This window comes from Styela clava, chromosome 10 (genome assembly GCF_964204865.1).
Source record: "Styela clava chromosome 10, kaStyClav1.hap1.2, whole genome shotgun sequence".
Classification (NCBI taxonomy): domain Eukaryota; kingdom Metazoa; phylum Chordata; class Ascidiacea; order Stolidobranchia; family Styelidae; genus Styela; species Styela clava.
Window position 1 is genome coordinate 3699596 of NC_135259.1, and position 277093 is coordinate 3976688.

A 277093-nucleotide genomic window follows, 5' to 3' on the forward strand; every position below is an offset into this window, starting at 1 on the left:
TAATGCATGATTTTTAACAATTCTTCTTATCCATTTCTATAACGATGATAAACTTCCCACAAATCACCCTATTAACTTAGGACGGCTATAAAACTTCAGTCAGACAATTGCAAGTAAATTTGAAGGTCTGGATTCCCGCAGAATCGGTGTTTTACTCTTTAATTTTTACTCGCAAGCAAAATACATCAAGCTGCTTGAAACAGAAGCTTCTTAAGTTTAAGAAATCACACTCTTCACCAGAAGTGCATTTTTAAAGCACACTGAGTTGACGAGATCTACAGAACGCCGAAAATCTCTTATTACTATTAAACAAACATAATTTTTCATTCATCCTATGTTTTAGGAGCCACACTTTTTATTCATACTATGAAAACTGAATAATTTTCATTATCAAAACAAAAACGATATTTTGATATTATTTTATTTTTCATTAAAAAAAAACGAACAACAGCATCCATATAGCTGAAGTTATTTAATGATGTATTGCAGCATAATATATAATAAAAATAGAACATTCAATGTATGTTTTCCTTAGTGAGATTTTTGGGGACCTTTTTGCTTTACTAATCGCTCAAATGCATATCAAAATTTTGGTCTGTCAGTCTTGACCTGTGTGGAACAAGTTTGGTTTAGAGCAAAGTGACTATGAACATGTTCATGTGACTATAAACATGATGCCTTCATGAATGTCCCAAAGCGCTTACCACCACGATAATGCGATCATTTTGATCAAAATGCTTCTAATCAGATTTGTAATCACAGAAAACACTTCATTTTTTCATAAACATACTCTACAAATCCATCTCAACCACTTCCCCTAAAATCATGCCGGTACAGTGACCGGAAAACCGTTTATACTGCCTCTACTTCCACCTTGTCAGTGGGGCAATTACGATCAAAAACGTATATTTGCGATCATAAAAAATCTCACCAATCGGAGCGCCGACGTTCCTGTTTAGACCCTACATAGGTATAGAAAATGTTTGCAAAAGCAGCTTTTGGGTGTGCTGACGCGCCTACTGTCATCTGACAAGATTTTTACAAACGTTTTTTTTTCAACCTACTCTCACCAACCCTACCCGATTACTGTATTTGATTCTACACGGGACAAATAAAATTGAATAGCATAGCGACTCAACCTTGGTCCATTCGATAAACCGATGGTAATACCCTTACTTTTTCATTAGTGATTACAATAGGTACCTAGGACGCTGGTTTGTATTCAATCAACATCGTGTATACATTTGCAGTATGGCGAACAAATTCCCGTGGGTGACCAGAAATACGGCCTTGCCTTGTCATATGATTGATTACGCTCATCTCTTCACCCCATCACGGCGATGTGTACGAAAAACCTAATCTTTCGGTAGAAGGCCGGTATGTTTACATTGCAGAGAACAATATTATCAAATTTATTTGTGCGCTCAAAATTATCGCTTTACAAATGCCAAGAAGTAGTGTTTTTATACAATCAGTGTAATCAAAGCCACAAAGATATACACTTTTTGACTCCGCCGGAAACGCATTGCTGTTCAATATAATGAGGAGCAAAGCTATATTTTCGATGACTCCCAATGTGCTCTGCAAGTATGTCAACTCCTAAACTGATAAAGTTAAATAATTACAAATAGTGCTCGTGGAAAATTATTGTTAACAAAAATGAAATTTGCCATTGACACTGATACGTTAAGAATTATAACGTCATAACGTCATAAATGTTTTTACATTTAAATCAACAAGAAACATTCAGAGCAGACATGGTTGGTGTATCCTACGACAAATACAAGGCAGGTAAATATAATTTATTACGTTATTGACCACTCAGTGATTTTTCATAAATGGATTGTGGGGGAAAGATGTGATCAAATATCCAGTAATTTCGGAAATCTACATATCATGCATTATTTTTAAAACGAATAACGTGGGCAATAAGAGTAGCTTTATTATATTTTGGAGTTTTTTTGGTACGTTGTCTAGGCACATCATTTGAAATAAAGGGGCTTTCACTCGGGTCCTGATCATACATTTATACTTGATCGCGAATGTGACCAAAGTGGGAATCGCGAGAGTCCTTTTTCACACGTGGAATTAGCTGCGATGCAATGGGACAATGATGCAAAGATAAAGACTCATTACTTCGGCGACGAATGGGAGAGAATATAAGTTTTTCCCACTCCAATTTTCACGGCTCTATCTTTAATTTTCACCCGCATGTGCTTCCGTTCTTCCGGATATATAAAAAAAGGTTTCGTGCTCTAAATTGATCATTTTCGACCACTAGTGGCGTTTTGACCCAGAAAAATCTCATTTTTGGACCAAATTTGACGAGAAGCGAGCTGTGGGTAGGCGAGTAGGTATGGATCAAAGTGACTATGGTATGGATCACGTATATCGAGCGGGAATTTATCACTGTTTCTAGTTTGGCCAAAACAGGATGCTGAAAGGTAGTGATCGTAAATGTGACGTGAACGCATATCGGGGAGGGGACTCTAGGCTGCTCTAGGCTAGCCTATTTCTTTTAATTCAAATAACATCTTATTTTCTCAAATACGGCAGGGACAAGTAAAATATATAGGGTCTCATGTAGTTTCGTACCTAACATACTTATGGTGGGCGTAGAATAACAATGTTTGCATGTGTCATTCCTAACCCCCACCTGACTACGCCATCCAAATATTATGTTTCTACGACGTCACAGTGATGTAATAGAGCCCCTTAAACTATACGAACTGTCATCCGAGACGCGCTCGTCTGCGCACCCGAAATCGAACGACTATATCTCTCGTTTTTTCGTCGCGACGATCCAATATGAGAGAGATCGCTGACGTTAGTAAGTTCTTTATCGTCGGCGCCGATGCCACTTCGGGTGATCGGGTCGATCGTCAATTATAAAGAATAAAGACATGGCGAGTTAGCCCTCCCTCGAACTCGCGATGCCGATCACAATTATAAAGAATAAAGACATGGCGAGTTAGCCCTCTCTCTCGATCTCGCGATGTCGATGGTCAATTATATAGAATAAAGACATGGCGAGTTAGCCCTCTCTCTCTCTCTCGCGATGTCGATCGTCAATTATAAAGAACAAAGACATGGCGAGTTAGCCCTCTCTCTCTCTCGATCTCGCGATGTCGATGGTCAATTATAAAGAATAAAGACATGGCGAGTTAGCCCTCTCTCGGACTCGCGATGTCGATCGTCAATTATAAAGAATAAAGACATGGCGAGTTAGCCCTCTCTCTCTCTCGAACTCGCGATGTCGATGGTCAATTATAAAGAATAAAGACATGGCGAGTTAGCCCTCTCTCTCGAAGTGGCGATGTCGATCGTCAATTATAAAGAATAAAGACATGGCGAGTTAGCCCTCTCTCGAACTCGCGATGTCGATCGTCAATTATAAAGAATAAAGACATGGCGAGTTAGCCCTCTCTCTCTCTCGAACTCACGATGTCGATCGTCAATTATAAAGAAAATAGACATGGCGAGTTAGCTCTCTCTCTCCCTCTCTGCTCGCAATCAATGGCTGTTAGAATAAAATGAGACTGCCGGTAGCAAAATAGAACTTTTGATTTATTTTTGGCGTTGTTGTTGATTCAGTGCTCATACAATCAATTAATATGATGATATATTTAGCATGCTTGGATGAAAATGATAAGTTGAGACATCCTTTGCGCGTCGAGTACCGTACGGTACCGGTATGCCTTCCGACATATAAGCACGTTTTCTTGACACTTTGTTACCATTTGCACAGTAGGTATTGTAACCAAACACATTTAATATATTTATTCTTACTATTGAAGTTGTTAGTATAAACAGCCACCTTTCCATCTCCCATTACAAGAAGAGCCTCCACACAGTTGCAGGCTAACCCGTTAACCGCCGTCGCATGGCGAGTGGTCCATGGCGAGTTAGCCCTCATGGCGAGTTAGCCGTCAGCCATCGTACGTATATTTGGCAAGCTCTATGACGTGATTGTGATGTCGTAGTGACGTAATTTTTGGATGGCATAGTCAGGTGGGGGTTTGGATTGATATGTCGAAAAATTATGATGCTACGCCCACTAGAAGTATGTCAGGTACGAAACTACACGAGACCCCAAAATTTCTCACCATTATCATTATGCAGTTACTGAGTTGTGGCAGTATGGGTAGATTCTTTTGAAATGTACCGTAATACGGTACCGGTACCTCATTCCAGTATTTCTTTATTTAGATATCCCCTATTGTGAGCAGATAGGATTTACATAGTCATGACCATGAGATACCGTACATTCAGACATTACTGTATTACTATGTGTATTAGGACATACGCAAACTCTGACATTCCCATTTTGTTCCCTATTCCCTATTTTTTATAACCTTCTGAGATCATGAAATTATTTTAAAATCCTGATATTTACAGATTTATATAAGCTGGCAGATGCTGTTTAGCTATGAACCTTCAAAGTACCCGGAAAATAGAAAATGGATAATTTTGGTTCTGTTAATATAGCAATACACGCTTTCATATTGTGCTTTTTCATTTGTAATGGTAAAGCACAAAGGTTGTCCATAGCATACCATCCAACTAGTGGTGCCACATGGGATATATCTTTAACAGCTCAGAGAATGCGATGTGGCGTCAGAGGACCCAGGTCTACTGTAGTTGATTGGTACAAAGATGGCAAACGCATTACTGGAAATATGCGTGTATGGATAGCCAAACCTGATTATATTGATGGTGTTATCATAAGCTACATTATCTTCAAGACTTTATATAAATCCGACGAGGCAGTATACGCATGTAAAGCTCATAACAGTAGAGGTAATGCACAGTCAAGGCCAGCCACTTTGACAATTAGAGGTCCACCTGGCGTAAATATGCAATCTTCATCACCGGAAATTATAGCTGTAAGTTGGCATGAACAATTTTCGATACCCTGTGTTGGCAAAGGCCCACCAGATGTGGACAAAGTGGTTTGGAATTATAAAGGATTCAAAAGTTCTGCTGTTCATAAACCAGTAGAAATCTTGTATGGAACGCAGCATAAACCAGTGAGATTTCCTAGTTTGACTGCTCTTCCTAGGGAAGATGATGCTATGGCTAACAATATTTTGTTTTATGAAGTGTTTTGTGTGGTACATAACAGAAGAGGGAGTGCTAATTCAACAAAAACAAGAATTAACATAAAGCGTAAACCTGGAATCCCAACAGTGCATGAAATTGTTTCATCTTCTGGAGGAGCTAATGCATCAGTGTTTTGGAAAATATCGTCCAATGGTTTTGATAGAATTACATCTTGTTCATTACAACTGCATTCTAAACCAGATTTCATCAAATCTTTTTCACTACAAATATCTTCAAGATCAGGAATGAATGAAAAAGTTTTAACTGATTTAACACCAGTAACTGATTACACATTTATTGTGAAATGTTCTAATTCAATTGGTGCATCAGACTGGTCAAAAGAATATAGTTTCACCACTGCAGAAGGTTTTCCAGATCGTCCTCCAGGAGATGTCACTGTTACACCTGTTAGTGAAAGTCGCCTCGAAGTGTCATGGTTACCCGTTCCAGAGGTCCATGTCAATGGCATTCTTAGAGGATATAAAGTAAAATTGTTGCATGGCAATGGCGGCCACGAGGCAAGGAAATTGACTACTGTAGATCCTACTAAGACAACATTCAATTTTTATGATTTATCTCCTGGGAAGGCATTCTGTGCCAGAGTTTTGGCTTTCACCAATGTAGGAGATGGACCTTTGAGCACTTCTAGCTGTGCTGCAACCCTAAATCCAGCACCGCTTGATCCTCCTATCATTGAGAATGTCAAACCAGGAAGAGGACAAGTCACAGTAACATACAGAGATGGAAATAATCGACAAGGACAACTTCAAAATTGTACAATCATAATTCAAGATTCTGCCAAAATTAACCAGCAGCATCGTCTAGATGTACAACTACAAAATGGTCCTGTAGAAAATACTATACGATCACTTTTGCCGAATGCTGCATATAGCGTTACCATGAGATGCAATTCAGTAAATGAAGTTTCTGTTTTAAGTAATACAAAGTATTTCAGAACGCTAGAAGAAAAACCTAAATATGCTCCACGTAGCTTAACACTCTCTGAACACAATCATGCACTTGTAGCGTCATGGAGCTCTATAGATAACTCACGTCTGAATGGAAATTTTACAGGATACAACATATGTATTTCTTTCAAACTCGTGAAATGTTATGATTCTGTAAAGGCAACAAATTTTTCTTTTGCTAATGTTGAGGCTCAAGGTGTATATACTGTCGAAGTAGCAGCATGTACAAATGCAGGTTGTGGACCATTCCAATACAAAACTTTCATTATGTCTTCATGGACAACAATTACTCCAGTAACAGTAAATACAACCAATGTTGCTATGACACCTTCACCTAATAAAGATGAAAAAAGTGTTGTTGTGATTGTTTGCATCATCATTGGAATATTACTCATTTTATTTGGTGTTATTTTCATATCTCTACGAAAATTCAGAGCTAGAAAAGCTAGTAATACAAACAATAGTCCGACTGTGGTGTACACACCAGCGAATGGTCGAATGGCTGTTGGAGAGTATGATGAAGTTCCAAATTTGTCACGTAGTAACGCGAATACACTAAATCCTTATTCCACACCATTGCTTGCCGATTCCTCAATGCTTTCACCAGAAACAATGACAAAACTCGAGAAATTTAAATTTGGTCGAGAAAGATTGAGAATATTTAAAGTGCTGGGAGAGGGTGAATTTGGCTGCGTTTACAAAGGTAAATTTGAACCATTCGATACAGATGAACCCACTGGGTCCGATGGTACAATTGACGTTGCGGTGAAAACAATGAAAATGAATGAATTTGATGCAAGTGAACGAGAAGAATTTGTTAAAGAAGGATTGAGAATGAAAGATATGGATCACCCACATGTAATGAAATTAATTGGAATTTGCTTGCCCGAAGACGGTTCAAACACAAATGGTAATAACCAAATTCGACTCTCTGGGTTTGAAGCGGTGTCACCTCTAGTGGTTCTTCCTTTCATGATAAATGGTGATTTGCGGTCGTACTTGTATTTGGCTCGTAACACGAATGATGTTAAAGATTTAACCCTCAATAGATTACTTCATTTTATACATGACATTGCTAGTGGTATGGAGTATTTAACAATGAAAAACATTATTCACAGAGATTTAGCTTGTCGAAACTGTATGTTGGATGAAAAAATGCGAGTAGTCGTTTCTGACTTTGGACTTTCTCGCCAAATTTATTCAAGTAATTATTACAGACAGAGAAGAGTTGCAAAAATGCCAGTAAAGTGGATGGCATTGGAAAGTCTTGTTGACAGGATATACACAACCATGACAGATGTGTGGTCATTCGGCGTTACAGCGTGGGAAGTATTCACTTTTTGCCAAAATCCATATCCTGGAGTTGCCAATCATGAAATGCATGAGCTTTTAAAAGCTGGGACAAGGCTAAAACAGCCTAAAGGATGTCCAAATGATGTTTGGAATGATGCAATATTCCCATGTTGGGATCCAAGACCAGATGAACGACCCACGTTCATTGAACTTGTAGATATGTTAGCAGACTTTATAAAAGCTTATCCAGCTGACTATCAAGCATCAGAAGCAAGTGCAGCAAGTTATGTAAATGTTCTGCCTCCTGATCCTTATGAAAAATTATCATCACACACTGATCCATTACTAAATAAGGTACGTAGTAATACCGTATCAAGTTCTCACAATGAGGTACCAATGCCATATGAAACGGCGGTTGCATGTGGTACAACTAAAAACGGGAATTCACAAAGCCGAGATAGAAGTAGTAGCAAACGTCCTCTCCTCAGAATGCACGAAGATGACGATGAATTGCCTTCTGACAATCATTCTCCTAGAGTGAGCTATTTGTGATTACGGTACCTACATGAACCGAGGTTTTCAAATTCATGTTTATGTATAATCTATTTTTTATCGTTTGATTTGTTTTGTCTGAAGTAAGCCTACATCATGTTTGAAAGATTATCATATACAATATTTTAACCAAATTCCTGTTTCCTAGTTTATTCTTTATACATATTAATACCTCTTCATTATGACTGAAGACATGTCCATAATGTATTTTGCGAAAATTTAGTTCATAATTAATTTTAATTTTTCTTAGCAATAGCACCAAATTTTGGTATGTAAAAGTATTTGTTTCGAATGTTTTTTTTTTTGTAAACTGCTCTGATTGAAAAACATAACATTCTAAATTTATTCAAAACATTCATATTCTGTCCCCTTACACTAATTATTAAATATACTTATAAATGTACCAGAACATGAGGGATTTTTTACTATTTGCCACTACTAGAAGACTTTTCAAAACAAATTTTGAAATATATTATAAACCCATTCAAAAGGCTATACAGGGAGTCCTCGACTTGCGACGTTGTTTTGTTCTTGAGGAGCGGTGTAACCCGAATTTCAGTGTTAGTAGGAACATTATACTGTACAGTACATAAGTTACTCTATACATATCGTACTGTATCAGCTGCTTTACGCTTCGAGTCCATAACAAAGGGCAAAAAAAAATGATCAAACAAATTACGAAAAAAACGGCTTAAACAACCAAAATGGCGTGCAGTATCACTGAAACTGTGTATCATGTGACTGAAGCTTAGTGATTATTCGTTCATAATCGTAATAGTTCGCAATTGTCTACGTCATTCACAATGTAAATGACGAGAACCAATGAGCCCAAAGCACTGATTTTCTTGATCACAATGATCCAGTTTAAGGGCTCAGATATTACAGTACAGTATTATATTTTTATGGAGTGCGTTCGTAACCTCGAAACAGCGTTATGGAGTGCGCGTTCGTAACCTCGAAACAGCGTAGGTCGCGACCGTCGTAACCCGAGGACTCCCTGTATGGGTGAATGGTTAAAAATTGTATGAAATAATGGATAATGCTTTCTGCCTCACTCAACCTGGCGTTAGTAAGTTACTGTTTTTTTTCTTCTATTTTTGCTGAACAATCATTATTACCTTGACACTATATAATCTCTAATAAAAATAAACTATACAGTATTTGATGTTGATTATAATTTATTAATATGCTAATGTTGTGGAAAATTTAATATTGTGTATTTTTCTCTTTTATTTAATATTATCTGTCTTGCGTATTTTTTTAATTTATATATATTTTTTTTAATTGAAAGCACTCTACTAACAGAACCACGTTTTCACAACTTTTACCTTTTGTCCCCAATAATGTTATGGGATGAAATTGCATCTACCGCTCAATGATGATATGCTCTCATGGCTGTATTGATTACTTGACCATGAGCATTAGATATCAATTTCATCATTGACTCGCTTTTTCGAGTTGATGTTAATTTTTGCTTATGACTGCCCAAGGTGAATAATGGGATGTAAATATTAGGTATTTTATATTTGCTTGCCTTTTTTATGATTGAGTATTAAATAAAGCAAGTTTCGAATTTTTTTTTTTTTTTCAAACTAAATTTAAGCTCCCATTTGTTTTAACATTTTCCATTCCATTTTCCATTTCCATTTTGCATGATTTTTCTTTTTGGCTTCAAATAACTTTTTAGTAAAATTATTGCACTATAATTAAATGGTAATTTTAAAGTTTCCCAGCAATTTTATGAATTAATCATCAGCCGTGTCAAATCCACAAATGGTGGATGCTACATTTAATCTATAAGCTTTTCACTTTATTTAGTGCAGATTCCAACACCAAGTTCGTAACGAGTAAGAAACAAGTTTTGATTCTCTTTATATTATTCCCGTATTTGTAGCACAACAGATTCGCTGGTTTACAGTTTTTATATACCATTCCTGTTATTTTTTTCTAGTTAATAATTCCAATTTGTTGAAAAGCGCTGTTGCAAATCAATTCTTACATTTTCATTGATTGAATAACCAAAGTCAATTTCGAATTCATATCTGTTTTAAGCATATTTTGTTACTATATTGCATAACATTTTTATTGTTCATGGTGCTATTTTATTTTTGCTATTAGTTTGTAGACACTAACCATTGTGCTTCGAAATAAAAATGATTTTTTTAATTGCTACCTTCTATATTTCATTCGGATTGTTTATAAAATGGGGATTTTCTCCTAACATAAAAAAGGGGATTTTCCGGGTTTTGAGAAATGGAAGTCAAGACAGAAATTGAGACTTTTCTGCACCTGTTGCAAACAAATTTATGCTATACACTTACAAATAAAAAATAGTTGAATTTAAGAACATACAAGTCAATTAAGATGCACCTGTCTCAAATTCATCTCCAAGAAAGGATTGGAGATCGTGTAACGACTGAACCAATGCTGGTGATAAAACATCTGTAGGGTAAAGATTCTATTCTCCCAAATTTCAATTATATAATTTGTTGCCATGTTCGGTGATATGTCTTGAGTCGTAAATATTCGTCATGATTTCACTGCCAATTAGAATGTCGCCATTGACATGGATTAAATCGATAGCCCGAGGCGAATCACGCAAGGAAGCTATCGGAAACTAATGAGACTCGGTATAAGGAAATATAGCAATGAATTATTTCCGACTGTTAAGGTTTTAACAAGCCGAATGCAGTTAGGATCCCAACAGTAGTCTATATTTCTAATGTATTTTACGCATTTTTTTACATTGCAGAAATTGTTTATTGGACGAATTCAATGAAAAAACAATAAATCTTACTACTTTATGACTAGTATGAATATAGCCGGTTGCCCCATTTTTAGAAAGAAATTCCGAATTTATAGACAAATATTAAGTAAAGATGTTCAATACTTTGGCAATATTTACAGAGAATTTTTATCAATTTAGTAAATGTTTATTGTTTTGAATTTCTGTCAGATATTCTTAGTGACTCGGGATTTGCAACGTTAGGTTTTTGTATAATGATATTGTTCAATATCATAAAATTATTGCATTTATTAGAATCATTATAACACAAATGTAGACAGGCCTATTCTAACGACCAAAAAAATTTGATAGTATTTTTGAAATGTGGATTGAAATCAGTTTTCCAAGTATGCCTACACAATAACGAACGACGTTTTTCAGAATGCGAATTATGCGGAAATTCTACAAACGCACATAAAAAAATCTCGTGGAACAAAATCTGTAGCCTTTGTTAAAATATATTTCCTTATATACCAAATAAACAAAGTGTTTCATTTTACACAGTTATCAGAATGCAAAAAAAATCAACTAATACTGGATATAAAAAAAAACAAGGCAAACTTCACAAGGTCAAAACACTTTGTAGAATACGGTTAAAATTCGTTCATGAATGATATAAGCAAAATGAATTGAGGCGCATTGTAAGTACATACTGCCACTAAGCAAAACATTTCTCAAGAATTATTTCAAGCATCGAGCTCACGTAAGGTAAATTTAGTTTGGAATGGGAATCATAACTTGAATGGTTCGCTCGCTGCCATCTCCACAGCTTCGAGCCCAAATTCTTCTGCAGATTGATTCAATTCACGTCAACACCAAGTAACAAATTATGAGCGAGTTTGGCCAATTTTTCTGAATAATTCTCGAATTTCAGCATCCGCAGTTTCTTACAGCTATTTTAAATATGGCTAACGGTAAAAATCGACGCTCAGAACTAAAGCGTTATGTAGAATATTGCATTGGTTACTGTCACATGCAATAAAATACCATATAAAATAAGAATCCAATTTCTTATAAGGCTGTGGGGTGAATGGGAATGGTTGTTAATGTTAGATTGTGTTCTGGCTAAATAGCTATTACAATTTCTGATCATCATCTAGCGTAGTGGTGCATGTAGTAACTGAACCTTCTTCTCGAAGTGGTCTGTGAAGGCATATCTGATCTGAATTTCCATTGAGAAAGTTTCCTACCGCATTTCCATTTTCACTCGTAGGCATTCTAGGCCGTCGTCTGCGACTGAAAAAAGAATTGATTGTTATCGCAAGTTTACGGGCTGCATCTTAGACGTCCATTTTAGTATTGATAAAGCTTCCGTCCTACTATTCTAATGTTACATTGCATTAGTTTTACCTCTAAATTACTCTTGTTTATGGAACAGGATATGGCTTCTGTGATTATTGCAACACCTTTGTCACTGATTTTACAATTGAAAACAATTTCTTACTTGTAGCACATAGGACCAAATATGAGAACAAAACACAGAATCATTCCTCCGAATGTACCGAGTATTCCCGCGAGTATTTCATGTTGTGTTGTTGATGTTGCAGGCCGTGTAGCTTTCTCTATAAAATTAGAAAGATTGTAATTTTTATTGTGATATTGATTCTATGTTTTCGTTGCCCATTTGAAATAGTTTTTTTTTGTACAGGTGTCATTTTAGATTGTTCCATTTTACGTTCTGATACTACAATTTAAACAATTGAAAGAGCGACGAGTGTTATTCCCGAGCTCCGAACCCCATGGTAAATATGTCAAATATAAATTGCAAAATAAATGTTGTATTGCCAAATTTGCAGTAATAGTTTGACGAATAAACACATCCTACTTTGGATAAACAAACAGTAAGTAAGCAAGTCTAATAAAACTGTATTGAGTATAGTCATGAGCCGCCATCGCTCAAAGATCCGTCTTACATAATTTATATATACCTTCAGGATTCAGTATATATATATATATCATTATGGCGTACATTATAAAGAATTAGTAGATTACGAACTGTCGAAGCATATAATTGCATACCTCTTTCGGCTTCTGCTAATATGGCCTTGACATCTACTCCATTATTGTACTGGGAATAGTTCATGAAAGCTTTAAAGTATAACAATATTTATGAACAGTGAAAAGAATTGAAATAGTAATGAATCAATCAAAACAAAAAATTCTCTAGATACGGTTGTACTGCTACATAGTTCACAAAATGAGACTGTTCCCTTTCGCTGCACACGTAGCCTACGTCAATTGGTTTTGCATATGAAAGTTGTATAGAGTTAATGAAAAATATGTAATACCAACACACTCACCTTCATCTGTCAAGTCTAACTCTGGCATTCCGTGGTTATAAACTAAGACCCAGCTTCCAAGATAATCGTACACAGACTAGAAGAATAGAGTTCAGAAAAAATTATGCACTGAATGAGTGTCGATCGTTTAATGGGACGTTACTCTCTATTCAGACGAAAATTTTATTCTACTGAGAATTACGAAGCTACTGTTATTCTGTGCAATGTCACTTCAGTTAGACAAACTTGCTAACCATTAATTATGCTCATTTGGAATGTACAAATATATATATAGTGTTTTATATATCATATACGTATATGATAATATGCATCATTTATGCCATCGCTTGTATTCAAATCCATACTTACGGAAAAGGTCCCTAATTTGTAATCTTTCATAGCTAGTATGCTGTAATCCCCATGCCGATCTCCGTTTTCAGTCATCACGACAGGTCCAGCTATACCTGACAAAACAGATAGGCGTTAGATGAATGAGAAATTTATATCTATAGAGTATAGACAATCACTGATGTTGCAAAATTTTCACATACTAATATTATATTTTTGTATATATACCATGAATGGTGACATTTTTCATAAATCTCGATATCGCTCGCCCATCGCGAATGTTGATCCCGCGTTCATGACATTGTCGAACTGCATGGGCATATAGTAACACTGCGTCATGAAATCCTTCCACGAATTCGTTCACCTAAAATATTTATTTATAGAATAAATGTTGAAAGAAACAATAAAACAAAACTGGCATAAATTCATTTATTCCAAATAAAATTTACATCTCAAACTTTAATTTATATCAACCACAAACAAAAATTCTCAGGCCTCACCGTTCCGCTATGTTGAATGCCGCTCTTTTCGTACTCTTTGTTCATTTTTTTGACAAAATTTTTAAACCTTGGTGCATTGTTGGTATAAATTGTTATAACTTGTAAAGCTCTGTAAGCAAGTTTTGCAATCTCATCTTGGTCGTCTCCTAAAAAGGCAATATACACACTCATAAATAGAAATTTTTTTAAAGTGGCCCGGGAATGGTATTTCCTGACTCAGAGAAGAAAAGTAAATTTCAGCACGGGATTTATAGTAGCACAAATAGTTAATGTGGTGACTGTAACTGCACACCTATAACGTATAAAACTGAGCTTTCTTACCCCTTTTCCACGCCCCGTTGGCGTAATGCTCTGTATTCCGTAGATCGATGGTGTACCACATGTTACGTCTCGGATTTGCAAATCCGGTTTTGTACGCTCCAAGCATTACTCTGCGCACAACATCACTGGAAGCGCACATGAGCACAACTAAAATGAAAGTTCTAGTATATAACTATTTTATGGGAGCAATATGAACCTGCATGAAAAAAATCGCAACCAACAAGATAGCAAAAGTTATCGAAAGAATGTACCGTAGTAACTTTTAGTTTATCAATAAAGTCAAGAACGTTGTTAGTAAAACCTTCTTTCCCCCTAAATTACCTCTGGGGTCTCCCATGTCTGAAGCAATTCTTTCATCATCGAAGTCTCCGCTCGTAATATACGTAGGCCCATATAGCCTCATGTACGGATCACGATTGAGCACGTGATAAACAGCTTGCATGACGTAATGACATTCTCTAAATAAGGAAAAGATGTTCATTTGTGAAAGATGTAAATCGAAATTCTTGACTGAAATAAAGTGTAAGCGAACTTGAATTACACCGAATATGACTAGAATGAAGTAATATACAATCTCATAATCAATTATAAATGATGATTTGTGTTGCGATCTGCTTAGTATTTCTTACTGAATCTGGTATTATACTTCGATCGTTTGAGCGCGCCCTATACCAAGTAAGCGCTAATTTAAATTTGGTAAATAAAATTCAGTTTTTATTTAGTTGAATAAACTAACCTTTCTGCGGCAATTCCTTGAATGACATCTTCATACAACAAATGTATTGGTACTTTCGTTCCATAGCCAAGGTTATTGAATAAGATTGATATGAAGTAAGCTAAGTACAAGTAACTTGGAGACACCCTAATCAGAGTGGGGTAATCTGGGCCAGGCGTTATCCAAGCGGCTGGGGCACCACTCGTAATTAATGGGACGTTCCAGTTTTCTGCAAAAGCTGATACAATTGATGTTGCTTCGTTGCAAACAGGACCAAGAAACACTAATGGTGAATTACGGTCTCGACCTCTCATGTTACCTGGACTCCGCTTTCGTCTTTTAGCGTCCCTTTTGTACCCTTGTGTAGTGACAAATCCACCGACTCCAATATTTTTGCCATCAGGCATCGAGAGTGACCGATTATACATTGCATCATCATCGTAATATAAATCCACAACAGCAAGTGCCGCTCGTCTGCTACAAAATGAATCTCGATAGACGGGCTCTAATTTGTATCCTATTGCCGCCATGTCATTTTTGACTGAATTTACTGCATAATCAATCGCTGGCTGGACTAGTCCTTTTCGAAAAAGAAAAGGGTCTCGTGTGGGAAGAATCACTGCAAGTTTTATCGTCGTAAGTGAACCAAATGTGGGTTCTACCCCACGTTTAAATATTTTATGAAATCTATTCAACCTAGACTTAATTTGTCCTTGGATGACGACATTTCCATTATCGCTATGAACAGTTTTGTATATCAAGCATACAAATAGTGTCACAACTCTCCATAAGATGCGTATATTCATTTTCGGACTCGTATCTAAAATTTGAAAATGAAGTATTGCATATAATATCATATAGTTAAACACAGTCGTCATTACATCATTTGTAAACTAAATCGTTTCATTCCGCGGGTTTGTCGGCTATATTCGTATGGGATTAAACATTTTTGGAAGAGTGTCGCTCATGAGCTTTGATTTGCATGATATGAATGAAAAATAGGCAAAACAAGACCATTTGTCATTATATCCGAAGGTAACTAAGGTCTCAACGGGATAATATTGGATTGAATAATATATAGTTTTTATTATCCCAATTACCGGACAAGTTGAATAACAAGTGAACTATTGACTGGTTCTATCTATAAAGGTTAGGAAGCCAAGCGTGCGTGAGAATACTGCGAATGTTTCATTTGTCCGCGTGTTCATTACGATTTCCAAAACAGTTAAACGAGTTCTAAATATAAAGCAATTTTACATAGCCTTTTCACTACTTGACCTGAAAAATGTAACTTGGCCATAAACGGAGTTTTGTCATTTTGGAAAATGAAAAAAATTTTATTATGAGTATTTCCTCATACTCCATACATTGTTATGTTGAAATTTCATAAATTTTCTGAAACTTAATTTAAGCACCGTTCAAGATCATAACAATTTTCTACGCTAATGATACAAACTCTAACCTATGGGGTAATTCTACCAACTATATTCTATATATTCCAGTATGGCGCTACTGGTGTGACATTCTGAGATGACAAACTACGCTTTTACTAAATTTAGTCTTCGTAACTGACTTATGTCGAAGGAGAAATGACGACCTATCTTTACAGAAAACCTAATAAGACTTCCCCTTCAGTAATTAGCTTTACAGAAAGCAGGACACCCGCTGCTAAGTGATTTCGGTACAATAGAAATGAAGACTGATTTTGGTTTAACGACTGACGTCGGGATTGAGCGAGGTATTGTTCCTTATGACTAACAGAGACGCTTCGCCACCCCTTGGTGAAACTGGTCGTTCCTTGTCAAAAAATAATGGAGTTGAACTCTAATTATCAAGACCAAATAAACAACTATAATTAGAAAATATTAAATGTGATTGTTGCAATTAAATTTACGATGTTTGCTGTCCCAGTTTTGCTACTTTGGATTTGCGAGACGCTTAATAAATTGATTTTTAAATGAGCAAAATCTTTATATCATACATGACTGAGCCATGCGTCGATTGCTTGATTTATATTAGTAAACTGTCTGTTTTTTAACTTGTTGTTTATGTAAACTAAATAACTGCTAAACAATGCTTTACAAACAATTGAAATTGGATGCTTCACTAAATAAACGACACTGCGGCATAGTTTTGTAGCTAAATATAAACTGAGACCCGAACTGCACCAGGTTTGTCTTATTTTTACCCTGTATATATATATATATATATATGTAGGCCAGGGTGGTCCAAACCCAGGCCCAGGGGCCACATCTGGCCCGCTGCCCCATAATCTGTAGCCCGCGTCGCTTCTACGAGAGGGTAAACAAAAATCGCATTTGGTTTTGTTTCGTCATAAAAATCTTTTGACATATTGTTACATCACAAATGTCACTGAATTGACTATTGTTATGGCTAGCTAAGGCAATTAGCGAAGTTAAATAATGAGCTTGGCTAGTCTAAGTTGTTAACTGGCTCTCTATATTTTTGGTCGGGAATATATGCTAACAAAATAGGCACTTAAAATCGAATGAGGAATCCATAAGCCTATATATCTTGGCTATGCCCGGTAGCTCAATATTAATGTGATGGCCGAACAATATAAATCTTACCTGGTGTTTTATTTTGCAACCAGCCTACACAGTATTACAAAAAATGCTGCCTATATGTCAGGAAATTTAGTAATTATTCTCCTGCATCTCAAATTTGATAAAACTCGGTAATCAGTCAACCCGCAGTTATTTTGTAAACGTGAGTTTGAAAAGAAAGCTGACCAATTTGAACAGATTTTTGACTGTACATGGGAGGAAAAATACCACAATGCTTGCTTAATATATTTGCAAGTTGTTTTGGTGACAATCTAAAGCGGCAATTTCTCCTTATGGGACTTTCTCCGTTATGAAGAATTTGAAATCTGACACTACATTTAGATATAGTAAGATTTTTGCATGTTTTAGTGAGTTTTTTTGGTGTTTTTTTTATGTTTTAGCTTGATAAATGACAAATAATGATCAATGTGTTTGGACAATAAAAGTGTTTGCTGTGTACTGCACTGTTAATCTATTCTTGGCACTATTGTGGCCCGCGAACAATAAAAAAATATTAGTGTGGCCCGCGAGGCCGACAAGCTTGGACCACCACCCTGATATAGGCGATCATCAACATCTGCCATCTATACTCTATGTCTATAGTACGAAGTTACTGCTCGTGTCGAGGATTCGCATCTTGTACATTTACTGGAAACTAAGTTTCTCTTCTTAGGCTTGCTGTTATTGGACACGTCAGTGTACATAACGATCGTTTCAATAGTATGTTGTTGTTCTTGTTATTTTTCTCCTTCGTCATGATAAAATCGCTTTTCTCTTCGAAAACTGGACCAATTGCTTTGAAATTTTCAGTATTTAAAGATTGATTTTTTTTGTTGGAAGCTCATTACTTTTATTTAGTCCTAAATTTTCTATGAATCCTATGAGATCTGATATTTCATTCAAAATTTCGCGGTATCACTTTTTAATCGTGGGAACATGGATTTTAATCCGCCAAGCGTGACGACCGATTCCGAAAATTCTCGCTACTCAAAATTCGGAAGTTTTTTGAGGTTACCGGTACGGGCAATGCTAAAGGTAAGGTAAACTGCTGCAGTACTGCTTCGCTTGGTGTCAATATAGCTGTGAGCTGGGGTATGTGCCGTGACGTGTCAATATATTTGAGCATAGCTCTCTTGTTGTAAACATTGGATTGCCTTCGCACATAATAGACCAATTTTAATTAATTAAAAATTGAAGAAATGAGTCTCTAAGACTATTAAATTTACTTTTATTCATGTTGTTTCTGAGCCGAACGGGTGCCACATTTCTTCCCAATTTTGTTGTTTTTATATTTCGCGGGCATATTTTCCTGCGGCACTGTAGTGACAATATTGAGTATTTAACCTCCGATTCCCTATATTTGAGCATTGCTCTCTTGTGTGATTGATAAATTATTATATTCGGTCGCACGCGGTGCACTTTGCACACATTTTTTTGGGCGTCAGGGCATTGTACGTATACATCATGAGTTCTAAATTCAAATTTAATATTTACTGTATCTAATACCACTGTATCTATTACAATTTTCTGGATTTACAAATAGTCAGTCGGTTGTTCTATAAAACTTGTCGTCAGAACCAGCCTTATCAGAATTCTTCCACCGCATTGGACACGAAGTTGAAATATATTTTGCAAAAGTGTTGTTGTTGTTGTTGTTCCCATATAGGGTGCGGCACGTGATATCTCCGGATTCACCGAGGAGTCAATGCTGTTACGTTTGAGTTCATACACTCTCGCTCCAGGCAAAAAGTTATAGGCGAAAACCCATTCTTGGAATTGTCAAGTTTACTGTTTATCACACAAATAGAAGTACCTTAAATCGGAATTATAGTAACATATTTGAAACAAATATGATGGAAATTACTTAGAAACGAAAAGGTCCCTCATACAAAATCAAACAACAATTAAACGGTAAAAAGGACAGAAAGATTTAAAAGGCTATAGAAGTCAAATTAGTACTGCCCAACCAGTTTAACGCCAGACGATACTATGAATGAGAAAATGTAAATTCACCCTATAGTGAAATGCAGTTTTACTCCGTGATGCATTCATGAAACCTCGCCGATAGAAATGTCGAAAGTTTGCAACTGACGAGCAATAAATAGCGTAACTTGCAGCACAAAATTTAACGAATATTATATTCTATGCGATATACTTGAAATGCAATTGGGAGTATTGGGTGCTAGCAATATAAAATTACAAATTTCATCAAACGTCATATATTCTTTGTAGTGACAATCAATATCAAATCGGATTTTTCGAAATAGACACTTCTGAAATCGAATATAATCTTTTCTATATAGATTGATGAACAATTTTTGTGTCGACTAATGAGAAAAGAAAATTAAAGAATATTTTTTCATATTTTTATTTTGATAAACAGCGTGGACGTGATAAGATGGGAGTAATATTGGTGGTACGTTCCCAAGAGATTGACGCAATCAAAATGATATCGAACTAACTATATGTACATCTATACGGAGAGGGAAAAGTTTTAACACCGTAGAAATATGTGGCCAGCCCCCCAGAATTCTTATAGTTGTGATACACATTTTGGTGTGGTAAGTAACGGAACGTGAATCATCTAAAAAGGAACCGCAATGAGACGTGTTTGCATGAAATATTTGACCCTGAAGGCAGTTATTCATATTAAGCAAATAGTTAAATAAGATGCAATTTCTTTCCAAATCAATAATTGTTTTAGCTCTTTCTCAACGTCACAACAATTCGAAGTACTCTTTTCCTAATCATCGATCTTTTTAATGAAGATTTCGTTTCATATCGTCTCATTGAGGTAACTCCAGAGGTTATCGCAGAGAAGTAATACAACATCCCTATCTAGGTGAAAGAAAATTATCACAGTAACACATAACAAAATATTTGCAAATATGTTTTAGAAATGTGGCTTTATATTAATCATGATAGAAAAGAGAACATGTTTGTTAATTAATGAAGCAAGCATTCTACAAATTTCAAAACACGTAATCATGGAATAGCTGCATGTTTTGTGCGTGAACTTATAGGTTTCTTTGTTCATTCAAATTTATGAAGACTGATTAATCAGTATTGTTGTTCACAAAGTAAACTATTCATGCATCAAAATTTTAAAGTCGATGCATTTTCGATGAATACACCCGCCACCAACGCGATACATTTGAGACGAGGCCACGTTTTGTTTTCCTTTCACTCCATAAATATGAACATGGTCTAAGTACGATTCAAATATCACGAATAACAGCGATAGTATTGAATAAATATTTCTCCACACTGTACGCCTTGTTACAGTAGCTGTAAACAATGTCACACATTGGGCAAAGAGGGTGTCAACTGATCAGCTGCAGTAGTCATGTCTGAATTGGAACTTATTGTGTCGCATTAAAGGGAGAATCGCAGAGGCAAAGTACTGCAGCTGCGGGTGTTTCTAAAATGGATGTGACGTATTATTGAGTTACATTCTCATGGGAAAACAGAGCGAAGTGATGTGAAACGTAACATGATGACTTTTCATTAGTAATCATGCTGTCAGACTTGATGGGAAGACTGTCTAAAATGCGGGCTGGAATAAAAAAAAATATATAGAGATTCACTGTTTTGAGTTTATGGCACAGCCGGAAGTTACGTAACATTTGAAACTATTTATAAGGGTACACCAAAAAATAGTTGCTACAGAGTTCCAGGGGTAGCAGTATTCAGTATTTGAAAACGATAAGAATGATAAGAATATATATATAATATACCAAGAATAAATATATTTATAAAATTTGGGAATACGAGGTCTCAAAATTACAAATGGAAGTTTTTCTATGGTGCATTTCAGTTTAGTAAATATCTGTAGGGGGAATTGACAGATAATTTAGTGGTAACATACACTTTGTTTTCATTGTTAGCTCAACGATTTCAATATTTTATTGTTTGGTCAAATACCATATTAAAGAGATTACAAAGTTGTGCTATTGTCGTGTTATAGCATGGTCCTCCAGTAGAAAATTGGAATCATCGGCTATCGATATTTTTTTGGAACGTAAAATGTGAGTTTTGTCAGATTATACGAAATTCAGTAGGCGAGCCTGAGATGAATATTGAATATTTAAGTTTGAATACGGGGGAAAATGGGATGAAAAAATATCGAATTTTCAAACGGCATCGAAGATGCTCTGGAAACTGTCGACTCAGAATTCCGACTTTTTGGGAGGTTGAAATTGCGACAATAGACGAGTTCAACGCTCGAGGAGTCGTTTTCTCTCCATTACCGACTGAAATAAAACAAAGAACGTTAGGTGATTGGTTCTTTGAGTAAAAAAACATTCCTCGCTATTCACTAATTTTCCCGCGAATTCGCTTTTTGGTCCTAATCGATATAATTCAGATTAGTTGATCGCGTAATATAATTTTCCTACTAAAGCTCCCACCTATAATGTCCTACATTTCCATCATTCCGAATTAATTCAACAACTGAGTCAGATGATTTAGCGGAATTTGTATGGTGCATGGATAAAAACAATTAACTATATTGACTAGGTTGGAATAAAAATCGAATAACTGATTTTGTTTGTAACAAACCGCAAAAGTATTCCACGTACGAGATTAGAGGCTAAATCGATTTTAGAAATTGATTTGCGTCCTCATTCTTCTCATACCGCTTTCGTGCTAACGCAAATTTGTCCGGTGTGTAAATTCTGTATACAGTTAGTGCATAGATCGTAATGCGCAAATACGCAAGAATGGCAAATAAGATTTGATTAAAAGATGCCTTCTGCTTCATTCATCGCAGGGCCAAAAACTGGAAGCCAATACTAGTAGAAACTTGCAGGTTTTAGTTACATTGTTATGGTACGATTGCTCTGTCAAGAGAATACGCAGAACACCTTACATATTATCCCAATATTCTTTACTCTCTTTTTGAGTAATATCCTCACTATTCTACCAAGTTTTTATTTATTTTCATGAGGTGGGTGGTTTGTCAAAATACCGTCATGTATAGGTATGGTGGTATGTTCTCTTAAATATGCATGTATGTATATTTGTCTCAGAATGCAACGCCATGTGCATATTAAATAAACAGTGAAGCAGTCGAAACATACATGTTGTCGGTCTATAACACACATATTTATGTGGCATGTAATCCTCACTGGCAGATGGCAGCAATATACACGACTAAATCGCGATAGCACTCAAAGTATTTCACCAACCACATTCAAAATACCAATTGGATCCAATCAATAATGTGCGCATTTGGTGATAAGTTGCGTAACCTAATTGAAAATTCGTCAGCCAACCCATGCGCGTAAATAACCTGTCAATAAAATCTGGATTATTTGTTTTTTTGAGTAAGCCATTTAGATGAGCTGATCATCGTATTCTCTGTAACGCCGTAACAAAGTTTTACGGATTTTTCAATTTCTTTGCTTCTAAATTGCGTATCGATTCACATCAGCGATACTATAGGATTGAAAACAAAATTAAGTTTTGGTGAATTTACAAGAATCGTGAATAAACATATTTTGAACTGGAGTCTATTCAACTATATATAAATAAGAACCGAATAGTCATTGACATTACAACTTATTTCCAATTTCCATTTCTGTGCAGTTTATCTTAATTCTAGTATTACTTTTTAATACACACACATTTTTAAGTGTTCTACGGGATATCGTTTCTTGATTTGTTAAGCGAGTTTAAAATGGTCCAAACTATGGACACACAATTACTTCTTCCTGCTTCCTCGTGGGAAGATGACAATAGACATACCATGTTGTCACGATCACCAAGCAACAAACCTTCAATCGTCCTTGACGATGGAAAATGCGTGATGCAAGCCATGAATAACGCTGTTGCTTATCGAAAGGTATGTGGATAATACAAATCAATATTAGGCGAAAATGAGTGGAACTTTCGTCAGATAATTTAAACAATCTGACTTTTGTGATCAAATATAGGGTTCAGATCATATTAGGATGTTTTCACTCTGAAATACATGGCAGTAAATGATAGCTCACATAAAGGCTCTAAAAAAATTGTTTGATTATTCATCGGGTCGATGAGCTTAGACACTCTTGAGTAAAATTTCGTTGGCGATAAAGTACCGATGTGTGAGGTTATTTAGAATTATTTATCATCAAACTAAACTGATTACGGTGACACTCTCGAGATTTTACAGACATCTTCCATTTATTGTAATTGCCATGCTAAATTTAAACAAACGTTTCAGAAAAAGATAACATTTTCTGTATTTCTCGCATACATCAATTTAAATTCTATCAAATTTTTATTTGGTCCATATTGTCTGAAATAGTAGGCTACGTGTTTAGATCAACATATTTCCAAAGTAGCCAATACCAGATTAAGTGATATACTCTCGAGTGTAAGTAACTTTTTTGAATACGATACTTTTTAGCAGTATGACACTAAGTATGTTGGTGGTAAATTTTAAACAGTTTCCGTTGCCTGGATTTGGGAGAAACCCGTTTAAACCACGAACCTTCAGTGGCGTGTTATACTGTAACAGGGAAGGATAGACAGCGAACGCATTATATTTTTCAGATATGTGTTTTAATTTTTAATCTCTTTCATTTTACAGACTGATTGTGAATCGATTGATGAAATATTGAAATATTGCGGCAGTAACCCATCATCGCCTGTCGGTGTGTCAACACCTCGATTAGGAGTGCGAGCTTTGCAATTGGGAGGTGGACTGAACGTTCCTGGTGCTGCTGGAAATGTTCCTTATATGCCGCCTCTTAGATCACCAAGGTTGATATACAGCGAAAAATCTCCAGACAAGGAAGCTGAACAAAACCGATTCAAATTTCCCGCAAAAGCTGGTTCTGAAAAGCGACGCAGACCAAAGAGACGATCACAGCGAACGAATACAACACCCATTTTAGGAAGAGCTGCTAAAAATTGTTTTCTGTTGGGAGCTTTCAATAAAGATTACAGCGTTGAAAGCGTTTCTACTGCGCTTTTGCAAGACGATCAGGAAAGTAGTGAAATGTTCATGTCAACATACACAGTAGTGATCTTAGGAGAGTTGAGTGTAGGAAAGTCTGCATTGTGCAGAAAGTTTTTCCGCTCTGGCATAAAGGCAGACGCTGAAAACAATAAATCAAAGAGAAATGGCGGAACAGTGCCTCAGTACGACGAAGATGAAGATGACGATGAATTTATGGATTCATATATGGAAGAAACACAAGACGATGCAACACCACGATCTGATAGTCGTGAGTTTAAAAAAACATTCATATTTTCGACTAACTATTTTCCATGTTCTTATGCTCTCAGCCATATTACGCTAAAATATCCAGGCTAATTTAATATATATTTCGAACAGAAACCTCTGTATAATATATATTTGTCTGATACCCGATAAATAACAATATCATTGTAAATTTCGATTCTTAATGTAGTGGTTTCAATTGTCAAAAGAGACAATCGACGTGAAGTTAAAAAGATGAATCACATATTTACTTTCAACGGGTTCCTTTCTATATATATATCCATTCGTCATGTTATGATTAGGCACTTTGTATTTGTACATCTTTCGATACCTCTTTTAATTTTCGCATACTCCGATTGATACTGGATTTGTCGATTGATGGTAATGAGAACTAGTTACTAATGCGTTAGCTGGTGGTGTCTTTCAACTTCATTACTGCCAAGAACTGGTCGTGATATCAGTTTCAGAAAATTTATTTGTGGCATTGGTTACACAGATTAATATTATATGTCCTTGGATGTGATTTGACAAAAATAAAATAAAACAAATTGTGAAGTTCGAATAGTACCCGAATATACAGACTAGAAGCGTCTGTTAAAAGCTACATGCAGTATAATGAACTCTGTATGTCGACTAATCAAGTTTATCGTAATTACAAAGGAATATAGATGAACCTTGGCGTAAAACCCAACAGCTACCCTCTACGGAAAATGTCATACTGGTGGGACATTGGTAACTTTAATCCATCTTTATTTAGAACTGTAATCTATTCCAAGATGAAACCATTTACTACCATATATATTTTAATTTGAAAATATTGATATTTTAGATCATATATATGAAAGGCCTGTAACAGTCGATGGTCAGTGTACAAGGATACGGATTTTGGACATAAACGCCGAGGTAATAATCAATCAGAATTGATTAGATATATTAATCCATTCCATTGGTGGATAGGCAGTGATGGGTTACAATTTCGCTGATCAACAATTATCCTAAAACATGTAGCAAAATCCCGTACTTCACCACTCAAAATCCGACAAAACGCCAAATTATTCTTATGCCTTCCCACGACCAACTCTCCAGTTCAATTTTCACTTTCGCACCAAACCTTGTCTGGCCATGCATAATGCATAAGGTATTCATCGTTTTGTTCGTAATACATTGTAATTTTATTGAATAAGCCAGAAGAAATAATAAACAGAATTATGATCGAACGTTTCTATCTCATGGGAGTATTTAATTAAATATGTTTACGTGTGTACTGCTGCTAAAACTTCAGCAATATAAGCTGATATTTTCTTGCAATTGCATTGTTCTGGCAGACTACCCAATTTAAAATTTAAAATGTTCAATATCATTCTGCTTCATAACAAACAAATAGAATTGAAATAAATCTTTCGTTTGCTCAGCCGCCTATATTTAGTTGTTTTACATGTGAAGTACATGTATTGAAATGTTCATATATGGGTGCTCCCGTAGTATTCGTACCAAGATGGCGCACAACCTGAACACAGTATGTGTACCAGGTTAGGGTTAGCAGGTTGTGCGCCATCTTGGTACGAATACAACGGGAGCGCCTATATATGGTCACACATAAGCAAAAATTTGAACTACATTTCTTATTACTTTTACTCTACTCACTTGTCTTGAAATTCAATCATGTACTGCATGTAATTCCTTTGTGTATTCCCCTGTTGAAGACAGTAATCTGATAGACCAAGAGGCGATAACCGGATTAGGGGAAAAGGCAGCTGACCGACCGTGAAAACACCGGGTCAAATCATCCCACTCCTTCTATCTCGTAAGGTTTAGTTAATTAAAAGTCTATATATAGTGAAATGAATGTGAGCCAATTGTAATGTATACGATGGTACCAGAATGTCAAATTTTATACCAACTTAAAATAAATGTCTCAGAGAACCTAATTTACATACATCACTTACTTTTATGGATTTAGATTTGCAAAAAGTATTGTGTCGTTCTAACGACCAATAAAGCATTTGCTTGTCAATCTATAGAACTAATCTAGTGATCTATTTTACTATTTCTTATTTTGTTGTAATGAGCTCGAATTGTTTGGCTTTACAGAAACACAGAATGGAATGCGAAGATGTTGGAGATTTCGAACCTTATTTACACACTGGAGATGCCTACATTTTGGCGTACGCAGTAACAGGTAACATTTACAAGAAACTGATATTCGCACTTTTGTAAAAAAAATTACGGATATCGGTGAAAGGAAGGTATACTAAAACGCTTTTCTCTACAAAAGCGTTTTTTCTTGTATAGACCGCAAATAATTGGACGTGAAGTGTACATATCCATCGGTTCGTTTACTATGTTGTTGTTGTTTTTATTCTGGTGTGTTTTCTTCTTCTTATCGTTGTGAAAAAAAAATCGCTTTCCTGCTTAATTATCGGCTTTGAAATTTTATGGTTAAAAAACTATAGTGGATTAGTGGTTACAGATTGTAGTTTTTGCTAGAAGGCTATTACTTTTATTTATTCCAAAAATTTCTGTTGGCTCTATGGAATTCGTTTTTGTGTGCCACGACGTCATCAAATATTGCGCATTTCGTGGCGGTTCCGTGCTCGCGTAAACTTCTTTCTATGACCACCGCACGCACAGTAAATTATATGAAGTGCTGTATCTCCTCCAATTATTTTGATCGTTGTGGAGTAAGCACGTTTAATTTTCAGTTTATTTGACATTGTCATAATTTCTGAATTCTTATTTTTTAGATAAAGGGACATTTAAAACAGTTTCCCAAATCTTATCTCGCATGTCACAATTTCATGCTGAAAGAATGTCTTCTCTGCCAGTGATAATTGCCGGTAACAAATGTGATTTAGTGCGCAGAAGACAAGTCGCCACAACAGGTATGTTATATTGCTCTGATATTTAAATTCTACCAAAAACGCATTGACTGTAAAATAGTACACACAATAAACTAGTTTATTCAATGTCGTCGAGTGAGTGAATTGGCACGCGCGGGGTCAGAGGTCACAACACTATATGGTGATGATAAATATAAACATAATTCATTTATCTTGATATTGAGAGATGTTTTTCGTGCATATTTAATCCAAAAATATCACATAGAGATGATTTGTAAAAGCCACATCGTAAGCATACAGCAATACGCAAGCCGCAAACTTAGTATATATTGAATGATTGTAAACCAGCGAAATACCACATGAAACGATAGTGCTTTGCGGGTAACTATAGCAATACTTGTGATATCACCAGACGTCTTATATAGCTTACCCATTTTCTTGTAATCCTGCCATCATATTTGTTACAAGAATGTACAAGTTATCATTGATATTTTTAACAGATGGCGTAAGGCTTGCTGCAAGGCACGGAGCCAAGTTTATTGAAACGTCGGCATCACTGAATCAAAACGTTTCAAAGCTATTTGAAGGAGTTATTCAACAAATTCGTTTGCGTCAGTGTACTGGCGAAGACGGCGAAGAAGAAGTTCCATTGACAGACATGAGGTGAGCCAGCTAATATAATTACATCTTTGACGGTTCACACCTCTTATATATCAACATAATGAAGGATCTTCAGATACAAACCATGGCTGCGATACGTCTTGCTGATATTTTCTGGATAACACTAGATTAGGAATTTAAAATTCGTAGAAAGTTTACTTTGTAGTTGAGATATCTAAACCTGTGTTACACTACTTTTCCTGCAATCAATATAAAATAATCGCCAGATACCGTTCTTTTTCATTTCAGTGCAAAGAAACCACTATCCCACTCGCTGAGTGACGACAGCGAACGTCAGAGACGATGTACGCCACCAACAATGGCATCTCTCGGATTACCTGGTGGCGTCGCCAGTGGAACACAGACTCGCCGCAAATCTTTAGACGCACTGCGCAATAGTCGACTTGACTTTTCAGCGTCATCCGCTCAACCGGAAACCAGTGGTTTATCTACTGGAGCTTCGAACGAAACATCAGGTTATACGAAGCGACTAAGTCGATGCTTATCAAAAATCTTACATCGCAGAGATAAAGGCGAAAAAGCTCGTAAAAGCAAATCATGCCAGGACCTGTCAGTGCTATAAATTGTTTTACCAATTTATTAAATGTTGTTTCATTTTGATGATTTTTTATGAGATTCAACTACTACTTTTGTAGTTGGTCATGGAAGTTTCCCATAGCTAGCCGGGCATAGCTATATTGAGTGTCAAGTACCATTTCACGAACGAACTGGTTTTCCACCTACATCCTAACTTGTTCATATTATCTATTTTCTCGTTCTTGAATCAAATAGAAATTGATTTCAGTATATATTAGGTCCAATTAAATAATGTAGTTCTTTGTGATGCATTTCACACATTTTTCCCAACAATGCAGCAGTCGCTTGGATATAAGTTAAGTTGGAATGCTGCTGAATTTTGAGTATGACTACCTAATTTCGAATTACTCAGGAAAACGGTGTGGTAAAGGTTTGAATAACAAACTGAGTAACCCAGTGATAGATCTTTCGCTTAAGACTGCAACTGTGCCACCGCAACCTAATATGATTTTAGTTAGTTTTTATTTTGCATTCGTTGCCGAAAGATCACATATTCAAATATCTACCCTGATGATTCATGGTTAGTTTAATTGCGGGACAAAAATAAAACTCCATATAAAATGAAATGCATATTATAGGGACATTTGTATATATTATTACCGACACCTGTACATACTGGGATAACCAAATGTTTAATCTTAGCACATTTCTATTTGATAATTTTTTCTGTATATAAAATTGTCTACCAACGTACCATAAAACCAATAAAACTTGACCCGAATTGGTATGTGTTCTTTTTGCAATTCAACTACTTTCCGGGGCAGATATTATTAGTTTTCGCGAAACCCAATATTGAATATGTGGAAGTATCTATTGCTTACTACTCGAATATCTAAAAACTGTGGTCGTGCACCCTATTGTTAAGCTGGTTGCCTTACAAGAAAGCTATTGCCTCAAATGCTGTAGAAAGCACAAAATTGTTAAGTATATACTATTTTCTCACTGAGTAAATTTTACATCGCATGGACAATAACTGGTTTAGTTACGCTGAAAATAGGGTAATTTCATTCGAACGTAGGCTCTTTGGCAGTAGTCACAAGACATATGTGTCTATATATTTGGGCTCGATTCCCATTTCTGTGTTAGACCTGGTACTAGCTGAATAAAATAAACCATACATGAATACAATTAACCACTTTTAGTAACATGATTTGAATGGACGCAAAAAGTAAACAAACCGAATGTACAATCAAAGTATGTGATTCGTACGCTTAATTTAAAGATGCGTCGTAATTGATTTCTTTCGTTCTCGATTATTAATCCCATCACTCACTCCGCTAACGCTGACTGAGAAGATTATCTCACAACGCACCATACTAATCATAATCTAATATCTCACTAAGTATAATAACTTTGTTAAATTGACCCAGGTCGTATGTGACGCTAATTGATCTATTGTCGCTCACAATTAATTTATTCAAATAAATAATTTGTTTGTGCTAAACTGATACGGTGGTATCCTGTGGCTGTTCACCTTATTCGACAAATTGAGGAAAAGCAATATTGTTTATTTCACTGGTCTTAGAGATATATTTGTTATCATACCCGATTTTCGGGCATCGCTTGGTAATTTTTCGACTACCACATTAGGGACAAAATTTTCAGCAATGACAAATTTTCATTCTTCTTGCTCGTCGCAATGAACAGCCTTACAAAATTGCATCGCTCAAATTATAGTTCTTGGTGTTTAAGTTGATTTAAAACTGCACTCGATAATGAGCTCTTCTTTCAATTTAAAAAGAATATTGTGTAACAGCATTTTTACAGTTATTTTTGACATTCAAATTTACATCATTTAATTACTTCAACAGTGTTTGATATAAAGAAAGTGCACAAACGTGAACATTACAAAAGTTTTTATCATTTATATAAATATTCACTTATTGAAGATCGTCATGATAATGGAATGAAATAAAATCATCTATTTATACAAAGGCTTTTATTATAAAACAGCAAACAGCTATTGCTTTTTCCTCGTGGTGACAGTAGTGAGCCAGTTTCGTAGAGAAGTTTCACAGTATCAAGACCGCTGAAGCGACTTGACATCCTCTAACTCTCGGACTTCGACAAAAACGACAAACCTCTGAAGATTGAAAAATAACAAATTATTCCAGCATTTCGAAATTTTAATATCACTACTGAAATTCACTGGTTAAATTGAACAATATTTTGGAATAACGATACATTTTATGCTAGAGTGCAGAGATGGCGAACCACTGACCCGTTGATCACAAAGTGCTGGTGACCCGCCAAGGTACGAATTAATGAAAGAAGCATACAACCATCACTTGATGAAGATTGATATTAAAACCGTATTTTTTAAAATTCAATCTAACAATAAGATAATTACTTTATTATACCGATATTGATGCGCTACAATGTCTGTGACATAACAATTTGTTGTGGGAATAGTTTTTTGTCCAAATCGCCATTTGCATAGCCTCTCTAGCATATTAGGCTGGTCTATTTGACAACAGGTTTGATTGATAGGGTGGCTGCACAGGACGAGCAAGTGCAATGCCTATGTAAAGATTTGTTCTTCAAAACGTGTACCACGGTGTTAGTGTTAAAAGTATAGCAGAAGCAGAACTAAGGAAGAAAAACGGCGAGACATATGCGAACCAGGATGGTAGTGACTTCAATGCCGCTAAAACTGATCAAAAATTACTATTGTTTCAGAGTGATATTCCTTTCCAAACTCTTATGCAACCACGAAAAGATTTGCCATAGCAGTGAAACGTATTTGGGTAATTCATATATGCATGCGAAGTCATGTTTTCGTACACAATTTACATAAAAGCGAGTACCTGATATCGCATCAGTCATTATATGAATGCTGCATGTTTAAATCTCTCTTAAATCTCTAAACAAGACCATCTCCAGGGTTATAAGACTCACGAGGAAGATACGCCATAAAGTTTCCAATTTACTATATATCTATGACTCACAGTCTTTTTTCCACAAGAAAAATACAATTTTTGACCCATTTCTTCAAAAAGATTCGCCATCCCTGCTATAGTGTATCCAATTGATTAAATTTTACACTAATTTTATAGAATTATAAAATTTCTAACCTGGTCGTGACACATTGTCACAGTTTCTGACATATCTCTTTCGCAACACATTATATCTGCAATATTTAGTGCAGTCGACAACAACAACCTTGTGATTTTTAGGTTTGCTGGGTGATGCTTGGTCGTGCAAGTTTTGTGATATTTTCCCTTTAAAATAAAAATTTTTTTTATTGAAAATATCACACAGGGGTGTGTATACATTTGCATGTAGACATTCGGCCGTTTAATATTATAACATTTTTAATATGTTATGTATTAACACTTTTATATATTTTGGAATGTTCAACAATCGTTTTGCAGAAGAATAAAATGAATGGTCGCAAAGTTTGAAGCGCGATTGAAAAAATTATATTAAAATGAATACCTTTTTGTACAACTTCGCTAGCAGCGATTGTAATCAGTACGGCAATGCATACAAGAAATAAGGTCTTCATATTTTCTTAAAAATTGCGTAAAGAGCTACTTTCAAACGTTTCTTCAAAATTCTTCGTTCGATTACTGATCTTTCTGTTTGGCGATTTCGACAACAGATTACGCTTTTATATAATTTCTCAATTACAAAATTGGATCACCATTCCCGCAGTAGACGGTATCTTCTAAACAAATATGTAACTCGCTTTTAATGGATATCATAGTTGCTCCGTGATTCGAACCAGACAGTAGGAGTTAATACTTTGAGAGAAATGAATTTCGTTTTCGACCTTCGGGCTACTTTCGTGTAGTGATAATTCAGGTTGTAATAGTTATATCTGACTGACAAAACGAAGTTTTTATAAAATATAACCCACAAGGTAATCCGACTTTGCGGCCAACAAATGTAATACTTTTCGTATAACCAAAAAAGGTAATGGTAATACATTACCTCATATATATATGCTTTATTTGTTCATTAAATTGAGAAAATAGATTAGTAAAAAAATAGGTTTTTGAGATACTAAGAAATATGATTTCATACACCTATATTTATCTACTTAACTAAGTCTAGAATATATTATTAAATTTGATGCGGTCATTTTTATGAGCGTCAAGAATTGTAGCCTACAAAATTTATGGGTTTATTTGAGGGGTATCTGACCTCAGTCTTCCACTTGAAGAAAGACAATTTTTATTAAAATTATTTTATTGTCGAACAACAATTGTGATATTTCGCTGCCCCAATACTTCAGTCGGCATTAGGTTTATGTTTTGCCGAATTACGTCACATTTTGTTGCTTATTTGTGGCTAATCCTCATTGAGTCACTATTATAATCGTCACAAAGTTTATACAGATGAACACTTTTCTTATTTACTTTTGTGTAAAATATAATTCAAACAACAAATGTTTTTGTATGAATGCATTATGACAGCGGTTTCCAAACTATGGGTTGCGACCCACTGGTGGGTCGCAAAAAGAATCTTAGTGGGTCGTGAAAAGATGTAGAAAGCTTTGATTAATTATACTGGTAATTATACTGATCGGTGGCGACTCAAATACGTAAACCTTGAAAAAAACCAAAAGAAATTAAATTGAATTTAAATTCTAGTCTGTGAAAGTTTTCTTTTTAGGATCTTTTTAGGACCATGTGGTTTTTTTACGCATAGCAGTTTTGTACACTGTGCAGCACTTGTTACCGTGTTTCCCCGAAATTTAGACAGGTTTAGATTTATTTTCTTTTGAAGAATAACACTATGTTTTTTTTTGTTTTGGAAGAGGTCTTTTGTGTTCATTTATCAAAAATATATTTACATTGTAGAAAATCACAAGATTTTTTAATGAACATTATATAAAAACCGACATTCATTGTTTTTATTTGTATTTCTTATACAAAAATCAAGTGACAAATATCAAAATCGTGATTGTGACATCACACAATCTTGAATAGTGGTGTAATCTTCACCTTACCTCACGTCATTGAACCATTCCTCTCCCACACATTTTAAATTTATTTCAGGGTAGGGTTTAATTAAAATCATTTTTAAAATTCAAATTAGGTTTTAGTTCCAGGCCAAGTCTTATTTTCGAGAAAACACGGTAGTTGTGCGATGATCAGCCATTGCTGTGTTCTGTAGTATGTCATAAAAAGTTAAGTGGGTCGCCATAAGCTGTGGTAATAAATAGTGGGTCCCAACTCTAAAAAGTTTGGGAACCACTGCACTATGGTGTACGATTTCTTATAATTTCACTATATTACAATTTCATAGGTGGTATTATGAGCATTGCACATTTAATGAAATACCCGTAATAGCACTTAAGAACTGCTTGAAATTGTTTTTGTAAATATTCTACTAAACTATATATGTGCAAATATTCTGGTTTGAACAAGTCAATTCTGGTTTTAACAACACATTGTGCTCTATATTCGGACATTTCTGTGGCCAATCGAAAAACGACTGGCTCACTTACTATACAGTGCTTAAAATTGTTGTCGACATCTGATAAAATTGTTTCAGTTCTTAAACCGATTCACACTAGATGGCGTGAGATATACACAATTAATGAATGTATTGTTAAAGACAAATAATTCTAACAATTTCTTCGCATTAAGGTTGATCAAATTTGAACCCCTTTAATTTCAAGTAGCTTTTTTACCATATTTCATAATTTATGAATTTTATCATCTTCAGCATTTGAATACGTTTGACTAGGTTCTAATTTACCCAATGATATTCTTTCAAAATCTTTAGATTCTCCTTAGTCAGTCTTCAGTATATATTTAAGTCATTGAAAAAAAATCAAACAAAATAATATATTGCTTTATATCTGAGAACATAACAATATATATATATATATATATATATATCTTATTTCAATTTTGTTATGAGTAGTTTGTAAAATAATACGTTGGATATCGATATTCATTTTAAATGACACTTCTATACTATACTTTTTTACTATGAAATCTTTGGATAGTCTTCAGGTCCACAAATAGTCAAAATTCTGGTATAACACATTCATAGAATGCTTAAACTTTTATTGCTATTGACATTAATCATGATTTAAAAGCTATATAAAGCAATATAATGAACAATCAAATAATAATTTGCATAATACTTGATACAAGGCAAAAATCGCCATTGCATCAATGAAAAAATCTTTACAGATTTGTAGGTGTATCGAACAGCAACCGATGGCATGAGTGACGTCATTGCCTTTGGCATTGTTCGCAAATCCTTTAAGACACACGCAAATCTCTAATGAATGCATTGCCCTGTACATATTTATTTCGCCTGAAAACACCTTATTACGTTGAGCCTTCTGGTATACTCACGAAATCCCCTGGTTAGTTTAAGAGGGATTTGTAAAATATAATGTTATTCGTAGCCCCACAACATTTTCTGAAGTATTTCAGTTGAAAGTATCCGTGCTAGAATTATACCGTTGAAATATTTCAATTCACATTCTTCTGAATTCAACCACAACATCATTTAGTTACACAAATGAAAATTGCTAAATCTCCGACAATCTTGATTCTGTCAATTTATCAACAAATCACACTGTAAAATAATTTCACTTTCAATTGTTTGGAAACGTTTCATCAAAATTTTCCTTTGAGCCACTGTTAATTTGCCTAATGTTATATTTTACTTTTCTAGTGAAAAATCCATACGACTGAACGTGTCTTGTCGAAATTATTTATTCTTCGTTGATGGTTTCATATATAAACCGCAGGCAGTCAAGGTATTTCGAGACGTTTTGCTGTTTTGAATTTGTAAAATTTTCTAACAGATAAGATATTTATCATTTTTTCATTAAGATATGAAACTAATACCTAACTCATGTATAAGATTACGTGATACGTGAGAGAGTAATAGTTTTCTGTAATGGATTTGGTTTAAAGCCTGTCGTGTCGAATTCATATAACACTGTTGAAGAAGTCAGTAATTTTTCTGTTGCGTTTCGATCATTGGCATACAGTTACAATCTTGGTACTTTAAATCATCGTCTAACTCATTCAGACGGAACAAAAATCGAGACAAAAAATCTGAATTTACTGATATGCTAAGTGAAAGTAGTAGGTAAAAATACTAGTTTATTATATAATGACTGATCGTCCAATTAGAGTGAATGGCAGTGCAAAGTTATTGAAATTCGTTATCACAGACTCGTATTTTCAAGCCCAAACTATCTACTCAAATAGACCTGCGCGGTCTGTGAGGACAAATTAATTGAAAAACTGAGTATCTGAACCGCTTTGAACCAGCATTCAAATAATGAGTGGTTCGTCGAAAATGGATGTATCAATGTTTTAAATTTATTGCAAAAGGTGATTTCCTATTTCGTAGTTAAGAAAGGCTACCGCTAACGAGAAATGACCATTTAAATGTCGTGTGTTGGCTATTGCTCAAATCTGCATTTGACTATATAGTCAGATACATTAATTTGTCAGTATACTTTATTATTCGAAAATAATTAGTTTAGTTATTCCATGTTTTCTCAGTTTGACGTGACCGGATGTAACTTGTATTTCGATTTACTGAATACCGTTTTTAACGATTTAGAAATGTAAAAAATGTTACCATATCATCAGTATATACGAACAAGAACCATGGATGGTAATACAATCAAACTTGATAGGTACCAAAATTAATCAGTCACTGATTTTATAGTCTTTAACAAGCCCCTGTAGATCAGATAGACATTTTAAATTCATCGACTTTAGCACAATTTCCAGGAAAAAAAGTTTCGTAATTAGATTTTGTTAATTTTTGACGCGCTATCATTAGGTAGTCTACAGCGTAATATTACAAATTCTTTTGACGCGATTTACATAGCTTTGATTGTAATGACTTCTAGTAATTATTACCTTATAATTTCAATATTTTGTTGGTGGGCACGAACGAGATTATTCACTGGCTAATTTTAGTCGGGGATAAGAAAGCCCCAACAATGTGATCGTAGTTCTAAAACCGGGAAACAAAACCTTGAAACAAATTAAAGCATAAAAATATATTTTATGTTTATCTCTAAACAACGCTTATTTTGAAAGTTATATTGATTAAGAATAGCATAACTTTGTGCTTGTTGTTATTATTTAATCTTATCTAAATGTTCACACCGCAAAACATTACGTGACTGCAAATGCGAATTGAAGATCTGCATCTGAAATTTTATGTCAAAACAGACTGAAAAGATATAATCTCTATTATTAAGTACTTTGAAACGCTATTGAAATAGAAATATAGAAGTGTTACGTGACTGTCAACAGATACCGTGCTATTTTGGCAGGTAATATTGATTGTAAAGCCACTCTTGTACAACTCATAACACACAAAATATAATGCCGCCAAATTTTTCATCATGTTATTCTGGTGGCTTGATGGCCAACTAGCCGTACTTAAAGAGAATTGATAGCGAGTAACATCAACAATTCACAGCTCGGTTTACCGTTAAAACACCACTTTTTTACAATGAAGTCCAGTTTATTCCCTTTTCTCCATACCGGGGATATCACAATCAAATGTTTGAACCAACATTCCGCATGGCTGGTCAGTGCTAAGAACTATCATAAAGGGAAATTTCATAGGAATGCAATACTGGCGTAGATAACATAATACCATGTACAATACAAAATAAAACAATTACAGCTTCTGTTGTAAAATTCCCCATTTGCTGCATCATTTAGGAAATTTGATTCCCTAAGCAAGAACTCACCACTTCAGAGCGATCAAACTATTTTGTGTATATATAAAAAAAGTTGTTAGCAATTTTTACAACGGAAGCTAATCATTATTATGCACCCACTATGCTACGCGAAATATCATAATTTTTTTTATAGTTTAATGGATAAATGTACGGTTCAAATTTTCCAATATTGTTCTACTTACGATTGCAATTTTATTTTATATATGAAAGAAACAGAAACATTACCTCGAAACTTCACGACTCCCTTTCATTTGGTAATTTCAGAATATCTCATATCAGTTGCATGGAATGCTAATGAAACAACAAATGTGCTTATTACATTGATATTTTTATCATAATTACAAAATGTATTATTATGCAGCAGCGAATATATATTTGATAAGTATGTTTGTGGTTGTTTTGAGATTATTTGCAATGTAACAATTATCTTAACCACGATCTATGGTCTGTCAATATTTGATATTCTGTATAATAAGTCCATTAATTTCAGAATGATGAAAAACATAAAGAATCTAAATTCAAGCTTCTTCTATATTGGGTTAATAAGTTTTCATACAATCGCAGCATTTACGAACAATTAATGAGTAATTTTAGGAATTTTATGTTGGGGCATATAATTCAACTCATATCATATGGAAAAAATGAAACAACATAACTCATTTACCATATAGGTGGATTTTTACGTTGCAAAATGTCCATTCATTGAATATGTAATAGGCAAGTTTGTGTTATGTGATATTACAAACTGTTATATATAAAATATATATCTTCCACTACTTTTTTACTAATATTTTCAACGATGTGTGAATAGTTTCAAAAGTATTTCAATAATATTTACCGTCACATGTTTACCGAAAATCTAGATCAGTGTAGATGATAACTTCAGATAAACGTCACATTATTCAATTTATGCAACAATAAAAATTTTTTATGATATTTTTTATCGTGAAATAAAATTAATATTCACACATAAAAGAAATTAAATATAGATCGGCGCTAGAAGATAATAACGCAGATATTGTGTGGTACTTTAAAGAATGTAGTATGTCTAAGTATATTGAATAATCTACATACCAAAGACTTACATAATTTCAAATCCTTAAATCTAGAAATTATAAGTTCAAAGTGATGAAATTGTTACTGATTTTAAAAATGAAATAAATATATCAAATACATGTCAAAAATCAGAAGAATTTTGAAAATTTTCATCCGGAATCATTTTTAACATAAATTGTATTAGGATTGTATTAGATCTTTGCATTTTTAGCTAATTCCTTGACATCTAACTGAATACCGAGTTGGACAAAAGTTGGGCCAATGATTCTTCCAAATTTTCTTTATTGCCTGCTTCGTTTGCGTGACATCCTGACACTAAAACCTTTCACATCGTCATATATTATAAATCACATCGTCAATGCAAGAAAATGAAGTTTAATGTACATCAAAATATATATACAAATATATGAAACATGTTTGCATCTTGTTATATACAGTGGAAACAAAATAGAACTCTGCATTTTTTTCTGTAAAATGAAGCAAATGAACATATTCTTTAGCTGATGTTTATATTAAAACGAACAGAAATATTTAAAAATGACTTTCAGACATAAAGTGAATTGAAGAGATGTTTAATTAAAAATAAGAATTTAATTCTTCAATATTGGTTCAGCGATTTTAATAAAAATCATAATAAATCGCAATTTCAAATCATAAGTATATTTGACACAATAGAAGAAATTAAACGTCATCACAAATAAATCACGTTCAAATAGTTTTTGTGATCGTCGTAACTATTGGAATTTTTTCGGAAAGATTTCTTTTTTGTTTCATCCAACAAGCGATCCTCCCTTGCAAACGTGTTTGCGACAACTGTAGCAGAAGCTGATTTTTTCTTTAAAATCTTTGAGACCTGAAAAAAATATATATAATTATAACATAGATCGTTTGGAAAATCTCGCTTTCAAAAATTAATTTTCAAGGTGATTTATAGTTTAATGATACAATACAATCAGCTTAAAAAGTTATTTAATTTTATAGCTTTTTTTAATTTTTTGACATATATATCCAAATTACTCTCACAAATTGTAACTTTTATATGGAAAATTTTTTATAACCAATAAAGAATACTATTCACCGACCTTTCACAAACTTCAATTTCTTCACAGCTTTTGAACAACTCATTTTATAATCAGTTTTGTTTTTGCTCAATTTGCAGGCGTTTTTCCAATTTCCACAACTAGTTGCAAATTTCGAAAATTTTGCTTGCTTTTGATTGGTCATGGCCGTTGTTTCAATATTGTTTGTCCCCGTTCCGTTTACCGTGCTGCTCTCAAGCTCATTTGACAAGGTAGCCGCTGAACCTGAACAAAATGTAAATAAACATTTTATTAAAATATTTATTTGATAATTTATAAGATAAATTAAAAAAAGTTTGACCATTACATTAAAGCCGATTTGAATTTATTTTAAAACATTTTCATTTAAATTTAAAAAATGCAAAAGAACAGACTTACCGGTGTAGGACATAGCAGCAATGCAAGCAAGCACAAGACTGACGGTCATCATGTTTGAAAAACTTGACATTTTCTCCACTTGAAATTGAAACAAATCGTTTTTGTAACTAAATTATTTTATTCCACTAGAAAAATATTAATATTTTAAATTTCTTAGCAACTTTTCACCGCTCAACTTCAACCGCTTCAATTCAGCGATATTATGATTTGTTCCAAAATTTTGCAACATATTATTGTAGGAATAATATTTTTCTGTCTGAAAAGTGTATCTGTAATAAATTATTGTAGGCTAAATTGAGTCGGTTGTACTTGGCAAAAATTCAGTTGACTTTAGTCGCTTGATGACAGACGCTGCTTGCAGACTGTTGCTGTTGAATGATTTCATTCTCTCTTATATAAACTTTGGGAAAGCGTTTTCTCTCAAATTCACGGGGAAGTTTTTTACGTAACCGGAAACAAGTGCAGTTAACAACTGCTTTCGGTTTCGGAGGGTATTCCTCATGTTATTCTTATACTAAAAAGCCGTGTGTTTTTGACAAACGTTATGTTACTCAAATTTTACCATACATTACCAAGTGTTGTTATTTGCAAAGCAGTTCAAGGAATTTACTAAAAATAAACTTGTGATTGCCTAATATGGCGCATATCACACGATATGTAGGGAACTATATGGATACAACATATTGTTTCATTTTGCAAAATTTGAATTTTTCAGCTTAATTGCAAATTTGACCAAGTTTTTAAAGATGTCTCCATATTGAACTATATTTAATAACTTGAACTTGAGTATTATTTGGGTATGTAAATTTTTAACTCAAGTTATCGTTTATCTAAAATTGTTTATTGTTGTAAATTGTTAACGTAAACGTAATCAACTCTTTATTTGTCTGAACATTTATAAATGCGTGTTTTGGATATATATTCAACCCTTCTATACTTTATGGTGCTGAATAATTTAGCGGTTTATTATCGTACAAATTTGTTATATATATTTACATAGACTTACAACGTAACATATAAACGCGTTTTCTTGTCATATCGCCGTTGAATTTATTAAAACCCAACAAAACCAAGTCCCAAAACTCCAGAATAAAATGTTATCTATCTCGCTTTATAGTCTTATCGGTAACAAATCTCGTTTACTACAAATTTGAATGACTATTAATAGCTTTATTATTATATACATCTGTAGTAAACTTATTTGACCGAATGCTTATTTTTGGCGCAATGCCTATTAAGATCAACAAATTGTAATTTTTTGAATTCTATAGACCACGTTTATGCAAATTAATCTTGCACACGGTTTTATTCTGTTTAACATTATACAATATCGTTTTTGCCATACCTTGCTGTGGCAAAAAATATTGGTATATTAGAATCATAACAGTTGCAAACATTAAAACCCAGAACTGGGATGAATGATGGAATAACTTTGTATAATTTCAGTTTTAGTAAGGATTATTAAAATACTAATTGGCATACTTACATTGACATTGTGATATTTATATATCATATGTTGTAAAGTTTGTTTGACAAATTAAAAAGTTCAAGTATAGATTGCTATCTTGAATCATTGTTGTCATATTTTTTTGCATCTAGTCTTGAAAGCATTCGTCTAAAAACGCTTCGACATTATGATGGCACTATATTATATGACATGATTGAAGCACTTTTACATCCAGCAAGGCCAAGAAAGGAGTAAGCGAGTGTTTAAACTCTCCCTAGGTTCTCCACCTTGTAGAAGTGCTTTATTTAACGGGAAATATGAGAATAAAATTTGGTAACGAAAAATCTATTTGAAATCAGTTTCGGCAGCTTTTATTTAATTTACCTGATTTATTTGAAAGTACTAGCGTACACTATTTCTTACAACCTATACATATCCCATAAACCAAAGAATATCCCAGGGGTAATCGAAACAGTTTTTTATTGTTGAATCCCCGTGATATCCAGGTATACAAATCTCTCGTCTGCAGTAGAAAAGTACCTTGTGCGGATTACTTCATGTGGTATATACCACATAGAAAAAACTTGTTGTTTAAAGTTCCTAAGGATTTGGGGGCGTTCACTTGGGGCCTTTAATCCCACGCTTGAACCTAAATAAAATGTGGGGAGTTTTCTGAAGGAATTTATTCTCAATGATAAGTCAAAAAAATGCTTCGAAAAGCGTGTAGTAATGATGTTCGTGAATTAGACACACAATTTAAACTTATCAAGTACAAATGCAAATGATAATTAATACATGCTATTCGAAGACGAAATATTTCGGTCATGGCATGTCCCGTTCATTGACGAAATTTAACTATTTTGTCCAGAACAAAACTTATCTTGCCGTTATAAAAAAAAGCCAAACGTTTATATAAACATTACACAAATAGAAAGTTTGAAATGAATTTTGACGTATGTGTTTACATTTTACAATGCATACCATGGGGATATTCAGAGGTTTATTTAGTTAGCATGTAGTTTTTCACCTACTTCAATATTTGAATTGGTGTATTTCAGGTCAACCCCAGTACTGAGATCTTTGTAGGCATATTCAAGTATTGCTGTAATACTGCAATAACTGTCAGATGTTACGCAAACCAAAACCAGTCAAATTTTTCCAAACTCAGCAGATGTGAATTATATTGCAACTTATTATTAAAAATAACTTTCACAGCATTGCGTTCCATGACACTCAGCTATCTCACGACTTGTTTTTAACATGTAATTACGCATTCCATGAGGCAATAAAAATATCACTCATCAGGATGCGCGTATGTGCGATAGAATTTGATATAAATATAGTAAGCAAATACATAAGGATGAAAACTTGCATTACCTTTCATGGTTAAATATTTATATAACTATATAAGTTGTCGTCAATTCTCCTTTGCCAAGCAATTATTATTTTCAATATATTCAAATTAGGTTGAAGTCAAATTTGATATTTATTATACGATTTTGCACGTCAATATTGAAATCGGTCAAATTTAATTGTTTCAATTAACACCGAAATGAACAATTCAGCCAATATTACAATTTGAAAAGATTTTTTAACAGTCATTACGAATTTATAGTATGAATAAAATAAATTATTTATGGTATTGAGTATTTATATATCATTTTAAATGTTCAGAGAAGAAAAATAGTAAGTTACGCCATTATTAATGAAGTGCGCAGTTTCAACAGTTTTTGCCAGACTTTATGGGGTAAACTTTACCTGGGACGAGAAAAAAAATAATTCCGCGTGGATGGAAATTGTTGAAGCGAAACATGACATTTTTAAACGACTTCGCATCAGTAAGAATAAGGCCATAATTGCTATTTACATTCCATTATTATGTCCTATGGGTTGAATTATCAACCATCTATATATCTTGCAGTTTAACATCTAAACAGTCTCATTCTAAATTTCAATTTTTTGGGAAAATGCCAATTTGAATTAAACCATAGATTGAAAACACATTTCCCATCGGAATTTACGTGAAAACCAAAAACATTTGTTTGCCTCAATGGTTTCATGCGATATTCATGGTTTCTATAGCTCTTATGTCACAATTGTGAATTTTCCGTATTGCGTGACAAATCTCAAGTTGCACTTGAATGTCATGATTAATTATTATTAAGTTGTTTTCAGCTGATCTAATAAATTATGTTATAAATAAATTATGAGCTAACAAAACTGAAACTGAAAAGTTATTACCTAATTGATGTCAATTTCATCAATACCTAGTGAAAACTGTACTTGAAACTGTAAATATATGAAACCTCTTAAAATCAATGATTTATTGCTCAAGTTTAGATTTATTCATGATGTAAATCACCCATGCATCAATTTGATTAGTTACAATGATAATCACGTTTATATAAATTAAGTTGATGTTATATGAAACAAATATTATTAAACATTCCGTTATAAAAAATCACATAATTGGACTTTATGATTAATAATATCTTCCCCACGTTTTTTAATCACTACATATCATTTAAACCAATAAAGCAACTATAAATTTAATTGAGTTTATCTCTATATAGTTATAAACTGTCATGACATGTGCAAAAATATTCCTGATATCATTCTCATTCAATTCGAAAATATTTTCTAATTTCTGTTTTCATTTCCAGTTGTTGGCATTACTCAATGTTGATATAAATCGGACAATACTATGTTATATGCGCAGATGTCAATTTTTCATGAGAATGTTTGTTTTCTTCACTTTGTCCAAATACTCATTATACTCTAAAAATATAACTATTTTTGATTAATCTAGTACGAAACACTCAGGAAACATGTAATGCAATAAAAAATCTTCCAAATAAGATTCAAAAATGGTAATGTATTTATAGATTAAAATATTTGGTGGTATTTGAAAACAAAGTGGTGCGCGTAAAGATTTCTATTTTAGTAATAATTTTATTTTTGACAAAATGTATTTTAAGGTATATATAGGAAAAAGGCATTAAATCGGAATTTTTGATTAATTGCACCATCTCCCAATATTACAATATTGAAGTTATATAAACAAACACGATATTAAAATCTATTTCTAGTACTACAAACATATGAATGATCCATCTGGATGCCACATATTTTCAAACAGATTGCAGGAAATGTTTTCTTAATATACAAAATACGCACCAAATATACAAGTACTAATATACGCATAATATTAAAACATTTACATTGATGCCAATTGAATATGAACAATTTTTGCATATTTTTCTAAAATAAATCCTCATGTTTTCTTTTTAAATTGTGTCGTTCAATGTCCACAATCAACACGAACGCAAAAATGACGTCATTCGAATAAAAATATCTTTTGCCTGAAATGACTCCGTCATAATTAGATTTTCTCAATTAATTAAGTAAACAAAATTTGATGACAAATTACATGTTTAATCAACTGATGCTATTGTTCTATCGTCCTGCAATATGATTTTCAATGTTTTAACTTCACTTGAACACTATTTTTAGTTTTCAAATAAACTGTAAAAAATTTGAATAACGGATAGAAACAAAAACTTAGAGACGTTAGAGTAATACTTCATTTCCGATTACGTCAAATAATTTCCCTTTAACTTGAGAGAAACACTTTTACTGTATATAAGTAAAGTAAAGAGTATATAAAGGCGAATTTCAAGCTTACATCAACAGTTGAGAATTTTATGATTAGTATCAAGCTGATTAGAAAAAGTGGGTTTCATTTCACAACAATACGATATGATTTTACTTTACTTATTTAAACGATTATGCTGTGAAAATTTGCTTTAAAACAGAAAATTATTGGACAGGGTATTTATTAGGAACTAGTATTAGAGTCAGAAGTAGAAGAAATAATACTTTGCAACTTCAGGTTTACAGTAAAATATTTTATTTATTTTCCAACAGGTTTTTTTAATTTGTTTCAAAAAAACTCAGTCAAAAAATACAAAAAAGAAAAATAATTTAGAATTTCGAAATGAATTCTTTCATTTTCCGTTCGATGATGAATTTCTCAAATGTTTTGACCGTGGGAATCTTTCTCGCATACATTTTTATCAGTTCTAATTCTGGTGAGTTTTATTTTAGCAATTATTGCCTCATGCTTGCTTTTTGGATTGTTTTATTGTGCCTATTTATTTGCGTTTTATTATACTTTGTGTCTATGTTATATATAAACCTCACGGTCTGGGGTGATAAATGACAATAATAAAATTATTTTGAAAATTATGTTTTTCTGAATTTTTTCAAAGTGATGTTTTATTGAAGTTTATAATTACAAACGGTAACTGTGACAGCATAGGTAATATAATTTATATCGTAACTGGCCAAATATAAACATATACTTCAAAAACGGAAAATAATTTTCAATCCGAAAAAGGAAATATTTAAAGAATATATTTCTAAATTTAAAGAATCTCTTCATAAATTAAATGAAAATTTGTGTGATTTGATATTTTACTTTGTCACTTACAATTTCCAGATTTGTTGGTATACAACTAACCATTAATTTTATTTTTGTGACATATACAGCTTCCGCCGCGAGTATATCCGCACCCTCAACAACTGAACATGATACGCTGAACAAAACAGAATCAACCGAAGCGATAACAACAGCCATTCCAGTTACAAAACAAACTAGATTTTCAAAGTTTGCAATGAGCTGTGGAAATTGGAAAAACGCCTGCAAGATGAGCAAAAACAAAAACAATTACCAAATGACTTGCGCAAAAGCGGTGAAGAAATTAAAATTCTTGAAAGGTAAGATAAACTATACTTAACAGAATACTGTAACTGAAAATAATAATTATCAAATTTCAAATGCGAGATTCCATTAATATTATTGTTTATTACCAATCCAGGTCCAAAAGATTTTAAGACGAAAATCAATTTTTGTTACGGTTGCCGAAAGTATGTTTGCAAGGGAGGTTCAATTGTTGGATGAAAAATTGGAAATCATTTGTCGGAATTGAACTACCTACCAACTATTTGTGGCAGAATAAAAACGCTCACCAAGAAGAGCTTAACGATGCAGAATGAATGTTGACTGTATTTAAAAAAAAATGTATGATCGTGCATGCTCTTGGAATTGATTTGTAGTTTTTATTTCCCCAAATACTTTTTCGATGCCTAATTATTTTTATGTACAAATAAGATGCTTTTAAAAATATACAAATAATCAATTAATTTATTCATTCATTTCACTGTAATTCATTAACAAAATATAGGTTTCATATATCTTAAATGAAGTGAAGTGTAATCCATGTTGTTTATTTTATTAATTTACCACGCTGCAAAAATTTGAATTCAAATAAAAAATTTACTAACAGTCACGTTTACATCATTCCCAGAATCAGAAATTAGTTAATATTAATTGGTAAGAAACTTTGCTTACTTTTCAATATATTAGAAAAATTAGAGTGTATTATGTCCTGAATTTAATTCTTTGTAATTCAGTAATTAGCCTTTATATTTATTAATTTATATTTAGTATTCAGTAATTTGGGCTTTATCAGTATATATTATTACGTCACTATCAACAAACCATAATACCCAGTCATGCTCCCAATTTGAAAGAGTAGAAGGTTGTCATGCTAGTAACAAAAATAATTGAGAATTATTGGAAAGTGTATTTAAGTATGCAAATTATTAAAACAGACTGTAACTTGTGATTTGTTGACGTTTGAGTTTACAAGAATGTTTAAAAATTAATATTAAAATAGAATAAACTATGATCGTTGGAAAATTTGTTATTCGCCTCCTTTACGTCAAGTTGTGTAAAGGGACTGAAACCTATGGGCAGGGGATATATTCACTTGGCTAACACAGACAGTCCCCGAACTCGCAATAGAACTAAAATGAGGGAAATCGGAATAAAATTATGGCCTCACCCTAACCTGGTCCACGCACTACGGGAGTACCCAAATGGTAATAAGGAGGTCATTTAAATTTAGATATTTTTGTGATCATCTTTCATATTCCCAGAATTGAGATTTTTCATTGTGGGTTTGCAGTACCCTCTGGGGAACGATTATGTGGGGCAGTATATTACAGGGGTTTGTTTTCGCTTCATTGAGCAAACGTGACTTTAAGCCACTTACTGCTTTATGTAGTTTCGAGCAAGTTATCACTTGCGACTTTACTGTTCAATAAGCTTTCTGTTTTGTTCAAGTAAGTTCTGGTGACACATCTATTAACATATTTTAAATAAAATTTCGTGCATGTTTTCACACTAAAGCTTTACAGTCATATAATTTTCAAGCAAGTTCTATTTTCTGCGATGTTATTAGGAATTTATTCAGAATTTATCTGTGATGGTATTCGGAGTGCTCATATTTTCATGCTATGCTCAATACTGTATATTATGTGATTACTTTTATAACAATATAAATTAAAATCAAAAAATAAAAAGTCTCAAGTTGGGATATTCAGTTACTTTCGAAAAATGTAAAATCAGGTCATAAATTTTCAATACTAGTGCTGGGGAATTCCGCAAAGTACTAAAATATGCAAACAAAAGTGAAAACGTTTTATTCAGGTAAACAAACTTGACAAACACTTGACCTTTTTTTGTAAATCAGGGTAAAATGGGAAGTGGCAAGCTGCATAAAATTATATACGAATAGAATAACGAGGTTTTAAGATAATCTCTACATCAATTTGAAAAGAGATATTCTCAATTCTGGCGACAAATTATTCAAATTCCATACAAGCAGTGCTAAAGCGATATTGAAAAAAAGACAATTTGTGAAAAATACTTTTTCAACTATTTAATTATTTGAATAAACTGAATATTAACCGTTATTCAGCGAGAAAATTATTTTGTTCTTTCTATCGCAGAATCTGCAAATGAATTGTTTTTAAGATTGGCATATGGGCGACATCCTAATTAATTAATGTTGAAATAACCTTAATAAATGTCATCATATGGTTTCGATTTTGGTCAATAGTCATTTCGGTATTACGTCATTAGGGTATAATTACTGAAGCATTTCCTCGTGATTTTCAGCATGAAATTCAATAAAACATACTGTTTCGAAATGTTAACTTGCCATTCATTATGTCACTACAATCTGATATTACTTGATTTCATACTTTATAAAATATAGGAAAAATCAATTATCCAACTGATTTGTAGATTATATAGTGTATTGCTTTACAAGGGTATCAAAATTCGATGAATATCAAGTATTATCAGTTGTATAATTGCGCAAAATTGTAGAAAATACGGTTCCATTACATTTGAACCCACGTACATTTGAACCCATGACAATTGCACTTGTATGCTATTGCACCTATGGAATTTTTTTTGTTTTTCGGATAGTTGAACCCATACTAACCCTAACCCATGGGTTTTAGCACCCGCATATAGATTGAACCCGTGGATATACGCATGGGTTCAAATGTACGTGGATTCAAATGTACGGTCACCTATTGCTTTACAAGGGTATCAAAATTCGATGAATATCAAGTATTATCAGTTGTATAATTGCGCAAAATTGTAGAAAATACATAAAATAACATACACATTAACCCGCCGAAAACAATAAAATGAAATCTGCTGAGTTTCACGGTATTGATAGACCAGTGGTCCCGGCCATTTATGACGCATTGCGCATATTCTAGAGCAGGGCTACTCAACTGGCGGACCGCGGTCCGCATCCGGACCTTTCGAGTATTGGATTTGGACCGCACCTAATTTTTTATTTTGGATCAATAGCCCCACTTTTTGAATTTCCTATTATAAAATGACTTTCATAGTTTTGAATATATACAAAAAAAACTATAACACGATGATAAACAATTTTAATTTGCTACTAATCATTAGTCGGTCGAGGAAGTGCTCGTTTAAGGATGCCGAAATATCATTTCTGGAAAGACCGGACCCAAATAGTTTTGAAGTTTTGTTTGCGGACTTTCGATAAAAATAGTTGAGTAGCCCTGTTCTAGAGAGCTAGGCCATCGAATAACTTTGGTAAAGCCAGAGGCAACGTAACCGTCGTTCCATTTCAATTTCTTGCGCAAAATAAATTCAAATATTTTTTTGCGTTTTTAATACGTTTACGACGGCAATCTCACAGTCATGTGAAACTGTCATTATAAGCAGACTGGGATCGACAGTTATTTGCAGGTTGGACGACTTGCAAACCAGCTACAAAGATTCGAATTCGCAGGTCATAAATTAAGTCATAATTTGTTAGGAATAGTGATCTTATTTCACTATACAACCGGAAATGAAACCGATGAGTAATAATCTTCAAAATTTCATGTTTTTTATTATAATTGCAAAATTCCAATGTAGATTGGGATAATCGAATTTATTCTTACGAATTCGTCGAATGGTCAATAAACCAATGACTAAATTATTTTACACGTGCACAAGGAGTTCCAGTTGTCCCCTTCGTGTTGATCATTGTGCTGCGCAGATAGCCTTATTATGTATGAAAAGCCATGACTGTGCAGGTATGTGGCTGGGATGGTAGTAATATTTATATATCCACTCCCCCCCCCCAACTACGCTTCAAATTCATTGCCGACTTGTTGCGAAAATAAAAATAAAAGTTTGCTTGACATTCGATCCAGATGTTGCTGACTTGATGATGACTGTAAAAATGTTTATTCTTGCGTATATATTTGCCAATTCCATTATATTCATTTATATATATACCTATATAAATGCTATTCATTGAAGTTGGTGGATTATTTCCATGTCGTCTAAATTTCGTCCTATTGAACTTGTCTCCGGTATTTTTACTTTCAAGTAAACTTTCAAAAAAAGAATATTTTTGTGATGTCTAACGGACGTGCTCTTGTTTTGAAAAAACAAATCCCGCGTTTTTAAACGATAAAATGACAGTACTTTATCAGTCCAAAATATGTGACCCTATAACACACATTCGATCGAGCAACTCCAACAACAACTTAAAATATATTCATGGCAATTAACTTGATTTAAACATATAGGCTATGAAAACTATATATAAACTATAGTGGTTCCCAAACTTTTTAATCTCGTTACCCCTAAATCGAATAATCAATTACCAATTCCATAAAAATAAAATTTCCATCTCGCAATTTATCAAATTTAATAAAAACAATAAGAAACATAAGGATATTGTCCTGATTTAATACCAATGGAAATGATTGCACTCATTTTGCGATATCAAACATGTACAGAGTGGCCAAAAGGCATCTCAAATCATCGTCAATCATGAGCTTATTTCGATATTTTGTTTTAATGGATGTCATCGCAGAAAATCATACCTGAAGACAACAGAAATAGGTTAAATTACATTGAATCGAGAATAAAGCTTTTGAATTATGTCTCTCCTAACCGCGTGACCGAATACATTAAGACGTAACAATGTGCATATACCGGATGCGAACACTGCACATCCTGCTTTCCGCAGATCAGAAAAACAGACAAAATTGAACGTCTGAATTACCCCCTGAAAATGTCAAATTCCCCCCATCGGGGATAATTACCCCCAGTTTGGGAACCACCGATATAGGGCAACTTGGAATTAAAAAGCACGAAATAGGGGAATTTGATACACATGAAAGCTCGTTTTGACGAATTAAAAGTTACTATTACAGTAATAATGATGCGCGCGTTTATAACAGCTCACAACTTGACACGGAATGGTGTAATGACATTGAAGCAGTGACTCGTGTCTTTGCACAAACTAAATTGAACAACATTTTATTTTTGAAGTGAGCTCATTTTGAAAGTTTCAGAAATAGAAACGTGACTATCGCGATCTTATATGCATAATCAATTAATTTGAAAATACTGAAACTTTCTGATTCAAATAAAATATTATTTTTTAAACTAATAATAACTGTTTAATGTTGTGTAATTGTTCTATAAAGTCTCATTCGCAGTATATTGCGACATTCTTGTAAGAACAATAATTTAACAGATTACGCTCCACATTATTCTCAACATTACTTTACATATCTTGTCCCGTCCAATCTAAATATTGTTGGAAACGAATGAGCACAGAGATATCGTTTTGCTAAACTGTTGTTGTTGTCATTGGAAAAAAAAAATATTTACAATTAATTTCGGACATATGGGCAAAATTTTACATGACTTCCATATATATGTATATATATATATAGTATGTTTGTGAAAATTTTGCTCTAAAATTTTTAATTCTTTTTTTCATAATTTATTAGACTGAAGTACTTATGGCCCCAAATGCGCAAGACACCTCTAATGTGAGATATTAAGGTAAGGTTATTCAAATTTTAAGTATGAAGTTTCCTCAGCAAAATGTAATAGACCGTAAAAATTCGTTTCGGGTCTTTGGCATTGGAATGTCATTCCTCTGGGAATCCCATGACATCGGATGGAAGGGGACATCATGTATTAGTATTTCACATAGCAACCTAATTACGTCAGAAATACCATTCATTTTTATACTTATCTTTTAGAAGAATTTTATTTTTCCTTTCTAATATACCTGGTGGTGGCGGCGGGACACCTCTTACAAACATAGCGTTTTTTATGATTATACTTTTTGGTGGTGCTTCACCAAAGTTAACAGGTCTTTATCTGTTGTTGAAAATTCATGCAAAAATGATCGACTTCAACATGATGCGCATTCGTAACGCAATTTAGGAATTAGATCTTTAACAGATTTTGATGATAGTCTCTAGTGATCTGTAATTAGATATCTGGTTTAATCTGTTTCATTGGAGTCTGCTATCTGTTTCATTGCTGAATTCCATTAAAATGACAAATGTCAGATTCTGGATCACAATAAAACTGTATTGTTAAGATGTTAAGTGATGAATTAATGATATAATGAGCGATGAACTATATCAATAATAATATTTTAATAGGATTTCCGTGAGATGGGGTTAAACAAGACTGAATTTCCATTTCCATGATGTGGAATGAGATAATGCTTTTCACAAATATATTGTAGAGTCCATAAAAATAACAAAAGAATATATATATTACAAGCATTCGAGTGTGTATATCTTTTATTGCGTGAAGGAAATGTACTAGAATAACAACAGTATTTATCACGCCCACATGTTCGAAATTAGATATTGGAGTACGGAGGCGTAAAAAACCGTATGCAAATTTGAACGTGCTAAAAACCCACATGAAATACAGCATAGCTCGCTCCAACCTAATGTACAAAATCGAGAGTATCACAAAAGCCCTATGAAATACAAACAAATTTTCGCATCGTAATATGATAGCGACCATATATAAACAATGAAATAGAAGACAATAACAAAAATACAGGGTCTAAAATCGAAAAATCGCTGAATTGCCGGCAGCGTCCATGGTAATTATTACACTTAAAAGCATAACATTTAGGACGCCTCCAGAGTTGTTTACAATGCAGTACGCAATGTCTGCAAAGCTGTGAATAGGAAAAGTAAACAAGCGGATGGCAAATACGGGCTGCACTGTTTAATGTGAATGCTGTGTATAAACTTGTGACCCGTTTAAACGGCCAAGTACATTCAAGACTAGGGATGGCGGAATCGAGTCCGGATTCGACTACAGAATCGATTATGTACGGAATCGACTAGAATCGATTCCGATGCATTGGAATCGATTCTCGAGATTAAAACTTGGATTGAAAAGAATGGGTGGAGTTTTGTAAACTGCTTCACTGCTATGTTGAGTTGCTACGACGACGCAAACTTCATTTTACTATATATAATATTTCAATAGAAGGCTTTAACGTTTATTTATTTTAAAAATCTCTGTGGGTTCTGAGGGATTCGTTTTTTTGTGCGATTTCGTCTCCTGTGACAGATTGGATACTCATACTACTTAGTTCAGGCCTTCTTGGCAGTCCGAAATTTGAACATCGTGCTCTAGTTTGATTTCATATGGCATTGCTTAGGTGGGTATGTTTTTTCGGTAAAATATGTCAAGGAATCGAGATTCGGAATCGGAATGGAAAATTTAGGAATCGGATACGAATCGAATACTTGTAAGTACTCATACTTGGCATCCTTATTCAAGACTAGATCATATTCAAGATCACGAGCGATTGGATATCTTATGCATGTTCCTTCATCGTAATTAGAAAATCGTACACGATTAGACAATTATTTAAGAAAAATTAAAACGAGGATCACGATTAGACAACTATCTACGAAAAGTTAGCAGAAGGTGCACGATTATGTGATTATTCAGAGGTAGAACGATGTACACTATTACACATTTATTTTGGGAAAATCCAAAATTACGCACTCGATTAGGCAGTTTTTAAAAAAAACATAGTCGATCACGAGTAATCAAACTTGTCATTGACGAGGAGTTGCAAGCGCATGCTGAGAAAATATAAATAATCCCGGTCATTTGCAATCCTTGATGCGGAAGAATGTCGCTTCCGATAGTAGGCTGTAGTAAGTTCCATGAACAATTCAAACAACGGGTGATGCATTGTACTGTCTCGCTCCATTTTGCTTCTCAACAATTAAGACTGGTTTGGTTGCGATGGTCAAAAGGTTATGTATTTGAATATACGATTTCGGAGATACATGGATTCTTAACAAATAAGTTAGCCGATGCTTCTCACCGTGGCGTGGTTCGTTCAATTACAAATTAATTTTTCCAAATCTTGAATTATTTAGTCAATACAGATAAATAAACAGTCAGAGCTTCCATAATTAAACATCTAATAATTGATTGGTATAAAACGATTTTGTTTTCTTTAGGCAGTTGGAATCAAATTTACCGAAATATTTCATTTTCGGTGTTATAGCGACACCTAGGCCTGTGTCGTACTGGCCGTTGATTGGTCGCGCCACGTGTTGCCAACGATTTGATTATTAGGTTCCGATATTCGGCCAATCTACTTTCAGCCGTCGGACCACCAAAAACTCAACCGCAAAGATAAGTTTTCCGACTCAATCCAAAGTTAAGTCATTTTAATGTTTATCGCCATCTTTATATATATCATAGATTTTATCGTTGCCGTTTTAATTGAAAAATACAATACACATCCAAAATTTCACTTGTTTTAATTAGAAACTTGGAATGAAGTTGGAGAACACAGTCCCGGCACGAGCGGAGTCGCAGGGAAACAACCGCGTACCCAACAGTGTCAAGGACGTGGTTCCAAATCAGCATTCAGTAAATGTACAAAACTCATTATTTCTAGCGTATTTTTAATGTCGAGGTAAATTTGGCATAAATGAGGTACAATGTTTATAAACAGTATTCGTTGCACATGTTAGCACACGGTTCTGTAATCATACTCTAAGGTCAATCTTTTGTGACGTTCACGTCAAAACTGCAGAAGTAATCGCAGATGTATTTTGTTCGAGCACTACCGCTAGAGGCTGAAAGAGAGTCGACCTAATTCTTGTTGCCGTACTGTGGCCTTCAAGATATGTATTTGCCCACTGTATGATTCTCCTTATTTTAGAATTTGGATTATATTTTCAAAATGATATCTTTTTATATTTCATAGCTTTGCGTCATCACGTGCTGTTCCGTTATTTCTTTGATTGTTGTATTAGCGTCATTGCCTTTTTTTTATAGCAAAATACCCAAAGCAGGTGGGTCCGTGTTGCGAGTGCAGAGCCCTTTAGTTCATGTTCATATGATCTAGTACAACCGTATATCGTGTGAAACCTTGTGTGGATTCTGGGTGTCATAAACAGGTAAGCTTTTTCAGTTGTCGCTTATTCTTGTGTAGACCAGGCGTTGTCCTTATACCTACTTTGCTATCAAAATCAGAAAGATAGGAGACTTGAATCTGAACCATCGAGCTGCAGGTTAGCGCGACTAGCATTGTCAATTCGAATACTTGAAAAAATAAAATAAAATAAAAACACTTCGTACGTGAAAATGTGTTCAATGAAGGCAGTTTCAGTATTTTTCTTAATTTTAGTTACTGATGTTTGGCCGTTTTTGAAGAACATTATTCAAATTGACAAAGCATCTGACTGCATTAACTTGTCGCTTGCTGGTTCAGTGAACTCGACTTTTATTTATATTGGATTAAATTAACGCAGGGACCTCCTGAAGTATGCGCACCAAGATGGCGCACCACCTGAACTCAGGTTGTGTACCAGGTTAGGGTTCATGTTAAGCGACATCTTTGTGCGCATACTTCGGGAGAACCCGTTGCAGCGTGAATAATCTTCATTTCATACATACATGGCTAAATCATTTCTCATTTTTTTCTTCTATGGAACAATCGTCTGCCTACCTGACTGAGCCGTGCACATAAGTAAATGCTGTAGCTCGTGCTGAAATATGGAAGAAGGCTTCAAAGTTTTCAAATCTGGTATATTGCACAAACTCAAATAAAATATTGTCAACAATTTGGCAACCGTAAAAAAACAAAACAATAGTGCTTATTGTGGTTTAGAGTTAGACGACATGGAATCTGTTGTATCTATTCTGTCTATGCTTGATATTGACGCGTTCTCTGACAGAGAATTAAGAGATTTGCAATATTTAATACATTTCACGATATTTTACCAGCTGCTGCCTCACAAGACCTCATGCATCGGTCTGCCAGTCTGGCAACTTTTAAGACAATTGGTTTTGTTTTCGATCGCGTTACAGCGATTAGTACTACTGTAAAAGATGTCACTCTTACGTTAGCCAATAAGGGATGGATTGTTCTGGTAACCACATGGCAAGAAAACTTTTGTTACCAAGGTTAATAGTATACAATGTAAATACTAACTTCTAAGGAAAACAAACAAATACTGCCACGGTCAGCTACCAAAAAAATTGCATTCAATAAAACATCGTATGGTTTTAATATCGAGACATTCACTACTATATTCATTTGCAACCATCAACCCGCATTGGATAAAATGAAAACCTAAAATTTCAATTATTCATCATTTTGTAATAAAACTACTTTCTTAAAACCGGGTATTCCCGTATTTCGCTACCAAAGTCACGTTCATTATTCAACGGTCTCTTAGGAGTTGTTCTGCAAAACAGCGATGCCAAATTGAAATATAACAATGTAAGTTCAGAGATAGGCAATTTCCGTGTCAGTGAAATTGTATTGATACTCCCTTATAATATAAATTATATGAGGATGAAGAACAGATAGTTTTGAAAGGTTTTGAGCTCGTTTCAAAGTTTATATTTCTTCAAATTATGAGGAACTACATAATAAATAGTGATTAAATGATAATATTGAGCCAAAGAATAAATAAAATTAGTAGAAAAAGAATCGATGAATGCATCAAATACCCAATATATTAAACAAGAAAAAACTTGTTTTTTTGTTACATTAATTTGATTCGATAATCTCGCTGCACACTAACACAAATGTATTTATATAACGTTTCGTCCGACCGAGGTAACACTTCTTCAGAAAAGCAGACACTACAGCGTGTCAAATAATCTTCATTTCTAATTTGTTTATGATCAAATCTTTTCAAAATTTGATTCTGCGGAACAAACACTGCAACGAGCTTTGTATGTAAATAAATGCTTTAATTTTTTTTAAATGCAATTAAGCAACTGTAAGGAATAAACAATGGCCACTATTGTGGTTGAAGCAGACATGGATTTCGGCTAACCCTTTAAGTACTTTTATAGATTCTATGCTCGAAATGTGATTGTCAGTTTTCGTGATTGATACATGGGTGTTAGTGTGCTGCAAGACTATTGAACCAAATTGAAATCATCTTCATCCTAGCTGCAGCATTATACGCATACGAATCCACTTGTGCAAACGCATAGAGGAAAGGCATTTAGTCTTGCGTAACTCCAACTAATAGATAAGTTACATTTAGTTACGTATTTATTTTTTGTTACATGTAATTTCATTTACAAACAATGCCCGGTGTATATATATATATATTTTCAAATTGACCTTTACATATCATTCAAATGATATATTCTGTTTAAATGTACGAAATAAAGTTAGGAACCGTCGACAAATGGTAAAAAGATTATTGTATCATAAAGTACTGCCTTAGCTTGTTTGCCTCTCACCACAATTTAATTACCAAGCGTTTCGCTTGTCATGATAAAGTCTACTGACGGTATTCGCTCAGTACTTACTTTATTTACATCGTTAGTTTGCCTATAACTGTATTTCTCATTGGACACGAAATGTACATATATATTGATCGTTTTGTTTTTATGTTGTAGTTGTTGTTTTTCCTCTTATGCTTTTAAGTATTCCATTACCTGCCTGACCAATTGCATTAAAATTTTCAGTGGTCAAAAATTGTATTTTTCGCTAGAATGCTATTACTTCTATTTATTTTAAAAAATTCTGTGGACTCTATGCGAATCGTTCACACCGTGACAAAATAACTTAACCGTGACCAAGCTATAACTCTTAAAAAAATTGCTCATTACGCACAGGGAGAGTACAAACAATGGAAACAAAACAATGCAACTATCATTTAGTACTGATAATAAATGAAGCACAACCGGTGTTAGCAAAATCGATGTAATTTGCCGACGTTTCAAATTTCTATACAGAAAAACTTCATCAGGGCATGATATGGAAAGGACACAAGTGGATATATATATGCAAGAAAAAGAAAAAATTATCATGGCGTCAACTCTAATCTAAAGAGATGATGATAAGATAATATATATAAATAAACAAATTAGCGCAAGTTCAAACAAAAAGGGGACTATTTAAACAATGATTTATACACAGGCGGGAACAGTGTGTTTTCTTTGTCATTCATATCGAATTCTTCTCTTTATTTATGTAATACGATTCGAGAAATAGTCTTCTCCTGTATTGAGTTTTTTTTCTAGTATCCTTCTGTTTTCCCAGTCGATGCTATGGTTTTTAGGAAGGGCCTGCTTCGAAAGAGCCGACTGGTCAATTTTCTTTTGTTCAATATCTCGTAGATGTTCCTTGCTGCGAGTTTCAAGGCTTCTTTTGGTTTCCCCAATGTAGACTGAAGAATAGTCGCTGCATGGGATTGCATAATATACAACTCCGTTTTTTTGTTTAGGGCATGGGCGGTCTTTGACGTTGGAGAGCAATTGGCCGATAGTGTTTTGGGGTTTAAAATTTACTCTGATTTTAACGTTTTCCAAAATTCTTCGATTTTTTTTTTAGTCCTTGGACATACGGAATGGTGGTAGATGCGATTGGTTGGGGTTTATCAGGCAGTTTTTGGAGATTTACATGATTTCTGAACATTTTCGTTGGATATCCATTTTGTCGTAAAGTCTTCTTGAAATTTATTTCTTGTTTCTGCTTTGTTTCATCCGATATAAAGGTTTTGGCACGATTCATAAGACTACTAAACACTGAACGTTTATGGTTAACGGGGTGGCTGAAATCAAAATTAAGATACCGATTAGTATGGGTCTTTTTCCTAAATATATCAGTCGTCAATTCTCCATTTCCTTCTCTCTGTATCTGGACATCTAAGAAGGCTATTGTCCCATTGACTTCTTTTTCTATGATAAATTTTATGCTTGGTTCGATCGTGTTGATGTCATTTAGTACGTTTACAGAGTATTTACAAAAAGTTTCAGGTTGATGTACTGGAGGTCAAACAATATATTTCAAGGAAATAATCTTCTCGTGTCATTTGAGAAAGTTTTCTGTTTGCTGTAGCTTGCTGCCGATCTGCGTTGATGAATATGACAAAGACGAGAAGCTACAGAAGTAATTACTTTGTAGAAATAAGCCAACAAAAATTGATGATTAAAATTTACTCATAGAGATTGATGGGAGTAAACAATCTGTGTGTCAATCTCATATGGAACTAATCGAAAAATTAAGATTTGTTAACAATTTCACGCATGAACATGGAAGATCGACTTAGGAATAAACTGGTTTATATTAAATAGTTTTTAATAAAGGGAATTATATTGCAAAAATAAATTCAATTGAAATCGAATATTAGTGTGAATCGTCATTATCTATTTTAGAAATTCATGATGAACTTGACAAATTGCTCAAACGCAAGATTCTGGTATTTGCTGAACTGGGCAACAAGAGTTGTAAAGAGGTAATGCTCGTTTATAAGATCATAAATCTTCAGTGCATGAGAGCAAATATTAAAATATATATATACTCAAAATTATCGACAATTTGAACTCTTTCAATGTTCAACTTCTTTCATGACTACCTGCGGTGTGAGAAGTAGGAAGAAATTTTCACGTGACTTCGATTCATTCATAAAACTGACTTTATATCTGATTTTTAATTGACAAATTTTTCACATTCTAATTCTTGCCCCGAGTAACAAAATTTTGACCACCATGACTTTTATGATTTCAAGCCTTTTTATTTTTTGTGTGAAATTTTTCAACTATAATACTTATTAAAAACTTAAAATTGCAATTCTAATTCTTCACTATGAAATTTGCCTAACTCCGAATTCAACTCAACTCTCGACTGAGCAAAATTTGAAAAGAACACTTTAACTCCACTATTTAATGCTCGATCTGAATCAAGAACTTTTTAAAAAGAGTAGCTGCGAAAGTAAACGAAGTGGGTGTTATTAGAAGTATCTTATCTTAATAGTCTTTCCATAAAACTATGTATAATTTATTAACGAAATATACCTGTAAGTCATGTGATATTTATTAAATTATATTAGGGAATGTTTTGTTTAGTGCATTGAAGCTGGTGCGAATGCTGTTATTGCAAGAGTGAGTTGCGATGCAAACCAGAACTGGAACGAAATGCGACAATTGTTTAAAGATACATCCGCTGCTGTACAATGTAGGTCAACGCTGCCGCCATTATTCTATTAATGACACTATTCAAATAAAGATATATAAGTTGATATGGTCTAATAAACATCATCCTAATTTATTTTCTTTTTTGTTGGTTTTATTCCAAATCGTGTAATGTTTTATAGATATAAAATAATCCAAATTTTCAATATCTTAAAAGTTAGTAATTGTCGTAAATTGTTGTCAGATGTTATGTCTTTCTATTACGACGAGGTAGCCATCAAAAAGTATATGTTGTATTTTAGCCTCCAGCAATGATAAGCAGCAAGAAAAGGTTTTCATTGCAGCGAAACTGAACCTGAGTAATGATATCTGCGAGGGCGAGTTTAGTAAGTATGGCTACTCAACGCAATTAAACTTGAATAATATATCAACCTGTGCCTACACAAATTTATACAGTTTAAAGTATCAATATATATTTAGTCTTACAAAAGTACAAATCGCCATACATTTTGAGTGAGTCAAAAGCAATTCTCAAATCAATCAGTGTTTTTTTTTAAACTCTTACACCCTTTTCCATGGACAACGATTGAAAAGCTCACTCAGTACAAAATACCCATCTTGGTACAAAAATGATAATACACGACAAAAAGTTTTCAAAATTCAATGTTAATCTCTTACTATTTGTGCTACATGGGGAGAGTCAGAGAAGCAAGATATTAAAAATAAATCAATTCTAATGTTCAATTTATTTGTTCAAACTACTGCTAAAAGGAGTTGTGTAGATTTCGAATTCCTAATTTATTGCAAACTGTTACGACGACATACTACTTTAGCGCTTTTTGAGCAAACAAATCTTATGAGCTTCTGACTCTTGCTCGGCATCAGAGTATTCATTTGAAATTTATTCACAATGCATATTCATGGATACATTAAGTTTATTCCCACTCTATGAGAAATGGGAAGAAAAAAAAAAACAGATGACAAAAACTAAAGTCACAGTATGATTAAGGATAGAGCTTAAAGGTGGGGAAGAGTAATGTTGTTTATCTTTTTGCCGTCACTTTTGACAAGCATATCATTGTAATTCGAATTTTATCCTTTTGGAGGCCACTGTGACCAAATAAGAAAAAAAAAAGATGAAGAATTGTGTAGATGGACCATTCAATTCAAACGTTTGATAAAGAAGTCACATGCTCTGAATACCAATGAGTCAATGACAAATTTAAGATATCAGTTACAGTTTCATATTTGTTTAGATTTTGACCTCGCAGCAAATAAGGTGACTGATGTTTTAGAAGAACTTGATTTTGCTGTAGTAGATTTGTTGATTCTTGATTCAATACAGGACACAAGGATTGCAAGAGTAATTTCTTACATTTTTACATGAAAATTTTTGAATAATTCTCTATTTTTTCGGAGCATATGGGTCATATTATTCTTTCAATGCTATTAAAAATATTTGAGTGTTGCTTATATTTAGACATTTTAAGTAATAAATACTTGTGCTTACGAGTGAGTGGTGCACTAGCTATATGTTAGCAAAAAAAAATCTTTTTCGTTACGACACTCATTAGCTCATTAAATTGCACCGATCTCTCGCGTTAATGAGGTAATTATTAATTTGCTTTCTTCGCTATCTGTTTTTGGTCACAAACGATGGAGGCATAGCGCTTTTGCTCTTATATGATGCAATTATATCATTGTAAAATATATCAAACACAAATGAATTACTTATACTGCTTTTATATTTTGAACTCAGGCGGCAATTTTTGCTCTTGAAACATTCAAGGAGACAGAAAAACAAGTCAAAGATATACCACTGGTAATATCATGCTTAGTCGAAGAAAATGGACGTTTGAAATGTGGTCAGACTGTGGACGCCTTTAGTGGAATGGCGTTCGTTATGCAAATCCCTTGAGGTATTCACACAGTTTAGCTCAAATAGTCGGTTTTCAGATATTGGGGAATATCACTACAAAATCTATACCGCACGTCAGTGTTTTTGTTGAGCTACCTAATTTAAATACAATACGCCTGACATGCATTGTAATCTCGTCACAATAAAATTTGGCACTTCCGTATTATGTGAACCAAGATGGCGGACGAGATGGCATAGTTTTAATACGAGTTCGGGGACTAGCTAAGTGACTACTGTAGTACATGTACCTGAAATTATGGCCTAACCCTAATCTTCTACACATACTACGTTCCGGTGTCCGCCATCTTGGTTAACATATACTACGGGAGTACCTAGGATTTTTACAAGACCCTGCATGGTTATGCATTGATGAATGCATATTTTATGTACATTCTATTTAATTTATTGCATATGGAACTTGGAAAATCGGGATTTTCGGTAACTTAATTAACGGCGAGTCGCTTAATCGTCATATTATAGAGTGTGATTATCATTTTTCCATGATATCAATCAATAATTTGCAATTATGAGACATTTTATAAATTTCAGTATTGGGGTAGAATGCAACGAATAAAAAACAAATTGTGTCATATTTGAAGTCACCATACGTCTCAGACGTCTACTCAAGTCTCAAAATCACTGGATCTGGCATACTTGGGGTACGTTGAAATATAAGCAATATTAAATATAATTCAAGTGAACGAACCAAGAAATCAATACAAAGATTAGCATTGTCCTGTACCTGACTGTTAATAATTTATTGGTCCTAATATTTTCTGTAGAATTGGGCGCATATAATGATTCTACATGACGAATGTACCGTTGAAGAAATGAAGCAATGTGTCGAAAGTGCAAAGCGAAAAGAAAAACTAGAACAATCTGAAAGAAGTTTCGATTCCAAGGTTAACAATTTTTATTACTGCAATAATAAAAAGTAACAGTAGTATTTGTTTAGAAATATTGCATATCAACAGCCTTAATTTTGTGGATTGTTTTTAGTGACAATATAATTAAATATTACTTTAGGTAATTGGACAAGGTAAAAAATTACTGCTTTTAAAAGTTTTTAATGCCGTCTAAATATGTATTTTTGTCACGTATCTACTATATTCAGGCGCTCCTGTTGTCTGGATCCAATGTACTACGTAAGACTATTGGCGAATCGGGAAAAGGAAATGTGGACGAAGGTTTTTCCAGTGAAATAAGAAATTCTTTGATAATCGGACAAAGATGCGACATTGCCAACATAGCAAAGTTTAGAGAAATAATTCTTAAAATTGCCAAACTGAACGATGAAATCTGCAAAGATATTGGAGACGAAAAACCAGTTCTAACACCAGAGGTGATATGTTAATTCAAAAAGACGAAAAAGTTTTATACAAGGTTAAGATGGAAAAATCATTTTGATGAAATGAATAGATATACTGATACACGGCCAAAATAATCAGTTGTAATTAAATGCTTTCTTACTGATCAATATTTTCAGTTTGTCTACCCAAATATTTCAGGGCAACTCCTTTATATACGCTTTCCATGGTTTGCTTCAACTATCGAAGCGCTTGGCGAATACACTTCAAAGAAATCCTGATATATTCGAAAACAATCTGCAACGCCTAGCAAGCATTCAAGTTGAGCAGGACAAAGCATTAGAAATCGCGAGAAGTCAGATTGCAATGGGAGCTGATGTACGCAGTACTCGTATTTACATTTGGAAATTTGTACACAATAATTATACATAGTCAAAATGAAAAGAAAACTGTAAAAACTATTTCACTGCCATATAAATTTGTTTCTATTTATCAAATACATATATGTAGCTAATTTATATAAGCAAATTCAAAATTGCGCACTCTCAATTGTGTTAAAACAAATCACAAGATCAACCAAATTTTTAGACTTTATATATAGCCTGATAAACATATTTAGCAGAATTTTATTTTTAAACTAAATGCATTGTTGAACAGGTCATAAATCTGTTGTTTGATCCGATCAGCTACAACTCAAAAAAAGAATTGCCAATGCCATCTGAGTGGATGAAATGGTTCATTAATTTGGCCGAGTCAGATTATGGAGATAAAAAATCGACCATACCGGTCTGTTCTATCCCCTTGTGCATCAACTCCGGGAAGATTGAAGTCATATTGGAAAGTCTAAAGCAGGGGTCACCAACGCGTTGCCCGCGGGCATCAAGTCGCCCGCGAAGACCATATGAGTCGCCCGCAGGTCTGTTCCAAACTGAGCTTAATAACGGCTCTTATAAGTAAGCTACATCAATTAAATTTTGTCCTGCTATTTTAGTATGAATCACACTTATATGGGAACTAGAAATGACACTATAATAATTATTATAACCATCAACCTTATTTTTATTTGACCTCAGTAATGTGACTGGTCAATTAACACTCTTCCAATTATGACATCACACTGAGATCACTTTCCACGAACACGCGTTTTTTCTTGTCCGTTGGTTAGCGGAGCAGTATACAATTATTGATTCCAAAGACTTCACTTCCACGATGAATGGGAAGTGAATATATTTTTACCACCATGAAAACAGCCTGCGTGTGTCTTATTAGTGGGACGATTTTAGCAACGGCAAAGCGGAGAGATATTTCACATCTTGTCACGTAATCTTCCGCGCTTACTACCCACTGGTCAGCACAGTACGGACAGAGAAAGCTCGCGATTCAAATTATACAGCAATCCTATTTTACGAGACCATCGTTTGTTTCAACCTATCCTTTCGAATCAACATTTTTGACATAAACTCAGGATAGAAGGAGATTTACATATTTATCCCGGGGGAGAAGATAGCCGATAGGACGGCTTAATCATATGACAAACCACGGATTCTCGCCGGTCACCATTCGATGTCGGGTATGGGATTATTTATTTATTTTTTCCGGAAGCATGAACTTGATGGCGAAGGAAGCCTCAACGACCAGCGGTAACGTTACGTGAACCACCCTACCGCGGCGAGGAGTCCAGCAATCCTTTCGTACATAACTATCCCCGCATGGGATTCTAACCTGCGAACCTAACGATTAACTCCACCAGGAACACGCCTCACTGATGAAAAACTGCAAGACTCGCTCAGAGTTACAGTGTCAAGTTAGACGTCGGAGTATAATACACTGCAACATTTGATAGTACAACTGTTGAGTCCATTTTATCTTAGACTTGTGCAGATTGTTGAAAATCAATTTAAAAACACTCAGTTTTGAAATACAAGTGTTATTGATAGAAATTTATTTGCAACGTTGTGATATGCGTTTGATTCCCTGAAGAATCCTAAAGTTTATTAGTGTATATACTTCACTAATTACCAGTAATTATATCAATAATTGAAGCTTAATCGAGCAACTGAGATTTTTAGAAGTGTACATTGAACTGGTAGCCCGCAGCTTAATCTGTACCCAAAAAGTAGCTCTCGGCTTCGAAAAAGTTGGTGACCCCTGGTCTAAAGTATACACGTGGAAGAGCAATTGCTAATTATCTTTCATTTTACAATGGCAAAGAGCAATTTATACAAGATGCAAGGCTGATCAAAAAACTTGGTCCTGGGGCAATAATAGCCTTTGCACAGGACTATAAAGAGGCGCCGGTAAGTGCCGGCAAATTAGTATGATTGAATTAATTTAATTTCCTAAAGAAAAACCCGTGTAAAGCTCCCGCAAGTGATAATGAAACGTCAAGAAAGAAAAGGTTTTTAGTGAATTGCTGTAATCTCTTCTAACTGATTTAGTGGGTATTCGAAAACAAAAGTATTTAGATGACGAACAATGATTCTATCCGTGCGATTATTTAGCGTTGACCTAATTCAGCAAAAATGAAACAAATTGTTCATATCAAAATGTTCTTATCAAGTTCTTATTTAAAGAGGGGATATCTACCAATTCATTAAATATTTTTACAAAGGCCAGAACTCCAGAGAAAAAGGAAAATCTTTGCATCGAAATGTTTAAACTGCTCGTGGAAACCGTCGGATTTCATCCTAATGAAGTGATTTTGGATCCCGTAGTGACTCGTACACCTATCAACAGCCAACCTGGAGCCAATGAATTTGGAGAGACTTTTTTTGAAGCAATTTCTTTGATTCGCACCTGCTCAGATCTTCGTGATTACAACGTTCGTCTGATAGGCGGAATAACAGCAGTTTCGCAGTTTTACAGAGGATATAGTAAAACACGAATTGATTTGAACGGATCTTTTCTGAAACACTGCTTAGAAGGTCTGTTTTATTGTTATATATATTATATGTAGTAATTTGGATGGCCATGGTCGAACCGGAAAGATTCTAAAAATACTATCATAGGTTCACACACATATATATATATATACTTTTTTGTATGCACACTTTTTCCATTTACATACACCTGATGGCTAATTTTAACTGATTTGTTTGTTCAGCTGGTATGCATCACGTGATCATGGAAGTGACAAATATTGCTCACGAGATCAAGCAAAACCTCGTCGAAGATCTCGTAACAAACAAAGATCCAGAAGCTAAACAAAAGCTGAAAGCATTCTGTTGTGCTGAAAATTACGAAAAAGAGAATCAGTAAGAACGTGTGACCAGTATATGTATATAATATAAACGTTAGAGACAATTTGAATCCTTAGAATGTCAGTATACAATAGAAAGCGCGTTTATTTGATAGTATATTTTAATGATGTCTATGCGTTATTGTGATAGTAGAAATTAGATGCTTTTCAGTACGAGCATCTGCTTATCCATAGGGAAATCCAAGAATTACTTCTTTAAATTGAGCTAATGAAATGAATAATTTTTGATTGAACTGAATTTAATTGAATTTTAATTGTGACAGCCGGACGACAATACGAGAAGTAAATATACATCAATTTTTCAATACATATTATGATAAATATAATTTTAGTATTTTGTTACGTTTTTAGAAGCGTCAAACAGAAAGACTTCACTGGCCTTCGGGGTTGCAAAATATCGAGAATCTTGGGCCGTGAAAAATATCGTCAAAAATTGGTGCTTACATTGTGGTTTACTGCAATTCACAGTATAAGTGATATAAAAAGTATATAAACGACTATGCCTTATTAACGAAGAAAACGATCTCAGTACGTATTATCAGTTTCTACACAAAACCCATTTATTAATGGCTTTAATTACTATCGGGACCCGTAGTGTAGTTTTGTACCTTTCCAGTATTATTTCCAGTTATGTGAATAAAGGACACTGAAAATATAATTATTAAAATGAGCTTTATGCGTTTTATCAGCGTATCACACATCTTTTTTAATAAAGGGTTTTCTTTTGCATGAACTGAATATCCATGCACTCGGATTCACCTAGATGTGCTTTCAGTATTGAGCCAATATTGATTTAGCATTTTTTCAATCTGACAAAACATTAAACATTGCCTATCGTATACATTTATAGATTTCCATTTCCTATGAATAATTGTCGAATCGTACTTTCGTCAACGCACACAGTGAATCGTTTTACAGACACGGTGAAATCACTTGGCCTATGTTTGTCAATCATTTGCAATTTATTCGTTTGAATCCACTAGTGAAAAAGCGATTTGCAAAGAATTGATGCTTGGCATCTTTTCAGGATGCCCAGGATACACTGTGTATATTAATAGTAGGTTTTTTAAATATAACATAAATCTACGATAACGATGAAACAAATTAATGAAGTGCAACTTAACTTACACAAACTGTCCTTCAACTGTTGGAGGTTCGTGGAAATGGATAAAATGTGTTTTTAGTTTACCCTGACAAGTAAAACAGTTTCGAGTAATTATTGGATCAGATTTAAATTTCACACTTTTTCACTGGATTTCACACATCCCAGGCGTTGGTTTGAGTGACTCGAGGCAAATCTCTCAGACGTTGTGTATTTAGGACGCTTGTCAAACATGTAAATATTGTAGCAAACAAAGATTTGAAGCATTCCTCATCATGCCACCAACTCCCACTTACCAGATCATTTATATTTCAGACTTCACCAGAAAATACTTACGAATAATAAGAACTTTGGTTTCTTTCTCAAATTCGAGAAACATCGTTTATAATTTATATCGACTAATCTCGATTTTCAGCAAGAATCATTTACACAATCAACATATTTAGGAACTATTTTCACACAACGTTTGATTATACGCAGAATCTATTATTATTTATTGTTTAATGGCTTGAACATTACATGAATAGTATATTGATTATTGTTTTATGCAAGATACGTTGCAAGTTGTCACAAGATTATTTTCTTCTTTTATTACTATAACGGCGAATTTACTTTAAAAACTGGTGAACGATTACATCCTTGTTCTTCTATTCACAGTTCGTTTGTGAAAATATTTTATAAACATAAAGCGAACAAGATGAATACAAAATATGATATGTTAAAAAAAGATCACCCAAAGTTTCCAACTGAAGGTCCATCCCCCGGCAAATTTCCTTACTAGAAAATTTTGTCAATTTCGATTTAATATTTATTTAGGGCTATTAAATTCCATGAAAAAAGAATAATAGTATCCTTTTGTATATTGTATCAAATGTTGCAAGATTTAGGTAACAGTTTTAATTTGATACTGAAGCCCCTTAGTTTACATTCATTTCACCCCTAATTAGGATAGAAAGATATCAAAATAGATTTTGCGTATGCAAGCACAAGTTTTAATGTTTTCAAGTTTAAATCTAAGAATAATGCAATCATGGTAAGATGTGATGTGTGAAAGTCTAATGATATGGAATGTACTTTTGGGTAATCTTATAAATGTAATAATATCGAATGCGTCATTTTTATTGAAACATTCGGAGACACATACAATAAATTTAATTTGGATGAATATGATCCCCATTGACGCATTCATATAATATATCCACTTTTATATGCTGCTGAGTGTGAAGATCTTTACAAAGGTATATCTATCATATAAGTCATATTAAAGCAATAATAAACAGTAAAGCGTGGAATATTAAATATGAAATGCCTACTTTAAAATCCGTTATTACATCATATAGTGACAGAACCACTTTGTATTTGCTTGAAAAATTCACGCATTTAGTAGATGTGCTTATTCTCTGAAATTTTGTTGGCAACGGAAAAGCGATATTGCCAAAAATTGCTTTTACTACATTTTGATTTTTTAGCTGACAAATTACAGTTAAATGTAGCCTATTGGTACTCAATTACTTTTAGTATCGTAAATAAATTATATTAATAAATCAACGATTACCTCAATGGAAAACGACTTGACTGTCGGAAAGTAATTTCAAAAACAAATTGCAACTTTGGGTAGCACTGTTTCATGTTTTATCCATTTGTGATAACTAAACAATTGAAACAAATCGAGAAATCCAATTGGAATTTAATCGTGCACCTGGGTGACACATGCAATCCTTTAGGTGTGTATACTCGGTTTTGTGCACTGAACAACCTGGTACATGCTCTACTCAGCATAAGATAAAAAACAAAGCCTGCATTACGTAATCATATAGTGATGAAGTGGGAATAAAATGCATTCATAATGCTATGCACATTAAATACATAATACAAATCTATACAAACGCATGCATCGTTGCTCGAAGCTGAAAAAACTTGGTTTGAAACGATCGGACAAGCTACTGTACAAAGTAATCAAAGATATTTGAATCAACCAGATGCTATGTGATATGATCGCTTTCAGGAGAATGTTTTGTGAAGCTTAAATATTGGGGCTAACAGTCTTTGAAATGAGTCACTATTCCGTTGAACAATTATTGTCAATCCCCTCCCCCTACAAAAAAGTTTACATTCTCATCATCACAAGCATAAAGGTAATATGAAAATGTAGGAAGTAAAATAATCATTTTAATAAATTTATCATGTGGGGCATATGTAAGCTCATAATCAATCGTGATCCACTTTTTATACGCCGTTTAATAGGCTCCAACATGTTCCATCTATGTTCCTCCAATATGTTCAATCACATATTAGAAATTATCCCAGACGTCATTTCCGTCCCACATGGACAATAATTCAAATGAGTTTCAGCAGAAACATCTTTATTATGCAAACTTATAGCTGTATTTAAAACGAAAATTCCGATTTGATTTACACCCATTTCCCAAATAACCAGGCTTGTCCATGGGATTGGATGAGACAGCACACATTTGTATTTCGCATGGGACACGTGGGACACGAAAACCATGATTCTCGGGGAAATGATGGTAATACATTTTGTTATGAACTTCGTGGCCATATATTTGAGCATAACTCTCTTTTTGGTTATGAAGATTAAAATATATTCAGCATTGTCAATATACTCCGTGAAGGGGCTGATGGACACATGTATAATAGTTAGGGACATATAAAAGTAACAAAGTCTGTATATTTTATTGTTTTGCATGTCTCTTCAAACATGTAGTCCTATTTAGTAGACCCTAAACCTAAATTTAACAATTTTTATTGAATTTCATTCCAATGGGACGGGCATAATTGCTAGGGAAAAGGAATGGGACAGACAAATATGTCCTATGGACAAGCCTGCGTGAAATAGCACTGATGTAGCACTGATGACTTTCGATTATTATAGTCAAATTTCAATTCGGTAATTGAGTTTCGATATTGCATATATTTCTTTCGATTCAGTAGGCAGTTTTGGTGTTTAATAACTATTTATTACAATTGCTTTAAAAACAACTCAGCAAACGGTATAAATATAGGCTCGGGTTTTTATAAACATCAATTCATTTGAAATCGAATATTAAATTTAATATCGAACTCAACGAATAATTTTAGATTGTAATGTGTATTGTTTTCAATCAAGTCACACCCACGTACGTTATCTAATACAATTTTTTAAATTTAGAGAAAATTTAATTTTAGCTAAAATTTGCTTTCTGCAAACTAGAATCGTGCAAAATGATTTCCTATCAAGAGTTTTTGATCATGATGTACATGATGATATTAATCATCGCAAGCTTGATGACTGAAGCCGATGCGTATAGTAAGTATACTCATTTATTATTTTTTCAAGTCTAAACAGGCGAAATGATTTGAATGGTTAGTTTAATTGTGATTTTATTGAAAACTAGCCAAAATCTGCTTCAGTTACTTGCAGAACAAGATTATTTGTTGTTGCGTCTCTGTTTTAACATAATTTTCTGTTGAAAACATAAGTAAACCACAATCATACATTCAAGTTCAAATTTTTTAAAGCTAATATATTCATTTTATCATCAGAATGTACAACAATCTACGATTGCCCCCGAGGATACGACGCGTGTTATGGAGGTTGGTGCGTCATGTATGCTGCGTAAAAAATAAAGGGTAAGATGAGGTTAATATTTCCCACGTATCAATTTCCTCCGCTAATTTGCAATGCAGAATTTTAACAAATCCCGAAACCCTTTAGGTGGAATAGACACTACTCATTATTAACGACAAAAAGAGCTAAATAAAAGCTGAGTTTTTCCTCATTGCCTCAGTGAGGCTTTAGCTGGGAACTGAGTTCACAATTTGCAACCTATAAAACCCGATGACAGTCATTAGAATGAGTCTCTTTGAAAAAAAAATCCTAATCAATATTTCGTCTGTTTGAATCAAATTAATGTCATTGTTATTTTTAATTGAACTGTTTACGAAAAAACACTCACTTTTCAGGTTTGTGATGCTTCAATAAATAGCAAGTCGCAAAGCAGCAGTTTGAATTTAATATTTCTTTTTGATTTATTTATAACTTTTCCTTTTTTGTTTTTCAAGACAAAAGATCATCTTGCCATGTCAAATCATCACGACGACATCTACCATTTTGAAAACCCTAATTCACCTAAAACACAGATTGTAAATAATTTCTGCTCACCAGAGGAATTGGCTTTGTGCAATGCATATTAAGACCTTCATATTCAATTCATTTTAATTAGTAGCTAATACCAGAATAATATATAAATACATGCTGAATAAATTCATGGCAACAATTGACTTGTATATTCAATGGTAGAGAAATGGGCGAAAACTGTTATTAGATTCTTACCGTACATATACACCAATAAACAGCCGCTGCTAAATCACATGTGAATTTCGGAGTTGATAATAAATGACTTCGATTGATTGAATGAAATAATGTTCAAAAATGAGTAGAACATAAAACTTGTCCCTACCCCGTTCAAGAAACAGAATTTCTCACGAAGAAATCTACATTATTGTTCTTTGATCCTGCCAGTAGTGATATGTTTGTCTCAACGATGAAGCCATGCATGTCCAAGTACGAGTTTTAAGTCAATATCAAGTACAGGGACCCAAATATGAAACCCAATAAATTCCTAATCACTTTCACGGAAATGAAAATAAAAGTATCTAAATTTGCTTGCGCTCGAACTTCTGTTTGTGTATGAGCATATCCGAAAGTTTCAGGAATCTAAGACCCTTGTACAAAAGTCATATTCCCCCTGTTGCTGTTCGAATATGTTCCAAATTATCTTATTAATCATTTGTTGCGCAAACTTGTTATTCACCTACATGGTTTTCTGCTGTAGAGTATTTTCTGCTGTCAGGACATTTCAATAGCAACAATATTGTTTAACGGGGCACATCACCTCCGAAGAAAGTCTTACAGAAGCCGTTACACTAAAGTGCACGGTATGGGTAATTAATTTCAATCATGGCCTAATCAGTCCATGTTACTTGAAAGGCAAAATGAAATAGCTCAAACGGTGGATTGATAGAGGTTACCAGAGGTCTCAGCATAACGAGGTGACCCTTACGCATAAAATTACACCATGTACTGGCCAAGAGAGCTATTTCAGGAAACGCTGATCAGCATTTAGCAATGACGTCGATTGGGCACCTGATTCATCGGACTTGAATCCGAATTAGCCGAGTATTTTGTGATTATTACGAGATAGTTAAAACAATGAATGGAATACATTAATCTGTCATATTAGGCAATTTAATATAATAGTATTTAATAATGATAATAGAAACCACTCTTCGCAAAAGTGAGTGACAAAAATTACAACAATAGGTAAAACAAACATAACAATATTTTGAAACTAGATTTTTTATAAGTACAGGGTAACCCAAAAATCAGAACCCATTACTATTTTCTTTATCTCTATGAAAATGGAGTAAATCGTTAAATTTTGTTTTTACTTAATCTTCTGTCTCTGTATGATTGTACCCATAGTTTCAAGATCCGTGATGTTTTGCACAAAAGTTGTGTTATTTTCAGAATATGTTCCAAATGACCTTCAAATGACGTCAAACGTGCGATTTAATGTGTTGGAGGTCGTCTCGTTTTGCTTGAACCACTGTAGAAGGTTCCCAACACCACCACGTAAAGTTCCGTATTTCAGTTCCAATACGGACGAGTTATGCCATGTTTGTAGATGTTTACCGATTCCGTACACGTTACTGAGAGTAACAATCTAACTAAAACCTCCTTCGGAGATGCTGTTCCCCCCATTCCAGTTCCCCATCATTTTTGCTATTCAAATGTCCAGACATCTGTAAGTTCCCTTCAGCAGAAAACCAAATGAATAGCGGTTCCCAATAGGTTCGCCGTGGCGAGTTGCCAAATGCGCCGCGAAAACTAACAGAATTGTGATAAACATACCTAAAATATGATTGAATATTTTATATATTGCATCTATTGTCTCTCAATTTAAATGCTGTGTATACGAATCAATAAATTAATTTTCCCTTTCTATGTCTTTTACTTTCCATTGCGTAGTGTTTGCCTCTAATGTTACGTCTAATGGAGATAGAAGCACTTGCTGTAATTTCGCGAGCTGCAGACCTGCAGTTAATTTATCTGCTGAATCGAGTTGAGCGAATATTGATTTTTTTAGCATTTCAAAGTAAAATCAGGCAGAGATGAATAAAGAAAATTTGACATTTTGCATTTTTTTTAGACCTACTTGTTTGCTTATAGCAAAACCAAAAGGATTGCTGTAAACTAGATAATAAACTTAACAGTCTATAAGTTCGGCCGGCGGTTAACGAAATTACCTTACCTACCTACCTTAGTTAGTCCGCTTTAGGCCGACGGTGACGCGAAATTGAATGGGTCAGTTGGGCAACAACTTCACGATCCCTAGATCGCCACTGTGAACAATTTTAGACGTATTTTTGATTCCCTTTCCACGGAACGCTCGGAAGACGCTCGCGGAACAATAATGTTCCGCGGAACACAGTTTGGGAAACGCTGCTCTAGAGAACTGTGTTGATTTATGATATCTCTTGAGGTAGGCAGCCAAGTTTCATGATTCAGTGCAAAGACGCGGCTGATTCTTTCAATGCTTCAAGCTGTTATAATTCCAACGCATTTTGTATGGTATATGCCAGTGGTATATTCTTTTGCAGACAAGATTTCGCTATAATTATATTAGCCTTACTGTAATGAAAATTGCTACCAGCTGTACCTACAGTATTTCCATATTCTATGAACGTCCGAAACAAATCAATTCTGAGGTAAATTCGCTGAAATGAAGTATGCAAGAAATATTGGGTATCTCATTTTAACTTCAAGCATATTCGAGCTTTAAATTTTTGTATGATGTTGTCTACTCTACAAGAATTCATTACGAACACGAAATGGCACTCTGGATGGTTTTGATATTATAAAACTGCTAATAAAATTTTACTTATTGACATGCGGATGCTTTGCTATTAATGATTGTTGTGTGTCATTTTCACTTTCGTGTCCATATTCAAGCACAACTCTGCTTTGTCGTTATTCATAGTTTATTAACAAAAATAATCTTCGACGCTATGATGTTATGTTACTTAATTGAACTTAAAGCTGATTTATGTGATAATTCAACTTCGAATGACAGTAAATTCTTCAAATAAAGTGAACTATTCATGATTGAAGTCGTCTCCGTAGTTAAGTGAATCTTAACCCATAATTGTCCCCGATTTGCAGCGGAGTTTTCGACAAAGTCGACATAAATCTGAAAACAAAAAATTGCACGTTTAAAATTCTATTTTTAAATAAAACTAGAGCTCGTGCTTCTAAAATCTGAATCAATAAACTGATCCAAAATTAGAATGACGCCTATGAATAATCATATCAAATTAACCCACAATAGCCAATTGAATGTTATTCGAGTATTTCAACTAAAATATCCTCATGTAAAACAAAATTCAGGAACAGAAAAGATTTTCATTATTATTATTTTGTCATCTGAATAACGCCATCTGTTGAATTAATCTCACTTGGATCATCCTTGAAAAAGCATTTCCCCAAATATCTTTCACGATAGTGATTCCATTCACAATAAGGTGTACAATTCAGGATAATTTTGATTTGTTTATTTCTTTTTCTAAATGACCCCCTTTTCAGCTTCTTTTGCACCGATGCTGACATATAAAATAATTAAATAGTATTAAAATTGTAAAATCGTGAAGCGCAAGAACGAATCATGAATAGTTTATTGTTAGTAAACATGAAATAAAAAATTTTGTGGGAAAATCTGACAAGCACGTACAATAAAAAGAAAAAAGTAATTGGGGTTCTATATAAAATGTTCTGAAATAAGCCTCCACGACTTATGATGAAATTTCAGACAGAACCTAGCCGATATCGTTAATTGTCTGTGTTATGTGTTACCTATTCTATATGGAAGCTTGACATTTCTACCATTACTTAAATATGTAAATCTACCAGAAAGTTTTAGAATAGTTCGTTCTGCTTATATCTTCAGTAAACAAACTGGAGTAACTAAAAATTGCGAATTACTTAAAATTTACCAAATAATCACAATGTGATCAGACAATAAAAACGAATTTAACGCAATAAGCACATCTATTTACCTGCTTCCATTAAGTTAATGAAGAGCATGAGTGCAAATGCGATAATCATCAATTCTTTAATGTTATTCATCGTTGAACAAAAACGATCAAATTATAGTCACAAACAAAAAAATAAAATCTGTAATAATATTTTTTACATTATAACATGACATTCAGTTTAGAGCTTTGAGAAACGTAAAAAGTCCATTCATAAATATGTCGCAGAATCGATCCTTTAGTCAACATATTTTATCAAAATAAATTCGTGGATCAAAATATGAAGGTTTTATGGGATAACTAGTTGAGTATATTATCCAAGCTTCCATAACATGTGTATAAATAATAGTAGCCTAGTCAAAAAAGGGCTTGGAAAATGATAAAAAAAAATATTTTGCTCAATAATGAAATAGATTATACTAAAAGTTGGTTATGAATCGTCAATCAAATTTTTGGCTCAAGAACCATTTTTACATCCCAGATGAAATATGACAACTTTTTTAAAAATAATATAACTTTCAAAGAAACTAAACTGAAACATCACCTGAATGAATCTTCATTTTCATCAGAAATAAGCATTCTCAAAATTTAATACGACAAGAGGAATCCAACAACAGACTTTTTTTAAAGTAGTTCAAAAATTTACTTGCGTAACGGAATTGATGCGCCGAGATCCGAAGTTGCCGCTACTTACCTATATCAAAGGTGAATTCCTTAGGTCCCTCTAACAATGAAGGTTCATTGTTATTTTGACGTCTCTGTACCTACGACACCTTTTATATGCTCGCTGTAGTGCAGGGTAATTTATGTTGCGCTATGTCTTATTTCAAGTTTTTAAGTTCCTTGTTGCGTTTAGATATAATTAACTTACTTGTGAAACCATAATTAAACAATAGTTAATGTCTTGCTCATTGCAATCATTTATATATAAATCTATTACGTAGACTACTACAAAGCTGGCAACTTTATAAATAAACAATAGTGATAGTTTAAACTTAATAGCCAAGTTAATAACATATGCTAAATTTAGGTTGCGTCACGTTACGCAACAGCTTACTCGGTTGACGCACTGGTTTCGTATGCCGCATTCATATCACGACTTCAAAATATTTGTGTCTTAAATATTTGTGTCTTAGTTTTATTTTTACAAATACTCGATTGCTGCATTGCATAAATACATATGAACTGTTTTTTAGTTCCAGTCTATCAGTGATTGTAAAGTCCGCAGCAACATTGATTCTGCACTGAATAAGATTTCATTTTTTTTCTCACCCTAGCAATAGTTCGTTTGAATTTCTCATTTTTCTACATTTTATATTGGTCTCATTTTTGCAGAAGCGTTACAGAAATATGGATATCAAAATTCGCTTCACACAAAAATTGGAGAGTTCACACGTGTCCGACATGGCTAAAGTCTACCTTCAAGCATCGTGCTATTTGTTTGTCACTCTAATTTCAGTAGTGATAAAGAAAAAATTTCAAAACAAAACCAATTGCATCGTTTGGGACGGCAGGCGCTATTATGTTTTCTGTGCTCAAATAACACAAAAATGATAACATATTTTGCTCATTCATGATAGTTTATTATATCACTATTACAATAAGGCAAAAACAATAAGCAATCAATGTGTCGTTTACTTTTAATATCAATTCGTCGTTCTATAAATCTATAATATACAAAATCAAATCCATTATGTCCATACTGTTTCTCTAAACTGCATAATAACTTTATGAGCGATAGCGGGGCGAGATCTGTGGTATGTCAGGTCTATCAAATAGCCCCTTTAAAAGATATCTGTATCTTCCTTTATCCATCACGTCGTTAACATGATGCAGGAACCAACATTCCACATCTTTGCCATGTCCGTAATCATACATTGTCTTCAACTTGACGGGGATTGGTTTGCGTCTTACAGTAAAAATAGATACGTGATAAATACAAACTATGCTCAAAACAAACATATGTGAGGTTGCTAAATTGCAACACCAATAGTTTAGTCGAAGATGTAACAATATGTAGAAAAAACGAAAGCTCAAAGGGAAATAATGGGAAGATTAGAAAGGGCAGCGGTTTGGCAAATCATATGATGTTATAAACGAGAATATCGGTCAGAGACCGAAGACTTATCGATCGAAAGTTAGGGGATCCCCCAAAACAGAAACTGCGGTTTCGATTCGAAAAATTCTGCAAACCCGAACTGGATTGTTTTGATTAGTTTTCAGCCAATATCAGAAATGTAGGAAACAATAGCCAACTCCCCATGTCGTCGAAATACTACTCGAGGAAATACTTTTATGAAGAATTCTGCAAATCCGAACTGGATTGTTTCGATTAGTTTCCAGCCAATAGCCTATTTCTGTATTTACCAATCCTATAGTTTGTGTCAAATACAACGGCGCTAACCCAGGTTGCGACGGCTATTCAAACACAGCCTAGCGATATTTTGGTGAGGAATTCTGCAACCCCGAACCTGATTTAGGGATATGGTCATTGCTTAAACTTTAAGGAGTAATTATAAGTAACGAGATACGATCTCGCGGCGTGTATCCTTCGCTCTGACTCAATAGTGTGGGAATTTTCTCGAAGGAAACTTGCGCATCGCGACGACGTCAAAGTTACAAGAGAGATATGGACAAGGCTCAAAGATCAATCACGAGATACGATCTAGCGGTGTGTATCCTTCGCTCTGACTCACTAGCGTGAAAACTTGCGCATCTGATACGCACACACACATTCAGCGCGTCTCGAAAATCTCTCGATTTATGAAAATCCAGATCTCTTCATCACTAATTAATTAATACCTCGCTAATTATACGACATAATTCATCCAAAATCAATAGGCTTCTGGTCCGAGATATGATGAATGCACATGCAAAATTTGGACACACAGACAGACAGACATACATACAGACAAATACCTATCAATATACTTACCGATCTTAAGATCGATAAGTAATAATTGCGAGTCATGGGTCCTGCAATTATCAATCTGAATCTTTACAGAACTAACAAATTTATAAAGGCGAACGGATTGTTCCTGCTGGTTTGTATAAATGTTTTTTTTGTTACATTTGGGCGTCTCCCACGAGCGTTGGTAATCGTTAACAGAATAAAGGTAATAGACGAAAAGCTAGCTTCAGATATTCGAAATTTCTAAATTTAGCTTCAATCATTTTTACGGGTAGCCTATATGAGAAATTGTAATCGTTTGTTTTTGTCACCAAACGTAGTTTTGGTTGTTTCACTAGATTATATAATATTTCTCATGTTGTTGCTGAATTTTCTTCTTCCTGTTGTTTATATAGCAATTTTGGTTTGAATTGTTGCATGTCAATCGTTATTTACTGGCATCTATGTCGCAACATTGCTTGCAACTCCTAAATCAATACTTTTACAATTTAAGTGCTGAGGTTAGTACCAAGTCAAATTGTATAAAAGAAAGCTTGTTAAAAATAGAATAACACATTAAACGACATTCTTTTTGCTGCAAGAATGTGGTAGAAATAAGATAGAGGATGTTAATGTGCTAAACAATATAGGCAGGTATGTGAAAACAGTAATAGGAGAGAATAGCAAAATGGTCGAATCACTTACTTGTACCACAAAAGGCCTTCGTTAGTTTTCCCAATTGAAACATCAATCGAAGCATCATCTTTTTTCTTTCCGTCCTTGTGTTCAGAAAACTGACCTAAAACTCCAAATGCATTTTCAGATATTCCTTCCTGATCGATTATCGAAAAATCTAAGTGACTTGCTACTTTATCGATATGCTTTGATATCATTTTGTGGATCTAAAGAAATGATGAATTTGTACAACTTAATCATTGTCATAACAAGTTTTAACTTAAGGGCAGTGGTGGGATTCAGTCGGTTCCCACCGGTTCTATATACCCGTCTCACGGAATTTTATTAGATCAGCGAACCGGTTAGCATGACTGGGACTGTCAATGGATTTTTGCATCTTGTCTGACACACCGATTTTGGAGATCAAGTAGCTCACGTGTTTTTTCTATTTCGATGCTAATTTTGACATAACGATTCTTACCATTATTTTGAAATGTTAATTAAAAATAATCAGTTTATTTGCTAAAAAATATGACTTTTTGTTAAAGAACCGACTGAAAAATATGAATTTTGTGATGGAACCGGCTGACGAAAATTTGAATCCCACATCTGCTTAAGGATCATTTTTAAATACCGAATGACTAAGAAAAATGAGATAGTTTGAGCGACTTGACATTAAACGGTAAACTTTAGGTAATACTATTGATGAGCGTTGCGTATTGGCGACAGTTTGTTTGATAAGGAGGAACTGGTAGAATGCTTCTAAATATTCAGACTTGAGAACAACAACGTAATAAATAAGAGCAGAAGTTTCAATAAGAAAAAAGACACAGGTTTCAAAATATTTATCTGAAAATTAACAGACAACAAACTATAAAAAACAACTCGATTTAAATGACACCGTCCGTTTCAAATTGATCCCACTGCAACAGCGTACTATTTATTTGGACCATAATGAATAATTCAGCATGCAAAAATATTGTATTTAGTCTGTTGAATATCCCGAAGGACGAGGTACATCTATCTATTCTTTTGAGTAACATTTATATAACATGAATAATAATTCATATTGTAGGATATGTGTTACCATTTCAGAGGCGCTCCAGAAGTATGTGTACCAATATGGAGGTAACTAATTTTGTTCGCCTATTTTACATCAAGTTGTGTAAAGGGACTGAAACCTATGGGCGTGGGATATATTCACTTGGCTAACACAAACAGTCCTCGAACTCGTAGTAGAACTAAAATTGGAATAAAATTGTGGTCTACCCCTAACCTAGTACACATACTACGGGAGTACCGTTTCATATAGAATGACAGTGAGCTGTTTACAATATTTTGGGCCTATTTCAATCGAATACGATTTGACATCCGCTTCCGCTGCTATGTAATTTACCAAGAAGAAAATTTGCACAAAGCACCAACACACGGGACAATTTTGCAGCAAAGATTTCTGATTTTTTTTCTAATTTATTGTTCTTTTTTTTATTATACTCACCCTAAATACTACTCCGGGCTGTATTTCCAAAAACATGTCACCGTTAAATTTACCATTTGCATCGACAAGGATTTTGATATTCTCGATTTGTGTTTTATTTGAGTTGATTAGAGAAATTTTAGTAGAGTTTCCATGGATATTGTTTACAATAATGATCTTTTTGCAAGTGATCTAAAATAATATCATGTTATAAATATTTTTAATTTTATGCGATTCACCATAACAGATTCTAGTAAACTTATCGCAACTTTATGACAAATTCTTTATGTGAAACAGTTTATCACAATTAATGTACAATATTACAAAAACAACTATATAGATAAACAAGAGAGCAATGCTCAAATATATATATGAACACGAAGATCAAAGCGAAGTAGTACCGATGTCTGATCTTTAACAGTAGACTAGCGGTACCGCTGTCTTCGCCTGGCCACCATATCGCGAACGCTGTACCACCACAGGTTGCGCAAGTTTTTATTTTGACAGCGTCATCGCACACACACCAAAAAAGAATCCCACAGAACCCACAGAAATTTATGACACAAATATAAAAAAAGAGCCTTCTGTCGACAAATACTTTCTTTAACCACTGGAAATATTAGAGCAGTTGGTCGGGTAATTGAAGAGAAATGCGATTTTTTTAAAACAACAAGAAAAATAATTCTAACGACAATAACAACAAAATAATACCAGTAAAAGTTCGTGTTAAATATAGTGTTGAATTAGTTAAGTGAGTACTCAACATACACGAATAGTCATGTTTCGATGCCAAAGAACAATTCCAATTTCATCCACAAATATTTTCTTTTTTTTTATTCCGGGAGTTCTTAAAATCTTAATTTTGCCATTAACAGTAATTCCATTTTCGTTGTCATCAATTAGGTTAAAAATCTGTCAAAAATAATAAATACTATATCAGGCCACGATTAAAAAAAAAATAATTTCAGGCATGACTGCAATTCGACCAAGGCACCCCTGCATTCAAACTACATAAGATCACAATGACTTCTGCGTCACGTAGGAATCGATCAATAGATTATCTTGGCCAATGTACTCCATCTATTTATTAATTAACAAAGCTCTTCTTCAATTGAATAGCTTTAGGTTTCTATGTTATAGGCAAGAACTTATGGTTTACACAATGAAGCGTCCAATCTAACTAATTTAACGGACAACTATACTAGCAATTGCGAATATACATATATATGTATTAAGACATTAATTTATTGAAATATCTCAAAACTCATTATCGCAAATATGAAATTTACAACTTTGTCCATTTAATCAAAATTTACAAGTATGACGTAATTACCTGTCCCTCATGCCCAGGCCAATTGAAGCAGATAGTTAGCTGCTCACTCAGAGTTACAACAAAATGTGGATCGCCAAAAAAACCAAACGTTGGTCTATCTGTTGAATCGCTATCGCCCACTATTCTAGGTAAAGCACCAAGCCTTGCGATTGCTCCTCTTTCCGGTCTACGTAAATCTAATTCTTTGAACTCACTGCCTTCTTCGGTCGATTCAATAACTTCGACATCTTCCTAAAAAAAAACAAAGTGTACCATTTTCTACGGCTTCTTATAAACAAAACAAAGGAGCAATGGTGCAGAATTTTTATTCAAAGACCAAGTAAAAAGGATGAGCGGTAAAACTATCATCATCAGGTAGCATAAAAAACTTTCCATCTTATTATAAACGGTTGGTTCATAATTTCAACGTCCTTTAGTTTAATATAAATTCCCACAGACCTGTTTGTTTTCCAAATCTTGTAGTAGATTCTCCTTGTCTTCGGGCTTCAAAACAATCATTGAAGTAATTCCAGGGGTAACAAAACCGAATCTAATTCATGGAATAATAATAAATGATTGGTATTTAAAAAAGGTGAGAAAACTACAATTCAGAAGATTTTATCAAGATATTAGTTGGCAAGTATATTCTTCGTTTGCAAAAATACATACAAAGTTTTACAACGTTATGATTAATCTCTAATTTGTTTTAATATGAGGTTAATATTTATTAAATTTTATGAGCATATCAGAGTACAAATTGAAAAAATTAAGATTCGATAAGATGTGGTTCACCCGAAATTTAGAGTTTTAAGATTAAAATGTTTCTCACTTACTCGAGAGATTGGTTTAGAGTTTGCTGTGTAAGAGTTTTTTTAACAGTATCATTGTTCTCAGCCGATATTCTTTTTAACATATGTTGAAGTTCCATAAATACGCTTAAACGTTCTGTGAAATTTTCTATCTACAACGAAACAAAGAAGACAGTTGATTTAAAGAGGTACATCGCATACTTCAATCCTATGTGAGTCGAATCAGGTAAAAACGATTGCACTGTAACATTCAATAATATAATGTTTATATATTCTACCAAACGGCATTATGTATATAACGTGTGAAACAATCATGATTGATTAACAAGTCACATATATAAACCTATTGTTTTATCATATATTAAAAGAGCAGTTTAGATCGATCTTCCATCTTACTTTAGTAGACTCTTCAATGCATTCGATGCTGGGGGCAGTCGGCTGAACTTCAACATCAAGAAAAAAGTCTTTCTCGTCTTTTCCTTTTCCCCGAACAGTGAAATCGAACATTTGCGCTGCAAATATTTGTCTGCGCCTTCGTTTCAAGTGAGGCCTAAACGCATCGTCTTTCAATTTTCCAGTGACTACTATCTCTGATCCATGATATAACACAGGAAACAATGTTTCGGATGCGGATTCAACCTGGAAGTGATATAAAGGTATTTCAAAGCTGTTTTAGCAAAAATCGGAAAAATTTATTGTGTGTTCACCCACCTGATCAGCGTCGTACTTTATCTCTAGTTCATGAAGCATAGGGCGAGCAAATGTCTCAAAATAGTCAGAAATCTATATATGTATGAATATATAAAATGCAAATTTATTTCACACATGTGACAATTTCTTTAACGGAGTTTGAGTAAGATAACTAGGGGAACAAAATCAAAAACATTGCAAGAATAATATAGATTATCCCACGATGCTTTACAGGAGGTTCAATCATCATTCTTAGCAAAAAGACTTACTTTTGGCGAATAAAAAATGACAACATCGGCAACGGCATATTGATGAAAATGAAAGTTAGCAAAATATGGTGCTCACTGCATTACAGTGAGAAGTTGAACTTCTAACCCCCTTAAAACTGTCAATTTTACAATTGTTAATGATACATAATATAGAAATATCAACAGATTATAGTCTTTCATAATCTCAATTGGCGACGATCTTGTGTAACTTGCTAGTATTGTGTCAAATACAAGTGATTCATCAATTTTATGTTGAATTGTTCTGACTATATTTTTCAAAATTTATCAGATCTGATCTACATACTTGGGAATCGGCGTCAATGTCTTCGAATATTTGTACTGAAGATCCATTATTCCTAGAAGCAATTTTCGCCAATGTGTCAGCATCGACAAGCGAGCCGAATCCAATTGTGTGAACCCCGAATGATCCGCTATATATAATCGAATAAGTTTTATTGTAATTTCAACATCTGTAAGATTAGGAAAAGGAGAACAAACAGAATAAACAAAGTTATAAATAAAACGGAGATTGCCAGAATATTGTGGACTGTTTTCGCCTTTCATAATTTTTCCCTTCTCACTTCTCGACACTTGAGTAAGCAGTGAAAATATAACCAAAAACAGCACAATCTTTACGTGAAATAGTGAATTCACTTATAAACTTATGAAGAAAGAGAGCGTAGAGAAAAATGCAAACTCACTTATTCGCAAGATCTATCAAACCGACAAGCTTTTCTGAATCTACCTCTCCTTCAGTTGGTCTTCCATCAGTCAAGAGCAATATGAAGTCGGATGTAGTGCGATGATTTTTTTCTGTTGCTATTGAAAAAATAAATCAATAAACTCTGTTCTCACAAAATAATTTATATAATAAAATCATGTTTAAACCAGAACTAACTTTCTGAAAAGTTCTTCAAAACATCGATAGCATATATGATTGCAGTCTCAATATTCGTGCTACCGTTTGTCTTTATATTGTTCAGAAAATCTATTGCCGAAGCTTTATTTTCATCCGTAGCGTATGCCATGATGCCATTGCCTGGATTCCATCGAGTAACATTGTTGTTGAACATAATAATGGCAAAGTGATCCTTAACACGTAATCAAAAAATAAATTTGAAACGCTAATGTTAGGAAATAAATGGAATGTAAAAGGGACAACATGGTTTCAAAGTCGATTTTGGAAATGCATTTTAATCAGTTTTAATCAGCTATAATATAATAAAAATACTCTGAATAGGAAGAACATATGCGGAGAAAGCGGTTTTCTAGCGTTTTATTAATATATTTAATTCAGAAGATAAATCGGAAATGTTTGTTTCACAAATAACGACACTTAGAGGTCGTTTATTCTTACGAATTTTTCATCGTACATGATTTTTAACTTGAATATATTTTCTATTTGAGTAATAAAACTTATAATGTCGAGTAATCGCAGAGTAACGGTATGACATTTCTGTAAACAAAGTCATGTTACAAAACGAAACCAAAGCCCCCTTTTATTTTGTACTCGAAACCCGGAAACGTTGGTTACATAAAACATTACATACAGACTGGACTATCATATCCTTGTTGCTCGAAAGTAAATAGTTTCTACTGTTTACAAAATGTGATCTGCAGAGCTTATATCTCAAGAAAATTCATTTTAAAATACATAATACCTCAACGCTCAGTCCATTCAAAATGATATCCATTGCTTTCCTTACTTGATTCATTTTCCGACCAAACATTGACGCTGAATTATCCAGCAAAAATACAACTCGTTTGCTTATCGTTTCCATATCGGCGGAAAGGAAATGTATGAAATGCCTAGAAATATATAAAACAAATTTAATTTGCATCTTCGAATATTTGAGCCAATTGTTTATACAAATTTCCATTTGTACATAAAATTGTGAAAATAAGAGTTATTAGTTGAATTAAAAGTAATTCAACCTATCTTTACAGTTTACAAATTTTTGACGTTTTTCGCATATTTCAGAAGTATATATCCCTGTATTTATCTAGTCTATTTATCTAGTCTTAACAGGAGAGAACAATTTTTTTTAACACACACTGGCTGGCCATGACAGCATGAAGTCAACGTTTAACGTCAAATAGTTAACGTTCAGGAACATAAATGCTTAACATAATCTAACTGAAACATGTTGTAATTCTCCTCTTAACAAAGACACGTCGATCCAAATATCACTTGAATGTTTTATGGCAGCTTTAGGATGTCAGGTAACTAACCAGCAACCACGGTATGCATAGTATTCATCTGCAAGTTTACCTCGATGATTTGCTCACGAATGTTTCAGCTTGATTGTATTGTTATTAGTAAAGTAGAAAGCTCCCAGAATCCACGGATGGTTACTTCTGATTATGGGCCGATTTAACCTTGACAAGCAAACATTGGCTTGACTTGTATCGACTTATTGTAATCTAGTTTTTTTTTTTAAATCCATAAATGTCAACTCACGGCAACAGGGTAGCATGACAATATCAAAATGTATAAGATCACTCTTAAATATTTTTAATGAGTAAAATAAGCAAAACTAAAGACAAATGTGACGTTACAAAACGGTAGACATGAACCAATCACACTCAACATCAACCATGAATATAGAATTAATTAAAAGCGTAATTTTTTTGGTTTTATCAATCAGGATTGAAAAACCCTACCGGCCTGATATGGCTCGCCGTAATTTTAATCTGTCTGCCGTGAACTTTTTCATTATACCTGTCATCCGCAACAATTTCATTTACTTCTTTGTCGCGATTTCTGGCAACATCATATTCAACGATAAATTTTCCATTCAATCCGAGAGGTGAAAGCTCCAGTTGTTCTTCGCGGGTTGGCTTGAAGGAAACGTGCGCAGTTGTTCTGAATAAAGCATTTAGTAAATAAAAATATGTTGTGTGAGACAGTTTGAAAAACTTAGAAATAAAATGAACCTTTGCTGGTCGACAGTTGCACCGGGCATCGTCATCATTCCAGGCAGAACCGATTGTTCTGTGTCAAACCCGAGCACCTTAACTTTGTCCAAAGGTCTCGTTTCACATATATAAACATCAATCAACAACTCCCCGACTGGTTGTTTCGTTTGCACAATTATCTCGTGACGGTACCTAAAAACCAAATCAAGGCGGTTTGAATGTATGAATTTTCAGAATTTATATCAGGTATCGTTAGCATTGATGCTTAGAATTAATTGAACAGGCGATAATAAATGGAGTCAGGATTATGCTGTTCTTCGACCTTAAATTGGGCAAATTCTACAGTCTCGTTTGCGAGGAATTCACCCTGTGTCCCAACCATATTTCAACTCTGGTCTTTGAACTAGCGTTTTATAGATAGATAACTAATAATCAATATCTACTCGAAATAATAATTAATTCTAAACAAAAGTGTAGGGTAGTGCTGTTTCCAAATATGTAACCCTTGAATATTCTACTCGCAGATTTGTTTTCTGTTTTTCAGGTCGTTCTCTGATGATCAATACAATGGCTAGTTTATTGAATATAAATGGTGTCTACAACAACAAAATTCGCAGGCTGATGTCTCATCCACGATAAACTTGAATCTATTACGCCCCACTAATTAAATGAAGAAATGATCCTGTGAAATAACAATACTAATTCCTTTATTCCTAATTCCTTTATCCTTGCAGAAGTCAATATCTAAGAATGAAAAAAAAACCTTATAACCTTAGCAACCAACATATTCCTATACCCTGTCTTTCTACCTTAATTAATTATAATTACTCATACTTATAAAGTTACTGATAGATTTAAATACTTATTGCAATCTGGACTACAATTTGGCAATAATAGGCTCTAGTTTGGGCAATGAAGTGGTCTAGCCCACCTCTTCATGCACCCAATTCTGGCAACTTTGGTTGGGCATTTTGGCATTTGACTCCATCTATAATCAGCTTGACAATATATTTTTTTATAAAGGTTTATCTTTACTGTTCACTCCCATTTATAAAATTGATCAATTTGGCAGTGGCAATCATGATAAATTTATTAATATGGTGTGGCAAGTAATTTTTATTTATTTATTTTTTTATTAACTACCAGTATGTAATTTTTCATGTTCCCTTTACTTAATAACTTCTATATGGTTGTGTGTGTGGGTGCGTGTGAGCGTGTGTGAAATATTTCAATTATTTTAGGTGAGTGAACACGTACCACATCTTCTTGGCAAAACCTTCCATCTTATATACATTCTGTACGTTTTAAACCTTATCTAAGGTTTTGTTCGCTCTCCTGATTTCATAATCAGTTTTTATTTATTTATTTTTAGCATTCATTTTATTGTTTTGCTGATTATGGAGTCGAAATAAACTTATTATTATTATTATTATTCAAACGAATATTAAGATGATTGACCCGAAAATAGGTCATAGAATAGCTGCAGTAGGGCGACCGCTAGGGCTCGAGCGAAACGGCGAATAGATCATGCATATTCCATATTTGTTATGAAACACACAACTTGTAAATGTGTACGGTTAATATACTGTATACAGAATTTCGTTTCAATAGGTATAGAAGTTCAAATATCGGCAGTTACTTCTGTGCGATAAGAATAGGCTAATACTTGAACACCAAGAGTTTTTTATTATTATCTGGGGTGTTTTCGCGGATCCGCATTTGATAAATTCAAATCTGAATTAGGTTCATCATGTCTCTAATGAAACCCGACCTGAGCCGATAAGATCAAGCTTACTTGACTTATTAAGCACGAAACCCGATCAGCGCAGAATCTAGTCAATGGCTTTTGGTTACGCTTGGTTAACTTCCTATGCTTTGTCATCGGTCTGGTTTATACCAAATACATTCTTCACATACATGCGAGAACGTAGTGGCTTGCGACGTGCGCTTTGGGTTTGTGCAAATAATGTATAAAATAGGTTATAGGAGCTGACTGGTGTTCAGGAACTGACGAGTGCAGCCGGTGAAGGACGTAATACGCTGTCAGAATACTAATGTTTTGCATTACTCTTAAAGTGCTTTCAGAGGCGATAGCGAAAACACCAAGGAAGCGGAAGTTTCCCAATAAAACTATTTAGCAAAGTTAATCCGGTTTGAAGTTGCATCAAATGAAGTCTCGTATCAAATAGAATATTGAGGCAGAGCTTTAATGAGAGATACATATCGCAAACGAAAGCAGTCACAAAAGCCGATTTCTTTCTCTAACACTAGCACAGGAACGTGGTTTGAAATTGGTCAGTAATCAGCGCTTGTGGCAAATGTTACGTCTGATCTCGTTTAATTAAAAGCTTTGATGAATAAGGATAATGTACCAATATGGTATTATGTCAATATCTACAGATAAAAATGAACTTTCAGTTAAGGTAACGCGTTAACCAGATATTAGTGCAAGTGTCTGTGGTTGCAGTCTAGCTGTAAATGAAATGTCAATATTGTGCGAAGTTGCATATGTATCAAATAGTGCGACCTAATGAAAACATATGATTACGCGTTTCATGAACTATGAAGTCTTACAAGTGTGCTTGAATTCAAATTCACGAATCAATAAATATATAAACATCTTAATATCAAACACAACATGTTTAGAATATATATGAAGTATGAAACCTTTAAATCGTTAATAAAAAAATGGTCATTACCATTTCTGCCATATTTTCGAATTGCAAAAAGTGAATGTAACCAAATGCGGTAATGGATGAACAGGTCCAACCCGTTACAACTCCGGCGTTTTCAAAAAAGATGTCATAGTAGTCCTCTTTTTGGACTTAGCCATAACCAATTCTTACTTGAAAGTCTTTATTTCAGATGATGTCAAAATTCATTACGCTGAATACTGGTAGTAAAATGCCAACAATTGGTCTAGGGACTTCGCTTTCCAAAGCCCAAGATCTACGAAATACTGTAAAGTATGCAATCAATGTGGGGTATCGACATATAGATTGTGCTGCAATATATGGCAACGAAGATATCATTGGCGATGCGATAAATGACGTCATCGGCAAAGGTGACATAAAAAGAAGTGATTTGTTTATAACAAGCAAACTCTGGCCTACATTCCAATCACCTGGACATGTTAGAGAAGGCTTAGCTCTAAGTCTTCGCAAGCTAAAGCTGGATTATTTGGATTTGTTTTTGATACATTGGCCTTTCGGATTTAAATACGATGGAAACGATATTAAACGAGACTTGTCATCGCCATTCGATGAGTCAATAGATTATGTTGATACGTGGAAGGTTTTTGAAGAAATTTATAAATCCGGTGAAGTTAAAGCAATCGGGATATCAAATTTTAACCTCGACCAACTCAGTCGTCTGCTAGAACATGCACATGTCATTCCTGCAATACATCAGATAGAATTTCATCCTTATTTGGATCAAGAAAAATTGCTGAACTTTTGCAAGTCCAAAGGAATAGTTGTCACATCATACAGTCCTTTTGCATCTCCTGGTAGACCATGGGTCATAAAAGCAGGAATAAACGTTTTCGATGATCCCGTCTTGAAAGAGTTGTCGGAAAAATATAAAAAATCAGTTGGACAAGTCATAATTCGGTACTTAGTAGACAGAGGCACGTCAGTCATTCCTAAAAGTGAAAATCCAAAAAGAATTCAGGACAATTTGGAAATATTTGACTTTTCTCTTGAAGACCCTGACATTGTCAGGATCAAAGAACTCGATCGGCATTTAAGGATAATGCCCTACAAAAATTCATTTTTCGAATCTCATAAATATTTTCCGTATGATCCCGCGGAACTCTTGCCGCAATAGACAGCAAATGTTTTTTTTTTCTTCAAATTTTCAAACAATATGCACTTTCTGGAAATTTTTGATTTTTTAAAGCTAATCTAATTCAGTCAGTCAGTAATCATTAATTTATTTTTTCACCATGCTGAAAATTACGAATTCTACATACACAATTTAAAAGAAATATATAAAAAAAAATCGCGTTTCATGGTGAAGGGAGACGCCGAAAACCAAAGCTGTTTATCGAGCGGCGACACCGTTGAGAAAGTCTAAAAATACGTGATAAATACAATAAAGTCCAACAAAAATATGTTATTTAATAAGTAAAACGAAAGAGCAATAGGCACGTCAAGGCGACCTGGTGAAACCAAGCAGTCGCCATTTCAATCAAAAGAAGGTAGACTCCAAGCGCCACAGTCTATGTAACCATGGTGATTATATTGCAAAATAGTTTGGCGGTGTTGACAATACGAGGTAACGTTAGACTGTGTGCATAAGGTTAAGGTGGACTGAATGTAAAGAGCACACACGGCGTACCAGCATAATATACTGTCAACTGTACAAGTTGGTGACATTTTTATGGCAGGAAGGGAATTGTATTGTTAACCCTGACCCTGTGCTTGCAAGAGTCTTAGAATTTACAAACAGGATTCGCGAAGACAAGAATATACATTGAGTTATCAAGCATCTTCGCCGAGGCTTAAAATACAGCGGACTACATCTACATTATACACCGACATTTATAACAATTGTATATTTTAACTAAAATAAAAATCAGCCTTTCAGTTAAAGATACAATACAACTGAAGCAAAACACTTTTATGCGTATAAAGTAAGCAATCTTGCAAAAATATATTTTTTTTTTCATTGGTATCTGTAATAATTTATTGGTTTTCCCCTGCACTCAACTATCAAGACTCTGTCGATGTTCTAACCATTAATAAGTACATTGTCACTCATTCACAATGTGATTATACTTATTGCAATTCTATATGTTATTTTGCATTACCCAGAAAATAATAATCGCATTTTTTTTAATGAAACTTTTTTTTTCCGAGGGTTCTATTATAAAAATTAAGTAAAACTTTTTTCACTTCTAATCGATTTCTTATTTTGAATTGACTTGTATAAAAACCAAGCTTGGTAGTCTCATTCAATCAGAGTTGAACCAGAAAAACATATCCAAGGACGGCGAATGAAGTGAAAAAATATTTGTCATCGCATAATGAATGCTAGCAAGAGAATATCTAACAAAAAAGCTGCATAAGTTTCAATTATACGACAAAATAATTTTTCCGTATACAAGCGTGCAAGACGTAAAAAAGTATTCCATGGGCATACTGGGTATGGGCATTTTGTGTCAATGCGGGTCTAGAAGTTTACGTAACAGCTAAACGTCTGTGCAATGAACATTGTTTCAGAGAGGTTCGTTTTTTGACTCTAAAGGGCAACATATGCGATATCATATTGAACCAGGTCTGAATGAAAAATCTCGAGCGGAATTATAAAAAAAAAAAATACAAGCTAACCAGGACAGAATCAAGTCAATCGCTATGCTGGTCATGCTTAACTCATTGCGGACGTTTATTTGTTTAAATATGTTTACTTTTCTAATAGCACAATCTGTAATCGATGCCCGGCATCGTGGAAAGCAACATTGTGTAAATAACGAATATCGGTAAGTAGTGACAGTTTGTCGATGTCCAGTTACAGGCTGAAGTCGTATAAGTGAAGGATAATACGCGAACAGCTTCAAAATATTCTATCAATAATACTGTACTCTTAAATTTCAGGTTAAGATTTGGCCAGTATATATCTTCATTAGTATGATTTGCAGTTACATCAAATAAGATTTAGTCGCATAAAAGATTCAGTCGGTTTTATTGTGATTAGATAAATTATTAGGGCAAAGTCAGGAGAAAAAATACAAATCGCTGGAAAAAAACTTTTTTTATTGTTTTTATCGGCAATGAAAAGTTTCATAAATATTTTCGAATTTCAATTCACAAAACACCAAATTTTTTTTTAAATCTAAGCACAACGCCTGCGGGATAATGTGTTGTGAAGAGAAATTGCCTGTATATATATATATATATTATTAGCCGTTCAAATATTATAATTGATCACGTTTCCTAACATTTTATTTAGTAAAATTTTTAAAATTCCAAAAAGTCGTTTGGGCAAAAAGCGATAGCCACCACAGAATATAGGCATTAAAAAAAAAAAAATTACGTATTACCTCTCATGCATTTTGGGCACTTGTCGTTCAGTTAGATCAAGGTAAATAAAATCGGTTACAAATAGAGCATGTTCCGATAGATAGAAATTTATCTCTTTTTGCATAAAGCCCTAAATGATACTTATTTAGACAAACTTTATTTTAGATGATGCCAAAATTCATTACATTGAATAATGGCAGTCAAATGCCTGTCATAGGTCTAGGGACTTCGCTCACTAAATCCCAAGATCTGAAAAATACTGTAAAATATGCAGTCAGCGTGGGGTATCGACACATAGATTGTGGTGCAATAAATGACAACGAAGATATCGTTGGCGATGCGATAAATGACGTCATCAGCAACGGGTACGTAAAAAGAAGCGATTTGTTTATAACAAGCAAACTCTGGTCTACGTTCCAATCACCTGAACACGTTAAAGAAGGTTTAGCTCTAAGTCTTCGCAAGCTTAAGCTTGATTATTTGGATTTGTTTTTGATACATTGGCCCTTTGGATTGACATACGATGGAAAGGATCCTAAACGAGATTTGTCATCGTCATTCGATGAGTCAATAGATTATGTTGATACGTGGAAAGTTTTTGAAGAGATTTATAAATCTGGTGAAGTTAAAGCAATCGGGATTTCAAATTTTAACCTCCTCCAGCTAAGTCGTCTGCTGGATTATGCACAAGTCATTCCAGCAATACATCAAATAGAATTTCATCCTTATTTGGATCAGAAAAAATTGCTGAATTTTTGCAAGTCAAAGGGAATTGCTGTTACATCATTTAGTCCATTCGCATCTCCTAGTAGGCCATGGGTCGTAAAATCAGGAATAAAGCTTTTCGATGATCCCGTCTTGAAACAGTTGGCGGAAAAATACAAAAAATCCGTTGGACAAGTTATACTTCGATACTTAGCAGACAGAGGAACGTCTGTCATTCCTAAAAGTGAAAATCCAAAAAGAATTCAAGAAAACTTAGAAATATTTGACTTCCTCATTGATGACCGTGACCTTGTAAAGATCAAAGAACTTGATAGGCATATGAGAGTAGTTCCATATAAAGGTGCATTTTTTGTATCCCATAAATATTTCCCTTATGATCTCTCAGAACTTCTGCCTATATAAACAACAATTTTTACCATGGTTTTCAAACTTTATGCATTTTCTAAAGTTTGTTTTTCTCTTGCAGCTAGATGAAATTTTTGGTACCTGCCTTAATCTAGACTGTATCTATACCTCAAACTACATTTTTTCATTCTCAACTTTATCATACTTTGTCTAGATAATTTTCTATGTTACATTCCATTGCTGGGAAATTAAAAATTACAGCTAGTTTTATTCAAAATTTCATTTCAAAGATACTACATGTCACTAAAATTTAATCTTCTAAATAAAAAAATTACTTAAAATTCTTAGAATTGAAATATTACAAATCTTGCTAATGCTATCAATATATGATCTGATTATTATAAACTATACTAATTTATGTTGGTGTATTTTTAATATTACTCTTATAGTTCAGTACCAGGCGCTGAGCATGTGTAACCTAAAAGATCAGGCGTTCCGAAAGCTGTAGAATAGGATATTATTGAAACTATCCAACTTACATTGTTCCTGCTGAGGATATTCATGTGTTGTTTTTCTCGCCCGCTATAAAAACGACATAAGCCAATAACTACAATAAACATGTTAAGAATCGGTATTTTGGGGGGCCAGAATACACACATCGTTGAGGTAGAGTTAGGGGTATGTGCATGCAAAGAACCTCTACTTACTTATAAGAAATTTCAGACTAGAAACTGCTTTTTAACCAAGTTGCTTATCAGACCTGAGTGGGCACATGGATCGCTGTGGACAATTATTGTTATTGGGGTTCACATCAGTACCGACGTGAATCGCTTTAGTTTTAGGGCGGATAATCACGGATCGGGTATTAACGGGCGGATATTAAGCCTCAAATTACTAGAATGCTAATTATTACTACTCTTTTCTTAATTTTTTTCTTTCATGTTTCCCCGCGTGCCTCAGGGCAACGATATTTCACACAGCTTTTGCTATTTTTATACAACTTACGGGACAGAATACAGAGCAATACTAATGCTGAGCAAATCCGGTGTTCAACTAGGGCCCAAGTGAATACTCAGGCTTGTTCATGAGACAAAATGTGTGCTGTCCCATTCCATCCCATTCTCTGGGATTCTCATGACATTCTTGACCAAATATGCAGCTGGAAAACGAATCTCTTGGAGTCCACATAAATTTTTTTTGAAATAATTAAAAGTAATTAGCCTTCTGGCAAAAAAATCAATCTTTTCCCACTGAAAATTTCAAAGCAATTTGTCCAGTATTCGAAGAAATAAGCGATTTTATTATGACGAAGGAGAAGAAAAACAAAAACAACAACATAATATTGGAACGATCGTTATGTTTTGTTCACTGACGTGTACAATAACACGAATAATGGAATGCAGCTTGAATTACATCGGTCCTTGTGTTGGGGTGTGACGATAACATTAAATCAAGTTTAGCAAAGATTTATATATATGTTAAGTAGGAAATGTTAAATATGAAGTAATCTTAGTGTTTGCCCTGTGTACGCTATGGATTTTTGGACCCCTAACTCTCTCAGAGGATTAGACCCCGAAAAACATCAAACATTAGGAAAATGCTTGTCGGAAATTAATGGAAAAGGTGAAATATTTTTTTTTTACGACAGCAAATCATTTTAATAATAATACTTTTACCCCTCACCACTCACTTTTGATGCGTTTACCCCGGCGAACTGCTTTCACAGTCAAATGTGATATTAGAAAGATGAAGAACCGACATATGGAAAATATCTATTTGACTAAAGATAGTTGGAATTCTTCCATGGTTGGTATTTCTTTGATTTGCATGTAAGTGACACACCTAATTTGCAAAGGAGAAAATTATTGCTGCAATATAGCCTACACTTTGTTGCGAGCAGACGGTAAAGATAAATATTAGAATGTAATTACAATTAAGAAACCAAGAAAAATTAGTCATTGCGTCATTATGATTTGCAATTATTATCGTATCCGTCGTTTTGTTCAACAATCATCAGTGATATGTTCGAATCGTATATATTACGAGGTTTGATGCACAATTAGTTTGTAAGTTCGTCTTTGCGCCAACTTACGGTAGTTAATTGTTTTGTAAGTTGCATGACGTACTATACAGAGTAGATAAAATGTTTGCATAGGTATTTGCATCGACTTTGGTAAGGATTTGGTGGTATATTGTCAGCAATCGACAGCATTATATGGATTGAATAAACGTAAACCGGACAGCGATCGGAGACCGCCGACTTATCGATCTAGCGGCGTGTATCCTTCGCTCTGACTCAATAGCGACATCGCGTAACATGCTTCTGGTCCGAGATATGATGAATGGCAATGCACATGCTAATTTGGAGCAGATTCGATCTCGCTTTCGTGAGATATCGCGTAACATACGATAGTGTCTAACAGACAAATAAATACCTAGCAACATACTTACCGATCGAGATAGATAAGTAACAAGTAAACTTCGAACCTCTTACGTTGAAAGGCAGTATATTAATCAACATATCTGCGGTGCAGTGCATACAACATAGTAGCTGGTTTTACTTTGAATCAAAAAAAATTGTTTTGTCGAGACAAACATTTTGTCCTAAAAATTGTAAATTTGATATTCGGATGACGGCTCGTTCTAACAACATCGAAATTGAGAGCGCAATCGACTTAACAGAAAATATGTTATTTTGTGCATGATGGTGGACCCAAAGCGCAGTACAAGTAAGTTTTTGTATTTCTAATAAATTCTAATTACTCACGTTTGTATCGGAATGGACCTAAATCCGGTAACAGATAAAAAATAAATAGGCTAGTCTACAGTAGCAAGCAGTTAAGTAGGTAAAACGTTATTTTATATTTAGCCGAAATCGCAACAAAGCGCATTTGTGTCGTAATAATCCGATTCGCAAGTTCATTCACGCATGCCTCGCTCCTGGTTCTATTTGAAACAAAAACCAACGAGTAGTGTTATCGTCCGGAATGACAACATTTTGGTAATCCCTTAGCATTATTCTTTCGATTCTTTACGATTTAATGGTAATACCAACACTGAAGATTTTATATTCTCGCTGATTGTAGCAATGAGCAAACCATTTTGTTGCAAACGAAAACGAAGCATCACACAGCTAAGCAATTTTGTGAGTTGTTTAAAAATGGGTGTATATTTGCAATACCTATATGTTATTTTCAAATAATTAGTAGTCTGGGTGATAGGAAGATTTTATGTTATAAGAATGGTTCACAGGACCTTCGTCGAACCACTGGAACAGCTACACCGAACCCAGTTTATGAAACACTGAACTAAATTATCCCTGTTTTGACTAATTGACATCATTTTTAAAGCATTTTTCTCTCAGCGTTCAACATGTCTAACCAGACTACATGAGATTCTATTCCGCGATTCGTATCAAACACCCTGTCGTTTCGGTCGAAATCGCTTAAACCGTCTGTTACTCTGGAGCGTAATACTCGAATATATATATATTGGTGTTACACTGCTGAGCATTCTTGCATATTCATCGATATTTAATAGTGATATGAATATATACCTAATACTACTTACTGTCCTCGCGAGCGTCTGAGCAATTGTTGATACTTCAAATTGAACAAAACTCTCTTGTTTGCTTCTAGATTTACTGAAGTCTTGAATACAGTTGTTGATTCCTCGCGAGCAGCGACGTGTCCGGCAGTTATCCCTCTAGCCTAAAAATAAAAGCTTTGTTTTAGCTTATTTCAAAATCGACTTAGCGAATCTGCATCTGGCCAAAAGTTGCCACAAAAAGCTTACTCTGGCCGCTTCAAATAACTTTTTTGCTTGCTCTTTCTCCTTAATTTCGCCAGGGTATGTTTCGTTGCCTATGGTCATAGAAAACTCTGTGATGAAAGAGTCCAATGGCATAATAACATTGAACTCTGCTGTCCTTCCAACCGATGCACTAAATAAAAACACGTTTTAATTTGCAGTCTGTTCATATCATCAAATCCAATTTATTTCTATAATTAGAATTCATGGTGTTCACATTGTCATTCTTAGACGACGCCCTATTAAATTTTTATAATTATTCTATTGTGGATAACTCATGAACGAATACCTTCACTCAGAATTGGTTTTTGAATTGGAGATCCAATACTCTAGATATCAAGGGCTCACTTGTTAAAAACGGTGCTAGAGACAGAAGTTTCAACGAATCTTGAGTTTATGTTGCTGACAATATGAAATGATTCAATATCCGGTGTTTCTTTTTGTCCTACAATCAATCTGCATTGCTTAAATATCAGATTGTTGGAACCTTTTAGACTCGCTGTAGATAATACAGAAAAAGAAAGTCTTGGTCATAAAAGTATTAGTGTTGGTGCTGCATTATCATCGCTATGAATATTTGTTATTAAAAGCTGGTTTACGAGCAATAGATTTTCGAGTTTAACAGTATTTGTTAATTTTAGAAGAATGAATGATTTCATTAGATTAATTACCAGTAATCGTAACTGTGCTGACAATTCCTGTCTGTTCCCCTTTTCCAGCAGAAACGGAAATTGAGAATGTTCCCATTTTTCCTTTCTTTATTTCAATTTTTCTCGCTTCTTCATTACGAACGTATCCTTTATCATCATTAGCTTCCATTGACAATTCTTTAATTTCTCCATTGTTTCGTACTGTGACGTTGACAGTTGCGTTATCCCCTGCTCTAAATCCACAAAGACGGTTAGGTTTAAAGGGCCAAATATATGTAATAACCACAAACTGGATATTATTCATAGAAATTATTTTAAATATTGACTTTGCATGAATATAAATAACGCGTAAATATTTCTGGTATTAGAAGTAAAGTTAAACTATTGTTAGAGATGAAAAAAAAGATACAAATATACATAAAAACCAAGTCTTATATACCTGAAAATTATATCACTGAACGCTGAGCAGTCAATATCAACAGAAACATATTCAATTTCAGCTTGTGAGACTCTCTGAAACCTGTATCCCCTATTGTCGACTCCTGTCAGCACTACCATCAGTGAATTCATTGCATGTTCACCAAGTGTGATTGCATAGTTGTCAAGTGATTTGTCTTCTATAGTGAATTTATAGCTTTCATCGGAATCACTTGATATGAATTCGACCTTCTTAGTAATATCTCCAGCTTGTTTGCCAAATTCATCAATAAAAACTACAACTTTGTCTGTCGTAAGAGCTTGACCTGATAACAAAAATTTAGATCGATTCCAGTAAAATGATGAAGTTTATCTGAAATGAATACAAATCAACATGTTCAACTTGAAATAATCATCGAATCCATGTCTCGTCTTCCACTCTATTGTTTATCAGGATGATATTTTAGGTTACAACAATAATTCAAATAATTCGTCAAAAATAAAATGATATTTGAATAAATTGGTATAGATTACAGGTCCAAAACTACAGGAACGTGTAATAGGAAATACGTAGTCCACACATTTCCGTAATGGTTTATTTAAATAATCCATTTTTCTCGATGAGCCTACTAGAGGATTTGATCCAACATTGTTGTGTCTTGATAGAAATCAACAATAAGGAACGTGACGCAGAAAATATATGCAAAATTCCATAGAAATGACATTCAAGTAAGTTTATTTTATCACTGATGATTGTCGATTCATGTTCAACTGTGAATGTCAATACTAGTCAGTGGCAGGACTGCGTGTACTGCTGAATGTACCGAATCGACATTTTACTGACATATGCAGTATATTGCACAAGGTGAAAATTTGGGCTGCTGTGAAAATGCAGTAATCGCAGTTTGTTAAATTATGTTCAAAATTTATTTAAAAATGAAAGCCCTGCTACCTTCAAACCTCTCTATTCTCGTTTTCCTTGTTTTTGCATCAGTTATTTTTCTTCCCAATGTTTTAACAAATCCTTTTGTACTCTTAGCAGAAATCTAAAATAATATTTGAGTTTGAAAAAACTGAAATTTCATTCCGAAACGACTATTCCAAAATATGCACGTGAATAATTTATAACTGATTTGGTATGAAATACGTGGACTTTTGGCTCTTCGATTTACAAGTAGTCACCACTGTCGATTTGGTTACTTGAAAATTGATTAGAGTTTGCTTCCATGAAACAAAAATGACCAAATTGTACAATATATTGATTCTGGCAGTGTCGATTTAATAACGCTATACCATCGTTATGTCATTGTCCATGACATGAAACTGAAAACAACTTTTATGATGTCATTCAACGATAATGGATGTGTGATCCACCAGTTTCTTATTGGCAGAGGAACTCCATCACGTCCTAAGCACATTTTATATATAGGCATGTTTGATTAAATTTTTTACGAATATAAATCATCGTATTAATCATACGTCCAAACATGTAACAGTATTGCCCTATAGGCATTGAGATGATTTCAAAAATTGAAACTACATCAAAACATTGATATCAAATTGTTACGCTGATTTCAATATTTCATGTTTTAACATTCAGGATTTGACACATACTTTCTATTTCGTGATTCATTTTTGGTACCTCATTTTGAAACATTATTATGAGCTGACAAACAACTTGTATTAACACAGAGTACAAATTTTCTGTAAATATTAGGCGGACTACATCATGTATTGTATAGCACTTTAAAATTGTATACGTTTATATGGAATGTGTTTTACCTTGATGCTGCATTCTGATTCTGCACGTACATTTAACTTATATTGTCCAAAAGAATCATTCACGGCTGCGCGATGTACTCTCAGTTTATCTACCATAACCTCACCCTGGAAATATTAGGTTAAAGCATTATAATCACCATGGAATTGTAACAAACAATTCTCACAAACCATAGTTTCATTTATTTACCTCCAGTTTTACTTTTGTACCATTCGGTTTGAGAATAGTAAGAGTTTTACAATCACCTTCCGATTCAACATATATCTCTTTCAAGGTACTATCTACATAAAATCTGGCATCCGTAGTTCCTTCTAAAAATTTATAATTCTGTATGTTATTTACGGTTTTTTTTTCAAGCATTAGTTTAATTTTAATATTGAGCCTGATATATTAAAATTATTTGAGTTTAGAAATGTTTAAATTCAGGTATTTATGCGAAAAGCATTCGATATATACTTCAGTCGATTTAGGGTTTTAGTTACATGAAAATCTAATAAAAACGCGCCAACTTTATTACTTTTGTATTTTGCGTAAATTATTTAATGTAACAGATCAAGAGTTTTCTTTATTTATCTTTCTTTATTTCTTATTTATCAAAAACTTCTAATAACTAGAAGTATAGGAACTGACTTACTTTTAAATTTTTTTATCAAAAGAGCCTCCAATCCTTGCTTCAGCGTGCTTTCGATCACTTCAGTGGCTTTGAAAATATTGCTTTTGGACACGACTAATATTCTACCTCCAGTACTTTTAGCAATATGTTCATAAAGTTTATAGCCGAGTTTAAGTGCCGAGGAGTTTCCACAAACGCGACTTTCATATCCACGCGTACGCCTTCAAGTGATAAATTAAATTCGTAGTTAAGTATTATATGAAGCGGCAATTGGATATCTAACCCGTTTGCATATTGTTGTATCTGATATAGGTATTGTCAATGCGTATATATATAATCTACTTCCAATGCATAAGTTCCGCACTTTTATAACAAAATGCCAATATGAACCTTTAGGTAAAAACATAAGACATTGCGATAAAACATATAGAACATAAATATGCGCGTTTTTTTTAAAGGTTTTAAAATTTATAAAGAAATTTTGATGCTATAATAATGCTTCCACAAAAAATTTCAGCCTCGAGGGGCAATTGTAGAGTTAATTACATGTTGTAAAATGCACGGGGAATATTTTCATTTTGTGTAATGGATAATTGAATAATTTCGAACGAAAAAAAACAAAAATCATTTCATCAAATTCTGCACGATTATCATTATTACGTTGTTATTACGTTACTATATGTACTGTACAAAAGTCCAAAATTTCATGCAGTTTTGTGCTGTGAGTGCTCATGTGAAAATACATGATAACTTTAAATTTATTTCCCATTGACACCAACTGAAAAGCACTACTTAGTCGACTTAGTTGCGTCTCTTATAGACAATTTGCTGAAATAAAATTCTTCAATCTATCTTACCTGGCGCATACTGTCGTTGACACTCGGTTCGTTAAAAGGAATGTGACTTTTATGTCCTTTTGTTTTGCTTGTGCAATCACATTATCCTAAAATTAGCAAACATTGTAGTTGTTAGATATGAAGTTTAAAAAAATTGACAGACAAAATATTGTTTTAGTGAAATAAGACGTTACGATACAAGTCAAATACAAAGATAGCAAAAAAATATGACGTAATTTACTAACTTGCAATTCCACGTCTTTTGCATCAATATCAGTGATAACAAAAATAGTTGAACCTGCATTACTATTTTCAACAGCTAACTGAATTCCTCTCATACTTAGTTCAGGTGCATCTCCACCTCCATGTGCGTATAATCTAATAAATAAATAGAAACATGTTGTTTGTACAAGATAATCATAAACGAAGTCAACACAGCGATTTTACTAAATTGCTGTTGCTGTGTTGTTGTTGCGTTTCTTGTTGTTGTGGGAATAAATCGCTCTTGTTCTAAACTAATAAACCAATTGTTTTCAAAGTTTATGGTTGATACCGCTACATGGCTATTTATTACTCCTTTTGTTTAATTTGTTTTTGAGAGTCATGCGACTCGATATCTCAACCAAAATTTTACTACTCATACAAACATTTACAACATCACGTGATATTACTCAATGCTCAGCTGCGTTGTTATCGGTACCGATGTGAATTGCTGCAGCGGTGGGGTTTGATTCACTATTTTGATATATTGTTATTGGATGATCATACAATGAGTTTCAGTGTAATCACTGTATATTGAAATTTCGTGTCCATAAACCTGGGGATTATTTTTTTTTTTTATGTAGTATTTTATAGCTATTATCGCTGATAATTTTATTTTTTTATCAAGTTCATGATAGTCACTGCATATTATTATTATAATTTTCACGAAATGCATTTGTGGAAATGCATTTAGCAAATACTTCAGCAGAAATTCAAAATTTAAACTATAACAATTTGTTAGAAACCACGTCAGTGCAACTCTTCAGATCTTTTAAATAAATTTCATTTGTCTGATATAACATATATGTATATTACTTGTTAATAGCCCGCTTAAAAGCATCTGGATCATGTGTGACGGTCAAAGGGCCAACAGTAGGATCGTTGAAAGGAACAAGAACAAAATTTTGTGGCTGATCAAGAGATCCTTGTCGTTCGTCAATAATATTCTGAAAAAACGTTAGAGCTTCAAAATACAAAGTACTATAAATGAAAAACAATCATTCGGTGTATATATTGCGTTAGTGGGTGGACGGAATTATGCAATAAAAATAAGCAAGGTTGGTTTGGGTCGGTTAAAAACATACTTAATATTAAACGAATCAACTGCGAACGATTAGTGTAGTAGATCTTTATAATGCCATTGTGTTAGTAAGTTTGAGGTCTTCATCCAATAACAGAATAAAATTCCATTCACGTACATTTCATAAAAGCATCAAATAAAAATGCAACATTTTTCTATTTTGATAAAATGATAAAGGGTGAACATCAGCGATAAGCTGCTTCAATTATAACATTTAATTCTGCAACATATTTATATGAGTTTCTATCAAGATTAACTTCAGAGCCATTTTTGTATCTTGCAATAATGAAACAAAAACTAGTAAGTAGTTTATGACTTACAACGGCTCGTTGCTTAGCGGCTTGAATTTCACCACTCATACTTCCAGTATCATCAATAGCAAACGCGAGAGTTGTTCCAGAACCAAGACCAAGAAATTGGCCGAATTGAAATTCGCCGATTTCGTTTCGAATTCTAAAAATAATGTAATCAAAACTTCTATTTGAATTAGAATAATAAAAAAGTGATTTTAAATATCAAAATTTGACTTAAAATATTAACTTTGAAATTGATGATAAATTAGTAACTTATATAGAAAATGTTCGATATTAGAATTAGACTCACCTTGCAAGTTCATTGTAAATAACTGCTTCTAACTGACTTAAATTATCATCCTCAATACATCGGTATTTCTTCCATTTTTCTCCAGAAAACTCATCCGCACCGTTGTACAAAAGAACTGCAAATTTTTCTCGAGCAATATTATAACTTCCAGCTTTGGCATACGTGTAGACGAGGTCACGTAACACGACCCTGTCAGATTCCAGGATAGCAGCTTCGTTATGCAGAGTTTTTTTCTCACCATTTCCTGGGTCGGAATACAATATTCTTGTTATTGTATCTTTGAACCCAGATGATGAGGCGTCTTCTCCGTAATATGTGATAAACAAATTTTGAGCAGTGGGCGGATCAAGTGCTTCTGGAACAATTGGTGCTTGTGTACCACGAGGATTATCAGCAAAATATATTGCTGCGTATTCCACAAATGCGAGCTCTAAGATTTTGCGAAACGGGGTGCAATCGGACGACAAAGAGTGACTATTAATTATACTGTCACCACTCGTCTTTTGGACGAGACCACAGACTAAGACGAAACATACAATTCGCAACATTTTGACGTATTCATGTACTCAAAAATTTGTTTCAAACTCCAAATCTCCAAACAATTTAATACTATAGTCTGTACCAAGATAAACTAGAAAATATAATGAAGTTGAAATACATTAAAATATGATTAGAACAGAAAATAAAGGTTTAGAAAAACGCAAATTTTATCCTTCGAAAACAATCTACAACATTAACGCTACGACCATCACGTATTTTTAATCCTGTCTACGACACTTCATCAGATTAATCAATACACCAATGACTATATACAGCCAGGCCAAGAAATTGAAAAATTGAGCGATCATCTTCGGTATAGGTTCAGAATATGAGTAGGAAATTTTACTCATCCAAGGTGTGTATTAATAAAAATACCAAATTTTATTCTACAAAAGTCCTGCCTCAAAAATCTGTTTTGAAGGTATAATTGTTGTTCTAAAAACACAACTTGCACTTTATTTTACTGTGGATCTTAAACGCGCATTACTATTATATATACTATCCATCGCAGAAAAATGTGTGCATTAGAAACCAGTATTTAGCAAGTCCTTTATATATATGGCTTCCAAAGATTGTCTTAACATTTGAATTTAAACGCAACTTTTATCTGTGAAAGTTTTATAAGCGAACATTCCGAAACGACTTTTTACATTAACACATAATATCACATCGTTAATACCCACAACGATTCCTCGCGGCATAAATTTCCCCTCTTAGTAGTCTGCTAAAATACAGGTGGTTTTTGTTGACCTTATTACATCCTCATGTGTAAAAAAACGATGTCTGCAAATCTTCGGAATTTCAACAGTATGTATTAGTTATGGAAATTTTTAAATCAGAAATATCCTAAGAAAGTACGGCGGAATATTTTTTCGAAACATTCCTATATAAAAAAATAGATTATTTTTCTAACTCATGATTATTTTCTAGTAACTAACTAATAACACAATTTTATTACGCAGAAAATGCATCTGAATCTTTTAATGTGCGAATGTCAAAAAGTAAATAGTCTGAAGTTTGAAAGCCGAACGTTACACTTAAAAGTCGTTAATAATTGCAGTGTATATAGAACATTGACTATCGTTGCAATATCAAGTTTTGGACAGAAAAATCCATTTATCTCCATATTCATACTTGTGTATCAGTTATGTTTCGTTTTGAATTGTTTTCGCATACTCATTACATTCTAGGTATTTTTACGACTATTTTTTTTTTTAATAAAATTATCAATTTTATAGTGATAAATCTTATTTCCATTAAACCTTTTTGAATCGTTTCAATCACGATGCCAAGAAATGTCATTGTTAATAGCTTCTCGATAAAAGTAGTCTTATTTTTAATGTACAAACAATTTAAGTCACTGGCATTTTTCATTAATTCCTCCGCATTAACGGCATGTGTGATAACGTTTGCGACGCAAAATATAACATACAGCGGATACAAAAGTCTCTCACAATTATATTTATTTTACTCGCATAATTAAGCGGTTATTCGCGATGATCGACAATTTTGACACCAAACGTTACAGACTGCTGGTCTCTCAACATTGTTGGGACCAGACCAAAAGTATATTATTGGTTGAACTCAGTATATTCGTGAATTTTTTAGGGCTGAGCTTGGAGGTCGTGTGTTTTAATTTAGTTTTGTTAAAATAGTCTAAAAGTTCATTAGTGGTAACATGAGAAGTATTTGAGATGAAAGACCAATTGCGGTAAAATTCGAACATTCAATTTGTTTCTTTGTTTTCATTTACTTTGTACCCATCATTAATTAACAGGTAGCCTAATTTGCTCCAGAAATATTTCAAGAAAATTTCCCACTCTGGCATTTTCGACTTGACAAATATTACAAGAATTTTTGTTTATTATATTTTATAGAATTTTCATTCTGTTATAGCTAACAAAATGTAAAAATCACGTCGAATATATAATTAACATACATTTAATCGTTATACCATCCGAAATTTTTCAACACAACACTCCAAATAGACAAAAGCACGAGGCTATGGTAAAAAAAACTTTGCCAATTTGCAATTACAGTATATTTAAGGTCGTAAGAGTTCCCAAAATTCATTTTTTGTGTCAAAAGCCAACACTCAACGATTAAGTTTTAAAATTATTTATTAAGCATTGAACATCCTCGTAAACACAATCGTTACAAAATATTCTTAAAGTGTCTATTAGTTCGGCTTTGCAAAAAGTTTAGGAAGATGATATCGGAAAGTATCTTCTTCGAAAATTTCATCAACGCGTGGAATGAACCAACGGTCAACTTCTTCCTTTTTACTGTAATCGTGCATTGTCTTCATTTCAATGTGAACAGGTCTCCGACTGAAGATAACATAATTATTGTTAATAATAATGATTGATAATAATAGGACTGTTGTAGAACTATATTATCACATGAAGGAATGAATATAGGTAATAAGAACGACTACGAGGGGGAAAAGGTAGTTCGGTGTATTCATTATGCAGACTACAAATATAAGATTATACAAAGAATTAAGTAAAAAATGCTCATCCAAAATATTACTTGTTGATAGCTCTTTTAAATGCATCAGGATCGTGTGTGGCAGTCAGATGCCCAACAGTAGGATCGTTAAATGAAACAATAACAAAATTTTGTGGCTGATCGAGAGATCCTTGACGCTGATTGATAATATTCTGAAAACGGTTAAATATAATGATGAAATATGAGCACTCAACAAAATTATATCACTTAATTAGAAACCAAAACGTGAGCTTCGACAAGATTTGGGCTATATTTTATTACTTGTAGCACATGGGACGTTATCACAAAGAAAATATATTGATGATGAGAAATTCGCAAATAGTTTCAAACAATGAATACACACTAGGTTTTTTCCTAGTAAACAATAAAAAACGGAAATGGCAATATTTGGAGCACAAAAACAGTTTCAAATAAGTTTGGAAAATGAAATCTCACAATGGCTCGTTGCTTTGCGGTTTGAATTTCACCACTCATAGTATCATCAATAGCAAACGCGAGGGTTGTTCCAGAACCAAGACTAAGAAATTGGCCAAATTGAAATTTGCCGATTTCGTTTCTGATTCTGCAAAAAAGTAACTTAGAGTGACGAACAAAATATTGATGATATCAATGTACACTTTGACAATTGTTGCTATGACGTACTTTACTGTGAACTAGTAATTTTGGGTCGTAGACTAATTAACTAACAAGAATAATAGTAAAACTTAGCCCATCACTTATTATATGTTATTGACGGTATAATAGAACTAGCCACCAATTTTTTTCAGATTTCAGGCACATGAATTGCAACTTGTTAAAAATGAAGAAATATGCAATTTTTCGACAACGAATTTGATGTAAAAAAAATCCTGGGTTATGTTATTATGTGTATATCTAATTGATACGTTTGGAAATTTTCAAGACCTTTCAGAACACCCTGCAAAAATTTCAACATCTTTTAAGCGACCTCATTAAAATAGATAAACTCATGATTATTTTTCAGTAACTAACTAAAAACAAAATTTTATTACGCAGAAAATTTATCTGAAACTTTTAATGTGCGAATGTCAAGAAGTAAATGGTCTGAAGTTTAAAAGACGAATGGTACACTTAAAAGACGTTAAGAATTGCAGTGTATATAGAACATTGACTATCGTTGCAATATATATCAAGTTTTGGACAGAAAAATCCAATTACATCCATATCAATGATTCATACTTGTGTATCAGATATGTTTCGTTTTGAATTGTTTTCACATACTCATTACATTCTAGGTATACCGACGACTATTTTTTTCTTAATAAAATTATCAATTTCATAGTGATGAATCTTATTTCCATTAAACCTTTTTGAATCGTTTCAATCACGGTGCCAAGAAATGTCATTGTTAATAGCTTCTCGATAAAAGTAGTCTTATTTTTAATGTACAAACAATTTAAGTTACTGGCATTTTTCATTAATTCCTTCGCATTAACGGCATGTGTGATAACGTTTGCGACGCAAAATATAACATACAGCGGATACAAAAGTCTCTCACAATTATATTTATTTTACTCGCATAATTAAGCGGTTATTCGCGATGATCGACAATTTTGACAACAAACGTTACAGACTGCTGGTCTCTCAACATTGTTGGGACCAGACCAAAAGTATATTATTGGTTGAACTCAGTATATTCGTGAATTTTTTAGGGCTGAGCTTGGAGGTCGTGTGTTTTAATTTAGTTTTGTTAAAATGGTCTAAAAGTTCATTAGTGGTAACATGAGAAGTATTTGAGATGAAAGACCAATTGCGGTAAAATTCGAACATTCAATTTGTTTCTTTGTTTTCATTTACTTTGTACCCATCATTAATTAACAGGTAGCCTAATTTGCTCCAGAAATATTTCAAGAAAATTTTCAAAATTTCCCACTCCGGCATTTCCGACTTGACAAATATTACAAGAATTTTTGTTTGTTATATTTTATAGAATTTTCATTCTGTTATAGCTAACAAAATGTAAAAATCACGTCGAATATATAATTAACATACATTTAATCGTTATACCATCCGAAATTTTTCAACACAACACTCCAAATAGACAAAAGCACGAGGCTATGGTAAAAAAAACTTTGCCAATTTGCAATTACAGTATATTTAAGGTCGTAAGAGTTCCCAAAATTCATTTTTTGTGTCAAAAGCCAACACTCAACGATTAAGTTTTAAAATTATTTATTAAGCATTGAACATCCTCGTAAACACAATCGTTACAAAATATTCTTAAAGTGTCTATTAGTTCGGCTTTGCAAAAAGTTTAGGAAGATGATATCGGAAAGTATCTTCTTCGAAAATTTCATCAACGCGTGGAATGAACCAACGGTCAACTTCTTCCTTTTTACTGTAATCGTGCATTGTCTTCATTTCAATGTGAACAGGTCTCCGACTGAAGATAACATAATTATTGTTAATAATAATGATTGATAATAATAGGACTGTTGTAGAACTATATTATCACATGAAGGAATGAATATAGGTAATAAGAACGACTACGAGGGGGAAAAGGTAGTTCGGTGTATTCATTATGCAGACTACAAATATAAGATTATACAAAGAATTAAGTAAAAAATGCTCATCCAAAATATTACTTGTTGATAGCTCTTTTAAATGCATCAGGATCGTGTGTGGCAGTCAGATGCCCAACAGTAGGATCGTTAAATGAAACAAGAACAAAATTTTGTGGCTGATCGAGAGATCCTTGACGCTGATTGATAATATTCTGAAAACGGTTAAATATAATGATGAAATATGAGCACTCAACAAAATTATATCACTTAATTAGAAACCAAAACGTGAGCTTCGACAAGATTTGGGCTATATTTTATTACTTGTAGCACATGGGACGTTATCACAAAGAAAATATATTGATGATGAGAAATTCGCAAATAGTTTCAAACAATGAATACACACTAGGTTTTTTCCTAGTAAACAATAAAAAACGGAAATGGCAATATTTGGAGCACAAAAACAGTTTCAAATAAGTTTGGAAAATGAAATCTCACAATGGCTCGTTGCTTTGCGGTTTGAATTTCACCACTCATAGTATCATCAATAGCAAACGCGAGGGTTGTTCCAGAACCAAGACTAAGAAATTGGCCAAATTGAAATTTGCCGATTTCGTTTCTGATTCTGCAAAAAAGTAACTTAGAGTGACGAACAAAATATTGATGATATCAATGTACACTTTGACAATTGTTGCTATGATGTACTTTACTGTGAACTAGTAATTTTGGGTCGTAGACTAATTAACTAACAAGAATAATAGTAAAACTTAGCCCATCACTTATTATATGTTATTGACGGTATAATAGAACTAGCCACCAATTTTTTTCAGATTTCAGGCACATGAATTGCAACTTGTTAAAAACTGAAGAAATATGCAATTTTTCGACAACGAATTTGATGTAAAAAAATCCTGGGTTATGTTATTATGTGTATATCTAATTGATACGTTTGGAAATTTTCAAGACCTTTCAGAACACCCTGCAAAAATTTCAACATCTTTTAAGCGACCTCATTATTTGCTTTTATTAAACTTTGGATTGAAAACACCCAAATAGCGTCGATTTCAATTGATGGAAATACTGTAATAAGACTGAAATTGAAGTATATACATATGAAATACATTTCTACCTTAATCGCTATGAATATATATATATGTTATTACATAGAACGCATGAATTATAAAAAGAATAATAAAACTCACTTCGCAAGTTCATTAAAAAATAACGGATACCAACTGACTCATATTATCATCTTCAATGCATGTGTATTTCTTCATTGTCTCCCCTACAATCTCATATGTAGCTTTATATAGAAGAATACCAATTTTTTCTCGAGCAATATTATAACTTCCTGCTTTTGTTGTCCCGTATAACGAACCGATCAGCCTCAATAACAGCAGCATCACCTTTTGGTTCATCCTTTCCTTTGTTTCCAGGATCAGAATGAAGAATTTTTGTCAAAGAATCGTTGAATCTTGAGGATGAGGCGTCTTCTCCGTAATAAGTGATAAACAAATTTTGCGCTGTAGGTGGATCTTACTAAAGCTTCCGGTACAATGGGTTCTTCAGTACCACGAAGGTACATCGCTGCAAAGTCGATGAATACGCGCTCCAAAACCTCACGGAATGGAGTACAATCGACCGAATCAGGCTTGCTACTAACCAATATGCCAGTATTCGCCCTCTGGAAAAATGCCGATGATAACAGAAAAGCACATCATGCGAAACATAGTGATATTTACCACTATGAGTTATGTTAAAATACAAGAGTATTCTAAATAAACAATCTAAAAATATTTAAAAATATATAAATTAGGTCATGATAATATTTATTCGTCAATCTGCAACTTCATCAGGTACGTCATCGGTTCTTTACAAAATTTAAATTTCCATTCCCCAATCTAACAGACACGTGCATTAAGCGTAATTACATTTGGACCAATCCTACAAAGAAATTTTATTTCTAATATATCCACTTTATAGGAGGTGCCTTCACAAGCTTAAAAATAACTTGAAGTATATCGGTTCCCTTTGGCTAATTTGCAATATAAGAGGACAATGCCGAAAAACTAAGTTAGTCAATACAAGGAACAACAACGCTCAAAAAATTTACTCGTTATTCTGACACAGTAAGCGTAGATTTCCTTCCAAAACTTTTACAATAATCATCTTTGATTCCATCAAGGAAAAATATCACACTATCTAAATATCAGACAAATCAATCTCAGGTCTGTTTTTTTTTTTCTGATTCAGTCATTGGCTTTTTTAAATTTTCGGTCTCTTGTCTAATAAATCTTATGTATTAGCGTCTGTTATTGACTGAATACAGCAAACATAATAATAACCAGTGGCGGCGCGTCAATAGGGCCAACCGGGGCAATGCCCCGGTTGTTTTTTCGGTATAATAAAAAAGATTCGAAAAATACCTCAATATCGGTTGCACAGACTGTCTACACTAGCCATATTCTCCCGACATGGTTCATTTTTCGCTCGCAAAGCCTTCGCCGAACGTCGACGGGGCGACGCCGATTTTGCCCCGGTTGCTCATTGTATATCGTATTCTCTCTTTTATCTTCCACTCGCCGCGTTTGTCTCGTTTGTTTTCTGTTTCTTTTACTAAATCATCGGGGCTAGCCCCGAAATTATGACGACACAATGCCAACGTTTCTTACAACAACGTGTTGACATATTCACGCATTCCTTCTCGTTCGTTGGTTGCTTGAAGAGTTGATAGTTTCCTCGCCTTCGTTTTTGTCGCTTGTTTCGCTATTTGAATCAGTTAGAGACCTTTAGTCCATTTGCTTTCGATTTTCCACATTCCTTTTGAGCTCCTCACTTCTTTCCGGCTTCGCATTTCTTAGCCGTAGACCTCATAATGAATAAGGTTGATGCACTACTTTGCACTCCGTTTTCGCAGCTCCCGCTGGAACAAAAATTAGAGGTACAACGTCTTGGGCCTTATCAACCAAAAAATTGTTCACTGGAACAATCCCATGACGGAGGAAAGCGTCGGCGTACATTCTGCGCAGAAACTTGGTATAAAAAACACGAATGGTTGTGTTACAGCGAAGACAAAAATGCACTTTTTTGTTTTTATTGCCTACTTTTTGCTACCGCCCGTGACTCACGTTGGTGTCAATTTGGTTTTAGAGATCTTAAACATCTTTCCGAGCGTGCCAGGGATCATCAATCTTCTATGGAGCAACTGGACAATGCAGTAAAATACCGAACATTCGGAAATGTTAATATTGCAGCACAGTTGGATGAAGGACGCGCGGTTTCTATTCGTCGGCACAACCAAAACGTCGGAAAAAAACGCCATGTTCTCGGTCGATTGATAGATGTTTTAAAGTTCATTGGTTGTCACGAGCTGTCCCTCCGTGGGCACGATGAAATAGAGGGGTATTTTTGGATATGGTGGAATACACCGCATCCCTAGATACAGTATTGAGAGATCATCTTGATGCCGCAACTGTTTCGAAAGGGACATCTAAGGATATCCAAAATGATTTGCTCGACTCAATGTATAAAATTTATTTACAACATTTGGCTCTGGAAATTGAGAATTGCCAGTTCCTTTCGATTCAGTCTGACGAGACAACTGACATCACGTGCGTTTCCCAACTGGCTGTGATTTTTCGGTTTGTGAAAGATGGTGAACCTACCGAGAGATTTCACAGCTTTGTACCAATCGTTGATCGCACGGCTTGCGGGATATCGGCTGTACTGAAAGAACTGTTACAGCCTTACAACGCGAAGTCAAAATTGATAGCTCAAACTTATGACGGCGCGGCAGTCATGAGTGGGTCGAAACATGGTGTTCAAGTTTATATAAAAGAAGATTTTCCTCATGCGCATTTTTTACATTGTTATGCACACCAATTTAACCTCGTTATTAAAATATGTGTCTTGATACCCCTCTCGTCCGTATATTTTTTGCAAATGTTTCGGGGTTTTCTTCATTTTTTTCCGTTTCGCCGAAGCGCTCTGACCTCCTTCGCCAGATATGTAGCCGCCGTCTCCCAGCTTGTGCACCAACACGTTGGAACTTCCAATCACGCGTGGTGCAGGGCGTGTCCGAAATTAGGTCTGAGCTCATTGAGTGTTTCAATGGCATTCAAAGCTCTCCGGTTTGGGACGAACGCTCTGTGAGGGAGGCGGCAGGTCTAAAGCGTCTGCTAGAAGATGGTGAGTTTTCATTTTTTCTCGCTTTTTTCTCCACAATATTCTATCACGTGGATGTATTATACGGCGCATTGCAGTCAATGCTAATGGATGGAGCGTCTGTGCAGTCGTGTATTTCAGACTTCTGCGATGCTGTATCTCGTATCCGGGAAACAATAAAATACGACGACACATGGAGTGCTTCTTTACGCCGCGGGCAAACAACGCAGCGTTTGATTTTGGCTGCAAAGGAATGCTGTGACATTCTGGTGAATCAAATAGGCGATCGTCTGCGCACTGAACACCTTGCCGCGTTCTCTTTGATGAACCCCAAAAAATTTTCAAAATTTGCACGTCAATTTCCCATCCATTTGTTGGCTACTGTCTCCAAATTTTACCCCATGATAAACGTGGGTAAATTGGAAAATGAATTGCGATGTATATACACCAATCAAACTTTTTTGAACATTACATCAACTTGCGCGCTCTATGGGTTCCTCATAGATAACACTCTAGTAACTACCTTTGCGGCGTCTGCAAAATTTCTGGACATCATTTTGACGACGCCTATTTCTTCCGCCGACGCAGAGCGAACATTCAGCACGCTGAAGCGTATTAAAACGTATCTCAGAAACACAATGAAGCAAGATAGATTAAATTCCTTGGCTGTTTTATCCATTCACAGAGACGTTATTTCTGGGATGCATGACTTTAATCAGCGCGTTATTGAGCATTTTGCTTCCAAGAAACCGCGGCGTGTTGCATATATGTTCAAGCAATAGAAGTCTAGCAGCATATATATCTATGAGTGAGCGACACATGTCCTTATCTTTGCATTACCTTTCCTTTCTTCATAGTAACGTTTTAACCCTTATTTTAGGTTTTGTCTGCTTTCCCGAAGTTTCTGTTAATATGTCATTGTATTTATCTGGGTAAATATTGCCTTTCCTTTTGAAAGCGGTTTCAAAATAAACTATGTCTATATTTATTAATCCCTTGACTTGGACCGGTTTTAAAGACACTTTCTTATCGTTAAAAATTGTCGCTTTTGCCGATTGGTTGTTACCGATGGAATGGTTTTTATACTCATAAAATGATGGGAGAACTTACAGCGCTCATCCTGTCCCCGTAGATGGGGGTGACTTGGTCCCGCAGTAGCTTGCCCCGGTTGTCAAAATGACCACGCGCCGCAACTGAAACACATCAACAAATCCCTGCGGAGTTGCTTATGAAACGACAGAGCGAAATTGTGAGTAAATTTCTAATGATAGAAATATAATCTATGTCTAAATATAGTAACAATTCAAACTAATTCAAGAAATACTAAATCGCGGGATTAGTAATACCGAAATTCAATGGCATAGAAAGGGGAAAGTAGAAATTTTTTGAGTATATATATATAAATATGTTTACACATACACAAAAACTGTAAAACAAATTATTTCGCGCGTATATATTGTATTTCCTAACTTTGCTTCATTCAACTACGTATAGTAATGGTAAAAAAGTAAGGCTAGATATAGTAATGCTTTCGGTGCACAAGGCTTTGCATTAAATTATGTTACCATATGAAACTTGGAGGAGTATCCAGTTGAGGAACGGCAATGAAGATGCAGAATACCATCTGCACACAAACATCTTTTATATTCCCCAGCGTCAGCATTTCATACTTTCAACAACATAAAAGTAGTCGAACATTTTTTACAAAAAATCAAAATCATTTGCTTAGTTTACCAGAAGTCTTTTATATTAGAAAACGCCAAAGTTTTTGTTGTCAGATTTGAATTTCTCCGAGTAAATTTTTTTTTCAACTCCGAGTCGAAGCTATGCGGCAGTAAACCGAACTCTCTCCTGGTTGGTCATAGCAACGATTTTTCTATGGTCTAGAACCTGCGCGCGTCTCGTTTGATGTTTTTTGAGTGTTTGGCATTTTTTATCATCAGTTTCTGTAATAGAGGCTTATATTTATGTGAATTTCACCAATGCAGGGTACTGCTGCGGCAAGCGCCGGTTCCAGGTCAGAAAAAAATCATTGCTACGGGTTGACATCGTTGACTAATCAGGAGAGAGTTTGGATTACTGCCGTATCCTTAACCCAGAGTGGGGAGTTGTAAATTCAAAGTCCTCATTTTCCATTTATTATAATTTGTAAGATGCACAGTATAATGGGGATTGCTAGAGTCAACACGACCGAAATTTACATGTAACACTATCGTGCGATCGGAATTACCAAGAAAGAGGGAAAACAGCAATCGAAATTGGGCTATAAGCTGCAACCGGTAACCTATAATTGCAATAGGCAATAAAGGATATTTACGTAAGCTCTAACAAGTCGCTAGACTCAGCAGCAGTTCCCAAACTATGGGTCGCGACCCACTGGTGGGCCGCAAAGGGAATCTTAGTGGGTCGTGAAAAGATGTAGAAAGCTTTGATTAATTATACTGGTTATTAGGATCGGTGGCGACTCAAATACGTAAATCTTTGAAAAAAAAATTGAATTTAAAGTATATATATATAATCTGTGAAAGTTTCCTTTTTACGATCTTCTCAAAGGAACAAAAATTTGCTACACAAAGAATGACTATGTGGATTTTTTTATGCAGTAGCAGTTTTGTACACTGTACAGCACCTACCGTGTTTTCCTGAAATTTAGACAGAATTTAGATTTATTTTCTTTTCAAGAATAACACTATGATTTTTTTTTGGAAGAGGTCTTTTGTGTCCATTTATTAAAAATAAAATTACATTGTAGAAAATCACGAGATTTTTCATTAAACATTATATAAAAACCGACATGCATTGTTTTTATTCGTATTTCCTATAAAAAAAAATCAAGTGACAAATATCATAATTGTGATATCACACAATCTTGAATAGTGGTGTGATCTCCACCTTACCTCAGGTCATTGAACCTTTCCCCACCCACACATTTTAAACTGACGGTATTTTAAGGGTAGGGTTTATTTAAAATCATTTTTAAACCTAATTAATGAAAAACACATTTCATTGATAACTCACTACGAAGAAAGAAGGTATGGCTTAAAAATAAAATGGGGGATTCGCAAGAACGAAATGGCGATTCGACATTTTTGTATGAACCGATTCTAATAATTTACTATTCGTTTCGTTTCGAATATTCGATTCGAAAAACCCAACCGCAGATGGAACATCAGGGATCTTTTGGGGCAGAATTATTTTTTTGCCACGGTGGCCAATATCTAGCTTGTAGACTCCTCCACCCGAAGATGTTGGGCTCACAGACAAAAAAGATTGAAAACTGTATTCCTTGAGTTCAGCGAGATACAAAGAGGTTTTACTGCTTACCGACAAAGCAGCCATATGACCTCAGTTTGTGCGTACTGTTCGATACGCAAAAATGCTATTTGGCAGAAATTTTTCCGCCATGCTGACAACAACACAACATTTTCTGCCCCCAGTTCCTCTCAAATAGTGGCACAACTGGGGGTTCCGAGGTCGACCTCCCCTTCTTGTTAAAGTTTCGAGAGGACCGAAAGAGTTTCTAATAGCGATGTATGATTCGCGCGCATAAAGTTGTTTTGAAATAGCCGATTTTTTTACATCAGTGTGACGTTTGTATTCGGACCGTCAACATCGGTATTATGTCTGTAAACTATATTTTCACAAATTCTCCTTATCTGACAAGTATTTCTCTGGACATGTACCACGATGACTTTTTTCTCGCCCGAAACTGGGGCTCCAGTATGAAATACTTGTTTTTATGCAATCATCTGATACGAGACGCTAAATGAATTGAATCTGCAACTCAAATTAGGACTAAATATAAAGAAGTGAATATCAAGACAAAAAACGTAAATTTTGACAACACTAAATATCTAGCCACTGTTGGTCAAAGCAATTGGTCCAGTAGAAAAAGGTGCTTTTTCACAACAACAACAACAACAACAAGATTTCTAACAGCAACAACATAATCACAAAACGATCCATGGGACCACTTCGTGTCCAAAAACTTGCATTAAACCGAAGATTTATTTACAATCAAAACAAACTTTTTCTGCAAACACTTCTTTCATTGCATAATTTACAAGACGTATTCGTTACTTTATTTCACTACTTTGTCTTTGTTGGAACATGGATGCTGAGTGAGGTGGAGATGTCCATGAGATGTGAACAGTGCCCATTGTCGCCATGAACTTCAATTGTTAATCATCCCACCCCAAACTGTGTTCCGTGAAACATTCACCAAGCTTTTGTAAAAAGAAAGCTGTTGGCTTTGGTGAAATATGTTTTATTATTATTTTCTTTCCTAAACATAAGTCCCATCTTATTCCTGCTCATCGTTAAGACGTATGGTCTTTCGAAGCGCGATTCTCAACCAACCAGAATGCAATTGAAATTTTTGGGCATAAGGAATTTGCTTAACGATTATCCAATTCAAAGGCACTTGTTTGTGTTTCAGTTTTTTGTTGTCTCGGTTTGTTGTTTTGTGGAGAAACCGAAATAAACTTAAATTCTATTATGGCTCTGGCGTCACTGAGTATACTTTTAAAAGAATTATCATCTATGCTTATCATGAATAGTGTTTTTACCGTCATGTTCGCATTATCACTTGTTATGTTAAAATCTATAACAGACAATGTAATCATAAAATTCCCAAGTTGTGACCCGCTACTTTTATTGGTTATTAAATATTTTGCAATAGCTAATTATAGATCTGGAAGAAAACACCATCGTAGTACAATTGGATTTACACTGGTGGGACGTCCATTATTATAAAGCCGTAAGTGCGGTCGCTTCAAATTAAACTACGTGATTCGCAAATTATGGAAATTTAGAAAGTTAGCTATGAAGAGCGTTCGTATATCGCCGGACTTGATTATTAAATTTTTCTCAAATGTAAGCTTACGATTTGAATTAATCCCATTCCCCGTCCGCTCAAAGCGCAAAACTTTCGGTAAAATCCTGATAAGTTTCTAGCGAATGAATGATAATACTACTCTTGCATTCACCAAAGGACGGGAACAACACAAAGGCAGGTATATGTATGTCAATCACTACATAAATTTAAAAAAATGTCGAGATAAATATAAAAATTGACTAATAATGTATTTTACAAATTTGTAATATTTACCCCACCATCTAACAATGCGTGTTCAATGTAAATCCCATCGATAAAAGTGCTTTCATGAAAAGACCTATCTGCTATACTTTCTTTAGTCAATTCAAAAACAGTAATAGTATGTTTTGTGACTTTTTGCGAATCTTTCACATCAGTGGATTACATATATTACCATAGCCTTTGTGGAAAGACGAAAAAACAGTGAAAGTGTCATATTTCGTTGAATTCCGTAAGTCGAAGTAAGCGTAATTAAAGTGGGATCAATTTTATAAATAAGTCTCAATTATATTGTTGAAAAGGAACAAAATTATAGAAATAACAATGAATCAGACCTTACAAATTGAATCACGCGAAGTTTACTCCAATTTCATGGAATAAGAAGCGTGCCTAAAATTTGCATAAACGACTTAATATTTACAAGATTCTGCAATAAAATCGTGCAAAAACGAATGATTCAAACTAAAGTGTGACATATTGATATATTATACTCAGAGGTATCAAGTTTCTGTCGTGATAGTTGAACTTTCATAACTCTTCATGAAATGTGTGGGTTAGTCATGAAATATGTGAGTGGTTGTATTCATCGTGGATTAACAAAAGGACTTTATCAGATTAAAAGTGAAAATTAATCCACGACTTCTACTTTCATTGTGGTATGCGGTATATACATTTTCGGCGAGACATTCACTCTTCAGAATTAGATCATATTGTTATATCTCACGGCAATTTTTAAAACCCAATTTTTAAATTTCCAAAATCAATTTGATGTTGATACATTTGCTACTTAGTTTGGTTTCAAAGGTAATTCTATTAACAATAATAATTAGCTAAATTGATACATTGCTAGATCCAATTTTAACATTTTAGCGAGTTGTAATGGTACTCCCTCATTGTCCCCAACCTAATTTAATATCTTGGACAAGATTATTTGGGTTTAGCAGGATATCAAACTCGCAATTGTCCACCATGGCGAAAATACAACGGCTTTTTTAGTCAGATACTGCAAAATTGAAATACCTTTGATGCGCATTTTCAACAGCAAGTTTTTTTTTTTGAAAATGTAACAAACTTGGGAAATTACTGAAACGTTTTCAAATGTGAAATATTGGTAAAGAGACGTGACTGATATAAAGCTATAATTTCGATCTCGTGTAGATAATATTTACTGTTGATTTCCCAATTCGTGTTAATCATCGAACGTTTTCTTTCTTAAATGTGATGTCAGGTATTGTTAATACTTTTCAGGTGTCCTGAGGCAATATATTCTATAATGTTTTGCATTTGAAATAGTATAAAGGTGCAAGCGATAGCGGAGTGTTTGTCTGCTCTCAGATCAGGCTAAATGTAATTCTTATTTTGGAATGATCTGAATATAAGCAGACGCTACAATTGATTACCAACCAAAGTAATAGCGGCATTTGTTCTTATGCTGGAAGAAGCAAGTTTTTTTGCATATGTGTTTTTGTGCAGCTGAAATAAAACGTTCCTTAACTGAATACTTTTTTTCAAGTTTTATATGCTAACATAATTTAATGCAGAGACTTGTGCACCGGAAAGGTTTGTTTCAGCACAAGGTTAGCAAATGCGATTCATACACGAAATACTTTATTGTGGAATAATTTGTTTTGCAGTTTTTGTGTATGTGTAAACATAGGATTTATACTCAAAAACTTCCTATTCCTCTTTCGTCCATGTTATTGAATCTCGTTATTACTAATCCCGCAATTTAGTATTTCTTAAATTAATTTCAAGTGTTACTATATTTAAACATAAATTATATTCTATCATTACGGACAGAAGATTTACAGACACTTTCGCTCTGGTCGTTTCAGAAGCAATGCCGCAGGGTTTGTTGGTGTTTAATTATGTTTTGCTGTATTCAGTCAATACCAGACGGTATTAAAAAAATTATTGACTGATTCAGAAAAAAAAAACGATCTGCCATTGTCGTCTGATATTTCAATTTAGCTAAAAGGAAATCTATATACGTCAAGTTCTGTTTAGGCTTTCGAATGTGCTACCCCTAAAAAGCGGATATAATAGAAATAAAATTTTATTGTATGATTGGTTCAAATGTAATTACCATAAATACACATGCCCGTTAGATTGAAGAATGGAAATCTAAAGGTCTGCAAAAAACAATGGCGCATCTTATGAAGTTGCAGCTTAACGGATAGATACTTGCATTATCTATTTTTTAAATATTTTCAGATTGTTTATTCATTGGTTGATTGAGAATACTCTTGTATTTTAACGTAACTCGAAGAGGTAAATATCACTATGTTTCGGGTGATTTGCTTTGCTCTTGTCATCGGCTTTCTTCAGAAGGCGAATGCGGGCATCCTCGTTAATAGCATGCCTGATTCGGCCGATTGTACTCCATTCCGCGAGGTTTTGGAGCGCATGTTTATCGACTTTGCAGCGATGTATTTTGCCGATAACCCTCGTGGTACTGAAAAACCCATTGTGCCGGAAGCTCTAGATCCACCTACAGCGCAAAATTTGTTTATCACTTATTACGGAGAAGACGCCTCATCCTCAGGATTCAAAGATTCTTTGACAAGAATTCTTTATTCTGATCCTGGAAACAAAGGAAAGGAGGAACCAAAAGATGATGCTGCTGTTATTGAAGCTGATCGGGTCGTTCTACGGGACAACATCTACACATATGCAAAAGCAGGAAGTTATAATATTGCTCGAGAAAAATTTGGTGTTCTTCTATATAAAGCCGCATATGAGATTGCAGGGGAGACAATGAAAAAATATGGATGCATCGAAGATGATGATATGAGTCAGTTGGAATCAGTCATTTACAATGAACTTGCGAAGTGAGTTTAATTATTCTTGGTATATATATATAATTGTATTTTATACTTATACTTAAATTTCAGCCTTATTGAATCATTTTCGTAAATGGACGTTATGTTTGTGTTTTCAAACTAAATTAATTAAAAGAAACAAATAATGAGGCCGCCCAAAAGGTGCTAGCGTTCCTGCAGAGTGTTCTAACTAGAAGGCCATGGAAATTTTCAAACGTATCAATTTGAGAGACATGTATTAGTATAACGCAAGATTTTGTATTATCAGTTGTCTAAAAAATTGCATATATGTTCAGTTTCACTTTAACACCTTGCATTTCGTGTGCCTGAAATTTTAAAAAAAGAAAAATTATGTCCAACTTCATTATACCGTTATTATCACATAATAATTTATTGTCCAAGTTTTACTATTATTTCTGTTGTTGATTAGTCATACGATTCCAAATTACTAATCCATATTTCACAGTTAAGTACACCATAGCAACAATTGTCGAAGTACATCTTGAAAACACCGATATTTTGTTCGTCACTCTAAGTTACTTTTTTGCAGAATCAGAAACGAAATCGGCGAATTTCAATTTGGCCAATTTCTTGGTCTTGGTTCTGGAACAACTCTCGCGTTTGCTATTGATGATACTGGAAGTATGAGTGGTGAAATTCAAGCCGCTAAGCAACGAGCCATTGTGAGATTTTATTTTCCTAACTTATTTGCAACTGTTTTTGTGCTACAAAGATTGCATTTTTTTTACTTGGAAAACTAGTGGGTATTTTTTGTTTGAAACTGTTTGCGAATTTCTCATCATCATTATGTTTTCTTTGTGATAACGTCCCATGTGCTACAAGTAATAAAATAAAGCTTCATCCCCGTCGAAGCTCACGTTTTTGTTATGGTTTTCTAATTAAGTGATATAATTTTGTTGAGTGCTCATATCTCATCAATTTATTTAACTGTTTCAGAATATTATCAATCAGCGTCAAGGATCTCTCGATCAGCCACAAAATTTTGTTCTTGTTCCCTTTAACGATCCTACTGTTGGGCCTCTGACTGTCACGCATGATCCCGATGCATTTAAAAGAGCTATCAACAAGTAATATTTTGAATGAGCATTTTACTTGATTCTTCGTATAATCTTATACTTGTAGTTTTGTTTCGAAACGGGTTTTAAGTTTTTTGAATAATTGACATGGTACATTTCATCTTCAAATTTTAGATACACGGAGTTTTATCCCAACGATACTGAAAAAAATAGTTGTATTTAATATCAACTGCAAAAAGTTGTGTTTGTAGATATAAAAAATATTTCAAATTTTCCAGATTATATGCACACGGGGGTGGAGATGCACCTGAACTAAGTATGAGAGGAATTCAATTAGCTGTTGAGAATAGTAATGCAGGTTCAACTATTTTTGTTATCACTGATATCGATGCAAAAGACGTGGAATTGCAGGTTAGAGAACTCTAAACTATTTTATTTTCTTCTCTTCCTTCAGACTTTTAATTTTAACCTCCTTTTTATATACCAATTTTAATTTCAGGATAACGTGGTTGCTCAAGCTAAACAGAAAAATATCAAAGTAACTTTTCTTTTAACAAATCAGGTGCGAACAACAGTGTGTAATGGATGGAGGTAAATATACATATATAAATAATATTTTTAGTATTTAGAATTACATATGAGAAAATCAACAACGTATCTTAAATAGCAATAACCACATTGAACAACACAATATCATAACGTGAAATTAAAATGGTATACAATTGTAATACTGTTCAGCCCCATATTTTATGTGATAGTAATCGTATACGAAGAGCATAATGTTAACACAATAACCCTCAAAATAGGTAAGTAATTTATTTAAGGATATTGCGTTGTTTGCAAATTGAAAATAACTAATTCTAATATTTTTATTTATTCATGAAACTGACTCGTAATATATTATTTCATTCAAGAAAAGAATCAAGACGTTGCGATAATCCTGCTCTAAAGCTGGGATATGATTTGTACGAACATATTGCTAAAAGTACCGGCGGTAGTATATTGGTTGTGTCGAAGAGTGATATTTTTAAAGCAACAGAAGTAATTGAAAGCACACTAAAACAAGGATTGGAAGCGTTACTCATTAAAAGATTCAAAAGTATGTTAAATTTGTTACAAATATTGACTGAATTAAGCATTGCAGCAAATAATCAAGTTGTATTTTGCAGTTTAATGATCGGGTTTGTGGTCTGATATTGACAACTCTGAAAAATTCTATATGGTTCACTGATAAAAATAGAAATACGCTTTGGACGTTGTTACTTTTAAATAAGATGCCAGTACATTGCAGTGCAAATTTTTTTTTTGGTTTTTGTGCAGTTCATCAAATGGCATATGTGTACTCATTCAAAAGTTTAAATAACTACTAAATTAGGAATTTTCGCGTTGGGTGACATTCGCAGAATAGAAGTTGAATCTAATTTGATAGAATTTTTTATACATTGCACACTTTGATTTCTTTTTCGTGCATTATTTTGTTATCAGGCGGTAGGAAAGTGGAAACATTCTATGTTGATAGTTCATTAAAGGAATTACATTTGGAATCTGAAGGAAGTTGTGGAAGTATTCAAGTAAAGAGACCGAATGGCAAGACAGTTGTACTCGAGGTGATTTTACTAAGTTTACATCTTGATAGCATTATAAGTTTTATCAGAAATATCTTAATGAGATTTTCATTACTTTCTATCACTCTTTTATATTTTAGATGCATATTTGTTACAAGTTTTATATTATACACTTTTTTTTTATTTTTTATTATTCCTTTTGTGACTTTAGGTTTCTAATAAATTTTTCTAATAACATCTCCAGGGTAAAGTTGTTGTCGATAAACTGAAAGTACGTCGCGCAGCAGTGAATGATGTATTTGGTGAATACAAACTCACGGTAAATGCAAATGGAGAATGTCACATCAAGGTAATATTTTGCAAATGCAGAAAAGATTTTATTTTCAATTATTTAATAAAAATTTTAATAGTAAATATACCTTCATTATAATTACTATGAAAACTTTTTTGCCATAAATTGCAATTAATTCATGTGATAGAAAATTTATTAATGGTAGTAAAATAATTCTTTCACAATAGATTTCTGCAAAAAGCACTAAAGGGTTTGTGAAAACGTTGGCAAGAAGAACAACAGACAAATCAGGAATGGCAAGAATTGAAAGATTTGAAGGTTAGCCTAGAGTAGGATTTTATTGTGTTGGTGTTGCAATTTACATATCTCGGGTTCAAATCCCATGTTCCCTTATGCCTCACTTAGGGTGTAATAAATTGGGTAGACAACGCCAAACCACAGAAAGTCTCATTCCATCTAAATACTAGTACCTTCATACATATTAGTCATTAGGGCTGGGCATTTCGAATCGAATATTCGAATCAAATTCAATAGTAAATTATTCGAATCGGTTCAGAGCAAAATTTCGTATTGACGCCGTCATGTTTTTTTCTTCCCGCCAATTTTCTAGTAAATTTTCTCATTTTTTTAAATGAAGCCATATTTTTTCAGCGCAGTTCTGACATATGACTCTTTTCTGTAGTGAGTCATTGACGAAAACGTGTTTTTTATCGTGTGTGAACGCTCAGCAATCTGCCTGAGTGATGTATTCTATGTTTTCTGTAATTTATATGTCTGGAGGACCTAATCCAATAAGAATGTTACATACAATTTTATATCCACGAAGTATTTGAGATTCGATTCGAAAAAAATATTCGACTCGATTCTGAAATCAACAGGTATTTGAAATGTCCATACCTAATCGTCATATATCAGTGACTTTAAAAATTTTTTATACCGACGCTATAGTAAAATTGAAGGTGAAATTTGATAATAACACGATGCTGTGTAATCTTGCATGTTAATCAAAATAATAAGAAAGCTAATTGGAGAAACATAAAATAATATCAACATAAAGTGCATCCGTTTAAGTGCATAAAGTCCATCCAATTTGCATTCATATGCAAACCAATACCTGTATATATAAATTATATTCTAATAGGTCAAGCTCTTGCCAATGACGAAGTTGTTGTTTTTATTGATGAATTCGGAAAACAACCAGGGGAAACTACAGAAGAAGTAGAAATTGTTTCAACAAACTCCGATGCAAGTTACAAATTCCCCATCAAAGATACATCGCGTGATCACTACACTATAACACTTGGAAATTACCCAGAAAAATCACTCATGGTGGTGGTGAAAGGAGTCGACAAAAACGGATACAAATTTCAAAGAATTTCTCAGGCATTCATAGAATACGTTTCTATTGATATTGACTGTTCAGGATTTAGAGATGCCATTTTCAGGTATGGTATTTGTAAACATGAAGGTTATGAATTTTAAACACTATAATTTTGTCGTTTATCAACATCATCGGCTATTGCTGATAATTTTTTCTTACAGAGAAGCATTCTGCTATAGTACTTGATAGAAAACATGGATTATCTTTTAAATTTTACTTGATAAGGTTGTTCGGGCTTCGACTTCGACGAGTATTTTAAGATACAGTTTTGCTGAGAAATGTTTACTTCATGAAGTATATTTTATAATTCTCGAACAGAGCTGGAGGCAACGCTACCGTGAATGTTAATATTAAAAACCTTGGAAAAGATGAAGAATTATCCGTAGAAGCTAGTGATAACAGACTATACGTTCGAGACGAGGAAGCTAAAAAAATTGAAATTAAAAAAGGAAAAACAGGAAAATTTTCAGTCTTTGTTTCTGCTAGAAAAGGAGAACAAACGGGAACAGTCAGCACCGTTATAATCACGGGTAAAATATGTTTAAAATGTTATCACCATTATTATGTATTGAAAAATAGAAACTAATTCAATGAAGTTTCATGAGCGCTTTTCAATGTGAATTTGCATCCTAAGTATGTATATGTCGATAGGCATGTATGATACGAATTAAACAACAAAAACAGCAAAACTATAGCTTAACTGGTTTGTTCAGTATTGATTGTTATATTCATACAGCTAGTTGTTTCAGATAGTAATTACCGTTTCGCCATGTGTCAGAAATGCGACACAAATTTCCCATAAATCCAATATACCATTTTAAAATATTTTTTGTTTTTTCTGACCACGTGATTATAATGATGTGTTTCTAACCATGGTGTTAAGTTCTGAACAATAGGCACTTCGTAGTCAGGAGCGAAACAAACAACTTTATAAGAACGATACTTGCTATGCGCGTAATTATTTTCAACAATGCAATTGGATGCCGAAAACAGATTTTAGATTTATCACAATACTATTTGAGTTGTTTGCATGATTATCATTATTTGCACATAGCAATGCAATAAGGTATACGTTCTAAATTTTTTAACACCCACGAAAAAATTATATTCGAAAAAATTCATATCTGGTTTCACATTTTTCAACATTGTTACTTTTTCTTTTACAGCAAGTCCCAAAGGTTCCAACAACCTGATCTTCAAGCAATGTAGATTGATTGTAGGACAAAAAGAAACACCGGACATTGAATCATTTCATATTGTCAGCAACATAAACTCAAGATTCGTTGAAACTTCTGTCTCTAGTACCGTTTATAACAAGTAAGAAACTGATTCGAATTTTAAAATTTTCTAATTAATATGCGACTTTATGGTGAGTTTCAAATACTGTAATTAGAAAACTGGTTGCCACTGATAATAAATTGGTTCAATTTACCTTCATTCGTATATTTTGGTCTCAGTACAATAATATAAATTTAGTACTGATTTATTGTTAGCTAGGATTTTTTTATGTGTAGTTGAATTCTACTTCTAAACGATATTTCCTCTTGCCGATCTGCTAAGCCTTATAATAACGACTAAAATGAATAAAATCTAAACTACTAAACAACCATTCAGTGCATCGATTGGAAGAACTGCTGAATTCAACGTTATTATGCCATTGGACTCCTACATTACCGAATTCACAATGACTATCGATGGCGAAACATATCCTGGTGAAATTAAAGAAAAAGAAGAAGCAAAAAAGATATTTGAAGCTGCTCAGGTAACAAACAAACGTTTTTTCAATGGTTGGGATTCGAAGAAGGATTTCTAGGTCATCGATCTATTTTTAATTTAAAGTTTTTGCCTCTATGAAATGCTATTAGAATGGTCGCTATCGCTATCATTTGAAATAATTTGAATCACCATACAAATCTTGCATGACATACAGTGCAATTAATTGTCAGGTTTACTTTTAGAATGACGACATGACACTAATTTTATCATTTTCAGTGTATAAGATGTAGGCATAACTATGAATATGAAATATATATATTATACCTATTATTGCAGAAAGGGACAGAGATGGGATTTGATTTGATTCAAATATATTCTATTTCTATACATATTCCTTATTCACTTAGGCTCGAGGTGTTACAGCCGGGCATGTTGCTGCTCGTGGGAAATCTACTACAGTTTTCAAAACTTCTGTAAATCTAGAAGCAGGCAAGAGAGTTTTATTCAATCTCAAGTATCAACAGCTGCTGAGACGCTCACTTGGAAAGTATGATAAAATTTTAAATGTATAGGAAGCATGCATTCATAAAAAAAAAATTTAGAAATTGTGATACCTCTCTTCTGACTCATTTCCTTTGTATAAACCATTGGTACGCATTTAGGATTAAATAAACTCGATACCGTGATGTTTTATTAATCATCTGATGTAGGTTATATGTGAATGTATATTTCAATTAAAGATTGTCCGCATTGTATTGAGATGACACAATCTGCAAAAATTTGTATGTTTAATGTTTTCAAAAATCGTTTTCAAGGTACCGTCATGACATAATAGTGCAGACAAAACAACCTGTCGGAGAGTTGTCTATTGACGTTTACATTTGTGAGACGAGACCTCTGGACAAAGTTGAAGTTCTTGGATTTGACACAGAACAATCGGTTCTGCCTGGAATTGTGACTATGCCTGGTGTGACAGTCGACCAGCAAAGGTTTGTTTTATTTTGAAGTTCTGCAAATCAGATTTTACTCTAGAATTTTTTTATTTACTAAATGCTTTATTTAGAACAACTGCCCACGTTTCCTTCAAGCCAACACGCGAAGAACAACTAAAGCTTTCTCCTCTTGGATTGAATGGAAAATTTATCGTTGAATATGATGTTGCCAGAAGTCGCGGCAAAAAAGTTAATGAACTTATAGCAGATGAAAAGTAAATTAACATTATTGTACAATATATATAATCTGTGGTATAATATATGATTAAGTTTTTTCACCTCCAGAAGTATGCGCATAAGATGACGCACAACCTGAACATAGTATGTGTGTACAGGTCAGGGTTCAGGTTGTGCGACATCTTGGTGCGCATACTTCTGGAGCACCCAGTTTTTTTATCGGCTTTCCTCTTCATCGGGTAAATATAAAAATTCTATCCTGATATTAATATTCGTATTTGCGAATTGAAAAGTATATTTTCAGTAAATTTCAAAATCATGCACGCGTTCTTTTACAGATACTTTATACATTTCTTTTCTCCCGAATTGGAGTCAATGAGCAAGAGAGTTGTGTTTTTATTGGATAGTTCAGCATCAATGTTCGGCCGCAAAATGAATCAAGTTAGGAAGGCAATGAGTGTTATAATCGACGGACTTAGTTATGAGGTGCGGATTTTTGAGCTAATTCAAAACAATGAAAGATAATTTAATATTTTCATGCTATGCTTAAGGCTTATATATATATAAGGATGAATGTCTGTTATGTGTACATTTGTTTTACAAAGACACAGGATTTAACATTTTTTACTTCATATCAACAGGACCACTTTGCCATAGTTATGTTTAATAGTAATGTAACTCGATGGAAAACCGACTCCGATAGCAGCATGGCACTGGCTACTGATAAAAATAGAGCTTCTGCAAAAGATTTTCTAGAAAAAGTAAAAACAGATGGTAGCACCAACATTGAAGCTGCAATCACTGAAGCAATCAATGTTCTAAAAGAATTTTCCGAAGGTATGGATTAAAACATTTTGGCTTGGCAAACCTTGCTAAGGTATTTGGTATATATGTAACGTTGTTTAAATATTCTTCGACAGAAACTGAAAAAAAATTTCATCCATCATCTGACTTCATTTTGTTGCTGACCGATGGCAGGCCAACCGAAGGAGAAGTAGATTCGAAAAAGCTCGTTAATTTGATTGACCATGCAAATAAGTATGAATCTTCTTATTATTATCAATACTCTTTTTTTTCTAAATATTATATATGTATATGTGGTTTTGAATTGCAGTAGGACATATGGAATTCACACGGTTGGATTCGGATCGCTCGTAGATGCCGATACGTTGGCAAAAATTGCTGCTAGAAATAAGGGATCATCAATACAAATATTTGAAGACATTGATGCCGATTCTCAAGTATGTGAATAAATTGTATTCGTCTGTATTTATTCGTTTTCGGTATGTGTTATTTAGTTTGAAATTGTAGTCATTATAGACCTTTTTCAAGCAAAGATAATTGGGTCTAAGCAGGGTCACATCCAGTGGTGGAATTTAAGAAGTTTTGCAAGGATTTTCGCGAAACGGTTCTCGGAATGTCGTGATATTTAGCGAACTGGTTCTTGGTTTTTGTTTTAGACGTTAGACGACTAACATGAGTGACTTGCACCGAAGATAAAGACTAGCTTTATATTTAATATTGAATTTATATAAAGCGTGACATCTTTTTTCAGCCACCATAGTGACAGACACATATATGTTTGAAATGAGGCAATCTGTTGTTAGTGAGTTCGATACAAACGAGAACTATTTCCTAAAATTTTGAAACCATCCACTCGTCACACTCATTCAGTGATAAACAAAGGCTCATCTCTGAGCAAATATATTGCGATCATTAAAGGCAGAGAGTTACTGGAACAATATAAAATGACGATAATGGCGCGGCAAAAATAAAACCATTTGATGCAAAACGTTGACCAGTTGAATGGCTTCATATCTGGGTCAGTCATACTCTCTATAACACAAATAACCAATAAACTTTTTTTGGGGTTTTCAGATTTCAGACTACTTTGAGACTTTCGCTCGACCTATGCTTCACGATATAGAGATCAAGTATGATCCAATAGAGGTTTGTATTTGAATAGGTTTCTTGAATACCTACCTGAATAGCGTAACATTATATTGATTTTATAAATAATTTTTAGGTTGAATCTACATCACTGCCAGTTTTTCCAGTAATCTGTTTTGGTTCCGAAATAATTGTTACGGGAAGACTGACCGATATTGGACGTCAAAACCAGAGGAGGCGTAGAGAAACTTTTACTGCTCAAATGATTGATTTTACTGTTTCTGGAAAAGGAAAAGGTGGAAAAGAATTCTTTCTCGATGTAGAATTGGAGCCGACGCCTCCAGGTGAAAAATGTTTGGAGGAATCTACCCAGGTATGCTTTACACAAAATTCAAGAAGTTTTTTAAGTTGGTACAATGTAACTCATTACTGTGCAATGACATAGATCGTGTCAAATACAACTTGCCATTCACTTAATATTCGAGTAATTACAGATTGATATATTTGGCCAGAAACGATATATCATTGTAACAAAACTTCTGCATATTAGATTAAAACAGATTCCATCACAGTTCGGTCCGTATTTTAGTGTCTAATGATTATTTTGCTTCGACATATTAGCGTTTTTACTTTATATAAATGATCATCTTTCCTGGCCTTCCAGATCGAAAATTTTACGGAACGATTAAATGTGTTCATGGAGCTTCAGCATATGTTGAAAAAAATATCTGCCGAGAATAATGAAACCGTTAAAGAAGAACTCAAAGAACAAACTCTCAATCAATCACTTGAGTGAGTAAAACTTTTATGAGTGAATTATGTGAGTAAACTATTTACAGCAGATATAACGACTAGTTCATTTTAGAAACGAAGCAATAAGATTCGTTCGGTAGCAATTCGATAATCGAATATATAACTCAATCTATAAATTTTCTTGTGTCGATGAATGTATTTCTCGCCCTTTGGAAAAAACTAAAAAACTGGTTTTGCTTCCTAGGTTTGGTTTCGTAACCCCTGGAATCACTTCAATGGTTGTTTTAAAACCCGAAGACAAGAAGAAAATAGAAAAAGAACTGGCAGAAAAGGCGAAGAAAGAGAAGGAAGAAAAAGAGAGAAAGGAAAAGGAAAGAAAAGAACGCGAAGAGAGAGAAAGAGAAGAAAGAGAAAAAGACAAGGAAGAAGAAGAAGAATATGAGAAAGATGAAGATGACGCAATAGATGAACCAGTAGCAACCGGGGCAATGTCGATAAGTAGAAGACCAGAGGTTGCTCCATCATTCCATCATATCGACATTGCAGCAGGAGGGGTAAGAATAAATTGATATATTTTGTTAAAACATATTAACCTAATAACTTATATTGACTGAATATAAAATAAGAATGATGACAGCAATCTCTCTCGTGATTAATGCAAAAGATTTTGTGAATGGTATTTAATAAAGCATTGGGAGAATTACTTTATATATACATATATACTTTCGATCTTTAAAGTCTATGTTTAATTTTTACCAACTTTGTGTAAAAATCTAATTATTATTCAGGATGCAATGGGTGTATCCCCTTCTTTTGAGGAGGAATTTGGATTGGCCAGACCAGACGTGGCATCATTTGGGTCCTTTCCTTCATCTCCAGGAATGCCTGCCGTATCGTCGAGTAGAATAATAGGTGGATTTGCAGGTTCCGGAGCAGCACGAATTGTAGGGGGAGAAAGGAGGCCCAGAGGGCCAAGTTCAGATATCCGACGAATAATAGGAGGCCCCGCGAAACCGGCAAAGCCGACGATACTGGAAAGTAAGAGGCGTCCTCTGACTATGCCCTCTCCAGGATTCTTCGGAGATCTTCACTTTATTGTGTCGCTTAGTCAGCAGATTACAATTTGTTTTGACTGGTTCGGAGATCAAGGCCAGGTGCGTGAATTTCGAATTTATGCCAAACTTATGACTAAGACTATGCTAAACTATATTTGTAAAATAACTTTGTGAAGCAGTTTTTTGTGCAGGTTGTTGACTGTCCCAAAAGTGACGCCTCTCGATAACCAGAATTAGTTTTCGGCGTCTCCTTTCATCCTGAATTGCGATTTATTTGAATTTGTGCATGTATACTTCGTATTTTCAATATGGATGAAAATAAATTACTGATTACTGACGCTCAAAATTAAGTCGATCATGTATAGCTTTTTTAAAGTAAAGGAGGGAAATTTATGAACACGATATTTTGAAAACTGAATATTTTTCAAAGGCATGTGGCGCTTGGAATACTTTTATTTAATTTTTATCTTTCATTAGATTTTCAATTTGCTTGATGACAAAGAAAGTGGGATAATTGTAAACGGAAAACTTAAAATTCTGGACAATGCTGGTCTGAAACACAAAAGAACTTACGTCGATGAAGTTGGAATTATTCTTTCTCGTCAGAATGTCACGATTCACGTATGATATTCACATATATAAAAATATAATATATATAATTGAAAAAAACTGTGAACCTTTCGTAATATAGCTACTAACTTCATACAGAAATAAATATATATACAAATATATTTTGGTACAGAACGTACCAGAGTGAAATTTTTGACAGAACGTTATTGTAATCTAAAATGATATAACCATAAATAGCGCAAATTCATTTTCTTTGATAACAACCTTTTCCAAAATTTTCAATGTTTTAAATGTGATATTATTTAGATTACTTGTCAAAATCTGACAATCATCAACAATACTGATGGAAATGTTGTCAGTTTTTCACTCACCGAATCTACGAAAACAAAAGTAGAAAATATTAAAATTGCCATCGACGCTACAAACAAACACAAAGGGGCAACGTATTTGAAAGTAATGCCAGGAGTAGTGTTCAGGGTTGGTAAAACTTTCTTTTTTTGCATTCGTATGGCTTTTTGTTGTGTGATTTCTCAACAGACGTTGTTAAAACAACGTTACGACCACTCACTGAAAAGTAAAGAAGACTCATCTTTTAAGTGAAGGATGAGCTTATCACTGAAATAAATGATTACTATATGTTTATGACAATTGGCGCTAGTTCAAGTAGTGTGGTCTTATTTTATTATATACAATTGCTTGAAATTACAGTATTTATGAACATTCTGAATAACTCATTGTCATAGGTGTGAATTAACACTTATGAGTTGTGGAATTTTGGTGTGTAATTACTTTGTGACTTCACAGATTTTCAAATTAATATCAACACATGAAGACAGAGTAGCCAGTCACTTAGATTTTTCAATCATTGAAAGAGAAGGAATATCGGAAAATGCATTAGGAGTTCTCGGTAATTTTCTTGAACGCAACAATGGAAAGAAGAAAGAAGAGGCACTACTTGAATTTTCGAACGGAAAATATGATCAAGGAATTCTGTGGTATAAGTAAGTATTTTCTATTATTGCAATTTTTTGTGTCATATAAAGCTTAATAAGACCACAGGATTCCTATCTAAAAAAAAATTAAAAATAATCTTCATGCATAATGAATACATCGAACGCCCCCCACCCCCCTCGTAGTCGTTACCTACAATCATTTCTTCATGTGATGGTATAGTTCTACATTTATACTAAACAGTCCTTTTATAATCATTATTATTAACAAAAAGTATGTTACGTTCAGTCGAAGACCTGTTTACATTGAGATGAAGACAATGCACGATTACAGTCGAAAGGAAGAAGTTGACTGTTGGTTCATTCCACGCGTTGATGAAATTATCGAAGAAAATACTTTCCGATATCATCTTCCTGAACTTTTTGCAAAGCCGAACCAATAGCCACTTTAAGAATATTCTGTAACAATTGTGTAAGATGATGTACAATGCTTAATAAAAAAAAATTTAAAACTTTATCGTTGAGTGTTGGCTTTTGTACTTAAACACGACCTAGAATATACTGTAATTGCAAATTGGTAACGTTTTTTTTTTACCTTAGCTTTGTGCTTTTGTTTATTTGGAGTGTTGTGTTGAAAAATTTAGGACGGTATAACAATTAATATTGTGTTAATTATATAATCGACGTGATTCTTACATTTTGTTATGTATAACAGAATGAAAATGCTATAAAATCTAATGAACGGTGGAAATAAAAAAAAAATTTGTAATATTTGTCGGATTTGTCTTGTAATATGTTGGAAATGCCGGAGTGGGAAATTTTGAAAATTTTCTTGTTATATTTCTGGAGAAAATTAGGCTACCTGTTAATTAATGGTGTGTACAAAGTAAATAAAAACAAAGAACTCAAATGAATGTTCGAATTTTACCGCAGTTTTCGAATGTTCTCCTATAAACTTTCACAGATATAAGTTGCGTTTACATTATATAATGCGATGACAATCTTCGATAGCCGCATAAAAAACTTGATAAATCCTGGTTTCTGATGCGCAACTAGTCCTGGAATGGATAGCATATGATGGTAATGCGCGTATAAGGTCCAGAGCGAAACAAAGTGCCAGTGGTGGTATTTTAGGATAACAATTTGGAACCTTTGAACCGAAGATTTATTTACATTAAATCGAACGGTTTCTGCAAGCTTTTCCTTCAGTGCTTAATGTACAAAACGTATTTGTTACTTTATTTCCCTATTTCTGCTATATGCCTTTGTTGGAACAGGGATGCTGAGTGATGTGGCGATGTTCATGCGATGTGAACAGTGCCCTGTGTTGCCATAAACTCCAGTTGTTAGTCAGCCCACCCCAAACTGCATGTGTGCCGTGAAACATTCAAGTTTTTGTGTAAAGAAAGCTGTTGGTTTTGGTAAAATATGTTTTATTATTATTTTTCTTTTTTAAACATAAGTTTTATTTCATACTTGCGCATCTTTCGAATGGGTTTCTCAGACGACCAGAATAAAATTTAACTTTTCAGGCATAATGAATTTAGTGAACCCTTCAAGAATTGTCGAATTTGAAGATATTTTCGAACTTATCTGTGTTTGAGTTTTTTATTGTCTCGTTTTGTTGTTTTGTGGGGAAACCAAAATAAACTTAAATATAGATTTTTTATGAATTTGACGTCACTGCGTATACCTCTTGAAGAGGATTTAATATATACGCAATAGTGTTTTTACCGCTCTCAGCTATAGCTGTGATAAAATTAGGTCGTCATGTTCGCAGTATCACTCGTTATGTTCAAATCTTTAACAGGCCATGAAATCATAAAATTCTTAAGTTGTGACACCACCGAAGTACAATTGGATTTACACTTGTGGGAGGATCATTAAAGCCGTAAGTGCGGTCGCTAAAACTAAACTACTTGGTTTGCAAATGATTGAAATTTAGAGCCCTAGCTACGTTCGTATATTACCGGACTTGTTTTTTCTCAAATGTAAACTTACGATTTAAATTAATTTCATTTCCCGACCGCCCAAAGTGCAAAACATTCTGTAAATTACCGATAAGTTTCCAGCGAATGAATAATACTACTCCTACATTCACCATAGGACGGGAATAACACAGGGGCAAGTTTATTTATGTTAATCACTACATTAATTTAAAAAAAATTGTCAAAACAACTAAAAATAAATCCTAATAATGTATTTACAAATTTGTAAAATTTACTCCCACTACCTAACAATGCGTGTTCAATGTAAAGCTATCATGAAAACACCCATTTGCTATACTTTCTTAGTCAACTCAAAAACAGTAATAATATGTTTTGTGACTTGCAAATGTTTCACATTGGTGAAATTTGAATTACCCAATTGGCTGATTCCCTTTGTTGGAAGACACAAATACATTAAAATAATATTGTATGTATGTATGTTACATGAATATTGTCATGAAAATTAAAAAATAACACTCAAAATATTGTTTTGTCGAATCCGATAAGTCGAAGTAAGCGTAATCAAATTAAGATCGATTTTATAAATAAGTCTTAATTATATTGTTGACAAAATTATAAAAGTGAAAATGAATCAGACCTTACCAACAAAATGAATCACGCGAAGTTTCCTTTTCATGGAATTAGAAGCGTGCCTAAAAACCGCATAAAAGACCTATTATTTACTGAATTTTGTAACAAAATCGTGCAAAAAATAGTGATTCAAATAGAGATATCAAGTATTTGTCGTGATAGTTGAGCTTTCATAATTCTTCATGAAATGTGTGAGTGGTTGAATTCATCATGGATTAACAAAACGACTTTATCAGATTAAAAGTGAAAAATAGCGATTGTCGACTTCATTGTGGTATGCGGTATATACATTTTTAGCGATATATTCACTCTTTAGAATTAGATCATATTGTTATATTTTACGGCAATTTTTGGAACCCCTATTAAAATCAATTTGCTGCTGTTATATTTCAATCAGTTTGGCTTCAGAGTGAATTCCATCAAAAATATTAAATAACTAAATTGAGACATTGCTAGGTTCAATTTTGTGTTGTTCAATTTGGTTGTAATGGTACTCCACAACCTAATTCGTTATCCTAGTCAAGATTATTTGGGTATATGTAAATATCAAAATCGCCTTGTCAACCATGGCAAAAATACAGCAGCCTTTTTATCCAGATACTGCAAAATTAAAATACCTTTCATGCGGATTTTCAACGGAATTTTTATTTTATTTTAATTTAACAAACTTGGGAAAGTACTGAAACGTTCTCAAATAGGAAATATTGGTAAAGAGACGTGACTGATATATAGCTATAATTTCGATCTCGTATAGATAATATTTACCGTTGATTTGCCAGTTCGTGATAATCATCGAACGTTTTCTTTTTTAAATGTGATGTCAGGTATTGTTAATATTTTTCAGGTGTCCTGAGGCAATATATTCTATCATGTTTTGCATTTGAAATGATATAAAGGTCAAAGCTATGGTGAAGTGTTTGTCTGCTCTCATATCAGGCGAAAAGTAATTCTAATTTCTGAATGATCTGAATATGAGCAGACGCTACAATTGATTACAAACCAAAGTCATATCGGCATTTGTTCTTATGCTGAAAAAAGCAAGTTTTTTGCGTATGTGTTTGTCGTGTTTATCTTCATTGTCGTTTTTTAAATGAATACTCCTCCAAGTTTTGTATGCTGTAACTTAATTTAATGCTAAGCCTTATGTTGAGTCGGAAAGGCCTTACTATACGTAGTTGAATGAAGCAAAATTAGCAAATGCAAATGTACACGAAATTATTTTGTCATGGAATAATTTGTTTTGCAGTTTTTGTGTATGTGTAAACATATAATTTATACTCAAAGACTTTCTCTGCCTCTTTTGTCCATGGCATTGAATCTTGTTATTACTAATTCCGCAATTTAGTACTTCTTAAATTAATTTCAAGTGTTACTATATTTAGACATAGATTATATTGCTATCATTGAAGATTTACCGACACTTTTGCTCTGTTTCAGAAGCAATGCCGCAGGGATTTGTTTATGTTTAATTATGTTTTGCCGTATTCAGTCAATAACAGACGCTATTACAAAACTATTATTAGACGAGAGACCGAAAACTAAAAAAAATCAATGACTGAATCAGCAGAACAAAACAGATCTGAGATTGATTTGGCCAATATTGAGATAGTGGGATATTTTTTCTTGATCGAATCAAAGCTGATTATTGTAAAAGTTGTAGAAGAAAATCTACACTTACTGATGCAGAATAATGAGTTAATTTTTCGAGCGTTGTTGTTTCTTTAATTGACTAACTTAAATTAACTTAATATATCACCGTCTTATATTTTAATTTAGCCAAAGTGAAACATATATATGTACGTCAAGTTCTTTTTATGCTTTCAAATGTACCCCTTTGACGTGGATATGAAGAGAATAACATTTTCTTGTAGGATTGATGAATGATAGAAAATTATGATAAATGCACGTGTCCGTTAGGCTGAAGAATGGAAATTTAAAGTTTGCAAAGAACCGATGACGTACCTGATGAAGTTGCAGATTGATGGGTAGATACTATCATTACCTAATCTATATATTTTTAAATATTTTCAGATCGTTTATACATTTGTTCATTAAGAATAACTCCTGCATTTTAACATACCATATAGTGGTAAATATCACTATGCTTCGGGTGATTTGTTTTTCCTTTGTCATCGGCTTTCTTCAGAAGGCGAACGCGGGCATCCTCGTTAACAGCATGCCTGATTCGGCCGATTGTACTCCATTTCGTGAGGTTTTGGAGCGCATGTTTATCGACTTTGCAGCGATGTATTTTGCCGATAACCCTCGTGGTACTGAAGAACCCATTGTGCCGGAAGCTCTAGATCCACCTACAGCGCAAAATTTGTTTATCACTTATTACGGAGAAGACGCCTCATCTTCAGGATTCAAAGATGCTTTGACAAGAATTCTTTATTCTGATCCTGGACATGAGAAACCAAAAGATGATGATGCTGTTATTGAAGCTGACCGAGTCGTTCTACGAGACAACATCTACACATATGCAAAAGCAGGAAGTTATAATATTGCTCGAGAAAAATTTGGTGTTCTTCTATATAAAGCCGCATATGAGATTGCAGGGGAGACAATGAAGAAATACGGATGCATTGAAGATGATAATATGAGTCAGTTGGAATCAGTTATTTACAATGAACTTACAAAGTGAGTTTGATTATTCTTGCTATAATTCAAGCGTTCTATGTAATAACATATATTCATAGCAATTAGGGTAGAAATGCATTTCATATGTATATACTTCAAATTTCAGTCTTATTACAGTATTTTCATCAATTAAAATCGACGCTATTTGGGTGTTTTCAATCCAAAGTTTAATAAAAACAAATAATGAGATCGCTTAAAAGATGTTTATATTTTTGCAGAGTGTTCTAAAAGGCCTTGAAAATTTCCAAACGTATTAATTTGTTATACGCATATTATTATAACTCATAAATTTATATCTCAAATCCGTTGTCGAAAAATTGCATACTTCTTCAGTTTTTAACAAGTTGCAATTCATGTGCCTGAAATCTGAAAAAAGTGTAGTCTGGTTCTATTAGACCGTTGATAACGTAATATAAGAATTGATTGGCTAAATTTTGCTATTATTCTTGTTAGTTAGTTGGTCTAGGGCCCAAAATTACGTGTTCATAGTACAGCAGTACATCATAGCAACAAGTGTCAAGGAGGATCTTGATATCACCAATACTTTGTTCATCACTCTAAGTTTCTTTTTTGTAGAATCAGAAACGAAATCGGCGAATTTCAATTTGGCCAATTTCTTGGTCTTGGTTCTGGAACAACTCTCGCGTTTGCTATTGATGATACTGGGAGTATGAGTGGTGAAATTCAAGCCGCAAAGCAACGAGCCATTGTAAGATTCCATTTTCCAAACTTATTTGAAACTTTTTTTGTGCTCCAAATATTGCATATCTTGTTTTCTTGTACCAGGAAAAAGCTAGTGTGTATTTATTGTTCGAAACCATTTGCGAATTTTTCATCATTATTATATTTTCTTTGTGATAACGTCCCATATGATACAAGTAATAAAATATAGCTTAAATCCTGTCGAAGCTTTCGTTATGATTTCTAATTAAGTGATATAATTTTGTTGAGTGCTCATATCTCATCATTATATTTAACCGTTTTCAGAATATTATCAATCAGCGTCAAGGATCTCTCGATCAGCCACAAAATTTTGTTCTTGTTCCTTTCAACGATCCTACTGTTGGACCTCTGACTGTCACACATGACCCTGATGCATTTAAAAAAGCTATCAACAAGTAATATTTTGGATGGGCATTTTTCACTTGATTCTTTGTATAATCTTATACTTGTAGTCTTATTTCAAAAGGGTTTTCAAGTATTTTGAATAATTGACATGGTACATTTCATCCTCAAATTTTAGATACACGGAAATTTATCCCAATGATACTGAAAAAACAATTGTATTTATTATCAACTGCAAAAAGTTATGTTTGTAGATAGAAAAGATATTTCAAATTTTCCAGATTATATGCACACGGAGGTGGAGATGCACCTGAACTAAGTATGAGAGGAATTCAATTAGCTGTTGAGAATAGTAATGCAGGTTCAACTATTTTTGTTATCACTGATATTGATGCAAAAGACGTGGAATTGCAGGTTAGAGAACTCTAAACTCTTTTATTTTCTTCTCTTCCCTCAGACTTTTAATTTTAACCTCATTTTTTTATACCAATTTTAATTTCAGGATAACGTGGTTGCTCAAGCTAAACAGAAAAATATCAAAGTAACTTTTCTTTTAACAAATCAGGTGCGAACAACAGTGTGTAATGGATGGAGGTAAATATATATAAATGATATTTTCAGTATTTAGAATTACATATGAGTCAATCAACACGAGTCTCAAATAGCAATACTCACACTGAACAGAACATTATCATAAAGTGAAAATAAAATGATATATATATATACAATTGTAATACTGTTATACTGTTTAGCGCCATCTTTTATGTGTTAGTGATTTTATGCGACTGGCATACAATTTACTCATAATAAACCTCAAATTTATTTAAGGATATTGCGTTGTTTGCAAATTGAAAATAAGTAATTCTAATATTTTCATTTATTCGTGGAATTCACTCGTAATATAATATTTCATTCAAGAAAAGAATCAAGACGTTGCGATAATCCTGCTCTAAAGCTGGGATATGATTTGTACGAACATATTGCTAAAAGTACCGGAGGCAGTATATTAGTTGTGTCAAAGCGTGATATTTTTAAAGCAACAGAAGTAATTGAAAGCACACTCAAACAAGGATTGGAGGCGTTATTCATCAAAAGATTCAAAAGTATGTTATATTTGTTACAAATAATTAGGATCTGAATTAGTCATTGTAGTAAGTAATCAAGTTTGTTATCGGGTATGTGGTATGGCATTGACAACTCTGAAAAGTCGATATGGTTCACTGATTAAAATAGAACAACTTTTAGACCTTGTTAATTTTAAATGAGATGCCACATGCAGTGCAAAAAAGTTTTATTTTGAAAGGGACCCTAGATTCCATCCAATAGCATATATGTGTACTAATTCAAATTTCCGCGTTAGATGACATCAGTGGAATAGAAGTTAAATCTATTTTGATAGAATTTTTGATACACTATACCAGGAGTGAGCAAAATTTATTAGTATAAGAGCCGCGTGCAGCAAATCAGAAATATGTGATCATAATTTTCGAAATTATTAATATTAGAGCTCATTAAATTATTTTGCGTTGTAATTATTAGATCGGTAGTGATTTGGGAGATTTGCCTTTGTGTTGTACAAAGCGAAACCGGCGTTTGGGCTTTTAGTGATTTGTGTTGTTGGGCTTCAAGACTGCGACAACATCAGCAATATTTTTATTTCACAAATCACAGTCAGAGTATGGCTGTTTAGCATGAGCAATATTTCATGATATAACAAAAAAACTAGCTTCAGTTGTTGCATCAAATTCCGGGCCAAATGATGTCATAAATTTCTGCCATGCTGGGTTAATTATGTACGAGAGGACTTGCTGGACTCCTCGCCGCAGCAGAGTGGTCCACGTAACCGCTCGTCGGTCACGACTTCCTCAACCATCAATTCTATTCATCTGAGAACAAATAACTGGCTAACTAGTCCCATATCTAACATTGGCTAGCAACCGAGCATGATCGCCTTTAGATTAGGCCGTCATATCGACTGTCCTCTCCCTCGGGATAAATATGTGAATCCTATGTATCAAGGCATACCGCCAGCACAGCAACAAACGTTTCACCATTGTGACGTAAGATTTATCGCTTGACTGATTTAAATTTGAAATTCCACGCTACAACGATTTTCATACTCAAACATAATTTGTCCTAATCATTGATGAAAACCCATTACTAAAATTTAAAAAATGATACAGTTTCTCTTAGTTAAATTTAGATAATAATCAATGCTATCGAGAAGAGCCGCATTAAATATCTCACACACTTATCTATACACACTTTGATTTTTTTTTCATGCATTATTTTGTTATCAGGCGGTAGGAAAGTGGAAACATTCAATGTTGATAGTTCATTAAAGGAATTACATTTGGAATCTGAAGGAAGTTGTGGAAGAATTCAAGTAAAGAGACCGAATGGCAAGACAGTCGTACTCGAGGTGAATTTTACCAATTATTCATTTTGATAGATCTAACAGTTATATCAGAAATATCTTGGAGGAATTTTTATTAATTCCAATCACATGCGACAAAATAACCCTGTTATTTCTTACAAGCTATATATATATATTCCAAACTTTTTGTGACTTGAGTTTTCTAATAAATTTTTCTAATAACATCTCCAGGGTGAAGTTGTTGTCGATAAACTGAAAGTACGCCGTGCAGCAGTGAATGATATATTTGGTGAATATAAACTTACGTTAAATGCAAATGGAGATTGCAGCATCAAGGTAATATATTGCAAATTCAGTAAGGTTCCATTTTCAACCTTTTATGAGGAATTTTAACAATAAATATCTTCATTATAATCACTATAACAATTTTTTCGTCATAAATTGCAATTAATCTATGTGGTAGAAAAATAATTCTTTTTATTATAGATTTCTGCAAAAAGCACTAAAGGGTTTGTGAAAACGTTAGCAAAAAGAACAACAGGCAAATCAGGAATGGCAGGAATTGAAAGATTTGAAGGTTTAGTGTATAAAGTGTTAGGTTTAACTGTAATCGCATCGCAGATTACATATCTCGGGTTCAAATCCCATGCTCGCTCACCCAGGGCATATTAAATTGAGTAGGTAATGCCGAACCACCGAAAGTTCCAGTCGTTCCAAATAATAGTACCTTCATACATATCGTCATGTATCGGTGATATCAGTGGCTTAAACAACTTTATGTACCGACGCTATAGTAAAAATAGAAATAAAATTTGATAATAACATGATGCCTCGTAATCTCGCATGTTAATTGAAATAATAGGAAAGCTAAATGGAGAAACATAGTAGAATATCAACATCAAGTGCATCCATTTTCACTTGCAAACCAATACCGATATATATAACATGTATTATAATAGGTCAAGCTCTTGCAAATGACGAAGTTGTTGTTTTTATTGATGAATTCGGAAAACAACCAGGGGAAACTACAGAAGAAGTAGAAATTGTTTCAACAAACTCCGATGCAAGTTACAAATTCCCAATTAAAAATACATCGCGTGATCACTACACTATAACACTTGGCAAATACCCAGAAAAATCACTCATGGTGGTGGTGAAAGGAGTCGACAAAAACGGATACAAATTCCAAAGAATTTCTCAGGCATTCATAGAATATGTTTCTATTGATATTGACTGTTCAGGATTTAGAGATGCCATTTTCAGGTATGGTATTTGTGAACATGAAGGTTATGAATTTTAAACACTCTATATTTCTGTTGTTTATCAACAATTCCGGCTAATTGCTGATGAATTTTGTTCAAATAAAGCATTTTGCTATATTACTCGATATAAAAGCGTTAATCATTCATTCTATAAATTTTACTCGATAAAGTTAACGAATTGTTTGGACTTCGACGAGTATTTTAAGATACAGTTTATGCTGAGAAATGTTTACTTCACGCAAGTATATTTTATACTTCTGAACAGAGCTGGAGGCAATGCTACCGTGAATGTAAATATTAAAAACCTCGGAAAAGATGAAGAATTATCCGTAGAAGCTAGTGATAACAGACTATACGTTCGAGACGAGGAAGCTAAAAAGATTGAAATTAAAAAAGGAAAAACAGGAAAATTTTTAGTCTTTGTTGTTGCTGGAAAAGGAGAACAAACGGGAACAGTCAGCACCGTTACAATTACGGGTAAAATACCGTTAAATTGATATATATCGCCATTATCATGTACTGAAAAATAGCAACTGATTAGCTGGAGTTCTTTCGAAAGCTTTTTATATAAAGTTGCATCGAATGTATATATCGTTAGGCATGTATGATCTCGATTAACAACATAAACAGCAAAACGAGCTTAATTGGTTTGTTAAGTATTGATTGTTATAATCTCACTAGTTTAGTTTAGATAGTAATTACCGTGTCGCCAAATGCAGCACAAATTTTTCATAAATCCACTATAAAATTTTAAATATTTTTGTCTCGTCTGATCACAAGATAATAGTGATGTGTTTCTAACCATGGTGTTAGGTCCTGATCAATAGGCACTTCGAAGTCAAGTGCGAAATAAACAACTTTACAAGGACGATACTTGATATGCGCGTAAATATTTTCAACACTGCAATTGGATGCCGTAAACAGATTTTAGATTTACTAAAATACTATATTTAAGTTGTTTGCATGATTATCATTATTGGCACATAGCAATCAATATGTTATAGGTTCCAACTTTTTAAACACCCACGAAAAATCAGATTTTTGAAAAGATGAATACTGAAAAACACCTTGATTGTCTTTATTTGTCTCTTTTGCATCGTTACCGTAATATGAAAACAATGAAAACGGCATTGTCAATTTCACTATAAATCCTATACCTAAAACAAAAGCAGATTATCCACTATTCTTTATTACTCTAATTGTTTGTAGTGTGACATATTTTAACTAAAACTTGCTCGTCCAAATGTTATTGACGTAGCCAAATCTACTACCGGTAATATATTTTCTCTCTGGCAATTGCAGGGCACTCCCCTTCTGTTATCTGAAATTCGCAGTGTCATGTTGTTTTCCTTGCGCTCATCTGACCATGGCGTTAATAAGCTAAACTGATTTCTCTAATTACTAATCTCCTGACTCTCACGACTTGATTTGTTTTTGCCAAATGATATTCTCAATTTTGTTGAAAAATAATTAGTTCATTTTATTTGACGTTTGTTAGACGTCATCTGCTGATGAACTCAGCAAACACGGTGTCGCTGACACGATCACTTTACTTCAATTGATCTTTTTGCTACCATTTTTTTATTACTTATGTCGATACAATATTTCATGCATGACGAAAATGAAATATCTGAATCTGAAAATATTATATCGGAAGAAATTCATATATGGTTTCACGTTTTTTAACATTGTTTCTTTATAGCGAGTCCCAAAGATTCCAACAATCTGATCTTCAAGCAATGCAGATTGATTGTTGGACAAAAAGAAACACCGGACATTGAGTCATTTCATATTGTCAGCAACATAAACTCAAGATTCGTTGAAACTGCTGTCTCTAGCACCGTTTATAACAAGTAAGAAACTGAATCGGAGTTTAAAATTTCCTAATTAATATGCGACTTTGTGGTGAGTTTCAAATATTTAGAAAACTGGTTGCCCTTGATAATAAACTGCTTCAATTTACCTTTATCCGTATATATTAGTCTCAGTACATTAATATCAAGTTAGTACTGATTCATTGTAGGCTAGGATTTTTCTATGTTTTGTTCCCCCTATGTATTTATACTTCTAAACGCCATTCCTCTTGCTGATCTGCCAAGCCTTACAATAAATACAAAAATGAATAAAATCTAAACTACTAAACAACCACTCAGTGCATCGATTGGAAGAACTGCTGAATTCAACGTTATCATGCCATTGGACTCCTACATTACCGAATTTTCAATGACTATTGATGGCGAAACATATCCTGGTGAAATTAAAGAAAAAGAAGAAGCAAAAAAGATATTTGAAGCTGCTCAGGTAACAAACAAACACAAGTTCATTCAAACTACTTGGTTGGGATTCGAAAAAAAGATTTCAAGGTCATCGATCTATTTTCAATTTAAAGTTTTTGCTATTATAAAATGCTATTACAAAGGTCGCTATCGCTATCATTTGAAAAAATTTGATTCATCAGTTGATCCACCATACAAATCTTGCAGTACATACAGTGGTCATACAGTGCAATAAATTGCCGGTTTTACTTTTAGAATGACGACATTAACACTCATTGTATTATTTTCAGTGAATGAGATGTAGGCATAACTTTGAATATGAAACACGCATAATATAACTAATATCGTAGAAAGGAGATAGAGATAGGATTTGATTCAAATATATTCTATGCAATTTAAATTACTTATTTTCTTAGGCTCGAGGTGTAACTGCCGGGCACGTTGCTGCTCGTGGGAAATCTACTACAGTTTTCAAAACTTCGGTAAATCTAGAAGCAGGCAAGAGAGTTTTATTCAATCTCAAGTATCAACAGCTGCTGAGACGCTCACTTGGAAAGTATGATGCAATTTTAAATGTATGAGAAAGATAGATTAATATAAAAAATGAGGAATTGTGATACTTCTCGTCTGGCTCATTTCCTTTGTATAAAACTATGAAACTTCTTAAGAATAAAATATTCTTAATGCCATGATTTTTTATTAATCATCTGATAAAATTATATGTGAATGTATATTTGAATTAAACACAATCTGTAAAAATTTGTTTGTTAAATTTTTGATAATTGTTTCCAAGGTACCGTCATGACATAATAGTGCAGACAAAACAACCTGTCGGAGAGTTGTCGATTGACGTTTACATTTGTGAGACAAGACCTCTGGACAAAGTTGAAGTTCTTGGATTTGACACAGAACAATCGGTTCTGCCTGGAATTGTGACTATGCCTGGTGTGACAGTCGACCAGCAAAGGTTTGTTTTGTTTTGAAATTCTGCAAATCAGATTTTATTCTAGAATTTTTATATTTACTAAATGCTTTATTTAGAACAACTGCCCACGTTTCCTTCAAGCCAACCCGCGAAGAACAACTAAAGCTTTCTCCTCTTGGATTGAATGGAAAATTTATCGTTGAATATGATGTTGCCAGAAGTCGCGGCAAAAAAGTTAATGAACTTATAGCAGATGAAAAGTAAATGTGCTTTATTTTACATTTTCAAATATATATGTATATGTATATACTATGCTAAACCGTGGTATAATATGAATAAGTTTCGTTATCGGCTTTCCTCTCCATCAGGTAAATATAAAAATCGAATCCACCATATATTTTCAGTAAATTTCATCAAATGATCATGTACGCGTTGTTTTACAGATACTTTATACATTTCTTTTCTCCCGAATTGGAGTCAATGAGCAAGAGAGTTGTGTTTTTATTGGATAGTTCAGCATCAATGTTCGGCCGCAAATGGATCAAGTTAGGAAGGCAATGAGTGTTATAATCGACGGACTTAGTTATGAGGTGCGGAATTTATTTCCACTTTTCGATCTTATTCAAAAATATTAAAAAAAAATTGATATTTTTATCCTATGGTTTACTTTAGGCTATACAAATGGATGAATTTCTGTTATGTATACATTTCGTTTTCTGTGCTTTCGCTTTTTATTTGTTAAACGGAATAATTTCAGAAAATCCCTTTTTCTTTACAAAGACACAAAATATAACATCGTTACTTCATATTAACAGGACCACTTTGCTATAGTTATGTTTAATAGTAATGTAACTCGATGGAAACCCGACTCCGATAGCAGCATGACAGTGGCCACTGATAAAAATAGAGCTTCAGCAAAAGATTTTCTTGGAAAAGTAAAAACAGATGGTAGCACCAACATTGAAGCTGCAATCACTGAAGCAATTAATGTTCTAAAAGAATTTTCCGAAGGTATAGATTTAAACATTTTGGCTTGACAAACCTTTTTAAGATATTTGGTATATTTGTAACGTTGTTTAAATATTCTTTGACAGAAACTGAAAAAAAATTCCATCCCTCATCTGACTTCATTTTGTTGCTGACCGATGGAAGGCCAACCGACGGAGAAGTAGATGCGAAAAAGCTTGTTAATTTGATTGACCATGCAAATAAGTATGAATCTTCTTCTTATTATCAATACTCCTTTTTTCTAAATATTATATATGTTTAAATATATGTGGTTTTGAATTGCAGTAGGACATATGGAATTCACACTGTTGGATTTGGATCGCTCGTAGATGCCGATACTTTGGCAAAAATTGCTGCTAGAAATAACGGGTCATCAATACAAATATTTGAAGACATTGATGCCGATTCTCAGGTGGGTGATTAAATTTTATTTGTCTTCATTTATTCGTTTTAAATATTTGTCATTCATTATTTAACTTGTTTTCAAGCGAATATAATTAGGTCTAAGCAGGGTCACACCCAGTGGTGAAATTCAGGAGGTTTGCAAGGATTCGCGCGAACCGGTTCTTGGAATGTCGTGATAATTAGCGAACTGGTTCTTGCTTTTTGTTTTAGACGTTAGACGACTAACATGAGTAACTTGCACAGCAGTTGAAGACTAGCGTTATATTTGTCGTTTGAGAGTTATATATTAGATTTATATAAAAACGTGGCATGCTATTTCAGCATCCATATTGACACTCACATATATATATGTTTTGAAATAAGGCAACCTGTTTGTAAAGAGTTCGATACAAACGAGAATCTGGTCTAAAATTTTGGATCCAACTACTGGTCACACTCATTCAGTGGTAAACAAAGGCTCATGTCTGAGCGAATATATGGCGATCAATAAAGGCAAAGATTTACTGAAACAATATGAAATGGCGACAATGGCGAAGCAAATATAAAACCATTTGACGCCAAACTTTAAGCAGTTGAACGATGTCATATCTGACTTAGTCATACTGTATATCTTGCTTACAACACAAATGAGAAATAAACTTTTTTTTTTGGTTTTCAGATTTCAGACTACTTTGAGACTTTTGCTCGACCTATGCTTCACGACATAGAGATCAAGTATGATCCAATAGAGGTTTGTATTTGAATAGGTTTTTTGAATACCCTTCTCTAAGTGCGTGATATTGTAGTGATTAAATTATTTTTTAGGTTGAATCTACATCAGAGCCAATCTTTCCAGTAATCTGTTTTGGATCCGAAATAATTGTTACGGGAAGACTGACTGATGTTGGACGCCAAAACCAGAGGAGGCGTAGAGAAACCTTTACTGCCCAAATGATTGATTTTACTGTTTCTGGAAAAGCAAAAGATGAAAAAGAATTCTTTCTCGATGTAGAATTGGAGCCGACGCCTCCAGGTGAAAAATGTTTGGAAGAATCTACTCAGGTATGTTTTACACAAAAGTCAAGAAGTTTCAAGTTGGTAGAATATAACTCATTGCTATTCAATGACATAATTCATGTCAAATACAACATGTCATTCACTCGATATTCGAGTATTTACAGATTGATATATTTGGCCAGAAACAATATATCATTGTAACAAAACTTCTGCGTATTAGATTAAAACACATTCTACCTAACCACAGTTTGGTCCGTATTTTAGTGTCTAATGGTTATCTTGCTTCGAAATATCAACGCTTTTACTTTATATAAATGCTCATCCTTCCTGGCCTTCCAGATCGAAAATTTTACGGAACGATTAAATGTGTTCATGGAGCTCCAGCATATGTTGAAAAGAATATCTGCCGAGAATAATGAAACCGTTAAAGAAGAACTCAAAAAACAAACTCTCAATCAATCACTTGAGTGAGTAAAATTTTTATGAGTAAATTATTTATAGCAGATATAACGAATGGTTTATTTTAGAAACAAATCAGTCAGATTCGTTCGGTAGCAATTCAATAATCAAATAACTAATTCAATCCCCAAATGTGTTGATGAGTGTATTCCGCGTCCTTTGAGAAAACTGAAATACTGGTTTTGCTTCCTAGGTTTAGTTTTGTGACTCCTGGAATAACTTCAATGGTTGTCCTAAAACCCGGAGACAAAAAGACAATAGAAAAAGAACTGGCAGAAAAGGCGAAGAAAGAGAAAGAAGAAAAGGAAAAGAAGGAAAAAGAAAGAAAAGAACGCGAAGAGAGAGAAAGAGAAGAAAGAGAAAAAGAAAAGGAAGAAGAAGAAGAATATGAAAAAGATGAAGACGAGGCAATAGAATTAGATAAACTAATAACATCCACGGCAATGATGACAACAACTCCAAGATCTAAGAGACCATCCAAGAAACCAAAACCCAGAAGAAGAACACGACCAAGGGTTGCTGGAACAACACGACCAAGGATTGCTGGAACAACACGAAAACCAAAACCGACAGCAACAAAATTATTCCTGACAACGACAACAACACCTCCATCATTCCATCATTTAGACATTGCAGCTGGTGGGGTAAGGATAAATTGCTATCTTTTGTTAGAACGTATTGACTTGATAACTTATATTGACTGGATATAAATAAGACTGATGATAGTAAAGTCTCTTTCGTGAAATATGCAAACGGTTTTGTAAATGGTATAATAAAGCATCGGGAACATTACTTTATATATATATATACATATATACTTTCGAGCATTAACGCCTATGCCTAATTTTCACCAACTTTGTGTAAAAATCTATTTGTTATTCAGGATGCATTTGGTGAAGACTCTACCTTTGATGAGGAATTTGACGCGGATGGGGCATCATTTATGTCATTTTCTTCATCTCCAGGAATGCCTGCCGTATCGTCGGGTAGAACAATAGGTGGAATTGCAGGGTCATCTGGAATGGCAGTTTCAGATGGAAGTGCATTTTCATCTGGAATGGCAGTTTTAGATGGAAGTTTATTTTCAGATGGAATGGCAGGTTTAGCTGGAAGTGCAGGTTCCGGAGCAGGACGAATTGTAGGGGGAACAAGGAGGCTTTCCAGGCCGATGCCAAGTACCCGACGAATAATTGGAGGCCCTGCAAAACCGGCAAGGCCGGCGATAATGGAAAGTAAGAGACTTCCTATGCCTATGCCCCCTCCAGGATTCTTCGGAGATCCTCACTTTATTGTGTCGCTTAGTGAGCAGATTACAATTTGTTTTGACTGGTTCGGAGACCAAGGTCAGGTGCGTAAATTTTGAATTTATATCAAACTTATGACTAAGACTATTCTAAACTATATTTGGAAACATAACTTTGTAAAGCTGTTTTTTGTGCAGCTAGTTTTTTAACAACATATTTTGTTTACCCTTTATTCTATTTATCATGTTCATTAGACTGTCCCAACGGTACCGCCCCTCGATAACCAAAATTAGTTTTTGTCGTCTCCTTACATCCTGAATTGCGATTTTTTTTCTCTGTGCATATATACCTCGTATTTTTCAATACTGATAACTGATGCTGAAAATTGAATCGATTATATATTGCGTATGGGCAGGGCAATTTCTGAACACGTTATTTTGAAAACTGAATTTTTCCAAAGGCATGTTGCGTTTGAAATACTTTTATTTAATTTTTATCTTTCATTAGATTTTCAATTTGATTGATGACAAAAAAAATGGAATAATTGTAAACGGAAAACTTAAAATTCTGGACAATGCTGGTCTGAAGCACAAAAGAACTTACGTCGATGAAGTTGGAATTATTCTTTCTCGCCAGAATGTCACGATTCACGTATGATATTCACATATATAAAAATACAATATATAGAATTGAAATGAACCGTGAACCCGTCGTAATATAGCTAACTCAATGTCGAATCAAATGTATATATTTAAAGTATAGAACGTAGCAGAAAGAAACATTTGACAGAATTCAATTTCAATTAATATAACCATAAAAAAGAGCAAATACAATTTCTTCAATAACAACCTGTTCAAAAATGATCAATGTTTTGAATTTGATATTATTCAGATTACTTGTCAAAATCTGACAATCATCAACAATACTGATGGAAATTTTGTCAGTATTTCACTCACCGAATCTAAGAAAACAAAAGTAGAAAATATTGAAATTTCCATCGACGCTACAAACAAACACAAAGGAGCTACGTATTTGAAAATTATGCCAGGAGTTGTGTTCAGGGTTGGTAAAATTTTACTTTTTTGCATTTATATGTCTTTTTGTTATGTGATTTTCAACAGACGTTGTTAAAACAACGTTGCGACCACTCACTGAAAAGTAAATGATACTCATCTTTGAGCGGAGGATAATGAAACCGCACTGAAAAAATGATTACTGTATGTTTTTGACTATTGGCGCTATACTGGAAGTAGTTCAAGTAGCGTGGTATTGTTTTATTACAAACAATTGCTGGAAATTACAGTACTGAGGAACATTTTGAATAACTAATTGTCATAGGGGTGAATCAACACTTATGGGTTGTGAATTTTTAGTGTGTAATTACTTTGTGACTTCACAGATTTTCAAATTGATATCAACACATGAAGACAGAGTAGCCAGTCACTTAGATTTTTCGATCATTGAACGAGAAGGAATATCGGAAAATGCATTGGGAGTTCTCGGTAATTTTCTTAAACGCAACGATGGAAAGAAGAAAGAAGAGGCGCTACTTGAATTTTCGAACGGGAAGTATGATCAAGGAATTCTGTGGTATAAGTAAGTATTTCTTATTACTGTTCTTGTTTTTCATTTTATATACCGCATGATAGGACCACAGAATTCCTATCTACAAGCAAATGAAACGTAATCTTCACTGCGACTGGAAGCGTTTTTTCAATGCATAATGAACACACCGAACTTTCTTTTTCACCTCGTAGTCGTTCTTATTACTCTATATTCATTCCTTCATGTGCTAATATAGTTTTACTTATACTAAACAGTCCTTTTAATATTAATCATTATTATTAACAAAAAGTATGTTACGTTCAGTCGAAGACCTGTTTACATTGAGATGAAGACAATGCACGATTACAGTCGAAAGGAAGAAGTTGACTGCTGGTTCATTCCTCGCGTTGATGAAATTATCGAGGAATATACTTTCCGATATCATCTTCCTGAACTTTTTGCAAAGCCGAACTAATTGACACTTCAAGAATATTCTGTAAAGATTGCGTTTAAAATGATGTACAATGTTTAAATAATTTTTTAAAACCTAATCATTGAGTTTCGACTTTTGACCAAAAAAAAACATTTTGAGAATTCTCACTCAAACACGAGCTACAATTAAATTGCAAATTCGCAACGTATTTTTTTTAACAAAGCCTTGTATTTTGTCCATTTTGAGTGTCGAAAAATTTAAGATCGTATGATAGTAAATATTGTGTTAATTTTAAAACCGACGTGATTTTTTCATAATTTTGACCGAATATAAATGCTATAAAATGTAATAAACAGGAGAAATATTAAGAAAATTTTTGTAATAATTGTTAATCTAGAATCTAGATAAAAAATCATTCATTCCTCATCTTCCACGACGAGATACGTCATTGCACTATGTGCATTTAACTAGGTATTGACTTTTGGCAATTACACTCACAACTATCGAATCATGACATGAAACTGAGTTGCATACTTCCGCAGGTGTAATATATTAGTTTTTACATTACCGATCGCATTCATTATACGATTGGAGCTAAAATATAAAATAACCCAGTATGGAGTCTTACGTCCTTTGCGTGCAAAGTGCCGCAAATTTATTGTACTATGTTTGACACATTTGCCCAAAACAAGACTCTAATGGATTGGAGTAATTCGAACATACCATTGGTGACAAAATATATTAAACTTTATCTAATTATGTCTGACACTTTATCAAAGACGTCGAAATAAGCATGGACTGAAAATCGATAAAAAGTATATTGTTGCCCTAAGTTAGGTCCAAAAACTTTTACTCGAAAAGAGATTCTAGACAAGCTGACACAACGTTACATAAAGTTAGGTGCGTATAATATAATACATTTAGATACAACAAAAATAAATTCATTTCGTTACAGCAAAAACACGGTTAACGCAAATACCGATATGCGAGGGTAGTGTTGCTTGCCTGATATGATTTGGCTTTCGAAATTTCAAACTTTTGTTTTACTATTTCAATCTAATCGACTAAGGCACTGGTTCTCAACTTTTTTGTCTTTGCGGACCCTTCTGGTGCTCTCAAAGCGGTCGCGGACCCCTCAGAAGTTTTTTATTTAAAATTTAGCTTATAGCTTAAACAGCTACCTAATGTTCCATACAAATTTTAACCAAGTCAAAAATAACACCAAACTAGTGGACATTTTCTTTTATTTCGTCAAATCGAATACACTTAATGGGATTTCTGCTGTTGCATATCAGAAGCAAGTCTTGACATACGTGGTCGTGTTTTTGATAACGATAGACGCATATCGTCTTCGACGTTTAGTTGATTACGAGCCTAGGATTTGATATGAACGAGAGCAGAAAATCCACTTTCACAAAGATAAGTGGAGGCGAATGGAACAATAACACGTAATGCTTCCATGGATACTTTTGGGTACGACGGCAAACTGGCGCACCAAAACTGAGAAAGTGATTTGTGAGTTGTGAGAAAGTTGCTGAGGACAGCATAACATAAAACGCATTGTGGTTTTTCCTTGCCACCCTCTGACACTGAGGTAAACCCCATTTTAAAATAACTTTCGGAGTACTTTCTTGATTTAGCCATACTGGAGTTTTAGTAAGCAACACAATCTCTTTTGTTACACGTTGGCTGTAGAACAACTAGCTACTTCGCTTCAAATGAGAACGTGACCAGTGACCACATGCCATTGAAATCACTGTAGCTGCGTTCTGGTATTTATTATTGTGATGTCATAACTCGTATTTGTCACAATAGGTTTACGGGAGATAAATCAAAATAGTTTTTGTAGGCTATTTTCACATTGTCATAGGCAGCAAATGTTCGAGCGTATTACAAAAAAAAAACGATATTAAACTGCAAGTAATTTCGTAAAATCTCAATTTAATCGCGGACCCCCTGGAAATGCTTCGCGGACCACCGGGGGTCCGAGGACCCCCGGCTGAGAACCACTGGACTAAGGTATTGACGAACGCGTATCGAAAACATAAACCGAATGATGTAAATGTTGTATTTTTTCTTGGGTTCACCAAGACGAAAGTTATTCGCGAATTTCTCGAATAAATCAAAATTTCTATTCACTGAATGGGAATAAAAATATACTTATTCACTATCGACTGATGCAAAATTGTTTAGGTACCAGTGCATAAATTGGAGTTCTGTGGATGTTCGAACTCAATCGGACATAATTAGGGTACTAATATAAAACATAAAACTACAAAATTCGGTTGCCCAGATGCTTTTAGTTTGAAACCGTCATTTATGTATTCTTGAGTTTACACTCTGGGTTTGAGGCCCTCCCCTATTTGAATATTATGATTGTATCATACATACTGTTTTGCTGTTGACCGCGATTCCATATAGTTAAGTAAGATATTCTTACTGCAATATTGCAATACAATATTAGTTTTTTTTGGTTATTCGAATCATATTTAATCAGACTTCCGAGGGAAGATTTTTATTTATTCGAGGGGGTTCATCCTGACAGAAACAAGCACTGGACAAATATTTCAAAACTTTATTTTCTTCTACCGATGCAGAGCATGCAATGTAAAGCGTCTCGTGCCATTTTAAATTTCCCAACACAACGCCTTCATGGTGGTCCCCCTAAAATCTTATTTTGCAAGAGCCCGCCAAACTACCGAATAATCCATACAAAAAGCGGCCTACGTAATCACGTGGTGTCGACGAAAACAACAATTGATTATAACAAAATTAGCCGTGTTAAAATTGTATAGAGACTTTTTTGTGAAGTTTAAAAAAGAGATTCAACCGCGAGTACTTCATTGACTATAGATTTCCGTGTTTAGCCTGGTCCATTCAAATCCTAGTTTTCCCCTTTCTAGGTAGTTTCGACGCATGATAATGTTGCACGTATTACAAGATTTAGAAGGTGCAAAAAACTTCTTTTCTCGAATGCTACGTTGGGATTATTATGAGTGCAGTAAAGTAGGAAAACAGTGTATAAATTAGAATTAGCGCGGAGACAATGGAAGTTCGGTGCCCATAGCCACGGTCTATGTTACAGTGGCCAAGACCGACGTCGAACTGTTCAATTTTTTAACATTGGCTCAACTAGTAAGATGATAAATATAAAGATGCAAACCAGTATAGGGGGAAAGAGATGAGATGATGATGATGATGGGATAAAGACTTTCACCCTATATGTTCAAGTTCGATTCCCGAGTTATTGTTTTGACACGCGTTATGGAATGTGACTCCGATCTGGACTCCTTCAGACGATAATAAGCACACAGTGTTGATGCTAATCGTTGTTGTATATTATAGGAAGATGCACAATCCAAATTCCGAAACAGATAAAATTGAGACACACTTAACTCTTAACACAGTAAATCAGGAGTGAATCAAAACACATCACACTTAACGCAATAAAACAGAAATGGATCTAAACACAATATTATGCAGCCCTCTCGGCAAGCCGGAACGATACGTCATCAAATTGGTCGATACGAGAAAGGCAGTACATGTAATCAGTAATCAGTGTTGCTACAATAAAATGACCTATTGTGGGGAATGGAACACACTATTAAAATGAAAGGGTTAAATACATTATAATTCATAGTTACACAATGCACATTCGCTACACAATTCCCTCTCGACAGTAAAAAAAATTAACTTGATAATTTTTTAAATTTTGGAGTCCGGCCGCCGAGAGATGAAGTGAAAGAAAACAAAATAACACGAATTAATAAAAGATATTAGTACGATATAATGAGTAATGGTTAAGGTATACAAGAGAATATACGCCGTTTACGAGAGAAAACAAAATACGAGAAAAAAAATTCAAAGGGTCTCTCTCTATGTTGCTTAGAAATGCTTAACATTTTAAAATGGAATTGTAACGAAATAGTAAACAAAATGGCGACAATACTTGAAAGAAAGGACCTAAAAGAATGTAAAACACTTTGATGTTTAAAGGAAGGGCCTGAGAAGAAACAAATGTCGGATTTAGTACTTGATAATTAAACCGAAATTGGTCTGGTGTTTAAGATTGTAAAATTGGCGTTAGAGGTTATTTGAAATAAAATAATAAGTAAGAAAAAATCCTGTAAATTGAATAATGAGTAATTTGACAGATTATTGAACCATTGAATCCCTGAAATTGAACCTGAATCAAATTCTATATGAAGTAAAAGAACTCGTGATATCTAAAAAAACAAGGCATTGATTAATAACAAGTAATTACACAGAAAAGAAAACTGACACTGCACAATTATTTTATTTGTATGTTTTTTTTTGTTGTTCTATTTAAATTCTTATACTAAGGTGTTTTGATGTTTTATAGTGGATAATAATAAGAGAAAAGTAATAAAATACAAAACGATTAAAGTGATAAAATACAAGATGATTAATAACGAGGCGACACATTGCGAGATACACTGCATATACAATTCGCAACGACCGCCGGAATCGAGTTGACTTAATAGGGTGGGGATAAATTAAAAGGTTGTTACAGTCAAACTTTCGACTCAATTTGAGCTTGGGTGCTCGCACCTGAGAAGTTGTTAGCATTTTCCATCGATTCATCGTCAATTTCGACATCGGATAACTGGTGTATTTCTTGTTGTTCGTTGAATTGTACTACGGTTTGTCGTGGTATGCTGAGAAGTCGTTGTATTGGTTGCAGCAATCCATTTGTTAATGTACGGCGAACGGACATTCGGCAGTTTGGCAAGCTTCGATAGATGAAATAACCTATGTAAAGCAGGGGTACAACGAATAAAGCGTAAATGAGGCCAAATAGCGGCCACGCCTTTATGACGTAATCTGACAATTTCTTGGCAGTTGTCATTTACGTTTAAAACAATACCATTGTATGCACAATAGACTTCGTTTGATTCAATGCAAGATTTCGTTAGTTGAGAAAAAGTTTCGAAGGTTTGCAATGATCGGTATTTCCAATCGGTAAGATTGCCCGATGCACTGTAATATAACAAGAATTCGGTAGTGTTGAATTTCGGAAAGTTGCGAGCTCTACAAGCTTTCGTATCTTCAACATTCCAAACAAATGTAAACACACCTTTCCGGCAAAAACCAGAATTGGGTGCGCGTTGGCTGAGGCATTTGAACGTGTTTTTGGTTGCGCTTGACGAAGAACAGCCATGAAATGGTTCGCCAGTAGGTCGTTGTACGTTTACAAATCTTGGTATCAACATTTGTAAGAAGGGCAGATGTCTCGTAGATGTTTGCTAAACAATTCTTCATTGTATGAAGTTTGTTTTGGTTACAAATAGCTAGTTTGCGTATGTCGTAAGTCTGTCCATGTAACGATTTGTGACATAATTTCAGTGGTACCTCAACGGCTTGCGTTCTCATACAAAGCATGACAAAGCAAAGTATTGTGTAGTAAAATATGGTCATCAGATATCCATCTGAAATTCGCCTGATAGAATAAAGTCTTTGCTTAAATGGCGTGGGAGTTTTCTCAGCCTTCGCGGCCGATTTGATTGTTGCTGATTTGACATTTCCGGAGACGGCCCCAGTCGATGTGCTGAATCTGTAAAATGAATTTCTGCATCGCAATTTGATCGTTTCGTGCTTGTATCGGATATCGTATCATTATTATTTGAAATATTGAAATTGAAAGTCCGTGGGCGCGAAACAGTGACATCGCTCGCCGGTGGTTCATTTGATTTGGCGCCAAGATTCCTATCCTCAATATCTGCATGCCATAGGTCAAAAGTTGGTAGGTGTGCAACTTTTAAGTTGTCAATTGAACATTCATACGGCTTTGAGTTCCGGTCGACGATAAAATGCTTACTTCCGCGTTTTAAGACCTGGAAGGGTCCTTCATAGAAGTTTTCCAGCCCTTTTCTTGATCGACTGATTTTGATAAATACATGGCTACAATTTCTCAAGTCCTTTGGTATATAAGTTTTCCTTGAAGGCTGTTTGCGTGTTGGATTTGAACAGAGATTTCTGAAAAATCTCTTAAGTTTATTTACATATGTATGAGGGTCAGTATTTGTCGCGTCTGGTTGCGGTTCCACAAACTGTCCTGGAAGGCGTAATGTTGATCCGTAAACTAACTCAGCCGGACTGAAACCCAAATCTTCTTTAACAACTGATCGAATACCAAGTAATACAAAACCCAAATTCGGAAACCAGTCAGATGGATCATCACAAGCTCTAAGAGAAGCTTTAACAGTTCGATTGAGACGCTCAACTAAAGAATTTTCTTGAGGACGATATGGCGCTGTCAATATATGTTTTGAACCAAGGAATGTCATGAAATCTTTCCAAGTTGTTGATGTAAATTGCGGTCCATTATCTGTAATAACGGTACTAGGAGCACCAAAATGGCTTATATAATTATTAGTGAAAGCGTGTACGATTGTATTAGTCAAACTGTCCTTCAATGGAACACAAATTGGATATCTTGTATATCTGTCAATTATCATAAGCAAATAAACATAACCATGAGATTGGGGGAGTGGTCCAAGTAAATCTACGTTGATAGTGCTAAAACGTTCATCTGGAACTTTGATGTTTTTCAATTCTGTGCGTATGTGTCGTTGAACTTTTGCTTTCTGGCATCGTATGCACTCACGAACAAACTTACGGATGTCTTTACTCATATTCGGCCAAACATAACTGTCTTTTATAAGTTGTTGAGTTCCTGATATTCCTGGATGACACAAATTATGAGTTAGGTTGATAATACGATATCGTAATGAAGTTGGAATATATGTTCGAGGTTTGCCAGCGAGGCTGACGTCACAAATAATGTTCCCCGCCAATCCTGGGACTGGAAATTGTACTAACTGTAGAGAATGCTTGCTTGCGTTCGTTAAAAGTTGCTTCAGCTCGTGGTCGTTTTGCTGTGCGTTATAGATGTCAGTTAACGGGATAATTTCCTGTTGAGGTATAATGGCATTTATTCCACCATGCTCTGCGGGGTGAATTTCTATTCGGCTCAATGTGTCCGCTGCGATATTCAATGCACCGGCAATGTGTTTTACTGTGAAATCGAAAGTTGATATGTATTCAAGCTGACGGGCCTCCCGTTGGATTAATCGCTCTTTCGGACTTTGAATAGCCTGTACCAGGCTTTTCGAGTCTGAGATTAATTGAAATTTTCTTCCTGTCAATTCATGCCGAAAATATTTGATAGATTCAAAAATAGCCAAAAGTTCCTTGCCAAAAGTAGAATAAGTTTTCTGGGGGCCACGAAGAGCTCTCGAAAACATGCCCAGAGGTCTCCATTGATTATTTTCAAACATTTGCAAAACACCTGATATTCCAATGTCAGATGCATCAGTAATTAAAGAAATGGGTGCTTGATGATGTGGATGAACCAACAGCGTAGCATTGGCTAAAGCATGTTTAATGTCATCAAAAGCTTTCAAAGATTCATCATTCCATTTGATTCGAGAACGTTTACTAGGCTTCCCAACTGTCATCTCATTTAAAGGTCGTATAATGGTAGCAAAGTTCTTTACAAAACGATTATAATATGTACAAAGACCAATAAAAGATCTTAATTCTCTCAATGTGTTCGGTTGAGGATATTTTTGCAATACTTCCACCTTGTCGGCTAAGGGTTGTATTCCTTCGGGCGTAACATGATGGCCTAAGAATTTAATTTCTGATTTGTTGAAATGGCATTTATCTGGATTTATAGTAAGTCCATAAATGTGTAAGCGTTCTAGAACTTGATCTAGTGTTCTGAAATGTTCTTCCTCTCTTTTGGTTGCAATGAGAATATCGTCGAAGAATACAAATATATTGTCGATGTTTGCTAAAACTTCGGTCATGAAATAATTGAACGTCGCTGGGGCAGATGCTAGCCCGAAACAAAGAGTTTTAAACATGTACATCTTATTGTTGCAGGAAAAGGCTGTTTTTGGTTGATCCGATTCCAAGATAGGAATATGATTATAAGCTTTTGTGAGATCAAGTGTAGTGAAATGTCGACAGCCATGCAATTTATTGACAAAATCGTACAAGTGTGGCACGGGGTGTTTTTCCTTGATCGTGATTGAATTCAAAAGTCGAAAATCGAGGCACAGCCTGATAGCATTAGAACCCCGCTTTGGAACGATGGTAACTGGAGAATTATAAACGGAATTACATGGAATTCTATCTCCTAAGGCTAATAAAGTTTTAATTTCTTGTTCCACAGAAGCCTGTAAGTGAAAGGGTACTCTTCTTGGTTTGGCTGAAATAATTTGTCCATTTGTTTGTATTCGATGTACTGTATTGTGTTTAAAGCGAACAGATGTATGTTTAGGAATAGTAATATCTTCATATTTCCGTAGTAAGTTTGTAACTCGACTATCGTGGCTAGGTGAAATGAATGAAGCAGCAATTGTCGGCATAAAGGTTCTCCTGCCTTTAATGTAGTGTTGAGAGCGTGGATTTTTCAATGTAGCTGAACCCACATCGAGTAATAAGTTGTCTTTGGTCAGGAAATCAATGCCAATGATAGGGGTTCGCACTTTCGCGATTTGAAATTCAAAGTTGTAGGTAAGACCATCTCCAAGATCAAGGGTTAACAAACGAGTCCCATACCATGGTATCTTCGTACCATTGATGGCATAAAGGGAATGACTAAGTGGTTTCTTTATAGGTATAAAATCAGCTGGAATAATTGAAAGAAATGACCCAGAATCGACAAGAAATCGACGTCGACTCGATTCATCAATTATGTACATAAGAGAAGTTGGTTGTTGCCATGCTGAGTTTGATGTTGCACGGATTCTTTCGGGTTTTCGACAACATTGACCCGATCTTAGTGAAAATTTTGAGGAGCCATGGCACATCCTACACCTTTGCATTTGTAAGCTTTGTCGCCAAAAGTCGCGTGATAGTAACAGAGATTGGGGTCCGTGTTTTGTTGAGAAATGTTCATTGGCGGGCCATTATTGTGTCGAAAAGGCGGACCGTGAAGTTCCGGGGGTGGACCACGATATTGGCGATCGCGTCTAGGCGGTCCTCTCAAATTGTTGTATCTCTGAGGTGGTCTGTCCTGGTAATCATTGCCTCTCTGCTGACGGTTGTAATTTGAGCGGTAGGTTTGCTGTTTTTTCCTGTGTAACCTTGTCTAACTGAGTTTTAAGCTGTTTCATCTCTGCCAACAACTCTGAATAAGCTCTTGTGTCAGATTGTGGTGTTGTTTTAGAATTAGTAGCAACGCCTGATGCGGAATTTGTATCCCAGAATGTTTCTGCCATGTCTACAATTTGACTCATGGAGCGTTTTGTTCCACTTTTTGCAAAAAGTCGCCTTACGAAAATCGCCACTGGCTCTGGTACAAGTTGAACAAAATAAAACCGTAATATTTGCTCCGGAATCGGGTTTTTTGAAGCGTGAAAATCTAGTGTACGACAAATTAAGCTGTATATTTGGGTAGGTGTCATATTCTTGCATTTAGGGCCTAACGCCTCGATTTGGTCGATGAAATTCAACTCGAAAATTTGTTTGATAGCGTCAATAAAGTTATCATAATCATCCTTCGTTATTTTAGTGTCTCGATCTGGCATAAACTCCTCCATTCTAGCATACTGGTCTGGCGTGAAACTCTGAATTACATATTTGAGTTTAAAATCAGGATCGACGATTCCGAAATATGTGAATGAAGCAGTAATATTATCAATCCATTGCCTGACAGCGTGCTCCCAAATAGGCTCGCGTTTGTTCGAGGTCAAAAATTTTATATAGTTATCAGGCAACATAACCGTCTCCGTATTCGAAGAGGTGGAAGAACTGGATGAGCGCGGTGTAGGGTTCTCAGAACTGACATTCTCTGTAGTTATTGAAGATGTAGAAGAGCTTGATGATCCTGGTGTAGTGTTCTCAGAAGAGATATGTTCTGTAGTTGTAGGCGAAGATGTCATTGTGCACTGTGTGGTTTTGCGTGGACGAATTTTAGTAGTTTGTATTGCTACACTTATCCTTTGTGGTTGAGTTTTAGGTGAGGTTGAATCAGAGCGTCTGCTTTCTGAATCTTGCTTTTGTTTAAGGCGTTGCGACTGTCTGGTACTTGACATGCGTAATACTAAAATCTAGCGGCGACGGAACGCAACGAACGCATAAAGTGTGTATCTGGCATTCCTATATAAAAATTACACATTACAGTAAAAATTACAATATATAATGTTCGTTTGAATCCTTTGTCCGTGAAAACGTCTCGAGAATGAATATGAAAAGGTATTTACTTGGAAAGGCTGCTGTCTTCATTGTTGAATTCCTGAATTGCCATCATGAAGTTGATTTTCCAGTTGTTGAATTGATTTTTCCAACTTGTTGAATTGAATTTCCAAGCGGTTGCGTGTCTTTACACGTCGGAGGTCATCAAAATATAGGGAGAAAGAGATGAGATGATGATGATGATGGGATAAAGACTTTCACCCTATATGTTTAAGTTCGATTCCCGAGTTATTGTTTTGACACGCGTTATGGAATGTGACTCCGATCCGGACTCCTTCAGACGATAATAAGCACACAGTGTTGATGCTAATCGTTGTTGTATATTATAGGAAGATGCACAATCCAAATTCCGAAACAGATAAAATTGAGACACACTTAACTCTTAACACAGTAAATCAGGAGTGAATCAAAACACATCACACTTAACGCAATAAAACAGAAATGGATCTAAACACAATATTATGCAGCCCTCTCGGCAAGCCGGAACGATACGTCATCAAATTGGTCGATACGAGAAAGGCAGTACATGTAATCAGTAATCAGTGTTGCTACAATAAAATGACCTATTGTGGGGAATGGAACACACTATTAAAATGAAAGGGTTAAATACATTATAATTCATAGTTACACAATGCACATTCGCTACACCAGTTTGTAAGCGAAAAAATAAAACTCAAAAAATAAATTCCTAAAAAAGAAATCAAAAATTTAGTAAACTTTTATATTTCTAGGGTCAGGAAAACATCCATTAGATGCGGAGGGTGGCTGGACCCCGTGTCGTCGCAGGGTGGTGCACGTAAACCAATTTTTATCAAACTTTTTCAGCTTGTGAAGCAATATAAAAATTGAATTAATCGCTGAACACCACATATTTATCTTGTTTTGCATTCAGTTACATCAGGATAAAATCCCACATTCGTTAAGCCATGATGGTGCGAATGGCAACCGTATCTCGTAGACTTCAAACTAATCATTAAATACGATACGAGCAGGCAAGATACCTCACTCACTGTTTGACGTAGCAGTGAAATAGCGCGTGCTATTTATGTATTTCACTATCAACGCAGAGAGACAAGTCTTTTTGAGGTTGCGAAACTAATGCACCAACATTCGTCCGATTAGTTGTCGACAGATTTTTTTTAAATATTTCACGGTACAGTATTTCGTACACACCCGATCACTAAAAAAAGATATTTTTTCGTTCCCTTATTTAATTCAAAGCCCGTGCAACCGTCCCTGGGTATATCAAAGTGAAATTTGGAATTCTATTAACCCTGAGATCAAAATTGACATATATATATCCAAATTTCGAACCTCAGTTACGCAATCAACCTTTTCAGTATATAAATATTTTTTCTATTAATATGTATTGATCTGGTCTCGCCAACACGAATAGTCCACTTCTCCCTATTTCTGTTTTGTTTACTGTAGTTTTACATTTCTGAAGTGATCTTTTTTACATACCAGTATTGGCAAGGCTGTATATCGTCTACAATTTAATTTATTAAAACAGTCTATGATTAATACGCATGTGAATGCTCAGGATACCTTTTTGTTGCTTTGTATATATATAAAATGATTCCAAAATTTCACATAAATTCCAGATGGAAATTGCTTACCAAAGCTTCACGTTATTGCAATAACGTGATGCATCCAGTATATACACTTATACTAAGCAAAATAGCTTTGGGCGAATTATATTTTAATTTTTAAGAAGCCTGGATATCACATCATCAAGAAGTGGTAGAAAGTCTCAACTTTCGTCCAGTTTAAACACCACTCACGATATCTTCCGATTGCAGTTCAGAATATTCTATGGTGAGAAAGTAATTGCTGGTCCCCATTCCCTGGCTTATCATATGATTAGTACGCATGACACCGGACTGATAAGTTTTATTTAATTCTCGCTTCAAATTCTCTTTTATTATCATCTAATTAGTTAAAGTGAGTTAAACGACCAGAACAGCACTGTATCAAATAATGAACACTAGGAATCCCCGATTCCACGAAATCGTATTGAATGACTTTGCATTGCCCTTCGCGTCGTTATTGTTTTGATGTGTTGTATTTACTGACAATGTGGTTATGAGTCTTTTTAGCAAATTTCGTTCTTTTTTTTTGTAAGGTAGCTGATGACAAGCAGGCTGTATGGTTATTTCGTGGTTATCCAGTTCATTCCGGGCAGAGACATGAATATTTATATCTGTTGTTTTTATTTCATTGTGCTCGTTAGCCCGAATGTCTAAAAAAGCGGGCTAAAAAAAATTTGGTCGATTAATACAAAGATGTACAAATATGCAAACTTACAGCGAAATTGAAGGCGACATACTGTGCAGCAAATTTTTGAATTGCAACAGGCTCAGTTATTCGCATGAAAATTTCTTAGTATGTAATCAGTAATTTATTTTTCCCTCCAAACAGAAAAAAACACTTTATGCAAATAAATATAATGAAAGAACTTAAATACGGCTACTGCTAAAGGCTCTTACCATGTCCTTGTTCTGGCTAAAATGCTAGGTCATCGGCAAATAGTGGAAAAATACTGTATTGAAGGTGTATGTTTCCGTGATTGTGGTTTTTGCGTGATATAACAACCCAAACTAAGAGCACATGTAAGCACGCGACATTCATCAGAAAACCATGCGTGGTAAGCGTGATCTTTTCTCCACATGTCCAAAGCTTGATATGGTTGGGTGAGCGTCTCTCATTCATAAATCAGCTGTTCAATTTCACGCACTGTGACGTAAAAAAAGAACGTTTCGTTTACGCGTGACGTTTAGATCACAATATTCGTTATATAAAATGAATTGAAAACACCGACTCCCTCTCTTTCAGTAAAGTTGCCGTAGGCATTAGTTGGGCTCCGGCCTTCGGAAGTATTATGTCTCATAGTTTTGTGGGCGTTTTCAGAGGTGATCTGTGTATGTGCCTGGTTAGCACACTTATCCGAGCCTTATTATCCAATACGGTACAGTAATCAATTTGTTAATGAGAAAGGCATCATGATTTCGTAGTGGTATTGTTTGTAAACATTGTGTTTTGTTCTTTTACGTAGCATTTACTAATTTATATTGTGAGTAACTGGTATCTGCGGATTAAAACGTGAAAATGAACGGAATTGGAAATGAACAAGTGTTGAATGGATATATGAAACCCGACCTTCAGCGTAAAATCAACTTCAATCCCGGACCATCGAAGTTGCCGACGCCGGTGAGTGGTTTCGGATATGTCTCAGTGATTTTATTCTGTATTTTGTTGTAAATCAATACAATTTGATATTGTCGTTTAATTAATCAAATGATGTGAGCTGATGTATCTGTCATACCTTTCATAGATAACTCGCATTCACATGTCGAAAATTCATAATCGTTTTAGAAATTTTAAAAATGAAAAGTTAGCTATAATTACAAGAGCTAGAACTTATTGGTAGACAATCTCATGCTATCTGGAAGCTTTCAGTTCACGTTTTTCGCTTACATTTTTGGTCTAATCTGAGTACAATAGAAATACGGCAATCGACGGGGCAGAAGTTACGATTTCGAATTCCAATGTATCTGATAATAATCAATAAAATATAGACTATAAGTCAACCAGGTATTTGAAACTATGATTACAGTTAACGTGTTGTTGTCTGACAAAGCGTGTGCGTGAATCAATTCTCGACAGAACACTCAACTGTGGCCCATGCGCATCCTCCCAAATCTAAATTTACACGTAAATTTGGAGTCGCATCGTACGGTTTCGACGGGCTATATTATTGTCTATACGTATTTTTTCTTTTTATTAACATTTTTGAAAGTATCATTATCAAACATCAACGGGGTAGATCAAGTAGAACGTCAGGAATTAAATACCACGCAAATGATTCAGAGTTGCATCAGCCCTACGACGTGGCGATTGACCATTTCCCTTGTTATATGACTCTTAACAGGCCGACGACCTCTTTAACTATCACTTACGTTGTAGATAAATGGCACCCACGGCAGATAAAATTGGAAGAATATTCGATGATTGTGCGCTCGAAGGAAATCACGTGACGAAACGGCGCAAAAAAAAACAAACCATGTCTAATCAGAGAACGGAACCGAAATTCCAAAGCCAAGATATAAATAAAGCTTTACAATTAATCTTTCTGTTTTACAGGTTTTGGAAAGAGCACAAAGCGAATTGATGAATTATAATGGCCTAGGAATTAGCGTATTAGGTAAGCATCATTGCGCAACCGTTTTAAATTGAATTGTATCCCAATTTTATTGCCAAGAAAAATGTCACTCATTTATTTTAGCATAATATCACGCGCACGTGCACGAGTACATTTTATTTTGACTTTCATAAATAGTGACTAGTCACTAGTGGATACACAAATGAGCGGGAGCACTTGATAATTGTATGTTATTTTTATGCGTTTTACATACACAATAATAACAACATTGCTATTTAACAACATTGCAATTTTACATACACATTAACAACATTGCCATTTTGTTTACAGAAATGAGTCATCGTTCAGCTGATTTTGCTGCAATTACAAATGATGCCAAAAACTCTTTAAAAACTTTACTGTAAGTATCAAAACTTTTCTTCAGATTTTTTTCTTCAGAACTTTTTCACCATTCAATTGATTTTTCTTGATTTTCAGGAACATTCCAGACAATTACAAAATTCTTTTTCTTCAAGGCGGGGGTTGTGGCCAATTTAGTGCCGTTGCAATGAATTTGATCGCAATGAAACCCACTAAGACGGCAGATTATATTGTAACTGGCACATGGTCCGCGAAAGCAGCAAAGGAGGTGATTTTTATTTTTATTGTTTTTTATGAATGTTTAATTGTGTTATAAAAGTCGAAAATAATATCAATTGAACTTAATAAGTACTGGCAAAATGTTTTTAACAGCCGTACCGTGCCTGGTCATACATGAACTGTTGTTTGGTTTTGTACGGGTAATAAATGACAAGCTCCACTTTATCGTTGTTTCACATTCATTTCCTAACAATTCATTCTATCGAAAAGACAGAGGTAATTATACTACGACTGATACTTAGTCTAATAACCCGTCCCATAATAAAATGTTATTGTGTTATTTCCAGGCGGAGAAATATGGGACTATAAACATCGTTCATCCAAAGTCAGATTCTTATACCAGTAAGTTATTATTTGATCATTGTATTTGAAACTGTTAATCAATATTGTTTTACCTGTTTTCTCAGCCATTTTTTATTAATTTCTTTTACGTATATCTTTTTTTACAGAAATTCCGCAGTGCACATTCAATCCGAATGCTTCGTACGTTTACTACTGCGCCAACGAAACAGTTCACGGTGTCGAATTTTCAAATGTTCCAGAAACGAACGGCGTTCCCATTGTTACGGATATGTCGTCAAATATATTGTCACGTCACGTAGACATTTCCAAGGTAACTAGAAATTTAAAAAAAGATTTTTTTTTGTTATGAAAAAATCATTTTGTTGGACAATCTTTGGGATCATGCTTACTTACGATCAAGCTTGGGCCGAGTTCGACCGACTCTTTGTCAAAGTGGTCATGAATGTAGGTAATAACAGGAAACCAGCTTGTCTTCAAACTGACCGTCCCTATCGTGGTGTGGTACTGATACCCGAATGTCTCACAAGTAAACAAGCAATAACTTACTGCTGCGTTTTCGATCGTTGTTATCGGTAATAATTACAAGTGGTAAATTTGTATGCACTTCCCATAAATTTTGTCTGAATTGTGTGTGAATACTCGTCCATAGTGGGAGGTCTCAAATGTCGCAGGCCTAAATTTGCATGTGGTACGTAATTCTGATGCGGATTAATCGCTGGTTATGTCGAAGGCTTCCTGCAGTATAGTACAATGGCCATGATGTATCCTAATTCCAAAGATTGAAATGCTGTTTGTTTCCGATTGCTGACCTAAATTTCATTCGTGAATATGCTTATAATTGAAAAATGTAGGTTAATAACAGTAGGCTAAAAGTACATGGTACAAAGTACGATTTGTTACTGCTTCGTAGAAAAATTTTCGCTTGTTGTATAATATGTTACTAACTGGCAGCAAATTGATTTCAATTTTTTGTAATCGATTTGATAGACCCATCTTCACTATCTGGCGAACAATTAAGTGAGTCACTTTTACACCAATGTACGCTATATTAATAGCAAAGATACTTGGCTCCGATGGGATTTCGATGAACGTAAACCTGACTAAAAACGGCTTTCTCGCCCATTCTTTGTTACCATCGACTGACGCAACGTGTTATGCCATTGATTTCTCAGTATTATTTAAACTTTTAATAACATTTTTTTTTTTCCTTCCTTCCAGTTTGGTGTTATTTTCGCTGGGGCACAGAAGAACATCGGCTGCGCAGGTGTCACAGTTGTCATTATTCGCGAAGATCTGCTGAGTTTTGCCATTCCTGAATGTCCTTCCATACTAAACTATAAGAGTCAAGCCGACACGAATTCCTTGTATAACACTCCATCTTGTTTCAGGTAATTAATTAGATTGTAGTTTTCGTATTTGCTTTCGGTCTGGGTAATTTTACCGAATGATCTCTCCATGTCTGTGAATCAATAATTTCTAGCAGACGTCGCTTCACGTCATCATAGTCTTTGATCACGTTTTTTTTATTCTACAGCATCTATATCATGTCGCTTGTGTTGAAGTGGGCAACTTCAGTTGGAGGTGTATCAGTCTTGTTCAAGGAGAATTGCATAAAAAGCAATCTTCTCTATTCCACCATCGATAATTCTGAAGGATTTTATAGGTGGGTATAGTCAGGCAAACCTTGTATTGAACACGATAAAAGTGTAATTAGAATTAGTTTGTTAGTCAGTTTGCAACTGCCTCAAAGTTATTCGGCGTCTGCGTGAACGCATCTGTCGTACTTCCTAACGAAGAGACAAAATTTTTGCGATTACAAGGTTATCAAATATGCAAGCAAGCAGATCAAACCAACATCATTACCGACTGAAAAAGCAAATTCTTTTTCGTTGATTATGATACTTCTGCCTTTGGGCATATGTGATGTTGTAAAAGCTCGTCTTATCCAGCTGTTAATATAATTCTCCGTGTACTATGTAGTTGTCCGGTTGAAAAGAACTGTCGCAGCTCAATGAACGTACCATTCAGAGCCGGAGGTGAAAATGGCGACCCGGAAATCGAAAAGAAGTTTCTGGTGGAAGCTGAATCGCTCGACATGATCGGACTGAAAGGCCACAGGTATTAATTACTAATTAGCTTAAATAAAAACAAGACTATTTGAAAACAACGTGAAATTATTTTTCCCTTGGAGACTGGAAAGTATTTTAATGTCGCCCCATGAAAATATAGTTATGTCATATTTAATTTAAGTACATTTGACATCGATCTCAATATTTTGTTTATTTTTCGTTCAGGACCGTCGGTGGTATACGGGCATCTTTATATAACTCTGTAAGCCAAGAGGAAACTAAAAAACTTGTCGAATTTATGAGAGACTTCTGTAAACGCCACAGGAACCAATAAATTATTGTCAATAATGTATTATGCCATTTTGTTATCAGAGTGTAACAAAATGATTGTCACAATTATTTTTAAGCAACACGATTCCAAGTGTTTGAATCTTGCCTAACTCGCATAGTGTTGAGCTATCTATTTGAAACTATCTGTAACAGATTGCATTGAATTACTATCATTTAACTCTGTTTAGAGCATTATTATGTTTACAAACCACTATATTTGATGCGATTTTTAACGTTACATGCAATCCAAATTGGTGCAACTTTGTTGTTTAAATGTGTAGTTCAAATACATCCTTGGACCATGCGTATTTTGCATCGATAGCTGCTTTTTATGTCTGCTTTATTGCACCTACCTCCGTTGCAGGGGGGCGATTTCTTTTACTTGATAAATTCGTATGTTTCGAGAAACAATTATACCTTACTTGGTCAAATTTCAAATACTGACCGATTTAAATCTGAAAAACCATATTATTTCCATTAACTTGATTGTCAGTTTTGATTTCATTGTGAGTTTGTATATTATATTATATTGGTCTTTGCTTTTATTGCTTCAATGCTCTATTTTAGCCACTATATAGTAAGTTTTTGTCTAAATAAATAAATACATTGAAAATGTAAGTTTATGTCACGTCTGTATGGATCATTGTGTCAAAACAGAAGTTAAATATGAAGAACCGAATTTCAGCGTCGTGTATTTATTATTAATATATGCGATGGGTATCGTGGATAATTCACCCAAGGTCCGGGGAAAAATTGTATGTGCGATTAGCTGAGCCTCCGAATCAACTTCGTCTTTTATTTTTTTCGTCTTTGTGGATGGGAATAATATAGGGCATTTGTGTACAACTTGTTCGAACTTCCAGAGGATTACGAATGGCAACTATAATAATAGTAATCGCCAACGTTCACCTAATTCCAATACGAATAAGATTGCGTTAGGCACTGGTTGATTAGCAATCCGCTATCTAAATTACAACGGACACAGGGTTTCGCGTTCACAAATTACGTGTTTCGAATTTAAAAAAGCAACAACGTTGAAGACGATATGATGGGTTTTCAACAGAAATAACATGTTATTTTATGATGCTGTAATCAGTTATGTTAAATCAGTACAAAATAAATGAAAAATGATTTTATAAATATAACCACTCGACAGTGTCTTATTAATCTCAGGATAAATTATCGTTAACTATCTGATATTATTGTTTTTTAAATGAGGTTTTCATTATCACTGCCTGATGCTTCTACTAGTGAGAAATTAAACTAAATAAAGTGCTTCTTATAAAGTGACCAATTTATATTTGAAATTGAGACAAATTGTTTAATATTGACCATCCACCGATAAATATATTCCATTCGGAACAGGACTACTATTTCGATAAATATCAGTATTTCATTCCGACTTTTTGTTGATGATTTTCATTTTAAATTTTGTTGAGTGTTGGATGATGAAATACAAAGTCATTCAAAACTTCATAGAAATGTTGTTCGATAATGTTCACCTTTGAACAAATTATATGAGGAAACAAACGCGTTAATTTATTCTGCGCCCGAGGCCCTAATATGGTGATGTCTCTTATAATCTCGACCATATTAGCGTAAAGTACGGATACTTGAAACTACTCGTATATGCCAAAAGGGTGTACTTACGTTCATAACACCTCGCTATACGCCGACGCTGTATAAATAAACAAATTGATTCAAAGAAAAGGAAACCAAAATCGATATGTTGTGTTTATAGGCAGGGAATATTTATCCGGGCGGGCTTATAAAACTCCGCAGAATAACCAAGTATGACCTAACGGTATTGTTCATTTGCTCGATGCTTTTTTAAACATTCATTTCATGAACTCCACAGTCATTATTAGCCTGGTAAATTGTCGGTAACTAACTAATCTGAGGCTATTTACCTGATGCAAAAACGACTCGACATGGAGAAAGGCTGCATATTGAAATCAAATCCACTTAAAAATTTGGCTATAGTTTGGGACTGAAATGGATTTGGATTTGCAAATTCACGCCACTCTTTAGCGACCCCCTGTTTCATAGCCATTATTATTTTGAATAAATAAACAAAAGAGCGATGTTCAAATATACGAGTATGGTCATGAAGGCTTCGCTTTCGCCTGAACATCCCAGTCCTCATCATAGCAAAAATGTGTTGAAAATAGCTTTCATTTTGAATTACTTTGCTGACAGGATCTCGATGCAGCTGTGAATTCCTGAATCAAAACTCAATGTGAATCGACATACGTGGCTGTAGGCTTTTCTGCGTGAAGAAGATCGGAATAAGATCATAGTCAAGACCGATCGAAATGTTGCAGCAATTTCCTATGTTACAGACGCAGTAGTGAAGATGTTCTTGTTTCGAAGTAAGATATATGAAGCAGCGTGAAATATTTTATTTCGTCCATCTTACCTGTGGTTCCTCTGAATTCAGCATAATTGGAAGTTGAAATTACTATGGGTATATATATATAAGTAATTCCATTAAAATGTAACGTCATAGTACGCATTTTGGTGGCAAAAAGGTGAAGGGTATGACCCAAAGGCCAAATCCTATCCTATGTTTATTCTTAGTTAAACTCATTTTCCGATATAAAAAGTTGATAATTCATATTTACATATACTCTATACAAAAAAATCATGAAATCAAGGTTGCACGCTTTCCCTCCGATGCCAAGGAGACCAACCTCTGAGCCATTCCACACGCTGAATACGATTCAGGGAAAAAATCTGTGAGGTAGTGAAATTCACATAGCTGAAGTTCTCGGAAAGAAGTATTTGGCACGTAGAGCCACATAGTTCTGATGACGATAATTATAGCGAAAAATAAAAATATAGGCCTTCTGAAGAAAAACTCTATCTTTAACCACTGAAAATTTCAAAGCAATTGGTCCAGTAATCAAAGAGAAAGGCGATTTCTTGAAAACGTGTCGAAGAACAACAAGAACAAGAACAACATAACAACAAAACGATCGCTATGTCCACTACGTGTCCAATTATAGCCTACATCGAATATACAGTGCTGTTTGGTTAGTTGGTACGCGGGTAATTACACTTCATAAAAACGGGTCACAAATTTTTGATTTTGAGTATTTTGAATATATATCACGGTACATTCGCCAGTAACAATGACCTCCACGAGCAAGAGGGGAAAAACAATATGTAAGATTACGCTCATGTTTATTGTCATCCGCAATGACAGACTCAGGTACGAAAATATGACGATTGGTCCACCAAGCGGAACAAGTTTAACGCAGCTCCTCCAGTTTTAGAACACCTAGAGCAGTGGTTCCCAAACTTTTTTTCGCGACCCCAATTTACGTAAAATCAAAACTTACTGATACTCGCGACCCCACAACTAGAAACCTCAAAAATCAGTATACCGGTATTCAATTTATTTATCTCAATGGAGCCAATGTACCTGTATATAGACTACCATTTGACGTGGACGGTGAACATTGGCCCAAAAATATATACGAGTTCGGCAATGCGCGGGTAAAAATCCCTGAGATCAGAATTATAACGATTTTTTGGAGAAACATAGGCGGACCTGATGAAACGTGGTAGATTGTAAGGAAGAGTGCGATATTTTGGAGATAGTAAGATTGCTTCTCAATATTTCTTCTTATTTGATATATGCCCACAGTGTCTTTGTGGCTGCAGGCATTCGATCCCTTCCTTAGTCTGTTGATGGAATGCTAGCAGACGAATCTAATAACAATTCAATGCAGCTTGACTCGTGTTTCAATATTTTAATAGCATGAAAATCCAGCTTCCACAGGACAAAGTCCAGAAATAATGCAGTAATGTCATCAAACATGAAATATTGTGTTCCGGTTAAATGCTAATTGATAATTACAATGTTGAAACTGCGGTAACTTACATTGAATTCGGTGCTTCTCTGGCAGATTATTATAACAAACTGTGTAAACAAGAACATAACAATCAATTACCTTTTCGTCAAAACAATATGCAACTGAACTCAATACCAGTACCGGTACATATCCTAAGCTCATATTTATACATGCAGATTCAAACAACAAAATCTGACACTAGAATAATATTAATACAGCCACACACGTCTGAACTATACAGGGACAGCACTAACTCGTGTTACAGGCCAGAGACAGGAAATGACATGATTTCCAGATCATTCTAACTAAACGAAACATTCTAACTATGACGTCATACAATCTCGCCTGTCAATCATTAAAGACACTGCTGCAAACCGCTGCAGTAACATGGCTCTCCTGCAAAACAATAACTACCTACTATGTTTTGCAATTATACAAATCAACTCTAAACCTAACTCAATGAACATATAAAATTAAACAGAGTAACATTAAAAAAGAAACAGCACTATTTACACATAGATTCCTTACAAAATCTAAAGAAAATTACACTTGCGGAACCAACTCTCAATAATTACATATGGGATTAATTACTAGTTCGCCGATTCATCGTTTCCTCTATCAAACAATTTTCAGTTTCCTCATCAGCTTTATATAATGAGCTTTTCCAACTCTGATCTTGTTGCCAAAGAAATTCTGGTCCTCTTAGCCAGCAAGAATCATAAAGAAGTTCTCTTGCACTTATGCCTCTTGAGGCGTCATCACTAGGATTCGCAGATGAATCGATGTAAAACCATGTATCAGATTTACTCAAATCGTGTATCTGTTGCACACGGTTAGCTACGAACACATGAAATCTTTTTGCCTCATTATTTATGTAGCCGAGAACTACTTTGCTATCCACCCAATGAAAAACACTGATGTCCTTATACTCGAGCTCCCGAACAATTAGGTCACTCATTTTTGCTGAGATCACAGCTGCAGTCAGCTCCATTCTTGGTGTTGTGATTTGCTTCAACGGGGCTACACGAGCCTTTCCCATAACAAAACTGCAATGAATCTCACCCCGCTCATTAGTCAGTCTCAAATAAGTACACTGGCCATAACCAATTTCACTGGCATCCGAGAAACTATGAAGTTCAACAGAGCTGATACGGCCAAAGTCTTCAGGTTTATAACAGCGAGGAATCTTCAGTCGCTCCAATTCTAGAATTTCATTGCGCCATTTTTCCCACTTACTTCGCAAATATTTAGGCACTGGGTCATCCCAGTCATATTTTTCTTTGCAGAGTTCTTGTAAAATCATTTTCCCTCTTAAAACAACTGGTGCTAAAAATCCCACAGGATCAAAAATAGAGCTCACCGAAGAGAGGATGTTTCTTCTAGTAAACGGTAGATCCTTTATTTCTATTTTGAACTGAAAATCGTCAGATTCAATACACCAGACAATACCCAAAGTCCTTTCAATTGGTAGAGGATCAACTGTGACGTCCAGAGTTTTAATATCCTTAGCTCTTTCATCTTCTGGTATGGATTCAAGCACTTCGCAGTTATTAGATATGAATTTATGCAATTTGAGGCCAGCACTGGCACAGAGTGCTCGACTCTGTTGAATTAAATCAACTGCTTCTTCAAATGTAGCCACAGACTTCAACCCATCATCCATATAGAAATCCTGTCGAATATAGTTAGCTGCCGCTTCTCCGTATTCGGCTTCTCCTTCATCAGCACATCGTTTTAAACCAAAGTTTGCACAACCTGGACTGCTGGCTGCTCCAAATGGATGACTTTTCATTCGAAATTCTACGATACTTCTGTTGAAGTTGCTATCTTCCCACCATAAGAACCGTAGGAGATTTCTGTCTTCTTCTTTTACATAAAACTGGTGGAACATGGACTTAATATCGCTTACTACTGCAATAGAATCTTGCCTGAATCTCCATAAAATTCCAACCAAATTTGACATTAAATTCGGACCCTGCAAAAGGTAGTCATTTAGTGAAACACCAGCGTAGACCGCAGAGCAATCAAATATAACTCTGATTTGATCAGTTTTCCTTTTATGGTAAATTCCAGAGTGAGATATGTAGTTAACTTTACCATTGAGCAGCAACAATTTTTCATCTGGGACCCTTTCGGCACAATCTCGAAGTGTGTTTTCCATGAATTCAACATAGTCATTTTTAAATCTTTCGTCTTTCAGTAGTCTCCTTTTAAGTTGGAGCAGTCTACGCAATGCTAGTGATCTATTATTTGGTAATGAAACTTCCCTAGACTTTAAAGGCAGAGGCATTTCGAAATGACCATCATTGGTTCCGACTATATTTTCTGATGAAATTTTCAAAAATCGAGAGTCATCAATGGAAAGCTCGCTGTATTTATTTTCACGCTCTGTGAATTCTAGCTCCGGCATTCGCTATAGATGGTGAGGCTCAATAATTTCTTTTGTCTTTGTCAATAAAGCAAATCTGCACGTTACTTCAGGATAAATATCTACATCATGGTTGCTTACATCGGTATCAATCAGATGAGAAACAGCTGGTTTGAGTGAAGACCTCCGCACTGCTCCAACAATTCCCCAGCCCAGAATTGACCTTTGAGCATATGGCTGGTCATCATGGCCAGCAATTATTTCTCTAGGTCTCAGTACACTAGGAATGTTGTTCCCAAGCAATAATCCAACTGGAACGATTGGATGATATGGTGGAATTAGATCAGCAATTTTTTCTAAATGAGGCCATGCCCTTGCCTTATCTGGTGTGGGTATTTGTGATCGTCTAATTGGAATTTCTTCTCGAGTGTACACCGGTGGCAATCCTATACACACTTTACGATCATAGCTGAGCACTTCCAAACATGATACTTTTCTAGTTGCAATGGCCACATTGCTTTTGAACATTGTTGATAGAGTTATGCTGGTTTCGTGTCCCTTGACACCAAGTTCTTCCTGGACCTGATGACTGATGAAGCCTGTATTAGATTGCTCATCTAGAATGCAATAAGACAAAACTTCCTTACTATGATCACCTTTATCTCTGATCCACACTGGAAGTATCATAGATAAGTCACATTCGATGTCATGCAATTGGTCAATCTTGTTACTGGTCGTAGTGCATAAAGATGTGGTCTGCTCTGACGTCTTTTGTTTTTCTGCTTGATGAAAACAAGTCATATGAGTTTTCTGGCATATTTTGCACTTCGCCTTATCTTTACAATTTCGTGCAAAATGACCGCTTTCCGAGCCACACGCAAAACAAAGATTGTTGCTTAGAATGAATTGTTTCTTGTCCATCCTTGATAAACTAATGAACTTCTCACAATCTTGGAGAAAATGATCCTTATTACAAAATTTACATTGTGATTTACACTCTTCTTTTGTTGAAGTGGATAGCACCACAACCTTGGATCTTCTGTTTGACATATCGGCTTTGTGATATGATGCTCTAGATTCTTTTTTGAGATCACTCAATTCTGGAATGTTGGCATTCTCTGCTTGATCGTACACAAATCTTACAAGAACATCAAAAGATGGATAAGCATTTTCATTTTTCTTTTCTTGTTTATACTTTCTAACTTCAATTCTCCACAAGTTTATAACGTCATATGGCAACTTTGCCACAATATTCGTATTTTCTTGGGAGTAATCCAGAATACCCAAACACTGAAACCGCCTTTTTGCAGCCAGAAGTTGATTTAGGAAGTCAGAAAACCTTCTTATGCTAATTGGGTCATGTGGTGCTATATTGGGCCATTCTTTCAATTTAGTAGCAAACGCTTTACTTATCAAATTTGAATTCCCATACCTTCGCTTCAGCTCCTCCTTTGCCATTACATATGCATCTTCGGTCTGAAGTAACAAATAACCTTGCACAAGTTCTTTCGGCTCACCGCTCAAATATTGGTTGAGCAAATTCAACTTTTGTTCTACACATGCCGCTTTGTTATCAACTAAACCATTGAATGCAGTCTCCCATGATGGGTATTTAATAATTTCCCCAGTGAATACTTCAATTTTGATTTCTGGAAGTCTATATTGAGCTCCTCCTCTATCTGCTGATCTATCACATGTTGTCTTAATTCCACTGAAAAAGGGGTGATTGTTGACAATGTTTTGACCATTGAGCTGGCTTAGCAAGTTATCACCTTGTCTCACAGTAGAATACAGGCTTTGTGGAGATGGTAAATTGCTCATTGGTGCATACCCATATGAAAATGGAACACTTTGCATGGCATTTTGTGTGTAACATTGACCGTCGATTGGAAGGTGCTGCACGACAGAATTTACAAATTGTGGATGTGATGAGCAAATTATGGTTGATGGTGTTTGCAAATGTCTTGTTGAACCAGAAACAGAATAAACATAACTAGCTGATGTTGGTAAAGATGGCTCTCCGTGACATATTGGCAACTTGGAAGCCCCATCTAATTTCCGTTCGGTTAATTTCAAAGACTTGGTACTCTCTAATTGTGATAGAGATGGCTCTCCATGGCATATTGGCAACTTAGATGTCTCACCTAAATTTTGATTGGTTAATTTCAACTGCTTGGTACCTTCCAGTTGTAATAGCAATGGCTCTCCATGGCAACTTGACGACTCTGGAACCTTACCAGAGTCCTGACTGGCTATAGCCGAGAACTCATTACTTTCCAGTTGAAGTTTCACTTCTTCTTCATCAAGAACAGATAGGCAGGCTTCATTTACTTCAATTTCTCTTCGAAGCTTAAGATTGCTCATTGATGACTGGAACTCCTTCATTAGTCTATCCTCCTCTTGCTGATACTTTTGCTTTACTTTCAGGTCAGCAAGATTTGTTTTATATTTCAGTCTAAGTGAAACAAGGCTGGAGTTGCTTTGTTGGGAAATTGAACTTTTTTCTGTTTTGTGACTGCAATTAGAGCAAGCAGAACCAGCAATTGAAAGTGCATCATCTTCACCTTTCATCTCATCAGTTAAATGCTGAACTTGTTTGGAAAGGCACCTTAAATCCACATTGGGTATATCGCTCATTGTTTCTTCTATTTCTTTTGACATACCACTCGAAGATGCAAGCAACTCGGAATTGACATAATTTGGATTGTCAGCTGTTGGTGTGAACTTTGATATTCCTTCTTCTCGGTTGTCTTGACTTGCCATTATTCTGTTGACTGTTATTGTTGTTAATTCTGTAATTATTCCTGATTACTCGAATCTGACAGTTCAGCAGACCTATTGTCAGTTACTGTGGCTGCAGGCATTCGATCCCTTCCTTAGTCTGTTGATGGAATGCTAGCAGACGAATCTAATAACAATTCAATGCAGCTTGACTCGTGTTTCAATATTTTAATAGCATGAAAATCCAGCTTCCACAGGACAAAGTCCAGAAATAATGCAGTAATGTCATCAAACATGAAATATTGTGTTCCGGTTAAATGCTAATTGATAATTACAATGTTGAAACTGCGGTAACTTACATTGAATTCGGTGCTTCTCTGGCAGATTATTATAACAAACTGTGTAAACAAGAACATAACAATCAATTACCTTTTCGTCAAAACAATATGCAACTGAACTCAATACCAGTACCGGTACATATCCTAAGCTCATATTTATACATGCAGATTCAAACAACAAAATCTGACACTAGAATAATATTAATACAGCCACACACGTCTGAACTATACAGGGACAGCACTAACTCGTGTTACAGGCCAGAGACAGGAAATGACATGATTTCCAGATCATTCTAACTAAACGAAACATTCTAACTATGACGTCATACAATCTCGCCTGTCAATCATTAAAGACACTGCTGCAAACCGCTGCAGTAACAGTCTTCTTATTTATTAGTTCAATGTTAACATATCACAGATTGCTCCATTATTAATTCGAAAGTAAAACAGAACAAGAAAGTAAAATAGGAAAAAACGTGTACGGGATCATATCCTATTAAGTGCCTTTCATTATGCTAGAATTTCTTGTGATTTCGTGTTTGACTGCTTGGAACGCTTCGAAATTATGCATGACACGTCTAAATTCGATAATATTGCAATACGAATATGTTCAGATTTATGTGGAGGCGCGGACAAAAACACGTAGCCTATAGCCTAGTAGCTTTTAGACTCGTGCGCGAATTAGCAAAGCGCTCTCGCAACTGAGCAAAACCTGATGTGTGATTACTCGCCCCATCCATAGTTCCACTCCGTACTACGGCAATTCAGAATTATTCAAATTATTAATTTTCTGCTCATCGATTGTTACTAAGTCTGTTAATCCGGGTGAGTCCTGAACCATTCTTTTTATTATCATTTTACTCGCAAATCCGATGTATCCAATTCATAACGAAAAAAGGTAACATCCGTTGTCGTAGCTTACTCAATAACAAACCGATCGCGATGAATAAACGCTCTACTGCCGCCGATGACACTGATACGGCAAAAACAATTTTTGCACCAGATTTTAGCAGTGGAAACCTGTGTTCCTTCTTCCAATAATCTTATATAAAAATGGATGTTTCAAAAATCTAGGGTCCCACTTGACCCTTGGGAAATACACATGTGTGTTGTCCCATCCCATGGGATTTCCATGGAAAAGTCTGGAAATTTGGGTTACCACGGGCTCATGCCAAACACAAAAATAGACAAGGTTGGGCCGGGGAACGCAGATACGAAAACATAAGCACTCGAGTCGGGTGAAATTTCGGCGAATAAAAACAGAACCTTCGCGGACTCCTCGAGTTAACAACTTGAGATTCGAAATTTGTCTATGACACCAAAAAGATTGAGAACCACTGGTGTAGATCAGGTTCGGGGTGAAGTTTCATACCTTGCCGTATGCAGCCAGACGAAAAGACTCTTGACATATGGGTATACGCTGAGCACGAGCCTGGTGGCGCGTTAAGGCGCGGATATATATACCTATATATATCGGAGGTCGGGTTGGATCGAGGGACGAAGTCTTAGAATAGGAGGATGTTTTACTTTACAGAGGAGGTTCTGGTGCGCGTCACTAGCTCCGAGGGATGTTGTCGAGGTGAACTGGGTGAAGATAAAGCATAGAACGAGACAGACTTTTCTCGAGATTTAAATTTGGAGGTAGAATAGAATAAGTTTTCAAATTTAAAGATAACAACGGTTGGGTGGTGTATTTATTTTGGAATGTTGGAAATATAAGTTTTGAGTTTAGAAAAAAATGGAGAGGCAGAGGAGACAAGTTAAGAATAGCCTGGCAAAGAAGTTGTGGCGGAAGATAAAGCCGATAATAGAGAAAGGGCAGACAATCTTAAGATTCGATCAGGCGACAACCGGGACGAGGCCCGGGGATCCGATTGCTCGATCGGCGAAGAGAGAGAACCTCGGACCGGAGAACCTTTCAAAGGGTACGGTAGTTTTGATTCCTGTATTTCCACTTTGAACACCGTATCCAACAAAAACATTTCTCTCGGAAGCCGGTGTACATTTATAGGGTGAATTCGCCGAGCCATATATAACTAACTGCGCAAGAAAAATATTAATTTAACGTAGTTAAAGAACACGGAGCAAAAAGAGGGTTTACGCCAGGGGTGTGTAACCTTTAATACAGAAAGGTCAGATACAGATACAAGTAACAGGGTGAAGCCGCGGGGCGCACCTTTATTTAAGAAAGCCGTTTTGGTAGTTGCAGACACAAAAAATGTTTCTTTTTGTCATTGATCATTCGGCATTATTAGGGGTCCTTGCAAAAATGGTGAATTAAAACGATACATTTATGAAAAAAACTGCTTTTAAAAATTTCTCTTATGGAAAAGTTTAAACAAATATAGTGAGAAACACGTTTTTATAACATCGTGTATTTTGCGGGATTTGGCTAGGGTTTTGCTAATATGACGGTGGCAATCAGGCACGTGTATGGGCTTTGCGACGCAAAGGGATTGTAATTGCTCTCACGTACCATATTAACTTAACTAAAAACTCGTTTCGAGAGCACATCATCAAAAATTGGCATTTCTCCGCGGGCGCACAATTTTCCCTTGTGAGCCGGATTCGGCCCCACGGGTTGCACATCCCTGGTTTACGCATCGTGATGTCCATCACGGTGTTTATACGACTGTCGATGTTACGACACATGTCATCACTTGCCATCATGACTTAATAATAGTGTCTACAATTACACGTTTTTCCCTTTGATTTGAGATTTTGCTTGAACCTAATGCATGGATGAGTGTGGGTTCAAAATTACCGCATTCATTATATTTCATATCAATGGGATCCTGACTATAAAGCAGGTGTCTCAAACTCGCGGGCCAATTGCGGCCCGTAGGATGATAGTTTGTGGCCCCCGCCTTGGTATTAAAGTTTAATGTTAGTGCGGCCCGCAAGTCACTTAGCTTAGTTAGCATGATTAATGCTTTCAATATATCAGCGCTTTCCAAACTGTGTTCCGCTGAACACTAATGTTCCGCGAGCATCTTCCGAGTGTTGCGTGAAAAAGGAATCAAAAATACATCTAAATTGGTCGCCATGGCGATCTGAGAATCATGAAGTTGTTGCCCAACTGACCGTTTAAAATCGCGTCAACGTCGGCCTAAAGTGGACTAACTAAGTTGGGGTAGTGGCATTTTCGTTAACCGTCGGTTTGGCTAAGTTGGGGTAGTGGCATTTCCGTTAACCGTCGCTTTGGCTTTTTGACTGTTCATTTCATTATCAAATTTACAGTACTTCTTTTGGTTTTGTTAAAGACAAACAACTAAGTCTAATGAATGAAGACAAAAGGTCAACCGTTTTTCCTCCATCTCTACCTGGTTTTACCTCGAAATGCTGAAAGTTTGTCGGGCATTTTCAACTCGCCCCGGCGAAACCATTGGGAACCCCTACATTGCAGCGTTTCTCATTTTATTTTTAACCCTTTAATTTTTGGTGTTCCGCGAGGTGATATAAAAAGTGTAAGTGTTCCGTGGCCGAAAAAGGTAAAATCCGTAATATAAGATATAATCACATAGGGCAAAACAAAATATTTTATCATCTATCCCCTGAAAGGAATATGCGGTGCGGTAACCTACCAGTACCATACCTGAAGGCCTGATATTCGATCGCGGGACCGCCTGAAATAATTTTAAAACAGTATTCCATGATTTTTGACGTCACAATCACCAACGCTTAGTTTTATCTCGATACATTGTAACCATGTGGCGAAACATCACTGCCCATCGGCTAAATGCTTGATTAAAACATCAGTGCAACAGTTATTACAAGATGGAATTTTATAATTTCGCACATCCCTAAACGTGTCGTTGGAAGTGAAGTTTCAGTAAACAGAAAGGTTGGTGATGAGCACAGACAATTTCAAAAAACTGGAAAATGCAATATTTCTTTGTTGAGCATAGGAGCATCCCGACATGATTTATCTGCACAGTTAAAGTTGCAGTGCACGTGGAATATAATTTAAACAAGTTGCTAAGCTTTTATTATGAAAAACCTGATGCGGCCCGGACTCATCCAGACTCTGTATCAGCGCCCGCAAGTTATTTGAGTTTAAGACCCCTGCTATAGAGAATGGTGTCTATGGGCGTGAATGCTTGTGGATACAATATAGACAATAACGGTTTGTGCATTGGAAAATGAGGTACTCTATTAGAATCCAAGTATGTTTGGGAGCACTGAACACCGACAAGGACGTTGATTTTCCTATCTGGTAGAAATGTTTTTGGCTGGCGACAATTCCTTCCGATACAAGTGTTATGAAATCGGTAATAGAATGTTTTCAACGAAAACCGTATTGTTTTACAGTAAACGTAAATGTTAGGGTTTTAAACTTGTGAATTGCACGCGGGATTCGGCACAACTACCAACATAAACTCTGTTTTCGGAAGACATTGCGAGATTGACACGTGGGTGCCAGGAAAAGACTCTTTACTGGAGACTCGCGCACTTTGCTAGTGTTTGGCAAAGAATTAATATTTACTCGAATCCGACTGATCAACATAGGAAAATTGGAATAACGGGAGCTGGTTTCTAGTCTATCAAAAATAGTTTGCATAAATATTTGTTGAATCTTTTTATTACAATTTTTGATAATTATGAATAGCGTTTTCAAACCAAGACAGGGATGCTGTCTGGGCTAGAAGCGGTGGAGGAGACGAGTTTGTCGGGTAGTTATAAAATGGCTATGTCCCTACTAAAATGAATATGTTCTTACTAAAATGGCTATGTCCTTTTTAAAATCGCAATCCTGATATTTTACTAAAATGACAATGTCCCTACTAAAATGGCTATGTACCTACTAAAATAGCGATGTCCGGCAGGTTCCTACTAAAATGGCTGGGTCCCTTCTAAAATTGCGCGTGCAATTTATTCAAAAACCAAACAGTGATCTGAATCAAAGTGACTATAATATATATATATATGATCTGAATAGCCGTTGTACGCGTGACTATTGAGAAACCATGTAAACAAACAATCGAAAAGATTATTTAAAAACGTATGTAAATACATTCGCCGCCAAGCCTAACTTCGTTTGAACTTATCTTCGTGCCTGTGCGCAACAATTAGCTTAGAAATCTTGCATTTCTGCACCACAGTTGTATTCTATTCCTGTAGTCAGAAATTTGCTATTTCCGTTATATGTTTTTTGATATCTGGGAAGCCACGTCCGGGCCAGACAGCGGTCGGAACTGTCTGGTTCTCAGACTCTACTATTTTTTCTAACAACTTTCAATTTCCGGTAAGCGATGTCAGTCGAATAATGGGTATCTCTGCTCGATAGCCATCATCTTTTCCCCACGGCATTCATCCCATCTATCATTTTCTTGCAGTTTTCGTATGATTAATATTCTTTACTGATTGGAAAAATAAACTTGAAAAGCATAGCACGTTACGTACTACCTAAAGGTTTGAATTGAATTATTTACCTGTTTGAATAATTTACTCTTCTCGAGCGATAACCGTACAAAAAAGTAAGAACAAGTGAGCGTGTGAGCCCGAACAGTTTCAGTTAGGCACAAGGGAGCATGTCCCTGCGAAGCGTATGGGTCCTAACAGTTACTTTAAGCATTATACCAGTTAAATTTCCTCCGTTTGACGCCAAGTTCATTGTTTGAATCGTGGTGTTATTACTCTATATTTGTATACATTTCAACCGTTGCAAAGGAAAGCAGGGATGGAAGCAACAAAAAATAATCACATGGAGGTATTGCAGAAATTGGAGATTGAGGATTAAGATTATAAAAATGATTTTAAATCAAAAGATAAATTAAAGTTTGCATATATCTACAAAAAATGTAACTTCAGAGTCTGGACTGAGCTCCTCCTGCTATAACAATCGTTTCTCCAGTTATAAAAGAAGCTTCTTCTGAGCATAGGAAAGAAACAATACCGGCACATTCATCTGGTTCACCAAGCCTGTAAAAATAGGAAGCGGAGTTGGCAAATATTCAATGACAACCTCTTAATCATTGTGTCGATATAAATATCCATGTATCAATCAAAATAAGGCGCAGTGAATTACATTTCCATTTCATGCATGCACACCACCCATCTCTTCAATAGTGAAGCGTAATCAACTTTTCCCCCAAAACACTCAACAAAACTTAAAAGCAACAACTGCTAGATTTTCAACTAGAAGCTGAAGAAAACCTGTGTGAAAGGCAATAAAGTATTGCTGCTGGTAGGTAAAACCTGTTGGAGTATATAAGAAAATGGCCGATATCTCACCTATTCATTGGGTTAGTTGATTCTATAATCTCTTTTTGCTCGGGTGAAGTCCACAGCTGCAAATATATAAAGCATGCATTCATACGACAAATTGAAGATTTGTTTTTAAATCAACTTAATCAACAAAACAATGGTAATGTATAAAAATATTATTACCGCTCCACTAAACTTTGTCTTGATGATGCCTGGTGCTATGCAGTTAACCCTAATATTATTTGGTGCCAGCTCACTCGAAAGAACCTTGTTCATACCTAGACAAAGAAGACAGACCAGATTGTAATAGGTTAGTGCAGGGGTGGGCAACTTCTCTAGTCGGCGGGCCAGATGTGGGAAAATAAAGTCCTCGCTGGGCCGGATTATAACATGAATAGTATTCAATATATTAATCGCATATTTATTCGCTAATGCAAGAAAGTAAATTATAAATCGCGTTTAAAGTAAAGTTCAAACTTTACTAAAATTAGAGACCAAAAACACATAATGAATTTATCATAATGTACCAAAAGTGTAATAATGTAATATCATAATGTACTGATGTACAGTCTGCGGGCCGGTCACAATCTCGTCGTGGGCCGGACCCGGCCCACGGGTCGTATGTTGCCCACCCCTGGGTTAGTGGAATGAATTTATCAAATCAATACATATTTAATGGCCTGGTATGGTTAACAATAAATTTAAAATGACTCTACTGAGGAGGCCTTTAAATTAATGGTGATTTGGATTATATATATGCATCCATGTTCCTGACATTCTTTCTTACCTAACAAAGCAGTCTTGCTTATTGAGTATGCTCCCAACATAGAAAATGGTACTAAACCACCGATCGATGACACCAATACAATTGAGCCTTTGCTAGACATAAAACAATACAATTTATCATAGATGTAAAGGTGAAAATCTGAAGCATAACTTTGATTTGCAATTAGAAAGATATGATTGAATCACATTATGAATTTTAATTATACTTTATGAACTTTACTGAGGATGAACATCCTATATTTATTTAACTGATAAATATTCAATGCAAAACTTTTGCAAACTAATTTAGTCTTGATTTGCAAAATCGCAATGATTTTTAGATTTTTATGTTTTCGATTCCTTCCAAACAAAAAACCATATATACAAACATTATCACAGTCAGCAAAACGGTTTAATAGTAGGCTTTACTGTTCAAACATATTGATTATATACAAGATTTTGTGAAAAAAAATTATACCCTCTTTTCTCCATATAAGGTGCTGCTTCTTTCACAAGCAAATATGCTGCTTTTACATTTATTTCCATGATTTTGTCAAATGCTTGCTCAGGTGTCTATAAAGTAAAGTTCTCAGTAAGAAAAAAAAAGTTGGAAACATATTATTGTATATAATCTATAAACTTACAGTGATCAATGTCCCAAAATAAGGGTTCACAGCTGCATTTGATACAAGAATGTCCAGACCACCAAAATCAGAAACAGCCTGTGAATAGGAAGAAATTTCAAACAGTGTATACCAGCAAAAGAAAATTATTAATATGCATTTTTTAGTGGTTAGAGGAAAGTAATTACCTTGTATTATACGGGTCTCATGTACTTTCTTACCTGAATAACTTCTAGTGGGCGTGGCGTAACAATTTTTGGATATATGATTCCTGACCCCCACCTGATGACGTCATCCAAAAATTACGTCACTGCGACGTCACAATAACGAAATACAGCTTGCCAAAGTATAGCGACGGTCTCCCGTAATGGCGCCTACGAGTATGTCAACAAGCTCAAACGTCAGCGACCTCTCTCTTATCGGGGTCGTTGTACAGAGCTCAAAATAAACAAGAATCACAAGCGACTAAATTGTCGCCAAGGAACGTTCACGATATCCCATTCTGACCAATTTCTGTCCAACAATAGCTCATGTATCGTGCTACAATCTAAAATAGAGCGTTATACGATACAACTCTAACCAAGGCTTTAGACAAGCAGAAAATACATGTTATTTTACGCAATGGTTGAAGTTGGGTACCACACACATAAAGACTTATTATTTTATGTCCAGCAATAGCTCATGTATTGTGCTACGATCTATTAATAGGGTGATATACGATACCGCTCTGAGCTAGGCTTTAGACAAACAGAAAGAACATTTAATTCACGCAATGATTGAGGTTAGGTGCCGCAGACATAAAGACTTGTTATTTAATATCCAGAGACTGATCATGTATTGGGCCACATTTTATTAATAGGACGTGGAACCCTTTCACTCTATGCAAGGCTTTAGACAAGCAGAAACCGACATATTAATTTGCCTTAGCGCAATGGATGTAGTTTCTTACCTCGATAACTTATACTTATCTTAGCGTAACAATTTTTGCATATATCATTCCTGACCCTCACCTGACTTCGTCATCCAAAAATTACGTCAATGCGATGTCACAATAACGAAATCGAGCTTGCCCAATAATAGCGACCATAATGCAATCGTGATAAATACGCCTGTGTGTCCGGTATGGGTGTAGTTTCGTACCTCAATAACTTCTAGTTAACTTAGCGTAACAATTTTTGCACGTAATATTCCTGACCCTCACCTGATTTAATCATCAAAAAATTACGTCAATACGACGTCACAATAACGAAATAGAGCTTGCCTAATAATAGCGACGATTACTGGTAATGCCACCTATGGATGTAGTTTCTTACCTCAATAACTTTTAATTATCTTAGCGTAACAATTTTTGCATATAATATTTCTGACCCTCACCTGACTTCATCATCCAAAAATTACGTCAATGCGACTTCACAATAACGAAATAGAGCTTGCCTAATAATAGCGACCATAATGCAATTGTGTTAAATACGCCTGTCTGTCCGCTATGGGTGTAGTTTCATACCTCAATACCTTCTATTAGGCTTAGCGTAACAATTTTTGTATATATGATTCCTGACCCTCACCTGACTTCGTCATCCAAAAATTACGTCACTGCAACGTCACAATCACGAAATAACGCTTGCCCAATAATAGCGACGATTACTAGTAATGCCACCTATGAATGTAGTTTCTTACCTCAATAACTTATACTTATCTTAGCGTAACAATTTTTGCATATAATATTCCTGACCCTCACCTGACTTCGTCATCCAAAAATCATGTCACTGCGACTTCACAATAACGAAATAGAGCTTGCCTAATAATAGCGACCATAATGCAATCGTGATAAATACGCATGTGTGTACGCTATGGGTGTAATTTCTTACCTCAATAACTTCTAGTTAACTTAGCGTAACAATTTTTGCATATATCATTCCTGACCTTCACCTGACTTCGTCATCTAAAAATTACGTCACTGCAACGTCATAATCACGAAATAACGCTTGCCCAATAATAGCGACGATTACTAGTAATGCCACCTATGGATGTAGTTTCTTACCTCAATAACTTCTAGTTAACTTAGCGTAACTATTTTTGCACATAATATTCCTGACCCTGCCCTGACTTTGTCATCCAAAAACTACGTCAATGCGAATTCACAATAACGAAATAGAGCTTGCCTAATAATAGCGACCATAATGCAATCGTGATAAATACGCCTGTGTGTCCGGTATGGGTGTAGTTTCGTACCTCAATAACTTCTAGTTAACTTAGCGTAACAATTTTTGCACGTAATATTCCTGACCCTCACCTGATTTAATCATCAAAAAATTACGTCAATACGACGTCACAATAACGAAATAGAGCTTGCCTAATAATAGCGACGATTACTGGTAATGCCACCTATGGATGTAGTTTCTTACCTCAATAACTTTTAATTATCTTAGCGTAACAATTTTTGCATATAATATTTCTGACCCTCACCTGACTTCATCATCCAAAAATTACGTCAATGCGACTTCACAATAACGAAATAGAGCTTGCCTAATAATAGCGACCATAATGCAATTGTGTTAAATACGCCTGTCTGTCCGCTATGGGTGTAGTTTCATACCTCAATACCTTCTATTAGGCTTAGCGTAACAATTTTTGTATATATGATTCCTGACCCTCACCTGACTTCGTCATCCAAAAATTACGTCACTGCAACGTCACAATCACGAAATAACGCTTGCCCAATAATAGCGACGATTACTAGTAATGCCACCTATGAATGTAGTTTCTTACCTCAATAACTTATACTTATCTTAGCGTAACAATTTTTGCATATAATATTCCTGACCCTCACCTGACTTCGTCATCCAAAAATCATGTCACTGCGACTTCACAATAACGAAATAGAGCTTGCCTAATAATAGCGACCATAATGCAATCGTGATAAATACGCATGTGTGTACGCTATGGGTGTAATTTCTTACCTCAATAACTTCTAGTTAACTTAGCGTAACAATTTTTGCATATATCATTCCTGACCTTCACCTGACTTCGTCATCTAAAAATTACGTCACTGCAACGTCACAATCACGAAATAACGCTTGCCCAATAATAGCGACGATTACTAGTAATGCCACCTATGGATGTAGTTTCTTACCTCAATAACTTCTAGTTAACTTAGCGTAACTATTTTTGCACATAATATTCCTGACCCTGCCCTGACTTTGTCATCCAAAAACTACGTCAATGCGAATTCACAATAACGAAATAGAGCTTGCCTAATAATAGCGACCATAATGCAATCGTGATAAATACGCCTGTGTGTCCGCTATGGGTGTAGTTTCGTACCTCAATAACTTCTATTAGGCTTAGCGTAAAAATTTTGGTATATAAGATTCCTGACCCTCACCCGACTTCGTCATCCAATAATTACGTCACTGCAACGTCACAATCACGAAATAACGCTTGCCCAATAATAGCGACGTTATTCGTAATGGCACCTATGGATGTAGTTTCTTACCTCCATAACTTCTAGTTAACTTAGCGTAACAATTTTTGCATATAATATTCCTGACCCTCACCTGACTTCGTCATCCAAAAATTATGTCACTGCGACTTCACAATAACGAAATAGAGCTTGCCTAATAATAGCGACCATAATGCAATCGTGATAAATACGCCTGTGTGTCCGCTATGGGTGTAGTTTCTTACCTCAATAACTTCTAGTTAACTTAGCGTAACAATTTTTGCATATAATATTCCTGACCCTCACCTGACTTCGTCATCAAAAAATTACGTCAATGCGAATTCACAATAACGAAATAGAGCTTGCCTGATAATAGCGACCATAATGCAATCGTGATAAATACGCCTGTGTGTCCGCTATGGGTGTAGTTTCTTACCTCAATAACTTCTAGTTAACTTAGCGTAACAATTTTTGCATATATCATTCCTGACCCTCACCTGACTTCGTCATCCAAAAATTACGCCACTGCGACGTCACAATAACGAAATAGAGCTGATCACCCTCAATGGCGTCGTCGATTATGTTAACAAACTCAATGAGGCCCGCCACCTCACGACCACACACACCTAAAGATTTGGTATTTTATATTATCCAGCAACAGGTTATGCATTGTGCTGTTAGTTATTATTAGGGCGTTTTACGATAGTACTCTATGTGAGGCTTTAGACAAGCAGAAAGAACATATTAATTCACGCAATGGTTGAAGTTGGATACCACACACATAAAGATTTGTTATTTTATGCCCAGCGATAGATTATGTAATGTGCTACAATCTACTAATAGGGCGGTATACGATATCACTCCAAGCAAGTCTTTAAACAAGCAGAAGCGGACATATTGATTTAAGTTCACGTTGTCCGTGTAGTTTCCTATGTCCATAACTTCATTTTGTCGTAAGTCGATACAATTTCGAGTTACGTTGAGCACAACTAAATTTTACTAGACAGATAAATCGTTATACGCTGAAAAGTCAACTTTTTTAATGTTCGGGAAGAAAGACAATCGTCTCGAATGTGGGACACACTGTGCAAGTGTAAGACAAGCATGTAATCACGGAGATTGATTCGGAAATTTCGAATTTTAACCCCGCCTCATTTAAAGATCCTTCCTGCATGCACTATCGCCTGCTAGTTCTCTGATACATCTCTGTTAGAGTCATTTTCTAACACGTAGTGGGATTACCGTATATTTTTTATTGTCCCAAAAACTATTTATATTTTCAAGTTGATTTCGCAATAAAAGCAATATTGAAATCCGGTCATTCTATATTTAATTTAGCAGTCTGTATTAATAAACTGAAGAATAATACGGTAAATCAACCCGGAAAAAGTACCAATTAGGTCTGATGATCGCCAGATAGACTATATCTAAATCCATTTCTTTGATGTACCCGTTTACAACAAAAACCATCGGCTTAAGATCCTTCAAATGTTAATACCACTACAATGTTTCCAGAACTTTTTCATCTTGCGGTTCACTAACAGCGAAATATTAAGAAAAATGTTTTCTGTTCTCATACCGATCTTTGAACACTCGCTCGCTAAAATTGGTTAACAGAAATTTGACATAGTGGAGGAAGTGGTATAGTATTTGATCTCCAAGTAATTCAGGGGAAATGTGAAAAAGGATGAAAGAGGATCATATTTATAGGCTCTTCAATTTTCTAACTGTTGAAATTTGGAATGGATTCGACTTCAAGCGCAAACGATAATTAAGCATTCGTTCACGTGGGACGTGGATTCAGAACGTGGGTGTTCTATAAAATTATAGCGCTTTTCAAAATTGAAATAGGCACCAAACAAAGCCAAATTTTAATCAGAACAAGTAAAATGGCTATGTCATAGTCGCGCAGAGAAATGGGAGTAAAATGGAAATCACAAATACAGCACACATTAAAGTAGTGCATAATTATTCACACGTCTGTCTCAAATATTTTCATTGTCCTTTTAGAGAATCTGAGTACCCTGTGCCAAAAGTCTCCCGAATCCGACTATAGGGATAGAATGTCAAGATCCGTAAAATATTTGCCTTTGTATATGTGGCACTACACTCATTGGGGGACCGTAAATTAATATGCCTGTTTCTTATCCAAAGTCTTAGTCCGGCAGATAAGGGGACCTTTTTGGCCCAAGTTTGATTTCAGACATAAAGTTTTTTTTATTTGTGATTATTCATCTTGGGGTCATTGCCCATCATTTCTACATGGGTGTGGCGTTTGCAGCCTTGAGCACTTTTTTACGGCTCGATATTTGTATTAGTGTTTTTTGTCAAATCTGTGCATCATAATGACGCACAACCTGAAGCATAGCCTGTTACAATACTATGTTCAGGTTGTGCGCAATCTTGGTGCACAAACTACGCAAGCACCAAATTTACTAGGAAATAAAATCGATATCTTCTAGGTATTTGTTGAGCCCAGCTTTGGGTCGCGACCCATATACAGTATATGGAAATACTGTCGAAACATACGCGTAAAATAAAGAGTACTATTTCAAAATACCCGTTTTTTGTTGCAATTAACAGTACAAGCCTGCTAATATAGTCGCCAGTGGTTCAAGTGGATATATACCCAGTGGAGAACAGTCAATTATTTGTTGGCGAGAATTGTTATGCAGCGGGATGATCACGACGACGCAGTGAAAGATAATGATATCACGAGAACAAGAATGAGAAAATTGCTACATTTTATGATATATCCCTGGGAAAGAATGTAGTTCATTCTTATGTTCCATGCCAATGCTTTTCAAACTACCAGAGACTCTCAACACTTTTGCTTCTTCTCTTCTATAAAAATACATTGTTATTATGTATTCGCATTTCCATCTGTTTGTTCGTGCTCCCAGATAACCGATCAGCGCCTCCAAGGAGGACGGGGTCCCCTTTCAAGAAACCCTGTCATAAACTAAAAGAGGCGACCGTGCTTCTCTTGCCTGTTGTCATGCTGTCCCTGGAATTCAGCTACAACAAAAATTTCACGAAAACGGATTTTTAAATTTTATGATTTTATTAATATTCTCAACAATGAATGATATACGGGTGGTAAAATGCCAAGTTATTCCAACAACATGATCATGTTTTGCAATTTACAACCAATATTTTGTATGTAACTTTGTTTGACAGAGCCCCAAGAGCTCTAACTACAAATATCAAAAATGTGAGGCTAAAATAGTCACACTACAACATTGTCAAATGTGCTGTATTTACGATAGATAACAGGTTTACCAAAAAGAATTACATGCAAAATGGTAAAATAAAGATCAATTCAGCAATATCTACTTGGTGATATTCATCTGTTGATGATTTTATGTGTTTGTTTCGGAAGTTTAATAACAGAAGTAATTGTGGTTGTTGGGGATGTTTTAAAAAAGGTTGCATGGAAAAAAGTTTTCACAAAATGTCAAGGTTTGATAGTAGTAGAGAAGTAGAAAAAATACTCCCATGTTTGTTTTTCCATTTGATAACCACGCCACAGAACTTCCCCGATAAGTATACGCAGCAATTGCGAGAGGCAGAAATGCTAAGATGGGATTTCATCGCATTACAAACCAATATTAGCAATTCTTATATATATTCGCGCATTAACATCTGAACAGCGTGGAAAAGATTGTACCCATCTACACACTTTAAGAACTATGTCAGATGAGCGTCATATTATCGAATATCAGTAAAGGAATAGTTCAATGGGAAAAGACATATAAGGCGGAACTTTCAGTAGTATGCAATCAAATAATCTTATTGTAGAATATATATTTAAAAACATTTTGTCACGCCAACTGCAGTCCGAAACTTTTTGTCTCTGGCTGAGCTTAGATACCAATTGGCACTCATGTAAACTGGTAAGACTGTAAGAGGCACACGATGGAGCAGATACTAAGAGTATCCATCCCCTAGCTGTCATTTGAGTGGGTACTGCTGTTTTTATTGCAGATGTTACTGATCTTTTTGTATTAAAGATTTACTGGCATCACCGATTTAAGGATGTTGGAAACCAACCCGCAATATTACAAAACTTACTTTCAACACGCGGTTTGAATGAATGAAAAAGCTGAAACTAGTATTCTTTAGAACAGCATACAAATTCTATGGAATGAAATCATACACAAAAGCTCGTCAAAAACCTATAGCTCAATAATCAAATGGAATTTGATGCATGTGCGCGTTACCACGTACAACCGAAGCACGCAGGAAAATGCGTGTGATGTACTAGTATTCAAAACGTTTGACTCAACTATGTTGGCATAACAGGTGCACATCTCGGTTTCGCATACGCATACCTTCTATCTCCACAAGGATATATTAATTTTGCCAAAGTCAATGCAGCACTGAAAGGTTGCGGTTCTTCCAAAAGAAAACACGTTACACATCTTTAGATACCAGTGGATGGTATTACATGGCCTTGTTCGGAGTGAAAGACGAGGTCAAATATTCCAATCCAATTCAACTAATAAAATATTTCACAAGTCCCTAAGCTTAAACTAGGAAAACGAAATGCCAGATGTAGTTTGAAGAGCGCAATAGAAAGTGGCTAGATGCTGTCGATGGATCTTGGCTTGTATTAGTGAAATAAACTACCATTTATTCTACTAAAATTGAATTTCTGACATTGTAAGGAGATTCAATGTTACTATGTATGCAAACCTAAACCATGTAGTTATGAAATGATTGTTTTTAACAAAAAGGCGCTCTTGAAGTATTTGTACCAAGATGGCGCACAACCTGAACTCAACCTGTGTGGTTACCAGGTTAGGGTTCAGGATGTGCGTCATCTTGGACCGAATACTTTAAATCCACTTAAAAAAAATTGCTCAACATTACTCCACACCCACCTGGGTATCATTATATATGTCACATACATTATATCTAAGCAACAAAAAAAAACTTTATGTCCCAAAACAATGTTAAGGCCCGATTCTGCCGGACTATCTTATCCAAAATGTATAGTTTACAAAAAACAAATTAAAATATAAACCTCACTGATAAATGGTGGCACAATACAAAATACACCCATATAATGTGGACGTAAATTAATATGTCCGTTTCTGCTTGTCTAAAGCCCTGCTTAGAGTGATATCGTGTAACGCCATATTAATATATTGTAGCCCAATACATGATCTATGGCTGGACATAAAATAACAAGTCCCTCCTTATGTGTGTGTGGTAGGGAGGCCGCTGCCCTCACTGAGTTTGTTAACGTAGTCGCAGACGCCATTACGGGTCATCAGCTCTATTTTGTTACTGTGACGTCGCATTGGCGTAATTTTTTGATGACGAAGTCAGGTGAGGGTCAGGAATATTATATGCAAAAATTGTTACGCTAAGTTAACTATAGGTAATTGAGGTACGAAACTGCATCCATAGGTGTCATTACGAATATCGTCGCTATTATTGTGCAAGCCGTATTTCGTGATTGTGACGTTTCTGTGACGTACTTTTTGGATGACGAAGTCAGGTGAGGGTCAGCAATGATATATGCAAAAATTGTTACGCTAAGTTAACTAGAAGTTATGGAGGTAGGAAACTACATCCATAGGTGCCATTACGAATAACGTCGCTATTATTGGGCAAGCGTTATTTCGTGATTGTGACGTTGCAGTGACGTAATTTTTGGATGACGAAGTCAGATGAGGGTCAGGAATCATATATACAAAAATTGTTACGCTAAGCCTAACAGAAGGTATTGAGGTATGAAACTACACTCATAGCGGACAGACAGGCGTATTTATCACGATTGCATTATGGTCGCTATTATTAGGCAAGCTCTATTTCGTTATTGTGAATTCGCATTGACGTAATTTTTTGATGACGAAGTCAGGTGAGGGTCAGGAATATTATATGCAAAAATTGTTACGCTAAGTTAACTAGAAGTTATTGAGGTAAGAAACTACACCCATAGCGGACACACAGGCGTATTTATCACGATTGCATTATGGTCGCTATTATCAGGCAAGCTCTATTTCGTTATTGTGAATTCGCATTGACGTAATTTTTTGATGACGAAGTCAGGCGAGGGTCAGGAATATTATATGCAAAAATTGTTACGCTAAGTTAACTAGAAGTTATTGAGGTAAGAAACTACACCCATAGCGGACACACAGGCGTATTTATCACGATTGCATTATGGTCGCTAATATCAGGCAAGCTCTATTTCGTTATTGTGAATTCGCATTGACGTAATTTTTTGATGACGAAGTCAGGTGAGGGTCAGGAATATTATATGCAAAAATTGTTACGCTAAGATAAGTATAAGTTATTGAGGTAAGAAACTACATTCATAGGTGGCATTACTAGTAATCGTCGCTATTATTGGGCAAGCGTTATTTCGTGATTGTGACGTTGCAGTGACGTAATTTTTAGATGACGAAGTCAGGTGAAGGTCAGGAATGATATATGCAAAAATTGTTACGCTAAGTTAACTAGAAGTTATTGAGGTAAGAAATTACACCCATAGCGTACACACATGCGTATTTATCACGATTGCATTATGGTCGCTATTATTAGGCAAGCTCTATTTCGTTATTGTGAAGTCGCAGTGACATGATTTTTGGATGACGAAGTCAGGTGAGGGTCAGGAATATTATATGCAAAAATTGTTACGCTAAGATAAGTATAAGTTATTGAGGTAAGAAACTACATTCATAGGTGGCATTACTAGTAATCGTCGCTATTATTGGGCAAGCGTTATTTCGTGATTGTGACGTTGCAGTGACGTAATTTTTGGATGACGAAGTCAGGTGAGGGTCAGGAATCATATATACAAAAATTGTTACGCTAAGCCTAATAGAAGGTATTGAGGTATGAAACTACACCCATAGCGGACAGACAGGCGTATTTAACACAATTGCATTATGGTCGCTATTATTAGGCAAGCTCTATTTCGTTATTGTGAAGTCGCATTGACGTAATTTTTGGATGATGAAGTCAGGTGAGGGTCAGAAATATTATATGCAAAAATTGTTACGCTAAGATAATTAAAAGTTATTGAGGTAAGAAACTACATCCATAGGTGGCATTACCAGTAATCGTCGCTATTATTAGGCAAGCTCTATTTCGTTATTGTGACGTCGTATTGACGTAATTTTTTGATGATTAAATCAGGTGAGGGTCAGGAATATTACGTGCAAAAATTGTTACGCTAAGTTAACTAGAAGTTATTGAGGTACGAAACTACACCCATACCGGACACACAGGCGTATTTATCACGATTGCATTATGGTCGCTATTATTAGGCAAGCTCTATTTCGTTATTGTGAATTCGCATTGACGTAGTTTTTGGATGACAAAGTCAGGGCAGGGTCAGGAATATTATGTGCAAAAATAGTTACGCTAAGTTAACTAGAAGTTATTGAGGTAAGAAACTACATCCATAGGTGGCATTACTAGTAATCGTCGCTATTATTGGGCAAGCGTTATTTCGTGATTATGACGTTGCAGTGACGTAATTTTTAGATGACGAAGTCAGGTGAAGGTCAGGAATGATATATGCAAAAATTGTTACGCTAAGTTAACTAGAAGTTATTGAGGTAAGAAACTACACCCATAGCGGACACACAGGCGTATTTATCACGATTGCATTATGGTCGCTATTATTAGGCAAGCTCTATTTCGTTATTGTGAAGTCGCAGTGACATGATTTTTGGATGACGAAGTCAGGTGAGGGTCAGGAATATTATATGCAAAAATTGTTACGCTAAGATAAGTATAAGTTATTGAGGTAAGAAACTACATTCATAGGTGGCATTACTAGTAATCGTCGCTATTATTGGGCAAGCGTTATTTCGTGATTGTGACGTTGCAGTGACGTAATTTTTGGATGACGAAGTCAGGTGAGGGTCAGGAATCATATATACAAAAATTGTTACGCTAAGCCTAATAGAAGGTATTGAGGTATGAAACTACACCCATAGCGGACAGACAGGCGTATTTAACACAATTGCATTATGGTCGCTATTATTAGGCAAGCTCTATTTCGTTATTGTGAAGTCGCATTGACGTAATTTTTGGATGATGAAGTCAGGTGAGGGTCAGAAATATTATATGCAAAAATTGTTACGCTAAGATAATTAAAAGTTATTGAGGTAAGAAACTACATCCATAGGTGGCATTACCAGTAATCGTCGCTATTATTAGGCAAGCTCTATTTCGTTATTGTGACGTCGTATTGACGTAATTTTTTGATGATTAAATCAGGTGAGGGTCAGGAATATTACGTGCAAAAATTGTTACGCTAAGTTAACTAGAAGTTATTGAGGTACGAAACTACACCCATACCGGACACACAGGCGTATTTATCACGATTGCATTATGGTCGCTATTATTGGGCAAGCTCGATTTCGTTATTGTGACATCGCATTGACGTAATTTTTGGATGACGAAGTCAGGTGAGGGTCAGGAATGATATATGCAAAAATTGTTACGCTAAGATAAGTATAAGTTATCGAGGTAAGAAACTACATCCATTGCGCTAAGGCAAATTAATATGTCGGTTTCTGCTTGTCTAAAGCCTTGCATAGAGTGAAAGGGTTCCACGTCCTATTAATAAAATGTGGCCCAATACATGATCAGTCTCTGGATATTAAATAACAAGTCTTTATGTCTGCGGCACCTAACCTCAATCATTGCGTGAATTAAATGTTCTTTCTGTTTGTCTAAAGCCTAGCTCAGAGCGGTATCGTATATCACCCTATTAATAGATCGTAGCACAATACATGAGCTATTGCTGGACATAAAATAATAAGTCTTTATGTGTGTGGTACCCAACTTCAACCATTGCGTAAAATAACATGTATTTTCTGCTTGTCTAAAGCCTTGGTTAGAGTTGTATCGTATAACGCTCTATTTTAGATTGTAGCACGATACATGAGCTATTGTTGGACAGAAATTGGTCAGAATGGGATATCGTGAACGTTCCTTGGCGACAATTTAGTCGCTTGTGATTCTTGTTTATTTTGAGCTCTGTACAACGACCCCGATAAGAGAGAGGTCGCTGACGTTTGAGCTTGTTGACATACTCGTAGGCGCCATTACGGGAGACCGTCGCTATACTTTGGCAAGCTGTATTTCGTTATTGTGACGTCGCAGTGACGTAATTTTTGGATGACGTCATCAGGTGGGGGTCAGGAATCATATATCCAAAAATTGTTACGCCACGCCCACTAGAAGTTATTCAGGTAAGAAAGTACATGAGACCCGTATTATACACTATGACCAAGGTAGAATGTTTCATGATGGCAGATATAATCAAAACCCCTACCATATATGGATAGTCTTGAGTTTTCCAACCTCATGCTTATATTTCAGAACTGTTTATTTTTACGATAAAAATCAATTTTTACTTTTTCAAAAAGAGCTTTTCTGTGGTCACCGTTACCAACATGACAAACCATTCCAGAAACACTCAGATTTTCTGCTTTTAATTCCTGTAATGCTTTGTCAACATTTTTCTGCTTTCGACTGCTGATAACAACATGTGCACCATCTTTTCCTAGTTTCTTGGCAATTGCAAGACCAATTCTAAACAAAAAAATAATAACTAAACCTGTAAGTATAGTAATTGTATTTTAATTTTACTCTTCAGTCAATAGTCAAGATGGCAATATCATATCTATTGAAAGTATTATTTGTTATACCAATTCAACTAAAGCAAATTTTGTCCTGTCAAAGCAAAAGATGTCACACTCACAGTGCTAAGCATTATTGCATGATAACATTACTGAACACTGACAGTGCAAACATGAGTAGGCCATTATGTTTGAATTGATCTGGGTGCAACTTTATAAAACCAAATGCAGAAATACCTGCCAATTCATTCACTTTATATTACAGTATTGGGCATACAGGCATAGCAGTAGTAGTATACTATAAAAGCCCAAAACTACTGCAATGTGACACCATTTTCAGACTTTACACCTATTTTTCCATGTCTCTCATCAAGTTACCAGTCAGGTTTGGCCGGTGAGGAATTAAGATAAACTCTCACACATGATTAACCCCCTTCAGCCTTGGTCCTGGAACCTGCTACGGTAATCCACGCAGTGTAACTCCAATTTTACTGTGTTGATCGGCAATCAAATGATCAGACATTTTATGCATTTATAATTTAAACTACCCAGTCGATAGTTACCGTACGGTACCGTACCGGTATGGAGCTACTAATATGGTACCGGTATGCAGGTATTCCTATATTCACCCCTCGGTAGATGCTGTGACAACCGCAACTTTGCCGTCAAGTTTTCCCATGCTTCTTGATTGAACTGCAATCAGCCGTTTATTAGTTTTCAGCAAAGATGATGCGACACAATTTTTGAACACCTGCAGCATAACTGCATACGACCAAGTCTTTACTATACTATCTTGCCTGTAAACCAGCGGAGTTTATAAGCAAAATTAATGATCAACGAATTTACCGTTCGTTGACGATGCGGTTACTTGTTTGAACTTTTGAACTTACACATCGTGTGGTGTGACTCATCGTTATTTTACACCAATGACATTAAACAACATGATAGGCAACTCTGACGTCACTCCATAAGACTACATGCGAAAGATTGTATTTCATGATACGCTCCAATGCACATATTTCTCGTCGCCTTTCGCGACGGTTTTCCGCTTGCTTTTGCTACTCGGCGTCTTCTTTACGTGTAGTACCTGCCTTTTTGCGCCTGTAACGAAAGAAAATAATCTCTATATCTGAGAAGTTTTGCTCATTTGGAAAGCTGGAATGGCAGACAAGCTGTAAAGAGTAATTCTGAACATCATAGACGTTTTTTTATCAGAGAATATTACAAACGCGATAGCGTAAAGATTTGTGTGAAACATTTTGCAGATAATGACAAAGTTCAAAGTTAGTAATTTTAATGTTTGCGCTTAAACATTGAAATTTCATTTAAAGAGGGTGTCATACAAAACAGCAAAACTGTTTTTACTTCTCTTAAAGGTGCTGTGATACAATTCCATAACACAAAGTTTGCACCTATCGAACTTGTTTTAGTAGGTGAATTTATTAGACATATCACATATTCAGTTAATCGTAGGTAACATTACTGGTACATAATGCCTCGTAGATAGGTTTGTGTCTAAATTTAGGAATTTAGCTCATAGCCCGCTAATTAATATTATCTTCTATGCAGGAGATTGCAGGGCTGATTCAACTTGCAGCCTTACCAATCACCTGACGATGCTCATTTAGTTTGTCTCGAGCAAGTCTTCTTGAAAGACTTGTGTGAATGGAAACTACCTATATGTTTTGCCTTCCTCGGATTTTAGAAGACAAATTCAATCTGAGGAATTTTGCATATAATTCTCATTGATTGTTGGCTGTTTATAATTCCTATTAAATGTGAATTCTGATTATATCAAAGAGTTAAACATTTTTTACGTAATTTACGGGCACTTTTTTCTTGTCAATACTCCAAGCTGAGGTAATAAGCAAGACAATACATTCATGTCATCTGCAAGCAAAATATACACACTAATTAAAAGTTTGACACATTGAGATAATACATCATGACAGAAAATACAAAGATACAGTATGTATGACCATCACATGGTAATTAAAATTAAAAAAAAATTAATAGAGGCTGTGGAGTATGAAAAGTTCAAGACAAAGAAAAGAACAAAAGTTCATAGCTCATGAACTCTCAATTCTGCCTCCATTGCTTTGTGAAGGCCAATATATTCCGAGTGGCTGAATTGGTTTACCTTTATGATAGCAACGGTTTTGTATTTAATATAGCGAGATTTTTTTTCAATTTAATTGAAGTGATATCATTTCCCAAAGCAATGCTTGAATCGTCTAGAATAGATCAGTGGTGTCAAACTCATGGGTTTCGAGAGCCGCATTGCATGTTGGAAATTGTAAAAAGAGCCGCAACCAGTTTTTGATAATGTATACTCGCGAGATATTTTTCAGATAGTTTTAGTTTGTGACATATATTGTGATGCAACTAATCAGTTGGATTAAGTTTTATTATTTTCTTTAATTTCAAATGCAATTACATATTAATATTTGCATTCCACTATTATTGCAAGTTACTGTATTTATTACAAAAAATCATAAAATTCCATGTACAACCATCAAAATCATTTTTGAACAAGCCTTGGTTAAGGAAAGAATAATATATACACTAAAAATGACTTAATCTAAATATATGAACCTAAAATTAACAAAAATACTACAGTATAAACTCAATGTTTTTTTAATTACATTTGTCCTGACGTTTGGCATCTTCTTTGTGTCACCAGCATACTAAGGCCAGGCTGAAATGATTTTATAGTACCAACTCTAACTAACGAGGTCACATGATCATGGGTTAATCTGTATCTTTGCAAAAGTTTAATTAATTCCAGTAATGCAAAAAAGTTACTTTTATCATTTCATGTATAGATCAGTAAAAAAACAAATGACAGATTTTTTCGTCAAGACATTTCACGCTACATTGCATGGCATAGGATTGCTTGAATTATTATTGATATTGATTTTTAGTAACTAAGTCGTTGTATATTTATATTAATATACAAACACATGGAAATTTTCTGTTCGGAGTTGGTCTTCGAATTTGTCATATTGACTGCTGAGCTTATTGTGTTTTTCATTGTACTGATGGAAATATGACAAATTAAACAATGTGCTTCAGAATTTTGTGAAATGCAGAAATATTGCAACTCCCATTTTCTTCGAAAATGCCACCTTCTTCGTGTACTTTAATTTAATCACTCAAGTGTTTTATTCAGTATTCTTTTGCTAGCTTGATGTGTATTCTTAATTGAGTCAAAATGTGAACAAAAAAAAATTAACTTTCTACAACTACTTTCAGTAAATTGTTTTCTGTGTGAATATTCAATTTCACTTTAAAAGGTTTGAAAAATCTTTTACATTTAAATAAAAAAAATTCCAAAATACTATTACAATTATTGTTAAGCGTTCGAGGGCCGCACTGGAAGTTCTCTGGGGCCGCGAGTTTGACATCCCTGGTCTAGATTGAAGTTGTCCAAAATATATAACATTATTTTATCATGAATCATGATTATACCCTTTTCTGAATTTCTTCTATAGTACTACCAAAATTTGATGAACCAAATATAACACAGGTGTAGTCAGTGAACCGTAATCCTCATTTTTCAAAGCTGTTTTAAGTATGTCTGGCATATTTTGTGCCTTTTTACAAAGAAGACCGCTTATGCAATCTTACGCTTTGGAATTTTTAGTTATTTCCCTCAAGCCCTGCAGGATGTAGGGGCCATACACAACTTTACCGGAGGGTCAAATGTCTTTGCATTCCTCCATAGGTTGTTCTTCTATTGCAAACATTTATGGAGTATTCTAATCATATTTCTTGGAATCAAACTGTCACTGATATGTCGCCAGACTTCTGATATCTCCCCTTCAGCTACAGTTGTCCTGTGAATAAATAATAGGAAATTGAGGTTAGACGAATAGTTGAAAGTTTTGTTTTATGTCGGCCTAATTTCTTGCTTGATATACTCACTATTATTGCTATTGCCTCTTGTGCTGCAGGAGTCTCACAATGCCTAGACAGGTCTGTCCGCAACTTTCACATCTGTTGGAGAGGAGATGTATTAATTTTCGTTAAGAATATATAAAGCAGTCTATATGATTCAGAATGAAAAAGCTAATAAATCCAATATCTCATGTTTTTTGTAAAAAATGTTTTACTGAATTTGGTATATAAACCAACTAATAAAGGGGTTTAGTCAGAAAATTATAAGCATTCGTGGCTCCAAATACTTGAGAGATCAGACTATACAATATGGACCGGTATGAGTGAAATTTTAGGTGAACTTGTTAACCCGTTGATTCAATACGCAAATAAAAGTGAATGAGCAATAGTATGTTACAGCAATAAGTATATATCCTCACTGATTAAAAAAATCTAAATGGAGGTGCATGAACTATTTGAAACCATAAGGGGTAAGTAAATATGCAATTTCGGCAAATGGGCAACTACGTACCGTACTGAATTAATAACTTCGTAGTATTTGACAAAAGCTGGCTTTCCCGCATGTACTTAACAGTGCGATGCCCGGGTGTGATAAACAACAATAGTATTTACCTTACCTTTTTCCGATTTATTTTTACCTTCAATTTTCCACATATCATTAAAAACCACAACAATTGTCGAAGCAGGCTCGAACACCATTTGTGCTATGCCTTGAAAGCAACACACATCCGCTCGTTTTCGTCTCGTCAAGTATGTGCATTGGAGCGTGCTATCGAATACGATCTTCGGCCAAAAATGGCGGAGTTGCGCATCATGTTGTTTAATGTCATTGTTTACACTGAGCTGTATATCCTCATTGACCGGAAGTTTTCAATCTTTATCGATAAATTCCACTTTTTATCTATTTCGAAACTCTCTATTCCTCCCCAACTAGACGGATCTGAGACAACAAATGGTCCGAAATATTTAAAAATATAATTAGTATAGCCATATATCGATATTTTCTCAACTTTTTAAATAATAAAGGCATTATTACGGTAATAAAAACTGTTTAATTAATCTAAATTATTGTATTTTGTGTTAAAATTAATAAAGGGGGAGAGTTTTACATTTAAACCATTTCATTTGTTTGACACTATTCATTATTTTAACCTTCTAAAATTTGAACGGTAAATATTTCGGACACCAATTGATTTACCTGAAAAATAAACGAATATCAGTTTCATGAAATTTTAAACAAGCCCTTACAAAATTAACGACCTAAAAACTAATAACTGTTTGGATTTGAAAGTCGAGGCATCTAAGACTCCAAGGCTCTTCAGACTACCTGACCTATTGGTAAATCCGGTCCACAATACTAAACTTAGTAAACTTAAACTTTTAATATTGATTTAATATATACTAAGTGAACTCGCGCGACAAAAATACTTAGATACGGAGCAGGCGAGCACAGTTCATAAACGGAAATGAAATAGAGAGGAACCGAGCTCAAACATGAAAATCAGGCAGGCTCATATTTGTTTGGCAATTCATGCGTGGCAAACTTGCATTCATGTTAATAAAACAATATCAAGAATTTAGATCAATCTAATTGGCATGAACATAGTTTTTTTCCCAGTGTTTAATAAGCATATGTGTCTCAAATCATTGTCAATTAAAATTGCATCAAAGTAGCTCATTATTCTAAAAACTTAATTCTTATTTGCATTGTTTGTTCAATAAGCTTCTGTTCAATTTTTTTTTAATTCATTAATGTTCTTGTATTCTGTGTTTGTGTATCTGTCCTGGTCTCGTTTGTTTCTCCGCTACACGTAAGAGTAACAGTACATTAGAAATGTTCACCTCTATAGCATTTAAACAAATAATATCATTTATTGATTCAATACAGTGCACTGAGTTCAAGGCTCTTCCAATCAAATTGATTGATCATACAAATATAATTGAAACGTCGAATCGAGCGCAATTTTCATTTTGAACATAGCCTTTTCTAAATTTCACATCAAAATTTTAATAAATTCAAAAAAAATAGTATGATTTTAGGGGAAATGATGGTAAAACATTTTGTTATCAACATCGTGTACATTTATTTTAGCATAGCTCTCTTGTTAGTATAGTTTTGGACGCCATGTCATGATACCCGACATGGACTTGCATACAGGCGGGAGGCCGTGGTTCGCCATATGATTATGCCGTCCTGTCACGTTTCGTCTCCCCCGGGACAAATATGTAAAATCCTATTCTAATTGTAAGTTCAATTAGACTGCATAATTGGCATAACAGGCGATAAAATGATGATAAAAACTGATTATGAAATCAGAAGAGTTAAAAAAAAAACGATAAGAAGAGATAAAGTATAAAAGATGGAAGCATAATCTAAGATGGAAGGTTTTGGCAAAAAAGTGATAGCCTACATGTTCACTCGCATAAAATTATTAAATATTAAAAAATAATATTATTATAAATTATTATTAAAAAAAAACATTACAACATTACAAAAAGTATTTCACTTTCTTTATTTCGCTAAGAGGTCGTACAAATTCATAGAGGATTGCCTACAGCAGTTTATTTAAACAACTAAATTGAAGAAACAATAGACTTACATGCATTTAGCCACACACTGCTTAGAGTTAAAAAAAATGTTTTTCAACTATTTTTCAATTTTGTAAAATATTTGCGTAATTCATTGAAAAAAAAAAAAGAAATGTGTCTCGTAGCCTATCTTGCATTCACCAATACAGGTGTTGAAAGCATTAGATGCTGGAAAGAATACATGCTGGAATTCGAATTTGCCAGAGAGAAAGGATCGCGTTACATGCAAATATTCTGCTACACGGGGCGAGTTTCTGATAATGATGCCCCTAATACTTAACTTAAAAATAATACAAGGGATGAACAAATTATAGATGTCGTTATACATGAAAATGAATCACTCAAAGATCAAGTATGAGTCGCAATCCGTGTTTAAAGCTGTTTTTGATGATAATTTTTTGCCTCGTCTTGCAGAACAGACAAAGCTGTATTCAGTACGGAAATTCGGACTTATGATTTATACAAAGCACAGAAAAAGAACACCAATCACTTATGTCAGTGTGGTCTAAACCAGTGATTCCCAAAGTGGGCGATATCGCCCCCCAGTGGGCGAAAACGATACAGAGGGGGGCGAAAAAGTATAAGGGGGCGATAGGGGGGCGATTTCGCGAAACCTGTTTTATGTTTGACGCACTTAATTCTGTACTCTGTGTGCATTCGCAGGCTTGAATCATGTGGGCGATATTCACACGCGAAAGGTTTTCTGGTCTCGTCTTCGCAGTAAGGTAAGGTAGTTTGCGTATCCCAGTGGTCGGCAAAATACGGCCGGAATAAAATAATCTGGCCCGGGACGATTCACTGAATGGACCTTTCCCCGATCTTTGACCGCGGAAAATTCTTCCTATACACTTTACCATTTAAAATTTTCGGTGCTCATTTTAAGAGTGGTTTCGCGAGTTGTTGCCTGTAAAATGAGGTATTTGTTTCAAACTATCATTCTAATACACACCATTTAACAATATGTTTTTTAAAAGTACCGATAAAGAATTTTAGCCTAGTCTATCACAGCTATTTCTACACTAATTTTTGATTGCTGTATTTAAACTGAAACTCATAGAAAGACAAAGTAATCATTGACTTATTTGATTTATATTTAAATTTCCGAAAAACAACTAAAAACTAACGAATATAATTCAAAAACGCAAAAATTAGCCGACGAAATGTTCACGACCACGCCTGAAAATCTGTCTGAGTGAGAGTGTCTGAGCGCCTGAGCGGATGCGAAAGGGGGCATTGTTACGTTTTTTGCATCTTGCTGATTGGCCAATGTCACGAAGTAAACAAGGAAATCCTATGCCCGGAGAAATATCCAAACGGCGGTTTTGACGATGAAATTTTTTTATTTATAATCTATGCTCGAGGAGTAAATTACATTTTTTTACGTAACAGAATTTATCGTGAGACACGTTTTGACTAAATTATACTATATCCCAACAATTTAGTGAACAGCACCTCGTTTAACGAGCCTACAATTTAATTATAATTAGACAAATGGAAACACGCAGAAAAGTTGATACTGATTGCAGGGGTTCAATAGCGCAGTAAATATTCGAATATATTGCAAAGCAATAAGGAAATAAAATTCATATTCTATTCGAGGATTCATCACTGCTTAATTTTTGTAAGAATGTATCTTCTTGAAGAAAATATTTATCAAAATTTCACAAATCGTGCGAAAATATTCACTTCAATGTTTGGAAGTACATAATTGTGCAAACCATTATTTTCGAAAATGAACATTACAAAGAACAGCAAAGAAGTGGGTTTGGTGATGCCCATTTAGAAAATGTTTCAATCTTGGCGTCGTAAAGCTATCCAGCGTGATGCAGCAACAAGACAGTGTCACATTAAATGTCATTGTAATATTTTTTCAATAAGACGACTAATTTGAGTCCACGAATTGTCGCAGTTTTCGCTTTCAAAAAATATATGCGACCCGCAAAAGACTAGCAACCCTGAATTTTGTCCTGCGAGCGACATAAAATTTGCTGACCCCTTGGCCGTAGCCGATAGTCAGTCACGGCTTCTTCCACATCCGAGTCCATGAATCCAAAAGCAAATGGCTGGTTTATTATGGAACGGTGATCAGACTGGTGGCCGTGATAGAATGAGGAAAATTTAACTTTTTTAATTATTTTAATGTGAAATGGGGTGAATTTAGGAAGTGAAATGCTATAAGGGAAGAGTACACGGCGGCTTTTGAGGAGGTAGAACACTGGATTCTTTCATTTCCGACCTATTATATGGTGAAAAAGAGGTTTTCAGCCGTGCTACTATTGCTATTAAAACAACAAAATCACCTTTCCATCAGTAAACGGGGTAATTTTAAATATAATAAAAAACTCGCTGAAGAACACCAAGCTCATCTATCTCATTAAAAAACACTATAAACTATGATTTGTCTTATTCGGTCTGTAATATATTCGTTTCTGACTTTATATTTTTGTAGTGCAGGGGGGCGATGAAGTTGTATAAACTACTTTAGGGGGGCGATGGTCAAAAAAGTTTGGGAACCACTGGTCTAAACTGCGGTCCGCCGACACATTCCGTGCGGCCCAAAGTAAATTTTAGCTTGCACTAATAAACCATTCGCAGATATTTGTATTTATTAGCAGAACAATATTGATTTAATTATTGAACTGGGAACAGTCTTTGGGTCTGGTATAGTTTAGTACCACATGCACTTCTAGTTGGCCTGGCTCAACAATTTTTGCATATGCCAATCCTAACCCCCACCTGACTACGTCACCGGAAAATTACGTCATTTTGACGTCACATTGGCGTAATAAGGCCCACCAAAGTATGCGGATGGTCGTCCAAAACGCGCAGATGATCACCCGAAATCGAGTAAGCTATTTCTTTCGTTTTCCCGTCATAACGATCACGATAGGAGAGAGATCGCCGGCGTAAGCGAGTTCGTTATCGGCGGCGCAGATGCCATTTCGGGCGATCGTAATTGTACTTTGGCAAGCCCTATGACGTGTTTGTGACGTCGTATCGACGTAATTTTTGGATGGATGATAATTTTCGTTTTGATACGCCAGCTGGAAGTACTTGTGGTACTGAACTATACTAGACCCCAGTCCATTTCCTAATCCCGAGTCGGGATTGATGTTTGGTAAAATCACGGAATTTCATTGTTGTACCTAAGGTGTAAACGTCAAGACGGTGGCTATACGGGAATGACGTCTTGTGATCGGTAAAATGAGAATGAATTGTCTTGTGCAGACAGGACAAAGCCGATGAGATGAGGTCGCTTCAAGTAACTCCCCATTTGAGGAGACGTTTTCTGCCTTTATTTTAGTCAAAACACTCCTCTATTTTCATGCGTTCGCCATGTGACAGCAGTGACGAACCGCAGAGCTGACTTAGCGCCGCGCGATCCAGTTTTTTTTTTTGTCTGGGTCCGAGTCCCGACTTAGACGGACTTGGTTGTTTTTTGGCGGTAGCACTAGGCCTGCTCACGCTACAAGTAATAAATTCATACTGCAATGAGTGTAGAAAAAAAGTGACAGAAGTAAACTGAAAGTAAACGTATTTCCTCACCAGCAACAACGTTAAACCACAGTTCTGGTGTGTTTGCAAGAATATAGAATCTATCTATATAATTTTAAGCGACACGACAAAACCAAACACGAGACCACTATATTTCTCGGGAAGCAATTTTAAAATAACTAAAGGCTTTATTCATATAGTTTTCTTTATAAACTGATTAGAACGATAAACTCTCATTCTTAAATATTTTTAAAGTGAGTAAACCCAATGAGCTCATTGGTAAACCCGATGTTTTGATCACTTTTGGATTTTCTGCGATTGCGGCCCGCGAGATATCCTCAAAAGTTTTTGTGGCCCTTCAACCACGCAACCTTGGATCACATTGGCTTATGTAATTGGTGTGAATCATTGTAAAATCTCCTGCGGTTATTTTATTGCAATGACAATTCTTGTATGTCGAATGAGACAAGTAGTGGCATGGGTAGGATTTTGTACGAAGTAAAATTAATTCTGATCCTACAGAGGAAAAACACAGAGAAGATTCCTACAAAATGGCGTACTAGTCTTCGACTTTTCTTCCTAAAAAGACAAGAAAATGGAAAGCCAAAGTTTGACAAAATGTGTGTGAGTGGGAGGAATTGCATAAAACTCGTGGAGTTTATGCGTGAAAGCAAAGTATGAGTTAGAAAAATATATATTATGTTGATGATGAATTCTACCGACGCGACACGCGCTGGCAATTCTGTTTCGATGACGCATCGTATGTCACAGACTAGCCCACCGTTCGCTCCATCGTTACTGTAACGATATCTCGCTATCTGGCGTTTTATTAACATAGGCCTATTATCAGCCCATATTGCAGAAGGACCATTAAGCTTGGGACTATGTTTATAATGTCTGAATGTGGCGATCCAGGGCCTTACACCCAATCTACGATCATGTTTTTAATTGTCAGTTTAGACTAAACCATTTTTTAACATACAGACATAGGTCTAACGTCAGAACGTTTTGTTTTAAGATATTCAATCCGAATACAGTAGGGTACTGCAGCAATAGTCTGCGCACTGCGTTTGTTTAAAAATCAGTACCGGTAGCAGTACACTGCAGTAGTAGGTCTTCTGTGGAATTGAGACATAAGTTTATTGTCATGTCTTGCTTGATTCTTGTATGTTTAAACCTAATACTAGGTTGGTACCAGTACCGGTACTGCAGTAGTAGGGTTTCTGTGAAATTGAGACATAAGTTTATTGTCATGTCTTGCTTGATTCTTGCATGTTTAAACCTAATACTAGGTTGGTAATACAGTAATAATGAGCTGTAATACCTGAATACTGTGATAAATGCTCTTTTAGCTCGTTATTTTAATCCTGTATAATATTTGTCTAGTGTGTTAACTTTTTGCAGTTTTGTGAGATGTTTTCACTCAGAACAAGCCTCTGTCTGTCTGTCAGTACAGAGGCGTAGTTCTTACCACTTCATGGCAGCTCCTGCCACGAGCGAACTGCGGCAGCTCTTGCCATGGTTTTATAGCGTTATTCAGTAATTAGTATTAATGGTATATTCACAAATTAATGTACCAGATTTTAATTGATCATGCGGAATAATATCTACTTGAACCCTAACCCCAAGTCCATCAAAACAGTATCCATAAGAAAAACGTTCCAACTTACCCAATATTTGTCACCATAAGAGATAGCCCTGTCTTTACGGCAGCAAAATTTTACCTGTCATTGGTTTTCAATTTGCTACCGCGGTAACGGCAGCTCGTCATTGGTTTGTGACAGCTAAAAAGTCAGTCGCCGTAGTTTTGGCCGTATCGGCCATGGTATGGAAATACCGCCATGGTTTTGCGGCAGCTGCAGACGCCACAAAATGTTTAAAACTGCACTTGTCAGTACAAGCACCATCTAACCTGTAATTAACTTAGCTACTGAACTTGTAAAAACCATAATCTCTTCGGTTCAGTATTGCCCCATCTATTTCGGTATCTTATTAGACTCCAGACGAGAAAATATGGCTATGTGTTTAAAGCTGTGATTTGTGACCCCGAATGACTCTTAGCTTAGTAGCTTGTGACCCCAACATACTGACATACAATTGGTTAGTGCCATCGTTCTAATCAATTGGTCATACTGCCATATCGCACACACCATTTTATTGTATCATGGCAGCGTATGAAATAAATAATCTACTGTATTTATGGTTCCACATGAAAATGTTTTTAGTTGAAAATATAATATACTGGTATTTAAATGCGAAAGTTGAAATTGTTACTTACAATGTAATACTTGTACAGCAATTACAGATATTTCTGAGTTTCAGACTATGATAAGTTCAACAGTTTTGTCTTTGCTCATCGGCCCAATATTACAGTTATTATCCATACCATGGGGATAATTTGTAAACAACATTTTTATTGTTATTATTGTTTCTAATCCTTTGGCAACGACCATATACAGATATGGAGTAGACAATTCTGCACACAAGTACTTTTTAATTATATTAAAATTCAAAGTAAAAAAAAATATGTTTGATATTAGTCTGCCTCTGTATTTTGAAAGGAGGAATCTTACAGGTATAATATTGTTACGCTAAATTGTTAGATTGTAATCCTGTAATGAAATTTTCCTAATTGCAGATTTTCATCAGTTACATTATGCTCAATGGCTGAACAGAAAAATCAACCATCGACAAACTTGCTTTTTTCTCCTGCTAACAATGACCTGTTCAATGTGAACAATTCTAGTGCATTCCTAGTGCCTGTGCAGGGAACAACTTCGTCTGCATTGATGACATCTGAAAATCCTGCAGAAGAAGATAGTTTCCTTGGACAAAATAATGCTCAACAACCAGCAACCTTTTCTCTTTTTACCGGAGCAGAAGGAAGTGATCCGTTTTCTGCTGTGGGTAATGCTCCTCCTGGAAGTAAATCAAGTGGAATTACAACTTCTGAACAAGAACCAAGCCTGTTTGTCCCCTCTTCTACAAGGTCTAGTCCACCATTGCTGAGCACTTCAAGTTATAGCACAAGTAGCTATAGCACACCACTTGTGAATTCTAGTTTCCAATCGCCCACACCTATGGCTATGTCATCAACAAATGGTATAGCGCCCCCACCTACACAAAGCTACTCGGGTACCCCAAGTGGTCGTTTGTCACATTACTCAACTCCAAGATATGTTCCTCCACCTGATTATGGTATTGCTCCCACATCAGCGACGCCTGTATCATTTCCGCCTAGTGGAAATGCTCCACCTCCTCCTATGGCTGGTTTTACCCCAAGTCCATATGCCCCTAATGTACAGTACAATGCAGCAGCACCACCACCATCATTTGCAAAACTTGCAGATTCTACTCCACCCCCACCAAGTGCTGAAAGCATGTATCACCTAGTCTCTTCACATTGGTGCTACAGTAAAACACTTTCAGATGGATCTCTAATTTGGAATCCATTTTCCTATTTTGATTCTCAGAATTTGGAAGAAGCTGCTAGGAAAGGTACCGAAGAAATTGTAATCACAGATGGTGGTAGATATGATGTAGCTGTTAAAAGTCGTGAACGAACAAGTGTTTATTGGGAGGAGCCGGTTGCTCAAGTGAGACGTTGTACATGGTTTGCGAAAGCAGATACTGATCACAGATATGAACCTTTTGATGAGGCACTGTCATTGAAACTTGAAGAAGAATACAAAAAAGTTGTCATTGGTAATACATGGCACAAACAAATTGATCTCAGCGGAGGTGAAATGATTGTTATTCACAATCCTCAAGTTATTGTTCATCTAATACCTAGGGAAAATGAAGTTGGGATGTTCCCTGAACAGCAAATGAAGTCGCGTATTGTTAAGCGTGGTATTACAGAAATTGACATGAGCAGGGAAATTCCTGAAAACGAAATTGGTGAGCCAGATCATGTTGTGTTTGTTTGTCATGGCATTGGGCCAGTATGTGACCTGAGATCCCGTACGATAGTTGAATGTGTAGATGATATTCGAGCAATTCAGCTCTCTCTGCTAAAATCCCATTTTAAAAATGCTTTAGAAGGAAAACGTGCTCAAAGAATTGAGTTTCTTCCCATACATTGGCATCGGGCACTTCATGGTGATGCCAATGGCGTTGATCGAGATATACGAAGGTTAACACTTCCAAGTATACAGAGATTAAGGCATTTTACAAATGAAACACTTCTTGACATTCTGTTTTATTCAAGTCCTGTTTATTGTCAAACAATTGCTGAAACTATAGGTGCTGGAATCAACTCTCTACATCAGTTGTTTTTGAGTCGTAATCCAAATTTCAACGGTAAATTTTCGATAGCTGGTCATAGCTTGGGAGCACTAATGGTTTTTGATCTATTGTGCAACCAAGGCACCAAACAGCAAACTTATGATTTGGATCCGAAACCGTCATCTGTTCCTGATGAACTAACAGTGCCTCAGTCAAATATTTCGGCACGATCATCAACGCCAAATTCTACTCAGGATGGAAGCCTGATAGATGAAGAAGTGGAAGAAACTACGTTGGATGATCTTCTAGCTAAATTAAATCTTGTTAAGTTTAAAGAAAACTTCGAAGCTGAACAGATGGAGATGGACACTTTACTCTTGTGTGGTGAAAATGATTTAAAGGACCTTGGCTTACCAATGGGTCCTCGTAAAAAGTTGGTTGGATATTTGAAACAACAGCAACAAGAACAAGAGAGGAAACGACAGGAGAAAGATGCACAAGCCAAACGTCTTGAGGAAGAAAGACGACTTATGGAACAAAAAGTTGAACAGGAAGCTGTTGCTCCTGTAAATCAAAGAATGGAATCTGTGACAGGATTTTTGTCTAGCGCTATGAATGTACATGTTGATTTTCAGCAATACGATTGCGGAACAGGACAGCCCATGGTTAAATATCCTCAGCTACAGTTTGATCCCGAAATTTTCTTCACACTGGGATCACCCATTGGAATGTTTTTGACTGTCCGTGGTATATCCGACCTTGGTGAAGAATTTTGCTTACCAACATGTGGTCGATTTTTCAATGTTTTTCACCCATATGATCCAGTTGCTTATCGTGTAGAACCTTTAATCAACCCGGAGTTTTCTTTGAAACCTGTACAAGTTCCCCATTATAAAGGACGTAAGCGACTTCATTTAGAGCTACGAGATAGCTTAGGACGAATGGGAACTGAATTGAAACAAGGCATCATTAACTCAGTTAAACGAGCTATTGGAAGCATGCAAAAGTTCGCTCAAAATTGGCAGGGAAATGCAGAATCATCGGAGAAAGAGATGGAAGAAGAAGTTGAAAAAGTTGCTGACGAATTGTTAAAACAGCAAAGTGAAAAATCCCATGAAAATGATGACATTGTATCAGTGGCGTCGGAGTCTAGTCAAATACCTGGAGGGATGGGAAGACTTAATGGAGGGCAGAGAATTGACTATGTACTACAAGAGCGACCACTAGAAAGTTTTAATGACTATCTTTTTGCATTTCAAAGTCATCTTTGCTATTGGAATAGTGAAGATACAGTTCTTCTTATGATGAAAGAAATATATAGAGGAATGGATATTCTATCAGACAGCCAAATTCAAAAGATTCAAGCTGCACAGCAGGTTCAGACTTTACCCCCAACATTAAATCAACCACTTGGACTACCGCCACCACCAATGTCTTCTTATCCAGTGCCAAAATAAATAAACATTCTTCCTTATTTAACGAATATAGATTGCCGATGCCAAATGACCAAACTACTAAACAAAGGGTGATTTTGTGAAGTACGAAAATTAAAAATGCTATTGCACTATTAATTTGACCTTGTAGTTAAATAATAATATATATCATCAACATTCTTCTGTATTGTTGAACTATTATTCAACTAGAGAATATTTCAGAAACTGGCCATGTAGAATATCTGAAATATAAGCCAAAGGTCCATGCATGTCAGATTAATCTTGATATGTTAGGAGTTTTACATCAGCAACATGGCAATTTTGTTTTCCTGTTAGATACATATACCTATATGCCAAAGGGTCATGATATTTTTTCTAAAATTGGTTCTAGAGTACAAATAGCAACAATCATAGTTTTTTCCTGAAGTTGTGTAAAATGCCTCATCATTCTGGATATACTTTTCTAATTCAACTTCCTGGGTCAAAGTTGAACTGGTACTTCTGCATTATAAACAGAATTATAAAATAAGAACTTTGCCCGTTAATTTCATATGAAGTATATTGCACTGGATTTAGTTGTTGAAGCAAGTTTGCAATATTCTATCTCCTATGGTGTAAAACATGTTATCGGCACCTTCGTTGCGAAATGAATGGTATATATACATTATTGTTTTGGAGAGGCCCTCACTGGCAGAGACATGTGTCTTTGGAGCACCTTCACAGGGCTGTCTAATGTATAAAATGTTGCTGTTCATTGTCTTTCTGGCAAAGAATTTATTTGTAACTTTGCCTTCAGCTGGCTCTAGTTTATAATGTCATTGTTGCCTTTGCATAGATATATGTGGTGAGTTGAAGTCAGATAATTTGTTTCACTTGTGCAATAAGTAGCCATAGGTGCACCGTCTGAGTTGCTATTTGACCATTTCAATTGTTTTCTTGATTTGCTGATAAAATTGTATATTATTATGGTAAAATGATATTTATGTGAATTATTATAATATGGCTCATCAAAGGTCTGTTACTATAAGTTACAGAGTAGTTATTCCTGAATCAGCAGATCGCAAGGACTCACAACGGACTTTGTCCATCTCTTATTTAGTTAGGATGCTGCGGATTATCTGTCTCTATTGTGGTTGTGAATGTTTGCCATCGACGTCCAATAAATTTGAACATTATGTCTTACGGCTCGGGGATTCGAAAATGCCGACTTCCACATTAAATTATGTGAAGTTTTCTCATCATCCGTGTTGAATCTGTATGGGAGAGGTTTGGAAATATTGTTTACAAATCGCTTCAGAAATGCCCGTTTAATATGCTTGATTGGATACTACTCCCATGCTTGATCCGATATGAAAATGGATTTGCTTGTAAATATTGTAAGGTAAAAGGGAACTTGGCACGCGGAAATAGTTTTTGCGCCCTTACCACGACGATTCATCAACTTTTGCACACTTCATGGAATAAGCTTACAATTTTTGCCAGATATGTTTTCGATGTCATTATTTTTTGTTAAAACTAGGTTGGTTAAACAAGGCAAAAATTCAACCTACTTCAAAATTTAGAACCAGCAGACAGATGCGCACGACGTCTTGCGCCAATGAAAGGCATTGAATAAAGACAAATAATTTTGAACGAATTTTATCACAATAAGCGCCATTTTACTTTCTATTTATAGATGATAAATCTTCGTAGCCCAACATAATACAGTGTTAAGTAGGTACTCTTGAAGTATTCGCACCAAGATGTCGCATAACCTGAACCCTGACCTGGTACACAAACTCAGTTGGTGCGCATTCTTCAGGAGGTCCGATAAGTGAACATGGTCTGTGTTAAGTTTTGCCATGAAAATTCAGGAAAACAAAAGAGTGAGGTGTAGTGTGATAGTGTCGAAAGTAAAGAAAATCAATATAAAAATACATGACGCAAGCGAGGAACAGAATAGTAAAGCAAAGGTGTTAGGTGTGTATAGTAGGTGTTCGCTCATAGTCGGGTTCTTAAAACTGGCAAGTTTGGAGCTTGGGACCAGATTGTCAAACGAAATGACTGTGACATAAGAACTAACATTAGAAAAATCCACTACTATTTATAAATCTATGCAATTTATGAGCTACATCATCGTTGTTGACTTTATTTGTCCAATGTAACGTGTTCTTCACCACAAAAACACGTTCAGAGTTGTGCCTTTTTTCACATGTAATCATTGCTTTGTTGTTTTTATTGTTTATTTACGGATCGCATAAGCCTATATTATCCGTGTTGTGGCGTTATTGAGCTGAGTGTCATACATCATGCATCTTGGAGTTACAACACGATATAACAAAATGAGTGGAGATATATATATGAATATGTAGATATGAATTTAAAATGATAATGGAAAGTTTTATGTTAGGAAAACTTCTGCATTTATAATGTAAATATGCTGCGACCCTTGTTCGGGAAAATATTTTGCACGGAATCATGTTTACATTAGCCGGAACATTTCCTACTAGCGCAATCCAAACAATTGCTTTCGCTATGATCCGGCTATGAACGTTTCGATTATGTGGATACATTTATTGTCCTCCGACGGAGGTGCGTTGAGCATTAGTGGAGTTTTGTGACGAAGACATGTATGCTTGAAACTAGGGTATTGATAGTAACAAAAGTAGATGAGAAGTCCACAGTGAGGTCTGAAATTCCTATATTTCCGATCAGCAACGCAAAAAAACATTTTAATTCGGCTGCCACAACCAAACTAAAACCAAATTATGATGTTTCACCTAAAAATAGTTCAAGGGAGTTGTTGAGGTTAAGTTTAGTTTTGGCACAAGGCTTATTGTTTTTCACTTTCAAAACACTGTAAATATTGTTCATAAAATGTAACTTTTTACGTTACACTTACACGGCCCGCCAGTCTATCTAGAGTGGGCAGATTTTCGGCCCTTGGTCCAAAAACATTGCCCCACCCCTGTGTTAGAAGGTTTGATTTGATGCCACAGATAAGCAAAGAATTTTCTTAACGCTTTGCTAACGTTGGCCTTAATCATCCAATGTTCTGATCCTGGATGATTCACATAATTAGACCTTTTTTACCTCACTAATTTTAACCAGCTATACCGACAGAGTTACGATCACAAAATATCTTCTTCTTACGACTTGAAATTGACTTGGATTCGAATCAAGTCAACAATGTTCAAATTCAAATATTTAAATGACAACTTCACACCGATTTCGGCTCGACTTGAAATAGAATAGTAAAAAAAGAAAATTTGACTCGACTTAACACAATAAATTGGAGTTGATGACTAGGAGCCGTCCAGCGCCACGTATAGTGAATATTGTTCTGACAGGTTTATATACTCCTCACGAGGCAAATTGATCTTGGATATTGGCTACGGATTTCCTGAATATTATTTATATATACTACATTTTTAAAAGAGCGAATTATAAACGTGAATTTATTGCAATAAAAGTTGGCGAAACTTAGATGCTATCTTCTAAAGAAGCGAAATTACAGTAGGAAAGGTGACCAATATGAAAATGAAAAAAGAAAACAGTGTCGTTTTTGTGGGAAATCTTTTCGTTTCAAGATAAGATTACATAAACATAATGTAACACACGATGAAAAACTTACATGTGAGAAGTCTGTGGTAAATCTTGCACCACTGAACGTACACTACTAGAGTACCATTCAAAGACACACTTTGAAGAGGAATATTGATGCTCCGTCTGTGATAAAGCTTTCAGCCGCATTTGTTAATGAAACTGCATTTAAAGATTCATATTGTACAGGAGAAAAAATATGATTGCAATGAATGCGGAAAATCATTCAGGTTCCGAACAGGACTGGCTAAACATATAAAAAATCATACCCAGGATAAAAATCATTATTGCGATTTTTGCGGCAAGTCATTAAGAAGGAAGTCAGGTTTGACGAGTCATTCAAATATCCATTTGCCAGTAATGTGAGAAGCCATGAAAATGCCAAATTTGTGGAAAGGCATTTTGGGAAAAGCATCAGGTTGATGAAATTTGATAACGAAGAGAGACCGTGCGTATGTAAAATATGTAATAAATCATTCAGGAAAACCGCTCATCTAAAATCACACATGTTAGGATAGTGTGAACTGTATGTTTAATTATCTGATCTATATTTAAGTTTCCGAAACACAACTGAAAACTAACGAATAGAGTTCGAAAACGAGGAAATATTTACGACCACGCTTGAAAATCTGTCTGAATGAGGAAAGTGTCTGAGCGGATGCGAAAAAGGAGCATAGTTACGTCATTTTTTGCATCTTGCTGATTGGCCAATGTCACGAAGTAAACAAGGAAGTCAATGCTCGGGTAAAAAACCATTGAACAGATTTTCAGTCGTAGTTTCAAACAACACCTCGTTATCGCGATTTTGAATGCTATTCGTTAGTTTTTGATCGTGATTTCGAAATTTAAGTGTAAATCCTATCCCATACCACCATTGAAATTTACAAATATGGACGTCTGGTGAATTGCAGATGACGATCTTTCATGCCCACTGGTAGAAGCATCGTACAAAATCAGAGGTTCCCAAAGTTGATTGATTGCGGGCCAAAATTCGAAGCAGACAGATATTAGCGGGCCAGAAACGGAGAGCGGAAAAAAAGGCGCGGCGCGACGCCACGGCTGGGGTTCTGAGAAAATTTTAAAAAATAGGCCCTACAATAGGCTGCACGCTTGATTTTAGATACACCCAGCATCGCAGTTTGTTATGCAATAAAATTGATAAATATACATAATAGTTAGATGATAGAATGCCCGAGGAATAACGAGCACGACTTTCAACAAGAAATTTGCATCTGATAGTGACTAATGAAGTTACTTGCACATCTGGCATACGGCCGTCTGGGCCGAACTTTTGATTTATCATTGTGCTGTTAGAAGACTGATGCTGAAAATTTTACTTATTTCATCAGGAAAATTGACTTCCAAAACTCGCAGCATACATCCGCGGAAAAATTCCCTTCAACAAACGGGCGATTCCTTTTAGCGATGTTGTGGGCTACAATATAATAACCAATAACGTGGACACTCATTTTCATTTGACATTTTGACAACAAGAACGCTGCCCTTTATGTAAAAAACGTCTGGTCAGCGTAATTGGCCAGCGGTTCGCGAACCCCTGGTATAAAACTATGAATTTTTTGTAAAGTGTGCGTATTCGCACATAGTTCTTGAGAGTCGCAAGTATGAACCAGATTGCCAAACCAATTGACTGCGACAACATAAGAACTAACATTAGAATCCACTACTATTTATTAATTTATGCAACTTATGAGCTACGACATCGTTGTTGACCTTATTTGCCCAATGAAACGTGCCTAACTAAATCCACCGAGCGGCCCAGTAACGACAGTGCTCCAGAGGCCAAAACGGGGGTTTGAAGATCCCCCTTGAATGCAAGGCAGCGTCGGCCATGTATTTCTTCTTAAGATTGATTAATGCCCAATCGGATTATGATTACCAGGTTAACCCCGAAAAAGTTGACATCATGATGCCAAGTGAACGTTAGAGATGGTTACGGTATCTATTTATTACTTATCGATTTTATTACTTATCGATTTTAATCGGTAAGTATGTTGATAGGTATTTGTCTGTCTGTCTGTCTGTCTGTCTGTTAGATGCACGCGATATCTCACGAAAACGAGATTGAATCTGCTCCAGATTTTGCATGTGCATTCATCATATCTCGGACCAGAACTCTATATTGATTTTGGGCGAATCATGTCGTATAATTAGCGAGTTATTAATTAATTAGTGAAGGGACACAACGTACAAACAAACGTCTATGTATAAAAATGTGCAAGAGTGAACGATGGAGGTAGTCGAGACAACGGCGACGAACTAGTATCACTTGAAATGATATCACGGGTCGGGTAGAGTGAGAATCTTTACTGTTATCTCATCGCATGTGCTGTTGTTTTGATTTGTCATGTTATCATTGTTCATATTGAAATTGATTTGTGTATATGTGAACTTTCTGAGGCTACAACTTTCGTGTCAAGTTCTTTTCATTAGTCGCAGACGCAGATTTCTGCATTAGTCGCTGATGCGAAATTATTTCGAGATCCCGCATAACTGCAGCGTTTAACGTAAGCACAACTAGGACGGGTACTAAATCTGAAATTCATTCCGGCCACAAACGACAATCCATTTTCTTTAAACACTGGACTGGCAAATTACATACATATATCCAGTAGTGGGGTTCAATATTTTAAGGATGGGTTCTTTTTTGTACCGAAGTCACTAATAACAGGTTCCCTCATTTGAAAAATATATATGTAGGCCTAACACATAACTCTTGAAACGCAAAATATATATAACGCTGGTTGTCAGCTGTGTCGAACTTGATCCATTTCCTGCGGGCGTTTTATGTCTATAGCAGTATTTTCTATTACCTTTTTTACAGTGTTACCATTGTACTATATCCAATCGTCCACTATATGACATTTCATAAAATAGCTCAATTATGTGTACGTTAGAACAGGTATAAGTTTTATTGGACCTGTAGCGAGTACATATATAAGGATAGTTACTGTGTATTTCAATATTTCCACCACGTATTGTTCATAGTGCATGTTATTTGCCTGAAACAAGGTCGTTGCTCTAATTCATTTTTATTATGATATTTTCCCTCGCTAAGGTATTCGTTCTTTGTTAGTTAGAAATTTGATTTCATCACATCTATTTGCGTTAAGGTTTTAAGTGTATTTCATTATCTGGTATTTGGAACAATTCGATTGTGCAACAAAATACAAACATTGGCATTACAATACATTGTGTGCTTATTGACCTCTGGAGGAGTTCAGATCGGAGTTATACTCAGTTAGCGTGTGTTCAATAACACGGGAGTGGGGACACGCGGATGAGGCCGAAAATTCCCTATAGACCTGTCAATGACGGATAAACTTTTGCTAAAGTACCCCACTTCGAAAACATGTTGTAGGGTCACAGATGTAACGGGTGCACTTCTGTGTGATAGCGTTTTTACATGCTCTCCGCTTCTATCTGTAATGGACAATTTAAAAATCGGAAGGGAGTGTTAGCATAAAATTATAATCACCCTGTCCCGGACGACCTTAATATGGCGTTCAGTAAGATCGTGCCCAAAGATTCCAGCCCGGCCCGACCCAGGCCCGTGTGTATTAAACCCGACTAATTAACCGGATTTGCATATTTTATTTAAGAGTTCCCTGAATTGTCATTGCAAGAGTTTAGTACAGTATATGTGTCGTGTTGATGATTATCCACACATAGTTTTACTATATATTTTTTAATAAACATAGATTTAAAAAGAAAGTCAGCGATAGAGAAGCCCGGCCCGAACCGAACGTAATGATTGACATTTCAGGCCCGGATTTCTTGTCGGGCTTCAGATCTTAGCTCTAGAAACAAGCGCTTTCAGTTCCGCATCAGACTGCTATTCTAAGTCTGGGCAATAGAAGCTTTCAAGACATCACTTCATATCTCCAAGGTTTGAAATTTTGCTTCTGGTGTTCTTCTCCGTTGTTATAATAACTCCGCATAACTTTTATTTAGTTATCCCTCCGCAAGAACATAATTATAGCATACAGCCCGACACAAGCACTTTTTATTTATTTTATTATTTAATCACCAAGCAGCAGGAAAAACAAGAGTACAGTACTTGCTAACGAAAGTAGAGAGGAAATTGCCTACGGACAGCACTGAAAACCAAAAGATTAAAATTACATATTTATTCTGACTACTGACAGTTCTAAGTTTTATGAAAACTCAGATATACATACTACATTTTCTACTGTCACATAAAGATTCAAATGACAACCACGGTACAAATTTGATCTTGATGTTCTCCTGTGTTCACCACCGCTTAAAAATTCGAGATTGCAGAACAGTTTTAACATTGTGACATCCCTGTTATTAGCATAACTGGCTGAAATATTGATGCTCGTCCTGAACTAACATTCATGGTAGTTTTATATACAGGGCAGTACATAATTTTTAATTTACATCTACACCATTAAGAATATGCATGGAATGAATAACAATATGCCATGATACAATATGCCATTTTACGATCCCGTGAAATATAGTACAGTGGACAATTATTACTAGGTTGTGACTTGTTTTACAACATTCTGACATCAGGATTTTTTACAATATAGAAGTCTTTGGTGAATTTGAGAAGTTTCTATAAATCGCGCTCACTTATGGTACATCACCGTTTTTATAGAGTGTTACTTCTTTCGAATCAGCAAATCAATGCATGAAATTTCACGAAACAATGCCTAAATCATGGAGCATCAGATCGTAATCTTTCAAAAAGCTGGCCATTGTACATAATAAGCATAGATATCAAAGTGAAACGAGATGGCACGAAGAACAATACAAATAATGATTAATAGAGAGCAATAATATAGAAAACAAAGTTAATTCATCACCATTTCGGACGATTTATTGAGACCTGCTAATGTCGCCTCTGTTCAATCGCAGGCTGTAAATATTTATGTGAAAAAGCTACACAGTACAACATGTAGTGATCTCATGATAGAGTACAATTATGATCAAAGTTGATCAAGCATCATTTCGGTGATTCTTAATATTTTGAAATTTCTGGAATAAATTGTGAACTGGACCGTGTTTACTGTGATGGTGATGATCTTTCTTTTTCACTTTCTTAACCTAGAAGTAAATGATATAATATCACACAAATTAATCTCACAAATTTACTTCAAACTGTATAAAATTGGCTCGGTGGTTGGCGCAATGTGCTAAGGCCCAACGTTTCCCAACCTTTTCGGGTCGCGGACTATTTCTCTCTGGCAAAAAACTTTGCGGACTCAACGTGCGTTTATTGCAACCGTACTCTGTGTGAAGAAGTTATAAAACCAAACACAACAGAATTTTAACGAATTTCAAAATCGGAGATTTGTCGCAATTACGCGTTTGTTAAAAGAGCTGACCTTTTTAGTGTGTAAACTGTAAGTGGTCTTCTCTGTCGCTCAATAATCAATCCATGACAACGACGAAAATTTAAAATGTCTTTCTATTTTAATTTAATTGTGTTCATGGTCACTCGCGGTTGCGTCGATTTATGACAAGATGAAAGCATTACTTTTTAATGCCACGGCAATCTGCGAACATAATAATGTGAGGAGATATCGCCCGATTATTACTTATCGATTTTATTACTTATCGATTTTAATCGGTAAGTATGTTGATAGGTATTTGTCTGTATGTCTGTCTGTTAGATGCACGCCATATCTCACGAAAACGAGATTGAATCTGCTCCAGATTTTTCATGTGCATTCATCATATCTCGGACCAGAAGCCTATAGATTTTGGGCAAATTATGTCGTATAATTAGCGAGTTAGTAATTAATTAGTGATGGGACACAAGGTGTCACTATGGAGTAAGAGCGCTGTTTTGGGGATCCCCTAACTTTTGATCGATAAGCCCTCGGTCTCTGACCGATATTCTCGTATTTAGTTTTAATACATATTTTTTGCGATCTTGCGAATTTGTTATCGCCGTTGGAAAAATCCTACTATCTGCTATAAATTTCCAAAAATCTTTCTAACGAAATAAAAGCAATACTACTCAGGGAATATCACGACAATCCGTGGACACAAAAATGCGTGGTAAAGTGTCGGATTATATTTTGTTTTGATTCGTATTTTTGTGAAATCGTCAAATCTGAGCTGTTCGTACAACACTTACGGCGCTCCAGTACAATACGTGAGGCAGTAAAGCATGAGGCAGTAAAGCAAAGAATCCTAAGAGAAAATGCCCTGATACGTATACTATGGTAGCACCCAAAATTTTGCGATTTGCAATGTCTAAAAAAGCGTTTTTAATTGGTCGCGGACCGTCTTAAAACAAAACTAATGGTGTTCCCCGTTTTATTTTAAGTATATTATTGTATTGCCGCTTTTCAATTTAGAAAATTGAACCTACCAGAAAAAAATTATTATTTCTCGTTGCTCGCAAGACACACCACTCCGGTATCTATCCACGCGTGTGCCGAATCGTATTTTCGTCGGAACTCCGCAAGTGAGTTGTAAAATCCAATCGTTTGAATAAGCGACGCGCAAGTGACCTGTCGCGTCACCTGTTACCAAATTTTCGAATAGTAAATTACTATCCTAATAGTTGAACATTCGAATACATGCCCAGCCCTACTCAGTATCCCTTAATTATTACCTCGATTAATGTTATGTGAATAAACTTACTTTTTATGTTTTATGTACATTCTAACGTGAAACGTAACTTGGCTGATGATTAAGTTTAGCAAAGACTTTGAAAAAAGTGTTTGTGTTTCCGACTCGTTGCGGACTCATTCAAGCGCTCCGCGGACTCATTTGAGACCTCGGACTCTGGTTGGAAAACACTGTGCTAAGCATTAGGTATAGACTTGCCATCGCACACACCTCCGAGTACCATGTACTTGCAGGTCCGCAGGTTTGAATCCTGTCAGGGCTAATTATGTGCGAGAGGATTGTTTGACTCCTCATTGCTAACAGGCTAACTAATCCCATACCTAACATGGACCGAATGAGAGGCTGTGGTTCGCCATATGATTAAGCCATCTCCCTCTGGATAAATATAAACATCCTCCCTATCCAACAAAATAATGAAGAATGTATGTTATGTCTATAGTTCATGTAATGAATTATATGACGACTAGAACTGGACATTTCCAATCAAATAGTGAATCATTCGAATCGGTTCAGATATTATTTGGCACAATTCTGAAATCATCAGGTATTCGAATATGCCCACTGGCTCAGCCCTAATGACGACCTGGGATTTAAGTTAACATTTTTTAAGGACATCCAAAAGATGAAAGGTTAAATTTATTAATAGTAATAAGTTGTTCGATTAGCCAATGACAGGTCACCCATGAAAATTATTCACTCACACACACTGCTGGTACAAAGCCTTGGTTAAGATATAATGATCATCATACCTTTCCTTTATCATACTCTCTATCCCAGTCATCAATGGAAGCTGCCCTCTGTTCTGCATATGTTTGTTGAGCATCTTTCTCAACTATCGATTCTCCACCGTTCCATGAATCCACTGTTTTTAGATATAAGAAGCAATTAATTAGATCGGTACAGCAATTGAAGTTTTTTATAGTGGTGCATTTTATTAAAAATTTCTAGCTTTGAGTGAAATTATTGTAAAATAAGTGAGTTTTTTATATGGCAGTAATACACTCATATGGAGATTGTACCTTGTATCTATTTGTAATAGAGCTAGATTCTCATATAATATCAATTGTATGATTAACAATGAGTACGCAATCATAGCACTTTATTATCTGAAAAAATATTATACAAAACCTAATGGAACTTGCAAAATTTTAGTTGGTTAGTAGATGTTGAGATGACATAGCACATACAAAACTAGTCCTGATACCATAAAAAGCGAAACCCTACAAAGTACTTCAATTTACTTACCTTTAGTTCCATATGCTTTACCAGATGATTGTCTGAGTAGTTGTGCTAAAATATTTGGCCTTTCTTTGGATGAAGATTCACGATGTTGTTTCTCTTTGTGGTCTGAGAAGAGCAATAATTTCATATGAAACTAACACAACGGCAATGCTATTAATCACAAGAAAGTAATAATCAAATGGACAGACATGAAGGCCAAAATGAAGTAAGTCTTCCCAGATACCACCATCAACAACATAATAACAAAACGATCCATAGGTCCACTTTGTGTCCAACAAGAGACCAATGCATTATTTTCAGAAAAATGTGTTTCCTCGTAAACAACAAATCATTACAAAATCTCTCTAACCCTGATTATAATTTTTATCTCCATTTGAACTTCTATGGTGTTGATCGCCATTGGTATGTGAAGTTTCGTCTTTTTCATAATCTTTTGTGTTTGAATGTTCCCTTGATTTATGGCTCTTCTCACCAGATTTATTTTTTTTCCTGTGTTCACGATGTGTGTCTGAAATTATAATGAAACAATGATATTGTTGTAATTCATAGTGCATTGCCAAAATCTAATAATATTACCAAATCTATACAACTTGTGCAGTAAGTTTTGGATAGGATTTACAGATTTATCCCACAGGAGAGAAAAACTGATAAAATAGCGCAGTGCTTAATCTCATGGCGCAGTCTCTCTCTTGCATGGTTACCAGTCGATGTCGGGTATGGGATTACTTAGCCGGTTATCTGTTTCAAATTCATGGATCTGATAGAGGAAGCCGTAACCGACCAGCGGTGTGTGAATCTCCATACAACAGTTAGAAGTCCAGCAAATCCTCTCGCATATAATTATGCATCACATGATCAGGGCTTGCGAACCCACGCAGGGTAATTGGATGTGCATTAGCAAGCATTACCCACCCTATTTATTACACCCAGGGTGCAGTGGGGAGCATGGGATTTGAACCCGATATCGGTAATCTGTGATGTCAACACAGAAAGCCTAACACTTTAACGACTAGGCCATCACGCCCTCAATATGCCGGGTTGCCAGCACTACTACCGGTACTTTTTTATCAATTACATTTGAATTAATTATATCAATTTTTTCATTCCAACTACAATTTTTGAGATATATACACTTACGTTTCTCATGATCAGATACTGATGGTGATTTTTCGTTAATGCTTGTCTGCAACAATTTCCTCTTTTTCAATCTTTTTTTCTTCTCTTTCTTTGCTTTCCTCTTGATACATTGCTCAAATTCTTCTTTATCACAATATAAAGCTTCGATACTTGAGTGTCGTTTTGGCGAGTCACTTTCGCTATAGTCTGAGTAATGACTGTTCGATTTGGAGTGAGATCTTTTCAAAGGTGAATAAAAATGTCGATTTTGTTCTTTTTTCGTCTTCTTCGAAACAGAATCTCTTTTTTTATTACCAGATGATTTATGTTTCTTCTCCTTTCTTTTATCATAACTATCATCAGAATCATATTCATCATCTGAATATCGCCTGAGGTAGAAATAATTGAATATGAAATTGGTAGATCATGCTAGGTATGCTTTATACTAAATCGGTTGTTCCCAGCCCTCTCTATTTGATTCAGGGATGTGAAGTATGAGAAAATTTACACTCGACTCCGACCCAGGTTGAAAAACATTTTGGCTCCAAATATAGATCCGCTTATTGATAAGAAAAATTTTGGCATATTCTATCAACAAGCTTAACGCTTTTGAGTTTTTGTAGAAAATTCAATGAAATTCAGATTGCCACTCTCTCAACTACAGAATATATGCAAATACGCCCACAGTCTCTGAGTGAACACTAAGAATATATTGCTATTTTATATATTCAAAATTATTTCCAGTTTAAAATAAAAATACATTCTGTATTATAATAAAAACAGTACCTATGTTCACTCTTGTCTCGTTTTCGTTTTTTAGTCGGTGTGGAAGATTTTTGAGAATGTTCGTTGTGGCTTCGGTCCGCTGGAGATTCACTACGATCACAATGCCGTTTTCTCTCATCTTTATTTTTTCTATTCGATGGTAAGGACGATGATGTAGAGGTAGATGAGTCGCTTGAATATTGATGTTTTTTCTCCTTTTTCGATTTCTTTGATTCTTTCATTTTGGACCTTGAAGAAGCGAAGTTGTCAAAAATAGGCAATTGTGATAAAATATTTGCATTTAACATGACTGAAAAGCCAAAATAACCAAAATAGAGCATCTGCAACACAAGTCCACCAATCCTATAGCACATAATTAACCCCCCCCCATGGAATTTCAACCCATGCAGAGTAATCAGAGATGCATGTGGGATGGCTAGCATATTTCTAGGGCAAGCATATTTCAAGATAACTGCCAAACTTATATTATTAAAAAATATTTAAGTTTGTTAAAGAGTGATCAGACTGAATTTACTAAATATCGATCACTATTTGGCCTAGAAATGACAAATAGCGACAGTGAAATACTTCACTATCAATGGAGGACTGAATTTGAAACATTAGGATATTGAGCGAAACTTTACCAAAAAAGACATACACTCTCTGGTTGATGTCAAATACTATGAAAATCGACCAGAACAAAAATCAATTGAAAGCCTCTTTGTACATAGTAATGCAGTGACACTCCCACCCATTTATAGGAAACTAAGATTGAGGTGCAATCAATAAAATATTGATCTGAATAATGCATTAATGAACTAAATGCTGCACAAGATGTAGAAAACTGATTTGGGGTTTAAGGCAATTTTAAGTTACCAAATGGTTTTAGCTCACAGGTGTGGTCCTATCTGTACCATTAATTCTGCTATCCATATTAATAGCAAAATTTAGTATCTGTTTTAAGCAGAAAACTGATAGATTTATTGATTGAAAAATGACAATGAACGCATAAAATATCAAACACAAATAAAACAAAATTAGCGTTTGAAAACTTATCTGGGTACCAACCTGGAATGCTTTTTGTAGTCGTTTTCATAATGTGAGTGATGATCTTTCTTTTCTTTCGAGCTGGCATGGCCATTACTGTATCCATTCTCCTTAATCCCATTCTTGTGTCCATGTTTTCTGGTTAATAAATAATTCAATTGTCATTCTAAAAGCCCAAAAGGGAATCTGCGGTAGATGCATCAAGCCAACTTTTAGGAATACGCTTGCCATGACACCTCTGATTACCCTGTATGGGTTTGCAGGCTCGTATCGATAATTGTGTTAAAGAGGTCCCCTCAGAGCCATTGGGTGATTTAATGGCATAATCTGACAAAAGGCCATGGTACGCTATACGATTGAGCTTTCCTCTCCTCTCGAACATTTATGTAAATCCAATCCTATCCTGAAAATCCTAATAGGTAAAATATCTACTATAAAGTGATATGAATATTGTTAGATTTGGATGGTTCGAAAATAACACAGTATTGTTTATATACATCCTACTTACTCTTTTGATTTCATTTCATCCGAAGAATGTTTCTTTTTATCATTGAAGGAAGTAATTTTTGTTGCAGCTGGTTCGTCTTCTGATTGATTCTCAGATTTTTTATCTGATTCACTCGTACCAGCAGAGTTTATTTCATTGTTCAAAACTAGTAAAATCGGTTCTCTCTCTGACGCTGATTCACTGTTCGAAAATGGTTGATTTTTGCAAGGAGACTCTTTCTTTTTTGTCTTTGTAACGACGTTGCTACCAGAATTTCCATTAGATTCATACTTTGCCTTTATTGGAGATTGTTTCACTAAAAGAAATTTTGTTGAACTTGAGATTTCAACCTGCGATGGCATCGTAATTTTGATTCTAATGCTTTTACTGCTATGTCACTGCATCTATAGCTGACATTGGGAGACTACGTAAACTATATTGAACATTTTACATACAGGCCATAATTAATATTTCCGGTATTAATGTCATAGAATGGGAAAATTTTCATGAAATACCGTGTCAGATAATTCAAGTTTACAATTTTAAAATCTCTTTCAGGGAAAGTAAAATCGAAATGGTGATTAGTGAAAGAAACGTTCTTGCATGCATCATGATTTGGTAAAATATCCAAATTAAGTCAAAATTTCAGAAGAAAACATTATGAGCAAAGTCAATTTTTTGGTTGTGGTAAAACAAATATTCTATGTCAAATGATTTATTATTTTTGTAAATAAAGACAAGAATAAGGACACCATTCAACCCAAAGTGGAAAAAAAAATTAAAAAAAAATATTTTAAGAAAATGAGGAATTAGTATATTTTTGATTTCTAAATTCCTGTAACTCTATTGACATTGATGAATGAAAATCATTATGAAATATTGTCCTGGAAACTCAGAATTTATAATACAGTTTAAAAAACTTTGCAACATAACTTTGAAATTATTAGGACGAATATTTATCAAAATTACCTGAATTATAGGATTTATAAATAGTAATTTATTTGTTATACCGGTACCTTGCTTTGCCTTCATCTCTTTTGAATTGGGAACTCTATCATCTTGTTTAATTTCTCCCAAACCTGATTTGGAAATTTCTTTCGATATCTTCGATTCATTGTTTTCATTCCCTTCTTTAGGAACTCCAACTGGAAGAAATACTGTTCTTTTAACAGTAACTTTCTTATTACTGATAGAAACATTAGACAAGGTTTTTGACTTTGTGCCGGACTCCTGTCTTAATTGTTGTAAAGTAGATGTCATTGTTGTGTAACTTAGTGTTGAAGCGTCCTGGCTTTCCTGTGGATAAAATAAATGCAGATGAAGAAAATTTAATTTTAAGATTTATCGATTTTAATTAGCTGACTCGGCGAATAAGCTCTGCTAAAACAGTATTAATTTAGTACCACAAATATTGAATATACTTCACATTATTAATTTTTTATGTTTTAGGATAGTTGGATAAAAAAGTAGGCCGCAGGCACAATATGGTTCACAAAGCCAATCAATCAAAATTAAAATTTTGGAAGACCTAATTCACACTCACATCGTCATTCTCGTCATCATCACCACTAGAATACGAGACAAGAGCTTTTAATCCGACAGAAGTTGTTGTGGAAGATAAAGACGAATGAGATGTGTTTGCAGATGATGATGAGGGTCCAGCAACATTTGAATCATTCATGAATTTATCAAGTATCGGAGATCGAACCGCACTTGTTGAACAATTGGCTAAATTTAAGAAAAAATGCATATATTTGTAAAATGCAGAAGCTTTTTCCAATACAGCAGTTCACAAAATTTACGATATTATCAATTCTAAATCTTAAATACCAGAATCCCATTTAACCTCTTCCATAAAAACAAAGTTTTCAGTGCACAAATCCAAAAGTCAAAGCGACCAACTACAATGGGATGTATAGCAATGCTCATTGACAAGATGCGAAAACAGCCCGCATTGCTTTTCCAGAGACACACCAACATGAATTACAAAGTAATATGTTAATAAGACAGTGAATGTCTAAAGTACCCCCTCAAAAATCACCCCTTTGAGTTTGATTTGAGAAGTCCATCGCAATAAGTCGCTCCAGATTTATGAAAACCTACATACCTGGTAAAGTTGAACTCTTCGTTTCTATATTCGTTTTTTTGACAGAAGTATTATTTTGGTCATTGAAGCTTCGTGATTTAGTCATGTTTGTGTGAACCTTATCATAGATTAGAAAACAATTGAATACAGAAAAGAAAAATTACAAATGATTCCAGGGCATTGATTGAGACATATTTTATAATATTCAATGCATATTATAAATCAAGGGCATCAACCCAAAAGGCAAAAATTGAAAAGTTCTGCGGAAAACTTGAACTTTTAATTGAAATACTTTGATGAGAATGACTTCAAACTTTGATATGAAAAACAGCTTCTTCTTTGAAATTTTCTGAATTAAAATTTCAATATTCGCCTTCATGTCTTGAAACCCTCGTAAAATAAACATAATTACTTAAAATGCTTTCAAAACTGGAAGCCAGACCGAAATTGGGATAAAAATACTTTGAATTTGAAACATTTTTTGTTGAACACAACTATAGTTATGGCATAGTTAGGTGCCCTGGACAAAAGCATGTCTGAATAAATGGACTGCAAATTTGTGATACAATTCTCAAAAGACCTGACAGACTTTTCGTTTTACTAAAGAACTGACTCAATGTGAATGTGCTACAAGCCGGGATTAAATCCCTATTCTAGAATTTGGATTTGCATTTAAATTAGACTTTGAACATTCTGAATGAATAGGTTCACAACAAAATCATGATCCATAAAAATCATGATCGAAAATTTTACTCAGCGAAATTTTACATACACTGTTTTGATCATAAAAAGATGCTAATTTTACGGAAATGCAGTAAATTTAACTATATAACAAATCTCAGTTACATTTTTCCTGATTTTTTGAACACCTCTAGTCTAATGTCTTATTGATACTTACCCCATTAGAAAACTTCGAACTATCACGATTAGCGATGTTGTTATTTGTTGATGTAATGTTAATGGATGATGGTGGATTTGGTTTTCTGTTGAGAGTAAACTGCAAAGGTTGTCTGTTGTTGTTATTCAAACTTCCAGCTGAAGGTTTGATGGCATTTTTGAGCAATTTAGTTTGATTGTTGAACTGTTTTGACATAGGTGAACCTGTGTCTGGAATAGGATGTATGCAAAATAAAAATAGTTCTCAATATATCTTAATAACCAGGGTTCATTTTAATCAGTGTTTATTAAATTTTTTCACTCCATTTGATACTCCCACCATTAGTTGCATGAAGCACATCAAATTTAATCACAAAATTTAATACAGGACTTTACTAACATCCAGTATGTTGATAATTAAATAAGTTTAGAAGTTTGAAAAAACTCATGGCACTGAGGAGAGCTATATCTTTCATACAAGTCAAGACTATACAAATTGCTCATAAATTGAACGAAGATTATCATGTCATATTATAAAACTTTTTCTTGACATTGAAAGCAAATTTTGAAAGTATTAAAATAAATTAGTGTCGATCAAAGTTGCAACACAAATGATATGTGGAGCAATCTGCCACTTTGACAAATTCTTTTATGAACTGCATAACATGCTGATATATGATAGAATTTGTAACATATTTCTAGAAACCGAAAAATAAAATATTGTCCCGGTAAAACCAAAGTAGCTTCGGTGACATTAAGGAATAGACTGTTTTTCTACCTCCTGTTATTATGAACCTTGGGCAATCTTTTGGACTGAATTTCATATATATATTTGTTTTAGTTTTGATTTTAGATGTCTTCAGTCATTCTTACATTTGGCTGTACAGTTCTGGAAATTACAAAAATGAGATTTCTCAAAAGTTCAAAATATGAAATAGCTAATTTGGTTCTGCCATGGCGATATAGTCTATTAGATATCTTGTCTTTAATTAACGAACCTGAACTTGATGAATTAGACGAGAATGTGTATTCTTTGTCTCTCTTGAAGCCTGGAGGAAGTTGAGGTCCTATCACAGGTTTATTGTTGAATTTATGATGTTCGATCAAAGCTGGCTTGATTCTGTTTGCAACGCCAGAATGATGAGGTTTATTCATCGGCATTCCATGCAAGTTCTTATTCACAGACTGAATACAGAAGTAGTGCGTTGAAGATACTGTCTAACTAGTGGTGTGAGAATAAATATAATTTTTTACTTTTTAAGGAAGTTTGCTCAAAGCAAGGTCACATAAACTCAGTTAGGAATAAAGGAAACTGATTACTGAGCAAAGTTGTGGGCGACTATGAGTCAAGAGTAAAATAGCTAGCAGTTAGTGGTATCCACATAACAGAAGTTCATGAAAAAAAAATGTAAAAAATAACAGAAAATTAATAAATTGAATATTTGACTAAAATATATATATCATACATCTTTTACCTTAAGATTTCCTAGTTGTGTAGAAGCTTTTGGATTTTTGGAGTAAAACAGAAGATACGCCTGTTGATTCAAGGCTTGATTCACACTCACTTGGTGAACCTGAATAAAAACCCAGATCAGTTATCCAGTTGAGCACAGGTTGACACACAAACACTGCAATAATACTTTGCTTGATGATATGCAAAAAATACGAGTGAATTGAATTTGAAATTTGTCCAGTTTGATAAATTTAGAAAATTGAAACTATTTTTCAGAGAAATCTCTATTAGCCTACATAGTGAAATCAAGATTTATGTCAAATTGTATTGTAAGTAAAATTTAATATATTTAATAATTTTATTTCACAATAGATCAACTCCAATAGATCAAAAATTTTAAAATCGGTGAAAAACTGAAGAACAGCGGAACGAAATTTAATTACATACGGACGAAAAACTAGATGTACATTTGAGTAAAGCTATATTGATTTCTGAATTTACTCTTTAGCATTAGTGACCAAACCAGTTACAATGCCAACTAGAATCACGTATAATCTCAGGGTTAGGCCAGTAGCCTCTGATTTTTCTTTTATATTCAATCTGGTTATTGATTCAGTCAAAATGCTTTTATTCCTGCACTCAAGAGAATGCAAGAGAAATTTCGAATCAATATTCAAGCTTTGACAGATTACTGGAATATAGAGTAGGTAGTACTGTAGTATTTTCAATGAGATATTGCATCGTATTGAAATCTCAAAAAGAATTATTCTGAATTTACTAACAAATTCTGATATGGCATATTTATATCAAATCGACAATAGCAGGATAGTATAAATAAGTGATATTTCTAAGTCAATAGAGCAAATATTTTACTATGAACTACTAATAGCCAATAGGAATTTTTTAAACGGCGCTTATTCATGGCTTCTGCTCTGAACACGGCACTGCACAAGCAAACACTGATATATCACGATATAGAAGGAGTTACTTCTTTTTATTTGGAAGGACCGGAATCTGTCCAGCGCAGCATTATCAACCCAACCTACTACATCTTGGGTGAGGTGGGGAGCATGGGAATTCAACCCAAGATGCGTAATCTGCGATGTCCACGCAATTGGGCTTAATTCCTTAACCGCTAGTCATTGAGCAGCCAAAAAATGAAACAGAAATTATATATTTGGTTAAAAAAGACTTACTGATGAATCATTGAAGCAATACCACTGTCCATTGGGTGCTTTTGCGTAAGCATAATAATGTCCTGACTGACAAGAGTATCCTGAATGCACTAGCACAGCATACAGCTCATACCAAAGACCAGATTCCTGAAACAACAAAGCAAAAATGCTTATACTAGCATATTATAATTCTCATTTTGTATTAGAAATGTATATTAACCTAGGCAAGTAAATCATACCAAAAAGACTTTTCACAATCAGTTTTTGCAAATACAAATTTTTATTTGAAAAAGAGCCTGCCATCAAAAAAAATAATAGTTTTGGCAAACGCTGGAATTCATTTTACATGATCTAAGAGTCTTGCTGCACACTAACACTGATTCATATTTCTTTAACAGTAACATATAGCTGTAACAGAATTTTGTTTGTGTTAGTGTACAGCAAGGAATCACTCAGAATAGTTATCTTTACTCTTGCTACATCATCCTATCATTATATAAATATGAATCCGCAGATGCAAAACCATGGAAGGATAAATAGTAAGTCCCACAAAAACCCAATGAACCGTCAAACTTGGTCAAAAATTGGGTGAGAATGAATTCATTTTTATAAGAAAAATATACAAACCGGTTTGTTGCTCATATAAGGTCCGATATTCAGTTTCGAAGGATAAACTAGTTCTTTGTTGATTTTATTTCCCATAAAATTAGAAAATCTAAGAAAAAAATATTTATTAATGATTACATTGCATATCAGAAAAGTTACATGTTATATCTGTCTACAAATAAATAATGTAATATCATGTAATCTTGATCTGAAAGATTTCAAAATCTATCACCTTTTCAGCTGTATCATCAGTACATTCGGAGCACGATGGATTGAGAATTTTTTACAAGCCTGAACTGCCGACTTACATTCCATGCACCTAAAGAATGAAGAAGATAAAATTATTCGATGTCTTGCTTCTTGTCATTCTATTAGAGAAGCTGTCAATAGTTAAATATAGTTAATGCCATGGTAGTAATAAAGGGGTGACATATTGGTACTCTCAAAGTATGTGTACCAAGTTAGGGTTAGGCCAAAATTTCAGGTAAAAATACTACGAGAGTCACTTGGCTAGTCCCCGAACTCGTAATTACTATGTCCCGGTGTCTGCCGTCTTGGTTCACATACTTAGGGAATACCAATTGAGCGAGAAAAACAGCGAGACCACATCGTTTCTTCTGCTTATCATTACCAGAAACATTTGTGCTTTGTTAGCCAGCGCACTTTGTTTTTTATATGACTTTCTGCAGAAGCAGTTTAAGGCTTAATTGCTAGGGTTAAAGGTTATTGCTAGGTTGAGGAGCTACTTACAGTTAAGGACTTGCATATCCAATTTATTACACTCTGGGTAATGTGGTGAGCATGTGATTGGACCATGATATTTTAATCTACGATGTAATCCTGGTTAGTGAGTTTAACTTAACAGAGCCCAGTAATTCCTTTTAGACATCATTCACACAATTTGAATCTTTTTTTCTAAACTAGCAATACACAACCTGTTCATAGCCAGAAAAACCTAAAACTAAAAATATTTTTAACTTGAATCTTTCAAAACTACGGTAAATACCGAACAACTTACTTGTAAGCATTATCACCTTGCAAAACTTCAATTCTAACGAACATTTCCAAACAACGTTGAAGATCGACACATCCTTGTTTGTTTATATCGAGACTTAGATCAAGGAAAGGGTCGTATGTGTCTGACACTGATTTGCATTGTCTGCATTTCACTGCAAATTGAAAGCATATTTATGTTGTTCTTCAGTATTACTAAATCACAATAAAGATGAATCATACATTACAAATTTATTAACCAAATTATTTGAATTAAATATAATATATATAATTTACTCGAACATTTTATATTCCACATTTGTCACTTTTTGAACCTGTGAAATTTCTTTAATTTTCGTTATACTTTGTTCCCGAGTAGGCCATACCTAAGTTAAAACTTATACTTAACGATGAGGAAGGCGCTAGTGTTAATTGGGAGGAGCGGAATCTTAACCACCAAATTTATTACACCTGGGTGAGATCTTAAGATTGAGATGTGTGATCAGTGATGTTAACACAATTGTAGGGTAGTTCATGCTACTGCTGGTTAGTTGTGGCTTCTTCCCCCATACACCATCATGTCCATGCATCCGAAATGAATAACTGGCTAATCATTCCCATAGGCTACTTGACATGGAATGGCAACCGGATGAACGGATCGTAGTTTGCAATTTGAATGAAAATTTATCGACTTTCCTCTCCCCCTGAGATAAATATGAAATTCCTATCTTAAAAAAATAATACACTTACCTCTACTTCTTAGATATCCACCGAATATTTGATGAATCACAGTGGTGGCTTTGATGTGAACATCAATCCTGAAAACAGAATCGCCTATCAATGTAATTCTACACTTGTTAATATTTCGATATTTTCGGAACCAAGCATGTCAGTTTTAGAAAAATACATAATGGTCATTGAAGGCCCTAAAAGGTATCATTATAATCACAAATTTCATACCGGCTTAGCAAGAATAATGTATAGCATCTCAAAATGTAGATAATAAAAATTTGCAAAAAAGAAATATACAGTAGGATAGCGAAGTAAAATACACCACCTGGATGAAATATTTAAAACAAAAAAAATACAAATTAACATACTTGCTTGGATATCCGAACAAGCAAGCTTTCTGCATTGCATCAACTGAATATCGAATAAATTCATGAGCATCCTCTTGACGACCAAATTGCAGATGTTTTGCTATCACTGATAAACAAAATATGTTATACGGGATCAATACCATGGGAATGGGAACAATTAACAACTGTGCAAAACAATCTTTTATTAGTAAATGAAAGGAAGAAAAATACCACATGTAACACAGCAGTAGAACCAACCAATTTAGCTTATAGCATTTTGAGGTTTGAAGAAATCACATTTTTATAATTTTCATATCTGCAAATAACGAGTGCTTCAAAACCCAAAGGGGTAGAATTCTGATCTTTTTTAAAAAACACCACACAAGTATGTCACCTGAAACTGTGTTCACGATGCCTGAAGAATTCCCCTATATATATTTTACCCCCATTTTAGACATGAACTACTTTGTTTTCAAAATATGCAAGGTTACAATGCTGAAATTTACAATATTGCACTCAATACATGCAAAGCTATCAAATCTAAAAAAAAACAAAGATTAAAACTGTCCTTTCTGTGAAGTATTTGGCATACCGTACTTTGGTTCTACTGCAGGTGATATAAAGGATGATAATTGTATAATTTTCATCCTAATTCAATTAATGGACGGAGTTTCTGAGACTATCTGCACATTGCAAACAAATGCTACATCTAGGATACTCACTTCTCAAATTCTTCAGAATATACATTGGTTTTATAGGCTGTCCTGAGTTGGAATGTATGCTGAGTAGATGCTGTTGCATGGCACATAACATACAAAATTGTCCATTGACCTGACCTGAAAATGATGGATGTACATTGTACAATATTACTTATGTACCTAGTATATTTACGCCAGAAATTAGGCACCATTTTTATATGTAATTTTGCTCTGCTATCACTTCTGATTTGAAATTTGTACAGCAAAATTATTGAAGTTTATCATGATTTTACTTGTAAACAATAATTTTAGTCAAACAGTAATTTGACACAAATTAGAGGTTGAGGTAGGGGATCTAGTTAGTCCAAAAAAACTTGGATAGTCTGTTGCCCAGAGGCAATCTATCTTAATGAGGATGGTTACTTGGTGCATAATGTGAAAAAAAATTGATTTTCACAATTAAAATCCGTCTGTTTCCACAAAAAGACAAACCTATTATAAAAAAATAAATAGTTTTGAAACAATATTATAGGATTATTTGAATCTGAATAAAAAAAAAGTCTTACAATGTTTTCGATGATCCAAATGTATTAAATAATTAGCAAGAGGTGCAGTGTATGCGAGACATTGCAATGCCGAATTCAAAAAGCAGGTGTTTCCTAAATTACAAAGTCCAGATCCGGCACGCATAGCTTTCTTCCAAGACAATTCAACCTGTTTGTTACAAAAAATTAGATTTTTTTTCTTTAAAATTGATGATAATTATAACTTTTCTCTGGCACATTCTTGGTAAAGGTGTGAACTAATATAGAGTTCTCTTATGCATTATTGATATCCACCATGACAAAGTGAATAATACTATGGCTATGGTATTGTACATAAAACAAAAGCACTTAGGATAATGCACTAGTACTAGCGATAACGACTCAATTTGTCATTGTTAAATTTGACTCCCATTAAATAATTATCTTCCTTGATCATGGAATGGGAAATGTGACTTTGGAAAAGACTTAGTAATCAACCAAATAGCAAGCAAATTGATTCTACATATTCGAAAACTTAAAAATATGAATACTAGCAAAACCATATCATACTAGGTAAACGCATATACCCAATTCCTTCCTTATGACAAAATATCATAGATAGCTAAGTATCGTAATATGGCACAAAATTTGGAGAAAAACTATCAACAAATAGATTTTTAGTCTAGAAATTATAAGTCAAATTAAAGAAAGATTTAAAAAAAGAAACAAAAGACACCTTGTCAGCTGAAAATATTGTATGTTTAGGTGATGGTATCCCATCATGTCCTGTTCCAGATGTTTCAGTAGTGCTTGGGGCATTAACTTTAAGTGCTAAAACAGAAAAATACTAACGTGAGCATAGAAAAAAACAAAGATAACAAACTCGTACTCTGCTAGAAATTTCAGAGTGATTGGCCATTTTCGTCATAAAAATAACAAACAATTTAGCAAAATAATTAAAAAGCTATAGGTACACAAAATGCTCAATTAATCTCATTAAAACTCCTCGAACATAAGCAGAGTTTAAAGTTCAAAAAAAAAGGTTGCCAAACTAAGAGGGTCGGATTATATGCGCATAACTCTGATCGCACTAAAACTTCACCTTATACACGCATACCTCCGATCGCACTTGATAAATTAATAACTTAAACTGAACGATATTATCATTAATGACACGAGTCTAACAATATAATTCGTGCTAGATGTTAAATATTATTTCAGAGCTACTGTAAATTGCTGGGAATGCAAAAAATGCGCTGATTTCCTTTCATGTAGTTCTTATAAATATAAACACTAAACAGACACAGTCCTGCGGAGAATGGGCACTGATTATTTTGTTCTCGATCCAAGTATGTATGCCTCTAAACCAATTTGGTAAATTTGAAAAAATTTAACCTTCTCACTTGAAATCATTTTCGATGCACAGTTGGTTAAATAATAATTGTACTTTGGTACAGAAAATCGTGTAATCTAACAATCAGTCGATGAAAACTAAATGAATAACAGTTTAGGATTTGGAAATGGAAAATCCAAATTCAATTCGATCTAGTCTTCAATTAATACTACCTGGAGACATGGTGATTGAATTCTTAGTTGCTTCACTTTTTTGACTTGGATTTAGGATAACGTATTTTGATTTCAATTTCTTCAAGTTTATGTGATATGGCTGCTTCGCTTCTGTAAGAATTAAAATAAATAAATATAAAGGAATATGTTTTAGTAATGGTTGATGATGATGACGTGGAAGTCCAGAATTTTCTTCACAAACCAATTCATTGTCGATTAATAAATTTACAATATATTAGATTTGCAAAAAAATACAAATTTTACATTGGAACATTCCAGAATTGTATATTTCAAATTTTACAAATACAGTAGAACAGATACATTATTAAATTAACACAAAGTGATAAAAACAGGTCATTGGGAATACTGAAATTGGGTATAATCATACACAAAGAGAAGCTTAAGTGGTTGAAAAATATTCTTCATTTTTCGTATAATTAAACAATTTTAAGTTCTGTTTTTTAGGATCACCCTGTATATAAATATGGCTATAGCAAATTTTATAACTACCGTATTTCAATTTTCATTTGTATTAATGAACTTTCAGACTAACCTACAAAATTTATTCTTTGCAGCAAAACTTTCTTCGACGCGGCTCGAAGATGTTCATCAAGATCAAAAACGCCTTCCTCATTCTCTTCTCCACAATTGCCAGTGGAAATATGAGAATCCGATCTCAATGACTGAATGATTTGTTGCGATATCGTCATAATGCAAAAGAATTCCCATTACTCATCAATATTGACAACATATTTGATTAATTAATGAGCAGAAAATGAAGAAGACCTTTGTCCAGTGTTGACTGACAATATTTGGTTATCTACATGCAATATAATCGTTCTAGTACAGAACAATACCCTATCTGCAAACCTAAAAACTGATAAAATCAGTTATTAGTAAAATAGTTACTTCAATTCCAAGATGTCGTAATATTCAGAATATTTAGATAAAAAAACTATTTGTCCCTGAAACGTCTTATAATTAAATTCAATTGGTCTACAACTTAGGTCATCATAACGAGGTTACTAGACCTGCAGACAATTAAAAATCATTCATTTCTCACAAATTATGGTGACCAAAAAATTATCTGACCAATTAGCCTAATTACTCTACAATAGGATACAATTCTCCAATTTCAAGATGTCCCGACATTAGGTTTAATAAAACAAACACACTGAAATAAGGGCTTCTGGTGACAGATCATGCCATGCTTGTTTTGATAATGCATCAAATCAATCGCGACGTGCGTGGGCCGTCACATGAAACTTCGAAGACTATAAGTGCTACATTCAGAACTATTTCTGTATTTCCACTAGATGTTTTTCTGCTTTTATATTATATCTGTACCTGCAACATGATGCAGTGCTGTATTTCAGTATTTCCATATTTCTAGGGTAAGACAGTACTGCAGTAAGATGGGTTCTATCAGGGCAAAAATAGTCAAATTGTACAACAAGAACGACTAGATAGATAGATTTTATTATGATTCATTTTCAAAAAATAAACAATATACAAAAAAGAAAAGGCCAAGAATCAGGAAAGTGGACAAAACCTAAAAACAAGTTTATAACATATAAAACGCGTTCACCTACCGAAGGACTGAAGGAGTAAGAAAACAAGTCACAACAAACATAAACAAATAAACATGATTCCGCACTTCTGGAATAATCGGTCGATCATTATTCAGGTCAGCAGGTGTCTAACTTCATAATCAAACTACTGGACTAGCAGACTAGATTAGGTTAGAAATATTAGGAGGTACGGTACTACGACGGTACCAAGGTCTCGTGTAGTTTACCTCGTGTAGTACCGGTACCTAACATACTTCTGGTGGGCGTACGCTTTTGATAATTCGATTTAGGGGTACCGGTAACAATATTAAAAATGCCGGGTCTGGTATAGTTTAGTACCACATGCACTTCTAGTTTGCCTGGCTCAACAATTTTTGCATATGTCAATCCTCCCCCTCCTGACTACATCACAGAAAAATTACGTCATTTCGACGTAACAGTGGCGTAATAAGGCCCACCAAAGTATGCGGATGGTCGTCCAAAGCGGGCAGACGATCACCCGAATTCGATGCAAGCGATTTCTCTCGTTTTTACGTCACAACGATCACGATAGGAGAGAGATTGCCGGCTTGGGCGAGTTCGTTATCAACGGCGAAGATGCCATTACGGGCGATTGTAATTATAATTTGACAAGCCCTATGACGTGATAGTGACGTCGTAGTTGCGTAATTTTTGGATGGCATAGTCAGGTGGGGGTTAGGAATAACATATGGAAAACTCGTTATGCTACGCCAGTGGTTCTCAACCTTTTACTGACCGCGTACCACTTTACTGTTTTTTACTCCTGTACTCTGGCCGCGTACCACTGAAATAGCCCCTTTTTGGCGTAGGGAACAATGGCACAAGACACATGCTATGGGAGTATTTTATAACGTGGCACTACATCCTTAGTGACCTAATTCGCAAGACGGACGAAAACATGCCCATCTCGATTCGTTCGTGGGCAATAGCAGGCGAGGGCGATCTCTAAAGGCTGGACTGGTCCATAAGACTGTAAGACGTTTCTCTGACCCTTGACCCCAGAAAAATTCTTCCTATACTTTACTATTGCAAAAAATTTTGAAAACCTTCATTTTTATTAAAATTATTCAACCATGTGCCGCTTACAGGCACTGATAGCTTAGTTTAGATTAGTCTATCGCAGCATTTGCGAGACTCATTTTTGATTAAAGCAACAAAATTAATGCTCCTTTGAAGACATAATACCAATTAAGATATTTAATTCACAACTATTTTTTTTGAAATGCAACTGAAAACTGACAAATAACACGCAAAACTATAAAAACGAGGCAATGTTTACTGATTGTTGCTGGTTACGGAAATAAACAAGGAAATTGATGCACAGGGAAACATTCATGAAGGCCATTCAGCGAATACATACAGTATGGAAGATAAAGCGTTGTCAGGCATATTTTGGCCAACTCAAAAGTTAATTGTTGCAATAGTTCAAGGCTGCCCGCGTACCACTTGATCATCTTTCGTGTACCACTAGTGGTACGCGTACCACAGGTTGAGAACCACCGTGCTACGCCAACTGGAAGTACTTGTGGTACTAAACTATACTAGACCCAAAATGCCATGCTAGCAAGCAGGTTGCATGAATTATCGGTACCGGTACTGCTTTCGTCAAATTGCGGATTGGGGTCTAGTATAGTTTAGTACCACAAGTACTTCCGGTATATTTCAGTATTTTGCATATGCTATTCCTAACCCCCACCTGACTATGCCATCCAAAAATTACGTCACTACGACGTCACCATCACGTCATAGGGATTGCCAAAGTATAACTACGATCGCCAGAAATGTCATCTGCGCCGCCGATAACAAACTTGCTAAAGCCGGCGATCGTGATCGTTGTGACGAGAAAACGAGAGAAATTGCTTGCTCGATTTCGGGTGATCGTCTGCGCGTTTTGGACGACCATCCGCATACTTCGGTGGGCCTTATTACGCCACTGTGACGTCGAAATGACGTAATTTTTCGGTGACGTAGTCAGGTGGGGGTTAGGATTGACATATGCGAAAATTGTTGAGCCAGGTCAACTAGAAGTAACTTTACATGTGGTACTAAACTATACCAGACCCGCGGATTGTACTGCCTTCGGCTATAACAACCTACAAACCTAAGGCAAAAGTAAACTATTAACTCATCTGTCTGCCGGTACCATACCGTTACCGTACAGCCGTACATCACCAGCAGCTCAACAACCACGAGACTGTCGAGCTCACGTTAATTTGTCGTCGAAGCATTCAAGGTGGACGGAGGTGGGATTAACCAGATCCGGATATTACTTAACATATTAATACCACGGCTTCTCTCTCCTTTCCGCGGGATCATTTAAAGGCTCTCTCGTTTTGACGATATGCTTCCTTTGCCCAGGCGCGTAATGCATTTCTTATGAGATTTGACACAAAATAAATTATTTGCGTGAATTTTTTTCGCATATTCTCCTGATCTTGACTTGTTTCCCATTATATATCAAACGCTTATATATCCCAGCCCAACATACGGTGCTAATTTTGGCAGTTTTAGAAATTTGCTTGAGTCATGGTTAATAATATAGCCAATATATCAGTCAAAAGCGAACAAAAACGACCACAGAACATTAGCCAAGATGGCTTATCGGAATCGCTTCCCCATTCACCTGTATTTGCCCGTATTTTATCGCCTTAAATATTTTGCGTGGCGATCTCAATATCATTGCGTGGCCTGGTTCCGTAATAGGCTGGGATTGGATAGGATTTACATATTTATCCCGGGGAAGAGGAAAGCCGATAATACGGCTTAATCATATGGCAAACCACGGCCTCTCGTCCGGTTACCAGTCCAGGTCGGGTATGGGATTAGTTAGCCAGTTATTTGTTTTCGGAAGCATGGACTTGATGGTGGAGGAAGCCGTAACCGACCAGCGGTTATGTGAACCACCCTACGGCGGCGAGGAGTCCAGCAATCCTCTCGCACATGATCATCCACGCATGGGATTCTAACCTGCGAACCCAAAAAGGGTCATCAGAGATGCGGTGGCGAGCGGATTCTTAACGCTTAGCACGATGCGCCACACCGCCGAGCCAAAGTACCCGAGCTATAAATAAATAGATCTAAAGGGCGCTCTAGAAGTGTGTACATTGATATGGAGAAATATTGTTCGCCAACTTTACATCAAGGTGTGTAAAGAGACTAAAGGATATATTCACTTGGCTGACACACACAGTACCCGATATCGTAATAGAACTAAAATAAGGAAAATCGGAATAAAGTTATGGCCTAACCCCAACCTGGTACACTACGGGAGTACCAACTAAACTGCGCTTTGCCCTCTACTAAAGACTTGGGTTAAAGTTTCCCCGTGGAGGGTATTGCATTTTTATGATATCAGGCAAAAACAATTGTTCACGCTTATAAGTTATCTATTGTGTAATCGCCTGAACAACCAAATTTTTTCAAGAACGAGATCCACATCGGGTTCTAAATTCCCAACTCGAATATGATTGTAATTAAATACCCACACAGTGTTGCATATACAATCATATTCGGCGCACTAGTTACTAAAATAGACGAAAACTGGCCAAAAACATATGCAACACGAAGAACCTTTGGAAGCATAAATGTCAAGATGGCGGCGATCAAATGATCCCGCGGCGACACAACGCAAAACGAGAGAGAAGATCGTTCCATGTATTTCCAGTTCAATGATTGATACTGTCCAGACATGAACACACGCGGTAAACCTGGTAGTTAATTGTAAATGTATTTTGCTTGGATGCTCTGGATAAAAACAGGACAAAATTTTCTCTCGTCTGTTGACAAAATGCCGCGAGTCACTGATCGAGCCTAAATATAATAAAGCAGAGCCAGTCTAGTTATATAATGGCTCCGAATAAAGAATGAGACATATGACGTTATGAGCCTTTCGCCGACCTTTAACCCCCGAAAAGTCCGTTCTTATTCTTTACCATTGCAAAATTTTCAGGGCTTATTTTAAGAGTGGTTTCGCGAGTTGGCGCCTTTAAAATGGTGTATTTGTTTCAAACCATCATCGTATTTCAACGCATACAACAATCTGTTTTTTAAAATTGCCGGTAAAGAATTTTAGCCTAGTCTATCACAGCTATTTCTATACTAATTTTTTATTACTGCAATTAAATTAAAACACCTAAGAAGACAGAATGATCATTGAATTATCTGATTTAAATTTTAATTTCCGAAACACAACTGAAAACTAACGTAAAGAGTTCAAAAACGCGAAAACGAGGTAATGTTTACGAACACGCCTGAAAATCTGTCCGAGTGAGAAAAGTGTCTAAGAGGATGCGAAAATGGAGCATTGTTACGTCACTATTTGCATCTTGCTGATTGGCCAATGTCACGAAGTAAACAAGGAAAACGATGCTCGGGGAAAGCTTCATTACTTGGACACGATGTTTACATATGGATCGTTTTTATACACGGAGTGTACGTATGGATCATTTTGTATTTTTCTTCTTCTTGTTGTGAAAAAGTCACCTTTCTTTTTTTATAACTGGACCAATTGGTACACGACACAAACTGCTAATCGGACAAGAGGACGTGGTTCGCCATACGATTAGGCCGTCTTATCGGATTTCCTCTCCCCGAGATGAATATGTAAATCCTATCGTATGCCGCTGCCAAATATTCAAGCGTTTGGCGGATCGGGAAAACTCAACTGATGTTTCCCCTGGCATCGACTATCATGTTGGACAAGAGATGTAGCCTACGTAAGTATTGTTTTGTTATTAGTTTGATGTACTTTGTTTGTGTGTGGTGTGGCGCATCGCGCTAAGCGTAGTTGTTGTTCAGCGATTTGGTTGTTCAGGCACTGACTAAATTCGGAGTAACTCATGTGGGTTCGCAGGTTCGAATCCCGCGGAGCATAATTATCTGCGAGAAGATACTCGACTCTTTGCGGCGGCACGAAGGTTCACCTGAACTCCAGAGGTTTTACCTAATTCCATACGCAAAATAAACAGGCAACTGCCTGAACAATGGTATGGAAAACGTTTAAACCAGGGGTCAACCTTTTGTCTCTCGTGGGCCAAAATTAGAGGTTGCAAGTCATTGGCGGGTTGAAAACCGAACGGATGATATTTTTTATACTAAAAATCAAGCAGTGATACATCTCTCAAATAGAATTTAGCTTCATTTCCTCATTGCATTGCCTCTAAAAAAATTCCATTTGAATATTTTCTGCGCCATTTAACCCTTTGCCCTTGCGTCAACTTTTCTATGTTTTGTTGCAATTTGACTGATTATAATATAATTTAGTTTACACGTGTCTCACAATAAATTCTGTTACGTGGAAAATATAATCGTAAAAACAGCTGTTTTGTTACTATAATTCAGTGAAGCGTCGCGGGCCGGATTATATTATTCCACGGGCCGGATCCGGCCAAGTACTAGCAACTAATTTATCCCAAGTTTCTAGTGTTTTTCTTAATTTTTATCATCTTCCTGGTGTGTACGTGTGATTGTGTGTGAATTGATTTAGTTATTTCAGGTAAGTGAACACGTACCGCTTCTTCTGGCAAAACCTTCCTACTTGAATTCTGTACGCTTTAAATCTTACTCAAGGTTTTGTTTACTCTCCTGATTTCATAATTAGTTTTAAGTTATGTGCTTTTATTAATTATTTTATCGTATGTTAGGCTGATTAACTACTTATTACAATTTTAGCAGCCACGGGCACTCTTTTACTCGGAAAGATTTTCAGGTATGCTGGTTTAACATTAGTTCGTTGTCATGGTTTTGTATGATATTTGTCAGTTTTTAGTTGTATTTCCAAAATTTACGTATAAATCAAATAACCCAAATGATCATTTTTATTTTTCATTTCTGAAGAGTGTTAGTTTAGGTGATGTAGTCAAAATTAGTCATGGAATGCCTGCGGTGAACTATGCGGAAATTTCTACCAGAACCTTTTAAGTGCTTGCATTTTTTATTCAAAATAACGATTTCGGAATATGTTAACCAGTAGAGAATCTTCCTGGGATCAGAACTACGGAAAACCTCTGTAGACCAACAAGCAATAGCCTATATGGCATATGCAAATAAATCTTGAGGAGTGTATTTCCATAAGCTACATAGCTGTAGCTATCTATCTTCTTTGCAGTTTCGAAGGGATTAGATCAGAGTCGGCCAACCTTTTTGGCCGACGGGCCATATTTAGTTTACTAATAATTGCGCAGGCCACTTAAAACCCAATACAAGCCTCAAGCCCTGCCCATTTTATGGGTATTTTTAAACTTATTTTTTTATGTCAACCATAAAGCCCTAAAGCTTTACTCGTGGGTTTTTAAAAGCGTCTGCTAGAGTTCTATTCAGCAATATATATATCTTTAAAACACACCCCTCGAAAAAAATTTTTGCAAAAAAATTTCAAAAATTTCTAAAAAAAAAATTGGACTTCGAGATATTCTGTGTACAGTAGAGGGTTAATAATTAATTCCTAATTAATTAATTTTTTCTTCAACGTTTTCGTCAAGTTTTTCCTAACAAAACAATACCAAAACGACTATTATAGCATAAATAGTTATTACTCTGAAATTCACAATTGTATTTACAGTATTGTCAAGTTCAAGGTCAAATTACCGATACTGATGACGTCACAGCTCTTATTATTACTGCACAGACCACCCCCAATGCAAAAAAATTAAATTTTTTCGACGGAAATGCGCGTAGAACGGCGTAAACAATCTCATACGCGCATTTACGCGTTAAAATTACCATTAATTTTACGTTTTTTTTACATACAAAAAATCTCCATACCTCTGCCAACTATGGAGCATTCGAAATCATATTTATCAAAACAACACAGCGCCAGGGATGGTCAGCGATAGTTAGTATGACTGAAAATACATGCTAAAACAATAATAAGTCGTTATAAAGGAGTATTTCCTGTCTGAGCTGAGTCACATTTTTTAGACGTCTGACAGGTGATTTTGAAATCCAGGATATTTATACGATTCGCACTTTGCATCACGGCTGTATGGTGGCCCATCGTTGTCACGCGTAAAATTGAAAATAAAAAAATTAAAAATAAAATAAAAAACCGAAAATAAAAAAATTGTTGTAAAAAAACATAAAAATAATTAAAAAAAAAATTGAAATTAAAAATAAATAAATAAATAAAATCGAAAAAAAAAAATAAATAAATAAATTTAAAAAAAAAAAATTGAATAAAAAGAAAATGAAAAGGTTGAAAACGATGGTCCGCCTCGTGGCCCATCGTTGTCACGCGTTTTTATTTTTAGAAAATTTGCTTCTGCTTGGGACCAACGTTGTCAGGCATAATCCTACGCGCACAAATGTGTTCCCTGGGTTTCAAACTCACTACTGATTTTCTTGAGCAATATTCGATATGAAAATGTTCTATAAATTCTCCATGCTACAAGTTCAACAAGAAGTAATATATTTATAATAATGATAAGAGAATATAGAATTGAATACGAAAATTCGGAAAATTTGTTTTTACGTGTATAAGGTAATTTAATTGGAGAATGCTGCTTAACTACTCAGTTGTCTGGACACTCGCGATGCCGGTACCGTACCGTCTTACCAAATACCGGTAGTCGGTTATAGTCGCTTTGCGTCTGACCGTACCGGTAGCCATACAATCACTCATGCAAGAATGGGAGATACGGATAGTCTCGTAGAATATAGACTACTGAAACACTCTCTGCGCCTGCCCCATACCGTACAGCCGTAACGTACCGATCCAGACAAATGATAAATCGCCCGTGCTCAACCATTTATTTCAATCCATACCTCGATCCTAGTAGAATATAGTGAGTCGAGGTATGGATTGAAATAAATGGTTGAGCACGGGCGATTTATCATTTGTCTGGATCGGTACGTTACGGCTGTACGGTATGGGGCAGGCGCAGAGAGTGTTTCAGTAGACTATATTCTACGAGACTATACGTATCTCCCATTCTTTCACGAGTGATTGTTTGGGTACCGGTACGGTCAGACGGTACCGTACCGGCATCGCACGAGTGTCTGAGCAGTTAAGCAGCATTTTCCAATTAAATTACCTTCTACACGTAAAAACAAATTTTCGTATCCAATTCTATATTCTCTTATCATTATTATAAATATATTGCTTGTGGTTGAACTTGTAGCATGGAGAATTTATAGAACATTTTCATGTTGAATTTATTGGATATTGCTCATGAAAATCAGTAGTGAGTTAGAAACCCAGGAAACACATTTGTGCGTGTAGGATTAATCCTGACAACGTTGGTCCCAAGCAGCATCAAATTTTCCAAAAATAAAAACGCGTGACAACGATGGGCCACGAGGCGGACCATCGTTGTCAACCTTTTTATTTTCTTTTTATCCAATTTTTTTTTTCAAATTTTTTTTTTTTTTAAATTTTTTTTTTTAATTTTAATTTTTTTTTTAATTTTTTTTTTTTGTTTTATTTTTCAATTTTTTTTTTAATTTCAATTTTTTTTTTATTTCTTTTTTTTCAATTATTTTTATGTTTTTTCACAACTATTTTTTTATGAATATATATCGAGAGTTTGCTAACTATTCAACTAATTCTAATTGATAATTAGATATTGATGTGCAATAAACCCTTTTTTATTGAAAACTAAATCTAATAATTAGTTATAGAATAGCAATTTCAAAAAGTTAGTTAACTCAAACAGAAGGAGAGGAGTTTTTTAGCACTATGCTGTATTCCTTGGTGACTATGAGTAGACATGGATTGAATAAATCTATATTTGCCCCATTTTCGTTTCAACAATACACTTATTGAACGTATTGAGTCTACAAACTGTGTTTGTGCGTAAACCGAAAATACAAATAAATTGCTCCAACATACAATTCGTTTATGCATATATATGTACGTGGGTACAAATGTCCAGGGATGCAAATGCATGTGGCTATAATCGTTTGTGGGCGAGTGCAAATGTCCATGGGTGCAATCTTTACGTTGAAGCAAATTTATGGGCGAAATTCTCCATTGATGCCAATGCTAATGTAACTGGGTGCAAAAACAATAGAAAAGAGCGAAAGTGTATAACCTAGGCGTCAACTAGAAAAAACCTAATTGACGTGGACTCGATTATTCGAGTCCTGAATATGCGTAGATTCAATTCGAATTTGAATCTTGGCTCAACACTAATATTGACCGAACTGGAAGTTTGATAACGAAATACCCGGTGGATGGATTCATTCTTACCCTCCTCCATTTCTTGAACAACAACAAAAATGAAGGTATATTTTAACCTCTGTATCGACGCGCTTTGACTGCCATGGGACGATATGACGTGAGCCGTTCACTTGTTGAAATTCCTCTGACATAAATGAGAAGCAATAATGTTAAGATTTTTCGTTTAAGAATTTTTGCTACATTGAAGTTGATTAAAACAGGAATGTAGAAAAAAAGAAGATTGAAGTTCCACTCAGAAAAAGATTAGCATTGTTCCGTGGTCAGCGGAAAATCACGCCGTATTTATGAAAAATTGAAATCACGGCTGTTTCGCAAAGTATGTGAACGACAAGACGGATACAAGCGTGTCTTTGTCGTCCGAGGGGTAATAATATGTGGCTTGTGGCGGAGCACATTCTGAATATTTACGTGTATGTCAAAGGTTCCCGGTAGAATTGAAGATTGATCAAAAAAGTTAGCATGGCACTTTGATAAGATAAAAGTGACAGTGGTACAAGATACGATAATAATCATTCAATCAATCAATCAATCATTTTATTTCGGCTCTCTAACTAAAACGGAACAATACAAAAAAGTAAACAAACAACAAATACAGAGATACCTGGAAGGCGAGCATAACTTAAAATAAAGTTAAAAAACGTACAAGTACGTGCCCACCCACCAAAAAGTAAAAATAATACGATTATACAAAAAATATGGACACGATTCAAAATCGGGCAGTTCTTATAACTCAATTTAAAATGATAAAAGCCAAATAATTGCTTGAATCAGTGAATAATTTACATGGAGTAAAATAAATGTTGCGTTCGAAATAAGACAGCAAAATTCAGGTAGATAAAATTAAATGTAATAGAATCCCAACGACCTCCTCCGTCTCTGATAGATGTTTCAAATGTTCGTATACGATTATGGTAGCTGAGAAATCGCCAGGATTAGCCTTGCAGTAAATATATATAAAAAAAAGCTGATCTCGAATTCTGTATATTTTGGGTCTGAGAATCCTATATAGCATAGAAATATATAAGTCAAAATCTATGGCCAAGCTAAAAACCTATCAAATGTGCAAGGCAGATAAATAAATACATGGTTGAAAAGCAGCATGACGTTTTGAATAATGGGGATAAAAATAGAGTGACAATAGCTGTGAATACAAATACCTAACAATGCGTGCCAATGTTAGAAGAAAATAGTGACTAGTAACACAGGAAAAAACACAAAAAAGCTATATACATTGGAACTATTTACCAAAACAATATCCAAACACTGTCAATATTAGCAGGCAACATGGAGGTGTAAAATCATTTATTAAAACAGTAAAAGCAATCTCAATTACACACTCACACAAAGAAATACCATGAGCAAAAGTGAAACATTGATGTTACAGTAGAAAATTCAAATTATGCTGGTGTTCTAGGTGGTACATAACCACTTATTGGCAGCAGAAGAGGAAAAAGTAGATATTGCCAAAATAATATCCACAGAGTAAGGTTGCAGGAGCTCATAAAAAATACAACATGGATAATTTTGCCATTGAAATAGGATGAACAATTCAAGGCATATTTATCAAAAGTAACACAATACAAACAACCATATTAAAACAGAAAGCACACTTGCAATTGGAAAATTTGTGGGTGTCTTTAAAATTTCCATCACCTGCCAGCAATGCCCAGCATACTATACTATTCATAGTGAAAACTCTTTAGTCCTTAACTTTGTTATAAAGTGAACAGGACATCCTGAGATATAGTGAAGTGCTGATTAATACCATTCATGAAGTGGCCAAATATAAGTTCGACAGAATTAAAAAAATCAAATTACAGAATTAAACTGGCTTGTGTAGTTATGAGTGCAATATTTGTGGGCAAAAAGTCATATCACATTTCTTCACAACTCTGTTGTATTCACTTTCTAGCTTTCCCACTTTCAGACTTGTCAGTTGTCTTTTCCGACCCCAGACCCTCCAAATTGCAAAAATAGTTACCAGTATGTAACCAAATGGTGTTGTCCATAACACAGTGATATGTAAAATCGTGTTTGAACAATCAGTTTGATATTTTCAGTACTTCTGTACTTGAAGACGGAAGAAGTCGTTAGAAGGCTACTCCATTTATTTTTTCTCTAAAATTTACACGACCTGATTATGATTTAATCAGGACGGGCATAAAAAGCTTAATCAAACTACCGGCACTGGCACGTTCCTTTCGTCTTTCTCTGAATTGTTCAATCTTGCCCAATTGTTCAATATTTACCCAACTAAAATATATTTACATCAACAACAACGGCTTGTATCCATAGATTTTCATTTCAGGGGGTTTGTATCGAAATTTAGGCGTGACAGATATTTTTCTATTGACGATAAAACTATTTTTAACTTACATGTGCCCTAAAATTGACTCGCAATGTGCAATAGTATGCATGTCAATTTCTGGATATTCAAGTTAGGAATGCAAGTGTGGCGCCACATCTCGGGAGATATTTGAAATTCTAGGGGTGTTGGGAAATCACTGACAACCGCCTCAAATAATATATTCTAGAATTAGGCAACACCATACTGTTCTCAGTAAGTAATTTCTAGCTATTTGATATTCAGCTAACTTTCGATTTCGGTTATATTGACCTGACTGAGAAACGTGTCTTGGGGCAACAGACTCTAAAAAACCCAAATGGTTGTATCGTTGCCTCCCAGCCTAAGCATCTATCTATTTATTATCTATATATGTTTGTATACATTGTATGTCTTATGGTTTGACGAATTGAATAAACTTTTTCAATCTATCTGATGTCATTGTTACAGTCAGATATTAATTTGAACAACGAAGTTTTGCATGATCAAATAATCATTGTTGTTAAAATGAAGTCGAACAGGGATTTAAAAATGAAATGGTAATAAGTGCTACATCTACAGAATATTGAAAAATATACTGTATAATAATAAGAGAAAAACAGTTACAATGAAAAACCAATTGAAGATATCATTATACAATACTATTAAATCTCAAAAAGTTAGTTGAACTTCGGAAAAATGCACCATGTTATCCAGAAAAATACAGAAAGACAGACTCAACTGCTTCAGCACAGCTTGAACTGGTTTATGGATATAATGCAAACCAGATATTTATACATACACTGCTAATATAGTCAACTGCCTTCAAATGAAACACATTGCCATAATAAATCATGAACACTATGATTGTTGTACCTGCCACCGATATGAAATCTGGGGGCTTAGATTCGGCTCGTCAAATCATAGGTAGATAAATAGTGGAAGTTTGACATCTGAACATTTAAAAAATATATTTAAATTATTATCTAGTTTTACAAAACAAATGTCGTTTAATCATTAACCAAACCGAACGTTGAAACAAAGGGTATAAGACTACCGAACTGGGCGAAAAACAAAGGCAATAGCAACGTAAAGTTCCCCCTGCCGCATTTGACAATTACTTCTACATCCTTAGTCCGCAATATAACATATATATACTTTACTGACTTTAATCTGAAGCTGTTGGAGAAACGTGAAACTGTCTGAGACTTTTTGTTGACCATGCCTAGCATGAACGCATTTTAACTTGGTCAATATTCCATAGCATGACATGCTATGACAACATGATTCGGTTGTTTGCACTATGGGCTTGCAATTTTCTGACGTGCCGCATTTGTTTCTGAACAGTGAAATGATATAATTTGTTCAATGTCTTCTGCTCCGATAAAGTTCAGTTTTAACCTTTATTTTGCAGAGTGAATTGTATGAATAGCATCACGATACTGAAAGGTAAAGCATATCTCAAGCTAAATTTTCCCTCGGCGAAATGAACAGAATTTTGAGGTCTAAGACCTACTGATATAGGTTACCGATTTCATTGGCAGTTTTGATCTTGGGAGTCATGCGACATTTAAATGTGGGAAAGTGGAGGTCGAAAATTTGTGGATTAGATATATATAATGTAGGTTATTAACGAAAGGCCATAACCGTAATGATGGTTCTCTTAGACTTCTCAATCCTTAAGTATCTTACGCAATAACAGAAATAGTGAATATGGTGAGAACCACTGTCAATTGGGAAAACTCACTATCTCCAGAAGAATGGTTGAAGACACGAAACACGTCAGATTGGAAAACAAAATTTGAAGAAGAAGGATATATGGTATGCTCTAGTATCAAAGCAGAATATTCGAATTTATTTTGTAGATAAAACCATACGGAATTGCTTCATACTTGGTACAACACCGATCCGAGTTATCAATGGAATGCGTATATCGCGGCATTGAAAAAAGCAGCCAGTTAAAAATTCCCAGTTCACGGACATGGTCGATGGATGAATCAATTTAAACACATTACATATCGAATTGTAATCGCGTAGTCATCGACAATATTAAATACAGTGTAAACGTTATAGATCTTCATATTCGTATATGTTTCCAGAAAATCAAAGATATTCTTAATAATGTGGAACTGGAAACATACCGGAATATTTATGATCAACTTTTATCGGGAGAAATCGATGCCGCTACTCATCGACACGATCTTGGTAATCACTTAGATCGAAAGGTAAAGTTAGATTTTCGACTTTAGTGCAAGTAGTATGAGAAAGCTTTCAGCGGTGTGATAATAGGCATACCTTATAGAGCGCGAATACATATTTGCGGTATTTAAATATATATAGCTTAGGTCGATTTATATTCTAACATACTTAGCTATCTTTATTGTAATTTTCTTAAAACTTTGATGATAAAATTTATATTGACCTTGTTGAGTGCTGGACCCACTCATGCAGAGAGTTGTCCCGATTTTCTGTAGCGTTATTTTCAACCAAATTTAAAATTTCCCACCTGCGGCATCATCGCAAATATACCGCCAAACTGTAGCTACCTCACATGCAATATAAAGTTTTATTTATTTAATACAAACAGTGATTAATGAAAAATTATTCTAGGTGAAGAACACAGAAAACATTTGTCAGATAATGTGGCCGTCACTCTTTGTAGAAAACCTTCTGCAGGGACCTTATCATAGGAGAGCAATCAAGTGCGCGCAAGTGATTTTTGGAGAAGATATGGAGTTTGATTTTGATATGATGATTTCAAAGGTAGGTTGTATAATATCGAGAATAAGATTAGTTTCACACTCACAATTACATCGAGTCTTTTTGTAGAGCATTACTTAAAATTAATTTGTGAATGAATGAACATTTTCTCCATTTCAGGCCCCACACACAGACACCATAATGCCGTGGCACCAAGATGAGTCATACTGGCCAAATCTTCCTGACAAACGAGCAATATCTTTTTGGTTATCGTTGGATAATGCTACTGAAGACAACGGATGTATGCAGTTTGTCCCTGGTTCACATAAGAAGCCACTCCGTTCACATCAACCAGTCCAATTAGGACATCATACTCTGAGTTGCGATGCCAACGAGGTTTTCTTTATTCTAAAACTAAACTTATGACCACATACTACGAAATCTTCGGAATAATTCTATTTAATACAATTAATTTGCGTTGACACTAAATACTTGAGTGTAGTATATATTTTGTTATAACCTCGGTGACTGGATTTAACGTAAATGTTTATATTTACGCCACCCAGGATGAATTTGTAGCTGTACCGTTACCACCCGGAAGCTGTACGCTCCATCACGGAAGGACTATTCATTATACAAGGGGAAATTCCACATCGCACCCAAGAAGAGCAATGACAGTGGTAGTAAGACCACGGGAAATGGTAAAGCTAGAAAGAGAAAGTGGGTTTGATCACGGCAAAAGTCAGGTTAGTTCGCCTCCTTCATTTCAGTGAACAATAAAGCAAGTGGAGTCTTAATGCCATGCGTTGTTCGCTAATGGATAAACAGAAATAGTTTTATCATGATTGTACCAACGATACTGAACCATAACCCATATTTTTCTTTGAATGAAGATAGACTGACAATTTCTTTATCTCCTATTTAACTATTCGTATAAAAAAATGATATCTTACAGGGTGTTGGAAAAATACTGGGCGTTGGACAAGGACATGAGCACGGCAAGTCTTGACTCCAAAAGACTGATTGCATACTCTCCACTCTCGATAATATATCACTTCGATACCTTCTCCGTTGATTTTATCATATATTTTCTGTTTGCCACAATATATAATTACGTGCAATAATAGTTTTGATTATCATGATACAAAAATGTTGTAATTTGATCTTTTTGTGCGAGCATTGAATTTAAGAGATCCTGTCATTGCTGATATATACATTGATTATTTTATTATATTTGCACACAAAACGTGTTCGTACGGCGAAAGCGGATAGAGGTGCTAGCGAATATTATTACATTGAATAATATATAAATAATTAAGATTTTAACTTGAAAAGGCCCGTTGATCTTACTATGCTCCATATCATTTGTCACTTACTCTGAACGTAGTCCCAAACAAACCAGTGATGTATTACATTTTAGGTATCAAATGTATTAGATAGATAAATGTGCCTTGAAGCGCAAGGAAGAGTGGCATCTCTTATTGCGTACAACCGGTACCACAGCAAACACCAACCAGTCACTGTTGTCATCGTCAGTCACACTTGAAACAAGGGTTTATTTTTTTGTATTGAAATACGCCTCACATCGGTGTGATGCTATACGGCAAACTGGTGTAGCTGTAGGCTAATTTGTCAACTGCACACACTGTAGAAATAATAATTTGAAAAATATAAGAAAAAAAAATCAAATTTAAAGTTTAAACAGATATATATTGCTCTCTTCAGTTTTGTGATGAAAATCCCTTGGGTTTCATATCAGACATATGATTAGTTTTATCAACTTTACATCTAATTCTAAATACCATTCGTTTAGTAATTATACACATCGCTTTCTTATTTCCTACCGGATAATATTTAGAACGTTGAAAAAAAAATATCTCTAGATTTTATAGCTAACATCTAGACTCCAAATTTTACATCTAGATCTCAAACAAAACATCTGGATCTAGTTATAAAACATGTAAAGTGGCAGCGCTGGAAACCACGTGTTCCAGAATAAGCACGATAGGTTAGCTTCGTTGTGTTTGATTTTAGTGGGAAATACGTCTATCGCGATTTCATAGGAAATTATCAGGACAATCTCCATCGAAAATATGGCTATCGTTGGCCAATAACTCAACAGAAAAACCCGCCAATAACTCTGAACTAAATATTTGTGACACAATTTTTGCAAAATGTGAAAATGATCTTTGATACTTGTTGCAGGTCTTATGATACCTCGCGATGCATTTATTTAATTATGGTTTACTCCCACAGGTCAATAACTAATGCGTCATCACAAATCAGACAAGCCGCGCTGTCGATTTGAATACGTGTATCGCAAGTCTGGTTATAACGAGTTGCTGATATTTATATTCAACCAAAATGCCGTTGGTCAGTATAATACATGCTGAAAGATGTTTATAAGCAATATACTTAATTTTCAAGTTCAAACTCCAAATCCATGTGATTTGAACGCATCTGTTATGATATGAGGTGCGTGTAGTGTACCGAAAGTGAAATCATGTTGTGCCACACAATACTTTTAAATATTTCCAACTTTGGTTACATTTGAAATGCCGTTTAAACGATATCAACTTAGTTGTTTCGAATTTATATAACAACTGTCATATCAATTTTTCACATATCAAGAGTTCTACGACAAACAATTAATCTTCCACTAAATTATCCCAAATTAAGTTCGGACCAGACTTAAAACAACATAGCAAAGTCGCACCGCGTCGTGATAACCTGAGTGATTTGGAATTAGCTTACAGAATATTGCAAACAAATTGTACTTTACTTACCAACATTTTGTCTCAAATAAAACCATTCTACAGCGAGAATTTATAAATGCGCGTCTTTAGTCTCAGAAATTAATTCTATTCAAAATTTAATAATGGATAATACTGTTAAATTGAAGTTGATTTACCAATTTTTTTAACGCTTTATAGACGAAAGTTTCCAAGATTTGCACCGGCGTTTGAGACTTTGTTTAGCTTAATTTCAATCAATCTGGGCTATTCCAAGTGACACTACAGGACAATTTCAGAAATTTTGCATGTTGTTAAATTCGATATATTTTCCCATTTTCAGCTACATGTTTTGTTTCATTGTCCAATCAGTTGCTTGCACAAAAGTTACACCCAACCTTACTTAGTTAACCTTACTTACTTAGATAAAAAAAAATATAGTAAAATATAGCGTGACACTACAGGACGGCAAATCCACCATGCACTAACAGTACGTTGTGTTGTGCTGTAAATTTTTGCGATGGTACTGTAGGAGCCCATAATATTTTCTGGTGCAGTAGCTGAACTACCCCTCTATGTGTTGCTCAAGTTACTTAATGTAACACTGAAAATCCATTCCAATAATGTGCATATTGTATGTGACACTACAGGACATTTTTCCACTTCGGAATAGCGGCCTCCATCATCTCCTAAAATTCTGGTAATAAATCGTTAAATGGGTGAAAAAATGTCCTACAGCACTGCAAACATTTAAACTTTATTAACTTAAATCCAGTGCGTCAATTCCATATGAAATAACTGTACCACACAATCAAACACTTTGTGTCAGGAATCACCACAAAATATGTCAATTATACCAAAATTTCTACATTTCAGGCCATTTTTTTATAAACCATCAAAAACCTGGGTGAAATCCTAAATTGTTCGATGAAATGAATGCAGTCCAATAAAATTCCAATGTCTTTTGATATCAAAAATGAAAATAAATTACTTTCACTACACTTTTTAAAAGTTTTATGGAATTTAACTTTTGCCTGGAATGGCCCATCTAAGCAGTACGGTGCAGTATACAGATATACATCGTGTTGCGTTGAGCAATAAGTTAACAATTTTTTAGTTTGTTGGTAAAAATGATGTTTATATAACGAGAGAATTCAACTTCTAATGATGAGAACGAGAGTTAGTATAATTTTGGTGAGAATCAAATGTGTATGAAATGATCATCACCTCGCGCTTTCGTCATTTTTAGGTTTAGTACTTGAGTCGGTTTTTAAATGTGGTACCTCATTCAGAAGAGGTATTTTTTGTATTCGGAATACGTTATACATATATAGATTCTTGATATATTTGGCTAATTTGTAAACACTTTCAAGAATAAGACAGTATGCATTAATACTGTGTTATCAAATTTTATCAATGAATTCGTTGTGATTAATGCGACCCCTTGTCCGGGGATTTGAAATGTATTAAATTAAGCACAGGTGCAACAAAATTTGAAATCTACCACGAAAATTACCGAGAAGTTTATTAAATGTGTGAAAGTAAATAAGTATAACTGATATTTAAACTTTATACATGAATTACTAAATTTTTAACAATAATTTTGAAATAACCTCGTAAAAGTTGTGTAAATTTATTGTATATTTCATAATGGCGAGTGTACCTGAATCGAGCGATATCAGCGTTGCATGGATTTCCAGTCAATTATAGGACCATCAAGTAGTGCCCATCTGCAATAGATGTTTCAATTACCTATAACCTACATATATGACTTACCTAAGAATATCTTTATTTCTTAGAAGTATAGTGAATGGGCTGCAAAAAGTCAGCTGAACCAAAAAATGAGGTAGGCGTCATATTCATATGATAAATATGAGTAACAGAGAAATTATATTTTTTAAGTGGTATTTTAGATTCTGACTCCGCAAAGTTTGTGTCTAATTGACGAGGTCGTAGAGGTGACAGGTTAGTGTTTATTCATTATATTCTATACCAGAGATGAATATGAGATAATTCGAAGCGTGAGTTGTTTAGCTTAAGTTGAGTCTACCCTTAGTGCATGTCCAAATGAGGGAAAACGCAGTAATTCATTATATGTGACAGTTATTTTATGCGATACTTCAGATTGATTTTCTCAATTAATGGAATTTTCATGATCCCCAGTTTTATCGTGTAACGAAATTACACTTCGCCGTTTGCGTGGATAGGCAAATGGAGTGCTTTTTTATTTTTAAAATTTCTTATTATCGAGATCAGAAACCATTCAACGATTATAAGATACAGTGGCGGCGCGTCAATAGGGCCAACCGGGGCAATGCCCCAGTTGTTTTTTTCGGTATAATAAAAAATATTCGAAAAATACCTCAATATCGGTTGCACAAACTGTCTACACTAGCCATATTCTCCCGACATGGTTCATTTTTCGCTCGCAAAGCCTTCGCCGAACGTCGACGGGGCGACGCCGATTTTGCCCCGGTTGCTCATTGTATATCGTATTCTCTCTTTTATCTTCCACTCGCCGCGTTTGTCTCGTTTGTTTTCTGTTTCTTTTACTAAATCATCGGGGCTAGCCCCGAAATTATGACGACACAATGCCGACGTTTCTTACAACAACGTGTTGACATATTCACGCATTCCTTCTCGTTCGTTGGTTGCTTGAAGAGTTGATAGTTTCCTCGCCTTCGTTTTTGTCGCTTGTTTCGCTATTTGAATCAGTTAGAGACCTTTAGTCCATTTGCTTTCGATTTTCCACATTCCTTTTGAGCTCCTCACTTCTTTCCGGCTTCGCATTTCTTAGCCTTAGACCTCATAATGAATAAGGTTGATGCACTACTTCGCACTCCGTTTTCGCAGCTGCCGCTGGAACAAAAATTAGAGGTACAACGTCTTGGGCCTTATCAACCAAAAAATTGTTCACTGGAACAATCCCATGATGGAGGTAAGCGTCGGCGTACATTCTGCGCAGAAACTTGGTATAAAAAACACGAATGGTTGTGTTACAGCGAGGACAAAAATGCACTTTTTTGTTTTTATTGCCTACTTTTTGCTACCGCCCGTGACTCACTGGTGTAAATTTGGTTTTAGAGATCTTAAACATCTTTCCGAGCGTGTCAGGGATCATCAATCTTCTATGGAGCATCTGGACAATGCAGTAAAATACCGAACATTCGGAAATGTTAATATTGCAGCACAGTTGGATGAAGGACGCGCGGTTTCTATTCGTCGGCACAACCAAAACGTCGAGAAAAACCGCCATGTTCTCGGTCGATTGATAGATGTTTTGAAGTTCATTGGTTGTCACGAGCTGTCCCTCCGTGGGCACGATGAACGGGCTGGCTCTTCTAATAGAGGGGTATTTTTGGATATGGTGGAATACACCGCATCCCTAGATACAGTATTGAGAGATCATCTTGATGCCGCAACTGTTTCGAAAGGGACATCTAAGGATATCCAAAATGATTTGCTCGACTCAATGTATAAAATTTATTTACAACATTTGACTCTGGAAATTGAGAATTGCCAGTTCCTTTCGATTCAGTCTGACGAGACAACTGACATCACGTGCGTTTCCCAACTGGCTGTGATTTTTCGGTTTGTGAAAGATGGTAAACCTACCGAGAGATTTCACAGTTTTGTACCAATCGTTGATCGCACGGCTTGCGGGATATCGGCTGTACTGAAAGAAGTGTTACAGCCTTACAACGCGAAGTCAAAATTGATAGCTCAAACTTATGACGGCGCGGCAATCATGAGTGGGTCGAAACATGGTGTTCAAGTTTATATAAAAGAAGATTTTCCTCATGCGCATTTTTTACATTGTTATGCACACCAATTTAACTTCGTTATTGAAAATATGTGTCTTGATACCCCTCTCGTCCGTATATTTTTTGCAAATGTTTCGGGGTTTTCTTCATTTTTTTCCGTTTCGCCGAAACGCTCTGACCTCCTTCGCCAGATATGTAGCCGCCGTCTCCCAGCTTGTGCACCAACACGTTGGAACTTCCAATCACGCTTGGTGCAGGGCGTGTCCGAAATTAGGTCTGAGCTCATTGAGTGTTTCAATGGCATTCAGAGCTCTCCGGTTTGGGACGAACGCTCTGTTCTGTGAGGGAGGCGGCAGGTCTAAAGCGTCTGCTAGAAGATGGTGAGTTTTCATTTTTTCTCGCTTTTTTCTCCACAATATTCTATCACGTGGATGTATTATACGGCGCATTGCAGTCAAGGCTAATGGATGGAGCGTCTGTGCAGTCGTGTATTTCAGACTTCTGCGATGCTGTATCTTGTATCCGGAAAACAATAAAATACGACGACACATGGAGTGCTTCTTTACGCCGCGGGCAAACAACGCAGCGTTTGATTTTGTCTGCAAAGGAATGCTGTGACATTCTGGTGAATCAAATAGGCGATCGTCTGCGCACTGAACACCTTGCCGCGTTCTCTTTGATGAACCCCAAAAATTTTTCAAAATTTGCACGTCAATTTCCCATCCATTTGTTGGCTACTGTCTCCAAATTTTACCCCATGATAAACGTGGGTAAATTGGAAAATGAATTGCGATGTATATACACCAATCAAACTTTTTTGAACATCACATCAACTTGCGCGCTCTATGGGTTCCTCATAGATAACACTCTAGTAACTACCTTTGCGGCGTCTGCAAAATTTCTGGACATCATTTTGACGACGCCTATTTCTTCCGCCGACGCAGAGCGAACATTCAGCACGCTGAAGCGTATTAAAACGTATCTCAGAAACACAATGAAGCAAGATAGATTAAATTCCTTGGCTGTTTTATCCATTCACAGAGACGTTATTTCTGGGATGCATGACTTTAATCAGCGCGTTATTGAGCATTTTGCTTCCAAGAAACCGCGGCGTGTTGCATATATGTTCAAGCAGTAGAAGTCTAGCAGCATATATATCTATGAGTGAGCGACGCATGTCCTTATCTTTGCATTACCTTTCCTTTCTTCATAGTAACGTTTTAAACCTTATTTTAGGTTTTGTCTGCTTTCCCGAAGTTTCTGTTAATATGTCATTGTATTTATCTGGGTAAATATTGCCTTTCCTTTTGAAGGAGGTTTCAAAATAAACTATTTCTATATTTATTAATTCCTTGACTTGGACCGGTTTTAAAGACACTTTCTTATCGTTAAAAATTGTCGCTTTTGCCGATTGGTTGTTACCGATGGAATGGTTTTTATACTCATAAAATGATGGGAGAACTTACAGCGCTCATCCTGTCCCCGTAGATGGGGGTGACTTGGTCCCGCAGTAGCTTGCCCCGGTTGTCAAAATGACCACGCGCCGCCACTGATAAGATAAATACCTTTCTCTGAATGATTCGATGCGCAGATATGTTTTACTGAACGACAGCTCAGGAATATATTCGCATCCACTGGGGAAAGTTATGTGCGAGAGGATTGCTGGACTCCTCACGTCGTAGGGTGGTTCACGTAACCGTTGATGTGTACTGCATCCTCCACCATCATGTCCATGTATCTGGGAGAAATAACTGGCTACTACCATACCCGACATGAACTGGTAACCAGACAAGAAATCGTGGTGTCCCATATGAATAAGCTGTTCTATCGGCTTACCCGCTCCCCCGGGATAAATATGCAAATCCTATCCTATATAGTCCATGGGTTCAATCACTCGAGCTTCGTAACACGTAAAGTAGTTGCAACTTCTTGTGAGATAATGTTGAAGTGTGCTCGAAAATTCGAGAGATCCAGCATAACATTGGCCGCGATTACAATGTTTAATTTATTTTTTCATCTCGTATTCTAAAACAGATTTTTCGATAGATAATGAATACTTCAACCTTTACACTTGTTACCGATAGTGATAATGTGGAACAACGTACTGATCATACAATTTACATCGTTTGTCAAGTTATCAATGGATGTCTAATGGTTGTCACGCTATGGATTTTACTTTGTCTGGTCATGTACGGAGTCAGAACCAAGAAATGGGCGAAGAAGAGCAAAAGATCCGACATGAATGGTGGCATGGTTTACATCGCATCTGTAATTGCCGTAACGGCATCTATTCCAAGATATATTGCGGACCAGATTATATTTAGTGCGGTATATATCAATGGTGCGTTGCGATGGTGTGAAGTTCTTTTGGATATAGGAAACGTCACTTATTTTATGGCGCTATATCCGATATATTTATTTTTGTGGTTTCGACAGAAAGCGCTTTACGGTCACCCAGCAATGAAGAGATTGGCAGGAAAATGTGTAACTGTCTTTGGCTGGGTGACGTTGGTTGTCTTGTCTCTAGCTGCGATAGGAGTGGTATTGATGTCCGTCATTCCTTCCGACTATACTGCTAGTCCAGATGGATGTGTTGTTAATTTATTACATTCTAACGCATCTTACAGCAGTGATGCTCCATATCGATTAAGATACTATTTTCTTGTAGTTTTGCTAATCGTTGCCCAACTTTCTTTGCTCAGTCTTTTCATTTACCCCATGATTCGTAGCAACGCAATACAAAACAGCAGACGATTGTCGCAATGCTCAACAAAACCGTACGTAATTGATAATCAAGACGACAGCGATCGTTTGCCTGCAAGAAGGATCAGCAGATTTCGTTCCTACATGTCAACAATCCGAGATGCGAGTAGAAAAATTTCAACTTCGTCCCTGGGAAAAAAACCAAACACAGTTCAAAAGACTATACGAAGATCAGTGGCATGTGCTTTAATTTCTATGGTTTCTGATGTCCTTGCCATGGCTGTCGTATCATTCGTGATACCTCAAACAGTCCCCCGTTCGCTGAAAAACACCGTGTACGATATAAGTACACTTGTTAGTGTCCTCAGTATTTTAGCCACCTTTAGTAACTATCGTAATATACTGACTGTTTTCTGTCGAAAGTCGTCTTCTGGTGGACCGGAAAACTTGTCACAAAGTGGCGGCGACGGTAGCAGAGTATCTTATATTCAGACCTCGTCAGTATAAAACTTCGATGATATTCAAGAATGTATGTTGGGCTTTTCGATGGATAAAAAACCCGTATCTATTCAAGATGACCGCTGTAACCCGATAGCCAGGTCTATCCAATCGACCAAAAGTTCCGTACGACTCCGGGTTTATAAAAAATTTGAAGTGGGAAAATTTTTTTAAAACGGTAACTTTGCAACTTTGGATTGAGAATATTGCGTTTAGTTTGAAACCTAGACTTCCAATTCATACTCGAGCAGTTGAAATAATTCCGACCCATCTGCACAGGTTTGAAATACGGCTCCGGATCTCAAGCGCTAGCAAAAGTTCCCAACTCCGATTTCACAGCCACGACGGAAGGCTTTTTTACAGACACTTCATCTAAATGCGAATCTGTACCGATACTTCCCCACAGTGTTGCATCTGTAATGATTACTAAAAGACTAAGATGCAATTACGTTATTATTTTGACAATATTTCAGTATGATTTTATGTCGAATAGAAATTTTACGTTTTTCAGATACAAAATTATATGCATTTATTTTGGCCATTATATATATCAAATGCTTTCTATTCTTATAGTTTTATTTTTTCATTAAAATTCCTGTTAAAATATATTGATATTGTCCAAGACCGAATGGTACTGATAGGATTTTCATATTTATCACGGAGGGGTGGAACGCCGGCTTGATCATGTCGGGTATGGTATTAGCCACCAAGTTATATGTTGCAGCAGACGTTTGGACAATTTTTCGCCTATTTTTAGTGTATATTACGCACTGTTACTTCCTGTTATTGTGACAAGAATGTCGACAGAAATTAGTAATATCTTAAAAGATAACTAACTACCTGTTTAAGCAAAATGCAATACGAGAGTTGCTTTTCGCGTCATTGTATTGCAGCAACTGGTGGTGACGCAGCGTTCGGTACAAGTCTACCGCGTGACGGTCTTGCGTTATTTAGCATTGATCAAATATTACTCGCACAACACGTTTCTATAAGGTTTATTCAGCAAATGAAAAATTTCAGCTATTAAAAAGTAAACTTGTGCTATCGATTGGGTTTCTACAAGACCAACTACTTTTCTGTTTTCTATACTTTTGCGTCGGTGGATCCGTATGCATAAAATGCGAGGATGATATAGCGAGAGTGAAGATAACTATCCCCAGTAAAAAAAAAAACAAGGTTACTTTTTATGTAATTCAATCGTCTTGCTGCACACTAAACAAAATATATTTCTGTTACGTTTCGTCTGACCAAGGTCAAACTTCTTAAGACATACATATTTTAACTCTGACCTTGGTCAGACGGAACGTTACAGAAATATAATTGTGTCAGTGTGCAGCAAGACTATTGAATTACATAAAAAGTAACCTTGTTTTTTTTTTTGGAAAAACCCGCTATATCAACAGACTAGTAACAGTGAGTAAGTTTGGGGTCAATCAACCAATCAAATCGTTTTGTATAAGCCATTCCGGAAAAGCACAATGAAATGAAAGCGAAAAGCTCACGAAATATTTGTATATACTCATGCCTTTGTACCGAATGGACAGGATAACCGCAAAATATCCATTCGGTTCAATACCGTTGTTGCTGGATTATAATGAGTGTTACAAATTTTGTTTGTTCAGTTCTTAATGTAGATCTAGTTGGGGAGGTGAAAAGCTACTCGTGCTTTTTGCTACGAAAAATCTAGATAAAAGCTTTCGAAGTTATCCAAACTATATATTGCTAACACGAGCACTAAAGCTAACACGAATATGCACTTGCCAATATCAACCAGGAAGCTGACTGTCGTCGTTTGAAATCTGCGTGCCATAACAGGACTAAATAAAGCAAGCACTGAGAGGAGCAGCCGACCAGGGAAGCGGTTTGACTATAGTTAAATCACAAAATCCTCGAAAGATGATATTTATAACGTCATTATTACAACTTTACCTATTTCGCTTGATGTCATTGTTAGGCTCTCTCGCATGTACCGCATGCTGCTTAGAACAAATATTTTGGAAACACAACTAAAAACTGACAAAAGACACGCAAATATTGTACAAAAAAAGTATATGACAAAAAGTACTGTTTTATGTTGGAGGCAGGGGCGGATTAAGCCCATTTGGTGCCCTAAGCACTGAAGACTTTGGTGATCCCTCATGTGTAATTTAATTATGAAAACAATAAACCACATAAGTGTATTATTCATTAAAAATAATCACAACCAACAGTAAAAAAGTAACTTTTACGAACATTTTTAGTTTTCTCACTGTTATATATATATATATATATATATAACTCTATTACGGTAGTTAAACGGACCTGCCATAATTGCAGTACTTGAGCGGACGTCGTTCCTGTGTCCGTATCATTGTTTTTAAATACGTGCTTGGAGAGTGCGAGAGCCGTTGACAACTACGGAGAAAAAGAGTCAACACAATCCTCTCGATAACAGATATAAAATTTTTGTCCGCTTAATTCGTCCACTTAATTCAGACCACCAAATGTTTTAGCCTATTTCGGCACTAAGCCGGACCCCTCTTATATGTCGCCCTGGATGTCTACATAAATGATGTTGCTTCTATTTTAATACGCATTTTAAAGCGTATGACCTCGCTTTAATTTCCGATGGATTCGAACCATTTAGCAATATTTATCACAAAAAATAGCATTTCTTTTTTCAATGTTCAGTCTTTCGTGCAAGGAAGATGCACTGTGTTTGGTGTTGGAAATAATCTTCCATATCAAAAAATACTCGAAATGCAACGTGAAGGTAGACAAATCGAAACAAATTGATCCAAACGTGTTATATATTTGAAACTGAGAAATACACAGAGCATATCACAAATGTTCGCCTATTCCAACCCTATGGTGCAACATATAGATTAAACAGATGCTATGTTGTGAGTGTCAAGATATCAATACCAAGTCAAAATTATGGCATTCCAATAATATTGATAAAAATTGCGCAAAATATATCTCAAAAACCCGCTTATATATGGCTAGTTATTAAGCGTGACATATAATTGAAAAACAAAATTTTGAAATGCCATACATAGGGAGAAACAATACACAAAATATATTTCAAACGTATCACCAATCTGATTGCTAAAGTGTGAAATATTATTTTGAAAAGGGAATGTGGTATATAATAGTAAAATAAAATATGAAAGTGCTAATAATATTGAGAAACAATAAAAGAAAATTATATATACGCAGAAGGTAACCGCAGAATGAAATTCGGAAATGCCAATAATATTGAAAAGATATCACACAAACTTTATCCCAAATGTCCACCTATCCGGCCTTTTCAAGTTATACAAATAATGGTAAATGGGAATTCTGGTATGTCATTAATGAAGACAAACATCACACAAATTGGATTTCAAATGTTCTTCTATTCGGTCACTCAAATGTGGCACGTAATTGAAAAATGAACACCAGCCCTATTGAGAAACATTACACAAAATATATCTCAAATGTCAACTTATCCGACCACCTAAGGGTGGCATACAACAATTGAAAAAAAAATCTTAAATCATATTGAGAAACATCACACAAAAAATATCTCAAATGTCCACCTATCCGGCCATTTAGGTGTGACATACAACAATTAAAATAAAAACTCTGAAATCATATCAAGATACATTACACAAAGTATATCTCAAACGTCCACCTATCCGGCCACCTAAGTGTGGCATTAAGCATTAAAATGAAAATTCTGAAATCATATTGAGAAACATTACACGAAGTATATCTCAAATGTCCACCTATCCGGCCACTTAAGTGTGGCATACAAGAATTGAGATGAAAATTCTGAAATCATATTGAGAAACATTACACGAAATATATCTCAAATGTCCACCTATCCAGCCACCTAAGTGTGGCATACAAGATTTGAAACGAAAATTCTGAAATTATATTGAGAAATATTACACAAAGTTTATCTCAAATGTCCACATAACCGGCCACCTGTGTGTGGCATACAAGATTTGAAATGAAAATTCTGAAATTATATTGAGAAATATTACACAAAGTTTATCTCAAACGTCCACCTATCCGGCCACCTAAGTGTGCCATAAAACAATCAAAATGAAAACTCTGAAATCATATTGAGAAACATTACACAAAGTATATCTCAAATGTCCACCTATCAGGCCATTTAAGTGTGGCATACAACAATTAAAATAAAAACTCTGAAATCATATCGAGATACATTACACAAAGTATATCTCAAACGTCCACCTATCCGGCCACCTACGTGTGGCATTAAACATTAAAATAAAAATTCTGAAATCATATTGAGAAACATTACACGAAGTATATCTCAAATGTCCATCTATCCGGCCACCTAAGTGTTGCATACAAGAATTGAGATGAAAATTCTGAAATCATATTGAGAAACATTACACGAAATATATCTCAAATGTCCACCTATCCGGCCACCTAAGTGTGGCATTAAACATTATAATGAAAATTCTGAAATCGTAATGAGAAACATCATACGAAGTATATCTCAAATGTCCACCTATCCGGCCACCTAAGCGTGGCATACAAGAATTGAAATGAAAATTCTGAAATCATATTGAGAAATATTACACAAAGTATATCTCAAATGTCCACCTATCCGGCCACCTAAGTGGGGCATACAAAAATTGAAATGAAAATTCTGAAATAATACAAAATATATATGTCAAAAGTCCGCATATCCGACCACCTAAGTGTGGCATACAACTATTGGAACAAAATTCTGGAATCGTATTGAGAAATCTTACACAAAATATATCTCACACACTTAAGTGTGTGAAATTTAACTGAAATACAAATTTCGAATACTAATCCTATTTTGATGTTGTGGAAAATTGCTCAAAATTTATCTCTAATGTTCACCTATCCGATAACTTGAGAGTGACAAATATTATAAAACAAAATTTTGAAACCATATTGAAAAACAAAACAGAAAATAAATCGCAAATCGTCATCTACTCATCTACGTAAGTGTGTCATGTAAATGCAAAATGATATTTTGGAATGGCAATAATATTGAGAAGCATTCAAAAAAAATTTCAACCATCCGACCATTTCAGAAGGTATGTAATTAAAACACGAAATTCTGAAAAAAATACCGAGACACACAACATATCTCAAATGTTCAATAAAGTGACGTTTTCAGTGGGGCCTATAAATGCGAAACGAAATTTTGCCATGTCAACTAAAATGAGAAATATTACACCAATTATAACTCAAATGTCTATCTATCAGGGCGCCTAAGTATAGCAGTGATTATACAGTCAACTATACAGACGATCAAAATGAAATTATTGAACCTCAATATCAATTTAGAATCTTTGCAGAATTTATTTAAAATTTTTGCACCAACTCGGAATACAAAAACATGATTGTTATTTTGAATTTATAATTAAATAGTAAAAATGTATTAAGTATGTATACGAATGTAGATATGCCCACTAGATTAGGTTGTTGAGGAGAGACAAAATTATGCTCACTGCCGGTTCATTTTTATGAATTATACAGAGATGTCTTGAAGCTTTACAATAAACTTCTCGCAAGATATACAAAGCCGTGCAATTATTTTTTTTTTCGTCGTTTCTTTTCTGGTTCGCGTTTGTTTAGAAGCTTTTTTTTGAATTGATTTACAGCCTTTTTCTTTTCCATATATATGGTTGTCTTCGAAATCACTTACATTGCTTATTGAAAGTGATTCTGAAGATGGTGCGGTATAGTCTGTTGACTTATCTGAAACTTTGATCAAAAATACATGCAATACAAAAATAAGTCGCAAAACATCATCACAGTGTTTTAGTCCAATTCAGAATTACGCTACTCTTGCTTGATCGAACAAACGAAATGTTTGAAATGGGGAATTGCATTATTACTCAAATAAACCAGAGTTTCTAAACGGTGCACTACAATTATTCGTAGATAGCTGCGCTATTTGTGATGGGCTACAAGTGATATTATGATTTGGTTTATTACCATTCATTGGTATCTATTTAAGATACCGTATTTAATAAAAAACAAGCATAGCAAACTCATTTAGTCACCTCTTGGCACAGCTTTCTCAGAATCACTACCCGCATTTCCGTCTGCCAAGTTCTCAAACGTAGGCCATCTCGTTGGGGAGTCACCTACATGTGAACAAAAAATACAGGCCAGTAAATAACTAGATTAAGATGGTAAAATAACACAGGGATATGTGCCAAATCACAAAACAAAATTGCTAGCAATGCAATTCTTCAAAACTGTTTTCCGAAGATAAAATATTCTAATCTAATATGAAGCGGTGTATTAGATATTTTTATTTACACCAAGCTATACAAACCTATACTGAGTGGCGTCAACTACTCGCTTCTCGTATCTCCTTCTGTTTCGAGGAAAAATTGAATTCATTGAATTTTCACAATCTTCGTTTGTATTTTCATCTGGATTTAGAAATCCTTCTGAATTACACACTCTTACAAACGCAAACTCAGTCGTGGCATTATTTTGATGGTCAGATCAGAACTACGACCAGTAAAAGCATAACAGTATCAGTAGTCTATATTTTGATAATCTGGATTACGTGAAAAATAACCCCTTATATTAAAAATCGTTATGACTAATCACCTTATCCGATGAGTGATGATTTCCAGCAGCATTCCTCGGTGACGATGAAAACCTTGTTTCAAGTTATTATGACTCGACTCCAACTCACTGGGTAACTAATAACACCTGACACAAAAGACTTGGATCTCTTCCCCAAACACAACTGTTCTATTTTATCTAAATTTCTGCAATCACGCACTCATGAAGATCCCAATCCCCTCATGGCGTCCAGGTTACTTGCGAACAAAACGGCAAACGTGGTAAAGTTCTCGGCGAACCCGACAGTTTTACTATTGCGACACAAAGCCTCTTTAGTACGAAGTTGTGAATTGAGGTCCTTTTCAGTTTATTGAGCTTATATTGCAAAAAACAGAACGGACGATCTTCATGTTCTGCCTGGTTATTGTATCAAAATTATCAAACCTATTCTCCAAAAATCGTAAAAACATATACCGAAAAATTAAAAGATTTTTGCATAAACAAAATGTCCACTTTATGTACGAAAATTAAACCCGTTGATTATAAACCAGCAGAACTACTGTCCCCTTAAAGTTGGCGAAAATGTGAAGATATTTGAAAAATATTGAAAGAACATATTATTTTTGATACTGTTTTATCAGAGAAAAAGAGATTTCAGCAAAATATCGCAAAACGTTTTAATTATGGAACGTGGAATAATTAAGCGGACAGGAAAATGTCTACCCAATTTTTCCGTCTACATAACTGTCGCTTTTTTAGCGCGGTATGTCTACTTAACTACCGTATTAGATATATATATATATATATATATATATGATATATTGGTAAACACGCATTATCGGACCGATATATATCGGTTGATCCTTAGGGTGTCTGACAATAAAGATTCATGCCTCCAGTCTCAACGTGAATCGAAATACCAAAGCATACAAGTCACAACTGTAGTTTGAAATTAGTCTACCCCGGGGTGCTTCAAGGTTGCTAGGTTGAAGGACCGCAAAAGCTTTTGAGGAGGTCTCGCGGGTCGCAAGTCTGAGAAACCCCTAAAGTGATCGAAATATCGCTAGTTTACTTAGTTCAAATCTAATAAAGAACGAGAGTTTACCGTTCGAATCAGACTCTTATTATGTTGCATGGGTGGCGTTTTTTTTGAAGAAGATATATAAAGCCTTCAGTTATTTTAAAGTTAATTCCCGAGAATTACCGTTGTATTTTGCGCATCTCGCGTTTAATGTCGCTTCAAATTATTTTCTTTCGTGACAGATATTACGGCACTTGAAGTCAAAACAGACACTGTGTGATGGGCAAGGAAATACGTTTCCGCCGTGTTTTCCTTACGTCACATTTCTTGCGACACTCATTTTATTACGAATTGTTATATTGAGTAATTTAAAAACTTGCAGCGTGAGCAAGCTTAGTACCATCGTCAAATACCAACCAAGTCCGTCTAAGTTGGTATTTCGGGGCCTAGCTAAAAAAATGAATTGCGCGGCGTTAAGTTGGTTCTGCGTTTCGTCACTACTATCACATGGCCGACCCTTGAAAACAGAGGAGTGTTTTTTTTTACTAAAATAAAGGCACGAAGCGTCAGAAAAAGGGGTTTGAACTGGGATCCCAACCCCAGTTGAAATAGCAAAAAAAAACTCAAAAACTGAAAATGAAAATAGAGGAGTGTTTTGACTAAAATAAAGGCACAAAACGTCTTTTTAAATGAGGAATTACTTGGCGCGAGATCATCTCATCGGTTTGGCCATGTCTGCGCAAGATAATTCATTCTCCTTTTACCGATCATAGGAAGTCTCCATATAGCCACCGTCTCGACGTTTATAGATACAACAATGAAATTTCGTGATTTTAACAAGCATCAATCCCGACATCGGGATTAGGAAAAGGACTATTCCCAGTTGTAATAGTTTAAAAATAAATCTAAATTGTTCCGCTAATAAATACAAACTTCTGCAAATGGTTTAGTAGTGTACGCTAAAATTGTTCTGCGGGCCGCAGTTTGGACCACCTTAATCTAGACAAACGTGGGACAAGTCGACCAAGTGTGAAACAATCAAGACAAGTATGAATCAATCAGGACGAATGTGGGTCTAGTGGAACAAGCGTGGGAGTCCAGGAATGGTCATTTCCGAACACTAAACTATTCCGAATACATTCTAAACAAAATATTTTCGAATCTGGAATTACGAATACATTCTAAAATCAGACCTATCACATTTTTGTTTTAGTTTATTGAGACCCAGTAAAATAGGAAATAAGCTTTAATAGAAATATCGGAATAAAGCCACAAACCAACAGTATATGTACACAAAGTACTTGAATAGTTTATGGCTGTCAATAGAAATAATAACAATTTCTGACACAGTAAATTTATTGAAATTGTACATTTTGTAGAATTGACAACATGAAAAGATAGCCAAGAAGTTCTCGGCCCCTTCTGTCGTTGGTACCATGATATTACGATAGTAGTCTTTAGTCTATTGACAAAAGTACTATTTGTATTCTTATAAATTTTCTGAGAGTAATATAGTTCATTGGCAATACAGGCAACTGAAGCAAGCAACAACAATCGAATATCCATTATGCTTTTATACAAATTCTAATATTTAAGCCTAGAGTATATTTCT

At 35.0% G+C, this 277093-nt stretch overlaps 15 protein-coding genes, 3 long non-coding RNA genes and 1 pseudogene across 21 annotated transcripts; 11 read left to right on the forward strand and 8 right to left on the reverse strand.

Moving 5' to 3' along the window:
* The first annotated feature begins 4398 nt into the window (after window positions 1–4398).
* On the forward strand, window positions 4399–10088 carry LOC120338493 (tyrosine-protein kinase receptor TYRO3-like). Its single transcript, XM_039406513.2, has one exon. It carries the CDS (start codon window positions 4461–4463, stop codon window positions 7914–7916), a length of 3456 nt encoding a protein of 1151 aa, XP_039262447.2. The 5' UTR covers window positions 4399–4460; the 3' UTR covers window positions 7917–10088.
* A 1055-nt stretch (window positions 10089–11143) lies between these two features.
* On the reverse strand, window positions 11144–15895 carry LOC120338492 (atrial natriuretic peptide receptor 3-like). 2 transcript variants are annotated; one of them, XM_039406511.2, is made up of 10 exons: window positions 14886–15881; window positions 14471–14607; window positions 14150–14296; window positions 13829–13974; window positions 13557–13692; window positions 13350–13444; window positions 13002–13077; window positions 12721–12789; window positions 12146–12263; window positions 11144–11937 (listed from the first exon to the last, which is right to left on the reverse strand). In XM_039406511.2, the coding sequence occupies exons 1-10, from the start codon at window positions 15740–15742 to the stop codon at window positions 11778–11780; spliced, it is 1941 nt and encodes a 646-aa protein (XP_039262445.2). In that variant the 5' UTR covers window positions 15743–15881; the 3' UTR covers window positions 11144–11777. The 2 variants fall into 2 exon arrangements, with proteins under 2 accessions (XP_039262445.2, XP_039262446.2); XM_039406512.2 differs by lacking the exon at window positions 12721–12789 and having other exon boundaries at window positions 14886–15895.
* A 7129-nt stretch (window positions 15896–23024) lies between these two features.
* On the forward strand, window positions 23025–29466 carry LOC120337957 (uncharacterized). The gene is made up of 7 exons (XM_039405866.2): window positions 23025–23276; window positions 24009–24648; window positions 25474–25547; window positions 26736–26823; window positions 27389–27526; window positions 27985–28147; window positions 28394–29466. The coding sequence occupies exons 1-7, from the start codon at window positions 23112–23114 to the stop codon at window positions 28725–28727; spliced, it is 1602 nt and encodes a 533-aa protein (XP_039261800.1). The 5' UTR covers window positions 23025–23111; the 3' UTR covers window positions 28728–29466.
* Window positions 29467–38854: 9388 nt separating this feature from the next.
* On the reverse strand, window positions 38855–40245 carry LOC120338174 (uncharacterized). Its single transcript, XM_039406115.2, has 3 exons — window positions 39953–40245; window positions 39578–39799; window positions 38855–39348 (listed from the first exon to the last, which is right to left on the reverse strand). The coding sequence occupies exons 1-3, from the start codon at window positions 40020–40022 to the stop codon at window positions 39266–39268; spliced, it is 375 nt and encodes a 124-aa protein (XP_039262049.2). The 5' UTR covers window positions 40023–40245; the 3' UTR covers window positions 38855–39265.
* A 5087-nt stretch (window positions 40246–45332) lies between these two features.
* Window positions 45333–47676, forward strand: LOC120338037 (uncharacterized). The gene is made up of 3 exons (XM_039405962.2): window positions 45333–45490; window positions 45951–46178; window positions 46280–47676. Exons 1-3 carry the CDS (start codon window positions 45397–45399, stop codon window positions 46360–46362), a joined length of 405 nt encoding a protein of 134 aa, XP_039261896.2. The 5' UTR covers window positions 45333–45396; the 3' UTR covers window positions 46363–47676.
* Window positions 47677–57400: 9724 nt separating this feature from the next.
* On the forward strand, window positions 57401–62784 carry LOC120338414 (uncharacterized). The gene is made up of 8 exons (XM_078117216.1): window positions 57401–59032; window positions 59299–59378; window positions 59989–60097; window positions 60357–60440; window positions 61311–61417; window positions 61814–61973; window positions 62522–62631; window positions 62755–62784. Exons 1-6 carry the CDS (start codon window positions 59002–59004, stop codon window positions 61970–61972), a joined length of 570 nt encoding a protein of 189 aa, XP_077973342.1. The 5' UTR covers window positions 57401–59001; the 3' UTR covers window position 61973; window positions 62522–62631; window positions 62755–62784.
* Window positions 62785–70805: 8021 nt separating this feature from the next.
* Window positions 70806–71933, forward strand: LOC120338332 (uncharacterized). Its single transcript, XR_005569079.2, has 3 exons — window positions 70806–70947; window positions 71184–71270; window positions 71703–71933. It is a non-coding gene; the product is annotated as an uncharacterized LOC120338332 (long non-coding RNA).
* Window positions 71934–74710: 2777 nt separating this feature from the next.
* On the reverse strand, window positions 74711–76574 carry LOC144428377 (uncharacterized). Its single transcript, XR_013478322.1, has 4 exons — window positions 76426–76574; window positions 75756–75873; window positions 75159–75302; window positions 74711–74893 (listed from the first exon to the last, which is right to left on the reverse strand). It is a non-coding gene; the product is annotated as an uncharacterized LOC144428377 (long non-coding RNA).
* Window positions 76575–77191: 617 nt separating this feature from the next.
* Window positions 77192–104507, reverse strand: LOC120338108 (inter-alpha-trypsin inhibitor heavy chain H3-like). The gene is made up of 29 exons (XM_039406044.2): window positions 103918–104507; window positions 103635–103767; window positions 103050–103180; window positions 102218–102350; window positions 101994–102079; window positions 101158–101357; window positions 100713–100834; window positions 100526–100630; window positions 99696–99789; window positions 98766–99069; window positions 98348–98559; window positions 98025–98175; window positions 97662–97809; window positions 97437–97576; window positions 86791–86964; window positions 86576–86719; window positions 85515–85662; window positions 84752–84944; window positions 84555–84672; window positions 84158–84284; window positions 83606–83677; window positions 83291–83533; window positions 82919–83046; window positions 82545–82635; window positions 82107–82337; window positions 81542–81685; window positions 80795–80965; window positions 79327–79523; window positions 77192–77640 (listed from the first exon to the last, which is right to left on the reverse strand). Exons 1-29 carry the CDS (start codon window positions 104463–104465, stop codon window positions 77460–77462), a joined length of 4869 nt encoding a protein of 1622 aa, XP_039261978.2. The 5' UTR covers window positions 104466–104507; the 3' UTR covers window positions 77192–77459.
* A 16454-nt stretch (window positions 104508–120961) lies between these two features.
* LOC144411653 (uncharacterized) lies at window positions 120962–134717 on the forward strand. Its single transcript, XM_039405262.2, has 29 exons — window positions 120962–121577; window positions 122119–122251; window positions 122526–122656; window positions 122884–123016; window positions 123105–123196; window positions 123520–123704; window positions 124091–124212; window positions 124415–124519; window positions 124690–124780; window positions 125604–125907; window positions 126162–126373; window positions 127010–127160; window positions 127458–127605; window positions 127967–128106; window positions 128375–128548; window positions 128623–128766; window positions 129067–129214; window positions 129370–129565; window positions 129649–129766; window positions 129843–129969; window positions 130607–130678; window positions 130755–130991; window positions 131283–131410; window positions 131616–131925; window positions 132160–132525; window positions 132904–133047; window positions 133303–133473; window positions 133801–133997; window positions 134236–134717. Exons 1-29 carry the CDS (start codon window positions 121030–121032, stop codon window positions 134387–134389), a joined length of 5181 nt encoding a protein of 1726 aa, XP_039261196.2. The 5' UTR covers window positions 120962–121029; the 3' UTR covers window positions 134390–134717.
* Window positions 134718–138544: 3827 nt separating this feature from the next.
* LOC120337478 (uncharacterized) lies at window positions 138545–153533 on the forward strand (annotated as a pseudogene). Its single transcript, XR_013478212.1, has 29 exons — window positions 138545–139165; window positions 139742–139874; window positions 140153–140283; window positions 140512–140644; window positions 140733–140824; window positions 141149–141333; window positions 142531–142652; window positions 142839–142943; window positions 143094–143184; window positions 143567–143870; window positions 144135–144346; window positions 145572–145722; window positions 146023–146170; window positions 146562–146701; window positions 146939–147112; window positions 147187–147330; window positions 147514–147660; window positions 147886–148081; window positions 148165–148282; window positions 148364–148490; window positions 149142–149213; window positions 149288–149524; window positions 149819–149946; window positions 150132–150582; window positions 150822–151286; window positions 151690–151833; window positions 152074–152244; window positions 152582–152778; window positions 153052–153533. The product of XR_013478212.1 is annotated as an uncharacterized LOC120337478 (transcript).
* Window positions 153534–166439: 12906 nt separating this feature from the next.
* LOC120337864 (phosphoserine aminotransferase-like) lies at window positions 166440–171511 on the forward strand. Its single transcript, XM_039405765.2, has 10 exons — window positions 166440–166600; window positions 167534–167594; window positions 167883–167952; window positions 168030–168180; window positions 168479–168533; window positions 168641–168804; window positions 169713–169882; window positions 170029–170157; window positions 170475–170612; window positions 170789–171511. Exons 1-10 carry the CDS (start codon window positions 166499–166501, stop codon window positions 170895–170897), a joined length of 1149 nt encoding a protein of 382 aa, XP_039261699.2. The 5' UTR covers window positions 166440–166498; the 3' UTR covers window positions 170898–171511.
* A 3825-nt stretch (window positions 171512–175336) lies between these two features.
* LOC144428227 (uncharacterized) lies at window positions 175337–177163 on the reverse strand. The gene has a single exon (XM_078117152.1). It carries the CDS (start codon window positions 177161–177163, stop codon window positions 175337–175339), a length of 1827 nt encoding a protein of 608 aa, XP_077973278.1.
* Window positions 177164–185891: 8728 nt separating this feature from the next.
* LOC120338305 (dehydrogenase/reductase SDR family member 4-like) lies at window positions 185892–201680 on the reverse strand. Its single transcript, XM_039406286.2, has 8 exons — window positions 201464–201680; window positions 200610–200787; window positions 187797–187874; window positions 187631–187725; window positions 187175–187266; window positions 186571–186665; window positions 186415–186470; window positions 185892–186102 (listed from the first exon to the last, which is right to left on the reverse strand). The coding sequence occupies exons 1-8, from the start codon at window positions 201592–201594 to the stop codon at window positions 185988–185990; spliced, it is 840 nt and encodes a 279-aa protein (XP_039262220.2). The 5' UTR covers window positions 201595–201680; the 3' UTR covers window positions 185892–185987.
* A 78-nt stretch (window positions 201681–201758) lies between these two features.
* LOC144428285 (uncharacterized) lies at window positions 201759–204820 on the reverse strand. The gene is made up of 3 exons (XR_013478244.1): window positions 204762–204820; window positions 204529–204673; window positions 201759–202724 (listed from the first exon to the last, which is right to left on the reverse strand). It is a non-coding gene; the product is annotated as an uncharacterized LOC144428285 (long non-coding RNA).
* An 8636-nt stretch (window positions 204821–213456) lies between these two features.
* On the forward strand, window positions 213457–217505 carry LOC120337471 (triacylglycerol hydrolase DDHD2-like). The gene has a single exon (XM_078116901.1). It carries the CDS (start codon window positions 213482–213484, stop codon window positions 216500–216502), a length of 3021 nt encoding a protein of 1006 aa, XP_077973027.1. The 5' UTR covers window positions 213457–213481; the 3' UTR covers window positions 216503–217505.
* A 6573-nt stretch (window positions 217506–224078) lies between these two features.
* On the reverse strand, window positions 224079–243299 carry LOC120337459 (uncharacterized). 2 transcript variants are annotated; one of them, XM_039405222.2, is made up of 25 exons: window positions 242960–243299; window positions 242407–242517; window positions 241577–241671; window positions 240883–241030; window positions 240341–240454; window positions 239640–239745; window positions 239290–239357; window positions 238565–238715; window positions 237779–237865; window positions 237568–237655; window positions 236962–237087; window positions 235788–235886; window positions 235311–235497; window positions 234335–234543; window positions 233458–233554; window positions 232894–233078; window positions 232430–232646; window positions 231372–231666; window positions 230885–231001; window positions 229838–230065; window positions 229073–229440; window positions 228285–228443; window positions 227939–228040; window positions 227443–227555; window positions 224079–225154 (listed from the first exon to the last, which is right to left on the reverse strand). In XM_039405222.2, exons 1-25 carry the CDS (start codon window positions 243114–243116, stop codon window positions 225047–225049), a joined length of 3735 nt encoding a protein of 1244 aa, XP_039261156.2. In that variant the 5' UTR covers window positions 243117–243299; the 3' UTR covers window positions 224079–225046. The 2 variants fall into 2 exon arrangements, with proteins under 2 accessions (XP_039261156.2, XP_039261155.2); XM_039405221.2 differs by having other exon boundaries at window positions 232367–232646; window positions 242960–243298.
* A 13065-nt stretch (window positions 243300–256364) lies between these two features.
* LOC120337900 (putative alpha-ketoglutarate-dependent hypophosphite dioxygenase) lies at window positions 256365–259398 on the forward strand. Its single transcript, XM_078117420.1, has 7 exons — window positions 256365–256948; window positions 257202–257320; window positions 257599–257724; window positions 258110–258262; window positions 258380–258595; window positions 258766–258945; window positions 259155–259398. Exons 1-7 carry the CDS (start codon window positions 256924–256926, stop codon window positions 259206–259208), a joined length of 873 nt encoding a protein of 290 aa, XP_077973546.1. The 5' UTR covers window positions 256365–256923; the 3' UTR covers window positions 259209–259398.
* Window positions 259399–266687: 7289 nt separating this feature from the next.
* LOC144428279 (uncharacterized) lies at window positions 266688–268475 on the forward strand. Its single transcript, XM_078117284.1, has one exon. It carries the CDS (start codon window positions 266745–266747, stop codon window positions 267903–267905), a length of 1161 nt encoding a protein of 386 aa, XP_077973410.1. The 5' UTR covers window positions 266688–266744; the 3' UTR covers window positions 267906–268475.
* Window positions 268476–277093: the final 8618 nt, after the last annotated feature.

Bases quoted from the DNA above. Each gene is read 5' to 3' on its own strand.
- LOC120338493 (XM_039406513.2), top strand. From the start codon at position 4,461: ATGGATAATTTTGGTTCTGTTAATATAGCAATACACGCTTTCATATTG.
- LOC120338492 (XM_039406511.2), bottom strand. From the start codon at position 15,742: ATGACGACTGTGTTTAACTATATGATATTATATGCAATACTTCATTTT. The intron at 13,975-14,149 runs GTAAGAAAGCTC...TTGCCTTTTTAG, and splicing joins CAACGGGGCGTGGAAAAGGG to GAGACGACCAAGATGAGATT. The intron at 13,693-13,828 runs GTGAGGCCTGAG...TAAATATTTTAG, and splicing joins GCATTCAACATAGCGGAACG to GTGAACGAATTCGTGGAAGG.
- LOC120337957 (XM_039405866.2), top strand. From the start codon at position 23,112: ATGGTCCAAACTATGGACACACAATTACTTCTTCCTGCTTCCTCGTGG. The intron at 25,548-26,735 runs GTAATAATCAAT...TTGGCTTTACAG, and splicing joins TTTTGGACATAAACGCCGAG to AAACACAGAATGGAATGCGA. The intron at 28,148-28,393 runs GTGAGCCAGCTA...TTTTCATTTCAG, and splicing joins GTTCCATTGACAGACATGAG to TGCAAAGAAACCACTATCCC.
- LOC120338174 (XM_039406115.2), bottom strand. From the start codon at position 40,022: ATGTCAAGTTTTTCAAACATGATGACCGTCAGTCTTGTGCTTGCTTGC. The intron at 39,800-39,952 runs GTAAGTCTGTTC...CATTTTGTTCAG, and splicing joins TGCTGCTATGTCCTACACCG to GTTCAGCGGCTACCTTGTCA. The intron at 39,349-39,577 runs GTCGGTGAATAG...TATTTTTTTCAG, and splicing joins GAAATTGAAGTTTGTGAAAG to GTCTCAAAGATTTTAAAGAA.
- LOC120338037 (XM_039405962.2), top strand. From the start codon at position 45,397: ATGAATTCTTTCATTTTCCGTTCGATGATGAATTTCTCAAATGTTTTG. The intron at 45,491-45,950 runs GTGAGTTTTATT...TGACATATACAG, and splicing joins TTTTATCAGTTCTAATTCTG to CTTCCGCCGCGAGTATATCC. The intron at 46,179-46,279 runs GTAAGATAAACT...TTACCAATCCAG, and splicing joins GAAATTAAAATTCTTGAAAG to GTCCAAAAGATTTTAAGACG.
- LOC120338414 (XM_078117216.1), top strand. From the start codon at position 59,002: ATGAATATGACAAAGACGAGAAGCTACAGAA. The intron at 59,033-59,298 runs GTAATTACTTTG...TATCTATTTTAG, and splicing joins AAAGACGAGAAGCTACAGAA to AAATTCATGATGAACTTGAC. The intron at 61,418-61,813 runs GTAATTTCTTAC...TTTTGAACTCAG, and splicing joins AGGACACAAGGATTGCAAGA to GCGGCAATTTTTGCTCTTGA.
- LOC120338108 (XM_039406044.2), bottom strand. From the start codon at position 104,465: ATGTTGCGAATTGTATGTTTCGTCTTAGTCTGTGGTCTCGTCCAAAAG. The intron at 101,358-101,993 runs GTAAGATAGATT...TATCACTTGAAG, and splicing joins TCAACGACAGTATGCGCCAG to GCGTACGCGTGGATATGAAA. The intron at 81,686-82,106 runs GTAATTACGTCA...TATTTTTGACAG, and splicing joins GGCCTGGGCATGAGGGACAG to ATTTTTAACCTAATTGATGA.
- LOC144411653 (XM_039405262.2), top strand. From the start codon at position 121,030: ATGTTTCGGGTGATTTGCTTTGCTCTTGTCATCGGCTTTCTTCAGAAG. The intron at 127,606-127,966 runs GTAACAAACAAA...TTATTCACTTAG, and splicing joins AGATATTTGAAGCTGCTCAG to GCTCGAGGTGTTACAGCCGG. The intron at 133,048-133,302 runs GTATGATATTCA...GATATTATTTAG, and splicing joins GTCAGAATGTCACGATTCAC to ATTACTTGTCAAAATCTGAC.
- LOC120337864 (XM_039405765.2), top strand. From the start codon at position 166,499: ATGAACGGAATTGGAAATGAACAAGTGTTGAATGGATATATGAAACCC. The intron at 168,805-169,712 runs GTAACTAGAAAT...CCTTCCTTCCAG, and splicing joins GTCACGTAGACATTTCCAAG to TTTGGTGTTATTTTCGCTGG. The intron at 170,158-170,474 runs GTGGGTATAGTC...TGTACTATGTAG, and splicing joins AATTCTGAAGGATTTTATAG to TTGTCCGGTTGAAAAGAACT.
- LOC144428227 (XM_078117152.1), bottom strand. From the start codon at position 177,163: ATGCCGGAGCTAGAATTCACAGAGCGTGAAAATAAATACAGCGAGCTT.
- LOC120338305 (XM_039406286.2), bottom strand. From the start codon at position 201,594: ATGCTGCAGGTGTTCAAAAATTGTGTCGCATCATCTTTGCTGAAAACT. The intron at 187,726-187,796 runs GTAAGTTTATAG...TTTACTTTATAG, and splicing joins ATTTTGGGACATTGATCACT to ACACCTGAGCAAGCATTTGA. The intron at 186,666-187,174 runs GTAAGAAAGAAT...TTCTTTGTCTAG, and splicing joins AAGCAAGACTGCTTTGTTAG to GTATGAACAAGGTTCTTTCG.
- LOC120337471 (XM_078116901.1), top strand. From the start codon at position 213,482: ATGGCTGAACAGAAAAATCAACCATCGACAAACTTGCTTTTTTCTCCT.
- LOC120337459 (XM_039405221.2), bottom strand. From the start codon at position 243,116: ATGACGATATCGCAACAAATCATTCAGTCATTGAGATCGGATTCTCAT. The intron at 240,455-240,882 runs GTAAGACTTTTT...CATCATTTTCAG, and splicing joins TTTGGATCATCGAAAACATT to GTCAGGTCAATGGACAATTT. The intron at 239,358-239,639 runs GTATGTTAATTT...TTCTGTTTTCAG, and splicing joins TTGTTCGGATATCCAAGCAA to GATTGATGTTCACATCAAAG.
- LOC120337900 (XM_078117420.1), top strand. From the start codon at position 256,924: ATGAATAGCATCACGATACTGAAAG. The intron at 256,949-257,201 runs GTAAAGCATATC...ACGCAATAACAG, and splicing joins TAGCATCACGATACTGAAAG to AAATAGTGAATATGGTGAGA. The intron at 258,263-258,379 runs GTAGGTTGTATA...TCTCCATTTCAG, and splicing joins TTGATATGATGATTTCAAAG to GCCCCACACACAGACACCAT.
- LOC144428279 (XM_078117284.1), top strand. From the start codon at position 266,745: ATGAATACTTCAACCTTTACACTTGTTACCGATAGTGATAATGTGGAA.